General features: G+C 36.4%; 17 protein-coding genes across 34 annotated transcripts in view; 8 read left to right on the top strand and 9 right to left on the bottom strand.

The window, feature by feature from the left end:
• The window catches only part of LOC109067828 (aryl hydrocarbon receptor nuclear translocator-like protein 1), a 10,535-nt gene extending 7,825 nt beyond the window's left edge, over window positions 1-2,710 (top strand). For 2 of the 4 annotated variants that reach the window (XM_042715373.1, XM_042715372.1), the window contains exons 15-19: window positions 571-659; window positions 732-840; window positions 929-1,022; window positions 1,861-1,954; window positions 2,038-2,710. In XM_042715373.1, the coding sequence (XP_042571307.1) occupies window positions 571-659; window positions 732-840; window positions 929-1,022; window positions 1,861-1,954; window positions 2,038-2,195 (544 nt within the window). In that variant the 3' untranslated portion in view covers window positions 2,196-2,710. Of the gene's footprint in view, window positions 1-570; window positions 841-928; window positions 1,023-1,860; window positions 1,955-2,037 lie in introns of all 4 variants that reach the window. The other 2 variants (XM_042715371.1, XM_042715370.1) reach the window with 1 other exon arrangement.
• A 931-nt stretch (window positions 2,711-3,641) lies between these two features.
• LOC109067827 (BTB/POZ domain-containing protein 10-like) lies at window positions 3,642-16,612 on the bottom strand. Of its 4 annotated transcripts, none has more exons than XM_042715367.1 (9): window positions 16,473-16,612; window positions 15,555-15,690; window positions 10,139-10,344; window positions 9,057-9,309; window positions 8,834-8,936; window positions 5,946-6,066; window positions 5,407-5,604; window positions 4,912-5,022; window positions 3,642-4,532 (listed from the first exon to the last, which is right to left on the bottom strand). In XM_042715367.1, exons 2-9 carry the CDS (start codon window positions 15,641-15,643, stop codon window positions 4,219-4,221), a joined length of 1,395 nt encoding a protein of 464 aa, XP_042571301.1. In that variant the 5' UTR covers window positions 15,644-15,690; window positions 16,473-16,612; the 3' UTR covers window positions 3,642-4,218. The 4 variants fall into 4 exon arrangements, with proteins under 4 accessions (XP_042571301.1, XP_042571302.1, XP_042571299.1 ...); XM_042715368.1 differs by having other exon boundaries at window positions 10,139-10,341; XM_042715365.1 differs by lacking the exons at window positions 15,555-15,690; window positions 16,473-16,612 and adding an exon at window positions 13,583-13,966.
• Window positions 16,613-16,805: 193 nt separating this feature from the next.
• Window positions 16,806-19,174, bottom strand: LOC109067825 (parathyroid hormone-like). The gene is made up of 3 exons (XM_042715369.1): window positions 17,885-19,174; window positions 17,629-17,735; window positions 16,806-17,498 (listed from the first exon to the last, which is right to left on the bottom strand). Exons 1-3 carry the CDS (start codon window positions 17,921-17,923, stop codon window positions 17,264-17,266), a joined length of 381 nt encoding a protein of 126 aa, XP_042571303.1. The 5' UTR covers window positions 17,924-19,174; the 3' UTR covers window positions 16,806-17,263.
• A 2,630-nt stretch (window positions 19,175-21,804) lies between these two features.
• Window positions 21,805-24,310, top strand: LOC122135581. 2 transcript variants are annotated; one of them, XM_042715360.1, is made up of 5 exons: window positions 21,805-21,929; window positions 22,193-22,229; window positions 22,319-22,371; window positions 22,735-23,036; window positions 23,600-24,310. In XM_042715360.1, the coding sequence occupies exons 4-5, from the start codon at window positions 22,740-22,742 to the stop codon at window positions 24,308-24,310; spliced, it is 1,008 nt and encodes a 335-aa protein (XP_042571294.1). In that variant the 5' UTR covers window positions 21,805-21,929; window positions 22,193-22,229; window positions 22,319-22,371; window positions 22,735-22,739. The 2 variants fall into 2 exon arrangements, with proteins under 2 accessions (XP_042571294.1, XP_042571296.1); XM_042715362.1 differs by lacking the exon at window positions 21,805-21,929 and having other exon boundaries at window positions 21,942-22,229.
• An 80-nt stretch (window positions 24,311-24,390) lies between these two features.
• LOC122135582 (phosphatidylinositol N-acetylglucosaminyltransferase subunit Y-like) lies at window positions 24,391-25,714 on the bottom strand. Of its 2 annotated transcripts, none has more exons than XM_042715364.1 (2): window positions 25,381-25,694; window positions 24,391-24,942 (listed from the first exon to the last, which is right to left on the bottom strand). In XM_042715364.1, the coding sequence occupies exon 2, from the start codon at window positions 24,759-24,761 to the stop codon at window positions 24,546-24,548; it is 216 nt and encodes a 71-aa protein (XP_042571298.1). In that variant the 5' UTR covers window positions 24,762-24,942; window positions 25,381-25,694; the 3' UTR covers window positions 24,391-24,545. The 2 variants fall into 2 exon arrangements, with proteins under 2 accessions (XP_042571298.1, XP_042571297.1); XM_042715363.1 differs by having other exon boundaries at window positions 24,559-24,942; window positions 25,381-25,714.
• Window positions 25,715-31,252: 5,538 nt separating this feature from the next.
• LOC109072260 (polypeptide N-acetylgalactosaminyltransferase 18-like) lies at window positions 31,253-75,493 on the bottom strand. Its single transcript, XM_042715359.1, has 11 exons — window positions 74,975-75,493; window positions 55,433-55,625; window positions 54,652-54,851; window positions 52,557-52,702; window positions 50,872-51,068; window positions 49,705-49,819; window positions 45,744-45,929; window positions 43,974-44,111; window positions 42,374-42,469; window positions 35,266-35,430; window positions 31,253-32,049 (listed from the first exon to the last, which is right to left on the bottom strand). Exons 1-11 carry the CDS (start codon window positions 75,213-75,215, stop codon window positions 31,903-31,905), a joined length of 1,824 nt encoding a protein of 607 aa, XP_042571293.1. The 5' UTR covers window positions 75,216-75,493; the 3' UTR covers window positions 31,253-31,902.
• A 17,020-nt stretch (window positions 75,494-92,513) lies between these two features.
• On the bottom strand, window positions 92,514-102,410 carry LOC109072234 (vac14 homolog (S. cerevisiae)). Of its 2 annotated transcripts, none has more exons than XM_042715356.1 (19): window positions 101,798-102,410; window positions 101,262-101,412; window positions 100,937-101,104; window positions 100,055-100,117; window positions 99,863-99,970; window positions 98,104-98,213; window positions 97,874-97,995; window positions 97,659-97,796; window positions 97,352-97,495; window positions 96,485-96,548; window positions 95,971-96,115; window positions 95,818-95,883; window positions 95,591-95,738; window positions 95,354-95,486; window positions 95,060-95,234; window positions 94,865-94,983; window positions 93,586-93,665; window positions 93,355-93,505; window positions 92,514-93,282 (listed from the first exon to the last, which is right to left on the bottom strand). In XM_042715356.1, the coding sequence occupies exons 1-19, from the start codon at window positions 101,899-101,901 to the stop codon at window positions 93,126-93,128; spliced, it is 2,346 nt and encodes a 781-aa protein (XP_042571290.1). In that variant the 5' UTR covers window positions 101,902-102,410; the 3' UTR covers window positions 92,514-93,125. The 2 variants fall into 2 exon arrangements, with proteins under 2 accessions (XP_042571290.1, XP_042571291.1); XM_042715357.1 differs by having other exon boundaries at window positions 95,624-95,738.
• A 3,493-nt stretch (window positions 102,411-105,903) lies between these two features.
• On the top strand, window positions 105,904-114,378 carry LOC122134366 (matrix metalloproteinase-15-like). The gene is made up of 10 exons (XM_042715358.1): window positions 105,904-106,473; window positions 107,306-107,454; window positions 108,309-108,431; window positions 108,522-108,826; window positions 109,462-109,623; window positions 110,550-110,818; window positions 111,068-111,206; window positions 111,890-112,037; window positions 112,359-112,474; window positions 112,823-114,378. Exons 1-10 carry the CDS (start codon window positions 106,357-106,359, stop codon window positions 113,254-113,256), a joined length of 1,962 nt encoding a protein of 653 aa, XP_042571292.1. The 5' UTR covers window positions 105,904-106,356; the 3' UTR covers window positions 113,257-114,378.
• LOC109050673 (cyclic nucleotide-gated cation channel beta-1-like) lies at window positions 114,359-137,853 on the top strand. The gene is made up of 39 exons (XM_042715916.1): window positions 114,359-114,379; window positions 118,037-118,102; window positions 119,558-119,644; window positions 120,145-120,166; window positions 120,308-120,371; window positions 120,463-120,562; window positions 120,684-120,712; window positions 120,834-120,939; window positions 121,577-121,601; window positions 122,067-122,157; window positions 122,732-122,841; window positions 122,927-122,987; window positions 123,064-123,139; window positions 123,222-123,246; window positions 125,077-125,371; window positions 126,779-126,919; window positions 127,343-127,402; window positions 128,154-128,423; window positions 128,714-128,747; window positions 129,644-129,931; window positions 130,059-130,389; window positions 130,636-130,801; window positions 131,335-131,376; window positions 131,605-131,703; window positions 131,945-132,099; window positions 132,429-132,620; window positions 133,096-133,304; window positions 133,406-133,456; window positions 133,581-133,667; window positions 133,759-133,823; window positions 133,922-134,044; window positions 134,307-134,448; window positions 135,094-135,253; window positions 135,361-135,458; window positions 136,107-136,190; window positions 136,261-136,379; window positions 136,466-136,612; window positions 136,760-136,952; window positions 137,066-137,853. Exons 1-39 carry the CDS (start codon window positions 114,365-114,367, stop codon window positions 137,243-137,245), a joined length of 4,608 nt encoding a protein of 1,535 aa, XP_042571850.1. The 5' UTR covers window positions 114,359-114,364; the 3' UTR covers window positions 137,246-137,853.
• A 2,545-nt stretch (window positions 137,854-140,398) lies between these two features.
• Window positions 140,399-146,524, top strand: LOC109050672 (F-box/LRR-repeat protein 3-like). The gene is given in 9 exon segments (XM_042715355.1): window positions 140,399-140,720; window positions 141,364-141,459; window positions 141,572-141,886; window positions 142,632-143,303; window positions 144,412-144,630; window positions 144,733-144,778; window positions 144,781-144,941; window positions 145,064-145,281; window positions 145,361-146,524. Coding segments are annotated over 9 exon segments (1,923 nt in total). The 5' UTR covers window positions 140,399-140,693; the 3' UTR covers window positions 145,530-146,524.
• Window positions 146,525-146,587: 63 nt separating this feature from the next.
• LOC109050671 (engulfment and cell motility protein 3-like) lies at window positions 146,588-163,219 on the bottom strand. Of its 2 annotated transcripts, XM_042715353.1 has the most exons (21): window positions 163,018-163,219; window positions 160,648-160,749; window positions 158,070-158,110; window positions 157,883-157,955; window positions 157,013-157,063; window positions 156,661-156,830; window positions 156,466-156,565; window positions 155,992-156,143; window positions 155,336-155,414; window positions 154,906-154,956; window positions 154,426-154,548; window positions 154,209-154,331; window positions 154,002-154,106; window positions 153,780-153,888; window positions 153,078-153,214; window positions 150,052-150,215; window positions 149,351-149,463; window positions 149,132-149,236; window positions 148,959-149,038; window positions 148,315-148,395; window positions 146,588-148,157 (listed from the first exon to the last, which is right to left on the bottom strand). In XM_042715353.1, the coding sequence occupies exons 2-21, from the start codon at window positions 160,723-160,725 to the stop codon at window positions 147,945-147,947; spliced, it is 2,148 nt and encodes a 715-aa protein (XP_042571287.1). In that variant the 5' UTR covers window positions 160,726-160,749; window positions 163,018-163,219; the 3' UTR covers window positions 146,588-147,944. The 2 variants fall into 2 exon arrangements, with proteins under 2 accessions (XP_042571287.1, XP_042571288.1); XM_042715354.1 differs by lacking the exons at window positions 153,078-153,214; window positions 153,780-153,888; window positions 154,002-154,106; ... (10 more) ...; window positions 160,648-160,749; window positions 163,018-163,219 and adding an exon at window positions 151,505-152,417.
• A 2,693-nt stretch (window positions 163,220-165,912) lies between these two features.
• On the bottom strand, window positions 165,913-171,841 carry LOC109050915 (transcription factor E2F4-like). The gene is made up of 10 exons (XM_042715352.1): window positions 171,353-171,841; window positions 170,178-170,287; window positions 169,616-169,777; window positions 169,399-169,442; window positions 169,193-169,257; window positions 168,817-169,099; window positions 167,755-167,907; window positions 167,489-167,533; window positions 166,365-166,409; window positions 165,913-166,071 (listed from the first exon to the last, which is right to left on the bottom strand). Exons 1-10 carry the CDS (start codon window positions 171,506-171,508, stop codon window positions 165,956-165,958), a joined length of 1,179 nt encoding a protein of 392 aa, XP_042571286.1. The 5' UTR covers window positions 171,509-171,841; the 3' UTR covers window positions 165,913-165,955.
• A 523-nt stretch (window positions 171,842-172,364) lies between these two features.
• Window positions 172,365-175,525, top strand: LOC109050670 (cytochrome P450 2F2). Its single transcript, XM_019068245.2, has 9 exons — window positions 172,365-172,637; window positions 172,804-172,966; window positions 173,138-173,290; window positions 173,397-173,557; window positions 173,799-173,972; window positions 174,497-174,635; window positions 174,715-174,902; window positions 174,974-175,115; window positions 175,200-175,525. Exons 1-9 carry the CDS (start codon window positions 172,476-172,478, stop codon window positions 175,391-175,393), a joined length of 1,476 nt encoding a protein of 491 aa, XP_018923790.2. The 5' UTR covers window positions 172,365-172,475; the 3' UTR covers window positions 175,394-175,525.
• An 835-nt stretch (window positions 175,526-176,360) lies between these two features.
• On the top strand, window positions 176,361-180,837 carry LOC109050665 (cytochrome P450 2J2-like). The gene is made up of 9 exons (XM_042715351.1): window positions 176,361-176,608; window positions 176,688-176,850; window positions 178,141-178,293; window positions 178,388-178,548; window positions 178,923-179,096; window positions 179,331-179,469; window positions 179,818-179,981; window positions 180,053-180,194; window positions 180,261-180,837. Exons 1-9 carry the CDS (start codon window positions 176,447-176,449, stop codon window positions 180,452-180,454), a joined length of 1,452 nt encoding a protein of 483 aa, XP_042571285.1. The 5' UTR covers window positions 176,361-176,446; the 3' UTR covers window positions 180,455-180,837.
• A 1,036-nt stretch (window positions 180,838-181,873) lies between these two features.
• setd6 (SET domain containing 6, protein lysine methyltransferase) lies at window positions 181,874-185,724 on the top strand. The gene is made up of 9 exons (XM_042715350.1): window positions 181,874-182,041; window positions 182,194-182,275; window positions 182,735-182,881; window positions 182,958-183,099; window positions 183,187-183,381; window positions 184,449-184,575; window positions 184,651-184,831; window positions 184,912-185,054; window positions 185,197-185,724. Exons 1-9 carry the CDS (start codon window positions 182,015-182,017, stop codon window positions 185,521-185,523), a joined length of 1,371 nt encoding a protein of 456 aa, XP_042571284.1. The 5' UTR covers window positions 181,874-182,014; the 3' UTR covers window positions 185,524-185,724.
• Window positions 185,725-186,307: 583 nt separating this feature from the next.
• Window positions 186,308-203,711, bottom strand: cnot1 (CCR4-NOT transcription complex, subunit 1). 6 transcript variants are annotated; one of them, XM_042715344.1, is made up of 49 exons: window positions 203,529-203,711; window positions 201,236-201,534; window positions 201,003-201,110; window positions 200,790-200,888; window positions 200,613-200,681; window positions 200,472-200,526; window positions 200,160-200,363; window positions 199,865-200,033; window positions 199,522-199,648; window positions 198,748-198,861; window positions 198,487-198,657; window positions 198,240-198,367; window positions 197,885-198,125; window positions 197,677-197,796; window positions 197,440-197,562; window positions 197,076-197,227; window positions 196,833-196,983; window positions 196,528-196,729; window positions 196,277-196,414; window positions 195,735-195,859; window positions 195,337-195,623; window positions 195,150-195,228; window positions 194,792-195,022; window positions 194,550-194,690; window positions 194,013-194,192; window positions 193,807-193,923; window positions 193,592-193,702; window positions 193,402-193,479; window positions 193,137-193,314; window positions 192,913-193,061; window positions 192,525-192,821; window positions 192,300-192,440; window positions 192,061-192,165; window positions 191,851-191,970; window positions 191,571-191,765; window positions 191,245-191,387; window positions 191,047-191,155; window positions 190,801-190,970; window positions 190,474-190,714; window positions 190,109-190,372; window positions 189,826-189,989; window positions 189,422-189,539; window positions 189,051-189,152; window positions 188,787-188,960; window positions 188,539-188,688; window positions 188,167-188,347; window positions 187,956-188,088; window positions 187,258-187,392; window positions 186,308-187,172 (listed from the first exon to the last, which is right to left on the bottom strand). In XM_042715344.1, exons 2-49 carry the CDS (start codon window positions 201,335-201,337, stop codon window positions 187,094-187,096), a joined length of 7,170 nt encoding a protein of 2,389 aa, XP_042571278.1. In that variant the 5' UTR covers window positions 201,338-201,534; window positions 203,529-203,711; the 3' UTR covers window positions 186,308-187,093. The 6 variants fall into 6 exon arrangements, with proteins under 6 accessions (XP_042571278.1, XP_042571279.1, XP_042571280.1 ...); XM_042715345.1 differs by having other exon boundaries at window positions 192,913-193,043; XM_042715346.1 differs by having other exon boundaries at window positions 190,127-190,372; window positions 190,474-190,705; window positions 203,529-203,710.
• An 863-nt stretch (window positions 203,712-204,574) lies between these two features.
• LOC109050914 (lysine-specific demethylase 7B-like) lies at window positions 204,575-229,546 on the bottom strand. Of its 3 annotated transcripts, XM_042715341.1 has the most exons (20): window positions 229,383-229,546; window positions 218,154-218,239; window positions 217,820-217,937; window positions 217,082-217,242; window positions 214,314-214,455; window positions 214,020-214,206; window positions 213,443-213,605; window positions 211,851-211,938; window positions 211,248-211,354; window positions 211,043-211,134; window positions 210,700-210,786; window positions 209,617-209,859; window positions 209,417-209,519; window positions 208,995-209,177; window positions 208,618-208,715; window positions 208,382-208,551; window positions 208,150-208,298; window positions 207,996-208,054; window positions 207,580-207,844; window positions 204,575-207,176 (listed from the first exon to the last, which is right to left on the bottom strand). In XM_042715341.1, exons 1-20 carry the CDS (start codon window positions 229,478-229,480, stop codon window positions 207,088-207,090), a joined length of 2,688 nt encoding a protein of 895 aa, XP_042571275.1. In that variant the 5' UTR covers window positions 229,481-229,546; the 3' UTR covers window positions 204,575-207,087. The 3 variants fall into 3 exon arrangements, with proteins under 3 accessions (XP_042571275.1, XP_042571276.1, XP_042571277.1); XM_042715342.1 differs by lacking the exon at window positions 217,820-217,937 and having other exon boundaries at window positions 229,436-229,527; XM_042715343.1 differs by lacking the exon at window positions 217,820-217,937 and having other exon boundaries at window positions 229,383-229,481.
• Window positions 229,547-274,515: the final 44,969 nt, after the last annotated feature.

The raw sequence follows: 274,515 nt of genomic DNA, 5'->3' as shown, positions 1-274,515 counted from the left end.
CATATAATTATTAAAAAATATTTTTTTAAATGTAACGCCCTCTGCCTTTAAAACACCATTTCTGATGACAGAATGGAGAAAAAATTATTTTCAAAATAACATAACATTTATAAATAAAATATTATAAAACATGATAATGATTATTATTAATATATTAATATAAATATAACAATAATTATACAAACAATCCTATGTATATATATATATATATAATATATATATATATATAATATATACATAATATATTATAAAAAATTAATTTATGCATTTATTAAATATATAATCAATCAATATACAAAAAACTAAATACATACCATCAATAAAATAATATATAATAAAAAAAATAAATATTAATAGAAATCAGTACATTAGTATTAATAATAATAATACAAATACTATTATTTAATTAAAAAAAGTATTTAATATACTATTATTTGTTTTCTAACTTAAAAAAAGTTTTTAATATACTATTATTTGTTTTCTAACTCTGCAATGTCAATGGTATTTTTAGATGAATTCCATTCTAATGCAGAATGATATGGCTGATTGTGTTGAACGGGCTTGTTTCAGGGGCAGTATGCTGGAAGGAGCAGACCCTAGTTATTCTCAGTCAGCCTCGTCCCCTCAGAGCATGGACAGCGTTTTAACATCAGGAGACGGTGAGGTCACTTTCCAGCTGAGCAGGTTCTCTTACAGATCTCTTTTTAACATTATGTGTGTGTTTCTGACAGGTGGGGGGAAACGTCCTTTTCAGACGGTTCCTGGTATTCCAGGAGGGACTAGAGCGGGAGCTGGCAAGATTGGACGCATGATAGCTGAGGAAGTGATGGAGATTCAGAGGTACATGCAGCATCCGGCACATTAAGGTTTCACTGCAATATTGTTCACAAAAATGATATGTGATTCTATAATGATGTCCTGCCCCCAGGATTCGAGGCTCCTCCCCTTCTAGCTGTGGCTCCAGTCCTTTAAATATCACTGCCACGCCCCCACCTGACACCTGCTCTCCAGGGGGAAAGAAGGTGAGACTCTTTGAACACATTTACACCTACAGTTAAAGGAGTAATTCACCAAAAAAAGAAAATTTGCTGAAAATTTACCCTCAGGATATCCAAGATGCAGATGAGTTTGTTTCTTCATCAAAACATATTTGGAGAAATTTAGCATTACATCACTTGTTTACCAGTAGATCCTCTGCAGTGAATGGGTGCCGTCAGTCCAAACAGCTGATAAAAACATCACACAATAATACAAAAACCATCAGTTAATGTCTTGTGAAGTTAAAAGCTGTGTGTCTGTAGAAAAGCCATTGAGGTTTTTAAACTTGGCAAAAATACCAATCAATAATCCAAAATGAACACAGATATTTGAAGAAAATGTATATTTTTGGTTAAACTATTCCTTTTGGGCAAGACACCCCAGGTGCCTGATTAAAACGAGATGCATACATTCCCAGAACTCTTAAGCATTGGGTAAAGCCGGGTTCAGAATTATTACTAAGGGGACTTTGAATGTCTCTTTTTTTTATCACTCCAAAAATCAGAAAATACTGTCAACATTTTTCACATTTTAAGGAATAAAATGTTATGTGTATAAAATATGGCAACAAACCCCTCTATAAAAACCTTAAAAAAACTGTAAAGTTTGGTATATGTAAGTGCTTCTCAAGACTGTTTTCTCAAAAATTTACAGATGCAAATATATAAAGCAAAAAAAAAAAAACATACACATTTTTAATGAATTCTTTGATTAAATTACTAAAAAACATTAATATAAAAAAAAAAAAAAACCCCAAAAAAAAAAAAAATTGAAAAGTTGCATGAAAAAGTATTCTTTTACGTTAACATTTTCATCTTTTAGATTCAGAACGGTGGAACTCCAGATCTGCCTTCAGCAGGAATTGTGCCTGGGCCTGATTCGATAGGATACCCATATTCAAATAACTCATTAATGAGTGAGTACGCTGAATCAATCTCACATAAGTGAATCACATCTAATATTCTCTAGCAAGTGCACTAAATGAATCTCCGCCTGCAGGTGACAACTCCCATCTCAGTATTGACATCATGGAAGAGCCCGGATCCAGCAGCCCCAGTAACGACGAGGCAGCTATGGCCGTCATCATGAGCCTTCTAGAAGCTGATGCTGGCCTCGGCGGTCCTGTGGATTTCAGCGACCTTCCTTGGCCTTTGTGAAACCACAGCGGACTCCCATCAGGATGCTCTTCGGGTCCAAGGTTAAACAGGTCTAACTGCAGGTCACCACAGCTGCTCGGCACAGCAGTGCCTCCTGGACAGGAAGTGCACCAGAGTGGTGTGCGGAGGTTAACATGCTGCGGCCATTACATACAGGACCTCCTACTCAAAGCACACAGAATGGTTGAGCTGCATACTTTTTTCCACCCGCCTCCTGCAGAAAGGAGATCTGTGCATTTCCCACGATTTTTCCCGACCTGCCTGGTTCCCTGTAAATATGGGCCTGGACTATTCCTGTGGTTCCCATCAGCAAACATGGATATCTTTCTATACATATATAAATATATATATATCATTTTGTTTGTGTTTTAATGTTTTTACACTACAAAAGTTGTTGAGATTGTAACTAATATTGTAATTCTATTATGTAAGATTTCTTTATGCAAAATATATATGGTAAAAGTGTAACGTATCAGCAGTGGATATTTTTAAAATAAAAAAACTTGTCTTTAACATTTACTTTTAACAATTTTGTTTTGCACTTCACTACCTATTATTAATATATGATTTGTTCTTATCTCGATAAATAATAGATATGCTGGCTGCCACAGATTATCAGTCTTTTGGAGAATTGCTAGAGATGATTCCTCATAGAGCTCTTCTCAAGGCTGCTTCAGCTGACGTCTCTTTTCCTGGCTTTTGATTGGTCCGTGGCTGAGATATTTTTGTTCTATGTTGCCATCCAGTGGTAAAATCTAATGTGTAAAATTAAATGTGTTGGCAGGGGAAGGAGACTATAGTTTGACAACTGAGATCTGAAAAATCAGTTAGCGCCATTGTGAATTATTTTGTAGGTTAAAATCATTTTATTAGCATAATTCTAGCCTAATTTTATAAGCGTGACAAAAAGTGTGATGGCATTTTTTTTTAAAGGTGAGTATCAAATTTGTTTCTTAAGCACTAAATCAGCATATTAGAATGATTTCTGAAGGATCATGTGACACTCAAGACTGGGGTAATGATGATGAAAATTCAGCTTTTCCATCACAGAAATTAAATCATATTTCAAAATATATTATAGTAAATAACATTTTAAATTGTAATATTTTTATTTTGTAGTTTTAAATCAAAGAAATGCAGCTTTGAAGAGTATAACGGATTATTTAAAAAAAAAACATTAAACAACTTTATTGACCCCAATCTTTTGAATTGTAATGTATATTGATTTTTATGTACGGTATATACTTTTTTAAGCATTTCATAATTCAATTTTAACCATTTTTGCATTGTCACATTTTCATGACAATACAATGGTGACAGGAAATGTGCTTAACTGTTTCAAAAATGCATATTAAAAATAGTCTTCTATGCAAAATTAAATTTTTGATTTTAGGTGAAATTAAAGTAATTTCTATATTTAGTACCAAATCTAATAAACCAAGCATGTTGATTTGATCATGTTTATTAAAATAAAATTTCTCAAGTGGTACACAAGAGGAATGTCTCTCTTGATGCACCTCACTTCAGCTACAAATAACATCAAAATGAAAAGTTCGGTAAAATAACATGTGGCATGATCTCAGTACTCATTCATAGGCCATGCATCACAGTGAAGCTCCACAGGTGCTCCGTTACGCCCCGTCCTCATGTCAAAACCAGAAGGGATTCTCAATTTAACGCATGAGGTCACTCGCTCACAGGGTGCTCCAGTGGGTTGTGCTCCTTTTTATTGCTAAGTTAAACAGCCACACAGCACCACAACATAGCAGTCACTTCAGATACTAATCAAAGGAGTGATTATCAACTTTGAGTGTCTAATTAAAAAAACTCCTTTGGTTGAGTTCCATTTGGGAAAGAAAGGCAAAGTGTCCAAGGGTCATGTGCTGCCATGGCGCCCGTCTTTGACACTCTTAAGGCAGGAGAGGACTTGAAAGGCAGTGTGGTCTTGGCAGCAGGACTTGGCTGGCCTCTCTCTGCAGTGCTCCAGTGGTGACGTGTGCGTGTGTGTGTGTGTGTGTGTGAGTCAAATGGCTGGGGACGTGGCATCAGGATCAGGATCATACTGGTGGCTGGGCTGAGGATGGTTGGGGAGGATGTCTAGTTCGTCCACCTGAGGCCCAGGGTGCATCACCACCAGCTGGTCCTGAGGGATGTCCGCAGCGGCTGCAGCCAGGTTGGTGATGGACTTGCTTTTCACGCACTGGAAGTCCACGTGTCGGCTTTTGCCTTCCTCTTTCTCCCATGACATACGGATGAAGGGCCGCTGGACGTAGTTGTAAATGACCTCAGGACGTCCACCGGGTCGCTTCTTTACTTTCTCTTTGTAGGTTGGGTAACCTAGGGACAAACATAGGCACAGCATTAACAAGAATGCAAATTAAAAGTATAGTTAACATTATCTAAAAAACAACAGCTAATTATTCACCCTCATGTTGTTCAAAACCTGTAAGTCTTTTTTTTTTTTTGTGTGTGTGGAATATAATGGAAGATATTTTGAAGAATGTTGGTAACCAAACATTTTGATTTCCATTGACACACAATGGAAGTCAATGGGAACCGAAACGGTTTGATTACCAACATTATTTAAAATATTTTCTATTTTAATTATGGTTGATTATTCCTTTAAATGTGTGAATAAGCTCATTTCATTTCAGGTTGATCTGAAAGCAGCCGATTGAAAGCCATCTTATCCACATCCTGTTATTCAGTCTCTTACCTTCAATGCCTAGTCGAATTTTCTTCAGTCCTCTCTCCTTTAGAACCGACTTGGCCACGTCTCGGTTTTCAATGTATTTGAAGAAGCGGTATAGTTTTGTGCTGTATATAACTGCATGACACAAAGACAAAACCATTATGACCTTGATTAATACTAATACATTCCTTACAAACCTACAAAGATCTTTGATACATCCAGACTTTTCTGGCTAAAAACAAAAATCTTGCTTATGTTAGTGCGTTGCTATGTGGTTGCTAGGGTGTTCACCCATTTTATCATCTACAAGGTCAAAATCATAACACAAAGAGCTGCATAGTTTGCGGTATCATTCATGTTTGCAGCAATATGGGTTAAAGGTGTTCAAAAACCACACACGCACACCACTAATGACCACAAACAATCACTTCTAATAAACCCCCTGAGAAATTACCCATAATGCAGTGATTGAGATAGAGAAAACAGTGTGTAATTGAGATGCAGCTAAAGTAAACTGACTCTGTGAGTATTCCTCTCCCATCTGTGGCGGATACTCCTCATCCCAGTCCACCACATCGTCGTCCGTCAGCACCACCACATGACACTCCCTCTCTCCGCTCTGAGCGCTGGCCACCATCAGAGGCAGCACCATCTCCTCCAGATAGAACTCAAACTGCCGCCGGGCGCCATCATTAGACAGCTCATGCATGAGTGCACCTGCAGCCGACATGTTCCAGAGTGTTATTCAAATCAGCTCATTACGATTCAGCAGCTGACTCACTGATTCAATCCAGCCATATAATGACATACACATGTTACTTTAAATTTAAAAAGCAATTACAACGTAAACCAGTAATGCTAATAGCATCCAGTGACCCATATCTGGCAATCTCATCAGATACGCCACTGACCTACTTCTGCTCTCTCGCATCTACCATCCTCAGACTTCTAAAATGCTCGGAATACCATCCAGTTCAGCTGTTGCCGTGACAATCAGAGCCTTTTCCGACACAAAAAGACGAATCGTTGGTGCACTTGTCATGTTAATAAATACTCACTGAGGTCTCTGCACTTGATGGTGCTGTAGTCGAAGGCGATGCAAAGGTAGTCACATGCCTCTCTCAGCTCGGGGATGGATATCCCATCGGGGCAACGGATTATCCCCGATTTGTAGTAATCCTGCCGGTTAAAAGGGAGACGCAGAGGAAAAACAAACAGGCGGCCATTACTGAAGCAGCACTTATTCCAAAGAGAAGCAAATGGTTCCGATGCCAGATAGACACACACACACACCCCCTGCTTTTCCCACTCTTCACACACACACTGATCCATTTAAAGCCAGCCAAATGCCGAAAGAGCTGAACATACGGACAGCATGAAGATGCTCAACAAAACACTTCACTGAAAAAAAGAGAAAGCTTCAATATGGCTGTTATTTCTGTAGTGCTGTCCTGATTTTTCCTCTAGGCTGAGCCTCGCGGTAGAAGCTTAACCCTTTCAATGTTAAAGAGATGGGCTTGTAATCAATGCCAAAGTTGTCCAAATAGTTGTTGTTTTTTCAAATTTAAACACAATTGTATACAAAATGTCAATTTTAAATATGTAATGTAATGTAATATATATATATATAGAAAGAGAGAGAGAGAGATAAAGAGATGTTAATTTTCAACGTAAAAAAAATTGTAGGCCTACATATTAGATTATATAAAATAGAGTCCCGCACGGCCTCAAATTTAGGCCCTAGCCCGGCCCGTGTCTGACAGCTTATCAGAATAACTGGCGCCAAGCACTTCTTTTTCCCCTCCTTCTCCCAAACAGCTCATACTACTGTTTCAGTTATTAAAAATAGTTCAGTTTTGTATGTAATGGCAAAGTGATTATATTTTGTTTCGTTGTTTATTAAGTTAATTGCGAAAAACATTTGGAGCATTTTTTGTTCGTTACATATAAGTTTTTGTTTTTTAAAATAATGATCAAGCGGCCAGTGGCAGACAGTGAGCTGATCATAGCCTATATTTGATCAATTTAGCCTTCTCAAATCATCACGACTTGCCTAAAAAAAAATCTATACATATAAAACAGTTCAAGCATATAACAATGTTTAAACGTTAAATCCAGATAAATGAGCGCTATATCCAATAGTTTATGCGGAGAGTGGAAGCTAAAGCGTGCTTTGCAGGACATAGAGGCACCAACGCGATCACTTGCATACACGGTCATTTTTGCTCATTAAGTAAGAGAAACCTGTGCAGGTTTCTCTTTGTGAGGTTTGGTTAGCAGTGACTGAAACACAGCTTTACACACAACTGTCAGTCTGCATGGAGAGGATCTAGAGACTCCAGTAGCTTCAAACACCTGTCTGCTGCTCAGCAGTGGCTTTTTTACAGCTGCCATTAAAATACAGTTCATTTGTTTGAGAGAAACTTTCCTTAATAAATCTTTCTTTGACCAAGATCTTCTGTGCTCTTAGTCACTCACAAATCTTTTGACAGTTCAATTATTTCTATTAGCTTTTCGCAAAAATTGTTTGTTTTGATGTCTTTTGCAAGACATTGCATTGTTTCATACCTTTCATCTTCAGAATGATCTTTCCTCCTCACCATATTTCATGAGAACTGTGACTTGCTTAATAATGTGGAACAAACTCTTTAAATAGGGTTTCCATTTACCTAAGAAGACCTGGAAAACTATTGAACAAACCTGTCTGAGATTGATACCAGTTATCTAAAAAGATGTGAAAAACAACACAAACAAAAATCTGACTCTTTATTGTACCAAAATCCTATTGATATGTCACTTGCATAATAAACGCAGTGTATATGGGCACAATAAAAGGAGAGAAGCTAAATGAGCCCGAGCCCGACTCTAGCCTGATCTGTAAAAAAAAAAAAAAAAACATGGCCTGAGCCCGGCCCGAATGAACTCAGCGTGTTAAGCCCCATCGAGACCCAACAGGCTTGCAGACCTCTAATATACACATATACATAGCTTTAAAAAAAATTACTTTTTATAATTTTATAGTATATATAAAAATCAAGCTACTACTTTTTTTCTTTAACAATTATTTTAACTTTATTATTCTTAGCAAAAATACACAGTCTTATTAAAAGTTTTATTTACTACCATTTTTATTATTACAAATTATTTAAAATATTATCAATATATTATTCATAAATTGCATTTTAAAACACCATACACATCTCAATGCAAACTTTCAGATGCACTCAAATCTTGAACATTTCATGAAAATAGCATAATGTGGGCAAGGAAATTTCAGCAAGGAAAAAAAAAGAAGTTCAAGTTATTTGCAATATTACATCTTTGAATTGATCTGCTTTAAAAGAATTGCAACTACAATTATTTAAACAGCTTTGCAACAAATAAACTGAAATGATTAGGTCTCGCTGTCGAATCTCACCTTTTGTCAATGTTTCTATTAGTATGAAGAACGCATTCATATATCTTTTGTGAGCACTGTCCTATATATACAGGTATATATATATATATATGCACACAATCCATCTGATAATTTATGGTGAAGATGAAGACATTATTCTAAAGACAACCACAAAAATGTGTAGATTTGTACATTCATACCATAAAAGCCCTGCAATTTTATCAAAACCATTAATCATCTAGGATCAGAACTATGCGTTTTATTAAATATTAATTGATTTCAAGGTCAGTAAAGTGATAAGGCAGGAACAAAAAGACAAAACATGCTAGAACTGACTCTGAAGATAATAAAGGAAACCAAAGAAACCAGACAGTAGGGAAAACGTTCTGCTGAGTTGTCATTTTTATATGTGAAATACATCTGCAATGAGTTTTAACAATTCATGTGAATTTTGAAACTACAGTCTAATCCGGTACTTAATCAGTATATGCAGTACACTAGGCCAATATGTAAAACCTAAGTAAAGTTTTTAAAGCATAGTGCACTCACCAAAATGGCTCTAAACACGGTGGAGCTGATTCCCTCAGCAACCTCATACTCTCCCTTTTCATTAGGACGCGTGAAGTTGTGTTCCCGTCCAGACCCAAACATCCTTCAAGACAAAGCCCACCAGTTATTTATTAAAACACTGACACAATATGACAAAGTGAATGATTGTATTGAACCAATAATCAACAGACAAATTGAAAGAGGTGACCGAAGTTTATCTTACCCGCCGAGCATGGTGTTGGGCTGGGCAGTGAAGATGGATGGGTCGACCACAAAACGTGTGTTGTCTACAATCAGAGTGACTCTTTCGGCAGTCCTCAAACTGCGAGGGCCCTCCTTGACATTTTCGCACACGTAGATCATGTCAGAGCTGAGGGTTTTACTATGAGGTTCGCCATAGAACAGGCTGGAGGTGCATGCTTTCTGAGGCCTGGGACTCGTGGAGCGCGATGAGCAGCCTGAGTCCCGTTCACGGTCTGAGGAATCAACATGGAAGTTAAGACAGGAGTCAAACAATACAAGTGAAGCTTCCCTGTACCGACTTAAGCATCAGTAAAGATAGAAGCCATCAGTGTACATAAATGGTAATTCAATAAATTAAATTCAGCGACAGTTGGCAAATTGCAGCATGAGATTTTAACCCTCACGATTCAGTAGAAAAACGTAAACAAAATTTAAATTTTATGTAGACTTCTGTTGAAAAGTTTAGGGGTCCTTAAGATATTTTTGAAAGATATTAATGTTTATTCAGCAATCAAATAAAATTAATCAAATTAATTTCTAATAAATTATTTTGAACTTTCTGTTCATCCAAGAGTCTTGAAAAAATTGATCAGTTTAAACAAAAAAAAATTAAGCAGCACAACTGTTTTCATCATTAAAAATAAGACTTTTTTTTCTTGAGCAGCAAATCAGCACATCAGAATTATTTCTGAAGGATCACGTGACCCTGAAGACTGGAGCAATGGCTGTTGAAAATTCATCTTTGCAGCACAGGAATAAATTGCATTCTAAAACATATTACAAAAGCAAAAAGTTATTTTAAAATTAATCATATTTCACAACATTACTGTTTTGATCAAGTAAATGCAGCCTTGATGAGCATCAAAACTGTTAAAAATTATCTGACTGACCACACTGAATGTCTATAAAAAAGGTAGTAGTAGGTAGTAAATTAATACATTTATATAATAATTATATAAATACAACTAATTAATATATAGGATTAATATTAAAACAAGAAATGTATTTTGAAAGATTTGAGAGTTTTTTTAAATGGTACAGAATGAACAATCCAAAGCTCACCACTGAGGTGCTGGCGTATTGGTGAGGTGACGTTCCTGATGCAGGGGGTCAGCTGTCCGTCGCCTCTTTCATGTGAAGAATCCCTGGAGCGATCACCAGAGCGCCATCTCTCCCTGGAGTGGTCCAGGGGTCCTCCTCCGCTGGCTCCGTGCAGGCTCATTTTCACCAGCTCACCTTCCAGCTGAGCTCCACGCGGCTGAACACTGCTGGGAAAAGCCAACACACAGTCAGATACACACCTGAACATTCGACTGGTGAGAGGGAGGGCTGGTTCAAGTGCTTCTCTGCAACGTGAGGAACTCGCCAAGTGCATACCATAAACTTGGATGAACTCTGGGCTCTAAAAGAGATGCTGAGTGCAGGAAGTGTGATGACAGCAAAGCGCAATTTCTCACTGTTCCCTGAAAACCTGCTGCATGAAACAAAAGGACAGCAGCGCAGGTTCTCTTTCAGCACAGCCTCATCTGTCAACAAACCACTGTATTGACCCATGCAATCACAGATGATTCATTCCCATTTCTATTTATTTTATTCACCTCACGTGCTGTGCTTCTGAGGAAACAATGACTGAGGTTTAATTTCAACCTATTCTTTTAAGGCGACGGCCTATATTAAAAATTCAATACTGCTTATAATTTAAAACTAGCCCCGGTCTCTTCTATTATGTATTTACAACATAAACTGTGCTTCTAAAAAAAAAAAAAAAAAAAAAAAAAAAAAAAAAAAAAAATTAATAATAAAACTAAGTTGTATTAAATGTTGTTAAAATACAATATTAACATAGTAATCTGTGTTATAATAGTTTTTTTATTGGAATTTTTAAATAATTGGAGTTATTTGTTATTTTTATATTATTATTTATATTATTTTGTATTTCAGTTTTAGTTATTTTAGTATGTCAAGTTAAACTAAATGAAAATGAGAAATGTTTCCTTAGGAAAGAAAGATGAATTTATTAATTTTTACTATTTTATTTCAAGAAACAAACTGGTTAGTTTTAGATTTAATTAACTGTAACAACCCTTAAAGTAATAATAATATTAAATATATAAATCTATAAAATACTAATGAATCTTTAATAAACCCAGACATCATTTAAAGCCTCCAGACTGCCTATGCCCAGACTAGGTGCTGTTAATTTTTTCTTGCATTAATACTCATTGCCCTGGAGGCTGAAACAGGATCATTACAAGACAGACGACCTTGAAGCAAGGAGACTGGAGTGCAGTGCAGACCAAAGCAGAAAACACAGTTAAAAACACAGTCTTTGTGGTCTTTGCACTGAGCTGATATGCCTCTTTCTTCCCCTGCACTGAAAAAACATAAAGGGTCCACTGAAGCATGCACGGGCAGAATATTCTGTTTGAATAAATGATGAATAGGCTGGAAATAGGGCCTGTTTTATCCCGGCGAAAGTGCTGCCTAATATGGACCCCTCAAATTATTTCAACTCTCATGACTGCACCAGCCAAAAGCTTTGTGACCCCATTAACCAACCAGAGCATGACCAGAGCCCACGGCACTGCCATACTCAACAGCAGCTAAGTTCAATACGTTCTGCTGCGAGTTTTCCCACCTGATGCAGAACACACATGTGACAATCTATAGTTTCCCACCAATAAAATCAATAAAATCCAGTCTGTTTTTATCACGCAATTTAAAGTGTGGTCACAATAAACTTTGAGCAGCATATTTAATTTTTAATAATGACCCCGCAACCCTGCAAACCAAAGGTTTTTTGGAAATTTGCATGTCAGAGATAACCAATATTTAACGTCACACAGTAAAACCTAAACCATCTTTGCGAGTACATGTGTTTCCATGAATATGAATAGAAATGGAATGGAGTGAAAAGTCTGGTGTGACCTTTACAGTCGCTATCAGACGTAGATTGGTCATTTTACAGATACCAACACTTGTCTATTTAATCTAGAAATTTCCTAGAGGTGGGTCTCTAAAGAGTTATTACACCGTGTGTTTGATAGGAAACAAAGGTGTTCACAGATTAAGCAATTTGTTTTGTTTGCATAATTATTGGTAACCATTTATTCTCAAAAAATAAAACAAGACCTATGATTAACAGTTCACAAAACAATGCTTAACATAATAATTTAGTAAATTAAGTAATATAATGGTTTAAATAATATTAAGAATAATAGCCATTATTAATATTATTATTATTATTATTATACTATCAATTAAATCATTATAATGATAATAATCATAAAATATTATTTATACCAATATTGGAACATTATAACATTTTATATAATATAAAATATACTCTTAAGGTTATTTCATTGTGTAAAACAGAAATAAATAATTAAAATAAAGACTCACAATACAAAGTAGTACATAAAAATAGTATAATGGCTCAAATAACATTAAGAATAATAGTTATTACCATAATTAACCTATTGTTTTATTGCTATCCTCTAAATATTATTTAATTGTGTAAAACAGAATAATTAAAATAAAACAACTCATAATATAATGCAATTTAGTATATTGTGAGACTATGTAAAACATGATAAATGGTTAAAATAATGGTTTTGGATATTGTTTATGAGACACTTTAAAATACACCAAAATCATCTGTTTCAGCTGAAAAAAAAACACTAATCAAACCATTGTACTACCAACACTTCTCAGCAGCTTCCTCAGTCTTTCTATCTGATTGATATTTTAGCTGCCAATATCCCAGCCATTAATGCAATGGTGAAACCTGAACTTCAGCTGCACCCTTTAAGTACAATCTGAGCAGTCTAATGATTCCCCAAGCAGCTCAGACATCAATTTATTCAGCACACAGGACAGGCTCATTCAGCCTCCGAGTACTGTGCCATGTAAAGATCATTTCAAAGATCCACTGCCAATCATATGCATGATTCCTATATAATTACGAGTCAAGATCACGTTTTGCTTCTCTATTGCACCAGCCCAGAAATGTGGCAGGCAGAAGTAGCCCACAATGAATTGAAATGATGGCATGTCTGTGGTGTCTCAAGACCCTTAGGGGGCAAGATCATCTTCTTGAAAAGACAATCCGATTGAAGATCTGTCCTTCTGCATAGCAATCAGCACAAATAATTGTATTTTTTAAAGACAAGAGCATTTTTAACTTGACTTTTGTTCCAAGTAACTGTAAGGGCGCACCATCCATTCTTGTTACTTACAGAAAAAGTAGCATCAATAATTTAGTACACCGCTCCTGTAATGTTAAACAGCGAGACAATGCTCTCCTGAAGCGCACTGCCTGCAGATATGCCTTCAAATGACGCATACAACTCATTTATAAACGATAGAATATTTAATTAAACAACTGCATCGGAAATAGTATCTATAAATGAAACTTAATACGCACTTTCCTATATTCTCCGGACTTTCTAAAGCAAAACAGACCTCTTTTAAGACTCATTCACACAGTGAAGCGCGTGTACGTACCCGCCTGTCTTTAAAACAAAGCAGCAGGGCAGCAGCTGATGAATGAACGCACAAAGGACGCGCGCTGCTTCGCACAACGAGGGCTTGCCAGGCGACTTAGCATCCTCGGGCATTACTTTCCAACTTCAGCATAATGCGAGCACTCCGGTGTAACTTCTTCGCTGCGAACACAGCCTCCAAATGCTGCTGTTTGAGAAGAAAAGACGCCCTCAGGTAGCATAGTAACCTGACGGAGAGACACGCGCGTGCATGAATGGCTGCTCGCTTTCTCCGCTACTGTGGCACGCAGAGGCTGCCTCGATGACGTAGGCCGACCCTTAAAACATCTCCTGATACTGTAGATTCTCTCATGCACGATAACACAATAGGCCGATGAAAGAGACGGCGTGATGGGAGTCATGCCGATGGAAAATGAACTCAGTGAACCTCTCCGCAACCGCACGAGTGTTAAAAACGTTCTACAAGACTTCCTAGAATGACCTTCTATTCTGAATATAGTACAAAGCTAATTTAAAGGTGAAGAAAAATAAGGGTGTTTTAATGCACGATCTTCCGTGAATTCAAATAAATCGCTATATTTGTTTGACATCAGTGTCCTTTTATAACCTTTACCTATCATTGACAATAAAAAATGTGTGCTTGTGACGAACTAAATAATGAAATAAAACAATAAGACGATGAAAACTGTACTTTATTATTTATTTATTCCTTTAATCCACAAACAATCCATAAACAACCATTTATTCCCACTATATCCCACTAAACTGAATTTAATCTTATTTAACAACATACTAATAAAAAACAAAAAATATTCAGCTGACGAAAAGTCTTTCTGAAAATAACTTTCAGTAGACAAGAACAGTTGTGTCATTATAAATACAGTAAGTTTATCTATCACAGCCTCGTTTTTATCCACTTTAAATTCAATGTGGCATCTAACCTGACTAAGGTCTAGCTGTTTAACACCTGCTTTACACCCTGTCACTGAATATTTGCTTGTATTGTGAAAAGGGCATTTCTGCAAATGCACTGCAAATTGACATTGATGTGCACTGATATCACTAAGATAACCATATCAAACAGTGCTGAACAACAAAACATTACTGGTTACATTTAATCACATTCACATTTTAAGTACCTTAAGCTCAGTAACTTAAGTAAACTAATATACTATAAACAATATGTAACAACATGTAATATCTTCCAGTTATGCAATCTTTCATCATAATGCAAAGATCCCGATATAAATCAGTATACACACTGAAACAATCAGCATGACGCATAAAAACATACAATATTAACTAGAGCTAGGTAATGACACACATTTCATTAATAGATTCAATTTCATTTCACAAGCTCTTAATCGATTAGGTTTCAATTCAATGCAGCAGTAACTTGAAGTAATCATTTTCTGTATGGCTTTATTAGTCTCTCACATCGTTCTGGAGGAATTTTGGCCCACTTTACAACATTGCTCAGGTTATTGAGGTTTGTGGACATTTGTTTATGCACAGCTCTCACCACAGCATTTCAGGCAGGATGAGGTCTGGACTTTGACTGGACTGCTGCAACCCCTTGATTCTTTTCTTGAGCCATTCTGTTGGTATGCTTGGGATCATTGTCCTGTTGCATGGCTCAATTTTGGCCCAACTTTAGCTGATGGACAGATGAAAAAAAATGGCTGCCCACTGCTCCGGGTGTGTGTTCACAGTGTGTGTGTCTGTGTGTGTGTGCACTTCGGATGGGATAAGTGCAGAGCATGTGACCACATGCCACGTCACTTTTACTTTAAATAATGGATTTAGCATTTGGAGTGAACCACAATGAACTAAACTGTAGAAGAAATTTTACATCCCCATACTCAATCCAAATGCCTCTGACAGTGCTGTGTTTTTGAAGACAGGTTACAGAAAATCCATGCAGCAGCTGGACATGCCTGTGACTGGGAATCTCTGTTATTATCCAGACTTACCTTAAGTGTCTGCAGATTCTCCTAGACGGACATGTTGTCCACTGATCCCAATCTGAATGGCAGTCATAAGAGATGGAATGTCCTGCCATCTCAAGAGAGTTAATATTACTGGACCTTTACACCTTCAGATCTCATCCTAACGGAGCAAAAAGAATTGAAACAATGTTTTCATTCTATCTGTTTCCAAAACCTTCTATGATGCTTTTAGTTTTAACTTATTAATTTAATCTGTCCAAAAGCATTTTTTTTAAGTGCACATTTATTTTATTGCATCAGCTTTACAACAAAACAAAACGAGCATGAAATTTCAACTGTGGTTGAATTTAAATTTAATTATAGATAAACACATTTTGTACAATCAATATTTTCAAATCCTTATGGCATAAAATAAGAATACTCTAAAAATAAAGCAAGATTTTACTGGATAAAGAGAAATTTCTATAGGACTTTTGGATATGGATTTGATTACTAGAGCCCTACTGGATATTGCGTAATATTTACAAGAACTCTACTTGTACTGGAATGTTTTTCTAATGGACAATCAAAATTTTTATTATTATTATTTATTTTTTTTTTTTTTTGGTACTATTCTATATAGAAATTATATATTTTTATTTTTATTATTATTATTCTTTAAGGGAAAAAACATGTGATCCTTCTGGTTACGATTACTAAAAAATAAATACAAATAAAAGAATATGGGAGATAATATTTATAGGTAACGTTAGTAGTACAATTCCACAAGTAACGTTATTCTTTTAACTATCTGTTGAGCTATTAACAAATAAAGTTTCCAAAAAGCCCACAAAACTGACCAAGTACTCCAACCTAGGTAACGTTAACCTGATTCACTAAGTCACTACTTAGCTTATTAGTTAGCGTTAAAAAAATGAGGGCTAAAAACACACAGACTCTCACCTGTCTCTGCTAAACGCTGAACCTTTTCCGCGAGCTGTACGCTAGATATTTCTGACAGAACTTAATTGATGAAGCATGATTTTGCTTTAGATTGTTCTTCAACAATCATGATGAGACACACATACTGTTGACAGTTATGGGGGACGCTACATGGCTAACCAAGGAGATAAGTTTACTAAGCCGAATCTCGCGAGAACACACGGGACGTCGCCATAGAAACCACCTTGCGTACAATCAAATGCTGAGAGAACAAGCCGCTTTTGAGACATGCTACCATAAAAAGCTTGATACAAAAATAGAATACAGATAGTGTATTTAAATAATAATATTTAAAATTATTATAACAGAAATACAACAAAAACGAAAAAAGCAGAAGTAAAAATAAATGTAAACCTTAAATGTAAGGTGCGCGATGTGAGACATTTAACACAACAGTACATTTTTTAAAATGTTTATTTTACATTGTCAACATAAATAGAAAACATTGAAAAAAATATTTTTTAAACTTAGAAATATTTGGTCCGACTGCCTTTACTTTTTTCTGGGTTCAGTTAATAGATCTAGCCTATGTTACGATCAAATAATGAATAAATACATAGAAGAGCTTTGCCTTTGAGCTGTTATGGCTTAGCCGCTAAAAATGATGGAAACTACATAAAAATATAAATAAATTCTGTATAGAACATTGTTAATAAAAATATATTGTTAATATATAATTATTAAGGCTGAACAGAATGGATTGACTTCGGTCCCTGAGAAGTAAATAACATTAAAAAAAAAAAAATCTCTTTTTACGATGGGTTCATAAGTTTTTCCAAAACTACAATGATATCTTCATCTTCCATTTGATTTAAATCCGCCAGTTTGGGAAGAATATCTGGAAGAAGTCCTGTTTTGTCTTCGTTTTTCTTCTCTGAAGCCGTGTGGATTTCCCGCAGTTTCATCTGAAGCCAGTCTTGTCTCAGTTCCACATGTTTATGTGCCCCGAGGTTGTGCATAAGCTGCACTTCATTGATAGCCCTTTTGCTTTTTGATGAAAATAAATAAATAAAATATAGTATCATAATCATAAATAAAAATAATAATAATAATAAAATGTCATAAAAAAACGTTTTTCACTTAATTGGAAAAAAATATTAATGTACAAAATACTTACCCCAGTGGCTTGCTATCTGCATGTGTTGAATAGAAAAATATGCAGATGGAGAAAAGTACAACTGTTTTCTCCAAAAATCCAAGATGAATGGAAACCATTTTATTAACCTGTGAATTAAACGTAAATGAGTTTATGTTAATCATAATTTTATAACTGTAATATTTAATTGTAGCAGTAGCCAACTAACTGAATACAAACAAGTTATTTTTTAAAATAAAACAACAACAACAGTACAATTAATAAATACTCAACTCACCATGCTGGTATAGCCTACAGATTGCAGGAGTTTGTGCATCAGCCTATCAGTTCACATCAGAGCTGGTTCACAGTTCACAGGGTGAGTTCCTTTTAAAGCCCTGTGTCCATTGATGAGCCGACTTCATTATTAGTGATGATGTCACCCTGTGCCTTGATGACAACACCAATAATTCAGCCCTCATCACAATTACCTTAGCCTTAAACAATAATAAAACAATAAACAAATAAAATATAAAATAGCCTACTCCAAAAAGCTTTTAATTCCAAAGGAGAAAATGTTAATAGAGAATGAAAATAAATAAATTGTTTGCTGCCTGTGCTTCTGTATGATTTTATTATGAGCTACGTGTTTGGCCAAGAACATCAGGAAAGGCTGCATAAATTGTAAATATTGATAGAATATTATATATTTTTTGTATAAACAACCCTGTTTATAAGCTTGTTTTTCCATGGGTGTGTGTGTGTGTATAACATTTCTGAAATAACTATTGCATCCATCTAGATTTCCTCTAAAACTGTACAGAAAAGTACACATTCATAAATTTCAAATAGCAGCTGCATGTTTTCTCTATCAGGTGGTAATCCAGCCAAAGAACCTGCTAGACTCAAAGGTGTCCAAAGGGGCACCCAGGGAGGTGGACGGCTCTGTCCTTCTTTTATGGCCACTGGATTACAGATTAGGTAACTATGAGTGAAGTTTTCTAAATGTAGCCAAGGAATGGAGATGTCATTACACAGAGAGTGTGTTTGAGTACCTAATCTATATTAAGTGCCACCATGTGGTTATTTTTAGTTTTTCTCAAGGTTTATTGACTGGTAAAATGTTAATTACATGGTTTGACTGAATACAACATTTGATGACTAAAACGAATGGCATTATATATTAATAGCTGGCATCTGACGGCATCTGATGACAGGTGAAACAGCCTAGTCACAAAAAGGGGGTATTAGCATTAAATATTGGTTCTAAAAATGTTTTAAGATCTTATAACAGTATTTTATAAAACAATTTGTGAAATGTGACTTTATAGCAATTACATTTTTTTCTGATGTAGCACATCAAAATCAAATGCAACAGGATTTGCTTTTTTTGAAAAAAAAAAAAATTGTTAGACATTTGAAAGAGTGAAAGACTGAAAGAATAGAATAGTTCTGAACAGTTCTGTTTACAGCTGTGATGCATAGTATAAATATAGGAAATATGTACAATGTGCAAAGTATTAGAGTAGAATAGAAAATAATGAAATTGAATAGAACCAGGTCTGGCAAGTATTTTTGTATTTACAGCTATGATATATAAAAAAGGTATACAAAATCTCTCCCCTAAAGACGACGACCTCCAGAATATATCACCAACAACCCAAAAAAAAAAACTCACTTGTCTATAGCCTTAGTAATCCTGAAGACATTGATTGGCTTGTTCAGGTGTGTTTGATTAGGGTTAGAGCTAAACTCTGCATGGACAGCAGCACTCCAGGACCAACGTTGCCTATCCCTGATATATAGTATAAGCAGAACATATGTACAATGTATTAGAATAGAATAATATAGTAAAGAATACAATACAATACAATAGAGACAGTTCTAGCATGAATTTTTGTATTTACAGCTGTGATATATAGTGCAATATGCAAAGTATTAGAATAGATTTGAATATAATAGAATAGAATAGAAACCGTGAGTATTTTTGTATTTACAGCTATGATACATATTATAAACAGAAAATATGTATAATGTATTAGAATAGAATAGAATAGAATAGAATAGAATATATTAGAAACAGGTCTGGCATGTATTTTTTGTATTTACAGCAATGATGCATAGTACAAACAGAAAAAAATAATGCAATGTGTTAATAAGTGAAGTATGCAATATAATTTGTTTAACAAATGATAAATAAATCATAAAAAAATCAAAATAAATAATACAACATCGTGGCAAGCAAACAAAAAATGTACAGGTGCTTCTCAATAAATTAGAATGTCGTGGGAAAGTTCATTTATTTCAGTAATTCAACTCAAATTGTGAAGCTCATGTATTAAATAAATCCATTGCACACAGACTGAAGTAGTTTAAGTCTTTGGTTCTTTTAATTGTGATGATTTTGGCTCACATTTAACAAAAACCCACAAATTCACTATCTCAACAAATAAGAATATGGTCATGTCAATCAGCTAATCAACTCAAAACACCTGCAAAAGTTTCCTGAACCTTCAAAATGGTCTCTCAGTTTGGTTCACTAGGCTACACAATCATGGGGAAGACTGCTGATCTGACAGTTGTCCAGAAGACAATCATTGACACCCCTTCACAAGGAGGGTAAGCCACAAACATTCATTGCCAAAGAAGCTGGCTGATCACAGAGTGCTGTATCCAAGCATGTTAACAGCAAGTTGAGTGGAAGGAAAAAGTGTGGAAGAAAAAGATGCACAACCAACCGAGAGAACCGCAGCCTTATGAGGATTGTCAAGCAAAATCGATTCAAGAATTTGAGTGAACTTCACAAGGAATGGACTGAGGCTGGGGTCAAGGCATCAAGAGCCACCACACACAGACGTGTCAAGGAATTTGGCTACAGTTGTCGTATTCCTCTTGTTAAGCCACTCTTGAACCACAGACAACGTCAGAGTCATCTTACCTGGGCTGAGGAGAAGAAGAACTGGACTGTTGCCCAGTGGTCCAAAGTCCTAGTCCTCTTTTCAGATGAGAGCAAGTTTTGTATTTCATTTGGAAACCAAGGTCCTAGAGTCTGGAGGAAGGGTGGAGAAGCTCATAGCCCAAGTTGCTTGAAGTCCAGTGTTAAGTTTCCACAGTCTGTGATGATTTGGGGTGCAATGTCATCTGCTGGTGTTGGTCCATTGTATTTTTTGCAAACCAAAGTCACTGCACCCGTTTACCAATAAATTTTGGAGCACTTCATGCTTCCTTCTGCTCACCAGCTTTTTGAAGATGCTGATTTCATTTTCCAGCAGGATTTGGCACCTGCCCACACTGCCAAAGCACACAAAAAGTTGGTTAAATGACCATGGTGTTGGTGTGCTTGACTGGCCAGCAAACTCACCAGATCTGAACCCCATAGAGAATCTTTGTGGTATTGTCAAGAGATAAATGAGAAACAAGAGACCAAAAAATGCAGATGAGCTGAAGGCCACTGTCAAAGAAACCTGGGCTTCCATACCACCTCAGCAGTGCCACAAATTGATCACCTCCATGCCACGCCGAACTGAGGCAGTAATTAAAGCAAAAGGAGCCCCTACCAAGTACTGAGTACATGTACAGTAATTTAACATACTTTCCAGAAGGCCAACAATTCACTAAAAATGATTTTTTTAATTTTTTTTTTTATTTGTCTTATGAAGTATTCTAATTTATTGAGAAGCACCTGTAAATGTATTCTAATAAGATTTTGGGAAGTACTAAATCCAAATTTATGTCTTTTCTTTTGCGAATAAAACTTGAAGTCGGTGACCTTTTTTTCAACTAGTGACGCTGGTTGATTCAGCCTTACAGCTTCAAAGAAACTGTTTAAGGAGCGGAAAGACATTAGTAACACATTTAATGCAGGTTCACATGCAAAATTCCCACTGGACCGTAAAAAGAATGGCAGTAAAAATCATTTTAGCTGCTGTTTGCTGACGCGATAGACCAAGGAAGCCATTTCTAAGAAAAGCTACAAAAAGCGCCCTTTATGTGAGAAAGGGATTTCTCCAGCAGTGAAAATGGTTGCCTGACTAGCCGTATGACGCACAGAGAACTTTCTTGAATGGACTTAAGATAGAAAGGTTACGTAGCTCTCAGTCGTCACGGTAACAGCGTGATTTATGAAATGGCACATTTTCAGTACACACCACTGCGAACAGTTTTTCTTAGCAGTAACTGTCTTTTTACGTCGTTTGTTTTTAGAATTTTTTTTTGTTGTTGTTATTTGCAGTTCATTAATGCTCGAAAATGTCGTACAGAGCATGCGCAGTCGGCAATACACGGAAGAGGTAGCCTAATTGGCGCTAAAATGTGAGAGTGTATTTTGTCAATTAGCGAAACAGGTAAGAACATGACACTTTTCCTTTTGGTTTAGGGCCAAAACACAACAATACATTAAATACTTTTAAATAAAATGCACGTTGTCATACATTTAGTTGATAAGCACGAGCAGTTAAACAAGTTGCTTTCTGTAAATGTTGCTGTGGAGAATGACGTCGCGATGAACTGTAGCATTCAACTTTAGCTACAATGTTTCTCAACAAATGTAACCATAAGTCTGCTCTCCTCATTACTGTTACATTTTGCACTGACTTGTACTTTTAAGGTCCATCTTCCTGAGAAAAACGGTGAATCTAAATCAGGTAGGTGTTCTGAATTATTTTAAAAATAGTATAATATATATATATATAATTCCGCACATTTGAATTAAATGCATTTATCTCATTAACAGGTGTTACTGGGGAAAAGAAACAGATCATATAGGACATTTCACTCGTGATGCATGTGAGTATTCACTAACAATCACCTTACAACTTATGGTAGAGCCTTCAGGTTTGTCCCATCAGATTACATATTTGTTTGATGCATTGCACCAGGTATATTAAGCATGCGATAGATACACTTTATATAAATACATATTTATATTCATGCAGTTTTACATATGCGCATATCTGTACATTTATTTATATATATATATTTGGCAAGAATGCATTCAATTAATCTTAAGTGATATAAAAAAAATGCTGTTTTTTGGTGTAACTTTTTATTAATCAAAGAATCATAAAAAAGCTATCACTGTTTTCAACACTGATAATAATAAGAATTGGTAATATAACCCCTTTTCTTTGTTACTCTTTATTTTTGTAGAAGAAATGGCTTCTCTCCCAACAATGAAGAATATTCCCAGTGTTGAAAATGACTTTAAGGCATCCAAGAAACACAAAAAAAAGAAAACGAAAAAGGAAAAAAAGGATAAGAGCAAAAAGTGTGTGCCTGACTTTTTGTTGCACGATGGCTCCCATGAGGCAGTGTTTACGCAAATGCAAGACATCAAGAAAAGAAAAAAGCCAAAGAAGAAAAGCAAACTGAAGGAAGACTTTCAGAAACCTAAATTAAATAAACAGCTCAAACAACCTGAAGATATACACCAAATTCAGCCTGTTATCTACATCTCCCCTGATCAAGCCACCAACTTGCCAGAGTCTAGCGTTCAGGCGGCAAAGTCAAATGTGAATAGGTGCGTTATCCGCAAGCATATTTGGCAAGAATGCATTCAATTAATCTTAAGTGATATAAAAAAAAATGCTGTTTTTTGGTGTAACTTTTTATTAATCAAAGAATCATAAAAAAGCTATCACTGTTTTCAACACTGATAATAATAAGAATTGGTAATATAACCCCTTTTCTTTGTTACTCTTATATTTTTGTAGAAGAAATGGCTTCTCTCCCAACAATGAAGAATATTCCCAGTGTTGAAAATGACTTTAAGGCATCCAGAAACACAAAAACAAAGAAAACGAAAAAGGAAAAAAAGGATAAGAGCAAAAAGTGTGGTGCCTGACTTTTTTGCACGATGGCTTGCCATGAGGCAGTGTTTACGCAAATGCAAGACATCAAGAAAAGAAAAAAGCCAAAGAAGAAAAGCAAACTGAAGGAAGACTTTCAGAAACCTAAATTAAATAAACAGCTCAAACAACCTGAAGATATACACCAAATTCAGCCTGTTATCTACATCTCCCCTGATCAAGAGACACCACATTCAACCGAGAAGGATTGTTACAGAAGCGTGAAACGTAAAAAGAGAGTAATTTTCAACTTGCCACCTGAGCAGAGCCAAGCTGCAAAGACAAATGATGAAGAAGTCAGAAAGACGAGCTACAGCAAGCAGTTTGTTGGCGAAAGCAGCTTGGAATCCAGCACAGCTGAAGAAATGAACAGCCAAGACCTGTTTATTACACAGAAATCATTCTTGGATCCATATGTGGAGATCTCCAGCACCTCAAGCTGCAGTGAGGCCACTCCCGGGAAGGCACCAGAGAATCGCTCATGCAGGTCGACAGCTGAAGCAACCACTCAAACCGAAAACTTCTTTACCTTCCCAGCACTCTCCACCTCTCTCAGGTTTCAGCAGCAGCAGCAGAACACGTCCAAAAGCCCAGAGAAACCGGTAGACCTAAGCCTGCCGAACAGAACAAGACAAATGCACGGCCCAAAACAATCCGCTGTAGATTCTGCAAAACCAACCAAGCTTAAGATATCAGACACATCGAGCGAAGACGGCGATGCAGTGCCCAAAGCCAAAGGTGATCGGCTCCAGCTGAAGGTCATCCAGACCCGCTTGAACGAGTCTTTCTTTTTTAAGGTGAAGGGCGAAGATTCACCCAAGCCCATGTGCCCTTTGATGAAGCTCACTGAAAGTGTTGAGAAAAAGTCAAAGAAGTGAAATCAGACAGAGCAAAGATTCATAAATTCACAATAAAAAAAAAAGATGAGTTCTGCGCACATTCATGAAAAAGACAACGCTTTGTTATTTGCAGTTTTATTCTGTATTTTACATTGTTCGCTTCAATGTTTATTCAGTGTTCATAAATATGAATATTCACTGTGTTTACAAGCAGGAATTGTTCACAACAATTTGTACAATTAAAATATTCTGTGGAAAAAATGAAACTACAGTCTTAATTGTGTCTAAACAGCTTGATTCCCATCCACTTCCAAAGGTGAAAGAAAACATAAACAGGAATTGTTACAGGCAACAGCAGGCTGTAAAAACACACGCTGCTTGCACTCGTGCAGCCTTGAGGGAAATTGTCATCCACGGCCGCCGAGTAAAACAGTCCAGACAAGGATATCAGTGGGACAAGAACAGTCACTGTAGACAAGGAGAAAAACATAGTGGCAGAAAACGAATAATGATAAATTTGCTTTATAAATTCAAGATTGAGTGGGTTTTTCAGCCTCTTTGTTCTTATGGATCATTCTTGCATCTTGTGGGATCATGTTAGGAATGCCATCAATGATGGGATATGCAATACCAAGCTCTTCGTTTATTAATTCGTTGCTCCTTTCATCATATTGAAAAAAATCAGAAGCGAATACATGCATAAGTATGACTGTGTATATATATACATATAAACATCCCTTTAAAAAATCTATCACATTAAATAGTTTATGCAAAAACTGTTAATAATTCAGTTATTATAAAAACCATACTAAATATACGAGATCTCCTTAAAGCGGAATGTAACTATTATTTTTGTCTCTTTTTTGCAAATAATAATAGTATTAATAATAATAAAAAAAAATAAATAAAAAAAATATAAAATAAATAAAATCTATCTATGACATTTGTCAGAAGAAAGCCCAGTGGGTATAGAAAAGAATCACCACCCCAGTGATCAGCTGTATTTACTGCAACTTAAAACATCTAATTGAAAGATATAATACCCCGACATGTCAGCTACTGTACGTCCCATCATAAGGTAATAATATTATACATGATAAACAATCATACCTCAGGGGTTTTCTGGACAGTGGACACACAAGAAACTCCAGGAGGGACTCATCGAACGGCTGACTCTCCGTGTCCTTCACTCCGTCGCTGCGGCTGCGCTGTGGTCCTTGGATCTTCGCGGCGCTCACTGGACGCAAGAGTGGCCGGACCCTCACAGATCTCTGCGCGCTAAAAACTCCAGTGGCAAGTCTCCTCAAAGCATGAGACATATCCGAAAACACATGTATGGCTAAAAACAACTAAACTTGTTTCACTCGTTTGACAGACGACGCCAACAGTGAACCGGAAGCGCTGAACTTTGCGCGTCTGTAAAGGCATCCCCCCCGATCTTTCACATTCGTGAGAGAGTTCCGGTGCCAAATTGTTTTATGGATTAGTTTTGTTTGAAAAGAAATGTCATTTAACAAAAGATATTCATATATCTGGTTGTACCTGGTCTGCACAGGACAAAGAACACTCTTTAGCAAGAAAATGGATGTAGATATTTTGTAATATAATAATTAGGTAATTAATAATAATCACATGTTGCACTGTTCAAAGTAATAATAACAAGTAAACAAAAAAACACTACTAGGCTATTACTACCAATAAAAATAATAAAAAAAATAGCAATGAACCACTAAATTAGCATAAATAAGATTTAACATTTAAAATACAACAAAAATAAAAAAAAACGACATCTTCTTTCTCATCAATCACTTTCTATTTATTATTATTAATAAATATTTCATAATTAATTATGGATAAATAATAATACGTAAAAATAAAAGCCTCAAAATAATATGACATGTAGACTAAGAAGAAGAAGAACAAAAATTGCATTTGATGCAAAATAAAAAAAAATGAATAGTGAAATTACGTCAAACTACTAAATTAACTCAAGTTAGCCTAATTAAATATTGATTATATCAAGAGAAATAAATAATTATAGAAATAACGTGTTGGTTCCGAGGAATCATTGCGATTCAAATCAATATCAGAAATAGAAAAATATAAAATAAATATAACATTTAAATCCTAATCCTCATTAAACTAAATAATATCTTGAAAGCAGTGTGAAAGCTTCAGTGTGAAGCCTAAAACCATCCGGAGAAACTGAAGAGATTATTCATGAACAGCAGATGTCACTAGTGAACTGTATGTTAAATACTTAAAAAAAAAAAAAAAATCATTTTAACTTTAAAGTGCTTTTTGTGAAACAGGCTGAGACTTACAGGCAGAAGCTTACAGGAGTGGAGGAAAAATAAAAGATTATATTTTATTATAAAGAAAATATCTTTCATATATAGTGATACAAAATATAGTATAAAAAAGGTTGTAAATTGGCCATTTCACTGGGCCTGTGATTTTGAGTGGCTCTCAGAAACCTCATTCAAACAAACAACAGACTCGAGCAAAAGGTCAAGCATCTGACCAATCTGCTGATTTTCAGAGGTTGCTGGATCCTCCTTAAAGCTGCCCTCTTGATTTGAGATCTATTCTTCGATAGTCTTTGAGAGCAGCTTTGGTTATTCCGTCCAGCTGGTTTTCTCAGGACTTGTCCAGGGTTTTATCAGGGGTTCATTCCTTTGGCATGTGTCGTTGAGACAGATCTCTCGCTCAAGGCAGGCGAGGTTTACTCAAGGATATGGAGGAGACAGCATTGGCCATGCCATGTTTGCGTGTATTTCCTCTCTATAACCACCAAAAACAGCAAAAGGGATACATTCTTGTCAATATTTGTAGTGTTTTGAGCTGATGGAAGAGAAAGAGCTGGGAGGAAGCTCATGAGCACCACAGTCCTCAGTTCACTGACCTGCCAAGCATGTCAAATGAAACAAACCCGCTCTAGTCCAAAGTCAGGACAGACAGCATTATGGGTAGGTGCGCTCTTCGTTTCATTGAACGAATCGATTGCCTCAGCTAGGTGAAGTCTGACTATACTCTCTTGCTCTTCTGAAAATGTTTACTTCTGTGTCTTGGACCTTAAAGCTGATCACTGGGAAAACAGAAAATGAATTGAAAATGAACTGAATTTGAAGTTGAAAATGTGTGTTACTTGATTAAGAAATCAAGGAGTAGACAGCTCATGAATTATGGAATATTCAAGGTTTGATATGCATTAAAAATCCATTACATTAACCTTAACTTTTATAGGTTGGTTAATCTTAATTACTGCTGAAATAACACATTTCTTGTTGAACATGTCCTCTTTGGTTGAAAAATTTATAGATTTCATAGAAAGAGACTAATTTAGTTAAGCAAATGTCTGTCTAAGTCTAAGTGCTCTTGCCTTCGGCTGTGATTTTTATTTTCATATTAAACTGGGCCAAGAATGTCAACTTGCAGATCTCTGGTGTGGTCTTTCCAACTAAAACAATTTGTTCTCCATCAACTGACAATCAAACAAACAATCGATTCGACTTCCTTCTCAATTTCAATTTCCAGCCAGCATCCTTCAGAAATGGTTTCACAGTTGCTAGTGAATCCATTTAATCAAGCTTGAACTCTTTTCTGCTCCATTATCCACCACAGCAGGAACGCTGAGCAACATATGATTGTGTGAACTGTTATTATTTCCTTTTGTTTCAGTATCCATTAATGCAGATGGTGTCAATAGAGAAACATACAAACGAACAGCAAGATGCTTCTTAAAATGTCTGAGTGAGCCAGTGTGTGCACCAGATGGGACTGGCTCATTTATTGCCCATGAAAGAGAATTAAAAACCATTTGCTTTTACCTCAATCAATGCAGCTGAATTTAAGGACTCCACATCTTGTTGTTTTTAGCATTTGATATTTTAAAGTTATCGAAATGTCTGTTCAATACGAAAGATCTTCATTTACATTTAGGATACACGTTAAAACACATAAAATACAGGCCTATTATCAAACATTAAACCCAGAGTTTTCAGCCTCCTGGGGGTGAATTAAAACAAAAAAAAAGTCCAATAAAAAAAAAGAACATGTCAGCTGCTAATCAGTCAAATTTTAATGATGTCCTTACTACCTTTCTGGGCCTTGAACATGTCAGCTGCGTTGCTGTCTATGGATGGTCAGAAAGCTCTCGGATTTCATCAAAAATATCTTTATTTGTGTTCCGAAGTTGAAAGAAGGTTTTACGGGTTTGGAACAACATGGAAGTGAGTAATTAATGGCAGATTTTCATTTTTGGGTGAACTATCATTTTAATTAAAGTTATTAGGCTATATAGTGTTTCTGTGAAAATTTTGCTTTTTATACTCTTTTATATTTCTAATGGTGGTCTATTTGATCTTAGCTCCTGCTAATAAAAAATAGTCCATTAAGGTGTGGTATTAGCAAATTTTCGCAGGCAAAAAAGTCCATTGTTTATTGTCAATAATGTAGTAATGTATAAAGCACAACGCACACAGAAATCACTTTCAAACAGCTTTCTGCTGATCAAAGCAGTGAATTTGCGTGACCAACTTGAACCCACTGCAAAATCTCTGTTGGTAAATCTTTCGCTCTTACGCTATTCCAGATCATGTGAATTCCTATTGAAATGACTATTTCGCTGTAAAAATTAGCCAAACGACAGTAAATGTGACCCTATCTTAACACTGCAACAATATTTTCATACAATACCTAAAATGCAGAACTTCATGTAGTGTGAATAATGTTATTACCAAAAAACAATTTCCTGTTCAATTTTCTCCATGTTCAGTATTCTAATTGCTTTGCTCCATTTGCACAACACTTCATGCAGAAGCACTAAAGGAGATAGTGGAAGGCCTTTGGAAGAACACAGTAATTTAATAAACTCAGAGGGTTTGGCATCCCAGCCAGTGGGATTATGAGGTTCAGAAGTGCTAACCCAACACTTTTCAGGCCTGATAACAAGCTCTCGAAATGCTCTGGGGTTCTCACAGTTCTAATACTCTCATCAACGAGACAGTGAAGCGGGGACAGTTCTGCCTTAATACCTTTGATTAATGATCATTCTCAGAATTTATACTGCTAAATTAATTCTTCTGGTTACCCAGCAGTAAAATACAGCAGGACAGTGAGAGGATTTTCCACTGTCATCATCAAGGCCATAATGTATGGATATAGTGAACCATAGTCTCTACAGACTGCAATGTTATTGTTTTATTGACACTGCCCATCCAGGATCAACGTTCCCCACCCCTGTTTTAAAAGAACCAAACCGCGCTCACTCAAATATATTTTCAGGGACCAAGCACCAAAGGTGCTTACCCACCCATTGTATCCATTAGTTTTCTTCTTCTTCTGCTCTGGGAGTCTATGGCAGCCCATAGAAGCGCTTGCGGGGAAGTTTATGAAATTTGGCACACAGTCAGAGGACAATCTCAATATTAACCACAGCAAATCTGAGTCTCTATCTCAGACTCTCTAGCGCCACCAATAGGCCAAATTTGCACTCATATTTCTGATAATAACTTTTAAACTGTAAGGTCTAGAAGCAAAATTCTTTTTTTCCTCTGAATCCTTTGCTCATGTTGAGTTGAATGCAAAATGTAAATTTCTACAGTCAAGATTTTTTGCTAGTTTTAATTTTGTGAAAAACCTATTTCATCAAACTCGTCCTAGAGGGTTTGTCCAATTTTCAACAAAATTATCTCAGATCATCTTTAGACAATGTTGGCAAAATGTTATCTAAAGCTTTTTGATATACCAAAGTGAATTTGACTAAATTTACACAAAAATGGACATGAGGCTGTATCTTCGCAACACTTTAACAGATTCAGACTGAACTTTGTATGTCTTATACCAAGCATGTCCTGAGGGCACATGAGTAGTTTCTGCATTTTTTTTTTTTTTTTTTTTTTTTACATTTTTGTTTGTTTTTCCTAAACATTTTGGCCCAAAATCATAAGAGTGATCTTGTTAGATTCGGAGCGGTATACCCAACTCAAATACACCCAATTCTTTACTACATAACTAAAGACATCACCTTAAACCCTAATCAAACACACATGAAATAGCGCACCTTAGCTCTTCATGTACCTCTGTTGTGTTTGGCCCCTTAATTGTTGCTTGCAGCTATATTTTAACATTATGTCTATGTCTTCCAGGCCAAGAAGCTTTTATAAAGAGCTCTTATAAATCCAACCATTGTGTTTCCCGACATAAAAGATGTTCAGAAGGTCAGTCAGAATAGAAGTTTTATCATCTCAGGAGGAAAATGTACAGGTTTTCTGACAGGTCTGGAAGTGCAGAAATAGAAGAAAGATGAGAAAGAGTTTCATATGATCAGTTTCAGTGTGGATGTGTTTTATCGTTTTGTTTTTTTAAATCAATACACACTATTTCAAGGATGTAGGTATATTTGAGACTTCCTGACAAATGCACTCTAAAACTCATTTGTTTTTTTTAAATCAATACACACTATTTCAAGGATGTAGGTATATTTGAGACTTCCTGACAAATGCACTCTAAAACTCATTTAGATTTTCCATCTCAGGGGATGTAGCTTTTGCAAGTTGCTTTTCCAAGAGATTGTCAAGATGAGGTTTTGAATTGTTTAAATAATGTAAATAAAGAAACACTTCAGTGATTTAAATATAATAAGCAACAACCTCCAGTTCTGTATTTGGGGTTCCAACCTTTCTCATGTTTTTTCCTATTTTATTTCTAGGAAACAGAAATGACAGAACTGTTGTTCATTGTTAAAGCAACATGTGTGTCTGTGTTTGAGAGATTTGAGGGATTTGGATAGCTCAGAGCTCTGTGAAAATGTCAAGTGTTGCTGACTTTGATTAAAACGATTTTGTCCCACAGGAGATGTGAAGACACAAAATAGGAGATTTCCCCAAAAGCAGAAATGAATTTGACTGAACTGTGAATGTGAAGCTTTAATTTCTGTGAAAATCAGAACTCTCTACATAAGAATAGAGAAACTGTATGAATAGAGATTTCTGCTAGAACTTTATTTTTTTATACCACAACATTTATTCATTTCCATACTTTGATGAAATCCCTGTTTCAACCGGCTTCAGATGGCCTCCAAGCTGGTTAGACTTGTGTTTTGGGGCACTAAACCAGCTTGTTTCAGATGATGCGTTATAAGAAGTCTTTATTATTTTTTTAGAAATACTATTTATATTTATAAAATATTTTTGTCCACATCAAATAATCACAATCATCATTCACAAACCTGAGGGAAAAAAAAAACATTTAAAATTTGTGCTACACAGTAGCAAAACTAATAAATGCTTAAATACACAATAGCCAATCATACAGCAGAACATTTAAAGAGACAGTTCACTGAAAAAATGAAAAGGTGAGTAAATAATGACAGAATTTTCATTTTTGGGTGAACTTTCCCTTTAAGCACCAGTGTCTCTAAACCAACCATCTCTTTTGGCCAAAGTTAAATGTTTGACACTTGTTCCATGTGTTCTTTGAGGTCCGACACAAGACATAATGATGTTTACAGTGTTAAATAACAAGAGAACAGCACTCTTCCCTTCAGTTGATGACACAACAATGTGTGTAAGGGACACTGTAACTCAGTCCACTACATATCCAGTGATACGTCCCATAAGACATCATGCCTATAGAACATTCCCAGGCAATATGTTGGTAATTGTCCATTTTTGACTGCTGCACTGTTGAAGGGCGAGCTGATATCCATGATCCACTTGCGTACTTTCCACCAATTCCAAACAATGCTTTGACTTCCTATTCTCAATGGAGCCTCCCTGCAAGACACAATACACATCAAAATGAGTGAAAAATGGCATAAAATCGTTCCAGGACCAATAATGATTCTCCTCAGAAAAAGAGGTAATATGATTCATGAATCTTAAAATCCTTTTGTCCTTCTAATGCCAAATCTCTGAGCGACTCTGAGTTAGAAATCAAAAACGACACTTACACCTCAAGAAATTACTCGTTTCAGTCAGTAAATACAGTATGAAATACACAACCAAAGCCTTTCAGAACAATGTCAAAAGCAAAGTGATGGTCCTGAAGTGGTAGCTTCTGAAGAAGAGCCTCCAGGATTCAGAGTCTTACACAGTGCTGAAGAAAGCTCCGGAGACAGCTGAAACATGAAAGAGGAGTCCGCGGGCGAAGTGTCGCCCTCGTCCAATCATCTGCCACCGTATGAAATCCAAGGTGTATGAAACACCAAATGTCTCGCTACACCGGCTAAATCATATTACTGAAGATGCACAGTTGGAATATTTGTATTACTTTTATGGTACATTTCATTTTCATGGCTGCAATATTAGCATTTGAAAACAAACTGTTATACACTGTGCTATATTATAGAATAAAATAACTTCATATGGTAGTTTGTGGTGGCAATTTAGAAAATTTTGAACAATTTAAATGGAAGAGCATACAATGCATAGTATACTGTACGTGCATAATGATTAGTGAATAATTTTGAATTCAACCTTACAAAAAATGTGTAAAACTTGAACAAAACTCTAAACCCATGTATTCAATTTACATCAGTGACCAAGATCACCCCAGAACACTGAATAGAACCATGATTCTGTGTTTTGCATGCATGGGCAAACAGCACATGTTTTCATCAGATTATGTAAAAATATAGTTTGCATCTGGTTAGTTAGATTTTCATCTAGACATACGTTTATTAAATGCTGAACAAGTGAGTCCTTCTACATGCTTCCTCTCATTACGAATGACACGAGTGACTCATCAAGCACATCCTATAATTATGTAAAACAAAGTTTCATTTCAAATAAAACAGGAAGATTTTATCATATGCAAGCCTGTCGCTCGGATATAATTATCTATACCACTGACCTATTGTTTAAGTGTGAGAACATTCAAACTGACAAAAATATTTAAAACCTGGAAGACTTTGACCATCTCATTGCTGTTTCATGTTTATTAATGTTTGTTAATGCGATGCAGGGATTCCCAAACTTTTTTGTCAGTCAAACTGCTTTGACATAAAATATTTCCTTGAAGTCCTCCTGAGATTTAAAGTTAATAACTCATTTGACAACACATTCCCATTCCCCTGATGTCAGTTATTGGTTACACTGACATGCAGGTAAACAAAATAGATTCACATTTTGGTGTTGACGTGTTTTATTTGGTTCAAGTGTTATATTTAAAATAATTTATCCATTTTAATTTGACATTTTATGAAATGTTTATTTTGAATAATTTCGTACGTATGGCATGCAGTGCCCTTCAGGCTTTTATAAGTTTGTTTTAATTGAAAATCTGGAATCTGAGGGTGCAAAAAAATCTAAATATTGAGAAAATTGCCTTTAAAGTTGTCCAAATGAAGTTTTTAGCAACGCATATTACTAATAAAAAAATAAGTTTTTATATATTTACAGTATTTAATGTACTAAATATCTTCATGGAACATGATCTTTACTTAATATCCTAATGATTTTTGGCATAAAAGAAAAATCAATAATTTTGACCCATACAATATATTTTTGGCTATTGCTACAAATATAGCCCAGCAGCTTAAGACTGGTTTTGTGGTCCAGGGTCACGGCTTTGACGGTAAGTGCACTGAAATGAGAGGGGCTTATATTTGATATGGCATAATCTACAACACTGTTCCCGAGATCTGAGCTATAGGTAAATTGTCCACAGAAATATCCTTTGATTCTAGCATTCAGGATAAAAAGACCTGAAGTTTGTCAAATGTGGGCTACCTCCTTCCCATGTCTGTTCACTCCAGTATCCTGTTTTTTTCTTGGTAAAGTTCTGAAGAGATCTTGGGGTATATGTGTGAACAGATGTTTATCTCCCGAATTTTCAATATAGTCTAATTCTGAACCAGAATTCAGCCTCTCTCTCTCTCTCTCTATAAGATATTAAAATTTTCTATATTTTGTGGAATATAATTTTAGTATGACTCAACATAATTTTTCGTGGTCATGTACATTATAAACAGGTATTATTAAGACCCCATTAATTATAAAACACTCTGGCATTCATCGTTGAACAGGTGTCTCTGCTTCAGTTAGGGTTTGTTCCAAATCAGCCTCCATAAAATAATAATATCACTGACTGCTGGTGGTGCCAAACACCCTAAAGCACTAAATAATATATTTCTGCTGGGTACATATCTTAGGTAAGCTTAACGGTGCATTTATTCATGACCTGCCAAGTGGTATCCTGGTTACAGACTGAAAAGCAGACTGTCAACAGACAAAGTGAGTCGATAAAGACTTAATTAATGCCATTTCTGATGCTCTCTTATGAGTCAAGAGCCAGATCACACTTTCACTGGCTTTGTCATCAATTATTCATCGCACCTAAAAGGCCACAATGGATTTGGCCCGCTTGATTCCATTTTAAATAACTTGAAGAAAAAAGGTGGCTGCCTTTATCCCACTGAGCTTGTGTGAGACATTAAACCACATCCCAAGGGTCTGTGTGAGAATTGATATCGTTCATACTCTTACACTTTTGCTGATAGCGTGTTTGTTCATCTACTTCGACATCTCTCCCAAGGGGGCAGCATTACCCTTTTCTAATAACCTGTTCTGACATTTCCAGCACACTTCAGCTAAACCTTTTAGACGACACCGCCTGCTATGACATATATTAATTCACCTGCCTTAAATAGAGAGGCATATATTACGTACTGATAAAATCAAGATGTCTGCTACAATCCAGAACGGCGCTTGAATTGAATTAAGAGAGCTTTACTACACACACAACTAATACCTCTCAATTATTAATGCTGGATATCCAGAATGTGTCCACTGCAGTCGCACAGCCGGAGGGCTAACAGATGCTGCGAACTGACAGCAAATTTTAAGGGAAAGTTTTAAACTAGTACTTTAATGATTCCAGAACTTGTTCAAAAAAAGTAAATGAAACCATAAAAAACCATACTAATTAACCAAATAACCCAAAACCAGAACTTTTGAGTACATGACTGATTGTTTCCCATGAGTGTATACCTGAGTAAAGAGCCAGGAGAGTTTCATGTGCTTGTTGCTGGCGTAGCTGCATTCCAGCAGTCGCGGTCGGCCGTTCACGTCCACCAGGCACTTGTTGTCGTCGTCGTCGATGGTCGGACTCAAGCCTCCGACATGCAGCTGCTGAGAGCTTGTGTAGTACACATTCTATAAGAACAGACGAGAAAAGCATGCTTAAATTATACATATAATATATAATATGTGCATAACCTGCCTAAACTTTTGGACACAAGAAATGTTTCTTGAGCAATATTACTGTTTTTACTGTATTTCTGATGCAATAAATCAACCTTAGTGAGTGTGAGACTTTCAAAAACATTACTGACCCCAAACTTTTGAACAGTAGTTTATGTACACATCAGTTTCAATATCTTGCACAATAAAGTTTATAACAGACATTTTGTAAAGAAAAACAAGTTTTATAAATAAATTACTATATGAACAATTTCATTTGTCCACAAAAAACAAAAATATCTAGCACTTTAGAATATCAAGCCCACAATAACAAGAAAGTTGTAATGTCATGACATGTCTTTTATCATTCTGATTCATTCATTTGGGCCGTCTGAATGTCTGTTTGGACAGCTTTGTATTGCCCAGCCAATAAAATTAATTATTCATGTTTGATAATTGTGTCTTTCCTGTGAAATCTCTAAGACGACGTGGCTCAGCACCAAATCCTAGTGTTGATACCTAGTATTGCATCTTAATGGATTCAAGAGGGAAGAATAACTTTTTCTTATTGACTAGCTCTCATTTGTTAATTTCATACCCACCATTCAAACTTGGGCTGAATGCCAATCGGCTACTTCTACAAAGCCCTTAAAGTGTGTGTACATGGCTGGTGATGGGAAAGCACATACTTTTAAGTAAGTAGAAAGAAAGTCAATAATGGGACATTAAACAACTGCACCTTGATACATGTTCTGTTTGTTTCTGTGTAAATGTTAACACTTAGCTATATAAATTAGTTTGCTTTTAGATGTATACATTTAAAAGATGCAGTCACAAATGTCTTTTCAATAGTGCAAGGGGTTGTGGGTAATATTAACAAAATAAATACACTGATGCATACTCCACTGGAAATAATATACCACCTTTAGAGAACTATTTTCAACATACAATGATCTGGTAAGCACTAATCTTAATATCGCTTACAATAAAGTATGAAAAGTAATCAGCCCTGATTTTCATTCATCGCTTTCACTTATTTCCATTTTCATAACTATAACATTTCTGATGCTTTGTGAAATTAAAATACCTACTTACAGAAATTATGTAAAATATTTTCTATAACAACAACAATTATACATTATTTTATATTATTTTAAAAAGCAAAGTCTCTGATATTCAGCATTTGCTTTGAATCACTAATGCACATTTTGTTGGACCACATTGGGCCACGTCCTAAATCAATAGCACTCATACTTAATCCCTCGCCTTACTGAAAAGCAAGCACTTTCAGAAAGAATTCATTTCATGCAATATGCCCACATTTTTTTCAGGGTCCGGATGGATTGATATTTCACTTCAAAAGCCTGAGCCTGGAGAAGTGCGAACAGTGTTATTGATTAGATAGCTCATGCAGCGCATCACAAAACTGCATACTTCTCTCAAATACATAGATTAAATTGGTTGTATACCGTCCAGTCCGATTTTTGGCTATTCAGAATTTGTGTTACAATCAGTTCTGCAATATCTGATACAGAGCTAGGCATTCTCCTCTTCTCCTCAGGTCCAAATTAATTCTGATCTCAGGTATCGTTTGGGAGCTACCATGCTTTCCACTGAGACTGTTTATGTGTGTCAAGACATTTTTCTCAGAATACAGTACACCTGAGCCTACAGTAAAACCAAATCAAATTGTTTGACTTTTTGCAAAACTGCTCAAACTTTTTGTGAGGCACGTTGAGAGGCAAATCTCTGTGAACACAAAGGCTGAACAGGCAGCGAGTGCATCTCCACGGATACATAAAACAACTTATCATTCATTCACAATGGAAACAATGCACGTCCTTCGGGATCCTTTGATGAGCACTGGAACTGTGACAGGAAGGGATGGAGGGCTAAAATGGGACAGGGAATAATATAAGAGAGAAGAAAAATAAGGACTCAACTTGCTAGGGACTCATTTAGCACTGTTTCTGCTTGAGGAAAAGCCTTCTTTTTCCCTTCTTGAGAGATTTATGGCTGTTGTATGGGAACAATGCTCCCTTTGCCCAATGAATGGGAGATACACACTGAAAGAAAGAACGAGCGTGTCTATGCTCCATTTCTAACATGCTTAAATCCCCGAGCAACTGCCACGGTTAGCTGCAATATTGTCTAACAGCCCATTAAAGATAAAAACAAATCCAGTACCACAAGTACAGAGACGGCGATATAATGCTCACATCCAATCAGAATGGTTGAAGATAGTTTAAGTGTGCAAACAGACATAAAATATACTGTAAATGATGCAAACATATTCTGGCTGGCAGAGAACTTAAATGTATATCTATATTTGCACAGACACACACATATAGAGAGAGAAAGCGAGAACAATTACATAAAATTCATCCATTTTCCAAAATGCTTAACCTCTGTATGATTGCAGGAATCATAAATTTCATATTGTTATATAATAAATATTTTTGCATACTATATATATATATATATATATATATGCTGTGTATATTTATTAAGTACATATAAAAACTGTGTATATTTATTAAGTACATATAAAAACTGTGCGTGTGTGTGAAGTAGTAGTAGTAGTAGTTTTAACAATATTTTTTATAAAATAAATAATATGTAAAAAAAAGAATTATTTTTATTATTTTTATATATATAAAATCTACTAATCGATCTATTAATTCATATTTTTATAAAATAAATAATTAATAATAAAATATAAATAAAATATAAATATTAACATTAAATGTATAAGTATTAACTTTAAACTACAATAAATATAAAATCTATATAAATCTATATTATTTTTTATAATTTATAAGTAATGATTTATATATATATACAGGTCCTTCTCAAAAAAATGGCATATTGTGATAAAAGTTCATTATTTTCCATAATGTAATGATAAAAATTAAACTTTCAATATATTTTAGATTCATTGCCACACCACTGAATATATTCAGGTCTTTTATTGTTTTAATACTGATGATTTTGGCATACAGCTCATGAAAACCCAAAATTCCTATAAAAAAAAAATTAGCATATCATGAAAAGGTTCTCTAAACGAGCTATTAACCTAATCATCTGAGCAGTCCTTACAGTCTAAACACCTGCAAAAGATTCCTGAGGCTTTTAAAAAACTCCCAGCCTGGTTCATTACTCAAAACCGCAATCATGGTAAGACTGCCGAACTGACTGCTGCCAGAAGGCCATCATTGACACCCTCAAGCGAGAGGGTAAGACACAGATCTAAATATCTGAACGAATAAGGCTGTTCCCAGAGTGCTGTATCAGGCACCTCAGTGGGAAGTCTGTGGGAAGGAAAAAGTGTGGCCACAATAACGCTGCACAACGAGATATGACCGGACCCTGAGGAAGATTGTGGAGAAGGACCGATTCCAGACCTTGGGGGACCTGCGGAAGCAGTGGACGGGTCTGATATATAAACATCCAGAGCCACCGTGCACAGGCGTGTGCTTTTGAACCAGAAACAGCGGCAGAAGCGCCTGATTTTACAGAGAAGCAGCACTGGACTGTTGCTCATCTCCAAAGTACTCTTTTTTGACGGATGAAAGCAAATTTTGCATGTCATTCGGAAATCAAGGTGCCAGAGTCTGGAGGAAACTGGGGAGAAGGAAATGGCCAAGATGCCTGAAGTCCAGTGTCAAGTACCCACAGTCAGTGATGTCTGGGGTGCCATGTCAGCTGCTGGTGTTGGTCCACTGTGTTTTATCAAGGGCAGGTTCAATGCAACTAGCTATCAGAGATTTTGGAGCACTTCATGCTTCCATCTGCTGAAAAGCTTATGGAGATGAAGATTTTCGTTTTTCAGCACGACCTGGCACCTGCTCACAGTGCCAAAACCACTGGTAAATGGTTTACTGACCATGGTATTACTGTGCTCACTGCCAACTCTCCTGACCTGAACCCCATAGAGAATCTGTGGGATATTTGTGAAGAGAAAGTTGAGAGACGCAAGACCCAAAAACACTCTGGATGAACTTAAGGCCGCTATCGAAGCATCCTGGGCCTCCATAACACCTCAGCAGTGCCACAGGCTGATTGCCTCCATGCCACGCCGCTTAAAGCAGTCATTTCTGCAAAAGGATTACCGACCAAGTACTGAGTGCATAACTGAACATAATTATTTGAAGGTTGACTTTTTTTGTATTAAAAACACTTTTCTTTTTATTATGGTCGGATGAAATATGCTAATTTTTTGAGATAGGAATTTTGGGTTTTCATGAGCTGTATGCCAAAATCATCAGTATTAAAACAATAAAGACCTGAATATTTCAGTTGGTGTGCAATGAATCTAAAATATATGAAAGTTTAATTTTTATCATTACATTATGGAAAATAATGAACTTTTATCACAATATGCTCATTTTTTGAGAAGGACCTGTATATATATATATATTCTAAAAACAAATTATTTTATAGAACAATTATACCTATCTATCCTCTGTAGGGTCATATGAAATATATAAAATATTTTTATAATACTAATACTACTAATAATAACAAAAAAAAAAAAAATAATAAAATAATAAAATAACAAAAAACATAATAATTATTTTATAATAAAATATAAAAAAAAAAATAATAGAATAATAGAATAAATAATAATAATGAATGCTACATATCATCAACAACAACAGGTTAAAGCCCTGGGGACTCTAAAATGTCCTATAATTAGCAGTGGTGTATTTTTGATTTCCTCAACAGATTCTAAAATGTTTAGAATCAGCAAGAATAGAAAATGAAAAAATTATACTGCATTGCTTGGCACCATTATGCTGTTTCCAATAAGAGAAGTGGAAGCACACACGGATATGAATTCAGCAGGTGTAAGAGACCCAACTAAGTACTGTAGTTAAAATAATGCTGACAGTGCTGTTCTCAGTCTTTCCCTCCCTCTCGCTCTCTCTCATTTATATATCTCTGTCACATATTCACATTCTACAGTTCTTCCTCATCTAAATGATGCCCCTGTGGTGGTGAAACAACCCTCCCTGGTTGTGTTCTAAGTCATTGACCTTTATTGAAATTCATTATAGTGACTATAGCCCTGGAATCTGTCTAAATCCGAAATCCCCCGGAGAGTCAATGCTTTATGGACAAAGTTCCCCATTTTTACAGTATTTTTGCAGGATATCGTTTGTTGTGGAACACGGTTGTGTAATACACTAGGAATAAGAAAAAAAAAAAAAAACCCAGACTGGATTGCCTTGAGCAGCCCAACTGTTCAAAAATTCATATTTCGGGCCTCAGCACAAAATAATGAAGAGGTTTTATGCAATACAATGACGGTTTTATGGGTTGCAATAAGTTGACAGTGTATTACTGTGAACCACTGAGATCAATTGTGACGGGAATATGGGAAAGCGCATACAAGCCAAATCTTCATAAAAGAGAAATCTTCATAGAGGAAGAAATGTCTTTTAACTCACATTTTCACCATGAATTAAACAACTGAAGTGTGAGGAGCCTTTGTACAGAAGATGGGAATAAGGATGAATAATATAGCTATTAAAATTCAATGTTTGTATTTTCCAATCATTTGTATCTCAGTACTTATGAATTTGCCTTTAAATGGTTTAAAATATTTTTTTTTCAACCAAACAGCCATAGTTGCCAAACAGATTTTAAATCTAAATCTATAATATACTATACTACTAACTATAATATATATATTGTTAATACGAATCAATGCATGTTTTCTACACTGTTTTCACTAAATTAACTAAAGGATGAATCATATTAAGATTAATATCTAAATCTTAATTCACATTTTTGTGTGGTGACATAATTAAATGTTTTACTTCATGAAGTCATCTATCAATTATGTTATGAATCGATTCATTGGAATGGACAAATTGAACTGATTCACATAAATGAACCAAAGTTTTTTTTTTTGTACTTTTTTTGACTAAACAAACTGAAGGAAGAATCATACTAAAATTAATAAGTCAATTGTAATTAACACTTTTGTGTAGTGACAAACATATTTTGTTTCAGAGTAATGAATCTTTTTGATTCAGAATGAACTCTTGGCAAAATCCAGCCCCCCAAGCCATGGCGCTCTCTCGCCACACATCATGTTCTCACGCAGTGAAAAATACACTGCAGAGCAAAGAGGACACACGCTAACAAAAAAAAAAAAAAAAAACAGAGCAGCTTACTTGTATGTTACAGGTATGAAACAAAGTCTCAGCTTTCAAATTTTGTCATTTTGTAAGACATTCAAACAATACCTTGTTGTGGCTCTTTAATGTGTTGAAAAAGATAGCTGTAACTGCCACGGTTCTAATACACTTAGCTGAGGTATTGTCTAATGGCCCATTAAAGATAAAATAAGAACTATATATATATAATATGAGAGAGAGAGAGAGAGAGAGAGGACAATTACATAAAATTAATCCATTCTCCAAAATGCTTAACCTCTGTAGGTTGGAGGAATCATATATAATATTTAATAATAATTAAAATTATAATAAAATTAATTATTTTGCATTATATATATATATATATATATATGTAGTAGTTTTAGCAATATATAAAATATCTAATATTTAATTTATAATTTATAAATAATGATATAATGACACACATGCTCTAAGACACTTAGCCATGTATGTACAAAGGTGATGCAGGTTCAAATAAACATGTAATGTTTTCTGGTCCTGTTCCACCCATTTCTATCCGTTATTTCCTGTTCTTGATCTCTAGACCAAAAATAAGTTCTTAAAAATGTTTAATGTCACATGCTGTGCAGATATAGTGAGAAACATGGAAGGAGAGAGCATGAGACGTGATGGAGTCAGACATGAGCACTTCCATATAAATGAATTACGCATGCTCTGAGAACTGGAAAAGGATGAAAGCCAGAAGGTGCAGTGGACTGGACACTAACCTGAGGTGTCAGGCCGTGGCAGATGTACAGGATGGGAATGTTGTCAGAGTGGGGACCTTGATCCACACAAAGATCCGGCCTCAGGCTGTTCCTGAGCTACATGCAAACACACACACAAATATGCAATATATGAACCGGCACATCAGACTCATTTCACACTGCAAAACCGCAGAGGAGAAGATGGATTAAGAATGCAAAAACCATCTTTCTTCCTCTGTCTGCTAATAGCCTGTGTGTGTGAAAATGCCCTGGAGCTCAGCTTTCCTTTGTCTTCACAATGGAGCTGTTAATTATGCTATTCCACAAAAGAATACCAATTAGGAAAAGTGCTCTGCTGGCCCTGCATCGTGATAAATAAAGAAGCGGCAGGCCTTGAGTAAGAAAAATTATATTTAGTATAAACTCAATATTTTGAGAAACAATATAATCAGATTTGTCTCTAAGTGCTAATAAACTGCACTGAGCTATCTCAAACTTAATTAATAAATTTGACTATGATATTACATGCCTTTAGAACGGATAAATATATACTTATGGATTTGCACATTTGATTAATACAGAAAATTACGGTAACAGTGTTGACATTTGAAGACATAATAAGTGAAACAAAAGATAAAATGATAACAAATGAGTGAGCCTTGTCTTTGAAGAGCTCACTTCCTGAAAGGAGGATGATGAGAAAGTTTTTTTATTATTTATGGAATAGCTCATTACTTTAAAAAGGAGGGTAACATAGCTGATGCATAATCTGGGAAAACAACTTGAAGTCTTTTTTTAAATAAACTAATTCTGTCAACTAAAATCTAAAAACATACACAATCGTTGAAAAGCTATGCTTACCTAGGCTGCATTTATTTGATCAGAAATGTAATAGAAATAAAAAATACATTAAAAAGTAATATTTTGAAATATTATTACAATTCAAAATAACTGTTTTACATTTTAATATATTATAAAATATAATTTATTTATCTGAATGTCAATGTTGAAATCAATGTTGAAAAAAATAGTTCTAATTAATATTTTTGTGGAAACCGTGGAACATTCTTTTAAGGATTCTTTGATGAACAGAAAGTTCAAAAGAACAGTATTTATTTGAAATACAAATCTTTCATAACATTATAAATGTCTTTTGATCAATTTAATGCAGCCTTGAAAATAAAAGTATATGTGTATATACAGTAGATGCTGTATAGAGTATACAGGATGTGTATATAGACAGAATAAAGACTAAAAGCTATGTATGTATATATATATATATATATATATATATATATATATATATATATATATATATATAGATACACACATAGATACACACACACATATACATATTTGCTAATACAGAAGTTAAAAATACAATAAATATATTCTAAAATTGTAAAAATTCCACCAAAGTAAAATATATATATACACACATATATAATTTTTTTTGATGTGAAAAAATGTCTATTAAGTCATAAAAAAAATAGCACATCTATATGTAATTATTTTTACATATTTGTACAGTATATGAGGGACACAAATGGCATCAGTTTTGTATATGGACCTTAAAGTGAAGACTGTTATTTGAGTTATTTGAGGAAAAGTGGATACTCACCACACCATAAGCGATGGTCTCTGTGTAGGTTCTCATCTCAGAATAAATATTCTTCAGGAACCAGCTAAAGGGTTTGCAGCGGAGTCTCTCTCTGAGAGCTTTTCTTTCTCTGATATCACCAATATCGATCCCTGAGTCCTGCACACACAAACAAACAGCCAGAAGCACATGCAGTCGTGAGAACACAAGAATTCATTTATAGAGTGTAGAATCAAACAACTAGAACATGATGCTCAGGAATATGATGGAAGAAAATGTTTTATTGAGTCAATGTACATTTATCTCAGTCCTTCATGTTCAGGCCAGTGGCGTAACAAGTCAGCCTCTGGCCCATATGCAAAAAAAATATATAACGGCCCCCCTCTGTTGCGATATTAAGATATTAAAATTTTTATTAAAAATTTCATGACAACAGCGTGTCAGTTCTAGGATCACTACAGTCTATGCGCACCTCCATCATTGTGACTTTGCATTGTAGATCTATTTAAAAAAAAAAAACTGACAACTTATTCGACTCTGGCTTGGGAATTTCAGAATGATCAGAGCACCATTTCAGATGCGATGCTGAGTCCGAAGATTATTCCAGTTAAAGTTATTAATTAATTATTCATTAACAGACTTTTTTAATGCACATTTTTTATTAAGAATAGTTTCTTTTGTAAATATGTTTCCATCACAGTTTATGTGCATTTTATTTTGTTGAAAAAAAGCATCCACCTAAGCGACTGTATGAGTTACATTTAGGAGATTGTATACCCTGCATACCCAGATGCTACGCCCCTGGTTCAGGCACTTACAGTGACGTGTGAAGTGAAGTGATGCTATATGCTGCGGTATTTCAGGGCGTCATGGGAAGAATATGTACAGCTCAAAAGTGAAAGCTCATTTAAAAGCCTTAATGACTAGCTTAAATAAGTCAAGGTCATTACATCTCAGCCCATTACATCTTCACTTAAAATGACAAACCAGCATGTATCCTTTAAATTCCATTACATTCATGTACTAATGTAGAACAGAGTGTTACAGAAAACATGGCATGGTTAAATGTGTGTGTTGTTAGGTAAAACGAGTGCTTAAATCCCCTTTAACCATGGGTAAAAAACACAGTAGAGATTGGCTTACAGGGGCTTTTTTCTTTTCTAAAACAGTGACAGCCGAAATACAATAAAACTCTAATGTGCAAAGGATAATTAAATTGACTTATGGCTGCCAAGCAATTTAGCATAGCCTACTGATATACAAATACATATCTGAGTCCTCAAGTGGAAATACTTCTATTTTGCATTTTTCTAATTTAATTTACACACTACTATTCAAAAGTCTGGGATCAATAAGACAGTAAAACTATTCTTTTAAAAAAAAAAAAACACTTATACAAAACAGATATATAAAAAATAAAAAAAAAAGTCACAAAAAATATATAAAAAATAAAATGAAAGTATGATATTTCATATAAATGCTGTTCTTTCGAACTTTTAAAAAATATCTAAAAAAATGTAGCAGCACAACTGTTTTCAACATTGATTATAATAAGAAATGTTTCTTGAGCACCAAATCAGCATATTAGAATGATTTCTGAAGGATCATGTGAACCTGAAGCCTGGAATAATGATGTTCAAAATCCAGATTTGCCATGACAGGAATAAATTACATTTTTAAATATATTAAAATGGCTATTTTAAATGATAATAATATTTCACAGTATTACTTTTTTATTACTGTATATTTTCAAATAAATGTAGCCTTATTAAACATAAGGGACTTTAGTACCTGTTGTGGAACATTCCAGGCCATATAAACGTGGCTCTTGAACTCGTCCATCCACACCTCAGCCACTCTCAGAGCGTTCCTGCGGACGTGGTTTGCCAGGTCCTCTGTGTAGGGCTTGTGTGCGCGCTCAATATGAGCTATTCTGGAACAGGGCATGACCTCCACGCTTCCACCGCACAGCCATACCTGATTACACACACATGAATGTCTCGTGTTTTGAATTTTGACAAGGATGAAAAAAAATTAGCTTTTGAAAATGCACTTTAACATCCATTGTATTAGGCCAGCGGTTCTCAGTCCTCGCGCCCCTCTGTTCTGCACATTTTGTATGTTTCTCTTATAGCTTCAGACGTTTGTTCTATTCGAATGTAAGTGCCCTGCGAAAGTGGACATCACAGGATATTCCGCCATGATTCCAGTTCGAAGCAAACGTATATGTTCCATTTAAAGTGCATTTAAGTGTGTGAGACATGAATTTAAATTGTATTTATTTACAGAGGTATATGATGTCACACTTGTTCGTGTGTGAAGACGTTGCGCATTTAAGCAAATCCATGAATGAATGTTCCGAAGTAAAGTAAACTTCAACAGATTTCCCCTGCTGTGTACACTGTGTAGGGACCATGTCAATGGGAACACAGTTCATGCACGGAGCTCACTTCTAATGAGCTGATTATCTGAATCAGGTGTTAACAAAGAGAGACATGCAAAATATGCAGAGCAGGGGGGTGCGAGGACTGGAATTGAGAAACAGTTCCATTAGGCAGTCCACAGAAAAATTATATATTTCTATTATATATTATATATACATTATATATTATAAATTAGATTATATAGGCCACATGCCAGTATGCTGCACTTCATTCAGACATTTACACTCAAACACTTTCATTCAGACCTGGTTTATTGAAATATGAAGTGCAACATCTGGCTGAGGCATATGTGAGGGTCATTTCAGTGCAACTGAACTGTATATTTAAAAGCATCCAATTGGCATCAAAATAAAAGTTGGTTTATCAAGAGACCCTGGTTCTTTGTATCTGATTATTTGTATGAATGGTAAAGGGGGGATTGTATTCATTCTGATCTGCTTGTTTGGCAGGCTGTTAACGCTATGACTCGTTGGGCGGGATTCAACAGGAAGTGGACAGATGTGTGTTGTTCCTAGTTGCCAGGAGAATGATTCATATGCAGAATCATTGACAACAATCCCAATGATCCATGACTGAGCCGTCTGTTCTCCCGAAGTATTAAAAAATAATTTCTCACATTTGCATACAATACCTGCTGCAGACAGAGATATTCAGTCTGTAATCTGTTGCAAAGAAGCAAATTTCACAAGCATGAAATGAGAATCAAACCGGCTTTATATTGTCTAGGAGACATTTAAGACTTGGTCGCTTTCCAAAAAACACCACCGGGAGTGATCTACAATGAAAAAATGATTTTATCAGTGATTTTGTTTCGCTTTTTAATTTTTTAATCTAAACATCTAAGAAATCAAATTTACTAAATTTACTACTTTATTGTTTTAATTTAAACCTCACAATTTTTTTCAAAAATATTTAATTTATAATGTATACAAAAAGTATATATATATATACTTAAGACTAATATATATATATATATATATATATATATATATATATATATATATATATCTATATATATATATATATATATATATACACACACACACACACACACATACTTATTTGATGATGTATCTTCTAAAAAATATTATTAAAATATAATAATAATAATAATAATAATAAAAAACATTAAGTGGAAAAAACTATTGCTTGATATATACTCAGAAAAATATATATTTTATTGTTAATATTATTATATGAATAATGTTGCCTGATATTACCTATTATTTGAACAGGCCTATTATTTATACAATACAATTTAGTGCTCCCCTACCTTGCCCAAATTAACCACCAATAAGCATGTCACAAAAGGGAAGTTACTGACAAAATCAATATTCTTTACCTGGAACCACAACAGACTGCAAATAACACCAAGCTGACATCTGACATGATCAAAGACAGTTTTCATTCTCAGTCACTGATAAACACAGCCCTTTAGCGAGAGCTAAGAATAGAAGAGAACAGATGCATTGACCTTTTATTGAGCATGAACCCTCTTTCAAAGTGACAATGTCAATGAGGGTCAGCAAAACAGGAAATTTTCTTTTGCTTCAAATCTTCCACTGCTTAATTGCAACCACAGAAAGGTGTAATTTTAGAAAACTGTCCATCAAAATATCTTCAAAACATAACTGCAGTATAGAAGGTTGTTAAATTACAAAAATGCAACATCTTAATCATTACTTTATTATTATTATTATTATTATTATTATATTACATTATTATAGATTATTATTATTATTATACATTATTATTATACTTACATTAAGTTTGTCTTACACCACTGGCAAATAATTTCTTCCTGATTAAGCAAAAAAAAAAAAAAAAAAAAAAAAAACAAAAAAATAATAATAATATAATAATAATAATAATATATAATATATAATAATAATATATATATATATATATATATATATATATATATATATATACTTTGTAAGAAAAGCAAAAAGCAAGTTACTTTGGATGAAAACATTTTCTAAATGAATAATAAATATAATCTCTGAAAACAAGTCTTAAAAATCAGATGCAAGATGCTTTTCAATTCATTTGATCTTGTTTTAGGTATTTCTACTGTAAACAAGACATAATACTGACTAAAATGTATTTTTTGCAGTGATCTAAAAATACAACTCACATTTAAGGCCTGGTCACTTTCCAAAAAAAAAAAAACAAACAAAAAAAAAAAAACACAGAGAATGATCTACAGTCAAACAAACAAACAACAAAATTGTCAGTGCTTTTGATTTTCTTTAATTTTTTTAGAAAACTTACTAAAATATAAATAAAATAATTAATTAATAATAGTTTTTGGTTTTTAGGTATTTTTCACTGCAAACCAAAAACCAAAAAAACTAAAAAATATTTTTTTTATTTTTTAAGTGCATATAGCATCTGTTGACTAAAAATGCAACCAAATGACAAAGAAAATGTATCTTAATATCATTCCTGAACGACAGACCTTCAAAAACCTGCTGCAGAAAGATGGACAAACTTTCAGTTTTTCCCCTCCTTTTTTGGCAATGTCTGCAGGATTGCAACATTTGTGCGATGTTGCGTTTGGAGATTCGGTGGCACAAAGGAGCTCAGAACATGAGAGTGTGGAATTAGGCTGTAGAGGCACAGCTGTATGAACAGATGTTGAGGCCCATTATCTCCACGCAGTACCAAATCCCACTGCACACATGGTGCCTGCCACTTCCTGAGACATTTTCATTTCCTCTCTCCTCATTGAGGCTCTTAGTGATGAAACCCAGAAAAAAAAATCTATGCGTGTAATGGGGGGTTTGATCTGCTCGATATTGTGGAGTGGACTGATTGCAACTTTGCTAGGCCAAATCATCAGTGAGAGTGGCTATGTGTCCGCTGTGGCGAGCTCCATTCACAGCCTGGGCTTGGATTCTGGCTGCGGAGGCTAATAACAGGGCTGCTTGGTCTGATGGGAGTCGGCAAAGGTCTCGATGGGGTTCCGTACATGTGTAATAGTGAGAGGTTAGGACCCCGCCAGTTTGGAGCGAGATGTATGTTTGGCAGGTTATCATTAGTGAGCCGCAGAGAGCTCTACTTTAATTGTGTGCACTGACAGACACACACACACACACACACACACACAGAGGTCTATCTGTAACCAGAGGCTGCAAGCCTCCACATATCCGTCTGCCCTCAAAGAACAACCTGCATAAAGCATCTTTTCATCAAATGAAACAGCATTATTCATTGACCCGCGTCTGCTTGTCTACTCAAAATCCAGACATCCTGTCTCCTGCTGCACTTTCAAAACTCTCGTCGGCAGTATGAATTTCTCTTACCCTGATCCCCAGCTCCACGTTTTCCCCTCCATACACTTCCATGCCTTCATCCAGCAGACCAATCTCCCTAAAATACTCCCGGTCAACTACAAAGCAACCGATCAGAGCGGGGCTCCTGTTGAGAGAGACGGTACACACGGCAACAATGAAGTCAAAAGAGTTATGAGAAGTTATTTTACTATGTTAACATAGTAAATTACATTGAGCATTGTGTAAAGTCTGATCCAGTTTTTTGAGTCACCAATTAACACACAGGACATAAGTTATTAAGAGGGCATCTGTCAGGGTTCAAAACTAGGACTAAAATAGTTGCAAGTGCAACAGAAAGTAGCTACACATTTGTAAGAATAACTTATGGCATTTACTACAAAGCGTTTATTCTTTCTTTATATTTTTTTTTGCATTTCATTAATATACATGTTTGATGTTTTCCCTACATTAACATTTCACATTTATCTGTTCTTTTTTGTTGAGAAATAATCCTGCGTGTCACAATCTAAGACAAGAATATATTATTTCTTCTCTTCTGAATTTTGTGGTTTCCTCAGATATCAAGTCGCGATGTGGTTGTTAAATTAGTTCATAAGTCATAAGTGCATTTCCTGCACATGACAAACAACACAGTGCAAACCAGAATGTCCGATTCACTGGCAAATGATTCTTGAGAACCAGTTCACAGGTTCACACTTATATATGATCAGATTAAGCAAACAGTACAGATATTTGGTATGCTGTCCAAAGGGAGGACTCCAAGATCGTGAGTCGAGAAGATTTAGATTCAGTCTTGAATTTGCTTGTGAGTAAGAGGTTTAAATTAGGCTCAATCAGTCAGTCAGAGCCAATTCTGAGTTCACAACTGACTGAACCATAAGTCAGTTTACAGTTGTGGATTAATTGAAATATACCAGGAACCATTACTGTCATCTATATTCCACATAGTAATATTCCAATTAAATTAAAGATACACCATTGTATTAATTAAAAATGGTAATCTTAAAAAAAGATTCAGATATTTTACAAAAAACATTTCTTAAGGTTACTGTTTAGCATATAAGATTAATTGTAAGGGAAATTAAACAGTGATTTTGTATTTCTCAAAAAAAAAAAAATCCTTAGAGGTTTTCGTAGAGCCACTGAGCTGATGGTGGTGGTATCTTGCGTGATTACCTGATTGGAGCAGTTTGATTCTTCTGCGTCCACCAGGATTTGGGAGGGTTTAGATAGCGGCACCAAAGTTCCCAGTCGAACCCTTGAGCTGAGAGGGGATACTCTTCGATCTCAAATGTGTCGTATTTGATGTTGTCGAATGATGGCGAGACGACCCGGGTTCTGTCCTCTTTGATTCTGTGCAGGATTGGTTCAGCCTTAGATCAACAGAAACAGAACATGCTTTAAATTCATGGGCAGTAGTTTTTGAATGGATCTTTCTAATTTGTCTCTTGAGCGCTCTTAAGACCCAGAGTACCATGTTTAATGCAGTCCCTCCCAAGCCACTAAAAGCGAAATGTGATTTCACACTTGATTATTAAAGCTGATTGTAGTTTTCAATTTGGCGGGCAATGACTTCTCAGAACCCATCGATCTAAAACTTTAAATGTCATTGTGGGAAATAACGGTACTTTAAAAGACCATCTCAAAAGTTGTGAAGATAGGCATAAGCGCTGCGTTTGAACTCGGAAAGTAGCCTCAGGCTAGCTAAAAGCTGTGCCATCCACCTTAGAGAAACTTCCAAATGCATCCATGAACTGATAGAACGCAGCATAAATTTCAAGCAGGAATAAGCTGACATGCATAAGACACACTTGGACTCCATCCAAGCCCTTTAGAGGTGTTTTTTTCGACTGTTGCACAGAGAATAATTAACAGGTATCTAAGTTGACAGCTGCACCTAGCACAGTAATTGCAGTAGACAGGCACTTCTGCTCAAACTCCTGTCCTAACACCCACAGGGAAGAACAGACATTTCCATCCACATGCACTGTAGGTCTCCTACATTTTAACAGTTACACTGGCTTAACATGTGATTTGTTAGGCAAGCAGGTATTTGAATTCCTTTGTATTGGGGTCAAAAGAGCAATAAATGTAAAAGTTACAGCACTCCATACAAACAATGAGCAAAAACAGCATTACGCAGAAGGCCTATTTACAGCAAATCTGAATTCTCAACATGTAAAAGGCAGCACAACTAGATTTTGAATGAAATGATGCATGTCCATGAGCTTCTCTGCAGTAATAGTTGTTTTATTTGGAGGCTAGATCGATTTTCTATTTGTCTGAAAGCCAAACGGAGAATGGCATTTTTTTTTAGAAAACTCTGCAAATAGTAGTGTTGAAAAACTTTGCATTCCCATGCTGTTTAGTCAAATCAAACAGACAACAGGACATGCAAATGAGATTTCTTCAGGACCTTGGGTCTCATTCATGAAACACATGCAAATTGTTTTGTGCAAATATTTACATATACAGTTCTGCCTTGTTCATTTCAATGCGGCAATTTCCGTAAGAATGGTTTTACAAATAATTTACACTGATCTTAAAAAAAATTAATATTATCAGCATTTTTAATTGAATTTGTTTTTTACAGTATTTTTTTCGAATTAGTTCCATGCAAGTATTATGCAATATATATATAAAAATTTTATTATAAAATAATATTTGGTCATTTATTGTATTTAATTTAATAATTTTATGTAAATTTCTTATAAATTGTATTATATGAATTTTATATATTATAAACTCTAAATCATATTTTGAATATATGTATCAGAACTTTACACAACATAAGTAAAAATGAAAATAATTTTATGTCCAGTACTGGCATCAAAAAATGACTTAAAAAAATCAAGTGTCACTGACCATCCAACGCTGAACTCCACATGGGCATCGAACAGGGCCACGACAGGAGCGGTCGCAGCTCTCCAGCCGCTGACCCGAGAGCGAATCAAACCCTCCTGCCTGTCATGCCGAACCACTTTAATGAAGTTGGGACGCTGCTGGTCTTTCCACTCAACAAAAAAATGCAAAACTCATGACAGATAATCTCTAAAATCAATCTCAAAACCCATGAGAAAGTTTCAGTACTTCCCAGAAATTTTACTAAAATCACTCGCGTGGCCTCTGAGAAAGTTTCAGTACTTGCCAGAAATTCTAATTTATTTCTAAAGCACTGAATAAAACAACAACTTTGACCATAGTGCTGTACAAACAGTAACAAAAATGAAGCGGGGAGACCCTATTGACACATGTACCTGACTTTTATTACATTCTAATCCAAATTAGTTTATATAGTCTCCCCCTTCGACCTCTCAGGGAATTACGAACATGAACTGAAATGCTGCAAACATCAGACACTAATATTTGCCAGCGGTTTGTGATATTTGGAGTCTCTACCGCTGTCTGCTGGTGATTACTCCCCTCCCATCCGTCTCCTGTGCTGTTTGTTTTTATTAGGGAGAAAGCCATCATCTTGTCTCACCATGGCAACCAGATGGTGTGACGTGGGGCCACTGTCAATCTGTGGGAGAATTAAATGTCCAAACCTCTGCACCTCACGTTAACCGCCCTGCCCCCTTACCATATCCCATACATGCAGAGTAAAAGGTCACTGTAGCATAACCACTGTGAAGTCATTATTCTGGAAAAAGCAAATACTCTAGAGGTGACTGGGAGGAAATAAAAGCTTTTGCTTTCTGAATGGCCGGAGATGAACCCACCTCAGTCAGTAGTGTACTTCACAGCACAGAGCCAGCAATTATCTTCAGAAAATAGCCATTCTTAAGCCAACAGTTTACACAGGGGTTTCCAAACATTTTGATGTCAAGGACCAACAAATTTGTTTAACCCCTAGCAGGAACACAATTTAAAGGCAGTTATATATTATATTTCAGTGTATGCATACCTATTTATACAGTGTGTGAAAAATAACGACACTATATTTAAATATCTGTCTTACTTTAGTAGTTTTTGTTTTTTATAAAACCTAAAGAATCAATTAAATTACTAATCTTTAAAATATTTATTTGTTTTTAGCTTAAGTTGAACATGTATCTTACTTTTGTTTTATAATATATTAGTAAAATATTAAGCAAAACATTACTATACATTATTTGTAGATTTTAAATATTTATTTTTAAATTATTATTTATATTATATTGACAGCGTATTTTATATATTTGATATTATATAATCATATTAAAACAATACCTGTAAAACCATAATTATTAACAAGCATTATTTATTTTTGACTGACAGTGTATATTAAATATTTGATATTATTCTAAAATAAAATATGATGTATTATTAACAACGATTGTTTTATTAATATTTTTTTAACATTCATGTTTTATTTTTACCTTTCTTACATTAATAGTGTATCTTAATATATTGAATTATATTATTATATAATATTCAAATATTTGCAAATTTTGTTAACAATTATAATTAATAATATATTTAAAACATTACATTTTATTTATTATTTGTACCTTAAGGTTGGTTTTATTGTATTTACTTAATTATATATTAATTATATTTAATATTATTAATTATTTTATTATCATTACAATATTTATCTGTAAAATATTTTCAACAATTTAGTATATCTAGCAAATATTTTTTATTTATAATTTTTTAACTTTTCTGAACAATTTACTGTAATTCAATTCATTTGTCTCTGTGGTTAATGAATTTGCTTGATTAAACAGATTCCTTCTAAACTAGAATGTTTGTGAGAGAAATGACTAGCTTCTGATGCCAAAGCATAAAACATTTAGTTGTGCATACGGGATACATGTACATCTGCTTCCCATAATCCCCTAGTGTTCTCATGTTACAGACCTCAAATATTCTTTCCACATCAGTCCACATTCATATGCATTATTCATCATAATCTCTCATACAAGAATCAATCCCCACAGAAGGAGTCCCTGTATGCCCCCAGCAAATCACGCAAGCAGCGCTGGTGCAAAATCAAGTCCCCACCATTGTTGCTGTTGTCATCCACAAGGATAATCTCCTTGAGCAAGTGGGAGGGCGTCCAGTGGATCACTGAATGAACGGAACGCAGGATGACCGACAGCGCCTCATTCACAAAGATGAAGATGATGCTGACTTGTGGTAGACTGGAGGGGTACGAGATATTTCTGCACCTGCAGATGAAAAAACAAACAAACACATAAATACAGGATAACACACCTGGAAGAGAAGTCTTTCCAAGATTAAATATCAATTTTTTTTTCTTTTCTTAAGTTTTGCTTTTAATCACACTAGTGATATTTGTGACTGGAATTTAGTTTCAGTTTGAAGAGTTTTTTATTATTTATTATTGCTCTGTCTCATATAAATCCATATCCATATTTCTATTCTAATGTACAGTTTGTATTGTTATATTAAATAAAAAATGTAAAAGTAAATATGAATTATTATTCCATTTTCTCCCACAACAGCATGATATAAAATATATAAAATAAATGTATAAATTGTTTTATTGTTTGAAGCTTTTTTTTTTACACAATTGTGCCCAGGAAAGTATTTAATAGCAAAAAAGAGACTAATAATTTATGAGGAAATTTCTTTATCTTATCTTATCTTCTTCTAAGTGATTCCTTTTGTTCTCTGTGACCATGACGATAAAGGAAAATCGATGTTTCTAAAAGAACAAAGGCTGTGTATACATATGCTAATAGGAGGGAGAGAGGAGAGGGTGGTGAGCAGTGAGTGGTTGTTTCACCCGTCGGGCCTGAGGTCTGGGATGGCTCTGTCTAGAGAGAGTCTGTCGCTGAGGTAGCTGTTGTAACCGTAGTACTGGAACTTCTTCAGGGCCACCTTGCGGCTCTCTGGGCCGAGGTCATGACCCCAGTGTGCAAAAAGAGAGTCTGAGAGGGACTGGTCAGCTGTGTCGTCCCCATCTTTCAATGGTTTCTCTGGAAGTTCAGACGAAAAGAACAGTGTTAGCAGTGTTAGTGTTGGCTCAAGGGCTTCTGGGTAAGCATGGTCATTTTCACTCATGCCGAATTAGTGAAAACAAATAATGTAGAAAATGAATATCATTTATAAACATTTAGTCATTTAGCAGACACTTTTATCCAAAGTGACTTACAAATGAGGACAATGGAAGCAAAATCAACAATAAATAATAATAGCAATAACGAATACTAATAATATTCATCACTGTTATTATTGCTTCTAATATTACTGTTATTGTTATTAAACAACAACAATAATAGTTATATTATTATATTATTTTTATTACTGTTGTTCTTTTTGTTAATTAACAATAACAATATTAGAAGAAGCAATGATTAAAACAGAGTAATTATTATTACTCATAAACATTTAAATTATTATTGTTATATGTGTTATTATTATTCAACAACTATGTAATTTATTAATAATTATCATTATTATTATTTATAAAGTACATTTTTATACTTTTATAATATTTATAAATTGTTAATAATCAATAATAAAAAATATAATAATTAAAAAAATAAACAACAACAATACATATTAAAATTATAATTTTATTATTTATACATATTTAAAAAATCAATAACAAAAAAAATGATAATATTAATAATAACAATAAACATTTATAATTACTATTTTAAATATTATTAAATAACAACAAAAATAATAGTAATAATAATAATATGATAAATATATGAAATATGTAAATATATTTACTGAATACTAACATAATACAATTTTGCTCAATTTTACCTTACACTAATATGAGGTACAACACAATGAAAAAATGTTTTACAATACTTTTTTTTTTTTTTGATATAGTAACATCATGGGTTTTGACCATATATTAAGGTAGTTCCATATTTAAGGGACATGTACCATGGCCATACAACATATTTTAAAGTACTTGGGTGCACTGTGTATGTACCACAGAATATGAATATGGCATTGTTCAGTACTTTGGTATTATGGTATAGCGCCATAGTACTTCGCAATAGCATTCATCAAGTCAGCGATACATTCAAGTCCTGAGTATAGCTAATCTTTTTCACCCAAACTCTCCATCTAGCTGCCTAGGCAGCAAATATCTACCTTCCACTCCATCAAATTCAAATACTAAGAAAATATGACAGGTTGCAGAACTATGAATGCTGAGTACACAGGCATAACAGAGGGAAAGTGCCCTGGCAATGCTCAAAGAATGATGAAAGGCCAATGCACGCAATTAAGGAGTGCTAATTAACAGCAGAGGTTATTTAATTACTGCAAAGAGCTGGCCCGCGGAGAATAATTCATCTTTGCCACTGTAGATACTGACAAACAATCAGATTCAGTTTGTTTTAAAGGGCATGTAAACATATAAAAAGAGAAGTCAGTTTCAGTCTACCAGCCCTTCAAATGCACATCCAAAATCACTGAATAATAATAATAATAAAAAAAGCAATCCTCGATTCCAATCTTTAAAATGTTATTTGTAGTTTACTTTGATTTTCTCAATTATTTCCAAACTACATCAGCAATCTCAAATTAGGATTTTGGAACTGTTGCTCAAATGACCAAAACTGAAGATTAGTCATGAGACTTAAAAAAACCCATTCACAGTAAAACAGAGCTTAGCCTCATTCCAGCTCTATTCAGCAGAGTAGCCTACATTCAAACTGAGCCATTGAGAAAACAGGCCAGAATGTTTTACCGGCTAGAAATCAAACGGCAAGACAAATAACAGTATTTAGGGGCCAAAAACCCTCCATTATAGTGTTTAGAAGTTCAATTCACCATTTAATTCAGGTAGTCTCAATATGACCAGACTTACATGCAAAAAGATACTCTAAATAGGTGTCCTCTATGCTGTTGTGCTCCAAATGACTTCAGATTCAGATGATAATCTAAGCTGTTTCACTGACACTGTTGTTTTGTATCGAGATAAGTAAAGAGGAGAGAGAACTGCAGAAACTGACAGAGCAGTGTAAGTAGATTAAAAGATGGATCTTCCCGTCATATGCTATGAACACAAAGAAGAAGAATTTATGGTTTGTTATAGCACCTACTGTGTGTACCTGTATACTGCTTTCCAGAAGAGAATGACAGGCTGAAAATGAAGGTGCCCCTCGGTATAGAAATTAGCATTTACACTGATAATAATTCAATTGCATACAGAAGTGCTAAGCAACAGGCTAAACATTTCAAAGTACAGTTAGGGACTGAACATGCTAAAATTAACTTTCATTAATTAACTTTAATTAATTTTCATTTTCTTTAAATCGTCACACTTGCTGACATTTTGTTCCCATTTATGTGTGGAATAAAAAAGGAAGCTAAATAATATCTGTACATGTTATTTTTGTATATCTGTGAGATTTTTGATCTCCGACAGGCTTTTGTTTTTGGTCAAATTAAGTTTATAACAATAATTTTTAACAAAACTTTATAGGTTCCAATGCACAGTCACTACTCTCCCTAATTGCACATTATATCATAATAGCCCAAACCCAACTAATAAAAAGCCCATTTACTTGCCTTTAACATTAACACTATTGTCATTATTTTTGAATAAGTAAATATTTTTCCATCATCATGCAATTTGCACCCTTTATATTTACATAAATCTTTTAAAATAAATACATATTTTTTCAGCATCATGTACTTTGCACCTATGAATAAAATATTAATAAAAAATATATAAAATAAATATATAATAAATAAAATAATGATATAATATATAAAGAATAATTCTGCAAAATAGTGACTTTTAAAAGACATTCACAAATTTGCACCACATCCAACCTTTTTTAAGTGCAATAACCATTTTGAAACTACTTCCTAAATATGAAAAAGGCTTAAAAGCATTAGGCAATGCAATATGAAACAAACGATTAATAAAAATATAAATTCTTTAGAAAAAGAAAAAGAACAGCAAGTCCACATAAAGTACATAAAATAATTATAGAATACATTACAAAAATTCTGCACAACAGCAACATTTAAAAGACACTCACAGCTTTGCACTACAACCTCCTGTAGTGACTAAACCACAATTATCTTGCAATTGTTTTTAATGCAATAACCATTTCCAAGACTAAGTCAAAGCAGTATGAAAAAAAAGATCAATACAAATATTTCTTCTTGCCAAAGAACTAAAATGGCCTTTACTTGCCAAACAGAACTAATTATAATCAGCTCCACAAAAAGTACAACCTCATGTCACAAGGTTGTTCAAAATCAATTAGTATAATCCTGTGCTCAGTACAGCTGAAGTATAGCCTACTTACAGCCATGACTGAGTTCTCACTAACAAGTAAATAACTTTTAAATCCCTGTAATTTAAGCTCTAAGTACTGAAGTTATCAACAAAATAAAGAAACACTCAAAGCTTCAGATTTTATATTTAAAAAGGATTTAACAGAATTCATTCATAATATCTCTTAACCACCAAAACCTGTAAGGCTTTCATTCTTTCTTTCATTTCATTCTTAATATAATGAAAAAGAACAAGGACTGTGGCTGTCAAGCTCTGAAATGACAAAAAAGCACCATTAAAGTATCATAACAGTGGTTCATAAGACTTGTGCACCATATTCCGAGTCTTTCAAAGTCATATGATAGCTTTGAGAGAATGCATTATTTAATAATTTTTCCTTTAGTACTCTACAGAAGAAAGAAAGTCATACAGGTTTGTAACAACATAGGAAAACTATACCTTCAAAACACTGTGAAAAGAAAAGATTCATGTTTTGAGACAAACATATGGATCCAATCCAAAACAAAGTTTGTTTCCCTTTTTAAAATGCGAAAGCCTCAGGAGGGTTGCGTCATGGCTAGCAATTCTGACCTCGCCTGTGGCACGCTGTCTGCCTGTCAGTGCCAGAGCAAATGTAAAACAAGACACCTAGCATGTAAGAGCACATGCAAACAGCCTGCAAATGCAGAAACATCATGCTGTTCTGACATTTTGGAGAAGCTCTTTGCCACAAATATGGGTTCATGTGAGTGTGCATGTCACATGTAGTTTGTGTGCATATGTGTTTGTCTGAAGAGGACTCTGACTCACAGACCCGAAACGACGTTGAAAGCCAAAATATGAGAGCACTCTCATGGCCCTAATAAGTTAACATAGCTGACCTAATGTTTTGCTGTCAAATTTATTCAGACCGATGAGAGAACGCAGACAGACAACAGACCTCTGCTTCCTGAAGACATACTTTCCATTTTAAGATCATTAAGAAGCCTCAGGCATATTTAATAGACAAATCGCTGGAAAAAACAATACATGGGTGTTTCTTATATCCCAGGGCTTGGTTTTTATTTAGACCAACTTCATGTATTCCAATGTATTTAATGCTAAGTACTTAATTTCAGATGTGGTGGTAATGACCTCAAAAAAAAAGCATGTCAGTGTATAGTTAACATGAAATATAATTTTTCAAGAATTAAAATAAAGCCAACATTAAAATAAAGCTGAATAAAATAAGTTCAGAACTAAAATGATTAAAACAGAAATAAAATCATTTTTTTGTTAACACAATCAACCACACACTCCATAGAAACTGAATAAAATAATATGCAGATTCCTGTGCTGTCAAATATGTTCATGCCACTTTGTATTTTCTGGATGTCATAAATCTTGTTATCTGACCTTCTCCCGATTCATTACATAGTTTTCAAAGTAGACAGGCCTTATTCCCTTCACGGCAATTATATTAAGCACATATTTATGATGAAAGACATGCCTCAGAAGTTAGTGAGAGTGCTCAGCTAAATTGTGTTTCCAATAGGTTTGTAATTACTGCTGCCTTTTCCAAAGAGTAACAGTGAATCATATGCAATTGTTGATTTCTTATGCCGAAAACAGAATGGTCACTGAAATATCTAGTGCTTTCCGAATCCTCACTGAACTATAAGGCTGTGAATACAAAATTTTTCCGCCACATAATATAGTTTAAACTAATGTTGAACTGTTTGCGGTTGCCAAGCAATGTAGAAACTTGCTGTATTGATATAATATGCAATAACAGGTGTGCACTTAGAGTCATTTTACCCAAATCATCCAGTCATAATTTACTTAATGTATTGGAACTAAACTAAAATAAGAAATGTTTCTTGACAAGCAAATCATATTGAATGATTTCTGAAGGATCATGTGACAATGAGGACTGAAATAAAGACACTGAAATTTTAGCTTTGCATCGCAGGAATAAATTACATTGTAAAATATGTTAAAATAATAAATATATATATATTAAATTTTAATGTTTCATAATATTACTGTTTTTATCATATATTTTGATCAAATGCAGCCTTGGTAAGTAGAAGAGACTTTCAAAAACATTAGAAAAATCTTTGACTTCAAACTTTTGAACAGTAACATAGGAGGACTACAGAGAGACAAAAAGAAGAAAAACAGAGGAGAAAAAGGAGGTTTGACCTTTAAAACTCAAATATTCATATCTGTCTTCCAGGAACATTAATGTCAGATCATAACAGCCAAACAGCATTTTATTTATTTATTTATTTTTCTGAGTATAGGACATGAATCCCTTGAAAGTATGAAGGCTACAGGGCTAATGTCCCAGCCACCATCATTAAACAATACTTTGACCTGAGGCAGGGCAACCCAAGGCTACAGAATGGAGAAACAGAAGGTACGTGTCCTGACCGTCTAAACACTCCATCTGCACACATTCCTCTTCCCCTCCATCACACTCTGGGCAGCTTATGGAAAAGGACAGCTTGCTGGCAAAGTCAGGAAATATATTTTATTCAATTTCTCTGAGAGTCTTTTGCAGCCCTCCAGGGATGGTGACACAGAGAGCAAGTGAGGCTGGATTCGATGACCTGGCTCAGCCTGAAGTCAGAGCTGGTCCTGAGGAGAGTGAGGCAGAACGTGATCCGCCATTCAGGCCAGTCATATGTCTGACCACAAGAGAGGCAGGAAATGGGCCACCGTTGAGTACCTCGATCAGAGGAGATGGATGTAGAATAAGACATTTAGGAAGTTTAGGATTCATTTATTGGGTTTCAATCACTAACAGTTACACATGAATATATGTGGGGATGGGAACTGTAGAGAATTTAATGATTCCAGTTCAATAATGGTTGCAGTAATGTTTCTTTTAGTACTTTTAAGAAACAAACATCTGAAGAAAAAAATGCAATTTCATTGTTAAAAGAAATCATTTTCATTCAATTAAATGCATCAACACAATAAAATAATCGGTCTGAATATTAAATAATATGAAACAAACAAATAACTACTATTAACTATAACTACAATAAAATACTACTGACAAAACTTCAACACAATGTCATTCACAAAAAAATAAAAAAAGACTCAGAAGAGTTATTCGTTCGGGAGTCGGATAAATGCTGTACAGTATGTTTTTGATTCACTAAAAAAGAACCAGCTCACAAGAGTCATTCATTCAGAAGTCGAAGTACACTGTTTCTGATTCACTAAAAAGAACCAGCTCATAAGAGTCATTCATTCAGGACTCAGAATATACAGTCTGCGCTCTATTTTTTTGATCCACCAAAAAGAACAGGCTCATAAGAGACATTTTTCAGGAGTCAGACTATACAGTTTGTGCTGTATGTTTATGATTCACTAAAACAACCAACCAGCTCATAAGCATCATTCAATCAGGAGTCAGACTCAAGAGTTTGTGCTGTATGTATTTGATTCAATGAAAAGAACAGGCTCATAAGAGTTATTTGTTCAAGACTCAAACTACTCCAGTTTCACTGTATGTTTCTGATTCACTAAAAAGAACCAGCTCATAAGAGCCATTCATTCAGGAATTAGACTACACAGTCAGTGCTGTATATTTTTGATTCAATAAAAATAACAGGCTCATAAGATTCATTTGTTCAAGAGTCGAGCTACACCAGGTGTGCTATAGGTTTTTATTCACTAAAAGAACTGGCTCATTAGGAGTCATTTGTTTGGGTATCGGTCTATCGGACTACACTGGTAGCTGAATAAATAGAACCGGAAACACTGTCAGGCTCATAAGTATTTTAGTAATATTTTGTCAAATTATTTTAGCACAAAATTCCATTTGCATCAGCACAAGCAAGAATGGTAAAGACCAAAGTTTCAGTAAATGTCTTCTACAAATATAGTGGACAGAAGGTTGAAATTAACATACACTGACACCAATGAGGCATTGAAAATAATTGACGACAAATGAACCGACATCCTGCTCCTTTAATTAATTGAATCTAAATGTCTATCTCTCTAAACGTCAAGCCTAATCAGATCACATAAAACGGTTGAGAGCACATAGGTGTTATATTCACAATAGTGAAAATGACCGAGCTGCCAAGTGAACCACTCACTGGTGATGAATGCAGTTTTGGCTGCTCTTCTCATTAAGAGCTGTTATGTAAGCATCTGCTAGGTTAAAATGTCCTGCCGACGCCAAGATTACAGCAGATGAGACATCTAAGTTGACAGATCCTGTCGCTTTTTTAAGGCACATTAAATAGCCCACTTAAACTACACGACACTTAAATTAATAGATCAGTCAAAGGTCCTGAATGTCTTGTCAACTCAAAATAATCAATGAATTTTTTATTATCTGCCGTGAGATGCATCACACCCTAGAGCATGCTAAGTACCCTACTTTAAAGGCACGTACCATTACACGGCAACAAAGTCAGTTTCAATTGGCATGTCACTATGAATATCCCATCTCCACCAATCTGAAGTGCTTTAGATGTTAGAAGCACTTGACGCCTCCAAGTTGCCATTGATGTAACCGTAACGCAATGGTTTCTGACTTCACAGAGACACGTCTGAAAAAAAAACATGAATATGAATCATACATGTACACCAGAGTAAGCCTTACTCAGTGACAAACAGCTAAAACAGAACAAGGCATCACAATCCAAACAGCCCCATTCTATCAGACTGTGATGATTTACAGTCATTGTTTGACAAAACAAGACCACAGCTACTATACAGAGACTTAAAATGAGAAATTCTGTCATTGTTTACTCGTCCTCAAGTCATTTCAAACCTGTTTGCCTTTCTTTCTTCAGTGGAACACCAAACAAGCTCTTCTTGACATATTCATTGCAATTATTGAAGTGCGAATCATGAATGAACCATTCTTTGGAGTCAGATCTTCTCAATGAATCAGTCTACATGAATTGTTCAGATATTAATCAGACTGATCTGGTTCTTGAGTTGAACTTAACCACTGCTGCCACTGGATCACTGAGTCAGGTTAAAAATGTTAGTGAATAATGGCTTAAATTTAAGTATGTTTCTCAAATAATTTTGATGCTCCTTTTTTGATGTTTGAATGCTTCAGTTTTGTTTGATTGCAACTGCATGAAAAATGAATCAGCACAGTCTTCAGAATTTCTTTGCTTGATCTCCACAGGAGAAAGGAAGTCAAAGTTTTTGAACAACATGAGAGTGAGTAAAATGCTGACAAATTCAACATAGGCTCATTTGAAAACACGCCTCTAAAACAGACCTATATATATACAATTCACTGCAGTTTCCAGTTGAAATGAGTAGCAGTGAAACACCAACAACTTTTGCTTCATTTCACACAAACTATAATTACTGGGGCAGATTATTGATCAATAAAGACTTTTTTTTCACGTAAGATTCCTTGTACAATACTATGATATGACCTCAAAACACTTTTACCAAACCACTTTTTTCCATATGTACAGCTTTTCTGATGCAGTAAACTTGCTCTGTAGCTCACCCGGTACAGCAGTCCCGTGAAACATGAATCATGATAAAAGAGCTCAAAGACTTGTGGAAGCAAGCTACAATAGCATTGGTTGTTTCAGCAAATAAAGTTTGATAATACTATATTATATTTAAAAAATAAATATATTTTATAGTACACTTAAAAGATAAAATGTTAATATTTACATCTTCATGTATATGTATATATATATATGTATATATATATATATATATATATATATATATATATATATATATATGTATATATATGTATGTGTGTATACTTATTTACCCGTGTGTGTGCTTTTGGTTTGAATGGAAATCTTACACAGAATTACAGTTAGTTGATCTAAATTAGTAATTGTGCATTAACTGTGGTCAACCACGTCGGTGTGCAAATGAGCAGTCTGAACTTATTTACCCAGTGCATTTTTTATTTTGCTCACGCATGCGCACCACTTATGTGCACCCCTGATCATTTTGCAGAAATGTCACCACAGGCAATTTTTCCATTGAGCCTGGTTTGGACAAATTTGTTCTGCACAAAATTTTAGCCATCATTTTCAACATAATAAGGTAACAACAACCACCATGTAAAAACAGCATTGTGGGCCAAAACATGTTCATGCATTACAGTATATTACTGCAGAAATGTAACACTGTCTGTGACAAGTGCTTGTTTATAGTATCAGGTACATTAGCCTCTCTAACTGGAGTGTGCTAATGGCCTTTCAAAGTCAAGCTGAAAGCTGCCGAACAGCACACAGCTGGGAGTTCATGCAACCCTGCAGAGTGTGAAATGGAAGCAGGTCTCACAATTATCAGTTCTTCTGGGTAACTTAAACAGTGTGGTTCATTTGAGTCACTGACTATACCACCATTCACTTCATGCTAGTTTGGCACGTTAGCTACAGACAAACTACTGCTAAGTTAACACTATGTAAATGTATGTTTTTGAAATGTTCTTCCTTCCCAGAGGTTTTTCACTTAAATGGAATACAGCCAATTATGCTTAAAGCAGAAATTATTAAAAGTTATTGTTGATAATAATTTGGTGAGCCTATTGGTAAATGCAGGCCATGATGTGCACCACACAACTAAATGATCATCTATCAAAACATTTCCTCACCAATTCACAGAGCTTGTGAATAATCTTAATAATCTTAACAGGACTTTAAAAAACTGTAGGGAAGTCTGCTATTCTGAATGAATTCCACACCTGACACAGACAATTATTCTTTCACTGGCAAAAAGAAAATAGTGTTTCTTTGGGCGATTTTCAATATGTCTTGCTATTAATCCATGACATTGAGCAGTGAATTATTCAAACGAATTTCAGTATTTCAACAATCACTTTCTCATTAAAGCAGAGTGCTAAAAGGAATGAATGTTATGCAGAACTGTAGTTTTCAAATGCTCAGGGTTGTAAGACTAAATGACATAAGACTAAATGTTCATAAGAGAATTTCTTTGTGCATGTTCCAAAAAGCAAATAAGACAAGGATTTTTTGAAAGTCTAAAGACTAAACACAAAAGGTAATCGGAAAGTCGTGAAGTTCATTATAATAATAATAATTAATCATAATAATACTTATTAATAACACTAATAATACTACCACTAATAATAATCTAACTGAAACCTTGAAATAAACAAAACAATCTTGTTAGCAGTCCTCTGTCCTTGACACCAGTATTACAAAAGGCAACAAAAGTTTATTTTCTTTCTGCTGCATTTTGTTAGACTACCTGTTGTGGCTGATAACATTCACAGACTCGTATTAAAACTGTACAAATTTAAAGGACAACAAAAAGATGCACGAAGAAACCAAAGTCTTTGAAATCGAGCTGGTTAATGCACAGCCTTTTGTTCTCTTGGATGGCCGTAGGCTGTGCTAGTAATTCCATTAGCAGGTGACCTAGAAGTCCGCAGGATGTTCCATGCCACTGAATGTTTATGTGATTGTGCATACGAATGCATGGGCAGCCCCAGACGGCCATACTAATAATCAGAACACCATTAGCAGCAGGATACATGGCAGTGAATGTCCCTCAGGTGATATAATGCATTATTATGTGCGGGCTCCAAATCTCAAAATCTGCGTCTGAACTATTAACGGGCATCGCATAAAGGCAAGAGTGTGTTTTTTTCTCTTTACAGAACAGCACTTTTGTTGATTTCCTTGCAAAATGAATGACTTTGGAACGTTACAGCTCATTTCCTGTAATTTCTACATGCAAAACACAATCCTGTAGAAAAGATCATAATTATAGCCTCATCCTGCCGCTTCTGCCAAACAAAAAAGCACTTACATCACAGTCAAGATCCTCTAGAAATCACTTTAGTGACCTTCAAATAAGGACGCAAAAAGCACATGGTGCATTCAAAGGCCAACAAATGCTAAAATAAACCACACAAATAGAAACATAATAATGTGATATTTTATTTTTCTAAAATAGTCTAAAGGTTTAATATTCTCATAAAAGTATTAGGACTGTAAATTGGTTAAAAAATTTTATTAATTACATATGCATAATCTAAAAATTCATATTTACAGTATACATAATTACATAGATAGATTTTTCTCCAGTACTATGTGCTATGATTACTTGGAATCATGGAGCGAATTTTTTTTTTTTTTTTTTTTAAGTGAGACTGAAATAAGATATCAATTACATGCTCTCCCTCCCTGTCGTGTCAGTTCATTAACAGGTGACCTAATGCACAGAGTGAGCTGTCTTTAACTGACAGTCCAGCACATTAAACACTCTTCAACAAAAAAGTCAAAACTCCACCATCTGTGATTCTGTTGAGCTACTTATTTATTTAAATAAAAACTTGTTACATAAATGCCAGATCAGAGAGCAAAATTTGACAGAAAAATAATTCCTAGGGTCCACGTTTACAAAGTGTCTACCAAATACTGGCTTTTAATAAATTGTCCAGTCAAAATATGACACATACAACTGATCAGAACTCATATGAGTCTCATTTACAGCACTTTTATTGTGGCTTATTTAGTCCCCATCACTTTATGAAATAGCTTGCTAGCTAATAAGGAGGAACATCTCTATTTGTTGAGCAAGAGTCATATTTAATAAATGAAAATGTATATTTAGATTCATACATTAACATTTGTCCACTAACCTACAAAAATCTAAAAGATGAATTTATCAAACTGAATAAGCCACAAGTCCTCCAAAATACAATGCAGGATGTGTGGTTTGACAGTTGAGTTCAACTTAAGTTCATACAGCAGGTAGTTCCATCCAAATTTTGACTGAGACACATCTGAAGCTGTGAAATCTCCATATACAAACATGACATCTATTTTTGAGTTTGCAAACGACATGACACATCAACTTTTCCGAATGCATCAAGACAGTCATACAAGCATTGTTACAAACACAATGGCTCTCTAGCTTGATAACAGGAGACAGTTCCACTGATCTGTTTTCTGCTTCTGTTGAGGAGGCATTATTTTCCGGATGCACACAACTTGAGCACATTTGTCAGGATACTGTGTGGCGCATATGTGATTAGAGATTTAAGATGCAGCTCCTGCTGTGGGCGATATACTCTTGCACTCTCTAACCAGTGCAAAGGTTAATAAAGTCACAGAGAGACATTTGAATTCAGTCCCTCAGGGGTGCCTGCCGGGCGAGCCTCGGCCCGGTCTCCATGAAATCCTCACGGGTCAGTGTGTGAGATGTCCAGCTATGACAGACAGTCGCCACAGTTTGTTTTCTCCTCTATGACGGACCTGAAGGCTCTTTCATTGTTTTAGTTAAGGTTCATTTGCTAGTATTGGAAATGTTTGCCCTTTTTATTATGTACTTTAATAATATCTCAAAGCATACACCAAATTAATGTCAACCAAACACTGCAGCCTTCATATTTCATGGAAGGAAATGGACACTAATTTTATGCCATTTTTTAATTTTATTTATGGCTTTTACATCATAGGCCAGAGAGAACAGGAGAGCGAGGAACCTCTCGACCCTCAGATATGACAGCCACCGCTGCGCTACAGCTATTTTAAGGTGCTGTTTTGAAGTTAATTAAAATGAATATTAATGAAAGGTTAATGAACATGAACAGAATATACTGAAACACTTTGAGTGTAAAACTGTATTATACTTATATTAGAAAAGGTTGTTGGGAGAAACTACAACTATCTACATTGCTAATGCTAATGTTGTACTTAAAAATAGTTGATTCAAATGGCCAGTCTCAGCACTGGTTTTCAATATTTTTGCAAAATGATACTAAACAGTATATATGACTTTTTTCCTATATTTATTATTTAGCTAGAGTAAATTAATTGTATTTGTTGCTGCCAAGCAATAGCCAGAGCAACCTCAAGAGACTTAACATGCTACAGGTTCTCAGGAATATTCAAGGAATGTCACTCATTCAAGCAAGGACATCTCAACCGCACACAGTATTTTGGTCTCGCTCGGTTAGTCAAGGGCAATTGACTCAGTTTTTAACCCTGGGTCATTGGCTCAGTGAATGTTTCCTGCATCGTTATTCAGAAGCACCAGACGACTGTTTAGTTGGCTAACGGCACACAACTACAAATATACAGGCCTAAGTGCCATCTAATGTGTGAATGAATCACTCAAGCGTGATTCTTTCTAATGAATCAGTCTGAATCAAACAGAAAACATCAGACTGAATCAGACAAGTCACCTCACTATATATTTGTATCACCATCTGTTGTCAGATTTCAGCAGGATCAATCAAAAAAAGACAAATCACACTGTCATTCATCCCATCCTCCTTCCTCTGAATGTGTCTGACTGGACGGTGGAATAAAGCTGAAAACGTTTCAAGCTCTGAGGATTACCGAAGTTTGATTACGGGCTGCTCTCCGGACGAGAGACATCAGTGAGACGGGCTGACAAATCAGTGCAGCTGGATGCACTCTAAGTGGAGCCCAATGACAGAGGGGAAGAAAGTGTCTATCAGGAGCCGACCTCATGATGACACATGCAAATAAAAAAACTGTCCTGAATCAACTGAAATCATATAAAATTCCTACCACATATGAATATTAACCCTAATCCTGACCCCAAACACAACTTATGGGCATTTTGCAGGCTCAGCTTCCTGTTGAGCAAACTTCTGTTCCAAATATGTTGCATGAGGAAATTACTGTAAATATTGCATTCAATGTTGCTTTTAAGTGATAGCTAATAAAATTATCAAAAATAATGAAATGCTATTTATTTCTTGATTTATTGTAATTCATTGATCAGTATTGGATATTTAATTGTGCATGTTTATTTTCTTTATTTTTTACATTTAGATTACATTTGCCATCATTTAACACCTCTTTTTTTTTAAAGTTCATCTTTAAAATACTAATTTATTAAGACTTAAATGTAACCATTAGCAAATCTCTCAAAAAAAATTTTTTTCTGACTGTTCATTATAATGTTGTAATGCTTAAACTCACTTGTATGTATTTAAAACAATTCATTTTTTATAATAATCATAATATCAGCCTTATTGCGTTGGATAAAATTGTCTGATGAATGAATAATGCAAAATGTAATCCACCATAACATGAAAATAACATTTGGCTTAATGTTAAAGTCACAATGCAATGGAAGTAGCGACAGAGCTTTTCTTCTGTATTCTGACATATTGTACATCTGAATGAAACAGATTATGGTAAAAGAAATGTCGGGTGGGACTTGGTTCAATTCATCGTTGTTTCACTGGAAGATCGTGTTATGACATTTTGATTAAAAACTTACATTTTTTTTAAATTAGACAAATGGAATGGATGAATTGTTCACAATAAGATCATGGAGGGTGCAACAACTTTGTACTAAAATTAAATTATTTTAACTTTTGAAAAGTTTTGTGTACAGATGACAACACTGTCATGAATAAAAATGTTGTATTATTATGAACTCCAATAATCTTATTTAGAAAAAAAAAAGAAAAGCGTTTCTTCATAGCAAGACTGCAGTAAATAAACTGCTGGTACTACTTCATTTTCGCTGTCTAGACTGAGCACGCCTTGCCTCCCCAGAGACTAATCATTTAATTAGCAAAATCTGATGGGTGTCTAACCAATTACCCACTTTTAATTAACTACAACACATTTAAAGAGCCAATCAAGACATTTTGAGAAAAATCACAGACTGAAGAAGCAACTTCCCAATGTGCATTGTGACCTCCATGTTATCAAGTATCCGCCTCCCAGTCTACTGCTTCCCTCTGGCGTTTCTCCTTCATTTCCCATCAGCAAGTGAAGCGTGGCATTAAAACGAGCCCTTGTGCATCCTATCCTATAATGAGAGAACCGTGGACAAGAAAACACCTTTGATAAAGATAGCAATCTTAGGTGGTATTTAACAGAGGCGGTACAACAGAGCAACACATGCCTGTGGGGTGTGTGCACAAAAACATCCAGTGTTAATTGTCAGGCAGGCGCACCGTAATGAGTCAGACAGTCCAAAATAAATTAGCAGGGTAACACTCGGCTCGAAAGTGTAACTCATGAACTTATGAACTTGTGAACAGGGCATGGAAAAGAAAAGATAATAGTACAAAGTCGGGATTTTTATAGCACTCAGGCACCCTGCTGATCTCCAGTGCATAGCTGTGTGAAAATAGGAAGAGAACGGGTGAGTTATTCTCCCTCGGTACAACACTGCTGTTTTCTTTAGATGTACAGAAAACTCTGCACAGCAATCACCCATAAGCATGTGAATACAAGACTCTACTGTACTCTCTATACACTGAATCCAGTAAGGGGCCATGCTATCGAAGGCTTCAAAGAGGAGGGAAACATGTAAAAGCAGGTCCAGATGGAAATTCTGCACTTTTTTTATATTTTTAGCACCCACTTAAGGAGGAAATCTGTTTAATGGATTTTAATGTGGTAAAAATGTGTAAAATTGATCTGTAGTACACTTTTAAAAAATTAAGAATTAAAAAGCGCCACTTGAATCATCTCCTGGCATGCTATTGGTCATCCTGAAAAAAAGCCCTCCCCTAATCTCATGCTATTGGTTAAGTCAATGTTGCTGTTGTCAGGCTGTTTGGGGTGCTCAAACAAACAGAACAATGTTTTCATGATGCCACTAGCATCACCCTGCTTTTATACACATTTTGAAGTATCGCATCAGAATCGAGTGATGGAAACGCTGAATTTCGAATAAAAAGGACTTAACTCGCAATAAAGTTTTTACACTCACTTGAGGTGGTTTTTGGCTTGTGCAAAAAAGGGTTAATGGAAGATGGGAGATGGAAATGCATTTTGCAAATAAATTCCTCCAAGTGCATCAAAAAAGTCATGTGACTTTGCGCTATGGGACGGTAAATCTTGACTAACCAGCAGACCGATCTTGTTCCACAGCATCTAAAATGTTGTTATGGTCATTTGGAAATGCCCGAGCAAAGTCTGTCATCAAAGTATTTCTGTATAATTGCCTCCCAGAACTGTTAAACGACTGCGTTCCCAAACAGCAGCATCCACTTCCGAAAGCAATGACTGCATTCATTGTGTTTCATCTGCTTGCTCTGAGGTGCAAGTAATTTATTATTTAGGAAAATTATTATATTCAGTAGCTTCTCCTATTAGTGATGTATAGTGCCAGTTTATCAGGAAGTGCAATTTTGTTCTCTTTGACTTGGTGGATGGAAACGGTGCTTGTTCGCAAATGTTTTGTGCGATATTCCAATTTTTCGCATAAGTTAAATTCGCAACTTTGGATGGAAAACCACCTATAGCAAAAGCCGGTGAAGCGAAGTCAGTTCATTTGGCAGCCATATTTGAAAGGCCTCTGGCAGCTTTTTTAAGCATGACCAACTCCGATCTATTTGAATGGGGGAATACTGAAATCTCAAAAAAACGACACTCTCATTTGAATACCATGTAAAATTAACCTTACCATAAATGCTTAAATAACATTAAGACGTGTTTATTTCAGATTGGTCGAGCCGATGTGCATGTGCAATCTCTACAATGTAAAATTAAAATAAAGTTACTAACTTTTCACTATTTACTCTTATAAGAGACAATTTAATTAAAATCAATTTGGGTGATTCTAATACAATGGCAGCCCAGTCAACCACCATTTAAATGCAGAAGAATTAGAGCACATATCCACCATCTGGCCTGGAGTGCAATTTTTTTTTTAAATGATAAGCGAGCTACAATGTACTTTTTTGCTTATACTCGTGGGTACCTTAGGCTATTAAAGTTACCATGAAATCAAAACTGACAATTGACCCTTTGCCAGGAGTTTGATTGACAGGTGATCTGACCAGATATAACACAGAATCTACCATTTTGTCTGACAAACAAACCAGATAGAAGATTAGATTTACATTGGTGGACATGAACTTGAAAAAATGGCGTGTACTGACTTCTTTCCGCAGATGAAACAAGATAACTTCTAATGTTCATTCATGGTTATTTTGTGCTATAACTAGTAAAGAGGAAGAGATGATCAGTTCACTTGCCACTTGAACTGTGGCACTACAGTGATCTGTCATGACACATTAAAGAGCCACACAACAGTATTTATCATTTAAATTTCTTAAAAAAATGACCAAACTTGAAAGCTGAGACTTTGTTTTATACCAAAAGTAACCTGCTCTGTCTTCTCTGTCGGTGCATTGTCAGTTTCCACTTTGCTAAGCGATGTATTTTTCACTGCGTGAGAACATGATGTGTGGCATGAGAGCACCATGGCTTGTCGGACATAGCAACAGTATCTAAGGGGGGCTGTCTTTATGAAGGGTCAGTTCTTATTTATAGAATATAGTAAAGTTTATTATTAATGATTTACAGTATCTGTGCACATCATTATTTGTTTCATATTCAACATTCCAAACAATTCCTAATGGACAAAATCAAGATTAAGTACATTTGTCAACTCTCTTTAAATTCAATTGTATATATTTCAAGCCAGGACTCTTTTTTTTTATTTTAGTAGGAAAGCTCTGAAATGACATGCTGGCAAATTTTCTTTTGGGTGAATTTCGAACTCTGCTAATTTTTCGAACCTAATTTTATGTACAAAGTCTACAAAGACTTGTTTTCCTTGCTTTCTCCCTAACTCTTCAGCATCTCACACTCCACATTTGAAATGGCACAACACCAGAACTCATATCCCTGGACATCACAAGCAAAGCACAATAAACATGGCATTTCCACAGTGACCTTCCACTAACCAAAGTTCACATTTGCTAATTGAAACTGGGTTACAGGGGAAGAACTAGCTTAATTTCTTTCTCTCGTGTCAATGCAAAACTGGAGGTCCAGTCTCAGTCTCTGCCAATTACAATGCAATCAGACAGTTCAGATGGGCGTGAAAACCGGACTCTTCACTTTTAATGGATTTTGAAGAAATGAGACTCTCTGACAGGAGCCACTGACTCAGTTATCCTAAAACTGGAGGAGACTGCAAGCAAATCTGAGGAACCTTGATTATCTCTTTCACTGAGACTTATGTCTTTGACTTATGCTCTGAAAGTAGGAGCAGTTTATATGTGAATTGGGGTTTTGAATACCTATATGAAAGGTGTAATTTCACTTCCCAAAGGCATTTCCAACGTTTTTAGTCAGCTGAACCTCTCTGACCTAAAATATTAACAAACAATTAAAAAAAAAAATAACTTCAAAATAGAATAGCTAACGGTTAATAAAAAAAAGTGTTTTTGAATATTGCTGGACAATAAAAAGGTAGTCTTCAAATGGAAATGCAAAAACAATAGCTGTTTTCAAACAGGTTTCTCTGATTACTCCCTCCCTCTTCCATTGGTTAGCCAAACAGATAATCCCGCCCCAAACTCATGGTATTGGCTGAGCCAAAGCTGCTGTTGTCAGACCATTCAGAAGGCTCAAACAAATAGCATTTTAACAGCATGAAAAAGCCACAATATTTACACATGCTAAGTAAAATCAAACAACAAATGGCTGTGGTTTTCTCTGTATGGTATTTTAAAATCAAAAAACATCCCATAAATCCATCCAAATGCTTCTCAACAAGATTAACGCATACATTAATCCTTTATACAATTCCACACACAAAACCTGTTAGGGCATAAATGGGAGGTTATTTTGAAGACAGCACCCCCTTATTTCATTCCAAGGCCATATTTTTTTAACACTACTGAAACAGATTGACATCAACAGTACACTAATGATGATTAATCATCCGGGATCAGAAGCTGTTCAAACTCTTGCAGGTTATCATCACTCCCAGCTGTCCTGTTTGAGTCCAGCAAAGCAATATGATGGCACCAGCCACAGGAGTGATGTTTATGCAAGGACTTTGCCAAGTGCTAAATTTATGCCCCCACTCTAGCTTCAATAAACCTGAGTTTACACTGCACCCTCTGAATACAGTCCGGACAGATAGAGGTGCTGTTATATTATGATTGGTCTCCAATTCATCTCTATATAAACAGAGCTATGAAAAGAGGCTCATTAACATCAGCATTTGAAGTGCAAAGCCCTTTTAAACCAGTATTGATCTTCATATCTGCTGCAATATACAGCAACTGTAAAAAGAGAAAATGCAATCAATATAAATCATGCTGTCATGTCAAAACATCGTTACCTTGGATGTGCTGGTTAACAACACTCTCCAGCCTGTCCAGTCTCTCTATAATCTTCAGCGTTTCTCCTCTGTTGTCATCATCAAACTTTTTCTCGCGCGTCCTCCCTGCAACTTTGACGTTGCCGTTATTAGACACATAATTGGTGATCCATCCGACGTAGAGCAGACACAAAATATTGGTCATGCCGCTTAAAATCACGCACGTGGACACCAAAGTTTTGGTTCTCCTCGTGCATGCCATCGCAACATTTCCACGTGTGCAGCGCGCGCAGAAACAGGCACAAATCCTCTACGAGTTTGGCGGCGGTTCTGCTCTCATACAGCCGGGCGGAATGATCTCCCGTGTAACGTTTCGGCTTTGAGTCTCCAGCACAACTTATGTGACAGGGAGCTGCAGCTGTTCGAATCTGTGCAGATCTCTCTCGTGCTTGTCAGCACTGTTTGACAGCGGGTTTACAGCTCTGCAGCTCGCGCGCTGCTTGCTTGACGGCGTCATAGAGGCAGAGGGACGCACGCTGCTGTTGACAGCCAATGAAGTTCAGCAGCAGTAATGGTTTAGCCATCTGGTTTTACACTGGATATCAAGTGGGGAACACCAAATTTTTTACTGTACAAACATATCGCTGGCCAAACATAGAAATATATTGATGGTCAAAACTGACATTGACAACAACAGTTAATGGAAAATGTTTTCTCCTCGCTTTTATAAACGGTAACTATAAATTTTTATAATTTCACTTTAATAAGATTAACACATTAGGCCAGCCACTGTACTTTAAGACCAGCCAGTGGATAATGTTTGTTAGAGGGCCCAATAGCCCTCTCTTTTATGTCCCCTTAAACAGTCAGGTTGTAACTCAAATGAAAGCGTGTAATCGAAACAGCCTTCAAAGATGATCCTCATCAGCCTCCCCACTATCATACCCCACTCCATTCAGGGCTTTCAGGGTGATCAAGCGAGGAGAAAAAAGCATCAGAGAAACATGATGTTAACAGATGAAGTCTAGAACAAACCACCCTGAGGCGCTGGCTTTGATCTTTGTCTTTGGCATGCCAATTTACTCTTTCACCTGTTTAGTTTATCCAGATGTACACAGAGACACCAGCAGGTCCACCGCTGCATGAAATGAAGCATGAAATATGAATGGACACTGAAATATTAAAGGACAGAGAACTTCTCTGTAGAGACCAAGGCCTGTAATTACTTCAAAAAATTGTATAGGGTATCTAGACCAAAGGTATATGATTGATTGATCTTAAAAGAGAAAATGTCACAGATCGTTTTAGATTTAATAAGGGTTTGGTAAAAAAAAAAAAAAGGTGAGAACTTACAGTATGACCTCTTGCAATGAAAGTCTGTATCTTCTGGAGATGCGAAGACATTGAGACTATCTACAATACCCTGCGCCACCTGCTAAAAATAATCGGATTGCTTTAGAGAGCACCTCAATTTTTTGAATCGCTGTATATTCTTGTTTTACACTAAAATTATTTCTACATCCTTAAAACAAGATAAATGTACTCTGCACCACCGACACCTCTAGCTGTGACTTCCTGTGGCAATGTGTTTAAGCATGGAGCCAATGACTCAGCTATATATAAGATCAATGAGACAGAATACACTCCGTTCTGTCTGCCACAGCCCCCACTGCTGTAAGATATTATTGGGCTGTAATTTAAACTGAGAGGTCTAGGGTATATCGGCTATGTAACAGAAGGAAGGAGACACTGCCTGGAATATCAATAGCAATGGTGGGTCTTGCCCAGAAGAGCAATGTGAAATTTCCTTAATCAGAATCTGTAGTCCTGATGCAGAGCATGCAACGGTGCATTAATCTGATTGCTTTTCAAGAGAACCTAGTTGACCTACTTGGTGAAAGTTGAAACATGTGAAGGATTATGGTTATGCAAATCCACATATATGGTTTGCTTGGGAGTTAAATCCACCGGTCTTTTTTTCTTTTTCTATTTTTTTTCTGTGCTAAAACAAATGGTCTTATTTTACACTTACTTTTGACTAATATTATAACAGAATAGAAATATTGCACCAGTGTTGGCAACCAACTAACTGAACTACTTTTTTCAGTAGCCAGGAGCTATTGAAAATAGTTGTTTTCAGAACATTGTCACTTCTCCAAGAAGTAGTAGTATAATTGGTTTGAATCAAATCTGTTTGAATCTGGTTTTTTAAAAGTACATTACGGAGGATTGCTCATACATTTACATTAGAAATGAAATATTGGGTATGTCTAAAAATGTTAATCCACCTAGAAAATCTATGCACTGGAAAAACATAAAAATGTTTATCTGCAAGTCACTTGCAATTTTATGTTTCAACCACAGATGGCAAAAGAGAGCCCAGAATTCTGTACTGTACTCTCAAAGTTGGATGAAATGGAAGTAGTGGCAGATCTTTCTTCCTTGTTATGGGTACATCCAAAGGGATTATCAAAAAGGATCAAATGTGGGGCAGGGACTTGTTTCAGTTCATCAGTTGTTGATTGGATGTTGAGATGTGGGCATTGCAGTTGATTGTGGAGGGGTGGAATTTAAGTGGACTAAATGATTAGAGAAGTCAGAAGTCTTTTAGTTTTTTAACAATTTCTTTTATTTCAGCTAACATTTATTTTAAGTAACATTTTTTTTTTTTTCGTTTAGTATAATCCTGATATAGAAAATAAATAGGGTGAATAGGGTTTCTTCAAATGAATGTGAAACTTTAAATTTAATATGTTGCTCTATTTCAGATTCATTTCCAAACCCTCATTGTTTTTGAGTCAGAGAGATACTCTGATTATATTATAATTCATATAATTTGACAAATATTTACAAATATATAGCCTCCCACAAAAGCCTCAGTGTAGTTAGTTACATTTAGTTTGTATGTATGTAGATACCTACTTTTTCAAATAGTAGCTGAACTGTAGTTTAAAAGGATAATATTTTCTATTGTGCTCAGCAGAAGAATGAAACTCATACAGGGTTGAAACAACTTTTGAGTGAGTAAATGATGACAGAATTTTCACTTTTGACTGAACTATTCTTATAAATAATGAGTAGCTTGGCGAGTTACACTTTTAAAGAAGCTTCTAAAAAGCTGCATTGCATTAGATGTCATTTTAGATAGTAGAAGGGATTTGGGATTGCAAATGTGGGCTTCACATTGCAAAATCAATTGAGAATTCTAATGATGGGTCATACTGTCCTGCGGAGAGATTTTTAGTGAATTAAGCTGTGGTCAGATCAATTCAAAAGCGACTGAGCTAATTTAACAGTGAAAGATTGCCCATATTCCGATAACAGCGGGAATGCATGCTCAATTTCAGCAAGAACAAGACATGCTTCTGATAATAATATTCACCTGAAATGATGTACAATACAGTGAGACTGTCAACATAAAGTTTAATTTATGAACCTTATTATTCTATTACAGATGCAACATTGCTCATCTAACATTAAGCAAAATGTGAGACTTGTGCAAGTCTGCATGCCCTGATATGAAAATCTGTGTGTTAAATTTGTATTCATGTTTCTGTCAGTTTTAAGATAAGGGAATGTTAGAAGTTCCTGCCTGAGAGAATCTTATTTCCTCAGAATCCATTAAACAGAGAGTCCAACTTTCATCCCCTTTCAGACGCTCTGATTACATTGTCATCTAGAGGTATAGCATGCTTTGTGATCGGCCATGCTATATAATTTCATGTTCTCTTCCCACGGTCATTGAAAACCTGGAAATAATCAAGGAATTTTAAAATTGTGGTTTACAGGCCTGGATAGCTACTGAGAATTTAAAAATCACATAAAAATACATGTGTACAATCATGACTGTATGAACAACTTTTATTTCTTTTATGTACTTTTTCAGTGGTTAATAAAGAAATTCAGGCAAAAATTATTGCAGATTTTCAAGTTCACTGGGTTCAAAGCCAAGAACAGGCATTCAGCAGATACATTCTTTATGGGATGAGGAACTCAATAAAATTTCCACTTCATGGTAATTTACTGCATAAAAAGTGTACAGGAGAGCTAATGCGTTTAATCAAGAGAGGGACAAATGTTGGGACTAAAATAAAAAAGGGTAAAATGCATTCAACAGAAAATGATGATCTTGAAAACACTGGCACAATTACTGCGAATGAGTCAGTAAATCATAACATAATCTCATAAACACAAATTGGATATTTAAAGGCTCTTTTCATTTTAAACCATGCATCACTAATCTTAAGTGAAAGAACATTTTTGCCTTCATTTCCAAAATGCTTTTCTTCTTATTTTTCTTCAGATATTATAATGCAAAAAATCTTGAATTATGTTGCATAATGGTTAAATCATATATAATCTGTATGTAAATATGAGGCTGATGTAAGTTTGTCCAGTGATTATGTAATGATGACCCTGCAATTTCATATACTCTATTTATGCATAAACAGCTTTCTGTGAAGCATGTGCAACAGTGCAGCCTTTACCGCAAATGAGACTAAGTAGAAACACTCAGAAAGCACTTTAAAAACAATGTTACCACTTGATAAAATATTCAGAAGCATTTTAGAATCATACCCTGTGCCAGCTGGAAGACTTTATTGGGTCCTTTCGGTGCCTCACCTCGTAATATGTTGCAGAACCATATGTCATATTTGTTCAGCTTCTGGTTTGAATGTGTATGTGCGAGAGAGAGCTGTTTTAAGAACCTTTTAGGAATTTTGGTCATTTTCTGCTCAAGTGCTCAACAGATAAATACTCATGGCGAGTTTACAAAAAAAATTAAATTATGTAAATGTATCCCAATACTCCTGACATCTATACATCTGACATCGTAGCTCTTATTGGTGAGTTTATGAGAGATTCAGATTCATGAATCATACTTTTGAGTCCGATCTTTTCAATCAGTTGATTCAGTTTACGAAACCACTTTGGGCTTCATTTCCCAAAAGCATCTTAAGTCTAAGTAGATTTTATAAACTACTGTTGTCACCAATGATCTCTACGTTTAAAGTGCTTTTTGGAAAATCTGAATGATACATTCATGAATAGGACCGATTCGGTTCTTGTGTTCAGCTCACTGAATCAATGATCTTGTTGCAGTACTGGATGGGACGATTATTAGTCAACAAGGACTTTGGGAATTAGGACTTACTGTATCACACAAATATATCATATGGTTTTAAAAGACTTGGAATATAGCATATAAATCATATGAATAACTTACATTTTGTAGTGAATTTGCATCTACCTCAAGCTTATTGAAACTTCATTTTCTTTTGTATTCCACAGGAGACAGTTATACAGTTTCGGATTGACATGAAGGTGAATAAATAATGGCAGAATTATCGTTTTTGGGTGAACTGTCCTTTGTTTGGGGCAGTCATGGCCTAATGGTTAGATAGTCGGACTTGTAACCCGAAGATTGCAGATTTGAGTCTCAGGTCTTGTTGGTGGGGGAGTGAATAATCAGTGCTCTCTTACGCCCTCAATACCACGACTGAGGTGAGATGGGTAAAATGCAGAGCATAAATTCTGAGTATGGGTCACCATACTTGGCCACACGTCACTTCACTTTCACTTTCTACCCTCCATTCTCTCGGAATGGAGTCCCATCATAGTCTGCAATGCTTTGCCTTCACAGTTTATTTGCTGCAAGCTCTGGCATTTTTTTTTTTTTTTATAAATTCCAATGGTAAACATCCTCTGGACAATTTTGTCCATAATTGAGAAACAACATTCAGGCCAACCACAGAGTTATAGGGCAGGAGGTGGAATTTCTGCATTAAGAGTCTGGAGCGTGACAGACCTTGACTTTTTGCTTCTGTACTATGAAAAACAGCTTCTTGTATGGTTGTGATTATTATATATGCCTCTTGTGAGGTGCAAGATACATTTGAATCATGACGGCTTGCTCAGTCTTATAGGGCAAAGCCTTAACCCCTTGGAGAAGAATAATGTCCAGTCTCATCCTCTCCATGTAATTGTTACTGCTCAGCAGAGCACCGTTGAGAACAAAATGCTCCTGCTACAGTGTACAAGGTAACCCTTTCACTATTTTTTGCCCCCTATACTGTCATATCCAGTGGCTTTATAACTGTACAGTCCCAGTTCCTTTAAAACCAACACAGAGAGTAGGAATATAAATATTTGCTCTGGCAGTGATTCAGTAGATTATGATTCTTTACTAAATGATGTGGTGGATCATAAAATCTGCAATTTGGTCTTGATTGGGTTTGTAATTATGATGATGCTGATGAGCTACTGCACCAACGATCACATCCATACTACTCTGCATACTACTTCAGCTGAACTGTAAGCATCTCTCAACAGTGTACTTCCAGTTAGCGAAGTATACATTTTATGTGCAATTCTATATAAATTCATATTAATACTAATATTAATAGTAAATTATATAGAACCTGTACAAACCCATATGTGCAATATGTAAAAATCATTGTCTTAATCAGAATTTTTGCTTTATTCTTGCTTACCAGTAAAAATATCTTCTATTAACATAAAACAAGATCAATTTATTTGAGAATCAAAGTTTGATTCTGTTTTTGTTATTATTTTTATCATTTTCTTGACCGATTCCTGAGGCATAAAATGTGCATTAGAATCTCATCACAGACAGAACAGAAACTACAGAGATTGTGATTTGGTGTTTTATATCTTATTACCTGATTCCACAGCTGCTTGTGGCCTCAAAAAACACAAAACACAGGGCAGCGAGTCCTCAGGGTGGATTAACTCACTTTTGCCTCTCTCATTACCTCCATCCCAGTCACTGCTTCAGAAAGGCGCACCGAGCTCTAGGAGGCCATAATTATCATCTCTGCAAAGAGATTATGTGCTGCATGCAGAGATAGGAGCCAATGGGCTGTAAACTCAAATCATTAGGCAGGCAGAGGGAACCTTAGGAGTAATTCAGAGACCCAGGGAGAGGGTGAGCTGTCACCAGAGCCCACACTACACACTGAACTATACACACTTACATGCTTAGCATTTCCCTCCCTCTGAGAGGTGAACACAATGCATTATGCTGAGAAGAAAGAAAACAGAAAAATACAGTGTTCTTGCACATGTTGCCCACCATATGCCACACAGGAACTTGATTAATTGTTCTCACAGCTACTTTTGCTGTATTGCAGATTGATTGACCGCATATGGAGAGCTTCATCTAAATCCACTCCACTTCCTCTTCATAGCAAAGCCATTAACACACTTCAGTCACTATGGCGACCTACAACAGGCCACCTGCAGATACTGGAAAGTGTTTCAGCAAGGTAAAAATAAATAAATAAATAAAAACTAGAAGATAATTAGCATTTTCAAGCCATTTTCAAATGGATTTTTAAAATGGCGGATTTCTAGCATGACTATAATGTGACTTTACATGTTTGACAAATCAGACAGGCCATATTTAGCATTTGTTGCTTGTGAGCAACTTTTAGCAATGTTTTAGAGCAAAAATTCATGTTTGAGGAGGGACAGTATGTAATTTGTGCTGTAGAATACAACTGGAAAGTTTCTTCTTTACAAGCTGTATAGGTAGTCCATATGAAGCATTGTTAGCTTGCCAGCAACTTTTAGAGTGAAATATTTGAAGTATGACTGTGTATCTATGCTGTAGAATAAAAGTGGCAAATCAGGACATTTTAGTCATTACATGGCATTGTAAACATGTAAGCAACATTTTACAATGTGTTTAGTGAGCAAATATATACTGTAAAATATTAATACTTATATACACATTTTACAATGGTAAAACGTGAAAAAATAAATAAAAAATTAAAAAACAGGGTTGTGTTTAGTGAGCAAAATCATGTTTGAGGTAGGATTTATATACTGTAAAATATTATAAATGACTTAAAAAAAACACTAAAAACTTTAGCATTATACTACCCCAGACTAAAATGCATGCTCCATGAATGATATGCTTGCATTGATCTTCAGTCATTACTTATGCCATACCATGTTTTGTTACCTGCAGCTTGCTGACAGTGTTTGAAGTTCATCTTCTGACATGATGGTATAAGTACAGAGATGCTATAAAAACATCGTGATAAATTAGGCTAAATAAGAAAGAGGTGATCCACATTGCGAGAGGGAGAATGTGAGAAAGAGAAAAGGAAGGCACAGTGATAAATTAGGCTTATGTGAATGCATAAATATATTCAGTAAGCTCTCCCAATCTATTAATGACAGCCGATAAATTCAGATAACGATGCCATGTCAGGACTCCAGCACAGGTCACCTTGGCTTTGGAGCTTTGGAGCCCTTTAAAGCCAAAAAGAAGAGCATTATGGAAAATAATGGAATTTGTGAGCTGTTTGTTTACTTCAGTAACAGGCTATTTCCTCAGGTCAATGATCACTTCATGCCTGTATAAAAATACCATAGATTTACATGGTACACAACAAGCATTGCCAACAATTCTGCTTTCCCCACACGGAATTGGGCTACTTTATTTCATTTCCACGGGTTGAAGCAACTCCAATAACATTATATTTATCCCCTGCAATGTGAATTTTAGCAGGGGAACCCAGCCAAAAAACATGTATTTTATCCCCCGGAATGCAATTTTTAACTGGGGACCCCCTTGAAACGCGACTAGGCTAGTTTTGAGTAGCGATTGGACGAGTTTTCTCGTGAAAACCTGCCAACCCTGGGTACATGCTTAAAAATAGAGGTTCCAAAACAGGGGGCAATGCCACAGAAGAACCAGTTTTGGTTACCCGAAGAACCTTTAAGTGAACAGTTCTTAAATAAATCTAAAGAACCTTTTTTTCATCTATAAAGTACCTTTTGTTTAATGGAAAGATTCCATGGATGATAAAGCTTCTTCAAGTTTTGTGTGAGTACGAACCATTCAGATTTTCTTTAGAAAATAGGTTTTAATATTCACTCACTTCTTTCATAATGTCTTTTGTAATGAAAAAGTACTAGATCAATGTAAATACAGCTTCTTCAATATTTACCATATTCAAGTGAAAAATGTCTCTATAGTCATTATTTTGTTTCACATTGCAAGTTTTACATGTGAATCACTGACTTGTTTTGCCCATTTCTGTCCCAGATTTGAACTGTACAGGATGGTTGCCTTGCTGAGTGTCTCTTGCAGTAATGCAAATCTGCATATTGATCTGAAGAATTGTGACAAATTGTCTGAAGAATTATTCTGCATATGAAAGCGTCATAAAGCCATTCTGATGGATCTGGGGGCTTTGCTCACTACCCCATCATCTGTAGGGCAATGCTTGCCTGATGTAATGGTCTAAAATACATCATCACTCCATATTTATTCCAGCTCTGTTGCTCTGTGCCACACATCACCAAAACAATGTGGATCGCTGCAGTCCTGTCGACCTTCAAAGAAAAGATGGATGGATTCATATGAGCATGTAAAAACTCACACTTCAACAGAGGCATAACAAGAGAATAGGCCTAAAAAAAGGCAATCTTTTTTTCATTGAATTGTATTCTGCATAACATCAGGTTCGGCATGAAATAGTGATATTCCACTGTTGTCATTTTTTCTGAATATCAAATAAATTTTATGTCATGATAAATATCAAAAACAAAAAAAAAAAAACACCAAAAAAATAAAAATTACCCCTGAAAAAATTTTATCAATGAAACCCAAAAAAAACTATATATATCTCCTGTGGTGTATACAGTGCACCCCAAAAAACATCTTCCATTTCAAATGAGTGAGGAATAAATGACTGATTATTTTATATAATACATATCATATAAACTGATAAAAAATGTTAACATTTTATATGTATATTTATTTACATTTGTGTGTATTTATACATTTTATTAATCTGTAAAACTGACAACCCTGTTATTGTCTGCCCTGTTACATTATATTCTAATGTACACTAAAGGTTAATTTTTCTACTTGAGATGAAACAATGCAATTTATTAACACTTAACACACATTATTGATTTTAAGAATGTGTAAACTTGTACAAAAAAATTCTCTTTTAAAGATCAAACTGTAAAAGGCAACTGTATTCTAGATTAATCCAATTCATCTTTGTCTGTATTGGAAGCCCATGGCCTTATTACCTATAGAGATGCAGTTCAGCTGACACATATTCATTATTCATGAAGCTTGGGCATTTCGTATTCCTTTTGTTTTGTTTGTGATGCTTTATATTCACCCAATCACAAAGGAAATATGAAACAAGATATTGATTCAGACACATTTCATGAGACAGTATGCAAATGAAACAAGCATCAGTCAAAAGACACCAACATGTATTTTGCCAGTTAGCAAGGAGCCACAGCAGCCCATGAGATTCCTTAATACTGTATGTAGCCCAGTGAATAAAAAAAAAAAATGATGCACCAGACTTATTAGTGTCACTAAGGTCACCATGGGTTGTGGCGAAAGACAACTTATTTATGTTCAGTGGGTGTAATAGTTCTTTATTTATTTATTTATTTAAAGGTGACTTACAGTAACCATCTCTATATAGTTTATGGTGGAAACACTTTGACAGATTTTTTCCCATAGAGCCAAAACATTGTCTTACAAGCAGTTTTAATTAGGAAGAAATGACCAGAGGCAAACTATATCCAAAAATAAATAATATATTAATAATACAAAAATAAGACTACTGTGTGTTTGTAAATATGGTAGCTGTCTGGCTCATATATATATTTAATGAAAAGAGCTCTTATAGTGAGTAAACATGGACTTTGGATTTCAAGGTGAATATATTTCTACACTTCATACACATTTTTACAAGACTGTAAACACTGTCCATGCAGAACAAGTGCTCTGGCTCATCTTTTTGTGTGGTATGTGTCAATACAGTGTACTGTATGTGTCTACAACTGTCAAACTCTACCATAACCCCCTGGTTGACAGTATACTGTATGCTTTAAATAAACTGAAATAATCTCGGCTATTCTCAAAAAATGTGATATTGTATATATTATTATATCAAATCTCTACTGTTAATTAAACATCTAGGATCATGTTTGCTAACATCAATAATGTGCAGGGAATGATTTTAGGGTTGTAATTTATGCTGTTATTATGCAGCTCCTCTGTTCCATCCTTGTTGCTGTGATAAAAAGCAATGAACTGAAGTGCCTGTGCACTAAATCATTTTTGACAAGTCAGTTTCCTTTAATTCACCTCTTTAATGAAGATAAACAACGTTTGTGTTGTTTGGAATTTGTAGCTTAAGTAAACAGGGCTGAAACCGATCTGCATAACAGCGGCATATTGAAAAGGGTTTTCCGGTGCTAAGCTTGTCAGTGTCACTAATGCGTAGGAGTGAATGGATGAGGGATACAGAGACAGAGAAATACGCTTTTTGAGGTCTGGAGGAAGTTTATCTAAAATCCAATCTCTCATGGACGAAGCCTTTTCACAGATCAGGGCTTTTTGACTAAGGAGCAAAAGTTCAGAGCTCAACGTTCCAATTTGTGCTGTGATTGCAGACAGCGCTTTTATTTGAATGAGTTCTGACTGCAAATATGCACTCAGCTGACCTTGGATATGATTTCTCAAACAGATGATTCCAAAGCTTTTGCTGAGTCTATAGAATTTTTATTTTAATAGAGAATGTTTTGAGAAATGGAAATATCAAACAGGCTTTGAAAATCATGATTTACATGAGGATTTGAGGATATTAGGGTGCCCAGTCAATTCCATGTCATTAATGTATGAATCCACAAAAAATAACAAGTTGCAATACATTGTAAATTATTTATTGTTGTTTAGCTATACTGTATATACAGTATTGCATCCTGTCGCTCAAAATACCTGTTTAATAATTTAATTTAAAAAATGGAATAATATTGTTAGGAGTCAAGACACTCAAGCTCAGAGGATCATTTTACTTTTGTTTCTTTAATCGTAAACCTACATTTCCAGCAAGATTCTGAAGCCATAGGAGAGCATGACAAATGTACACGTTCATAGAACCTACCTTTTTAATGGTCATTAAGTAATGACTTATTTAAAAGAAATACCTACTCTGAGAGTATGCAGTTTCTTTACCTCTTAGTATCAAAGGTAATAAAACAAATGGTTTGTTACAAATTCCAGCAATGCATAACACATCATATAATGAAAATGATAAAATGATTATCACATATTTCCAGCTATTTCAGTCCATGCACGTCGACGTTATTTTATTTATTAACTGGGTTCTTTTGTGATTTCTTTTCACGTCAACAAGACTAAACCTGTGAGAGAACATTGCTGAGTAAGTCAATGAAGATCATGTGCCAGAAAAGCTGAGACTGCAGTAAGTGAGCAGTTCTCTTGCACCTGGTTGATTTTTGTCCTAGAAAAAAATTATTTTAGATTTTCAGCAAGCTACAGCCATCCTCTTAACCTGAAGAGGTGGCAAGACTCGTCTGTTTACAGAGAACAAATGCTGTCTTTTTCCTAACCACAGGTGCAAGTATCATACCTTTAAGAAAAAGACCTCAGATGTGCTACGAATTAATCAAGGGAACTTTTGTCACAGCATTAGCCACAGTGTTCTTTAGCCACCATGGTGCTACAAAGCAGAAAAATTGATGTCATGCCTTTATTTGACCATATTTGATTGTCGTGTTTTTCATTTCCTCTTTGCCGAATTGTTTTTAGTAAACAAGTTTCTGTGGTGAAAAGTTCTCTTGACTTTCTTCTTTATTTTAAGTTGATGTCATGATTAGGTTCCTAAACCAGTCAAGCCTAGAAATATATTCAGTTTTTTTGCTGACAAATGTCCTATCCTTCAGTAATACTGAAGTGAAGCTCATGAATGCACCTGGAACAAAAGGTTTTTTATTTCCCCATAATCAGTTTTCAAGGGCATTCACTCCTTTTCATTACCTAGTGCATCACCACTGGGGAATCATGTCAGCGTTTCTATTTACATAAACACAACATGAAGATTGAATGTGGTTGCAGGGGTGAATTCTGGAAATGAAACTCCTAGAAATCCATTGACTTGCCCCAGCATGGGACTCAAGAGTTTTGTAATCGCAGTCTGCCGGAAAACATTAAATAATCCACAATTCATGTTAAGCAAACTTCTAAACTCATTACAGCATATAATTATAATTTACTGACCTTGACACTGTTATTTACTTGGCAGTCTATTTGGACAGTCACAGGCCTCCATGATTTTCATCCAAAAAAACATTCCATCTTAAATTGTGTTCCGAAGACGAACTAAGAATTTTTTTGGGCCATTTTTGGAACGACATGGGGGCAAGTGATTAATGACAAAATTTGAGTTAAGGACATTTTGGGGTGGGAGAATGTATCCTGTTAATTATAGTCTATAATTACGTTTTTTAAGTATTGTTTATTCATGTAAATGTTGATACCATAGTTGTAAACGACTGTAAGCATGCTTAAGATGACATTTCACCATCGTATTTTGAGGTTGTTTCATTTGTTACCTCACATATTAATTATTAGTAACTAATTAATATTGAAAGTTTTATCTTTGAGGGACTTTTTTTTATTGATGAAAAACAAAGTTTGCTTATTTGCAGATTATGTGTACATTTGCTACATTAATCAAAATTCTGTGTTGCACAGAAGAATGTTTCAACAAGCACTACACTACATTAAGTAAATTAAATTAAATTTAAACTATTTTACCAAACAACAATAAAATAAAATAAAAACGGGATTTTACTTCTAATCCTATGTTTAACCCTATCAATATAACTTCATTACCATTCAACAAGCAACAGAAGTATAAAGGGGATTTTACTTCTAATCCTATGTTTATCTTGTGCAATGTGATTTTTAGTCTTAAACGACCCTCAGTTTTTTAAATTGTGAAAAGACAAGCGAGTCTATTAGGTCTCCTGAAAAATACTGCAAACCTTTACCCAAAAAACCTTGTAAGTCTATGAGGAGCTCCTAGAAATGTAACAAAATGAAGTATTGACTGCTTTTCAGAAGAAAGAACACAATCATTTGTCTTCACTAAGAGGCAGGAACAAATCTTGAGAATGCAGGCCAAACAAATGATGGTGTGTTTGTCTGAAATAACGTACTGTCTGCCGCGAGGAGGTGAATACCGCAAATAGTGAGGAGAAAAACTATCTGCAAACCATCTCTGGCATGAGATATTCCTCTTGGATAGGAAGCAACAGAACCATCCACAGTTTACTGTGAATGTATTTCCCCACATCTCTAAATAATTGTTTATTGATCATTGAAGGAACTATATGATTTATGAAACTGCTAGCCTAGACAAAACTCTCCATCATTGAGTCAGTATGATTAGTATTTCAGAGCAGGGTGAAAATGCAGTGCCACGCCTGGCAAGAAATGTAATCATTTTCTGTCATTTACTCAGCACATGATTTAAGAGACTGCTGCAAGAGGATCCTTGACTGCTTTATGCAGGGACTATATTAAGGGGAAAGTCAAAACTTAAATAAAGATGGCACCAATAAACATTTAAAGGGCTAGCTCACTTGAAAATGAAAAATTTGTTATTAATTATTTACCTTTCTTCTGTGAAATACAAAAAGATGAATTAGGAAGAGTCATACACTGCCTTAGGAAAGGCAAACAGGTTTGGAACAACATGAGGGTAAGAAAATGATAACAGAATTTTTTTCAACACAAGTCACCATAAACTCTTATCAAGAAAGATGTTTCATAAGGGAGAAACGTCATACAACTTGCATTAAGGTGACTCAAAGGTGGTTTTCAATTTCCCATATTTCTCAGCTGTGAAGCAGAGATAAAGCAGCAGGCAGTGATTTTCTTTCTTTATTTTTAAATATCTATAGCCTTTATAGTTACATTACAGGAGAGGGTCATTTTTGAGCATTTGATTGGACAAAAATGGTGTATTGCAGGATGAGTCATCAACATTTTTGGCCCAGTTTCCCAGAAAAGAAAGTCTACATTTCTAAATGTCTCCTAAAATGTAATGTAAAGGAGTACACTATATAGCATATATACAGTATGACTTCATAAGCTTTGTGAAAGTTCAGATTTATTTAAACTTGATTGTTTTATTGTGTACTCTCAAACTATGCATGAAAATTTAAAAAGACATGATATAAACTGTGTTAATTAGAATAATGCACAACGCAATATTTTTAGACGGTATTATTCATCTGGAAATAAACAAACATTGCAAAGCTCTGAGCAGAAAACAACAAACTGTTTGCCTGAGGGCAGCAAGGAAAGTGGGAACTGGCTACAGGGTCATTTGTCACCTCTGTACAAAGCAAAAGCCCCAAGGACCTTCAAACTGAGACACACTCATATATAAGGACTTACTCACAGTGAGAGGTTTGTGAAAAGCAATATACACCGATTTTCATTCAGACAAAGCAAGAGATTGCCGCCTATTAATCATCTCAGGCCTGGACAGAGAACAACGGCCTTCCTTTGAGCATGTCTCCTATCGTCAGCCTCTTTATGTGATTTGGAGGAAATGGGTCATGACTTCCTGCGCTCGTTTTATAGCTGAACGATCTCACCTCCAAAGGTGAGGTTTAACAAGAACTTATGAGCCTGTGTGTGGGGAACATAAAGTTTGAAAGGAAAGTTCACCAAGAGATGCTTGTATAATGCTTTTCAGGGCTGGATTTAGTAGAGTGCTAGGGTGGGCGACGCTCCTCAAATTGTCTCAAAGTGTGTCATTCAAATTATTATTGTTAGCAGAAGTGACACTGGATTAAGTTAAGTTCTTTTAGGAGCCAGGTTGCAGTGGCTCCTGCCTCCTGCAGCTGAATGTTCGTTTAGTTCTGTTGTAAAAATATACATATTAAAAACTGTTGAATCAAGTTATGACCTTATCCTTATGAGTTTTTCTTTCTTTTTTTGAGCACAAAGAATGTTGGTAACCAAACAGTTGACCAGCTATTGACTTTTTAACGGTATGGAAAATGACAGAATGTTTATTTCTGGGTGAACTATACCTTTAATACTTTTGTAGAGCCACTTAGATAAACCTTGAGACCTTGAACATAGCAGGTTAGATCTAGATTTCATTCTTTTTTTTCATTCAGCTTCAATAGCACAATCTTTTTACTAGAAGATCTGATTAAATGCAGTCTGAGAGTGTTGCTGAAACTCAACAAGAGGCATCTGACAGCCTGAAGAGTGGGAAATGATGAATATCTGAAGTTTTCTGCTCAGCTATAGAACAGCAAGCCTTCCGGCAATCCGAACCGAGCAAAGGCACAGACAAAGAACAGTTTCACACTGCATATCAAAGATCATCTTCTGCAATCTATTATTAATCCAATATCACTATTAGCCCACTGGAGAATAGCACACAGTTTCATCAAAGCACAACCGCTGCAGAAATGAGTCAAAGTTTGGCTAAAAATCAAGTCAAGTGAGAAGCTTTCAGAAAGCTAAGCCTGATCAAGTGTTCGCTCTAAGTTTTTTGTATTTTCCCTTTTCTTTTTGAAGTTTGTAAGGGAGTGCATTTTACCCATACAATGTCCCAAGAGAGAATCAGGGTGTGAGCACAATCCCTAGCGAGCCAATTAAACCTCACAGAGCAAATGGAAAACATAACATACTAGGTGTAACAATCTCCACAAGGAGTGCATGACTTCAGTAAACTAATAAATGTTTTATCAAACCATTTACACTGTCCGGGTCTATAAAGACTTTCTCTCTAGTGCACTACTGAAGTTTTCATTGTTTTTCCGTTTACTATTCTGTCTGTGTAGACACTGCAAATATTGCTCTGAACATCTGAGCCACTTATCTTGAAGTTGATCGTGAACATGATACATGGTTTCTTATCATATATATCAAAGTCATAATGGTGGAGGTGAACATTCCCCCCAAATTTACACACTCTCCCTAAAGAAAAAGTTCACCTAAAAATGGAAATTGGCTGAAAATGTACACACTATCATAACAGATTTGGATAAATTTAGCAATGATTAATGTGAAGTTTGATGTTTTGTGTGGAATGGAGAATGTTGAAACATTCACTCTTACAAAGAAACTATAAAATTATATAAAATAGAAAAAATACTTTAGCAATATTAACTTGCTGTATTGTAAATACATTATCATATAAATTGTATATGTATATTCTCATGTAACGGTATTGTTAATTGTGTTGAATGGTTTGTTATGTTAGGAAACAATAAACCAAACAATAAAAAAAAACATCTGAAAATACATATAATATTATAAATTAATTTTAAAGTTTCATCATTGAATATCTCACAATATATAACAAAAACTATGTAATAAAAATTTTTTTATAGAATGTTAACATTGCACTATGATACTCAATGTAATTAATATGTATTACACACAATATTACATTTAAATTACAAAAAAAAAAAATTATTATTACAAAAAAATGTGTGTGCAATTTTGGGTCAGTTATAGCGAAATTCTGTGAACTAAAAAGAAGCGTCTAGGGATTTTCGGTGAGAAATTAGGAGTTTTCTATCAGCCACAGCCTAGACGCTTTCTTAGAGAATACAATAGCGCCACCTGCTGGATTGTAAAAACTGAGATTCTGTGGTTCTCATGCTGACAAGCAGCATCTGATTCAAGAAAACCAACAAAAAAGACAGGCATGGACAGCTTTATTGTAACTTTGCCTTCACATAACAGAGAAAGAGTTTGCATGTACATAAAGCCAAGAATGAATATGTCGATGTGGAAAAACATGATGAAATGAAGGACAAGCAGACTCCAATGGGAATGGTAAGAAAACAGAGTGAATGTTTTTGGATATGGTTTGTGTGAGAGATAAAATCACAATACAAAAAAAGACAAATGTCCATTAAAGACTCATTTACAGTACCTGTCATGAGAAGATGTCATGTTTTAGATTAAAATTTCCTAATAAACATCAAGGGCTACGTGCAAGGTGTCCTGTACATATGATCTGGGGATGATTGTATTAAACCAGTCAGTTGGGAATGATAAAACCATTGGCCCTTAATCTGTAACAGATGACCTAGTCCAATTATGTAACTCCAGCACCTGAATATAAAGCACTTCACGTAGCATAAAAATAAAGCACAATGAAGTCCCTTATTCCTGTAGTAGCTTGAATACATTAAAAACTGAATAAGGTGACACGTAGATGCCCACTACAGGTCCTGTTGTGGTTCCAATTCCTTCTCTACCGTCTTTTCGGATGAAGGCTGCATAATCTCACCCCGTCTGTGACCTTCACAGCTTCCTGTCTGGGTGCTCAGAGCGTCCCGCCCTCTGATGCCTCACTTCCAGGTGTTTGCTCTGGACTCTGTCGAAGTGCTGGAGCAGTTCACTGTAGTCGATGTGTGGCTGGGCTAATCGTTTGTCTTTGACGGGTGCCTTTGGGTCTTCCCTGAAAAAATAAAGCACTTGAGAATAGGCCGACTATCCAATCTAGAACTGTTTAGAGAGCATGAGAACTTACACGGTCCTCATGAGTTCAGGGTTTGGCACACAGCTGAGCCGATGGGAGAGCAGCTGGAAAGCTTGACTCTGAGGAAGCAACATCAGCAGGCCGTACAGAGCCTTGATGAGATATGGGTTATGCTCTACATCCAGTAGCTGCAGACGAAGGTCTGCAAAGAGAATGAGTGTTAGTGTACAGAGCTGACAATGATACTACACAATTTTAATGCGTTGGATGAATGGGACTCACAGGTGAAGATGGGGCTCTCGATTAGCTGCACAAGTTTATCCACCTCCATGAGGAAGTCCACAGTTACCTCCAGATCTCCACTGATCAGCTCTGATCAAGGTGTGTTATATTTTTTAAATATATATTTACAGAGTTCTGAACAATATTGATCAATTAAATTCAATTACTTCTATGGTAGCTTGTGATTACTGGATTTTTTTGTCATTATTTTACAAAGATTACACTCATTAAATAGATCACAGCTCATTAAATATTACAAATATTTAAAATCTAACATTAAAAATTATATTTAGTTCAAAGACTTTTCCCTACTTGCATATAACAGAAATTTCCAGATATTTTACACAAATCCATGACTGTACCTACACATAATTTCATTGTTCATTTTTTTATCACACAAATTCATTGTTCACCGTATACCTACACATAAAAAAAATTATGTGATAAAAAATAAAAAAAATATATATATATATCATATATATATATATATATATATATATATATATATATATATATATATATATATATATATACTACTGTTCAAAAGTTCAGGGTCTGTAAGATTTTTTTTTATTTATTAATTTATTTTTTAGAGAAATAAATAGGATTTATTTACACATTAAACTGAGTGACAGTAAAGACATTTATAATGTTACAAAATATTTCCATTTCAAATAAATGTTGTTCTTTTGACCTTTCTATTCATCAAAGAATCCTCAAAATGCATCTGTGATTCCACAAAAATATTAGGCAGCACAACTCTTTTCAGCACTGCTAATAAGAAATGTTTCTTCAGCAGCAAATCAGCATATCAGAATGATTTCTGAAGGATCACGTGACACTGAAGACTGGAGTAATGAAAATACAGCTTTGCATCGCAGGAATAAATTACATTTTAAAATATATAAAAAAAGAACAGTCATTTTAAATAAAAAAAAACAGTAATTTTTTTGATTCAATAAAATATTACAGTCCCCAAACTTTTGTGTTTGTGTGTGTGTGTGTGTGTATATATATATATATATATATATATATATATCTATATATATCTATATATATATATATATATATATATATATTTTTTTTTTTTTTTTTTTTTTTTTTTTTTTTTTTTATTTTGTTCATATTATATATACACATACATATATATATACATATACATATATATATACATATACATACATATATATATATATATATGAACCAGCAACTAGCATACAGAATATTGAGTCAGTCTGAAACAGAATGATATATTATAAACTCTTTACAGAAAGGATACAATTTCTGGATGAGGTCGTATGCATGCCGATAGTTCTGTGTCAGGAAGCACAGCGACACAGTGGCCACTGGATTGTGACACCAAGAGCGATAGAGGCAGCAGAAAAGAGCACAGCTTTCCTGATGGGCAGGAAGTAGAAACATAAAACAATGCTAATGAGCACAGATTAATCCTAGTCCTCAAAGCAGATGTTACCTGTGTGCGCAAGTCCTTGAGCTGGTTCCGCAGCTGGAAGAGTTCGGCCGAGGTAAGCAGAATAGTGTTAAGTGTCTGCACCATGGTGGAGGCAAACTTCAGATCTTCCTCCTTGAGTAGGATGTCTGCCATAGAGTGAAATATGTTCTCCGCATGCAGGAGGAGACACAGCTGCCTGTTGGGAAGTAGACAAGACTTACTGACAAAATCTGTTTATACTCAGATTTACAGATGTTTCTACTTGGACTACTACAATTTTCCTAGGTTTAAACCTTTGAGGCTGGATGGTTTTACCTGATAATGAAGGCCCCTCTCATTTCTAGAAGCTTCCTCTCTAAACTGAAGCGCTTGAGCAAATTAATCATGAACTTGTAGAAGTATGAATTCATGCTGGGAGTGGAGGGAGATAAATCTGTCACCTTACAACCTGTCAAATAACAAGTCCTTGTTTGATTTCATGTTCACAAATCACAACAGTTTGGTATTAATCATATGAACAGATAAAAAGAGGACCAGGAATTGGTTACCCACCAACCACCACTGGCTGCCCATCTCTGACCCCACCTGGAATATGGAGCTCTGTTTTGCTGTCTGAGTTGTTGCACGACCCAGACGCGTCCGTCTGACCAGCAGGTGATGATGCAATTTCTGCTAAAACCTCCAAGTCTTTTAAAATCACCTGTGAGAGATATTCATTCTTTAAAATAGCAGCGTCTGGTAGATCAGCACTGAGATGATTGGAAATGATGAGGACTTACTTCATCAGATTCATCTGATAGTGTCTTCAGTAACATGGGGAACAAACTATCAGTGTGCTTGAACATCTGGCATGGAGATACAGTGGAAGAAATCTTTTAGCATTGCACTTTTTAGTATTGAAACTGCATTTTTAAAATGGCATCTATAGAAACCTTGCGAGGGGTCTTGATGTACAAATGGTACAACCACTTCAAGACAGCGATGCGAGTCATCATTCCGGTGGATGAATCGTGTAAATGTCTGTCCAGTACTTGGACTATGCCATCCAGATCCAGAGTTACCGCAGGCCTGTCAGAACTACACAGCACACAACAAATCAGAGATCTCGTAGAAATCCTACAATAGCTTCTGATCTTTTAACTAGACAATCTGCACTCTCAGAAAAAAGATACAAAAATTGTCACTGGGGTGGTACCTTTTCAAAAGGCACACCTTTGTACCTAAAGAGTCCAGAGGTATTGGTACCTTAAAGGTACATATTAGTACCTAAAAGGTACAAAAGGTGTACCTTATAAAAAGGTACTGCCCCAGTGACAGCTTTTGTAACTTTTTTTTTCTGAGATTGTGTTGTTGCTTTTATTCTAGTAAACTACTTCCTGTTCTTCATGTTACACTATAAAGTAGAAAGATATAAAGTGTTTTTTGGCATTGACTGTCAAAACGTACCTTGCTGGAGTAAAGAAAGAGATGTTGCTGAAGCCTACTGACTCCTGAGACTCATTTAGGGAATCTAAAACCAGAAACAGAAATATAAAATCAAACCAGGCAATGTTTACAAATCAAATTATTTTTTTAGTATTGCAGTGTATTTAAAATGACATATTTCTGGATCATTCAAAAATCAAAGAGTTGCTTACATTAAGAAAACAACGTGGAAACAATTGCTGCCACTAGCAATTAATCTTATTTTTTTTTTTTACATCTACAATACAAAGGTCAGTTAGATTTTTAATGTTTTTAAAGATTTTTTAAGTCAATTATGCTCATCAAGATGGCATTTATTTGATCAAAAATACATCAAGAACAGTGATATTGTAAAAAAAAAAATTCAATATTACAATTTAAAATGAGTGTATTCTATTTTAATGTATTTAAAATTTTCACAAGCCATTACTACAGTTTTCAGTGCCACATGACCCTTCAGAAAACTTTTGAATGTTACTGTGAATAAACAAGACATTTCAACTATAAAGAAGCATTTGCAAAAGGAAAAAAAAAAAAAAAAAAAAAGTCTAGATGCATTGGCCGGGAATCGAACCCGGGCCTCCCGCAGGCGAGAATTCACTTTCAAATGCAGTTGCCATATTTGCTCACTAGGTGGCACATTTCAATCTCTCTAATGGTGTACACAGGAGGCGACAAAATTGGTGCTTCAGTGGTAGAACTCTCGCCTGCCAGCAGGGGTTCGATTCCCAGCCAATGCAATCATTTTTCTCATTCCTTTTTTTCACTTTATTTTGTTTCCACAAATTTAAATAAATAAATGAAATTAGAAGAAAACAAATGAGTAAAAATATTATAAAAAACACTTGCCATTCAAATCACTCTCTTTCTTAGATGGAGACCCATCGCTCTGAGGGGAAGATTTGGTCTGTGATTCTTCATCATCTACATCATCTTCAGGAGTCACAAGTTTCATCAGGCTATGATTACAAGCACTGGCAGCCTCTTTAGTACCTGCAGACGGTTTATTGAGGAAATGGATCTGAACAGTGACACCACCTGATACTACCAGAACCATATCAGTATCACAGAAACATTTAGCTAAATAGCACTGCATGCAAAATGTACTCTCAGCCATTGCATTTTATAATACATATGCAACCACAGTTTAGGATACTCTTTTTGCGGTCATCATAGGAAAGGCAAGGCAGCACTGCTGTCAGAATGCCAGAGGAGTATGGTAGTACCACTCTTCCAGCAAGCTGAATGAATTCTCTCATCCATGTCATCGAAGTCAACTGGATGAGATCGTAAGCTGCAGGAAGACAAAATTAAAAGAATTACACTACTTACCTAAAATAAGAATAGTACAGTGTTTTAAATCTGACTCACTGGATTTTGATTCATCAGACACTTGACAGTGGATGACTAAGATGTTGGCCATTTCTGCGAATTTGACACTGGAAGGATTCTTCTTAATTTCTTTCAGGAACTCCCCCAAAACCACCTCACATCTATTGAACAGCAGCTGTTAATGTTCTTTAAAAATGAGGAAAAGGAAGCAGAGAAAAGAGGAAGAGGGAGAGACTATCACAGGTAAAGGGAAAGATAATGAGACATACATCCGCCTGATCTCTTTGCTGCTGTCTCCAAGAATCTGAAAGAGTCCGTCTAGAAATTCTGGCAGATAATCCAGGAGGTTGATATCAGGAACCGACTCCAACACATGGATCTGGAGCAGTCCAGCCATCATAGAAAGTCACAATAGCATAATGGCAGTTACCATTGTTATTGTAAAACTATTAAAAATGGTTTTTAAATCTAAATCTCAAATTAAAACTAAAACTATTAAGTCATTTTTTTTAACTATTAAAGGGGTCATATGATGCGATTTCAATTTTTCCTTTCTCTTTGGAGTGTTACAAGCTCTTTGTGCATAAAGAAGATCTGTAAACCTGCAAAGAATAAAGTCTCAAATCCAAAGAGATATTCTTTATAAAAGTTAATACTCGTCCACACCCCCCGAAAATGGCTCGTTCTAACACGCCCCCACATATCTACGTCACTATGTGGGAAGATTTGCGTAACGCTGCCCAAATGTTCACGCAAAGAAAGAAGACGTAACATTTATTCTCTCTATTCCCGCCGCTGCCATGTTGTGGAGTCGCTGTGTGTTTCGTTGAACTGAAACTTTGTTTGGCCTTTCAAAAGAGGACATGACCAGAAATCAGTGGTTAGGTTGTATTTCAACACTGTTCCTGAACAGTTCAACCCAAATATTCAGATGTGTGCAGCGCATTTTATGGAGGATGAGGACTGTTTCCTGATCCAGTAGCCTGCAATGCATCTGTGGCACAACGGCTGTTTCTATAAAGTTGGGCAGTTCAAACTTTGCAAGGACAGTCTGGCCTTCTGACTCACAGCCTGTAAGTACGTTTTTTTATATTTGAATAATTTGCCACTGATGATTTAAACGCGAGTTTTGAGCAGTAGAGTAGGCTTGTTGTTTGTTGTTTCTCAGATCACAAATGCAGACATGGTTTTATGTTTACGCAGCGCGATACGCAACGCAACGCGTAAAAAGACAGTATAAGTCATTATAATCATTAATTATGTCCCCACTGGATGCAACAAAAGCCTCATTTTTAAATGGGTTTTATTGGTTTTGTCTCATCTATCGATGTCCGGATTGCGAACTTATCTTTCTGTATAACCGGATGTTCTTAGTGAACCGGTCGAAGCAGTTCACCAAACCGAACTGAATCGTTTGAAACAGTTTGCGTCTCCAGTATGCACTAATCCCCAAATTACTTAAGTTATTCGGTTTATAAACGTGCCTTACCCTCCCTCTGACACTAAATAAAACAATATCCTGAGTTATTCAGTTACTCCTAACAGTACAATGACTGAACTGCTAAAAGAGAACCGGGGGGTGATGGGATGTGCACGAGCAGAGCAGCTGGACTGAGTCTCATGCTGCTGGTCTGGGAGACGGCATCACAGTATGTTAAGGGGCGTGACATTTCCGTCACACGTTTGAGGCATTCAGTCAATCAAAACGCACTGAATAGCTGGCCAATCAGAGCACACCTCGCTTTTCAGACTGATGAGCTTTGTAAAAATCGACGCGTTTCAGAAGGCGGGGCATAGAGGAGAACTATAATGTACATTATATGGAAAATAATGTGTTTTTTTAACCTTAAACCGCATAAACACATTGCATTAAACCAAATACACAAAATAATGTTCTTTTTAGCAGCATCACATGACCCCTTTAATATAAAGTAATAAAATAAAGCATAATTGTTAGCTAAAAACATATACAAATAAATCTGTTGTGTCCTTTTAAACGTTGCAGATTGGTGAAAGTGCTCAACTCACCCAGGAGATAATGAACTGGCGGGCATACTGGTTGTTTGAGTAAATCCTCTCACGCAACAGTGGGACAAAAGCCACTAGGTCAAATTTGTTGCTCTCTGTTACAATGTCTTAAAATAAAAACCAGAAGTCATTATTTCATTTGATACCCCCAAACTTGAACGGTAGAATCCACGTTTCTCATTTCAAACTCACCTTAAGAAGCCGATCCAGGAGCTCAGATCCACTCTTTACGTTTGGATCAGGATCGGCAGCAAGCTGTAAAGAACAGATCGCATGTAAGGTGAGTCTGTGATATCACCTCTTACATATGAAATATGTATATATATAAAAAAAATAACTCTGTCATTAAATGTTTATGGTATTTTAGAAAGGATTATAACATTTCACAAGTGTTATTTTTTATTATTTAGTATTTATTAATATTTTGAATTAGCTTTTATTTACATTTAAGCTCAAGTTTTAGTTATTCGTTTTGAGTTTTTTTAAACTTCATTTCTATGTAGCTTTAACTAATTCCTTGTTTTAGTTTTAGTAACTTATTTCAGTTAGATAACAAGGCAACATTTCTATTTCTATTTCAGTTTTCACCAAATATTTATATTTCATTTCAGCTTTATTTCAATTACGGTAAACTACTTTTAATAGTTTTAGTCAGTGTTACTTTAAGATCACTGAGATGGTAATATAGTTTATTAATATTTCAAATTTGTTTGTTTAAATACACATATATTTTATTTTCATTTTAGCTAAAGTTTTAGTAATTTTGCAGCGTTTCGTCATGTTTCTTGTTTTTATTGTATTTATACAGTATTTATTAACTTTTTTACAGTTTTAATTTTAATTATTTTAGTTATTAGAGCTAATGTTTATTTTATTTCATAATAACCCTATAACTGACAATAAAAAACAGCTTTTTACGCTTAAGAAATATTCAATTTAAATCTTTAAATGGCATTGATTACTAATTACTAAAAATGATTTTCAAATAAATATTTAAAACAAGCATGGAATACCATGTGTGATTCATTTCTACCTTTCATGCATACATCTAGACATGAAGGCACATCAGTTTACCTTGCTAAGCCCATCAAACAGCACATTGAAGTGGGGCAGCACTGCTCCCCTGGCAACCTTCACTATATTGTAAAGGGCCTCACAGGCGTAGTAGCGCAGACGGCTGTCAGAGTCATTGAAACAGGTAAGAACTGGATCAATGAGTTCTTTCAAGTACAATCCAGAATCCTGAGTAGTACAAAAGATAAGATAAGATAAACATAAGCAAAGCCTCCATATTAGCTTTGGAATTTCAAGCATACTGAACGCCTTCAACCAAAAAAACAACTAAACAAATAATCCAATGTTTAACTAAGAAAGCACTGAGCACTTTTAGGTCACATACTTTTCCCAGTGCAATGGAGCATGCCGCCAACCCAATGAGGCCTCCTTTTCGGCTGTGAGGGTGCTGGGAGAGCGCAAACTCTGTGGCCAGTATCTGGATGACATGTCTGATCTGTGCAGAGTTGTTCTGGGCTACAAATTCCCGCACAAGCCTGGCAGAGGATTGGGAAGAAGCGATCACAGTGAATGAATGGAATATAAATAAAACAGCGTTCTACTAATTCATTTATAACACTAGCTAGTCATACTTGTATTTATGTAATAGACTTCAGTGCTGTTTGGACTATTGATCATACGCATGACTAATAAGATCATGTGGCAGCATGTCAGATGACCAGCTCTCCATCTGAGCAAAGTAACAAATGCCAATTACTTAATACAGAGAGAAACTAACGATGCATGTTAAAATATAACTTACAAGCTTTAGAATGGGTGTCAGTGCAGTTAAATGGGTATAAACAAGTCTAACAGTAATTGAATGCAAATTAATATGACATATTCCAATTTGAAAGCATATTCTCTCAGATTATGACTCACTTTTCAATCTCAAGAGCTGCCACCTTCCTCTTCTCGTACAGTTTGTCGTTGAGAGCTCTCACAATGTTTGGTGTCAGTGGAGAAAAATCCTTTTCTGTGTTCATTTTTTCAAAGTATTTCCGAAAATAAACTTAAATTACAAACAAAAACTGTGAACGGTTAAAACTGATCTGTGAATAAAGCTCAGTGAATACAGAGAAAGTCTCGTCAGATGACAGCTCAGTTAGTGTATGACTGAATTAATATTTTGATGTTTCATCCAAGACATTGTTTACAGACTAGACGACGCCCTAAAATGTAGTTCCGAGGCGGACTCTCATCACAAGCATCACTTATATAATAACAGGACCTGCTGTCTGCGACACTAAACTGAAGATGAGAGCAGTTACTGCCCAAAGGAGAATAAAAGCCTTAGCAGCTCTATGAACGTAAATCACTCAGAGACGACGATCCGAGAAACCGCGATCGTTTCAGTACAGAACGTAAACCTGATGAATATTTCTTCGCGGGTGATATCAGAGGTAGATCGCACTGTTTTTCAATATAACCAACTGACCGAAGCCGCCATATGCCCCGGCTCACATGACTTCCTACAAACAGCGACTGGTTAATCGAGCGCCGATCAATGGATTTGTTTTGATTACGTCATACGAGTCACGTGTTCTTTAAAAACATACGCTTGGAGATGTTAAGGATAAATATTAAGACGCTGTTAAATGCTGTCATTTGAGAATATGATTGGTTTTAATAGGTTTACGAATAGTTATGTGTATTTATTTGAACATATTGTGTATGAACACAATGTATAATATGTTATGTAAATCCATGATATGTTTCATAATGTATTTTGTATATGTGTGCTACTTTATTTATTTATTAATTAATTACTTTTTTACTTCATTATTATTTATTTTTTTCGTCGGTAAGTGTCAAGATGACCAGGTGTCACTCATCAAATTAATTAATTACTATTTTTCCTAAAATATGCAAGCATCAATGCACGTACACATTGCATATCTCTAAATGTCACGGACTTTTAATAGAAGAACATAACGCACATTCCATACTCCTTAACTCTGATGTCTGACCCACCTGTCTGGAAACATTGTGAGAGATCCAGTTGTGCAGATTGAGTACAAGTGCATCTATCCGTACATCAGTAGACTCAGCCTGGCATTTCCCATCATCTCTTTCTCCAGGTAACACACTGATTTTAAAAGAAAAGTTCACCCAAGAATGAAAATTTGCTGAAAATTTACTCACCCTCAAGCCATCCAAGATGTAGATGGGTTCGTTTCTTCATTGGAGCAGATCTGGAGAAATATATCATTACATCACTTGTTCACCAATGGATCCTCTGCAGTGAATGGGTGCCGTATTGTTTTGTTTCTTCACAAGACATTTATTGATGGATTTCTAAAAATTGCATTAACGATGAAGAAACAAACGTATCTACATGTTGGATGGTCTAAGGGTGAGTAAATTTTCTTTCTTTTTTTTTCTTCAAATTATCCTTGATAAAGCACGTGTTTAACTGATTTGATTTGCTTTTGAAGTGAAAGAATGTTCAAGGTTGGATGAAGTGGATGCCATGGTGGAGATGAGCCTGTATAAAGATCATACATACGCTGAAGCTTTTACCAGTGCAACTAATATTAAAGGGATACTCCACCCCAAAATGAAAATTTTGTCATTAATCACTTACCCCCATGTCGCTTCAAACCCGTAAAAGCTCAGTTCGTCTTCGGAAAACAGTTTAAGATATTTTGGATGAAAACCGGGAGGCCTGTGACTGTCCCATAGACTGCAAAGTAAATAACAGTGTCAAGGTCCATAAAAGGTATAAAAGTCAGCGTCAGAATACTCCATCTCCCATCAGACGTGCAATCTGGGTTATATGAAGTGTTGGGAACACTTTTTGTAAGCGAAGAAAACAAAAATAACGACTTTATTCAACAATTCCTTTGTCAACAGTCTCCTCTGTGACTGTGTCTCTCCATATCACCGTGTGCTGCGTATGCTCTTCTGTATCATCCGTGCCACAAGGATGCACTGTTTTCTTTCAAAACAAAGCTAAATACATGTAGAAACAGCACATCCTTGTGGCACGGATGATATAGAAGAGCATTCGCAGCATACTGGCTTCATATAACCTAGATTGCACGTCTGATGGCAGATGGAGTATTCTGACAACGACTTTCATACCTTTTATGGACCTTGACACTGTTATTTACTTGGCAGTCTATGGGACAGTCACAGGCCTCCCAGTTTTCATCCAAAATATCTTAAATTGTGTCCCGAAGTCAAATGAAGCTTTTTACGGGTTTGGAACGACATGGGGTAAGTGATTAATGACAAAATTTTCATTTTGGGGTGGAGTATCCCTTTAAGCTCGGAGATCAAATATATGTCGAGATCCAAGTGACAGAGCCAGAAGATTTCTTCCATCTGAGAGTAAATGAGTGTTGGGCTACACAGACTCCTCAAGCTAATGATAAATCAGGCTTTAGCCACACACTGCTTCTAAGTTAGTATGGGGAGTGATATATCTGTAAATCTTAAATCCAGATGTCCCTTTTTAACACCAATAACCAACACAGTCTTGTGGCAATTTGTAACACTTTTGTTTTTGGTGACTGAAGCAAAATTTTGTAGGCAAAGAAGGTCCATTGTCCATTATCAATAGTGTAGCAATGCATTAAGTACCACTTAAGGAGAAGTCACATTAGCCACATTTTGGTGACTTTTTTTAAAGATGAAAAGCGATGCATAAGGCACAGCTTGCACTTAAGTCACTCTCAAACCAAGCAGCTGTCTGCTGGTCAACACAGAAAATTTGTGTGACCAAACAAAATATGCATGGAGAACTTTTCCACCCTCATACAAAAGTCCCGATCACATGGATTTCTGTTTAAGTGACTGGATGTTGGCTGTGAAATTTGGCCAAACAACAGAAAGTTTGACCACACCAATTGGCACCTCATTAAAGTTAAATTTTCTCACCAGACTGAGTTGCAATAACTTTTCAAAATAAATATTTCACCTTTTAGATATGTCTTGATGTTTTTCTGATTGTCTTCAAGGTGCACAAATGATAAAACAACTTAATTTGGTAATGGCACGGCGCACCCTAAAGGAACAAACGGTGAGGGGTCAACTGTCCGTTATTCGCTTGATATGTTTCGGTATGTTTCTACCTCCACTGTGCATCTCTGCACACCTGAGGATGGAAAGTCTTATATTCCTGTAAGCATTTTTTTAAAGACCTGGTTTTGGAAAATTACGTTTTCCATTGTTAACCTGACCTGTTTTATTTTAGGAATGTAAAACTGTATCCAAAAGAGAGGTGGTTATTGATGAGCAAGCTCAAGGCCTGCTGTCTTATGGACCAGTTAGTCGAGAGCTACCAGTCAGATCTATGATAAGTATGTTTATGTAGTGTCCTATGACATTTTAATACATAGATACCATGCTTTTTATTATGTTTTACCCATATGGATTTTGTCTCATTTTAGATCTCCTCTCCTTCCGTTGGCAGTGATTTGGACCCTGGGCATCTTCCTTTTCATTCTTATGAGTATCGTCAAAGCGGGAAATTGACGACACATTACAAATAGTTAAATAAATCACATTTTTACCCAACACATATTGGTTTGTGTTTGGTACAAAAGCTGCCTCAAGTACACAAGCTTAGCATGATAGCTCTGAGTGAACACTCCAAGATAATGGACCGTCAGTGAACATTAAATTTTCTGTCAAGGAAATGTAGTTTTTGAAGTAAAATTAGCTTGAATGTGATTCACAAAGAGAGGATATATAGATATACAAAGATATATATACAGTATGTATGTTCTTGCTATGTATAACACTTTATTTACAGTACTGAATATGAACAACAGGTGGCAGTGAGAACTAAAAATGGAACAAGTTACATTTGCTTGACTGTTTTTGTTCTTCAAATAAACCAATTTCAGTACATCTCCCTCTATCTGCGTTTTCTGTTAATGTTTTCTTGAATGTTTATTGTAGAACCAAGAATGGCGTGCATGATATCAAAAAGGTAAACAGAGAATGTGGGCAGGGAATCGGGTGCGGCTGCGTGCTGCAGATAGGCATGAGATCCTCATGAGCCTTCATGCTCATATTTGGTGTCCTGCAACATATTGAGGATCGTTTCGGGGACGCGCCGCCTGGTCCTCGACAATTCCAGATGTGTTTATCCAGGCGGTGCTTATATCAACACAGACAATGCAATGCGGATATCAACAAGTAGTGTCTGTATTCAATATTTAATGGGAAGCTGCTGGTCATGCTAATGTTATAGTTTACAAGCTTGCGCACGCCGCTGGAGATTCCATTTCCAACTGTTTGCGCGGATAACAATAAGAGCGAAAACTTGACGGGATAAGAAAAACGTGCACTAAGTTAGTGGATTTGTGGTCCTATAAGAACAATGAGTTTATTTTGGTGATAAAAGACTAGAAAATCCCGGGCTGCGATCTAATCTAAGCGATTCCAGGCTGTGTGTTCGTTGTCATTGCTGACCCGGGAGTGGAGAGATGTCAGCCCGCAGGAGTAGATCGCATCGGTCGCTGAGACCTGTGACTATGTTTTTCATCCTGCTGTTTGTCAACATTGCTGAAACGACTGCAGAAGAAGACGCTTTTAACGCAGAGGTTTGTGGACTGTATCGTTATGACTGTTGTACTAATACTGACGTCACGAAACTAACTTAGTGGGGTTTATATTTGTACATGTTGAGTTGCTTTGGTCTTCCAGGATTGGACAAGTATGAGTTTTAGAATTAGTTTAGAAGACAAAGGTAAATTTAAGAATAGGTCATAATAGCTTTAATTAAATATAATGCTGTAAATAACAACTCCAATATACATTATTATTATATTTTATATATAATGATCAGTATATTAATGCATTGGAAAGCAGAAATAACTTATTGGTTATTGGACACATAACCGATAAATACAAATATGCAGTCAAGAAAGATTTTTTTTTTTTTTACTTCTTACAGGACCATAGAGTTTCATTGGGTTGCCTGGTATTATTAATCAAATTATGATAAGAAGTTTCTGCTGCTTCTGGTGAACATCACCACATCTGTGTGTGTATGAGGATGTGCCTAAAGATGTTTACATGTCCTCATAGCCTGACCATGTGGGAATAGTCTTAACTGAAAACACATTCAGATATTAATATTAATATTAATATTCAATTCTTAACTAAACATTTAAAAATTGTCTCTAGCGTACTTTTTATTTTATACAGTGTTTATGTAGTTTAAGGCTTAACTTATCTTATTTCAAACCTCTATAACATTTCCTGATGGATTCTAATGGATAGTTGCACAATCAGAAAGCAGCTTGTCTATTAATGTCTTCCTGTATGTTTGTTTTTCCTTTCTGTTGTGTAATCCCATCGTCATCACATTTAGTAGCTGTTGCAACACATTGTCAACTCTCCAACATTTTCTGTCTCTGTTGTCCCTCATAGTCATGGCTGAGGATGTATGGCTACCTGTCCCAGGCTAGCAGACAAATGTCCACCATGCATTCAGCCCAGATCCTTTCTAGTGCCATTAAGGACATGCAGCGATTCTATGGCCTGGAGGTGACCGGACACATGGACTTGGCCACGCTTAAGTATGATTTCCTCTTCTTCAACTGCCTGGAACAATAAGATGATCTCAGTCTATTTCAGTTGTGTGTTAACTGAGAAAATATAAACTGTGAAACAGTGTAACTAGGCACGTAGCTTATCCATACCACTCATGACTTAATAAAATGAGTATTTTTAGCAATAAAGAATAATAATTTTATTATCAATAAAATAATTTTTATCTATTTTAAAATGTGTTTAGAATTCATGTTAATTATTATTAATAATTTTATACCAATCTCGTTATTGTTAACAAAAACTATTACAATGGAAATAAAGCTGTAATAAAATATAAATATTAGATGAAAAAATTAAAAAACTTAAAAATGTTGCATTGGCAACTAAGTGAAAAAGTTTAAGTTAAGTTTAGGTTAAAACTGAAAAATATATAAATTAAAGCTATATATATATATATATATATATCTACACACAATATATATATATATATATACACAAACAAAATTTAGAATGGCAGCTTTGAGAAAGCAAGAAACATTTAAGGATACATATATACACATATAAATATAATACTGTAATTAAGAAAATTACTAAAAATAAAATTAAGAAAATTACTAAAAATAAAATTAAAATTTTAACTGAAAATATAAAAAATCATTCAAAATATGAATAAATACTATAATAATATAGCAATAATACAAAATTATGTTGATATATAAAAGTATTATTTTATATATAATTGCACTCTTATATATGTGTGTGTGTTATGTATACATACAGTACACACACACACACACACACACACATATATATATCTATATATATATATATATATATATATATATATATAATATAAATACATCCTTTTTTTTCTTTTCAGTGCCATGAAAAGACCTCGCTGTGGAGTTCCTGACCGTTTTGAGGAGTCAACAGAGGGAGGTACTCGCCGTAAGCGGTACGCACTTACCGGCCACAAGTGGGATCAGGACAAGCTGACTTACAGGTGAATTAAACCTCAATACTACAAAAACAAATTCAGTTTACATTGATCCAGTTAATGATGAGAAAAAAAAATCTTTATTTCCTGCCCAAGCATTCAGAACCACTCACCCAAAGTGGGCCAGGAGCAGACCTACGAGGCTATTCGCAAAGCCTTCCAGGTTTGGGAGAAAGTAACACCTCTGAGGTTCGAGGAGGTCCCATATCATGAGATAAAGAATGGCAGTGAGGGGCCTGACATAATACTACTGTTTGCCTCCGGATATCATGGTGATATGTCTCTCTTTGATGGGGAAGGAGGCTCTCTGGCACATGCCTTTTTCCCTGGTCCTGGAATGGGAGGAGACACACATTTTGATATAGACGAGCCATGGACCTTGAACCAACGGGAGAGCTCAGGTGTGAACGATTTTCTGCAGTCTTTTTCCTACTTCAAATTAAATTCACATTTATTAGCTTAGCATTTACTTTCCCAAAGAGAATGTGTGGATGTTAGCAGCATTTAAAGGTGCTGTATATAAGATTTTGACTCTACTACAGCATAAAAATACCATAATATGTTTGCAGATATTTAAGAAACATGCTAAGTTATCATACTTGTTTATCTCAAAAAAAATGCTACAGTCAGTTATTCTCCTTTGAAAATGTGCGTTCTGGCACGTAATGCCGGTATTTGTTTTGGTTTGTGAAACCCGCCCACTGCCAGTTTACCCAACTGTATTTCAGCACCCTGGGTTGCCAGTTGGCGGAAAACACAGCATATTTATTTTCATTCATCGTCAAGTGTGCTCGTTCCTGTTTGTGTTGTCAATCTGGCAACCTGTGTGTGGATCAAGTCTGAGAAGGAGGGGGCAGGTGAAAAAAACCCTCTCCAATATTTTGAATTTGGACTGCAATACCTAGTTCAACCACTCGGTGTCAATCCTACATACAGCACCTTTAAATGTCTTTGAACTGTTCAGAATCAGATTTAACCCTTTGTTTTGTTTTTTCTTAGTTTAGTCATTTAAGTAGCTGTTTTTGTTTGGTTGTAGGCGTCGACTTGTTTCTGGTTGCAGTTCATGAGTTGGGTCATGCGCTGGGGTTGGAGCACTCCAACAACCCTTCTGCCATCATGGCGCCTTTCTACCAGTGGATGGACACAGATAGCTTCACATTGACTGAAGATGATATAAATGGCATTCATCAGATCTATGGTAAGCTAGTCTGAGATATTTCCTGTTTAATTCATTTACCTTACTGTCAGTTACAGTTAGTTAAATTAGGTCCATTATATGAATTCACATTTATTTGCGTGTTGCATGGATTTTACACAACAGTTCAATAAACGTGAGGTTAATATTGAGTAACTTTTTTGTGAGACACAATATTGGAAATTACTTTGTTAACGGAATGATTCAGTGATTTCCTCAAAAAGACAATCACTGGTTTCCTTCCTGGTTGAATTTAATTAATCAGTTAATTGAATGATTCACTCATTCACTCATTTTTTTTTTAAATGAATCAGTTAACTGAATGATTCAATGATTCACTCATAATCACATCACAATCGCATTTCATTCCTGTTTAAATCAGTGTTTTTTTTTTACGACAGTCACTTGTTTCATTCCTGCCTGATTTCATTCCAACCCAGAATTATAAAAACAGTGAAATATCCCAGTGTTATTAGACTAAATAACAGCACTCTTGGAATGCTACATTCATTTTCAGTGTCAGTGTGAATCCCCCTTTATGCAAAATTCCAGATGACACTTTTGCATCTGAAAATGTGTATCTGATGCAACTGTGAATTCTTACATGCAGATCAGTCATTATCCAATGAGAAGTATTATCTTTAGGTTTTGCCACAATTATGATGCAGTTGTCATCCACACTCTGCTGTTTTATGTGCTTGAGGCTTCAGTCCAGTTGCATTGAGTTCTGCACCAACAAATTTCTCAGTGTATGTGTCTTTGTTTGAGTCTGTTTTCTCCGTTTGAAAGGCTTCCACTGCTGGCTGAACGACCCTCATGGGCATTCTGGTGCTGGATGGAAAAGTGACCCGTTCTGTGTCAATGCAGTATGTGTGGAAAAGAGGATGATTGGCTAAGTGTGAAAATACATTATGGTTTGGTATTTACAGGACCTCCAGAGACTGTCACCACTCAAGCACCTTCCACCACAACCCGGTTTACAACCACTGCCAAGCCGAAGCCCACCACTACAGTGGCCCAACCGAAAACAACCAGAGCCTCACTGTGGCCCACCAAACCCTGGGTGCCTCCGGTCCACCCCACCAGGAGGTCCCATAGACCCCAGCCCACAGCTCGCTCAGATCAGGATGCACCTGACATCTGCGAGGGGAACTTTGACACAGTGACCATGCTAAGAGGGGAGATGTTTGTGTTCAAGGTTAGAAACATTGATCTTCAGTAAGTGCAGTTACATTGTATATAGTGGTTATTCATAAAAAAGCCACTTAGAACACCTTAGTAACTGAATAAATATGTAAACTACAAGCAATGTATTATGCTTGTTTTTGACCATCATTTGAATCAGGTGTCTGCAAGAAGATGGTCGAACGTTTCTGACAAAGCATAAATCTCCACACATCTTTTTGTCAACTGTTATAATTAAACAATTGTTGTTATTGTTTGTCAGGGTCGTTGGTTCTGGAGGGTTAGGAGGAACCGGGTTCTGGATAATTACCCAATGCCAATCTCCTTCTTCTGGATGGGGCTTCCAGAGGACATAGATGCTGCCTATGAACGGCATGATGGGAAATTTGTATTCTTTAAAGGTCTGAGTCATATATTTTTATATATATATATATATATATATATATATATATATATATATATATATATATATATATATATCTATATATATCTTAATTTTAGTGAGGTTTATGCTTGTTGTTGTTTTGCCAGTGAAGCCATTATTATTGTGTTCCAAAGTTATTTTTATGACAGTGATAGAGTATGATAGACATGTTTAAAAATGACACAACATCAAAAAGATTTATTATTTCCCGGTTATCAGTCTACTTCTCCTTTAAACATCTGTTCCACTTGCTGTAACAGCATCCTGAAGTCAAATTATGTCACTTGTAAAACTCTCAGAGAGGAAAGAAGGAAAGTCTGGCAGCATCTCAGGACCTTGCCTGCATTGCGTCAGCTTCAGCTCCAGATGCTGACTGCTCTGTTTTCATTTTGAGAGAACAAACCTGGAAAATTTGCAGCAGGGAATGTGTAGTAGAAACAGCTACAGTTATTGTTTTGTTGTTTATGCAGATTGTGAGATTTCAGGTTTCATTTGTGCTTTGCTTTCATGCAACACAAATCATCTTCTGTGCACTCTCAGTAATTGAATAGAGGTCTCTGTGATATCATCTCTCAGCCATGCAACCCCTCCCGTTCAAGTCTTCCCATCTAATGTGGCTTTTTGTCCATTCCCTCTTTGTATTTTGTATCACTCCCGCAGGAAGTAAATACTGGCTTTTCAGAGAAGCAGACGTAGAGCCCGGATACCCTCAGGACTTGTTTCGTTATGGTCAAGGCATGCCTAACAAAGTGGACACAGCAGTGTGGTGGGAACCATCTGGCTATACGTACTTCTTCAGAGGAGACCGGTAAACATGCTGGACCCCTTGTGGAAAAGGCCAGATGTTTAGAGCGGTTGAGAGTTAGCCAATAACAGAACAACATAATATTTATTTAGAGGGCGATTTGATCTGGGACTTAAAGTGATAGTTCACCCAAAATTAAAATCCTGTTATCATTTACTCACCCTTCACTTGTTCTTGTTTCTTTCTTTTAATTATGGAATGAAATATTATCTGGACAAAGTTCTGTAAAATATACAGCTTGTGCCTTTTTTTGTGAGCTAACCATTTATGTATTAGCATAGACGTAGAATTAAAGTATTCTTTTCCATTACTGTTTTCTCTTGAATATTGGCGGTTTAGTGAAGAATCCCGTGCCGTGGATAAAGATTATCCTAAACCAGTGAGCGTGTGGGGATCCATTCCTGGCTCCCTGAAAGGGGCGTTCATCAGCGATGATGGAGGTGAGTCAGGCTGGGTTGACGCTGGCCGAGAAAATGTCATGGCTGAATGCAAGAAAAAAGAGAAACAAGCCCATTAATGCAAGGCTGAGATGGAAAATGTGACCTCACTGCTGAAAAACTGGGGCACAATAAGACCTTTGACTTGAAAACATTCTGCTCTCACTTCTAATTTCACGCCATTGTTCATTTTCGTCTTTGGCACGTTTGTTTTATAGCTGTGGAATTCAGAGCCTGGCTAAAATCTCGTTTGATCAAGCATTTGCCGGTGATTACATGGAATAGTATGCCATATTATTCACTAGTGTATTTATATACACTAATTAACGTTTAAACTCTTTTTCCACACAGCGTACACGTACTTCTACAAAGACACCAAATACTGGAGGTTCGATAACAAGCGAATGAAGGTCGACGCTGGATACCCAAGATCCATTTTAAATGATTTCATGGGCTGCCGGGTGCACTTTGATGCAGAAACGGATGTAAATCCCGACCATCGAACACCTGAGACGAACGACAAGAATCAAGACCCTGACGACCACAACAATGGTGATGAAGAAGATACTGAAGACGGAAATGAAGATGAGAAAAAAGAAGAAGATGTCATTCTTAGAGTGAAAGAGACTGATGAACACATCATGACCCTCATCTTGGTGACTGTGCCTCTGGTTCTGGTGCTGTGCATTCTGGGAGTCATATACATCATTATCACCACACTCCAAAGGAAAGAGACACCCAAAGTGTTAGTTCACTGCAAAAGGTCCCTGCAGCAGTGGGTCTGATAACATTCACACACTTTCGCTTCCCAATAGCCAAATCCTTCTACATGTATGTTTTCTAAGAGACACACCCACCTTGTCGTTCATGGTGCTCATCCAATCAAAATCCCTGTTCCCAATGTAGAATTTGCACTTTTGATTGTTTTGTGGTTATTTTTTATGTTCGTGAGTGATTCGTCCGTCTGCCAGGTTTTTATGTTTTTCTCTTGAGCCCGTTCGGTTGTACGATGTGGGGAACGTTGGATGTATGAAAACAAGCTCAGATCAGCACATTTCTTTCACATCCTCTGCTAACCGGCCTCAATAATGGAGGAAACCGCAAACTCCGTGGCGAGGTCTTGCAGAAAGCGCAGTGTTAAAAGAACAGTCAGGCTTAATAAATTGTCTTACGCACATTTAGCAGGATTTATGGTCTCTTCCCCCGTGGAGCCTTGTCTGACTTGCATTACACAGATGTTGCTGATTTTGGACTTTATGGAGAGAAAAAGAGGGGGATGGGGGCTTGTAGCCTACCAGCATTTCCTCTGCCTGAGTTCCACTGAGCGTGCCAAAGACGAGGAGGAGGGGGAAATGGCGATTCGAGGTGTGGTCATACTGTCATCATGACCTACATTAGCGCACTCCTACTCCCCCCACCCCCTCAAAGTTTGTCTTCCTGTAGGACTTTCCTTTGTTTTCCCCACCGTACTTCCAGTCTCCCCTAGTTGTGAAGTTTTTGAGAGGCATTCCTGGCCTCGGATTGTGTCCATCAGTGCCTTTCAAGGCTGAATCTGTGCCTTAATAGTGCAGCATTTCCTCTGTGTTGGAAATATGCTTATTTTCACTGATCACCACAGGCTTTTCGTAGTAGACTTTGTGCAGCTTTAGCAAAAAATGCTTTTCTTTGTTCACGTGGCCTTCAGTGTTTTAAACCTGTGTCTTTTTTTATATTTCATGTCAATATGAATGTGAATGTGAATATGAATGTGTGGAAAAACTCTCCCTTAATTTGATATTTTATTAGATTTTTTTTAATTTGCATTTTTTTGTATTAACAATCGAGTAAATCATGCAGGACATGTATTGCTTTTGTTCACAGATATTGTCTGGTATATAGCTTGCTCACAATAAAATGGAGTATACGGATGTAAGTATCTCTTTAATTTTTAACTTCCTCTGCTCGATTTATATTTTTATACAGTATCTATTATATACTATATCTGTTAAACTTGTTGTGTATATACTTGTCATGTGTTATAAACATCAACTGCAGCTACTGTATCAGTGAACTAGCTTAGCAAACTGCTAACTAATTAATCCATTAGCTTATACAATACATTTTTATACATGTGTTTTTGTTTGTTTAAGAATTACAAACACCTACCCCTGTAACCCCTTCAATTAACTAGCTCAGCATACCGGTAGCCAATTAGTCTGCTAGCATATATATATATATATATATATATATATATATATATATAGGCCAAATGTTTTGGCAGTGACATAAAATCATCAAATTGTTCATGGATCAATGGAAAAAATCTCTCTAACATAAAAAAAATCATCAAACATTTAAAAAAAAACATATATTTTGTGTTTTGCCAAGTTTGCTGCTTCAGTATTTGTAGATTATTTTTCCACATGTTTCTATGGTATACTGAATAACAATAATAAGCATATCATAAGTTCTAAAGGCTTTTATTGGCAAAAAATATATAATGAGCACGTATTTACGGTGTTGACCCTTGTTCTTCATAATCTCTGCTCTGCTCTTCATAATTTGCTCTGGCATGCTGGATATTAGCTCCTGGGCCAAATCCTGACTGATGGAGATTCATTCTTGCCTTATTAGTTCTCGGAGTTGATCACAATTTGTGGGCTTCTGCTTTTCCACTTGCCTTTTGAGGACTGACCACAGGTTCTCTATGGGATTGAGATCCGGGGAGTTGCCTGGCCACGGATCCAAAATTTCAAAGTAATGATCATCGAGCCACTTCTTTATCACTCTTGCTTTGTGACATGGTGCTCCGTCATGCTGAAAAATGCACGGATCATCCCCAAATTGCTCATGGATCGTTGGAAGAAGTCCCTCTTGCAGGACGTTTTGATACCATTCTTTATTCATGGCAGTGTTTTTGGGCAGAATTATGAGAGAGCCCACTCCCTTGCTTGAAAAGCAACTCCACACACGGATGGTCTCAGGATGATTCACTGTTGGCACAACACAGGACTCATGGTAGCATTCACCATTTCTTCTCAGAAAAATCAAATTTCCAGATGTCCTAAACAGTCGGAAGGGAGCTTCATCAGAGAAAATAACTTTGCACCAGTCTTCTGCTGTTCAATCCTTGTACTTCCTGCAGAATTTCAGTCTGTCCTTGACGTTTTTCTTTGAGAGAAGTGGCTTCTTTGCTGCTCTTCTTGACACTAGGCTGTTGTCCAACAGTCTTCTCCTCACTGTGTGTGCAGATGCTCTCACATCAACCTGCTGTCATTCCTGAGCAAGCTCTGCACTGCTGGTGACACGATTCTGTAGCTGACACCTCAGGAGGAGACTGTCCTGGCGCTTGCTGGATACTCTGGAACGTCCTGAAGACTTCTTCACTGCAGTCAAACCTCTGTCCTTGAAGTTCTTGATGATCCGGTAAATGGTTCTTTCATGTGCAATATTCTTTGTAGCAATTTCCTTGCATGTGAGGCCAATTTGATGCAAAGCGATGATGGCTGCATGTGTTTCTTTGGAGGTAACCATTGCTAAGAAGAACATAATGATTAGAAGCGCTTCTTCCATCCTTTTATAGCAATCAGTCTGCTCTTACAATCTATTTAGTGTGATAGTGATTTCACCAGACTAGTACTCATTCACGGTTTCACACTTGCTGCTAATATGATTAGTCAATTAATGTTTTTTTTTTTTTTGTGTAAAGTAAAATTTTTTGGCCAATAAAGCTTTTAGCAATTATTTAAAATGAATCTGATCACTCTCCACAATAATCTAGAAACAATGTGAATGAACTCCACAACAGCTTAACCACAGCAGCAAACTTTGCAAAACACAAAATTTACATCACTGCCAAAACTTGTGTATATATGTGTGTGTGTGTGTGTGTGTGTGTGTGTTAAGCTAACTTTTCAGTAAACCAGCTTAACACACCATGATAAATGATTAAACAGCTACCCCCAAGGGTAGTAGGTGGACTTAATGGTAAGATTGAATTGTTCATGACACTATGAATAAAAAAAGCTGCCTTTTAGTTACAAGATCCTGTAGTTACAACATCTACCAGCAGAGGCTAACTGGATCAGTGGTTGAGGCTGCAGCCATCTTTGTTCTTTTTACTTGACGACACACCTGCCAAATAAAGGAATTGCATTATCACCATAATAAGCTCCAACATTGTGCATTTTTCTTTTGTCTATTGGTATATTAAATTTACTTATTATTTACTTTAAATGTCTGCAGTAAATTAAAACACCAAGAACAACCACTCAATGACCTACATTTCTAATTTAATTCCCAAAACAAACTAATGGGACCATGCTTTACTCTCTCCAAGCAGTATCCTGTTAGAGGATTAGATTAACTCTCTTCTACATTTCCTCCAATCAGATTCGAGGACACAGTGCTGACATGGGCCAGAGGGTGCTGATAAGAGATATCCTTTAGGGGCTTACCTGAGATCAGTTTTTGGTTTGCCCGAAAATGGCTATGGTTTGTGTCTGTAAGGCAACATCTCACCCTTGATCAGCTGCACTGGCCTATCGCTGGTTCAGAGCTAATCCTGCCTTCATCTCATTATTGGATCTGCTGGTGTTTAGCTGCTCAGACCTGGCATCGCCATGGCATTGGCTTCTGAAAGCAACAAGTTAGATGTGGCCACCTCTAAAGTCAAAGAATCACAGTAAACGGTGTTACTTACGTAGCATTACATGAACCAGAAATACAGAGTTCAGATGCAGGGAATAGAGAGGCTAACAAAATTAGCATGTAGCATGAATTAGCTCTTTGGATGCTCCTTTTCTGCTAATATCTCTGATTAGTTAATTCCACAAAACCCAAATCTTACCAATTGGGTGTGAGAACGTGTTTTCTTTATGTTGTAAACTTATATCCATAGTTTAGCTACAGGGTTAATCTCGGAGATGGGAACTGATGATAGGCTATTTTTTATTTTTTTTTTTTATTTTACTGCAATTATGTTTGCCCTCATACTGACACTGAGCTAATTAATTATCTTACATGAATCTCCATCTCCATCATGTTTAGTTTACATGAATCCACTCACTAAACTCCTGGAATTGGCTGATAATGCATTATTTTATTAGCTGTGTATGTTAATGCAACTTGGGGTTTCATGTTTTGCTGTTTTTGAATCGGGGCAGTTAGCAACCACCCAGAACACCCTCGTAATCACATGGCAACCACTCAGAACACATTAGCAACCTTAAAGCAACACCCTAGCAACCACTCAGAACATCTTGACATCATGCTGAAAAGTTTTGCATGGACAAATACTACTTTTTTACAAGAAAATTTTGATGTTTTGCCATAGTGTACAATATAGCATTAGATATGTTGTCATTTTGAAGGGAATGATTATTATTTTTTTTGTTTAATATTAAGTAAAGTAAATAGATTCTACACCAAAACCTTCAACATATAGACCATTTCCTTTACATTGACTATAACTTTAACCTGGTTAACAGCTCCCATTGGATTTAAGTATAGTCCTATGAGTGGTAGCAATGTCCTTCAAGATTTAATCCCATTAGCCCAGTCCTACCTCAATCCTAATCCACACAGATTGCTGAAGTGCGCTCTGGATGGTCTCAATCCCCACGGAATGCCCAACCTCTGCTAAACATTCAGGTAAAAAACTTGATTATAATAAAAATTATGTAGCATGATGATGGTGATTTAAAAGGGAACAGTGATTTAGATCTGTTTTAGGATTAGCCAGTACATTAATCCTTTTTTAGTAAAAGGACATTTCTGAAAGTCTTTTTCAAGTGTACTCACTTTAAATAGTTAAACACTATACAATAAGGCTATAGCCTATACATTAATGCTATTTAGCACAGTAGTTAACATGAATTTACAGCATTTATTAATTCTGTTTAATGTTTATTTCTGTTTTCTGTTCCATTCAAAGGTTTTGGGTTGTTAAGGATTTTGAAATAAGTTCACCAAACCGGTATTATTTTTTGAAAATACAGTAAAGCTACTGCAATTGAAATTATTACAATTACTACAATTGAAAAAATGTAAAATATGTATAAAAAATAAATAAATACAATTTCATTTATTCCTGTGATGGAAAAACTGAATTACGGTTTCTCCAGTCTTCAGTGTCACATGATCCTTAAGAAATCATTAAAATATGCTTTATTATTATAATCAATGCTGAAAACAGTTTTTCTACAAAACATTTTACATTAGAAAACAATTCACATATAAACAGAAAAAAAAAAACAATGAAAAAAAAAAAAAACAATGTAAAAGTTTTTACTATCACTTTTGATGAATTTAATGCATCCTTGCTGAATTAAAGTAATATTATTATTTTTTTTTAAATGAAGTTTTGAACTGTAGTGTTTACAAATACATTCTTAATATTTAAGGTTGTAAAAGCTGACACACTTTTTAAAAACAATAATATAGTTAGCGTCTTGATCCTCTGGGCTAAACTTGATTGATGAGTTCATTTTGCTTTGTGCAAAATATTTAGATGGACAGAGTGATAGATCAAAGAAACGATTAACTGACTTTTGCTTGACTTCCTGAACACCCCTTCCTGTGCCTCTGCCGACAGCTAATCATTTTAATCATTGCCATACTGGGTCTGTCTTTCATAACATCATTGAATTTTATATGAGAGAATTGGGTCCAAATCTGTCTGATAACTTTAGAGCCAGCCTGTTATGAGAACTAGTCTGTAGACACATAAAAAAAACCTGCTTTCATTATTCTTCATCAAGCTTATCAAACCTCTTGTGTTTGTTAAAGGATGTGGCAAACATGACCATTCTATTTCTGAAACTGTTGTGTGGTTTCCCTGGAAAAGCTCCCTAATAGTTTGGATGAATAGAAACTTCATTGGGCTTTCCCAAGGATAAAATCCTTGTCCTGGAAAAACTGTGTTTAAATACTGTCGACTGAAGCATACGAAGTAAGAATTAGCTCCGATAAAGGGTCCTGGGTTTTAATTCAGGTTAAGATTGTCTATTCTTACACCCTGTTGACTTAAACAAAGGGATTTTATGGCATTTTTCTATACTCTATTCCATCATCAGTGTGTTTAAGATATATTCATTGATTTAACAGAGTCTCAGGATGTTTAACTGGGTGGTGAAGGTTGTGCCACATCCTCCTGATACACAGGAAGATCTGGGGGAGGAGGCGATCACATCGGTAAATCCACAAGCCCATTAACATGAACTCATAATACACACCTCACAAATATCTGTTACTGTATTTAACATTGAAAATAATCTGATTAACACTAAATGTGTACTGGGATCATGATTTACAACAAATGCAAGTGTTTTACAACCTTGAATTCAAACTTTATACACTTACTGTAACAGGCCAGTAGTTTGAGACCCCTGGCCTAGCAGTTAGCACACATGTTCTGACATATTGAGTCATGGTGCTTATGTGGGTAAATCAGGTTCGAGTCTAGCTTGCAACATTTTCTAATCCTATTCCTTTTTCTACACCTCACTATTCTAGTCTTTCCTTTCTCTATTTTACCTATAAAAGTGTGAAAATGGCCAGTTCTAAAATTAATTTAAAGGTTTTTATTCTAACTTCATTAACCATGAGATATAGAAATAATAAAACAAAATGAGACATAATAAATGTACTTTCATAAATTAAATTCTTTTATCTCCCTTGGTTTTTCTCTGAAGAATGGGAAAACATCAAATCGAGGTAAATTTACGGCAGCCTTACTGATTAAAATGTTTTAACATGATTAGGTTTAATGTGAAGTATAACTACAGTACTATATAATTAATCAAAATGTAGTATACTGATGCACAATGAGACTATTTCTCTCTTATTGTCATGCAGATAAGTTCAGTTCATCCAAAACATGCAGGGAGGAAGACCAATCATCTCAAACATCAAAAGATAGGTGAGTCTTAACCGATCTTTCCCATAAAGTATACAAAAAGACATTCTCCAACTGTCTGCACATGAAACATGCTGAAATCTGTTTGTTTCAGTGTTCAGAGTGGTATGTTGAACTGGATCTCCAACGGTTTTGCAAGCACACTGCCCCAGCCCGGGAGTCCTCTTCTTACGAGAGCCAACTCTGATGCAAAAGTATTTATTTCATGTCATCTAAAGTAGTTTGATATTTAATACCATTTGGTGTTGCATATTAGTGTGCATTCAAAGCAAATTTTTTCTTTGCACATTAACTTTTCTCTTAACCATCTTGCAGTCGCTTCAGAATGAAGGTTCTGTAGACAGGTAAGGTGATGAACAGTATTCCTATCATGTACATCAGTCCACTGAGGAATCATTGTCCATGAAGTGTGTTTGCAGCACACACAAACACACACTAACAGCGTGAGCGCTCTCTGTCTGCCAGGGCTGGAGTTATTGGCTGGATCTCACAGGGAATTGGAAAAGTGGTCCCACAGCCTGATGGGAAATACATACAGGAAAAGACAACAGAATCTGAAGACGTCACAGAGGTTAGCAAACTATGTGCAAGACTTATTAGAATATTAGAAATAACCAAAAAAGAAAAATATAATCTAAATTATATTATTAAAAGCATATTAAAAGATTATTAAAAGATTATTATTATTTTTATTAGAGTTATAAGTAGTAACTTTATATGATACATTTGAATAACTTCTTTGAAAATTAATAATTTTCAATATTTGTTTTACTTTTTCTGTTTTCATTTTCTTTTTCCATTTACTTCAGGTCAAAAATAATGATTTACTGATTAATATTTATTATATTTAATAATGTAACATGTTATTAAGGATATATTACATAATGTAAAAAAGTATCAAATATATTTGTTATTATTAATTTGAAAAAAAAACACTATTAATATATAATATATAATATGAAACTATTAATATATACTAATTATATATATATAAATATATGATATATATATATATAAATATATCACTAGAAATCATCAAACTTTGTTCAGTGAAACTATATGCTATCATTAAATAGTTAATAAATTAGAATTATAAATAGTAACTTCATATGATACATTTTAAAAGCGCTGAATACTTGCAGATCAAAATGAATAATTTTCTGCTGGTTCCTTTGTCTTATTTTCTTTTCTTTTTCTATTTGCTTCAGGTTTATGAGGCAAAGGACCTCCCAGGTGTGTTATCAGTCAGTTTGCATGAAAGTGAAAGTGAAAGTGAAAGTGACATGACATTCAGCCAAGTATGGTGACCCATACTCAGAATTTGTGCTCTGCATTTAACCCATCCGAAGTGCACACACACAGAGCAGTGAACACACACACACACTGTGAACCACACCCGAAGCAGTGGGCAGCCATTTTATGCTGCGGCGCCCCGGGGAGCAGTTGGGGGTTCAGTGCCTTGCTCAAGGGCACCTAAGTCATGGTATTGAGGTGGGAGAGAGCGCTGTACATTCACTCCCCCCACCCACAATTCCTGCCGGCCCGAGACTCGAACTCACAACCCTTCGATTGGGAGTCCGACTCTCTAACCATTAGGCCACGACTTCCCTTGAAGAAAAACAGCCAAAGCATGAACAGCCAAAGTTGAATTAATGAACACTATAGTAAACTATATTTACTGTGTATCTCTTACACCAGATCAGGAGCCTTTGCCACATATACCAGTAGTAGAACTGATGTCAGAAGACGAGGCGTCTGATGTGGAACCAACCGCTCAGTTCCCTCCTAAGTGAGTGTCATTCTGTGAAGCGCACAGGGGGAAATGATGACAATGTTAGTTGCAAATTGGGTGCCTTAAGTTTATTAAAAGTGTTTTGCTTAGACAAGCATCAATATCACCATTACTAATAATCAAAATCATATATAGGGACCTGAATCTCATAGAGACTTAAAGGAGTAGTTCACCAAAAACGGAAATTTGCTGAAAAATCACTCACCCTCAGGCCATCTAAGATGTAGATGAGTTTGTGTCTTCATTTGAACAGATTTGTAGAAATGTAGCATTCATCTGCAGTGAATGGGTGCCGTCAAACAGATGCTAAAAACATTACAAAATTCCACAAGTAATCCACACAACTCCAGTCCATCAATTAACATCATTTGATGTGAAAAGCTGTGTGTTTGTTTGAAACAAAAGATACATTTCTCCAAATCTCTTACTGTTAAGAAACAAACTCATCTACATCTTGGATGCTCTGAGGGTGAGTAAATTTTCAGCAAATGTTCATTTCTGAGTGAACTATTCCGTTAAGCCACTGGCAAATCTCTAAGAAACACTAATGCTTATTTCAATTTGTGAACAGTGTAATGAGCTGGATAAAGAGTGGCTTCCAGAATGCTATTCCACACCATGTGAACAGACCCCCAAATTCCAGTTCGTCCACACCGAGGTCATCACAGTGCTCAAACAAAGGTATTGTTCAAACTGTACGATACAGAAAAATATGCTACATTTTTAATGATTGTAACTGTTAAGCTTCATGTTTGGATTGGTTCAGTTTATTCACCTCCTCCAGAGTCAGTAACCAGCGTGACAGAGATCGATTCAAAAACTCCCAGGTGAGTCACGTCAGATTTGATTAACTCTTTTGCAAAATTGGCATAGATGTCCATGTGATGTCCCTCTTGTTTTCAGTATGATGGGTTGGATTGTTCAGGGTCTGGGTCTTTCAATGCCACAACCGGTGCTTAAAAACAAAGAAGGATGTTCGGTAAGAGAGGTGCAATAGTTTAACTTTATTAGTTCAGGTTTAATAGACGTTTCTCCAAAATGACTCCTTTTCTTTCCACTAGGAGGACGGGAAGATTGTGCAAAATGGTGAGTAAGATGTTCCCCTTTCAATACTGTTTACATAGTTTTTAATAACACACTCAGTTTCTAGCGTGGTTTCAGTAGAATATGAAAACACAGAAAGATCACTGCATGGATAACAACTTCACCTACTCTGTGAGACATCAAAATACAAGTAGATAAACCTCAGGGTGAGCAGTTCTGTTGCAGTGTAGGACAAACTCTTAACTCAGTCCATCTTCTCCTTCTGTTACAGGGGAGAGGACACTGAGAACCCTTTAAACAAAAGGAGAGAGAGCACAACACAGCAGTACACAGTCACAGACAAATGGACAGTGAAGACAGATGCATTTGAAGAAGAACAATTACTTTGTAAATTTCTTGAATGACCAGGCAGCTATGAAAATGTACTGAATGTAATGCCCGACTTTCTCTGTACTGTATAACAAATATATTTTTAAAAACATTTATTTAACTTACTGTATAACTAACCAAAAACAAATATATATTTTTAATAACATTTATGTTTAACTTCAAGTTAGACTCAGTTTTGTATGAATAGCTGGAATCTCTCAGATGGGTGTTTGTTGTTGCAGCAGTGATCTTTATAAACTGACATTTAGATTGGCACGAGTGTACATGTCTTAAAACATTTATGATCCTCATGAGATGTAATTATCATTCATTTTACTGCAAGTTTCCCTAATATGTGTTAAAAAAAGTACACAAATTAAATGAGTAGAAAGAAAACATTATTTTAAAAAGAGAAAAAGTTGTATTGCCTGGACTTATAATTGTGGCTATACTCTGTGCCTGCTTTTCAGGCTGTTTTTAAGACATGTACATTACTGTTCAAAAGTTTTGGGTCAGTAAGATTTAAAAAAATATATATATGTTTTTCAAATCTGTCATGGTCCCCAAGGCTGGATTTATTTGATCACAAATACAGGAAAAATACCTATTATAGTTTAAAATAACTGAATTCTATTTGAATATTTTTAAGATGTCATTTATTCCTGTGATGGCAAAGCTGAATTTGTGTCACATGATCCTTCAGAAATCATTCTGATATGCTGATTTGCTGCTCAAGAAACAATTATTATTATTATTATCAATGTTGAAAACAGTTCTGTGCTGCTTAATATTTTTGTGGAAACCATGATAAGTTTTTTTTCTGGATTCATTAATGAATAGAAAGTTCAAAAGAACAGCATTTATAAGAAACAGAAATCTTTGTACCATTATAAATGTCTTACTGTCACTTTTTATCAATTTAATGCATCCTTGCTGAATAAAAGTATTTATTTATTTTTTAAAAATCTTATTGACCCCAAATTTTTGAACGGTTTTTGAACACTTTATATGTTTTGAATTATTGTCATTTAATCTGTATGTATTTAATGTATATTAATATTTTATATACTTAATGTTATTGTAATATTGTATTAATGCATTTTACTAATAAAGGAAATTACATAATTGCTCTCATGTAAAAGGTTCAGTTTCTATTGGCATAATAATAATAATAATAATAAAATTCCTTTGAAAAACACATGCGGATAACTTTGACTCTATTTAATTTTACAGATGTTTCCTACTTTCTAAACACTCAGATGCCAGTGCGGACTGATGTTTGAAATGTTAAAAGTAAAGGAATTATTAAAGCAAAACAGGTGTAAATTATTGACCTGTATAATTGTTTTGCTTCAAAATACCTCATCACATTAAATTTAAGAGTACAAAAACCAGCGCAGTAATGAATATAAAATATTGTACACCACAGAATCATGTCATGACATTTTTTACATTCCTAATGTGAAGTTTTAAAACAGTCCTCAAGCATGGTTGTATCTTTAGCAGGCAGTGTTCAGTCAGCTTCTGCAGACCTCGTTCTTGAAGAGGTTGACTCTGAAGATGACGCTCAAGAAAAGGAAACATGTCCAACCGGGAACTCACCGCCAAATTCACAACCTCAGTCCCAACCACAAACACCGTGGTCACCAGAACAATCTCTTCCACTGAGTGTCACCACACCCTCACAAGCACACATAGAACTGGAGGACGCAGAGACCCAAACTGCACGATGGACACCCATGATTGAGAGCATCAGGAGAGAGGCGGAGGACACCGCTATATTAATTATGGAGGAACGGTAATAACTCTTTCTCTTGCTGGGAGCACAGTGGGAGCTTGATGATCAAGTATTTAAAGTAACAGCTTTAAAGGGATACTCCACCCCAAAATAAAAATTTTGTCATTAATCACTTACCCCCATGTGGTTCCAAACCCGTAAAGCTTTGTTGTCTTCAAAACACAATTTAAGATATTTTGGATGAAAAGCGGGAGACCTGTGACTGTCCCATAGACTGCCAAGTAAATAGCAGTGTCAAGGTCCATAAAAGGTATGAAAGTCGTCGTCAGAATACACCATCTGCCATCAGACATGCAATCTGGGTTATATGAAGCGACGGGAACACATTTTGTAAGATTAAGAAAACAAAAATAATGACTTTATTCAACAATTCCTTTGTCAACAGTCTCCTCTGTGTCTCTCCATATCACTGTATACTGTGTATCATCTTCTGTATCATCCGCGGCACAAGGATGCGCTGTTTCTATGTGTATTTAGCTTTGATTTGAAAGAAAACAGCGCATCCTTGTGGGGCGGATGATACAGAAGAGCATACGCAGCATATGGTGATATGGAGAGACACAGAGGAGACTGTTGGCAAAGGAATTGTTGAATAAAGTCATTATTTTTGTTTTCTTTGCTTACAAAAAGTGTTCCCGTCACTTCATATAACCTAGATTGCATGTCTGATGGCAGATGGAGTATTCTGAAGACGACTTTCATAACTTTTATGGACCTTGACACTGTTATTTACTTGGCAGTCTATGGGACAGTCACAGACCTCCAGGTTTTCATCCAAAATATCTTAAATTGTGTTCCGAAAACGAACGAGTTTTTACGGGTTTGGAACGACATGGGGGTAAGGGATTAATGACAAAATTTTCATTTTGGGTTAGAGTATCCCTTTAAATAAAGAGTTCACCTAGAAATGAAAATTTGCTGAAGATTTACTCACCCTCAGGCCATCCAAGATGTACAAGAGTTTATTTCTTAATCAGAACAGATTTGGAGAAATTTAGCATTACATCACTTGTTCACCAGTGGATCCTCTGCAGTGAATGGGTGCCGTCAGAATGAGAGTCCAAACAGCTGATAAAAACATCACACAATAATACAAAAACCATCAGTTAATGTCTTGTGAAACAAAAAGCTGCATGTTTGTAAGAAACAAATCCATCATCAAGGCATTTTTAACTTTAAACCATTGCTTTAAACCAGTCCTTTGGACTCTGATTCTGACGGCACCCATTCACTGCAGAGGATCCACTGGTGAACTAGTCATGTAATGCTGAATTTGTTCAAATCTGTTCAGATGAAGAAACAAACTCACTGACATCTTGGATGGCTTGAGTACATCTAAATTTTTGGGTGAACTAGTCCTTCAAGAGTGAACCCCAGACTTATCTGTGTTGCTGTTCTCTGGTGTAGGTTGATACATGAGCGTCTGGCGATGGCACGAATGGCAGAAGAGGTGGCACGTCAGACAGCAGAGATGGCTGTCAGGGAGTTGGCACAGGCCCGGTTTGGCATTCAGACCATTGCAGAAGAGCCAGATGATGATGATCAAGAGTAATTCATGCACACCAACAAAAAATCAATCAGATCAATCCCTCTTTGTGATAAATGTATATACTGTATATGCATACATTTAGAAAAAAATAATGTTTTTGCTTCTGAATATTTTTGTTGAAACCATGATACACTACGATTCAAAGATATGGGTTTCAAAACGTTTATAAATTTTATTCATGTTACAAAAAATATTTCAAATAAGTGCTGTTCTTTTGAACTTTCTATTTATCAAAGACTACTGAAAAAAGTATCATGTTGTCCACAAAAATATTAAGCAGCACAACTGTTTTCAACATTGAAAGCTGATTTTCAGTGACCAATTCTTGAAATTTCACCATTTGTCCCCCTAATACTAAATATTTGCTAACATCCTTGATACAATACCAAAACCTTAATAACTTTAATATTTCTCTGTCACAGATTACAAGTGCTGCAGGAAGAGGAAAGTGATGTAGAAGTCATACGGAATCAAATTGCAGAGTAAGACATATGAAGAATTATATGATAGTTGATGAACAAGTAAATCAGGAATAACCAGCGTATTTGTTAGTTCACGCAGGGAAGACTAATATCATAATTTCTAACTCTTCTCATGCTTTCCTTGTAGCAAACATGTTTTAGTGCTCTTCACATTAGTCATGGTTTGCAAAACAAAATGACTGAAAGTAGGGTCTCTGTATTTTTTAATATGTGTTTTATATATATATATATATAAAAAAGAACTCCCTCATTTCCAGCGCACTGCTTAAGATTTTAAGATAATGTCGTGTCCTAGCAACCGCATCGTATCCCATAGAGGCGCGCGATGACCTCTCTGCCGTTGCTATAGTTACTAATCGCGCCTCTGATGCTGGTTTTCTGCGTCGTCTCAGTGATGGAACATTTTTATCGTTCTAGTTAATCGCGTCAACATATCATACAACTTCTATCGCGTTAATGTATAAACAAACGGCACAAAAATGGATGGATATGGACACTGCATCACCTGATGCGCTCAGAGACCGCGTCTGATTTCAGAGTAAGTTCATTATAATAACAATGTTTAAACTTAACAAGAGAATGGAGATTTTTGGAAATCAAAACAGGCACATCTCAGTCTATCGTTACTCCATCATGCGAAAACTGTGCTTATGTATATAGCTGACACAGATGTGTTAGTTGCTTACCAATGCGATTAGCCTGTTGTTTATATAATAGCTGATGTCTGTAGTCATGCCTTGTGTATCCACAGGTGTCAAGTACCTTCAGTTAAAGAGTTTGTTCCAGAAACACAAGAGGCAGAGGCTATAGACACTGCGGTGACTGTTGAAACCCCTGTGGAGGAGTTCAAGTCCTCTTCACCTCTACAGGAGGAATCAGAGCCTGAACCTGAGCCTGAGCCTGAGGAGCTTACGAGGAGGAGGAGCCCAGCGACTCCAGTGAAGCCGAAGAAGAACCTGAGCCGATCACTCAGCAACCTCAATCCATTACCAGCACCTCTGTTTCACAAACTGATTCACCGGTAATTCATGTATACAGTCCATCTGACTTGAAACTTTCTTGCTCTGACTAGGCATTCTTGTTGGTCCTTCAGCTTTAGCTTTTATTTTGTGAGTTTTTGCATATACAAATTATTCATTGTGTACACCAAGTACATAATCTCCCTCTGGAGTTAGATTGAATAACGTACACTGTGCTCACAAGCACCCTGCTGAAGGGACCGTATTTTTTCTTGGTACTAGTGCAGATTTTTGCCTCTCTGTGTTACAGTGTTTGAAATAAATATCTAATATTTCTGTTATTTTGCTTCAGGTGGAGAGTACAGCTCCTGAAGAGGAAAGCAGTGGTGAGTGTTCATCTCAGTCATTCAGAATAGATCATGCAAACACACTGATGCTAACATAATAAAAAGCCACAGAATGACATCACAAGTGACATACATTACCTCCACATTTTTGTTTCTCACATACAGTGGCCCTAAAAATTATTTGGACATGTTTAGAAATGTAAGAAAAAATTTTATTTATTAATGTCATTGCATTGTAGTTCATGTTAAGTATGGACATATTCCCCTAACTTCTGACAACCAGAAAGTGTAATGTAAACCAGTATGTTTTCCGGCACAAGTGTTTATGAATTTATTGATGTCTTGGAGTCCTGTATAATTGTAATAACAGTACCTATAATTTTATAATTTATATATATATATATATATATATATATTATATATATATATATATATATATATATATATATATATATATATATATATATATGAAATAATAAATTGAAAAATACCTATAAAATTCTAAATTAATAATTTTCAGTCCTGTGTCTGTGAAAATGTTGGGAGGGAAAGTAGAAAACTGAACTAATAGCCCAACTAGATAAGCAGAAAAATCTGTACCATTGAGTTCTGGCATTTCTATTGATTTATTATTTTGTTAAGCTAACAAATTTATTTTTGTTAATATTTTTGCTTAAAAAGTGTTCTTGTGTTATATTTCTTTAAAATAAATGTCGCTTGGTTTGATATTTTATATAATGCAATACATTTTAGGGCCACTGTAATTGGCATTTCTGGAAATTATTCTCAGAATGTTCTGTATAACAGAGCATCAAATATTGTAAACCTTTCATGTAACAGAATGATATAATTGACAATATGCTGCTGTCCCCACAGTCCCTTCCAGATGTGATGCTCTGAAGAGATGTTTCATGCGTGTACCATATGCGCCACAGGCCCTTGACAACTTCAACCAATTCTTGAAAGACATCGATGTCACTTTGCCTAAAGTGCCTTCCATGCCCAATCTGCCCCCTACTCTCTCTCAAATCACCCAACAGCTGCCGTCACTTCCTCCTCAACTGGCACAGCTCCCTCAACAAATTTCCCAGCGATTCTCCAAAATCACCCCACAATTCCCAAACCAGACGCTTTTTAGTGCTCCCAGCTTCCCCGTGCAGTTATCCAGCCTCCCACAACAGCTGTCCAAAATACCACAACAAATATCCAGCCTCCCGCAAAAGGTATCCATTTTTCCACAAAGGCTGACCAGCATTCCACGGTTTTCCATCCTTCCGCAACAGGTCTCCAACATTCCGCAACAACTCTCCAGCATTCCACAAAAAATATCCAGCATCCCACAAAAGATAACCAGCATTCCGCAGAAGATCTCCAGCATTCCACAGTGTGCCCAGCAGTGCTACTCTAACATTCAGAGCCGGCTCAACAAACTTAAGCCGGAACAGGATGCCCAAGGAGCAACCACAGAAGACTAGGGATCTGGAGTTGGACCGTCTTGTTCACCAGTCCCCACTCCATTCCCCCCGTACCCCTTCACCCTCTTCCCCAAGCTCTGTTCTAGACCTGCCCAATGTGCCCTCTTACCCCCGTCTGCCACCCATCACCCCTTCCAGGCAGTTGTCAGGTGTCCCCAACCCTGCCTTCCACATTGAGGACGACCCCACCTCTGCTAGACCCACAGGTGATCCACATTGTTGCCTTTTTTGTTAGACTAGTCTGTGCTATGTTTAGCTTATGCCTTGCTGCTTAGGGAAAATTATGTTGTGGGTGCCTGTAGTGACCAAAGTGACCTCTTTATATTCCAACCATTGACCTCAAGCTCTAAAATCCATTTTACCTTAAGGTAAGTTATAAAGAAGATGCTACTGAAGGTGCCAGTGTCAAGGTTTCTTGTATGTTTCTTTATTGAGCATCGTCTAATCTCCAGTGAGCTCTACACTGAGTGTGCACCCGGCCGTGAATGTGGAAGATGTTGACTCCGACCAAGGGAAAGTAGGAAGGAGATCCCGTCCCATACCACCAATAATAAACCCACAGGACCCCAACCTCAAAACCCTCACTGTCCCTGGTGCCCGTAAAGCTAACCGGACAAGGTAAATCTGCCTTGTTTCATTAATCAATGGATGTAGAAAACCTGTGGTTACATCAGCAAAATTTTGCAGACAAAAAAATCTATTGTCAACGTAGCAATGTGTGAAGTACAGTTAACACTGAAGTCACTTTCAAATCTAGTAGCTTTCTGTTGATCAATGTGGTGAATTCATGTGACCAAATTTCGAACAGTGGTAAATGTAACCACACCTAAAGTGTAAATATTTAGGACATTTGTACTGCACTTAACCTGTGCTAACATGAAGCCCTTCAATTCTGATGTGAACGCTAGTCTGTGTTACAGAAACTTCCTCTTAATGTGTGAGAGAATCTGGAAACCTGACTACTCAGCATCATGAAGTGCAGAATTAGCAATAACATTGAATAAATAAGTTTAACTCTGAAAAGCCCAACTGATACACAAATATTGATGTACATTTTATGTTTTGTTTCTTTTCTGTTCTGTTGTCTGTACACACACTCATGCACATACATACACATATTGCACATACATTTTGCACTGGATGCAAAACAGTGTATGCAGAGACAGACAACCACAGACAGTTTGGACCAAGATGTAAGATGCTTTAAATAAGTCTGTCAGAATAATCCACTCCATATTCTCCACTTCATTTTGTGCATTTGTGTGCATATTATTAATTAAATATGTGAAGACTTTCTCATTACCTTATCATATACCATATCAAGATTTTATTTTTTTCATTTTTCAGTGCATTTAATGTAACTTGTCCTATTAAACTTGTAGAGCCCCATCATAACTTGTCATCTTGTGGTCTTCTTACAGCAAGAGACTTTACTCACAAGATGATGAGGAAGAGGAGGAATTAGAAACTGCAGTCCGTGCCTGGCCAAGCCAGAGTACCACCTCGAGCGCAGATGATGGGTAACTAATAAATACTCTTTTAGAATATGAAATTAACATGAATGCATGGAAATGAAATATTATATATTGATAGATTGTGGCACAAAACAAATTACAGATAGAGGCTAGTTGGGCACATTACAGATATAGGCTAGATATAGTATAATGTGCTTTAGGAAACCCAAGAGCAATATATATGGAATTATATGGGATTTTTTCTCTTTTTTTGGTGGTAAATGCAGTAATTATCTTCTGTCTTCAGGCTAAATCAACGGCCAGCCTCTTCAGCCAGCCAAACTAGTAATGTAGTAAATGAGAGGTTACAGGAGCTGGTCAAGCTGTTCAAAGAGAGAACAGAGCGAGTCAAAGAGAAGCTGATTGATCCAGATAACTCAGATGATGAAACACCACCTGCCTGTGAGTTACCAAGTGGCATTTATTTTAAAGAACGTCAGCAGATGCACACTTTTCTAGCAAATTGTTTCTCATAAATGAGTTTGTTGACAAAACAATAAATTTAAAGTGCTTAAGACAAAAAGTACAGGTTTTAGACACTGGTTGTTAAACATTATTTAATAAACTTAGTTCCTAGTTAATATGGGGCTAGTTGATTAAAAAAAAAAGAGAAATGTTTACTAAATATAATTTAGAAACTTCAATTTTCTGTAAAGCTGCTTTGCAATGATTTGCATCGTGAAAAGCACTATACAAATAAACTTATGGTTAATATGGTCTTTTATGAACAGCCCCAGCTAAGCAAGCTCCAGTTCCTCCTCCTGAACCTCCAGCAGAGCAGAAACCAGAGCAGGAGGCGGCCGAGGCCCCTGCTGAGAAAGAAGAGGAGAAAACAAAGCTCCTGTGCCATAAAGTGAAACCTCGGTCCAGGATTGGTCGGCTTCTGCAGTACCGTTTTCCATCCAGCATTGACCCTTTCACTAGTGAGAGCTCCTCCCATCTCCTGCTCTCCTGTACTCTCTTTGTAATTCTGAAGACTTGCCTACAATTGTCTATGTTTTAGCTGTCTTGGCATTCCACACTTGCACATAAATCCAATCAGTTACTGATTTTCCCTCATTTTTTGTTCTGTTCACGCCCTTTCTCTCCTGAACTTCACATCCTTTCTCATTTTTAACTTAAGCCTTTGATATCTAGCCATTAGGTTTATAAATGATAAAATCTTTTTATCATTTATGAAGGGATACAGTTGGTGCATTGATAATTTAATTTAATTGAATTTATTTAATGATCATAATATTTGTTAATTCGTTTCAATCATTCAAGTTTAATTTAAATAAATTAAAAATTAACAAACATTGAAACTCCAAAAATTAGTTACACCACAATATTTATTTTTCGTAAACCATCTGAGTAAAATAAACACTGAAATCTTCCATTGCTCTGTATTCTCTGTAGGTCTGATCTACGTGCTTTGGCTGTTTTGCGTGTCTTTGGCGTTTAACTGGAATGCGTGGATGATTCCTGTGCGTTGGGCATTTCCATATCAAACACCGGATAACATCCATGTGTGGCTGTTGATTGACTACTTATGTGATGCCATCTATATACTGGACATCCTGGCCTTTCAACCCAGACTGCAGTTTGTGCTTCATGGGGACATTGTGGTAAATATAGGCAAGGGCAAAATATTAGAATATGTAAACTGAAATAAATATTTTGTTTTGTTTGTTTTTCACCTTGCGTTTTGAAAAATATATGTTTTTAGACTGGCAAGAAAGAGATGAGAAATAATTACATCAAAGCTGTACGATTCAAGGTAATGATACATTTATGCTAATTATCATTTAATTAAACACAAAGTTTTGGACTTTTCCAGACTGCCTAATTTGATGTTACTGGACACATACTGTAGTCTAAGGGTCTCATTTCCTGTGTTGCAGCTGGATGTGGTCAGTCTGCTTCCTCTGGAGCTTCTGTACTTCAAAACAGGGATTAATGCACTTCTCCGCTTACCCAGGATCCTAAAGGCAAGCTGCCACTCTGACGGTCAAACTGGGCTTTAAAAAGATCAGTCCATGATAAACTTAGTTAATTCTTTAATGTGTCCTTTTTTTGCAGTTTATGTCTTTCTTTGAGTTTAACAAGCGTCTGGAAGCTATACTGACCAACGCTTACGTCTACAGGTTAGCTGTTAGCGTCTATAAACCTTTGAATTGGGCATTTATTTAACATTTTATTTGAAATGTTTATGCCGGTTCATTTCTCTCATTTCATTTATCAGAGTTATTCGAACCACCACCTACCTACTGTATGCCGTCCACTGCAATGCCTGTCTGTACTACTGGGGCTCTTCATTTGAAGGTCTGGGTTTCTCAGAATGGACCTATGATGGGACAGGCAATAGGTATGTGAATCAGTTCTGTTATTAGCTTTCATTTACATCAAATCCAGTTTTTTTGCACCAAAATAGTTTACATGTTTTTGCTGCTGTAAGAATTATATATTTAAATGACCTCTGTTATGATTGGCTAAGATTGACGCACCAATATAATGTTGTTCATCATAGTAGTGGGCATAATATTTTCAAATGTTATATTTTCAGTTTACATTTTATATAAGTTTAGATTTTATATTATATTTATATGTTCACTTTGTGACCGTTTCAGTTATTTTCGCTGCTACTACTTTGCTGTGAAGACTTTGCTGACCATTGGTGGCCTGCCAGAACCCACAACACTTTTTGAGATTGTGTTTCAGCTCATCAATTACTTTATTGGAGTGTTTGTGTTCTCCATCATGATTGGTCAGGTAAGGCCATTATCATGGTGTGAGAGGCATTAACTGATTGGTTTTCTGTAGCATTTAAAGGGATAGTTCACCCAAAAATCTTCATTCATCAAATACATTCAACAATTCTTCTCTTCCCTGTGAGTGTCCGGTGCCATTCGCGAGAGTACCACGACGCATGTGTGTGGTGCTGCTGACGCAGGAGTCGGCGTTCTGACGTTGAACCCAGATGTGCTGCACCTTGTTTACAAGCAGAGGAATGCACACGCATTCATCATGGTACTCTCATTAATGGCGGCAGACACTGATAGGGAAGAGAAGAATTGTTGAATAATTGAATAAAGTCGTAATTTTGTCTTCTTTGCACACAAAAAGTATTCTCATAGGTTCATAAAATTAGGGTTGAAACACTGATGTCACATGGACTATTTTAACGATGTCCTTACTACCTTCCTGGGCCATAAAATATGGTTTAAGTTCCCTTGCTGTCCATGCAGGGTCACAAAGCTCTCGGATTTCATCAAAAATATCTTAATTTCTGTTCCGATGATGAATGAAGGTCTTATGGGTTTGAAACGACACGAGGGTCAGTAATTAATGACAGAATTTAGATTTTTGGATGAACTATCTCTTTAATATCATTGATCGAGGCTTGCGTTGTGTCAGATGAGAGACGTTGTTGGTGCAGCGACTGCGGCTCAGACAAACTATCGTGCCTGTGTGGATAACACAGTGAAGTACATGGCTTCCTACCGCATCCCTAAAGATGTGCAGAACAGAGTGAAAACCTGGTACAGCTACACCTGGCAGTCCCAAGGCATCCTGGGTAAGACTGTAAGACACACATCAATGCCAAAATACATTACAGACATTCATCCATAATGGCCATTCGTTACCTTAAGATAACAATGGACATTTTGTGGTTTCATGCAGATGAACAAGAGCTACTAGATCAACTACCTGACAAGATGAGGCTGGATATAGCCGTGGACGTCAGCTACAACATTATCAGTAAAGTGCCACTCTTCCAGGCAAGTGCTAAGACTTAAAAATCTGCATAAATTCTAATAAATACAGTACAGTTCAAATAATTATATTTCAATGAATAATTGCAAAATTTGTGGTCAAAATTCTACATACACTTTGCAGTATCTGCAAAATGTTAATTATTTTACCAAATTATCATACAAAATGCATGTTACTTTTATTTAGTATTGACCTGAGCAAGATATTTCACATTAAACACGTTTACATATAGTCAACAAGAGAAAATAATAGTTGAACTTATAAAAATTGACCCCGTTTAAAAGTATACATATGCTTGATTCTTAATACTGTGTTGTTACCTGGATGATCCACAGCTGTTTTGTATATTTATAAAATTGAATTGTGCAAACTATTTGCTGCAGCTGGTGTTAAAATGTATATATGTATAGAATTTTACATATATAAAAGAAAAATACAATTTTAGAAGAACAAATAAACAATTGGATGGATGGATGGATATATAGGCCTTGTTTGTTTTTTTTTGTTGTTTTTTTTTACAATAGTAAGTGCCTTAGGTTAACCACTTTTTTTATTAATTTTTTTTAATGAGGTCATTCTTTAACCTGGCTTGACTTTGTTGCTGTATTCCTTATCTGCATCTCTTTTTCCCTGCATCATTGTGTCTTTCTCAGGGCTGTGATAGACAGATGATGTTTGACATGCTGAAGAGTCTCAGATCAGTGGTGTACCTTCCTGGAGACTATGTCTGCAAGAAGGCAAGGAGCACAAAGATTAGCCTGCATTTCCCATGTCAACATTTTTATATATACTATATATATATTACAGGATGAAGTGGGCCGTGAGATGTACATCATAAAGGCAGGAGAAGTCCAGGTAGTCGGTGGCCCTGATGGAAAGACAGTGTTTGTGACCCTGAAAGCAGGAGCTGTGTTTGGAGAGGTCAGGTAAGGGCTGCTATTTTTAGTTTTGTTGGGATTAAATCCCTCGATGTCAAATTTGCTCATAGTTCATGTCTTCTTCTCCAATAAAGCTTGCTTGCTGTGGGTGGAGGAAACCGGCGGACAGCTAATGTCGTAGCACGTGGTTTTTCTAACCTTCTCATCTTGACCAAAAGGGACCTGAATGAGATCATGGTGCACTATCCAGTGTCCCAGAAACTGCTGCGCAAGAGAGCAAGGTGAGTGCAACTGCTGGAAGGAAAATAATGAAGATTTTCCCATTTTTCCTTTCATTTTCCTCTTTGATGATTCAATGATATTTCACTAGATAATTTCCAGCCCTAGCTTTTGTTCAAATAATGTTTAACCTGCTGTTTGCCCTTAAGGAAAATGTTAATGAAGGATAAAAAGCCTGCTGAGAAGAAAGAGGAAGAAAAGGAGCCCATCTCGATTATTCCTCCTCGTGCCGAGATGCCCAAACTGTTAAAAGCAGTTCTGGAGATGACAGAGAAATCAGGAATGAAAGGAACATGGTCCAAACTTAAGGATAGGAACAATAGATTGAGTGTCTCCTTGCAGGTACATAATAATTATTACATTTATATATACATATATAATTTTACATTAAAATTGACCAAAAAAAATATTATATTGAATATATAATATATATTAATAACTTCTTTCTTATGTAGCACTCCATCTCTTCTTCTGTGGCACCCAACTCACCAGTCCATGAACCGTTCTCAGATCAAGATGCAGAAACTCTGTCTCAGATATCAGACACCTCAATGCAAATCCCCACAACCCCCACCAGCGCTGGAGACGGGAATGTATTTGCTGAAGAGGGTTCAGCGGAGGAGGAAACTAAATAGCAAAGAAGTAATCCAGTGGCAGATAAAGCAGCTATGAAGTAACCCAGACAGCTGAGACTATCAAAATAATTAGCAGGACACTGTTGTGTTCAGTGTTTTGCTTCTGAAATGGGTCATGAGGTCAGGTGAACTCAGGAATGCACAAAACTGTCTTCTCGTTTAGTTTTCTCATTCAGAATATATATAGTAATATATATATATATATATATATATATATACAGAATATATATACTAATGATACAGTAATAAGCAGAATATAACTTCTCATACATCAATAAGCTAACATAGTAGCATAAACCATGAGGTCAACCCAGGATGTCTGGTTGCTTTTAGCTTTGGTCTTTGGTTTGATAAGTGCCTTAATAAACCCTAAACACTGCACTGTACACACCCTCAGTGCTCACTGCTATATGACCTCATATATTTTTAGCATTATGTAGCATTTCTTCCCAGTTTTACAAAGTATATCCCAGTGTCCTGAGGGTTCACTGATTTTCAGCTGTCTGGCCTGTTTGAAGCACAGTAGGTCTAAACTAAAGATGTTACATTAATATGATATGCACAACTACTTTGTAACATTTTCTCTGAATAAACTGCATCTTTTGGAATTATTGTTATTCTTTCAGGTCGGTTAGTTTCTCTGTGCAACATCTGTCTGCTGTGCTGAAGATAATAGTGTCAAAATGTGAAATGCAAGTGATTTTATTCCTCTGTTCATGATATCCAGAAATTTTTGTTGTTTTGTTTTGTTTTGTTTTTTATAATGTGGAAAGATTTTGCTGCCATTAACAAAACAAAATCCAATAGTTAACATCTTTTCAGAACTAAGAATAGATGGCCAGAAGATTTGCAAATTAAAATTGCCTTTTTTATTAACTGTCTCTGATGACTTGTTTTTAATTGTTTTTTTGTTTTTATAGCTTCCTTGATATATATAAGAGTGCATCAAAGACTGGGAATTTAGTTATGCTTATTGGACAATCACATGTAAATGGCATATATACTTGTTTTGAGCTAGCAGCTAGACATTATGTACAAGCTTTATGAGTATGTGAAAATGTTAATTGCTGGTACTGTTTATTATTTCTATTATATTGCTGTTGCAGAATGTTAATATGTGTTTAGTACATTCTGAGCAGCTGAACTGTTTTATGGCCTGAGTGACTCAAATGTTAATAACTAAAATAACTGTAAATAATAATAGTACTCCAAGTCAATGTTAAGTGATTTGAAATGACTTGGCTAGCGTGAAATTGTGTCACAGAATTAAAATAAATGATTGTATGTCTGTCTGTTTATTCATCTTTGATGCTCCGCTGTACAACGCTTTCGAAATTGTTTCTCTGTTTTTTTCCTTCTTTCTCCCCTTTTCCCCTTTTTATTGCAGAACAAGACTTCTTACACAGAAATATACATACAAAAGATGTACACAGTGTACTATTGTTACATTTGTAGTACCACCAGAAAATAAAATTGTAAATTAATCATCTAAATTTTTTTATACAAACTCTTATTCTTATACAATAAAAATATATCTTAACTAGTTAGCCGGGTTTTTAATTTAGTCCAATTCGTGAATGAATCATTCAGACGACTTCTGTGAACAGGATGAATTGACTCATTGAAAACATTCGACTCGTATGAATCGGTTATCGCCGTTCATTTGTCGCTTCAGAATGTACTTCATTCGTCAGAAGTATCAAAAGAGGCGTGCAGAAATTGTGGATGATTTCGTGAGAATGTTACAAAGATTAGAGTAAATCGGATAGGTATCATGTAGATGTGGAACATTTTAATGATGTAAGGTCAAATTTTGAATATTTAATATTCTAATGAACAAGTGGAATGTCATAATTTTATGACATTCCACTTGTTCTTGAAGGAAAACATGGAGCTCATGCAGCAAGCCGGTTTTGAGTGTGATTTAACTGCAGTTAAGATAAATGTACAAAGTTTTACAAATTATTTACAAATGTTAAAAAGTAACTTGTTTACGTTGTCACAAAACATTTATGATGGAATTAAATGTTAAAAAAATTATGAACTTGAACCTGTTGCAAAATTGAATGGGCAAGTCTTTCGCCCTCGTGCAACATTCCCAGTTGCGTGGATTAATGTACTAAGACAGTTATATTAACAGAACAAACTCACTAAACATTATACTAATAACAGTATACTATCTATAAAAAAATCAGATGTGCCCTGAATATGATCTCAACGTGTTTAATAACACGTTAAACCTTTTCCTCGCATAGAAAACCGTTATAAGAAAACGCTTAACGTGACTTAATGTAGCCTACTAAGACAATGATTAAAAAAAAATTAGACTCACTAAACATTATACTAATAAAGTATAGGCTACTATGTACAAAAAATCAGATGAGCCCTGAATATGAATGCAACTCGTTTAATAACAGTTAAGCCTTATGGTGGTTTTCTATGGAAGGAAAAGGCTTAACGTGTTATTAAATGCATTGCATTCATATTCAGGATCATCTGGTTTTTTAGAATGGCAGAGTATAGCTACATTCCTTCAATTTGTGCAGTGCATTTCCTGAAGAAAAAAAACGTCCTCTCCAAGTAAAAGAATAGGACGTGAGCCAAAAAGAAAATATATATATTAATAATAATAATAAGAATATTAATTATTATTACACTAAATATTTTTTTTCTAAAGTACTTATCACGCTGATGTATGAAAGTGTTATTTTTTCTATTAGTTTGGTTGTAGTTAGTTATTTGATAATTTAAGAAAATAAATATTAATAGCAATAAATGTTAATAAACATTTAGAAATTAAAATGAATTGATAAATTGTCACTCATAAATGTTTCGACAGTTTAAGTGACAGAGCGAATGGTACCAGCAGACGAAGATGGAGGCATCTATGCATTGATACAAAATTACTAAACTTTAATGCAATATATTATTGCAAATGTACTGTACATTGATGCAAAAATATTGTGCAATGATGCAAAAAGCAACATATTATTATATTATATTATATTATTTTTATTATATATAATGTATTCAAGTTATTCGTGTATATGGTATATTGCTCATGTATGTTCTCATATTACGTTTAAATTAAATACTGCGCCATCTGTCGACACAAATTCAAAGTCAGAGTCCGTCTTTCATTAAACTACGTTTACCAGAAAGCCTTGCGCGCTTCTTGTACGTAATGTCCACCGGTCTTCCTGTGCCCGTTCATTATTATTTTCTTTTTAAAAATGTTTGGCAAGTGGCGGAATTTGGTGTGGATCATTTTGGGGTTTGTTACGTCGCTTAATACTGTGTGAGGAGGAACAACAGGAGACGCGACCTGCCAGCATCTGTAGCGATTTAATGATACACACGTTTAATCTGTCAACGATTTAATATTGATATTAAATTAATAAAAAAAAGATAATAAATAAGACCAGATGACTGAGGTGAGTTCATAGTCATGGAGAGTCCACGTCTACCTACTGAGGTGAGTCAAGTTAACACGGGTCTATGTTTCCATAACATTGTGGTTTAATCGTCGGACAGCATGTATTTGACACTGTTCCATATAAATAGCTCTGAATGGATATGAAGAATGACATTACGTCACACGTTCACCCCAGTCAATATTCCTCAGTATAGGTTCATTTTTGAAAGTCTATTTCTGTATATGGGGCAAACTATCACAATAAAACCTGCCTTTAAACAGCCTATTATAGGATTTTAAACTACATTTAAACAATAAAACGATTATTTGTGTGTGTGTGTGTTGGCCTAAATATAATAATATTAAATAATATTTAAAATTATAATAAATATATTCTTATGATATTTACTAAGAAACACATATATTCATAAAAAAATATATTCAAGAAGTATTTAAAAAAATTTCAAAATTTGTGTTATATGTATATGTGTACAAATGACTTTTATCAGTTACACATACGTGTCCTCCATCGATACATCTTCTTACTGTTGTTATTTTATCATCCTGAGATGATGAAAAAAATACAAGACACGTCAAATTTATAACATGAAAGTGACAACTTGCCCCAACCTATATAGTTGTCACTTGTCTTAATATTTACCAGAGATAGTGCAAATTGTGACTTTTCTTCCTTCTGTTTCAGATCATTTCCTATATACTGAGTTTTCTTCATGTAACGGATCGAAAGGAGGCATCACTAGTCTGTAAGAGTTGGTACGATGCATGCCAAGACCATCAGGTTTTTCTTATTTTCCTCTGAACATCTAGATGATCTAAAACATTATTCATTGTTTTTGTGTTTAGCCCCCTTCCATAATTGTTTAAATTGCCATTTCGGTGCTTTACCGCAGAAAAACGTCACTTTCAAGTTCCCTGTTTCCACATCTTCACTGGACTTCATCCGTGAACTTGCGAGGCGCCCTCGCTGTGGCCTAGTCATCAGCCGTCTTGATGGATCCAGCCTGTCAAGACGAGTACTTTTGGAGGTAGGGCTTCACCTCGGCCCTCGCTTGGACAGGTTGGCTCTACCTGGCAGCAGCATCACAGAGGCCTCCTTGCTGGGCCTCCTACCCCATCTGACCGGCCTCCGCAAGCTGGACCTTCAGGGGCTGGACAGCCTCTTTATGTCTGGAGCCTTTCTATCTAGAGAGGAGCACCGTCGACAGGTTACACCTTTAAAAATTGATCTCCAAATATAATGTCCATTTTTTATACTGTAAATGATAAAGTTGTGAAACCGAGATTGCATTTACATTTATACATTCAGCAGATATTTTTATCCAGAGTAACATACAAATGAGGAACAAAGCAATTCTTTAAAGAGCCAACATTATTCATAATACACAGAGCCAGCTGTATTAGACAACTAGATTAGGAAGCAAGCTAGAGAAGAGAAGAAATGCAGAGAATAAAACACTAAAAACTAAAATCACTAGTAATAATTGTGAATGAAAGCATCACAGCATTAGAATTTACAAAAAAAAAATGATAAAGGTGGCAGTTAACAAGTAAAACAATTCATTACCTTTTACTTTTTTTGTCATTTATTCATTAACAAACAATATATATAATATTTTATTTAATATTTTTTGTATTTAAATATTATTAGAATAAATACCACTGTCACCTTTGGCTCGCTTATTTGGGGGACACAGTTTCTGGCAACATTGTTGACTTGACTGCACAGACACTATTGGAAGAGAAATGAACTGAACTGAACGATGACATCACTGAATCAACTGACTTTAACTGATAAACTGACTTTTCTATTGTCCTCTTGCATTATCAGCAAATGTTTTTCCTGTTTAACACTGTAAAGCTGCTTCGACACACTCTATCTCTATTATATTAAGTGCTATATATATAAAGGTGTGTATCATCTTATATCATCGAATCTTTGTGCAATAATAGGTCCAGAACGCTTTGAGGAACCTGGAGGAACTGGACCTATCTGATCTGCGCTACCTCTCCGACCTCTCTTTCAACCGCCTGACGAGTTGCACGCCCAGGTTATGCAGTCTGTCCCTGGCTGGATGTCACATTGCTTTCGAGTATGACCCATACCGAGGTTGCCCGGTCGGGTTTGGCTCTTCCGCTCTAGTTTCCCTCCGTAACCTCCTGAGTCTCTTGCAGAAGCAGGCCTCCACGCTCCATAGCCTGGACCTGAGTCGCACCAGCATCACTCCCGAGTCGCTCCGCTCCATAGCTCAGGTGCCCGGCCTGCGTCTGGAGGATCTGAGTCTACGTGGCTGTAAAGAGCTGACAGACTACTCCATGGAAACCCTCTGCAAGCACCAGAACGGTCTGAAGAGGCTGGACCTCAGCGCGTGTACTGAGTTAACCAGCAGGACGGTGCTGGCTGTGGCCACTGAGCTGAAGGAGCTGCGGTCGCTGTCACTCTCACAGGACTGGAAGATTACAGATAAAGGCCTGGCCGAGCTGATGATGCTGCCATGCTTGAGGAGTCTGGACCTGTCCGAGTGCCTGCATGTCAGTGGTGCAGACCTGGTGAAGGGATTGTCCTCTCCACAGCCCAGGGCGCAGCTGGAGACCCTGAGCCTTAGAAACTGTGCTTACATAAGGGTGAGGCAAAAGTGCTGAATGGCTCTTTTACATAAAAGAACATTAGTTTTATATCAATTATCGACCAGTATTAGTGATTTAAATGTTTTTGCTCATATCCCCTACTTTTACATTTAGATTGCCTAACTCTCACTCTCATTTAAAGTTAATCTTTAAAAACATTAAGAATTTAATAAATCTCAAATGTAATCAACAAATCTAAAAAATTAATATCCATTTTTAATACTGTAAATTATGATGATGCCTTAATTAACAAAAACTATTTAGTTTTTAAGTGTTTTATTTTCATGTATATATTAACAAAAATAATTATATATTTTTATATATATATATATTTATAAAAAATCATACATTTTTTGTTTTGATATTTTGTATTCATAAAAATGTCAAAATTAACATCCATTTTAATTTAGTTAATTATAATGTTGCAATGCCTAAACTGACAATTCATGCAATTGGTTTTATTATTTAGTGTTTTATTTTTATGTATACTATTTTTTTATATATATAATCTATAATTATATATACATTATGTGTAATATAAAAATAAATATAATTATTTAATTAAAAAAATATAATTAAAAAAAAAAAATAAAAATTAACAAATAATTACCATAATGTAGAGTAATACAAATATAATATAATAATAATAATAATATAATAATAATATAATAATGTTTTTATATTTTGTATGAACTGATATTGATATCCATTTTTTATTCTGTAAATTATAATGTTGTGATGCCTAAATTCACTCATACTCATAATTTTTTGTGTTTTATTTTCCATTTATGTATAAAAATATTTAATATAACATATACAAATAATAATTTATATAATAATAATATATTAAAAATAATTTAATATAATAACAAAAAAAAAATATATACAAAATAAATATATTATAATACTTTTGTATTTTATATTTATATTATAACTATAATTTTTGTTTAATAAAATACTATCAAAATGTAATTGTAATTAGTAGCTTATTTGAGGTAATAAAAAAAAATCTAATTCTTGGTTTGCATAATTGAATTGTAAAAAATTCTTGCAAGCTGTTTCTGATTTGCCTGCCGCCCTGCAAACACTCTGTGTTCTCAAACAGGATGCAGTCATGTTCTCCCTGACGCAGCTGCTCAGCCGTAACCTGAGAGAGCTGGACCTCACGTCCTGCGTCTGCCTCACTGACCTGAGCTTTCACGCAATCACAACGTACCTGCCTGCGCTGGTGGTGCTGCGGCTCGGCTGGTGCAAAGAGATCTCTGATTGGGCTCCTCTGGATATTGTAAAACACAAAAAAAATTGTGATCCAAGAGACAAAGAGGTGGGATTGCCTGTTTTTTTTTTGTTTTGTTTTTTTTAGACTAGTGTAACATTTCATAGTTATTGCACACAATTTGCTCATAAATGCCCCAAATGTGAAGAGGATAAAGGCCCAAGCTTTACTAGGACGGTTGGAAACATGGGCTTTTTCAACCTCCCACCCTGCCTTTCCAGGAGAAGCCACGTCTCGTGACTGAAGAGGACCTCGGGGCCTTTAGGGATCAGGAGGGAGCATCACTTTTGGCCCTCAGGGGTCTTCAGGAACTGGACCTGTCGGCCTGCTCCAGGTTAACTGACACCAGTATCACACAGGTCGATACTTCACTGATTAATCATGTACTTTCATATACTGGTAACAGGATATGATGTCACACGTACAGCTTCCTTTTGTAGTCAGTGCTAAATAGTAACCAAAATGTTCCTGGTTACCTCAGGTGCTGCGTTTCCCAGACCTGCAGCGACTCTCGCTTTCTATGCTGCCTGAGATCAGCGACGACAGCTTGGTGTCCGTAGCCCATCACTGCCGCAGCCTCACCAGCCTGGCGCTCAACCACTGTCCCCAGATCAGTGACCAGGGCATGGCACGGGCCCTTCCGCTCCTCCACAGACTGCAGCATCTGTTCCTGGCCTGCTGTGACACGATCACTAATGAGTAAGTGGCGTCATACAGTCATCCATGTTTTGTACTGAACAAATGAGCTCTGCTTAACGTGCTTAATGTGTTCCTGCAGAACTCTTTCCATAATCGCACTGCACTGTGAGCGACTCCGGACCCTCGATGTGTCCATGTGCAAAGACATAACAGTGCACCAGGTAGACCTCCTCCAGTTTCAACTGCCTTTCCTCGAGAAAGTCCAGTGTCGCATTGCCAATGGCGCAGATTTTACTATGGTACTCTGAATCTGTAATAGAGTATATTAGTACCCATCCTCTTTTTTTAGCAGTGTTGCTTCCAGAAGTAATTACATTCATTTCTTCCATAGAGATTTTAAAAAAGTCTTTAAGTGTTATAAGCCATGAACAAAACCATCTAAAGCAAAAAAGTATTTGAAAAGTAGACAAAGACTTAACGGCGTCATTGAAGGAAAGAACTACAATTTAATTAAAAACAGTGGCGAAATACTAAACTGTTCTTTTAAGGTTGCCTATTATATCTATAGAAACAATATATTTAAAATTTACTGAAAAATATGGTTCCCTGCAGAGCTCTTTTGGTGTTATTTGCTTTCCGTGACTCTCTTGATTGGTGGAATTTTCTGCACAGCATCATGGGTAATGTAGGTTTTCACCACAAATGCAGCTATTAAATGATTGTTTTAAAAATAAGTTGAAATAATGTAAACTTTACAAGTCATGGTTCAAAATCTATTTCCTTATGGAGAATATGAATAGAGCTTTTACTTCTGGAACCCGACTGCTGCACTCCATACAGTGATAATGAATCATATGAAATATATTTAAAGCACTTTTAACTCCGGTATGAAAGAGTAATCAAATACTAAATGCTGTATTGTTTTTGCATAGGACTGTAATTGTACTATTAATATGGTGAGTCACTGCTTTTGAATGAATCTGAGTACTGTAAACACGATCTGCTATTGATTAATAGATATAAAACTCTTCTTACAGGCAGTATACAACAATAAATACTTTTTTTTTTTTTTTTGTCAATTCATTAAATTATTTTATCCCACTGTAATCTGAATGTGCAGTCTTTATGAGGCCACACTTTACAACTTCTGGTTTGTCAGCACCAGATAAGAATGAACTTTCAGGTTGCATGTTGATGAGTTAATTTCAAGTTTATGAATGAGTTTGCAGTCTTTTATATAAATGATGTACCAAAATGATAGCAATGTCTTTCTATCGAATTCTCCTCACGGGCTACACATGCAAACAGCACAACCAGTGACAGATCTGTAATGAATGAATATACTCAATAAAAGACATTAAGACTATTATAATAATATATATTCTTTTATTCCAAACAAAGAATAAACAAATCTTGAATTAATATCACGTACCATTGTCAGCTGGTAAAGTGGCCACATCATTGATAAAGATAGTTACGCAAAACCAAAAGTTTAACAAGGAAAGCTATATACAAAACAGCAAATACAGTACATGGATTGTTTTTTTTTTTTTGCTAGATCATGTTGTCATTAGATTTGTGAAAACCACATAAGAACACAACATCAGTGGATTACAGCAAATCCTGCATATTTTGTACACATTAAAGTTGTCAGCTCCATTAATGCATTTTACAATGGCACCACAGAATATTTTAATTATATATTTTTGTTCTTGATACATTGTATGCATTATAAATCAACATACTATATGAAGTGCTTGTTATGTGGCCATAAAACCACATTTAGATCTTCAGCCAAAATAATTAGTGGATGAAATCCGACTCTTGATAAAATGCCACTAAATCTTTTTAAAACATGATTATTTCCCATACAAAATACTGATGTAAAATCCTACACAGCTAGTTGTATTAAAGGGAAACTGGTTATATCAAAACAGACAAGTTGGACCAAAAAAAAAGTGAAATTATGTATATCAAGTGTAAGTTGAAAATGTGATTGTGACAAAGCTGAAAGTATCAAATCACCATTATATTTAAAGAGTGTCTCCAAACCACTTGGCCAAACTAGTCCTCTAATAACACATAAAACATATTAGATCTCCAAACCAAGTTCCATATGGAGATTAATCCCACTTCAGTACCAAATCTGTTGATCGCCTATGTAATCCAGCTAAGTGCACCTAATAATGCAACAGACTGCCAATGCAACAATGCCATCCATGCATCAGTATGAGTTTCATACTGAAACAGAAACATGAAATGTTCCAGGCACATAAATTATTTTTTAATTCCAACTATTAATCAGCGATTGTTTCAAATGTTAAACTGTATAACATCGGACCAGATGAGTACCATTTTGAGTCTCAAAAACACTGAAGGGATGAAAGGAATCAATAGGGACGCCAACATTAAGCAAAAATGTTTCTAACATATATCTAAATCTTTTATTCCCTCCCAAATAAGCTGCTTGATGCCATTTAATGCCTTTTAGTACAATTTTGGTAGAAGCTAAATAAGTAAAAAAGGGGAAAAGTACCACAAAAAGTGTGCATTCAGACCTGAGAATTTCAGACAGGTCTATTATATGAGTTTCAAGGAAAAAACAATACGATCATATGTCTCCCATTCTGAAAACTTGCATTTCTGCTGCCACCGAGTGGCCATTCCCAGTTGTTACCTGTCTTAGTAATGCAGTAGCTACCGCGGACCACACGGGTCTTGTGTTATTGTTCGGCTTGGCTGAAGTCGTAGCAGAAGTTGAAGTTACTGGGTGGTTTGGGGATTGGCGGTGCTGTGTCTGGGATCGGGACATTTTCCAGGTCCAGGAGGCGGAGCTTGATTTCCATAGAGAGGAGAATCTCTAGTTCGCTGTGCATGCTCTCGCTGCTCATTTCTTTACCCAGAAGCACACTGAGCCCATCCGTCCACAGACAGAACTGGAAGCCAAGAAACGAAAAATTAAATTGGAGCTACTGGAACAAGGACTTATAATAGATAATACTTGTTTTTTTTCCAAGCAACTTGAACTGAGTTAACAGTACAATAACAGACGGCTCCCAGCAGCTCAGTAGAGGAAAAATACATTAAACTCACATCTGTTCTGGAAGAGGCGATGAAATTCAAGCTATACTCTTCAACGTCATATGTGATGCTGAAAGCCAAGTCCAACACCTCCTGCCAAACCAACCACAACCCAGGACACAACTGCGGTTCAAGTTTTGTTATCCAATAATAGAAGTAAACATGCAAAATTTGAATACTATTTTTCCTTTAATATTTATTCCTTGCACATCAATTTTTTTTTTAAAGTCAACACATTATGGTAATTCATAGTAATATTTTGATATTGCTCAGTTTCAATTTTGATAATTGCACCCTTTAACAAAAATCATGAAATTAGTATGTTATAATATGACACCCGAATTTACTTATAGAATTAAAATTAACTGATTTTAGTGTTTTATTTTTCATTTAGATAATCATTAAATTTTGTAATTTTGAATATATATATATATATATATATATATACACACACACACACACACCTTTGATTTGAATGCATTTATTTTTATATAAAATATATATATTTAAAAAACACCACATAAATATATATATTTTTAATGATCATCATTAATGATCATAAATTATCACCAAGAATTATAGTATTGGGGAATGTAAATGTTGATTTTGAATCGTAAGAATGAACAGAAATCATTAAAAGAACATCAGCATCATACCTTGGTCTGTTTTCCCTTGTTCTCCTTCATGTGAGGACAGTCTTTCCCAGTTACCACATTTTTGATGTCTGCGACAGGAACTGAGGGGAAATCAAAATGACATCATTTATTTGACTTAGGTCAACGGTCACCTACTCAAAAACAGTGCTCATTCTATTAGCAGTCAGACTGACTCTTTTCCTGAAGAGCTTCGATGGAAGGCGTTTCCGTTTGCTCTTCCACATCTCCATAGTGCAGGACTTTGTGATTAGGAGAGAGTCGACAATACCACAGCTTATCTGAAAAAAAAAAAAAAAAAAAAAAAAAAAAAAACACCACACAATTGAATAGTACTCCACACAGAAGATCATGATAACGTTTTTCTGGTGTCTGAGAGGATTTTGCCGTCTCACCTTGTCTCCGTCGGCTGCTGATCTTCCGGAAGAGCGTTCCGTGACACAGCCGGTTCAGTCTCTGCTGTCGGATGAGCTCCAGAAGCTCCGGCTTCAGACGTTCCTTCAGTTCCCTGGAAGCAAAGACAGCAAGAAAATGCATGTGATGGAGCGATATCAGAGCCACCGTGACGGTCACATACTCTGTAAAGTTAGTGATGGGTGCTTTTGAAACACTGCCTTGTATAGCTTTGAAAACTTTCTTCGAATCATTTGTTTCAGACCAGTGATTAAACAGCAAAAAACAAACATGACATCAGTAAAAAAAAAAAAAAGAAAAGCCTTCATTACTTCAGAACTATTTCTAAACGGTTGGATATTTCAATGATTTGCCACTAGGAGGTGATGATCTCTGCAAACTCATGAATCAGTATCTATGTGGTTTTTACCTCATCCTAAATGAGTTATAAATTTTACTGACATGGAAGGGTGATACAAAATATAGATGAGAGTTGAAATATTTTATTAGCTCAATAAACAAAGCTTCTGAGAAGAAAACAGTCGCTAGCAAGTAGCTTTTAGCCAAGACGAATGAACAAGTTCAAACCAGCAACAATATTACAGTAGTATTAACACTAATTTCGAGAAACAGTGAATCATTTTGAAACAACTGGCTCATTTGATTCAAATATTAAAAAAAAAAAAACTTCATCAGTACTTACAGCACAGGTGGAGAAAGCGTCTCCTCCTGGTGCAGTCTTTCCGTCTGTCTCAGTTTGAGAATCTCGCTGTAGTTCAGTGCATTCACCTTATTCTTGAAGAGCTCCAGAGACGTGGGTTTGCTGGACAGAGTCCTGGTGATCTGCTCCCGGACGACCTGCATCACCTTTAGAGAAAGCACAAGATCAACTCGTGTGATGTGTGATTATCTGAAAAAGTCCCACAGCGTGTCCCTCTCATCCTATAAACCCCGATGACTGTTAAGTTACTCACACACAGACCGCTTGACCTCACTCACTCTGGGGTTCAAGTCAAGAGAAATGGAGGCGAACTGAAAAGGGGAGATGGGGAAACCCGAATAAAACAGCGGGGGAGGATAAACGAACAATTGAAATGATGGGTTCTCTCCCAGAACTGCACGCTCGCTCAACTGGAAGAGAGTAAATGCTTGCAGACAGAGACACTGAAGTTAAAGTTGCTGTATGTAGGATTGACACCGAGTCATATGAAACTATGAACTAGGTATTGCAGTTCAAATTCAAAATATTGGGGAGGGTTTTTTCACCTGGCCACTCCTTCTCAGATTTGACGCACACACAGGTTGCCAGATTGACGACACAAACAGGACGAGTGCACTTGACGATGAATGAAATGAAATATGATGTGTTTTCCGCCAACTGGCAACCCAAAATACAACTGGGTAAACTGACAGTGGGCGGGTTTCACAAACCAAAACAAAGACCGACATTCCGGCCCAGAACGCACATTTTCAAAGGAGAATAACTGACTGTAGCATTGTTTTTCAGATAAACAAATACGTTAACTTAGCATATTTCTTAAATATCTGCAAACATATTATGGTATTTTTAAACGCCATAATCTTACATACAGTAGCTTTAATGTTACCTTTACATGTTATGGTCCAGAGATAAACATTTGAGTCCCAACATTTAAACAATGTAAATGTTAACACTGGACACTTGGTCAGTTAACATTTGATTGTAACTTCGTCACTCGCACATTAAGTTAATATTACGTAATAAGTATTTATTTAATTTCAGCATTTGTGTGCATGTTAACATTTAATATTTGCATGACTTCTAAACATTTTATTATGAAATTTATTCTATGTATGCCATTTTTATTGTTTGCTTTTCTGAGTTATGCACAATGCCAGAAAAAGCTTTTAAACTATTTTTGACATTTTATTTTAAAGATTTCCCATCACTATTAACCACTTAATTTCAAATATTCATAACATGTTTATCAACATCATGTAAAGGAGAGTTCAATTCTATAAATGACACAATACTGCTCAAACATATATACACATCAACATACTGACAGCCACATGACATCATCTACATCTTCCTCCATATCTTGCTTATTAAAATAAAACTAAAATATTAATTCTGTTCCATATCCTATAACACAAAGACAAAACTCTCATCCTACCTCAGCCGTAGTGAAAGCAGCAGGTGTGGTCCCCTCACAACCACATCAACACTGACTGTGTGTGCGTATGTGTGTGTGTTGGTGTTTGGGTGTGTGTATGTGTTAAGAGAGAGTGTATGGTCCCTCCCTCTAGACGCCTACCAATAAACTCACACATATACACACTTCACATCACACAGGCCTCAGCAATATGCCAGCAACTATTAACAGTTGTTAAAGAGAAACAGCACAGTCATTAGAAAACACACACACAGTGTGACTGACTAATTTCCCTTCCGAGGCAAAACAAGAGCTCAACTTTGACTACTTTTCTCATGTTTGACGTCAAGAAAACCATTGAATCGTTAAATACGAGCCATGTGTTTCTTAACACATTCATGTTTCCAAAAAACCTTCCAGAACAAAGACAAAAAGGCCAGGTTATACACTAAAAATGCCCAGCTATTTTTGGGATGTGGTTTACTGCTGATGTGTATTTCTGCTAGGGAGAGGGATTCCTTTTGTTCTTCTAATACCCCTTTATAAAGTCTCTGCCCATGAGGTTGGTGTGGTGGTGGGGGGTGGGGTGTAATCAGCGAAAAAACAAAAGACAGACTGGTCAGCTGGACACTCGCTCCATCCCAAAGGTCACAAAGGTCACAGGGTTTAAGGCCTGAAAGCGTTTATTAAGCGGAGGTCTGTTTTGTTCCACTGCTGAATAGTTTGGGCTGCAGGAAGGACGCTTTCTTTAACATCAGAAAAGGAGAAAGAGCAACTTGGGGAATGTTGATATGCACCAAAGCACTTAAAGAAGCTGTCTGTCTCTTTGGTCGAGGAGCAGCATGCTTGTCATTCCACTAGCTTGACGTTTCTCAGACACATCCAGATGAACCGATCAATATCCATTTGTTCTATAAACTATAAATCACTGCTGCAGCTGGTCACTTCTCAATTCAATTGCTAATTAAAGCTTTCAAGAAATGATAAATACACTTTCAAAATAATAGGTAATTAAATTAAAGGTTTCTCATGATTATTTGAATCTTTAAAGCCAACATGTAACAGCATTCACAGCTCATTTTATGTCCATAATGTAATTTATTTTAGAATTAATGTTCAAGATCGATTTTATTTCCAAATTTTCTACTTTGTAAAGCTTTACTGCAGTCATGATAATCTGACAAATCATCCAACACAGCTGCCTTTAATAAGAATATTACATTACAAATCATGAAAAGTTTGTGGTCAGTACATTTTATTCCTGTGATTGCAAAGCTGAGTTTCCAGCAGTAATTTTGTAATTTTTATTCATCTTTATTTTTAAACATTTGTATTTAGCTTTCATTTATTTGTCAAATTTTAGTAATTTCATTCAACATTAGTAATTCAACTAAAATTAGAAATGTTGCCGCCTTGGAAACTAAGTAAAATAAAAAAAGTTTTTTTGTTTGTGTCTAATATTTGTATTTTATTTTATTTCATCTTTATTTCAATTAACAAAAATGATTATAATAATTGTAGTCAGCAGTAACACAATGAAAGGAAAGAGGATGTGAAAAAGTCCCTATCAGAGATGGTGGAGGCGATGAGCTACCTTATCAAAGTCTTCCTGCGTGGCTCTCATCTCCTTCCACGTCTTGTTGAGGAGCTGAATGCAGATGCAGAAAAGCTCCTCCAGCAGTCGGTCCTGAGCAAAGAAGATGGGATGATAGTCCGAGCCGGTCTCAGAAGCTGAGGAAGACACGAGTGAAATGAGTATATAAAAACTTAACAACAAGAGAAGATAGAAATATTTGTCCATGTATTTAAGCATATTGTGTGTGTCATACACACATACATATATTCATTTATACAATAGCCAAATGTTTTAACTTGTCATTTTTTGCGAAAATAAATGTGCAAAATAAACTTACATATAAACACATAAACAAAAACACAAAAATATATATATATATTACATAGGGACATGAGTGATAAAAGTATGATAAGTTCATTAATAAAAACATTATCCACCTATCTAACTATAGGTTTGTCACATTTGGAAATACACAGGATAAGCCTGACTAGACATTTTTAAATTGAAGCAAACAAAAGGACTGTGAGGGATAGAAGTATAGTCTGTTGTGTATCTGAATGTTGATCTGAAAACTTGCTTTTACAACAAATGTCCAGTGTGCACAATTTCAAGTGATGAAAAGTCATATCAAAACAACGTTTTTCCCCATCAGGACATAACCTAAGCTATAACATCATCTGATCATCGCCACCATCTCCAGCGCTGTGTCAGTTCACTCACGGGGTTCTCCGATGCGCAAGATCTCACACAAGATGAGAGTGAGCTGAATGCTGCTGCGGGCAAACGGACACTCGTGTTTGTCCTCTCTGCTGCTGTTCTCCAGCACAAACTGAGACAGTGAGACAAAGACTTATGGGCTGATACATACTAATACACTGACATTCAGTGGCATCAAAAAGGATTTTTCTGCATTACATAACAAATCCATGTGTGCTGACTCACTCTGCTGTATGCGTCAGGGTAACGGGAGGCAAAATACGCCATGGTGTCCAACGCCAGGAGACCCGGAGGACACCGGCTCAGGTCCAGACCAGGATTACTGTTATTCTGACCCACACAAACACAAGAAACACCCTTAAATGTAAGCTTTGAGGTTTGTTGTGGTGCAGTATTCACACTTTCACTCTAAAACATTTTTGTAGCACTCACAGAGAAGCCAAGTTTCTTAAACTCTTTAGCGCAGAGGGAACGTCTTCGTTCGTTACTCAGACCGCTCTCGCTTTCCATCTCAAATGCGGCCTGCCTGAGCCCGTGAAGCATGTCCCTCTGCTCCTGAAAGATACCAGAGAAATGTGTGTGAGAAATATAGGTGCGCAAAGCAACTCAAAAAAAATCAAATGAAGATGCAGAATGAAACTTAGTAAACCTGGTTGTAGGAGTCCAGAGGTGTCCTCATACGGGCCTCCAGGTGGTTCAGACGGACCGTCTGCAGCACATAGAGGTAGTGGGCCATCTCATCTCCAACCGAACTAGAACTGTGGATGATGTTCTGCAAAAAGCATCAGTTATGTTACATTTAATGTTAATCGTGATTGTGATGCAATGGGAAATGTTCACTGTATCAGGATTTTTTTTTAAAACATCAGAATCAGAAAGAGTTTTATTGTCAAGTGTGTTTACAGTTGTAGTTTTATTGTCAAGTGCAGACATAAAAAAAAACAAAAATAATAAAAACAACAAAAAAAAAGATAAAAAAAAACAAAATATAAATAAAAAAAAAATAAAAAGAAATGTCAGTAGACAAAAAAATTGTCAATGTGCATGTGCGCTATTTACAGATGTACAGCTTTCTAGGTGTGTTATATGAAGTTTTGTATGAATGAGCGAGAGGTTCAAATGTTGTCACCTTGTGAATATACTGGCGCAGGTTCCTTTTCTCAAGAAATTCAAAGAGCTCCTGAAATGATTTCAAATTTAAAATCAGAAACACTTCAAAAAAAGAATCAGAAACACTTCAAATAAGATTTTTTTCTGCGTCCAAGAATCAATTACCTGCACACGGAGAACAAACTGAACACACTATTTTATTATTACAATTTAAAACAACTGTTATTTATTTGAATATCTTTTCAAATCCAATTTATTTCTGTGATGGCAAAACTGAATCACACTTTCATCTAATATTGATTGTCCACTAGCAAAATAGTTCTCAAACACCAATATTTAGCCTTTAACTAATAGGAACTTATTTTGCTTGCACTATTGATATCCCAAAAGACAGTGGCAGCAAAACTAAGATATCAGAAAGACAAAACAAAAACCTCTCCTCCTCTCACCTGTCTGTCTGCCTCACCACCAGCCAGCAGCATCGCCATCAGCAGAGCCATGGCCTTAGTCTGCAGCTGCTGGTTTGTTCTACGGTACATTCAGACAATCGGAAAAAAGCCGGGAAAATAAGAAGCATATGTTAGGATGCCAAATTAAAAATCCAACACATTCTAATCTTAAACATGATTAATATCTACCTGAGCTAAACCAAAACATATTTTCAGAAAGAGGAAGAAACATTCACTCTCATGACAAGGGAAGTTACATTTTTATCTGTGTAAAGCAGAAAAGAAGACAATGACGCCCTCTAGAAATAACACTCTCTTAAAATGCACTTTGAGTGTAATGTAACTGCGAAGTAATTTGAATGTAATGATAATAATATATAACAATAATAGCTGTTGATATTAAAACTAACCATTATTATTGTTGTGTTTACTGTTATAATTGCTGTATTTCGTTATTGAAAGCAATGGGAACCGGTATTAAACATCTAATAATGAAACTGTTTTCAGCATAAATGAACCTCAACATAGAATCAGCTTTGTCATCTACTTTCATTTATGTGGTGTCTTTCACAACCTCGACTATTGTAGTTCTTCTTCCACACGCATAAAGTAAACATTGGTAACAGCCAAATAATCAAGCACCCTTCTGTACTTACACCTGCAGATGGGAAATGAGCCTCTCAAGGGTGATTTCTTGTTTGACCTCATTAAACAAACTACTGCTGCTGAGCACCATGCTCTCCAAGATCGCCAGCGACACCTGCTGGATAGACGTGTCCAGAACCTTTGCATTCACAAAACTGGCGATCTGAAAAAGTGAATAGATAAAAAAATAAATATAGGTGATATTAGGATTTTATTAAGGTAATTAATGGTTTCTTAATAGCGAGAATTATAGCTTAAAATAAAGTGTGCCCACTAAATTAATAAATAATTAATAAAGCATTTAAATATATATTGACAAGAGATAAGTGGTAATTATGCAAAGATATTATATAAAAATATATGCCTGTATAATGCTGCAATTGACCAATTAGAATCAAGTATTTAGTAAGTGATGAAACAAAGACATTTACTGACAGCCAGATGAATTGTTACAGTGTTCTTACTGTATTATGGAGCTTTAGTACCTTTTTGATAAAGACGCTGGACAGATTCTCCCAGGACACAATGCCATGATCCATGAGCTCCATGAAAGCACTAAGAGTGTGTGTCATTATCAGAGGAGCCCTGGAGAGAGAGAAAGAAAAACAAATCATACTTTCACTGGTATAATCTTAACTTTGGACAGTAATAAAACACTCGAAGACAGAGAAAAGACTGACTCGTGAGCGTCCTCCACTATTTTGACGAGCAGGGAGTGCCCATCACGGCTGATGAACTCTTGAGCGAATGTGATGTCGGTGGAAACGTCGGCCAGCAGCTTCAGAGAGTCACAGCGCACGCCGGAGTCTGAACTCTGAATGCCTTTGTACAGATCTTCAGCACAACGGCCCTGACAAACACAGTCTTATAAATCACTGAGCAAGAAAACATGGCCATTACATGGTTCTGTGGTTGACACAAAGACCGAATGAACAGATTTGTTTAGATACACTACGCAAGTTAAATACAGTCGCTATCAAACTCTGAAGGCAGAATGACCATTTTGTGCACATGAGGTTGTGTGACACTCACTGGTGCTTTGGTTAAACGCAGGATGCTGCCGTTTTTGATGTCTATGCGGTTCTAAAACAAAAGTCATAAAGCAACCAACAGTCAGTATACAGGAAGTGATACTATTAACAGACATCATTATCACTGGCACAAATGTGTGTAATAAAGAGACAGATAGACAGACAGCAGGAAACCAAAAAACCTCAGAACGACGTATAGAAAGATAGATACAGATAAAAGCAGAATGACAAAAAATACAAAAAGAAACAATATAGAAGAGCAAGCAAGAAAGAAAGAAAGAAAAAAAGAAAATTAACAGTTAAGACAGACAGACAGTCTTGAGTAAAGTGTTGATTAAATATGGCAGAGGATTCATGTTGTGTTGTTTTTGTCTATAGTATTGCGTCATTATTCTAGTTTATTTTCAAACTCTCAGAGTGAGCGTCTGGAAATCTGCTACAGATGCTGCTTGATGATGTTGGCACTCGAAGGGCTCTATTTAGGGTGTCCAAAAGCCCATTTGGAGCACAGCCCAAGGTATTGATGGTTTGTTTGCACAACCATAATTCAAGCCTTTGCCTCTACTTATCTAGGAACTCACAATACACACACTCTCACTTCATTCACACGCACATCTGATGATACACATAAATGACTGTAAATACACACTTTCATCAGCTCTCGCAGTCACAACCCCAGGATACAGACGGACAGAACAGGCAAACACAACCACAACATGAAGTCCATGTCTGACCCCACCCAAAATCAACAACAAATATACACCATCAGATAAGTGAAGCACACAGTACTGAGTTAAAGTCTCCACACACACACACACACAGACACAAACAAGCACTTAGTTATACTGTCAAGATGGTGGAAATGACCTACAGATTCAGTGATGTACGTCTGGATCCCATCGGCATACTGCAGAGCATAGTTGTCAGGACCCGGAAGATTCCACTTCAATAATAATACAACACCCTTTACAAAAACAGGTATTTTACATCATGGAAAAATATACATGGACATTTGAGCAATGGAAAAACACACAAACAACTCGAAAACGCACACTTACTTGTCGCAAACCTCTTTTATGACAGCAGTGAGGGGCTTTTTCTGAAATAAGAGAAAATTATTAAATGTATTCAGTGTACACTAGCTAACAAGACAAAATGTGAGTAAAGGTCAAAAAGGTGAAGCTATATCTTTGTCTGGATCTATTCATTTATTCAAAAACACATTAAAAATGAATACACATCCTTTATGATGAGCATATTTTTAATTTCTGAATTTTGATATTTTTCTGGATTTTTATATCGATAATGTAATGAAGAAAAGAGTGTTGTTATTGTTCTCTTAATTTACAACTTACAAATTGTTTTAGATCAACTGAAAAAAGCTGAAATAAAACAAATATTAGCTGAAGAACAAACTTAAACAAAAATGTGAAATATTGCCTTAGCAGCTAAATGAAATAAAAGAAATAACTAAAACAAAAATAAATTTTAGCTAAATAGAAATTATTAATAATAATAATAATAATAATAATAATGAATGATGAGCACAAAACTAAATTACTAAAAATTTAACTAAAATGAAAACAAAAACTGAAAATATAAAAATAAAACCTAATTCAAAATATTAATAAATACTATAATAGTCTATAAATAATAATGGAAACAAAAAGCGCTATTAAAAAGATGAAATTATCGAAAACAAAAGTTGTTTTAGCATATTTCCTAGGGAAAAAATATTTTGTCACTTTTTATTAAAATTCCTATTCAAATGACATAACACAGGAAATGACATCAGGACGATGATGTCTTTTAAAATGTTTTTAATCCAAAGTGTAATGTGTCATGTGTGGTGTGGTTCCCCAAACCCTAATGATATTTATGTATTATGAATACATTTCATATTACCTGAATTATTCTTTCAAATGCTTTTTACTGTTAAACTTTAGAAAATAACAATGAATACGTGAATGCTAACTCATTCGTCTTAAAGCATATTCAACCATAAAAAAAAAAAACAAGTGACAAAATAAGAAGGGAAAAGCTTCTCCCAAGTCAACATCTGAAATATCTCATCATTTGTGGCAGCTCCTGCGGCTCACCGATCAGAAATTTTGGTGTTCCGCGGTAGACCAATCAGTGGCCTATAATTTGTGGTGAACAGGCTGGCAGTGAGTGGAAGCGTTTGGGACGGCCAGGAAATGCAGAAGGGAAGGTCACTGGGGGTTTGAGGTTCTCTCTAACTAATCCTTATGTACCAATCAGAGTTAAACAACAGGTTCATTCATATTCATATTTCAACCCAATTGTCTTATGGTTTAGAAAACCCAAAAGAGAGCTTCTTTGACACTGGCGGGTCTTTAAGACAATAACACATTCTGTTAGGACGTCCCAAACAATGGGATCAAAGCCTCTAAAGATAGTGATTGTGCTCGGCATTTGTCCTATTGTTTCGAGAAGGCAGACAGCCATATGAGCCTATTCAAAACAACTGAGAATGAACTAATTGGTTATGATTTGTAAGAAGCATACAGACAAAATCTATTTGAATTACAAATATGCCTGATTAATTAATTAGAATTATATAAGAAAGTTTACTAAACACAGTAACCATTTTGTATTTCTCAATGTACCCATAGATAGGTCCTTATCTAAAACAACTTTAAAACTAAATCTTAAAATAAGACGGTCTTACAATTTGACAAATATTTTGTTAATAATTATGCAAATAAAAATTACAACTCAAACTAAATTGTTTATAATTTAGCCCCATGACATCTACCACGGCTATATTCGTAGCAAACATAGAAGAAAAAAAGTAAATAAATAAATATACTACATTAATCAAGAAATAAAAAGGAAAAATCATAAAAATGTATAAAATATATTTTTAAAGTCTGTCTGTAAAACTAAATCTGGTCTCACTTCATTTAAAACTGAATCCTGGAGTTCAAGACATCTCAGTCCAAATAAAAATGATACATAAATAATAATAATAATAATAATAAAACTACATAATATCATTATAATCACATATATCATTATATATTATATTTATTTTATTTCAGAAATTATTTTATTTATAGCCTAAATATAGGCTTACTTCAGAACATAGTAATGCTCTTTTAAAAGATAAATTATTTATTAAATTAATTTATTTATTTTTGTATGTATGTATGTATGTATGTATGTATGTATATATATATATATATATATATGTGTAATAAATGTTGGTACTATATATATATATATATATATATATATATATATATATATATATATGTTTTTCTCAAGTTTAATATAGAATTTCATTTAGGATTCATACTGAGGACAGGTTGTTGAAGGAGTAACGAGTTGGAATATAATGTCAGGTTTCTCATACAATACAGAGAAAATCAAATGAATCATGATCACTAGATTTTTCTTGTACACTAATCTATCATCTCTGATTTCAAATTTCATAGTGAAAGCTGTTATTACAAACCTTAACCTTGCTATTTACACTTTCCACATATTTTGTGCTTGTAAGCAAGAATGAATAATCAAAGTTTCTCAAAACTCAAAAACTGCTCACTACCGCTTGGTTGCATGCACACTGGTCAACATCCCTTTTATGACAGGAAGTGCACAACGGCTCACCTGGTCTAGCTGAATGAGCTGCGGGTATGCGCCCGGCATCTGAATAGCAATCTTTACTATATCCTTTTGCTGCGGCATGTTGAAAAATGTACGTCTACAACCCTGTAAGAGAGAAAGGGGGAAGGGGGGGAATGAGGAAACAAACACTAAAAGCAACCTACAAGTATTCAAACAATGGTTAAACACATACGATGCAGGGTTTAATGGTGCATACCTTTCATTTCCAAGTGTATGAACAACTTTGCCACCCAAACACAAGTATTCAGACATATTTCAAAACATACTGAAATGTCACTGAGGTGAAGAGTGTGGACAAGTGCTAGGACGCTAAATGTGTCACTAATTCTATTTCCAGGGTGACTTTGTGTTCTGTGTTTACAGTCTTCCTCTTTTAAAAGAGAACTTGTGAGTCTCTCTCAGGTTGTGTTTTATTGTTATATTAAGTCAGCACACTGGGATTAACGGTAGTGAGTGCACTCGTTTTCTACTTGCCTCCTACACTTGTGACTATCACCATTAAAGGGAAAGTTCACAAAGAAATGAAAATTCTGTTATCATTTGCAAAAAATAACTGCTGGTCTCCTTTGACTCCCATTGTATATTTCCATACTATGGGACTCAATGGGGGCCATCAACTGTTCAGTTCCCAGCATTCTTCAAATTATCATCTTTTGTGTCCAACAGAAGAAACAAACTCATTCAGGTTTGGAACAACTTGAGGGTGTGTAAATAATGACCGAATTGTTCATTTTTGGATGAACCTACTACAGTTCATTTTGCACACTGGCCTATAGTGAAAAGTGATAAAGAATGTGAAAGCGATAAAAATTTTATTTACACTCATGACATTCCAAACCTGCATGAATTTCTGTCTTCACCAAAAAAGAGAAAATACAGTGCTGCTGAATATCAAGTTAACTTGCTGCTAAGTGTTAAACAAAACTCTCATTATCTTTCAAGGATTTGACGTCAATAATAACCATGCATATTCTTCTTCCTCAAAAGTACATAGTAGCTGCCCAGTGCATTGTAAACATATAACTTAAAGGAACAAAATGAAAATTCAGTAATGTCATTCCAAATCTTTATGACTTTCTTTTTTTTTGGTTTGTTAGTGAATATTTGTTTCTATATTGCATCTGAAACAGCATTGGGCTCTATGATTTTCATTGCATGGACAAACAACACAGATAATTCTCAAAATATCAGAAAGAAGTGTGTGATTTCAGTGTGTGAATATGCATCAGCTAGCCAGTGAACAGACTGTGGGCGGCCCATGAGTGTGCCATCTGTGGCTGAAACTATAGGTGCTACAGCTATATGCACATGCACACAGTTGCTTTATTAAGAAGCCTCCGCTGAGTTGTTAAACAGACTCAAGTACTTTCATATGTGTCCTCTGAAAACTTCCCATTGGAAGAGCTGTTTTTTTAACTTGGACAATAAAAAACACTAAACGGGCCCAAAACCAAATTTCAGCTAAAACTTCAATCTGTGATTAATACCGATTATTTTCAGAAAGTTAACTAATCTAAACCACATGATTAAAGACCTCCACGTATCAACAAGCTTTTTCAAGCTGATTAAATTACTCTTAAGAGAGCCTTCCGTCTAAGGCTTTGGGTAAGAGCTCCTGACACAGACTGAATGTTTGTGTTCCCAGAATCCATTCCCAGCATGCCTCAGCACGCTCTGAGAGAAGTTGTGACAGCACAGCCCTCCTGACAGTGCATTTTTTATTTTTGGGGGTGTTGAAAAATAGCTACAACAAGAAAGAAACTGTCAAAACGAATCCACTGACAGCATTCCCAACTGATCCTTGGCCTTTGAGTCTGATCTCCAGTGGGAGTGAATGGAAGAAATCTAGCTGCCTGGAATTTCACCCTCTGACACACCAGCAACCTCCAAAGCAGACATCACACACTTTTTCTGCAAAGTTTCACTAGATTTCTCAATCTTTATCCTCCTTTGGCAAATCCAAAAATGCTAGGAAGCTTATAAGTTACATGTCTGAAGATTTCATGCTCGTGGTTATGCATTTTATCCACTAATAATTGACGTCAGGTATACAAAAGATTTAAAGAGAAACATTTTTAGTCTATTAAAAGGTATTTGCATATAAACCCGACAGAGCATTTAGATTGAAACGATATGGAACGCTGTGTTTTACAGCCTTTAAATACCAACAGAAACAGACTTGAGTTTGAAGCTTCGTTGTTTTGTTCATAACAACAGTTCAATGTGTTCCCAATGCAAAAAGATTAGGTGAATGTAAACATGTACACGTTTAAATCTGTTTTGACTTTTTTAACGTTCGAGAGAAGTAGCAGCCAAAGTGTTTCGAACAAAAGTTATTTCCTTTCGTCTTACCTGTGGGAAAGCAGGAAAAAAATCACGCTCTGCGAGGTCGCGGGGTAGCGGAGCAGATAAACATTTGCGCTTTGTTCGCGCGAAACGGCGACAGTGATTTGATTCTTTACGAACGATCGGCTGTTACATTTCGTCCAAAGTTTTCGGAGAGTTCTAATTGATCACATTCACAGTTCCGGGTTGAATAATGTCCCTCCCGCCCCCTGGAGGAGGGAGCGAAGACCCGACTATCTCCAAAAGTTTATAGGATTTTTTTTTTTTTTTTTTTTAAAGGGGCCCAGACGAAACACACAAAACTTTTTTTTTTTGCATCAGTATATTTTCATGGATTAATATCCTTTAGTTTACACAATAGCATCTAATAAATTATGTTAAATTGTTTTGATGACCATTTAATTGTTGGGGGGGGGAAAAACATTTTTATTATTATACAATTATATAAGACAGTTGATTGATGCAGTTTTATTTTTTTATCACTAATACAAACTATTAAAACAGTATATTCAATAGTAAATTAAATAGCACCTTAAATAAATGTAAAACAAAACTTAAGTTTTTTGTGAGATTTAAATCTACAATGAAGTATAACAGTAGATTTGTTGATGTATATAATTATTCTGACATAATGCTGCAATGCAATTTATGTTGGTGTGACTGTTTACTGAAAGATAAAAGAACTTGCTTTAACTGCTGTGATAACTGAAAACTTTTTGACTTCCTTATATAATAGCTAAACAATCTTATTTATACTTAAGTGACTTCATTTAAGTCAGCAACCAAAAACCCAAGGTTGGTGCCTTAAAGCAGAATGGTAATATTTCAGATCAGTCCTTGAGGTGTGCAAATACTCAAACTATGTTACAAACCCACGTTTTTAACCACTACACTACAACAGACCTATTCAAGTAAAACCAGAACAGAAATGCCTGGATCTGCAGGATATGACTCAAGCACTTTGAAGCAGTATGAAAGAATCCTTAGGAATTAGGTGAAGGAGAAAAAAACAAGGAAGCATAGCAGGAACAAATGCCTTAAAATCAAACAAAGATACATTCAAGAGCATCACAAATACAAAAACATTCTTTATTTCATGGGGATGACAATTCCAGTATAGAACAACAATTCTGGTATTTTGCAATGACACAGTGAAAATCTGAAAACCTGCATATACTGTAAAACTGACTCGACCAGCCCAATCAATGCATAGGGCTGGAAGTTACCTGCGCGATAAACTGTTTTAAAGTGCAATGTGGAGATAAACAAGGCAGAAGAAACTGCAGACTATTTATCTAATGAAAACCAGAGCAGTTGGAGATCTATCGAATACAAAAATAAATGGTAAATGCTTACTGTGTACAAGCATAAAAATATCATTAAGCAGATAGGAACATTAAGAAAACAAGAAATTATTTTAATGGGGCCAACCATTAGCCCACATAATGACATTCTGTTTGGACAGCACTCAGTACACAGCACATTGATACTCTATTTCTTATCATATTGTGACTTCTCTTTAATCCCCCCCAAACCCACATCCTTCTTTAGACAGTTTGTCTCATATACAGACATAATGAAGAGTCACTTATTTTTAAAATAATCTATACACATATATAAACGGGATAAGGACAGATGGACTTTATGGACTAAAAACATAGGGAGGAACGATGTTTAAAAATACAAAAATAGCAATTGGCATCTAATTTTACATTTGTACAGGACCTTATTTGTGACCTTTCCACAGCAGTTATTCCATTAAACGAGGTTAAAGGAGTAGTTCACACTGTAAACTAACCATTTCCACCATGGAAAAAAAAGAAAAGAAAAAATTTAACACTTTTTTTTAATCTCTCACAATTCTTTCTTGTAATTCAGCGTTTTTATCTTGCAATTCTGACTTTTTTCTCTGAATTCTTTTAAGTTTACATCTCACAATTTTTTTTTGTTTCTAACAGAATAAAAAAAATTGCAACTTTTTCCCTACAATTTAGATTTTTTTTCTTGCAATTTCCGTTTCCTTAGAATTGCTGAGAAAAAAAAAGTTGCAATTACCTTTATTTTTTAATTCCATGGTGAAAACTAGCTTCCATAATTTTGTGAGTGAGACACATAGGATTAAAAACAGCACACTCAAAATAGACAAAATAGGAATGGTTCATCCAACACTTAAAGTATGTTCTTTCATTAAAGTGTTTTTTTTTTTTTGGAGGATCAACGCTCTTATAGATTTTGCTATGTAGCACCAAACTGTATCAAACCCACACAGGGCACGCTATTCTGCAATGCAATCTTCACCACTAAGTTATTAGTCTAACTTAATTACTTGAGAACAAACTGCTTCCTACATGCAGAATCGCCTCAAAATGTATGCATAAGAGGCATGCTTCCTTCAAAAGCATAATCACACAAGCAATACACTGTTTCATTATCAATCTGTATAAGAGTTGTGTCCAGATCAGCAATAAAGTAAATCAGTAAATACACTGAATGAGAGGGAGGAAAAGATGCTACTTTAGAAATGGAAGACCATTAAGAAAGACACATCTAGCTGGTATTTTCATGGAACCATTAACCATTGCTGGTGAATTTAGTCTATTTTGTGATAAACATGAAATTTCTTGATGTCTATACAAAAGTAGTATAAAAACAATTAGCATGGGACTAATGAACAAAAATGGTTTGTATGGATGTCTGATGTCTTCATCAGATTGGATCAGTTGAGTTTAGCAGGGAAAGTTCATTTTCAGTCAGCCGCTTTGGGGTTGGAGTAAATATACACATAAAAAAAGCTTTATATACACACAGAATCAGCTTATCATACATGTGGATCTGACACAGAGCCACACACTCTCTTTTCTCCCCTCAAAAAAGTAAAAAAAAATTTTTTTTTTTTTTTTTTTTTAATTTAAGTACACTACTCATTGTACGGTGTGTTTGGAGGTCAAAGGTTGGCAATGGGAACGTCAAAGAGGTCACAAAGGCCCTCCGTCTCATCCAGGTTATAGATGTAGTCATGATCACCCGGAGGAGGGGATAGACGGAGGAGCGGAGAGAAAACTATGAAAGAGAAAGAGAGAAGAAGAGTGATACTATGACCATGTTTGTGTAACAATATGAAACTGTCCAACAGTTGCTCGTTTGATTTTTCATCACACCCATCATATCAGTGCGCATTCTTTTCTAAAATTGATCAAATTTCAGTTGACAGTCACATTTTAACTACTTTTATTGATTATATACATAATATAATACATGAACACTGGATTTGTTATATACATAAACATCCAAACTTCCATTTGATGTTTAGTAATAGACTATATACAGGTGGCCTGACTCATGATCGTCTTTACCTTCTGATGACATCAGCTCCTCAAGCAAATCTGTACTCATAATTTCTGTATGGAGAAAGGAAATATGACAAATATGAAAACAATTCTTCTTTGTGCTACATAAATCACAGATTCTCTGGTTCAGTTAAGCATATCAGCAATGTTCCCTCTAAGCTGTGCACGTACGCAGCCGTGCACTTCTTATGTCACAGCCGCACTGAAGAAATAATATGCCATGCACAAAAATGAGTTGGGAAAGCCATTTTATTGAATTCCTGTAAAAGCGAAATAATGCAATGCTCGGGCAAACCGCTTTAGAGTGGATGTTGCTATAGAAGCGGTGAATGTGTTTTACAGGTTTCATAGAAAAATCAGTCGCTGTAGAAATCGAATACTTACTTTCATGGTTGCGGAAATAAAACATCATCATAATTTAAAGAAGAGTGGATTGATTAAGTGGTGGAAATATGGGATGATGGGCAAAGAATGATAACAAAACTCTGAGACATTTACAGTTACACACAGGTGTAGTGTACAAACTCTACTACATGGGATGTTTCAGATAACTGTAAAATATGGATGCACAATATTTAATGTGCATCTCGTCAGTAAAGCCGGGTTCTGTAATCAGCGGTAAATCTCTACACGTGCGTGCTCTCACGTGGAGCAGCATTTTCTACACAGAGCTGTTGTTCACTGACAAGCTGCGCAAAACCATGATCATATTTTGTGCATGTCTTGCGCAGCTTGTCAGTGAACAACGTCTGTGTAGTAAATGCTGCTCCACACGAAAGCACGTGCCAATATTTCTTGTGCATCCCTACTGTAAAAGATAATTGTTTTTTATATTATATTTTATTATATTGTAAGCATAATAAATAATTGACCTCAAAAAGGGAATTCATGAGCAATAACTGCTTAATTTTTTCATATATTATATTATAATTAAAGAACTGAACTCTGCTGTGTGAGATTTAAAAAAAAAAAAAAAAAAGATTTTTAATAGAATTTCTTAGTAAAACAGCACGTTTAAAATGTTTTTTCAGGTAACCTAAAATGTGCATCATTTAGTTACATCAAGGGTCAAATCAAATATAAATAGTTAAAAGTTACACACTTATCTAGCATGTTATACAGATCCTCACCTTTAGGGTCAAACATTTCTGAAAGTTCTTTGGGGAGATCCAGCACTGAGAAAACAAAGAGAAAACAGAGTCAGAATTGCTTAAGTAAGCCAGTATGCTTCAACTGATTCTGAACGTTACAACATTAAAGGAATTTTAATTAATCACTTTTATAGTACTGTCCCAAGCCAGACTCAACACTCAACATTTCAAACCGGAATCTTCTATCAATAAAGATTAATGCTCATAAAGAAATCATGCTCATTTTCAAAAGCACAGGCACTTACGATCTGAAGGGTCTGTTTTGATTGGTTCAAAAAGGGCTGAGGAATCAGGAAGTGAAGAGCTGCTGTCCAGTGACGCAGAAGACTGCAGCTGCTGCGTGTCTGTTGAAGATGTGGGATTGGCTGTTGTATCTGAAGTGGAGGTGCTTGAAATATCTAACAACAACAAAAATAATATAGCCTAGCATTAGAAATTATATATTTAATTATATATATAATTCAATAGTTACATAATAACATTAAATGTTATGTAATTAAAATAAAAATGCATAAAAATATACACTACTGGTTCAAAGTTTAGAATTATTACAATTTTTTATGTTCACCAAGGCTGCATTTATTTTATTATGAACTTACGGTAATATTGTAAAATACTGTAATTTATTCCTGTGATGGTAAAACTGAATTTTTAGCAGTCATTACACCAGTCCTTAGTGTCACTTGATCCTTCAGAAATCATTTTAATATGCTGATTAATAATTGTGCTTAATTATCAGTAATGGTTCTTATCATCAATGTTGGAAAATTTTATTTTTCAGGACTTTCTAATCAATAAAAAGTTCATAAGAACAGCATTTATTTGAAATAGAAATCTAATGTCAGTTTAGAAACATCTTTGATCAATGTAATGTGTAAATAAAACTTAAAAAAAAAAAAAAAAAACATCATTGTACATCATTTCCACAAAAACATTAAGCCGCATAACTGTTTTCAACATTGATAAATGTTTCTCTAGCAGCAAATCAGCATATTTGAATGATTTCTGAAGGATCATGTGACACTGAAATAAATCACATTTTTAAAATATATTCAAACAGAAAATTATTTTTTATCTGTAACATCACAATATTGCTTTTACAGTATTTTTGATTAAATAAATGTAGCCTTGGTGAACATAAGAGACTTAATCTTTTTTAAACATTTGAATATATAATTGGTGATATTATATATAATGATAACAATATATAATCCTTTATTACATAACCAACCTTGCCAATGTGTAAATCACAGTACAATAAGCATTTTCAGACACAATAATTCATTAAAATATGGGCAGCATCCAACCTGTAGCTGCTCCAGCAGTGGTTGTGTTGGGAGGGACGGCGGCGGAGGGACTCTGGCAGGTGGAGGTGGAGGATGGCACACTGTTGGCCGCTGGTTTGGTGGGTGCAGCAGCAGCAGAGGTAGTTGAAGCTGGAGAGGACAGGCTCTGAAGCATGTCGTCAGGCGGGGGCACAGGCAGCACCACTGGAGAAGAACTAGAGGGGTCCTTATTCACCAGCAGGACCTCGATAGGGCCTGCAGAGCTCTTCAGATGAATCTGGTACTTCTTTTGTCCATTGACATGCTAAAATTATAATGATAAACAAATGTACTTATTTTTATACAAATATATAAACTCTCCACATTACGTCTTAATAGAAATACAAGCAGGACTTACAGATTCAGGCACAGGAACCTCCAGCTGTGTTCCTGAAGGAGCTCTTATTGCTAGAAGAGTGTCACCTAGTGGCAGAGAAACATATGTAGAGTTAACTTTAATAAGGAATCACAAATACAAGTAGGCATTTACAGCTTTCTGACTGGCAATATTTGTTATTGCAGTAACACTAGTGTTGTGTTGGGTGTCTGATAGGAAAAACCAACCTTTGAAGCAATTGCAGAGGTCTTGATGTGTTACATACGCCAGAGTGTGTCAAGTTAAGGACATAGAGCAAACAAGCTTTCAAATACAAACTTCACTTTGAGGATCAAGTTAAAGTGTCACAGGAGCATCTAGAGCTAAAACAACCTAGACTTTATGTACTGTACAGTGGTTACAACACTCAAAAGATGAAACCTAAAGGTGTAGCTAGAAGGATATGGGCTATTTAGCGAGTCGTCTGTCACGTTTTTGATGCTCTGCTGAACCCAAACTCTCTGCTGGTCCAGTTCATGTTCCCTCCTGTCAAGATCCTCCAATTCCAACTTGAGATCGATGAGCTTGTCTGCAATTTCACGCGTGTTGCAACCCGGACCAACACCCCTACAAACGAACAAAAATAGAAACAGACATTTAGATCAAGTGAATTAGTTGACATTCAAACAAATACCTCTCAAAAATAGAAATAGCTAAAGCTGAGTAAAGACATTAAATTTTAAACAGATGTCTCAGAAGAGCAATTTTTCAAGTTCGGGTTTGGTTATTTCTTAAATAAACCTTGCTCATTGTCACTCACCATGCATTACTTGAAATTGTAATACATAAATACAATAATATATTACACTACTGTTCAAAAGTTTGGTGTCTGTAAGATTTTAAAGAAAGTGCTCATCAAGGCTGCATTTATTTGATCAAAATACTTATTAATAATGCAGTGACCAACTATATAAATAAAGAGTATGTTTCCAACATTCATCAGAAAACATCTGCACGTCTGTCTTACTTCCACTGGATGCTGTTTTTGGATTTCTTCTCGATGAGTCCAATGCCTTCCAAAACATTGGTGATGTCATAGATGCGCCGTTTTTGCCTTACTGCCAAAGTATCTGCAGCCTAAATCACATTCAGACAAACATAGAAAAACAGATTACTGATTCTTCTCATCACCTGTAAATGGACTGACTACACACACACAGTGTTTTGCAGAGTGTAAATATTTCACATATGAAGCCATTAAAAGAGCAGTTCTCTGAAAAATACTCACTTTTTATGACTTATTCAAAAATTAGGCACAATCTGAGATACAGACATCGTTGGTCACCATTGCTTTGGTCACATGCACTGAACCTTTTTTTTACAAATAATGTAAGTGAATGTTGACTGAGGCTGTCATTCAGCCTTACATTTTTTGTGCTTCCACTAAAAAAATCAAGTCATATGGACTTAAAACAAAATGAGGGTGAGTAAATAGTTAGAATTTTTCCGTAAACTGTCCTTTCAAGACTTACTGACTTAAAAAAAAAAAAAAAAAAAAAGACAAAAACAGCCCAGAAAAGTTGACAAGCAAGCAACTTGATGCAATCATGTTCCAGCAGCAGCTGCGCATTTCTAAGCCACTACTTCGAAAACACAATCTTAAATCGCTCAAAATCACCAAATGATACTTTTAACACACTTTTGACGTTTAATATTACGTTTAAACGCCAAGATATGCAAAGAAACGCCTCCCTTGGTCGCAGGCCTAAATTATCCTAAACTACAGAGCACGTGCTTGTTTTGAAGGCTTTTGTTTGAGTTTTCAGCCCCGGTGGGATCTGCTTCTCAACCGCGGGAAAAACCCTCCGGGATACAACAACAAACACCCGAGCTGATATGCTTTGCCGAAGGTAGTGACATAACATTTGCAACCTGTAAACTGGCTCCCCTGGTTTAGCTGAGGAACTAGTTAATTTGAGTCGAGCTGTCGGGGGAGTCGCGACCCCCTCTTCCCTAACCAAAGCAACTTTTTAAGCAACTTTTCCGTGCTGTTATAAGACCTAAAGTGCATCTGTTTGCACGCAAACATTAAAAACGATGCATATTCCGCAAGCGCTGCGCGTCCCGTGCGATACTGAAAGCATGTAGCTGCTGACGATGATGATGATGGTGGTGGTGATGATGAGCTCGTGTCATGCTTACAGCTTTGAGATCCAGCACTCCGTCCTTCGCTTCCTGCAGCAGAGTCACAAATTTAGTCGTGAGCAGTCCGAGACTTTTCTCGTGGCGACTGGGGGTCTGCGGCTGCAGCGACTCTCCCATCGCTCCCAGTTCGTTTCTTCCGGTCTCTAAATCCATCAAGTTGCTTTTAAAGTTAGATTTAATTCCCACAGTTCTCTTTCCGGTTGGTTTATGTCTGTGTATCTGACGCTTTCTGCTGTTATATCGCTGACAGCACCGCTTCTGCCGCCCAAACGCTCGCTTCCCGTCAACGGCCGGTGATTACTGAAGCATGGACGGGAGAGTTCAGCTCGAAATGAGAGAGTAGAGACCCCCGTTCAGGGACCGGTCCGGTTCAGGACACAGGTTACCCGAACCCAGTTGGCCTAACAGAACAGACGCTCTCTCGAACACCAGGACTGAGCTGCTTGAATGACTGAAGCCGTTGAGTCGCGGTGCATCATGGGATGACCTGATTAAAAAAAAAAAAAAAAATGGAAGGCTCCTGCATTCTTTTGAACGGCCTGTAGGGGGCGATAAGAACAGCACGTTGAACCAAGGCGGCCATGTGGGGGCCACAGATACCGTTTTTTCTCTTTGTTATGATAAATTGAAAAATGCATTTTTTTTTATTTGCAGCTTTTGATGTGTTTGAATTCATTAACCCTTTAAAGCAGCAAGGTACCCTTGGTTTTTCTTTCTTTCTTTGTTTTTTTTTCTACTTCTTTCCATCAGAATTTTCAAATAAGTTTTTTTTTATCTTTAGGCATTGTTTTTTTTTTAGACTTTCTGACTTGACTGGCAGATAGATAGCTAGATAGATAGATAGATAGATAGATAGATAGATAGATAGATAGATAGATAGATAGATAGATGATATTATATATTGATAGATACATTTATGGACTGGATCATAAACCCATTCATTGGTAAATTGTGCTGGAAAAGAATTAAGCTCTGTCATCAGTCATTATAAATATTCATTTTGAGCCTTCAGGCAAGGTGCACCGTGGGAATGTTCAGTGTCTGAAGTGGGAGGGCTTGTGTGTTGCTATCTGAGTTTATATGTGAAAGGAGAGCAGTTAACAGCTGGACATCAGTCAGCATGCTGGGCTTTCTGATACTAGTGTGGATATGCATCTTCCTCCTGTTCCTCTTCATCCAAATCCCGAGGCCTAAGAACTTTCCTCCTGGACCTCGTCCTCTGCCATTATTTGGGAATCTGCTGGAGCTAAACATCAACAATCCTTTGAAAGACTTTGAGAGGGTACAGTATTACATTCTTTAAACACTTCATTGATCACTCATTTGAATCCTGAAGAAATACATTAAGAATATCCATGCAACATTTCAAAAATGCTTATTGGATTGTAAAATATATGGTAGCGTATTGAACTGCAAGTAGTCTAATGTCTTAATGCTAAACCTTTCAGCTCGCAGATCGCTATGGGAAAGTTTACAGCTTGTATCTGGGATCAAAACCTTGGGTGGTTCTTAATGGTTTTGAGGTTTTGAAGGAAGCTCTTGTTACTAAGGCTGTGGACTTTGCAGGACGCCCACAGGACCTCATGGTCAACCATATTACAAAAGGAAGCGGTAAATATACGTGCAAATTAACCTTCACTCTTATACCTTTGTGCAGACTATGGTTAATCAGTATCCTTTTGAGGTTGTTCACATTGTAGTCCAAAGAGCAATTTTCTACTTTATCCGATATTACACGTAGTATCATTGAGGCCAATAAATGATATTAACATATTATTGCAGGTGTAATTTTGTCTGACTATGGCTCCAGTTGGAAAGAACACAGACGCTTTGCTCTGATGACCCTGAGGAACTTTGGCCTGGGGAAGCAGTCAATGGAGGAGAGAATTCTGGGAGAGGTTTCACACGTTACTGCCAAATTGGAAAAAAGAGTTGGTAATAATGTGCTAATTTTTGTTACATAGCTGTATCTTAAAGGAACAGTTCACTCAATGTAAATTTTGACTTGACATTCAGATCAATGTACATTGTGTCTGTGCAGGAAGCTCCTTTGACCCTCAGACTATGTTCCACAATGCTGCATCAAATATCATCTGCATTGTTCTGTTTGGATCCCGCTATGATTATGACGATGAATTCCTCAAGCTTTTCATTCACCTCTATACAGAGAATGCAAAGATTGCCAATGGACCATGGGCCATGGTGAGGCCATGGTATAGTCATCTTTTAAATGATTATATTCATAGCTATTAAAATACATATTCAGAGAAGAACAAAAGTCTAAAACAGATTTAATTAATTTTTTTTACTATTTACTTTTTATTGTTCAAATAAAAGTTTCAGGATTTTGTTGAATGGCATATAAAGACATTTAAAATTAATAGCATTTTCACTAGTGATATTTTGGACTTTTTATAAAGAAATTTTGTCTGTTTTATTGCAGATATACGATACATTTCCTGTGCTGAGAAGTCTGCCTCTGCCCTTTAAAAAGGCCTTCACAAATGCCAGCAAGGCCAGAGAAATGTCTGCAAAACTGGTCAACGAGCACAAAAAGACAAGAGTCCCAGGAGAGCCAAGAGACTTCATTGACTGTTATTTGGACGAGATTGATAAGGTGCATTTGCGCAACTGTGATGGTATTTTTTAGGAATGCACATTTTCACAATGTTATATCTGTTATCCCTGATATTAGAGATTATTTATTTATTTATTTGTATTGGTTATTGATTGGATATTTAATTGTGCACTTCCTTTAGTTTTACATTTATATGACCTTTACCATCATCTAATGCTCATTTAAAGTTAATCTTCAAAACACTAACTAAATTAGGTTAAATTAATTAAATTATTGTTGAAATTAATCTTTAGCAAATGTAAAAACAAATATAAATTTTCCATACTGTACATTATAAATCTTTCAAAACAAATTACTTGTAGCAATATATATATACTTTTAATTTATTTAAACAAAACAGTATACATTTTCTAATATTTATTGGCCATAATATAAAAATACTTACTGGTTTATCAGTAGGCCTATTGGTCAGAAATTTAATTTCAATGCATCTCTAGTACTTTTAACTGATTTATAATGTGGTACTTCTTCTCTCTAATCATTGGTTATTTTAACTTCACCAGAGAGGAAACGATGGCTCCTCGTTTTCTGATGCACAACTTATCCTGTACGTTCTGGATTTGCACTTTGCAGGGACTGATACCACATCCAACACCCTCCTCACTGCATTTCTGTATCTCATGACCCACCCGGAGGTTCAAGGTTAGTGTTTTGGTTTATCAGAAAATTCAATTAATTTGATCAATGCTTTTAACTTCAACACAACATTTTATTTCACTAGAGAAATGTCAAACAGAGATCGATGAGGTTCTGGAGGGTAAAGATCATGCATCGTATGAAGACAGACACAATATGCCGTACACACTGGCTGTGATTCATGAGGTTCAGCGTGTTGCTAACACTGTACCGCTAAGTGTGTTTCACTGCACCACTAAAGACACCACGCTGATGGGCTACAGCATTCCGAAGGTGAGAAAATCTCCATATAAAGAGACTTTTACCCTTTTAAAATATTAATATTCTCTCTTTTTCTTCTCTAGGGAACTTTTGTTATTCCTAACCTCACTTCTGTACTAAAAGAAGAAGGCCAGTGGAAGTTTTCTCATGAATTTAACCCAGACAACTTCCTGAATGAGCAGGGCCAGTTTGAGAAGCCTGAAGCCTTTATGCCTTTTTCTGCAGGTAACTGTTCAGAATCGGATACATATGTAGGTTTAGCTTGTTTAATTGCATTTTGTAAATTATATATGCACGTGTCTCATACAGGTCCTCGTGTGTGTCTCGGTGAGGGTCTTGCACGTATGGAGCTCTTCCTGATCATGGTGACTCTGCTGCGCCGTTTCCAGTTTGCGTGGCCCGATGATGCCGGGGAACCAGATTACACCCCAGTATATGGGGTCACCCTCACCCCCAAACCCTACAGAATGCACATCAGACGCAGAGAGACTGTCAGATTATGATGATTATGACAGATTTATGTTACAATGATGTTTTGATGTATTTTAATAACAGTATGTATTATGACTGGTTATAAAAATGCCATAAAAAGAATTGAAAAGACAGCTCTTTAATAAAGACCTGTTACAAAATTACTTTCTTCCTGTTCTTGTCTGAATGTATGCCAGTGAAATAAAAAATTATATATATATATATATATATATATATATATATATATATATATATATATATATATATATATATATAGATATAGATATAGATATAGAAAAGGCTTCACATTTTATAACCACCTGACCACTAACGTTTAAAAATTTTGCGTAACGTCTTGTATGCTCACAAGCGCAACATTTATTAGATGAAAATACAGTAAGAGTGGAAATATTGTGAAATATTTGTACAATTTGAAATAACTGTTTAATATTTCACTATATTTTGAAATGTTATTTACTCCTGTAATGGCAAAGTTGAATTTTTGGTCTTAAGTGTCACATGATCCTTCAGAAATCATTCTAATATAATGATTTGCTGCTCAAGAAAACATTTCTTTTTAATAATGTTGATGTTTTGTGAAAACCGTGATACATTTAAAACAACAAAAATCTTACTGTCCCCAAACTTTTCAACACTGTACCTTTATTAAACATGAGCATTCCACTAGATAGTACTAACTACAAAACACTGAAATAAAACAAAACGTATAAAGTGAAAATAAACATTTTGTTAAATTCCTAACTACATAACCTTGTTCAATCAGCAGTTATAAAACATGTATTTGCCCTTATAATTGGGCCTTTGGCTAATACACCTTATCAACTGGATATCCGTATATATCTCCTGCATACTGAAGGGATATATATATAGAGTTCAAACCAGTTTGATCCAGGTGAATACAGAAACACAAAATGTTTAGCAGTGTTTGTTTGCCTGGGTTCATTTTATCTTTCCAGGAACATGGCCATAATATTTGTTCAGATAGGCGATGGACTAAGAGACTGAGTGATTTGAGTTCATATGCTTCTTTTGCTTGAGGGACAACAGCTGAACATCTAGTCAGCATGCTGGGCTCTTTGATTCTCGTGTGGACATGCATCTTCTTTGTCTTCCTCCTCATCCGGATCCAGAGGCCAAGAAATTTTCCTCCCGGACCTCTTCCTCTCCCTTTATTTGGGAATCTGCTTCATGTGAATATGGCCAATCCTTTGAAGGATTTTGAAAGAGGATGGCTTTCTTTTGGTCATCTAAAGCTTTAACATTTCCATTGATCTTGTTTGTAAAGTAATTTCCCAATATTTTAAGTTTGCAGAACGATATGGGAACATTTTCAGCCTGTATACTGGATCAAGACCAGCCGTTTTTCTAAATAGTTTTGAGGTTATTAAGGAAGCTTTGGTTATGAAGGCTCAAGACTTTTCAGGACGGCCTCAAGACTTCATGATCAATCATCTCTCAGAGAATAAAGGTAACTCATACTACAAGTAGCCTAATCATCTCAGCTAAGTCATAAAATCACAATCTAGTGAGTGAAATATTGCTTTTGTACAACAGTTCAATAAAGAAGTTGTGTTTGAGTTAGGCTTACTTACATTTATGCATTTAGCAGATGCTTTTATCCAAAGCAACTTACAATGCATTCAGACTTACATTTTTTACCTAACATGTGTTTCCTGGGAATTGAACCCACAACTTTTTGTGCTGTTAACGCAATGCTCTACCACTGAGCCACAGGAACAATATTTCCAGTTACATTCTTAAAGGATTTCTGCAAATTTTCTGTGTAATTATAGCCACCTGACTGATTGTTCTTTGAGACTTGAGAGATGTATATAAGGAAATGTAAAGGATAAAAAATTAGGGAGAATCAATGAATTATGAATAAATTGTTTTTATTATGTGAGTAATGCATCTGCATCACTCTCTTGAGTAGGTAATTTACTTTGGACCGCAAAGTGGGTATGTTCTATATAGTATGAATGTTGTGTTGCATCATTGCCTTTCATAAATCCTATCCTGTGGCCTCATAGGATAGTAAAGTGTCCATCATATGCACACTTCAGAATCACGCCAAAAGTAGTAGCAGGTCTTAGGTACTTTTTGCCTATTCTTTTATGAGTACTGTGAATTCGGATATGTTTCTTCTGTCACATACTGTTCTTCTTCTACTATATAGAAGTGAAGTATGCAATTTCAGATGCAGCCCTACTGTTTTTAGCATACTATATAGTAGGGAAGTATTAGATTTGGGATGCAGCGACTGGTCCACTAGGTATTGCGCATGGTCCTAGGGTTCCCTAATCAAACACACCTGATTAAACTCATTAGCTCATGGTTGTTTCACATCCAAAATGTGTGCTGTTTGGGGAACTAGGACCAGGGTTGGGAACTGCTGCACTAGATGATGCAGTTACGAAAATGAAGTTGACTGGACCTTAACGATGTAAAATACCTTTAACGAATCACTGAAAATCCCACCTATACACAGGCTAACGGTCTATCTGGATTGTGCAATCCCAAACAAGCAGAGTAATAAAAGAGTAAAAAGCCAATGGTTTTTTTGGATTATCAATGTTCTTGGAATGCTGCTGCTCAACCAATCAAATTTGAGGACGGTACTGTTGTAGTTACTCTGTAACTGAGTAAGAAATATGGCTCATATCAGGGACATGTTATAGGTGTTATGCTGGTGATTATAAGCTTTTGAAACATGTAACAAAACAGAATCCCCATAACTAACATCTTAACTTAACTAAAGGTGTTGTATTGGCTGATTATGGCCCCCATTGGAAGGATCATCAACGCTTTGCTCTGATGACCCTGAGGAACTTTGGCCTGGGGAAGCAGTCCATGGAAGAGAGAATTCTGGAAGAAATCTCACATTTAGTTGCTGACTTGGACAAAAATGCTGGTATTTATATGTAAAAACTATTTTTGTTGGTTGAAATCTCAACTGGCAAGGAATGTCATAATGTTTTTAACTGATATACTGTAAATTTGTACAGGAGGAACAGTGAATCCTCAGAATGTGTTCCACAATGTTGCATCGAACGTTATTAGCTTGGTCCTGTTCGGATCCTGTTTTGATTACAATGATGAATTCCTTCAGCAGTACATCCAGTTAATTACAGAGATTTCAAAGATCATCAATGGACCATGGATTATGGTGAGAATTTAGATCAGAACACCATATGAAACCATTTGACAATTGCAGTTTTCTTTATTTTTTTTCCTTTTTCTTAATAGCCAGTGATTAAAGTGTGATTTTCTACATATACAGCTAATCAGAGGAATACAGTAGGCTATATTTAGAAGGTATCTCAAAGCTACTAGTCATAAAAAAAAAAAAAAAACCTTAATCTTCAAAGTCAATAGTAACCATTGGTGATTTAATAGAAAGCCTTATTACATTTAATTTAAAATAAATAATTTTTATTATATTTTGCTTTCACTGAATGTGACTACATTCAAATCTGTGAAAAAAACTTGCATTTTAGAGTAACTGCATACGAAAACGTCAAACATGTATTTTCAAAACAGAAATGTGAAACACTTCCTTTACTGAGAATCTTGCCCCTGCCATTTAAAACAGCATTTGATTATGCAAAGAAGTTAAAAAACATGAATCTGAGTCTGATCAGCGAACACAAGAGCACACGACTCCCAGGAGAGCCGAGAGACTTCATCGACTGCTATCTGGATGAACTTGATAATGTGCATGCTTCTTCCAAAACACAGTGGGGTCCAAATTTGTAAAACCACATTGGAAATCGGAAGTTCAAAATCTGATTTAAGCCTAAAAATACATTTTATGCAAATTGTTATGCTGATAATATACTTTATAATAAAAAACATTGCGTTACATTAGAAAATTAGAAGCATTTGCATTGGTTTCACCAGCTTCACCACCGTTTGAATCTCAAATGAATGATATCTTACATTCCCCAGAGAAAAAATGATGGTTCCACCTTTTCTGAAGAGCAGCTCGTCATGTACATTTTGGATTTGCACTTTGCAGGGACTGATACCACATCCAACACCCTCCTCACTGCTTTTCTCTACCTCATTACCCACCCAGAGATTCAAAGTTTGTTTGAAAAGCACACATTGATTTTGGTCTAATTTAAAACAAGTTTAGGTTCAGTTAGAGGCAGCAGAGCAGGAGGAGACAGTCTTAACATAGAAAAACAAATGCAAGAAATCATAATGTTCAATATGGCAACTGTAGAAACTGAACTACCTTCAGACCTGAAAAGAGCTAAATGACTGATTAGTGACACTAGAACAGGCTTTGCAAATACATAACTAAACACATAGCTAAATGTATGATATTGTTGTCATTTCTTATTGCTAATTTGATGTATATTAAATTTTTATATATTAGCAAAGCTACCTCCTTTAAACTTAGACAAGCATGGCCTTGTTTTTTCACCAGCAAAATGTCAAAAAGAGATCGATGAGGTTCTGGAGGGTAAAGATCATGCATCGTATGAAGACAGACACAATATGCCGTACACACTGGCTGTGATTCATGAGGTTCAGCGAGTTGCTAACTGCACCACTAAAGACACCACGCTGATGGGCTACAGCATCCCGAAGGTGAGGACACCTGCATAGAAACCAGAGTTTTAATACTTCAGAACAAATTTGAACCGTTTCTCCTTGGTCAGGGAACTGTAATCATTACGAACCTCACTACCATACTAAAAGAAGAAGGCCAGTGGAAGTTTCCTCATGAATTTAACCCAGACAACTTCCTGAATGAGCAGGGCCAGTTTGAGAAGCCTGAGGCCTTCATACCCTTCTCTACAGGTAACCATTCAAAAATGTATGACATATTTTATCCGTGAGCATCATTATACTGTATGGGTTTTACAGGTCCTCGTGTGTGTCTCGGTGAGGGTCTTGCACGTATGGAGCTCTTCCTGATCATGGTGACTCTGCTGCGCCGTTTCCAGTTTGCGTGGCCCGATGATGCCGGGGAACCAGATTACACCCCAGTATATGGGGTCACCCTCACCCCCAAACCCTACAGAATGCACATCAGACGAAGAGAGAGAGTTAAACAGTAAATCCTAATGCCAAATACTTTACCTCCCCCTACTCTATACAGAATATAATTTGATAAACAGATTAACTTTGACTATCTAACAATAATTGTGTAGCATCATCAAATCTTTGTGATCATGCTGCGCATGAAGTGCTGGGTAACTGAGTGCAACAGCTGGGTTCTGGAAGTAGAAATTAAATTCATTTTCTTTTAATACAGACCTACCTTGAGTTTCAAGGTGGTTGAAGTGATGATATATAATCTGCCTTTCTGGTGAACTACACTAGTCATAATCCCAAAATGAGCTCTGTCAATGAATAGTTATTAATTTGTGTATTTTTTATGCATTTTGCTTTAGAAGAAAGTTTGTTGACGATGAGAGAACATAATAAAGGTCTAACAAAGTGGCCTTCTTTCTGAGAAATTCCTAGCAAATACCAGTTCTGTGAAGTAAACCTAAAAAAAATTATAATATAGATATATATAGACATATAAATATAATATATAAAAATATAAATAAGTTCTTTTTGCATAAATCTTCCCTTTGGACTGCAAAGTTGAGTTGTTCACTTTGAGATGTATATCTGAATAGTTAAATTCTAAATGAATGCACTAAGGCAAACATCTTATATTAAAATGCTTTAGCTAACTGAATTAGAATGATCAGAATAAGTAGTGAAATGTCTGCATGTAAACAATTTCAATGCTGAGTGTCCCTTACCCAGGGGCGGACGAGAGGAAGACCATGTGACCTGTAGCCTAACCATGAAAGAGCAAAATTCAAAATCACTCAATGCAAAGCTTTTTTAAACGTAAAAAAAATGAAGTGTTAAGTAGACAATGTGCATTGTTACTGTTTATGTGAAGAATGCAGGATATTCATATAATAACCACACTACCAGTCAAAGTCATTAAAACTATGCTGTAATGTCAGACAGGAAGTATGGGAATAGCATGTACAGTAGAATTAGAATTTAAGTGATTATACAATATATATGCTTTTAAAAACCTAAATGAATACTAATGAAAAATAACTGGAAAATTACAGAGAGCAATTTTTTAAGACACGTGAGTAATGTATAATAACAAACATCTTTCCAGGTCCTCACACCTGATCTGTAAATAGGACATATCTATATTGGCAATGGTAAACAGTAAAAAGTGTTAAAAATGTAACTTTTTTTTTTTTTTTTTTTTTTTTTAATGTTTATATATTTATATATTTGCAATAAATGTATAATTAAATAAATGACAGGAAGAATCAAGCTTGATCAAGTCTACATCTTTTAATGGGAAATTATATTATGTTATATCGAGAATTTATTTTGATTATTTATTTATTATTATTAGTTTTTTAATTCTGCGGTACAGTAGTTTCTGTAGTAGTTGTAGTAGGGGGCGCCAAAGCACATCATGATTGTGTTTCTTTCTGCAGACATAGTGGAAGAAGAAGCAGAAGAAGTCGCCGAAGCTGCGCACATGGAGGCATATATAATATAATCAATACCGTAATCTTGTGTGGTTGTCACTACAAAACAATATATATTTTAATATCTCACTAACGAGATTTCGTTTTAAAGAAATGGCGACAGATGCAAAAAGGCCAAAGGTAAAAACAAAAACAAAACCACGTTTCCTTAAACTATTACTAGTGACAGTTATTATAATTCATAGTTTAGATTCAGATATTGCCTTTAGCTTGAAACAGAGTTATTGTGCTTATCATGATAAGGCTTCAGCATACCATCATGTGTGTTTCAGACAGATGAAGAGAACTGTGTGCTGGAGCCCTTGAAAAACTTCTTGCTGTGGTGCGATAGTGTGAAGCTGACTCTCAGCGATAATTTAAACTATGTATGTGTGTGTGTGTGTGTGTATAAATTGATGAAAGTTTAATAATAGTAATAATATATTATAATAATATAATATAATAATCTGGATTATTTTAGTGTCATTTATATAGTATTTTTGTATTAATATTTTGAATTAGCTTTTATTTCTATATTTTTCTATATTATATGGTATCTTAAACGCAAATTTAAAAAATAAAATTTAACAAAAAAATTATTTCTTTATGACTTTTTTAATGAATTAAAAAAAAAAAAAAAAAAATTTTCATCAGTATTTATATTTTATTTCAAAGTGCATGATTATTTGTTGACTTTTTTAATGATTTTTTAAGTTTTTCATCAGTATTTATATTTTATTTCAAAGTGCATGATTAGACATTAGCGCTAACATGACGAAAAAACCCTAAACTTGGAGATATTATTTACTTAGCACAGTGTACATTCATTTCTTTAGGTGTGCTTAAGTAAAGAGGGTACGGTAGCAGAATACGGCATGCTTGCCAAAGAGGACATTGAAGAGGGTCACGTCTTGTTCTCCATACCCAGAGAGGTTCTTCTGCATCAGGCCACCGCTAAAGTTAAAAAGGTCCTTGAGGAAGGTATAAGAACTTTCAGGTTTATTGGAATTCCATCTTCTGTTACAGGCTTGTAACCATATAACCATATGTTGTGTAGGGAAGAAGTCTTTGGAGAGCGCATCAGGCTGGGTTCCTCTTCTTCTGGGTCTCCTGTATGAGTACACATGTCCACAATCCCACTGGAAACCATATTTGTCTCTCTGGCCAGACTTTAGGACACTGGATCAACCCATGTTCTGGTAGGTCACGCTGTGAATATTCGCTGACCTTTAAGATACTCTTCAAGAGTCCTTCAGTTCTTTATGGTCACAGAGTGTTTTTCTGAAGTCAGAGGAGGAGCGCGATAAACTCCTGAAAGGCACAGGAATTCCAGAGGCGGTCAAAACGGATCTGAAAAAACTCCAGGATGAGTACAATAACATAGTCCTTCCTTTCATGAAGTCCCATCCTGACCTGTGGGACCCTGAGAAGCACACGCTGGAGCTCTACAAGAGCCTGGTAGCATTTGTAATGGCCTACAGGTGAGATATCTAAGCTTTTGGATTTGATTAAAAAAAAAAATCTGATAATGTGAGGAGTCTATTTAGGGATGCTTAATATATCGATACCATATTGATTAGTTACTTGCTGATATTTTAATTTAATGGTATAATATAAAATATCTATTTTTAATCGATGTATAATAACTGTATATTATCTATATTTTAATATATTTATATACAGTATTATAAAATACATAATAATATAATATAAAAAATATAACTATATATATATATATATATTATATATATATATATGTATTTGGATATTTATTTGTGTGTGTGTAACAAAAGCTTAATAATAATTCTTTTTATTATAATAATTAGTATTATTTATATACTATTATGGTATAAATACCAAATTGTTATTGGAGGATATTTAAAATTACAAATTGAGTATTTAATTGTGCATGCTAATTTCCCCTAATTTTATATTTAAATTAAATTTGCCATCATCTAATGATCACTAAAATTTAATAACATAACACTAATAATTAAATAACATGGTTATTTCTAATCTTTAGCGCTGAATGAATATGTATCATTATAATGCTGTGATGCCTAATTTCACTTTTAAATCCATTTATTTTATTATTTAAAAAAAAATATTTAGATAAATTGGAGAATTTTAATATTGGCCATTTATAGTGGTCGACTGATATTTTTTGATGGGCGATGCTGATATCTTAAAGAGCAAGGTGGCCAATATAAAGCAGATATGTATATGTGTGTGTGTGTGTGTGTGTGTATATATATATATATATATATATATATAGTATCATATATAATTTATATAGTAAAAAACACATTTAACAATTGCTGAAATGAAATTTGTATTTATTTTAAATAATATTTACTAAATTGAAAATAAATAATTCCCTGATATTTAAATAAAATGTCAAATATTGGCTGAAATATCGACCTTGCTGATATTTTGGTTGACTACTAGCCATTTGTTGGTTATTGGTAATTGCTGATCATATCAGTCAGAATGTTAATAATTCAAATTTCTTTGTAACATTTCCCAACGATTCTCAATATTTCCTCAGTTTTCAAGAGCCTGTAGAGGATGAGGATGAAGAAGAAGATAAAGAACCTAACCCTCCAATGATGGTGCCCATGGCTGACATGCTGAATCACGTTTCCAAGCACAACGCCAATCTGGAATATACACCCGTACGTGGAGCAGATGTATCGCAGTTTATTATTTATTATGCTAGATGCTTTAAAATCTCACTCGATTGTGCGCAGGAGTGTTTGAAGATGGTGTCCATTCGGCACATTGAAAAGGGCGAGGAGGTCTTTAACACCTACGGACAGATGGCAAACTGGCAGCTCCTCCACATGTATGGCTTTGCAGAGCCGTTTCCCACCAACAGCAATGATACTGCAGATATCCAGATGTCCAGTGTGTACAAAGCTGCAGTGCAAGGTGCGACTTTGTAGACGTCTATAAAAAGTCAGTTACTTGACATGAGAAATACTTTTCAAATAAAGTTGTTGCGATTACAGCGGCACACAGCGAAGCAGATCAAAAGCTCTTAGTGGACAAATGGAGCATGTTGTGTGAGATGGAGATTGTTGGAGAGAAAGGGGTCTTCATCTTCGGCCAATCAGGCTGCCTTACTTACAGTGAGCTCTACACTACACTGAAGGTACACATTTTATCCACATGACAAATTTGTTCCAACATTACCTGTTTCAGGGAAGTAGTATAAACTTCATTTTATTTTAATAATATAATAGTTTTAATAGTTAAACAACATGATGATAATTGTTTTTTTGTTTTTTGAGTAGGTCCTGTGCATGACGGTGCAAGTTTTCGAGGAGTTCCGTGAAAACGAAGGCTGGGAGGAAGATGAAGAGGATGAGGATGATAAAATGGAGCAGGCCCTGAGTTTCAACGGACTGACGGGGTTGTCAGCAGAGTGGAAGTGTCTCCTGCACGCAGCTGCAGCTCTGACGCTGGACTCTTATTCTGAGGATGTAGAGACGGACAGGAGGCGGCTGGAGGATCAGGGAGCTCTGGCTGAACTCAGCAGCAGAGAGAGGAGAGCTCTGCATGTGCGTTACGGTCAGAAGAGCATCCTACAGCGCTTACAACAGCTCACCAAAAAGTCTTAATGTACGGGTTTTACAAACATTCTTAAATGTCATGTGCTGACTGCATTCTGTAGTTGTCAGAGAGAAAAGTCCTCAGCTGATACAGTGCAACTGAATTTGCAAACTGTATATACTTTGTAAGGTTTTCCATTTTTGTATGCCATACATTTTCCTCTCAAAAAAATAAATAAAAAATTTGGAATATGTTTCAGATTGTTTTAATTATGTGATGTTGTGGTTTATTTAGCACAACTTTTGGTGGTTTTGAGTCCATTCACATTTATTAATTTAGCAGGCACTTTTACTAAACGAAGGCATGCATGTTGGCATAGAGTTAAGCACATTAAAGCAGTTATTTTTTGTTTACCTTGAAACATTGGTTTCAAAATCATTCTGATGGTACAGAGTGTTATAAAATGCTTGCTGTTCTGTGAGTATGTAAGTATGGTGAGCAGGGATGAAATTTCATGAAAAATGTCTATTTAAGGTAGCATCAAATGCACGAATACAACTACATACTGTAATTACAGTATGCTTCCCATTTTTGTCAATACATGGAAAACATCCAGTTAGTCCATTTAAAAAAACCAAAATCACTTGTATGTAAGTCTATTGAGCTTTCCAAAGTGTATGAAAAAACAACCTGTAAACAAAATTCGTATCTCGTCTCCATCTGAATGGTCAGTGACACAAAAAACGTTAAATGCTAAATGTTTAAAATAGTCAACAGGGACCAGAAATTGATAATATTAAACCATAAAACTCAATTTGTTTCAAATGCAAATGAAACGACAAGCAGGCGAAGTTGCAGTTCAAGTGTTTAATGCGGTAACTACAGAATGCATACATACAGGAAATAAGTAGCGGAACTAAAGGCAACTACAAAGTACTACAAAATACAACACGTGGACCAATACATTTACAAAACATTCGAAATCCTTACAAAATGAGCTGTATTGGTCCTTTTTGTTCTGCAAGTTGAATCTTTGTACAAACTCCGAAGATCCAATTTACCAACAAATTTCTGAATATTTCCACAATTGTACAAGTGTCAGGGAGAACCTCCAACCCAAGATTTGTTTCCTCACAGGTGCAAACTAGTGTCCCCCCGCCCCTGCAGTCCAGGACATCTGTCCGATCCTATCAGCTCACCACACTGATAGCTCTCCCCTTAAAAACCATAAAAAAAAAATACAAATAAAACAAGACAGCTTCCTTAGCCACTAACCAAGCTTCCAAACAAAAGTCAATCCATCTTGAAGGCAAAAAATAATTTATGGAGAGTTAGGGGAAGCCAAACAGCAAGGAGTGAAATGTGCTCAAGCGTGTGCCTCACTTTTGACCAAAGAACAAAAAATACTCAATCTGCTCTTAAATGTCCCTTTTTAATATTTACATTGAACATTTTATCTTGAGGGAGAAAAAAGAAAACCAAAAAGAAACTCCTCATGTCAGATGCTGCCCAGTGGAAGGTGAGCGGGAATCCAGTGCCAGCTGTGTGTCGATCAGACGTGCAGGGTGATGGTGGGGCAAATGAAGGGTTGGGGTGAGGGAAAGCTCTCTCTCTTGGCACAGGAACAGTTCCTGCTGCCTAACTGGCACCTGTTCCCTCCATCACCTGCTGGGCTTGCTTCTGCCCCATACAGCACTGAGCCACCGACTGGAACAACCTACACACAAAAAAACACAGAGACACTGTATTTTTTCTGTTGTAAAATTTGCAGAAAGATGTGTTTGTCATGTTGGCTCCCTTACTTCTCGATCTCTGGTGCACAGTGCACAAAATCATGGCTCCAGAACTTAAAGGCAGGATTCTTGATCAGCTCAATGAAGGTGATGAGCAGACCCCACGGGTGCGGCCTGTTCACAATCAGCCTCTCCAGCAGGACCCTGCATGACACGAGTTAGCCAAGATTGTTATAGCTCTTTAAAACAAAGTGTTATTTCAAAATACACATTAACAATAAGGTTCTATCTGTTAACAATACTTACCAGAAATTAAAGATGAAAAATTATTCTAAAGCATTTATAAATCTTAATTTCAACATTTACTAATACATTATAAAAAAAAAAAAAAAACCCTGTATATAACATTTAAAAGACCTGAAGTAACAATGAACAGCTGTATTTGTATCAACTAATATTATCAAAGTTTAATACTGTAATAAATGCATAGCTCATGGTTGGTTAATTTTAGTTATTCTTTATTAACATTGACTAATGGGACCTTATTGGAAAGTGTTCCTGAATTCTTAGAAATGTAGCTATTAAAAAATTACTAAAATAATTAAGACAGCCTGTTCTGGGTTGGTTTGGCAAAGATTGAAAATGTAAAATATTAAAAAGGATAGTATCTATATAAATAATCACAATCATTCTTTTAAGTATGTTAAATGGAAGTAAACACTACTAAGAGTTTAGACAGATATAAGTAATAAAATTCATTGCCATACCTGGTGATCTGCTCTTGAATGGCTTCAGCGTTGGCCTCGGCAAACAGATACAGCATGGTACAGCTAAAGTAGTGTGTGTGGCTGTTTGGATAACGCAGCTGATTGGCTATCGCATTCAGGAACAGATAGCGGCCTGGGAAGAGGAAAACGAGTCACAATGTGAACTAAAACTAGAGGTAAAAGAATAAATAAAAAAAATGTTCCCCCTTACCCTCAGTGTCAAGATCGACTGCAAGGTTCTGGAAGATGTCCATGTGAGCCGAGTGAGTGATGGTGCTCATGGAGGGAGTGCTGCCCTTGTTGTGGATGTGGGCAATGGCCTGGGTTCCAACGTACAGCACCAGAGCATTGATTAGCTGAATGTTGTAGCGGTTGCCGGGCTCGTTGGACACCTGAGGTAGAGAGTATTTGTATGAAAACATTCATTATATTAATCTAAATTTAAGGATTTAAAATCCATGTTCAGACTCAAAAAAAAAATATTTGCCTCTCTGGACAGTTCCAGTCTCAGACCAAAAGAGCCAAATTACACATAAAAAGATGAACAAAAGAGTCTGTTGTGATTCAGAGTGGCGCCCCCTACCTGCAGGTTGCTGCGCAGCTCAGAAAGAAAGGTGACAGGAGAACGCGTCTTGAGGTAAGAGTCAAGATCCTTCTTAAACTGGGACGGCATCACACCGGTGAAGTTCGTGAGGATGCGGGGAGCAATGTTGATCTCACTCAGCATATCCACCTGGCACAATATAACCACAAGCGTACTCAAAGTTACAACTACATATTAAACCACAATGCATCACATCTGATATCAAAATGTTATGAGCGACTCTCTACCTTCAGATTAGGGGTGAAGGGGTCTGGAAGCCTCATGTTGCGGGGGAAGGCACTCAGGATCAGGTTCCTCAGCTGGATGCAGTTAGGCGGGATGACGTCGCAGAAGCCATAATGGTAGTCGCACAGGAATTCTGGAAAGTCATGTAGCAGGACAAGCAGTACACGAAGTGTTCCCTTGGAGAATAGATAGAAAAACAATGCAAGGTCACAAACTGAGCTGAAGAACCACGAGACAAGCTTTCGAAGGCAAGGCTGTGTTGTTACCTTGTAGAGAATTTGCATAGGTTTGTTGAGTTCAACATTCCTTAGGAAGGGTGCAAGATATTTGAACAAGTCTATCAGCAGCTGGGCATACATTGGCCAACCCTGCGAGAGAGGAAAGAGATGTATAAGGCACAGAAGGTAGTCAGCGATTGACTGGTATGAATATGGGATGAGGACGGACATAAAGGGAGTCCAATCCTGCTCCTGGAGGGCCACTTTCCAACACAAATCCCTGGAAGTTTTTGAAAGATCCTAAAGACTCTGATTAGCTGTTTCGGGTGTTTAATTAGGGTCAGTGAAAATCTGCATGAAGTTGCCCTCCTGGAGAAAAATTGGACACCCGATACATATCATGCAACAAAAACACAGACCTTCTGTTGTGGGGTATGTGCAAGCATCCTGGCAATGAAGATACGGTGCGAGATGAGCTCCAGCCAAGCATAGACAAAACCAGGTGCTTTAGTCGGCCTCAGGATGTGGAAGGTATTGCTGAAAAGAGACAATGTCCTTTAATACTTGCTGTGATCACCCAAGTAAAGGTGCAGGCACATTAGCAACATTTCTTTGAAATTTCGCAAAAAAAGGTCCATTATTTTTCAATAGAGTAGTGTTGTATGAGGCAGAGCTCACACAAAAGTCACTTTTAAACCAAGCAGGTTTCTACTGGTAAACGCAACAAAGCTGCATGACCCACTCCTAACTGGATTTCACCTGTGAAAATTCACTAAACAATTACAGATGTGACTGCACATTAAAACTAATTCCATTTGCTTACCAGAAGGCAGTGAGCGTCTGAAAGTTGATGGTCTCCAGCACATGCTCTGGTGCGTTTAGCTCCAGCAGGAGCATGATGAAGATTCTGTGGTACGGAAGCTGCTGGAACTCTGTCTGCCTCACATCGTGATCCTGGATCAGTACACCCACCACAATGCCTAAAACCTGCACCATGACAAGAAAAGCAGCATTATTTATTTTTGAGGATCTTGATTAGTCAACTTTGTAAGCATTCCAAAAAGAAAAGCAGCATTATTTTTGTTTGAGATCTTGATTGAAGTCACCATTGTAAGCATTCCAACCTTGTTGAGCAGGTTGATTTTGGTGACTGTGTTGGTGGCCTCTCCGGAGTGTTTGACAAGAAGCGCAATGAGCCGAACAAAAGCGTCCAGGTTATGGTAGCACTTGGCCCTGATAATAGCAGGGCTGGTGGTTGGAAGCTGCTGTTCAGCTTGAGCACGGTAACTGATCTCCACACACATTTCGGTGCACAGCCGGAAGAAGCGAGTGATCAGGTCATCAGTCTTCAGGATGCCCTGCTGGTGCATCTGAGAGAGAAAAGGCATGTGTGACAATGCAGGTCAATTCTACCCTTAAGAAAAACCAACATGGGACTAGAAACTTTTGTATTTTAAGTGTTCTTGCTAACCTGGCCAACAAACGCAGAGAAAGCCTTGGTGCTGTCTCTTCCTGCAGCTGCCGAGTGGTACAAGTTGACCCATTCTCTCAGCAGGTACTCTGCCTTCTCTCTAAGGCCTGGTGGGTCATCATATTCAGAGGCTTGAGAAATCCCAGAGTGCATCATGAAGTTCGGCCCACCATGGTGACGATCGATCATGGCCTCATAGTTGGAGCGGACAACATCCATCAGCTGGGGCAAACTAGGGGTTCCACAGAAGTAATTTCAGGTAATTTACATTTTCATAACAAAACAGACATTCAGTTGCAGGGCCAGCAACATAAGTGGATGGCTTACCCTTCAGGAGCATTGGCTCTGGAGTGAGCGTTGGTCCTCATCAGCGTCTCAATGGTGTGGAAGAGATCCGCTTCGGTGATGTGACTCCCGCTGCGTTCGTCAACCAGCAGGATCTTCACCAGCTGCATGGCGAATGCCACGGCCATGTAGTTGAGCCCGTTCTCCATGGACTGAAAACACACTAGATGTAAGAATCCGCTCATTTAACAACAGTTCCCTTTTAAATCCTAGAGACACTCTCCTCACCTGAGCCAGGTGTAAGTCATACTGCTGCATGTTGACCAGGTGGTTTCTGATGAGGAGCTCCACGGCCTCAACGTTGTACTTGTATTCATCTCTGCACTCAATCAGGCATCTGCAGGGGGCGTAGAAGAAAAGGTTAGGACCTCTGAGACCCATCTATGCTTGTGACAAATAAGTTTCCGCCACAGATGTAGTACTGGCCTGGTGATTTGTTTGTTGCACCACTGTGGGCCGTAGGCGCGACCATCCTGTAGGGCTTTCAGCACTAGCAGATGGCACTCCCTGTAGCTCAGCAGCAGATCAGTATCAGCACCACTGGTGGCATCAAGCAGACCCTCCACAGCCTGAGTCGAGCACAAAAGAGATTTGTTAGATTTAAGTTGAGATCATATAGAAGGGATGGTCAATCCTGCACATCTCTAGTGATCCTGAAGTGCCTTATAAGATTGAAGCTGAAGTCAGAACAGTGGCACTCCAGGAGCAGGAATGAACAACACTGGCATATAATGTATTCCTGAGTAGATTACTTTTTGCAAAAGGCCCAGGGCAGCGATGCCATCACGGGAGTTCCTAGCCAAGACAACGGCCTCCAGAAGGCTGCGTATGGCCTGGGTCTGCGGGTTCATGGCCAGCGCAGGTGGAATTGCGTGCAGGTGCTGCTCCAGGTCTGAAATGCACTTATCGTAGATGTGAGCTACATCATCAGTGGGCCATGCCTGTTGCTGCAATACAGAAAAGACAACCTTTGAGTTACTTCACCAATGTGACAACCAAAAACAATCTCTTCAAGGATTTTAGGGTCTGTACCTTCATTGGTTGGGCAAGGAAACCAGTGGGCTGAGACAGGTCGTTACTGGGTAGGAAGCCTGGAACATTTCGGGCGAACTCCTCATAAACAGCCAGCTGTTTAGGATCTACTCCACCGACCTGGAAAAAAAAACAGCAAGTCAGAATCAAATATTGTCATACAGAATAGTAAATCATCATCCCAATGAGAAGTTTGCAAAGAGCTCTCACCTTCAGTCTGATTTGCTCTGGCATGCGCTCAGCCTGATAGGTGAGCACCATGGGGTCACAGTAGCGACGGCCTTCTTGGCGAGCGTGTTTCCTCAGCTCGAATTCCTGCAAAACAGAAATTGCATCCAAATCAGACTTTTTTTTTTTTTTGGCTGTAAGATATTCCATGACTTCACTACATATCACAAGCAGCTGTTCCTCAACTGGTTTAATAATTAGGACAGTGTGCAGGGACTCACAGTTGCTAGTCTCTTGTCCATCTCAGGTCCAGCTTTCTCCACTGCTGTCTTCTGGATAAAGCAACAAGCAAGCTCACAGTTGTCTTGTGCGATGCGAGCAGCCGCCTCTTCCATCATCTCTCTCTGCTGGGGTGTGGGAGCCTGAAATGGACATGCTCAGTGAGTCAAAATGCTGAAAATATATTGATCTTGTGTGTCAGGATCGAGTCGAAAGTATTTCCCTACCCTAAGAGCTGCAGCAAAGCTGTTCTTCAGGTTGGTGGCGATGCTCATGAGCAGCGGCTCTCTGCAGGTGATCATGGCCATACCGGCAGTCAGGTTACGCATCATGTGGTGGGCGGCCACACGCATGTGAGACTCCTCAGAGTCAAGTGCGAAGTCCTTCCTGACTATTTGCTCACAGGTGGTCATGGCGATCTTGATGGATCGGTCCACCACTGGGTGCACCAGTTCCTGTACAGCACGCTCAATTGCTGGTCTTACACACTGTTTCAGCTGAGGGTGGGCCTGCAGTAGTGGGATCTACACAAAAAAAAAAGATAAAAAAATTAGAACATTTGAAAATAAAAAATTTAAGAGGTAATAAAAAGTCTCGGTAGAGCGAGAGACTAACGTTAACATTGATGTTGATGTGTGGGGCCAGGCCAGCCAGGGCGTACACATTGATGTCATGGTAGCTGAACTGTGGTGTGGGTGGCCCAGTGGCCGTACAGGTTGTGGTGGTGGCCGGAGTTGAGGGAGCAACTGTAAATGGAACAGAATCTACTTCTGGTTAAACCGGAAACTGAAAACTGGAAAAAGCATGCACCTTACAACGTGCCTGTTTTAGTGTTATACCTGTTGTAATTATAGGAAGCATCTCTTCAGGAGGCTTGGTCTCTTTCTTTGGTGCAGAGAGCTGCTCCTCCAAGTTCTTCAGCTTCTCTTTGTCTCTCAGAAGGTTTCCGGGTTTCAGCTCACTGATGTCCAAAGACAGATTCTTGCAGAGCACCTCAATCTCAAACTTGAGGTTAAGCTAAATAAAAGATTTTGGGACTGAGTGAAAACTACTCCACTGGAAGCTTATGTACCATAAGTTTAGCGTCAATGAGAAGTGACTGACCTTTAAGTCATGTTCCTGGTGGAGCTCAGCCAGAACATTCATGATGCCCATGGTCCAAGGGTTCTGCGGTCTGAAGATCTACAAAACAGGGCACCAATTGTTAAAAGAGGTTATATCCTGATATTTGCAAAACTTGCCCACACTCAACACTTGAGGGCAAAATTGGGAGAGAAAATTGCATGATTATTACCACACTCCGCAGACTTGATTCCAAGACTTTGGCCACAAAGGGGACGACATACAGTAACTCCTGTTGGCCTTTCACATAAGCCTCTAGCAAGAGAGATTTCAGCTCCAGGTCCTATAAGAGAAAAACATTAATGCAGTTACACAGCAGGTATAACAATGAATTGGATCTTTCTATAAAATGACTCAAGCTCAGGTGATGGATAACATTTAACTCACTGTGTACAGGATGGGTTTGTTTTTAGCTAGGGTGATCATTCCAAGCCAGTGACCCAAATTCTTCAGCAGGGATCGATCTGAGAAGTTAGCAGCTGCCTTATCAGAGGTAAGAAGGACCTGAGAAACAAAATGAGACAACATCAAGTTATCATAATGTAGGTATACTTAGGTTTTATGACTTTAATGTTTTATTTCAAGAATATTACCTTGATGTTTCTGTACGTCTCATTGAGAACCATCTTAACAAACTCTGGGTTTTTCAGTGTGTCCAGGAAATTGGAATACAGGCTGTGGAAGTTAGGCTCAATGCTGACACGCTTCATAACCAGGTACTGAGAGACCCAGGGCATGAATTCTTCTTTCACAGTCTCTTTCAGCTCCTCCACTCAAAAACAAAGCAAAGGATGATTTAAAAGGTAAAAGCACAAACTTACGACAAAGTGAAAGTGACATACAGCCAAGTATGGTGACCCATACTCAGAATTCGTGCTCTGCATTTAACCCATCCAAAGTGCACACACACAGCAATGAACACACACACACACACCGTGAACACACACCTGGGGCAGTGGGCAGCCATTTATGCTGCGGCGCCCAGTGGGCAGTTGGGGGTTCAGTGCCTTGCTCAAGGGCAGAGACTCAAACCCACAACCTTAGGGTTAGGAGTCAAACTCTCTAACCACTAGGCCACGACTTCCCCACACCTACATAACTTAACATGCCAAAGATGTAAGAACAATCACCTTTTGGGTCATGTTTGATTGGGACAAGTTGTTGAAGATGAACGCAATCTTCTCCTGAACGTTCTCTGGGGGCTCAACGATCCTTTCAGTCTGGTCTGTAGCCACTAACAAGGTGTCAATGTTTGTGGTGTTGATTGAAGGCTGTGGAAGAATTTAAATGATCAAATACCATAGATATGAGTCAACCTTAATCTAATAGTACATTTCAGAAAATGACAATGGAACAGTGACTGTGCACTCACTGGCACATCTTTCTTCGGTCCAACAGCTGTAGGTCTCGTGATGGTTGTGGTTTTGGCAGCGGTGGTGGTTGTGGTGGCTGTGGTCACTAAGGTGCTGGCCTGGGCAGGTTGTGGGGCTTTGGGGGTCTGAGACTGAGCTTGAGCCTGGGCTAAAGCTAGGCTGCCAGGGGTAGTAATGGAGCCTTGCATCTTCACAGGAGGGTCTCTGGACTGCTGGCCATACTCTATATACTATTTACAGAAAACAGACAACATACATCAGCAGACTTATTCAGCTGAATGCTTAAACTAGTGCAGAGTGAGATATTACAGGAAAATGCTTTGGGCATGACCAAAATAAAATGAAAAACTAGGTTACCTCTTGTAAATGGTGTGGAAACTGCAGGAAATGGGCTATTGATGCCAAGTGCTGACAGTACTGGGGATAGTCCTTCAGTCTGAGGAAGAGAGTGGTTCAGATTTAAAACAATTCAGTATAATCAAGACATAAATTAAATCTTTTGTTTGGTGGCTGGGAAACAAAGACAAATAATTACTAGCAGTACCTATTTTTAAATCTATCTAGTGCAGCGATCCCAAAGTAATACATCTTTGATCCGAAAGGTTTGCGTAAGGCTTCCAGGACATATCGTAAAGCCAAGCCCAGCGCCATGTACGTGACCAGGCCCTTCTCAATGATCCCCCCAAAGAGGCAAGCGGTGATGTGCAGTTCTTTATCTGGATACTGAGGGAAGAATCGGTACTCCTCGAACAGATTCCTCAGCATGCAGTTAAAAACCTCCCGTTCTCGCTTGATGTTTGAGTCCTTAAATCTCTGCAGCATTTCCAGCACCTACATTGAAAGAATGACTATGAATTTGAAAGCTGTACCTTAGAAAATAGCGTTGAGGTATTAAGAATGAACAAAAGCACCACTCTACTCTGTTACTTCTGTCGATCTCACCTCATCCACGGACATTGTTGGGTGCGGGGGATGGTTGTAGATGCGCTGGAAGTAGCTATTTGCCTCATCATCTATCTCCTTACTAAAGTGCTGGTTTGCCTCGGGCCACACCTGAGAGAGGTCAGCTTTAACAAAAGGGGGGGGAAACTGTTACAGCACTTTATGCATTTAAAAATCACTTCATTTGTAAAAAATGCAAATTGCTAAATGCAATGACAAAAGCGCAAATTCTGAAAAAAACAAACAAAAAAAAAAAATACAGAAGTTCCAGGCAAACAGTTTGTTTTCCCTCATATGTCTGATGGAAGAAAACATTTACACACAGAACCAATCTGGTTGCCAAGAACTTCTTGCAGTAATGTAGACTGACCTGTATTTCCTCTTAGTTTCTAATGACTTTTTAGCTCACAGATGAAAATTACACAGAAATAAAAGACTCTAAAATACGTGTCAAAAGGACTTTTGTAAGGCTCTAAGTGCCAGTTTTGAGAGGAAATACAGTTTGAGGCACCTGGCACTCTCTCAGCCACACCACCACTTACAGGCCTTCATCTTACTCTGCTGGAAGGTGGGCGGGTTCAGCCCCGGTGTGCTCATCTTCCTAGTGCCGAAGGGGTCGCTGCTGACGGCGGGCATGCCCAAACCTGAGCCAATCCCAGTCAAGCTTGTGCTCAGAGTCCCTAGAGAAGCAATTCAAGAAATTTCTAATGCATTTGTATTTGAAAATAAACAGTAGTACAGCCCAACTAGGTTCTAGATCAGAGTTTATAACTCAATTGAAGTCTCATGGTACCTTGGAGCTGAGAAGAGAAGGGGGTGGTTCCTGGGAAAGCTGTGCTGGGGTTCGGGTTGGGCAGGTTTGAGAAGGCTTTGGCTGGGGATTGGGGGTTACTGAAGGCAGAGCCCTGCAGGCTGGGGAATCCTTGCATGCTCGGGGTGTGGGAGGTGGACGAGACACCTAGACTCAAAGAGCCCATTGCAGTGAGAGGGTCCATCTGTAAAACAACAGAACAGATCTGAGTACAACACAATCAGAATCCAGTTCAGGAAGTCTTGACACTGATAGCCATCCTATTGAGTAGGTAAAGCCACAGTTACCTGGACAGGTGAGATAGCATCTAAGCTGCTGGTGCTGGGAGCTCGTCCCTTTGGTAAGACTCCTGGTGGCGGCTGCCGGGCCTTGTTCATCACATTGCTACAGTTGGCCACCATAGTCAAGATTGTCTCTGATAGCTCTTGAGACACACTCCTGCTCAAAGCAGCCAACAAAACCAAGTGTTTAACTTCAACCCAATCATTTCCTGAAACGCATAAAAATGTGCAAAAGTTCTATATACGCACCCAGCACAAGACTGCAGACATGCAAGCATGGTAGCCAGTGTTTCAGGAGGAAGTTGAGCACTTTTTGGCTGGTCTTTCTCTGGCGCCAAACCACCCATGATAGAGGGACAGCGTCTCTTCAGGAACGTGACACATGCCTGGATGAATGGTTCCTGATGGACAAACACAGGACACATCAGTGTTCATGCACATTTGCTTAGAGCTTAAAATACACTGTTTTCTGAAGGATCATGTGCCACTGAAACCTGGAGTAATGGCTTCTGAGAATTCAGCTTTCCAACAGAAATAAATTACATTTAAAAATATATTTAAATAAACTGCCTCTAACTTCTGAACAGTAGTGAAAGTATGAATGCTCACTTACCCCATGCTCTCGTATTTTGTCAGTGAGCCATTTGTCAAGTTTGAGGTATTCACGGCGAGAGGCAAGTGCAGCAAGGTCAATAACAAAGGCAAATGGAGTACCATTCAGCAGCATCGATAGAGACTGCAATGCACAAAAACAAGAGCATTTATTTTTTTATTTATTTTTTAATAAGAACTGGTTCTTAGTCCCTAACTCTATCTACTCCTCATGAGAGCAGGGGCCGGAGACAAGTACCTTCAAGTCCTGAGCCACATCCAGGATGCGAGATAGCTTGGCCTGGTCGTACTGCTCTCCTCTCATGTACCACTCGGCCATAGAGTGCATGATCAGCTGGCGGATGGAGGGGGACTGGCCCTGGAAACATAACCCGGGCACATATTAGTACAAAGTGACACCACAACAGAACTTTGTGACTCTTCAAACGGTTGTCAAATCCACCCACCTGTCCATGCCAGGCATAGTGCAAGATGATGGCAGAGTTGGGGTGGTTGCCCAGGAAGATGGGCATGAGGGTAGAGATGAGCTCATGACGCAGGGTGTGCCAGGAGGTGCTGATCTGCAGAAGTGCCAGCACTAGCATGTCCGGGCAGTGTTTGATGGGGAAGCTGAAGAGCTGCTTCACCTGTTCATAATGCCCAACTTCTGAGAGGCGCAAGAGGCTCTCCACTAGGTCCAAGCTCTTCCTGTTGACCAAAGCAAAAGGAGAAGATATAAAACATACAGAAAATTAAAAAAAAAAAAAAAAAAAAAAAAAAAAAAAAAAAAAAATAGAAAGTCTTAAATTGATCAAGACTTACCATGTGGCTATTTCTCTGTTGTCATCCTCAGGTGGGGCCTTCAGGATGTCAATGGCAACAGTATGACAGGGATAGTCAGCAAAGCAGAAGACGTCAGGACTCATCAGCGAGTGTTGAATGAACGACAGCTGGAGAACACAAAAGAGCAGGACTTCAATATGCTACTTCATTTCAAATGCAAAAGTTCTAGACAAAGTTTAATCTGATTTGGCGACACTCAATTTTTAAACTAAGACTTTTTTTCTACCTGTCCTTCTGCATGCTTCCATGGTCTGTATATGAGATCCACTGGGAACACCTCCATTCCCAGACCCCTCTGGATCCCATAGACCACTAACTGAAGCCCCTTACTGTCCCGGATCAGGAAGCCTGGGTGGTCCAGCTCATAGGTCACCTCTTTGAAATTCAGATTGGGGTTCTGAGAAGAACAAGCAGTTAAACAAATAAAGTTTTGGTCTGCTAACTAACATTTGATCCGGTAATGCATCTAAAACAAACAGAGCCTTACCACTTCTTTGACCACATCAATTAGAACTTCAACATTCCAGGTGTGAGCCTGAGAGCCGTCACTCTTGTCCTTCCCATCACTCCAGATCCCACTGCCCACTGGATTTGAGATGGACTACAAACAGAGAGACAAACTAGTTATTCAATCCTGTTCAGACACCCTAACTAATCCTTTAACTCAAACTTTGATACATTACCAAAAACAGGCCCAGACAAACAACTAATGTTATTTTAGTTATTTATATACTAGTATAGTATTTAATATTTTGAATTAACTTTACAGTTTTTATTTTAATTTTGTTCTGTTCTCATGTTATTATATATATATAGTTTAACAAACCTATTCTCATGCCATACCAACATTTCTAATTTTGATTGAAGTTTATTTATATTTTTATCATTACCAGAAAAATTAAAAAAAAAAAATTAAATACACTACATAAAAAAAAATTACAGTCAACAGTAAAGTGGTCCTCCTTTTTTCTGCTTGGCCGATATGTTCCGAGGTGGGGCTTTTACTACAGTGTTTACTTCATTTTTAATTATATTTTTATTAAATATTTATTTGTGAAAAATACTTTGTCATCTAAGTATGTTTATTGTAAACATGTATTTTTTTAATCAATTGTCAAATTATTCCAAATTTCTTAAATATTACAATAAAAAAAAAAAACCCAGCTATCAGCCCCCCTGCTTTCCAAGATATCAGCATCGGCTGTCAAAAAAACAATATCGGTCGACCACTACAATAGTAACACCACTGCAGGGAACATACTTGTAAGCCGATGCCGTCGGACAGCCCGGAGTGAGTGCGGGCCATCATGCCCAACACTCTGGCCACCTGACTGGCGGTCACCTCTCGCACACCATACTGCAGGATTATGTTCCTGCACTCATCAGGACTGGGGAAACACACAATCAATCAATGAATACATGGGAATCCCTTTAAATAAACAGCATCGATAGTACAAACAAGTTATTCAAGTAAATTTGTCATTAACATTTTTTTCCCATGCAATTTAAAAGAAGAGTTTCTTATCTATAGATTGACTACATTCATGCCAACAAGAATCCCCATAAGAACAGCACATAGGTTTGGAATAACATGATGTTCATACCTTGCACAAAAGCCATAGCCAACTTCTTGCATGAAGTCAGCAAGTGAACTCTCCATCATGGTCTTATTTAATTCTCCAGAGTCTGGCAGGATCCTGTCCATGAGAATGTCCCGTTTGTCAGGGTACAACAGTGGTGCAAGCACCACAGGACAGCGCTCCTGCGGGAAATCTGGGACACAAACAAAAACACGGGACTAAATGACTCTTGAGCACAGCATGAGAGCCAATTCCAATCAGGAGAACTAGACAAATATAACATGCGAGCAGTAATTATTTAGTGGATTTTTCCACTAACCTCTGCACAATGTTTTGAGGAACGCGTCAATCTGCTCTTGTCCGACTCCGCTCGAGCCCTTCTGACCGAACAGAAGATGGGAGAGCAGCAGATGCAGAACCTCTATGGCAATGTCCTGGAAGCCACCTTCCTGATTCCCTCCGAGGTCCGCGTCCACGTACGAGCGGAGGAGATCAGGGAGCTTCTGCTTCACAAATTGAGCAGCTGTGAAAGAAAGCAACCGGGGTTTGAGCCGAAAGCCTTTACAGAGAATCTCTGATGCTGCAGAAGTGAAACCAAAAATGAATCAAGAGTCAGGAAGTGAACACTTACCAAACCCTCGAAGGTCTGCGTTGCTGGAGTTCAGCAGAGCAAGGCCAAAAATCACCTAGCGAAAGGGAGTACATTTTTAAACTGCCATTCTCACAATAAATTTATGACATTTTGGAATATATCGGAAATCTTTATGCCTACCTCCTGAACCTTGCTTAGCTTGAGAACTTTACTCAGCTGAGTAAATAAATGAGGTGATGGTTTCAAACTCTACAAAACAAGCAGATATGCAACCAACGTATCAAACAAGCACTTAATCACAAAACTGCCAAATTTGAATACAAAAGGTTAAATAATTTGAAAGGCAGCTCAACAAACCTTCTGATAGTGCAGGGGATTGTCAATGGCGTAGCAAAGCGTTGAAATAAAATTTGGTTTCGTAATAAGACACACACACTCCTGGATCAGAAATTGTGTCTGAAGCAATTAAAAGATGGGAAACAAAACATTAAAACAAATTCTGAAACTATTAATAAACTTTCATTTTTGACAAAGAATCTGAATTTTCAAAGCAGAAGCTACATTTATTACCTGATGGAAATCTTTGCCACTGCTTTTACCATCGCCACTGAAATCCACATGGGAAAAGAGACAGCGTAATAAATGCCGGTCTGCCTCAGGGCCGTGACGATTCACAATCTGAGGAAAAGAGATGCATCAAATTGTCAGTGCCTTCAGTTCCCTGATGTAACTGGCAATGCTGACTTAATTTTCAACCTGTAATTTAGAGCATATTTAATGACACCAAAACACCATGAACTCACATGTTGTATTTCCTGCTGGCTGGCTCTGTAGTTTTTCTTAGTTAAATTGTCCACCAGGTAGCTGATCTGAGACAAAGCCAGCGAGAGCGAATCAAGATTCATTGCTGGTTGGGGCGGAAGCAGGCGGCCGAGCACGGCGCAAAATCACCATTATTCCCCTTTAGTCACTTCAGTGATAGGTTACTTCTGTTGCCCCCCCCCCCAAAAGGTGTGAAAAGTGTCCGGTGTCCAACAAGCCAAGTCTCTGGGTGGATGCTGATTCCAAGTAACGTCCTTCAGTGTAATTCTTAGTGTAACATCTGGATAAACAATGATTAAAGGCAATTAGAAAGGGCAAAGTCAAGTGACAACACAGTAAATTTTCCACTGGCACATAAAACATCCAAGATTTCCATAACACACTTTGAAAGGATAATTAATTGTCCCAAAAATAAAAATGCTGTCATTATTTACTTGTTCCAAACCTTCCTTTTAACATCCATCCAAATATCTTGAGTTCCAAATTATGCACTATATATATTTGAAGATTTTTACTTAGAATTTTAAGCGTGAACACACTTTACACCATTTCTACTAAAATGATGGCATGCAAATTGATGCATACTTAATAGGACGTACCTATACAGGTTTGGAACGACAAGAGGGAGAGTAAATGACATTTTTAATTTTGGGGTGAACTGTCCCTTTAAAAACATTAAACATACTAAAACTTAATTAAATAAAACACTACAATGTAACAGTAAATTGTACCAATTTAGATCTTAAAAAGGGAACAAATCTCCAGTTCCATAATGTAAATCACTTTGTTTTAACGTGCTGAGGACCTGAACGGTACAGCAGCAAAACCGGAAGTCATACCCACTCAGACTCTCACAGGCCTTGACTAGTCTAAAGTTGAAGGGTCGCAAAAACAGAGAAAATAAACCTTTAGTACGTGTGGTTGCCGGTACATTAAAGCCGTCAATGGCTTGAAAATACATTTATGAGAAAACAGATGTTTGAATTGTGACGTTTTGAAACGTAATACGAGCAAAAGTGATTTCCACAACATGCAGGCGTTTCTAACTTCTTTTACCTGCTTAAGCAACTTTCTTGAAACATTTACTCTAAACGATCAAATCAAACAAAATAAATAGTTTAATGACTCCAAAAGGCAGTCTAAAGCTATAATAAACATTTACAGTTTCAGTTTCGAACACTAGTAGCGTAAAACCGCACGCAAGACTGGCGAAACCTTCAATTCAAGCAGAAATCAACCTGCGTTATTACCATTATGTAACTCTGGCGATTTTTTTTAACGAAACGACTCCTAACAACAACAGTTTGACTTCAAACGATCAAACACTCCCATTTTGGCTGTAGACAACACCGTTAGCATATTAGCATTCCTACTGCTAACTCATCTTCCATCCAAGTTGCTCCTTATTTATTTATATCTACCCGATTATAATTTGAAACGCCTCTTCGGGTACGATTTTAACACTTAATCTACTGTATTACCTCGAAATTAACTCCCGTTGTCCTTTCAATCGCCAGTTCTGTCAGATTCAACAGCAGCCGTGCTAATTCAGCGCTGGCTAACAGCCTAAACCTCATTGTTTCGAACGGTGACGAACACTGAGTTCTGCTGCCGAGAGCTGCGCGACAGGAACCAGCCTGATGGTTTGTTTAGGGCATTAATGTTAGAAATGTACACCGCTATAAGCTTGTGTTAAATGCAGGCAAACACTTCCATATCATACAGTTCCAGCATGAATATGGCTAATCTCTGTCAACCAACATATTAACGTACTCATGTATAAATGCGCATTAGACGCACTGATTTTTGAGTAAAAACTATTAATACACATGCACGTTAGGGGAAAGTAAAACAATGTTAGTGAACATTAGCAGCCATGCAGGTTGCAGACAGCTGCACTACTGTCGTCCGGGCCTCAATCAACATTTATATGGTTGGAGAAATCGAGCAAAGCAACAAACTCGGTCTCTAGATCACTCCAGCAGTGACCGTGTAGCCATGGCGCTCACACCACGAGCCTTAAGTCATAATTAGTAGGTTTTCAGAATTCATATTAATGATCGCATCCACGAGCTGTTAAGGGTAATCGTAGCAGTACTCGCAGGGTCGGTTGGGTTTTTAAAAGTTATTGGTCGTTAAAAACAGCAAGGTTAGCTACACGCTAACGAGCTAACGTTAAATTTGCGGAGCAGACAACATATGATAACCAATTCATAACTTCGGGGATTTGTGGGATTGTACCGAAAACCCTGTCGCGGCGAGAAGACGCGTTACCTCGATCCTGGAAAAATTACGTGCGCATGATCATTTTCGTCGTATTTCTTCGTTCTGATCTTGACGGATAAAAGGTCGCTTTCTCCCTCGGTTTGGTTTGGATTTTTCAAAATAAAATGGCGACTGTCACGGCACGCGCGCGCACCCAGTGCGGTGCTTATTGAGCTCGCGCACGAGATCGCGACTACGCAACATATTATGATAACGCGCTGACGCTCCACCATTCCCATGCGCACAAATGGTGCAAAGAGATTGAGACCTAGCGCACATGCAAACACACACCTGTTGCTGTGTGAACGGATTGCCAATTACGATTAGATTAAATTTTTCTTAAAACACTTTTATGAAACACCCATTTGTTTATTTTAGGGAAATATATATATATAAATGATTGTTCTAAAAACATTTTACAATTTAAAACGTGATTGTGAATGCAGTGTGTATTGCAGCAATGCCTTCTAAATATAAAACATAAAAATTAATTACGGAGGAATAAAACTTCCAGGCCTAAACATGTAAATGTTTAAAGTCGAATAAAAAAGATCACAAAAATGGTGACAAAAGTAATGAACATAAAATTTAATATATAATATTAAATATATATTTATATATATATATTATATATATCTATATATATATATATATCTATATATATATAAATAAAAAAATACAATATATATATATATATATATATATATATATACATATATATATATATACTATATATATATATATATATATATATATATATATATATATATATATATATATAAAAACACTGAACAGTGCCATTATGAAATTATAATCTTACTTCATTTAAAAAGTGTTATATAGATAAACTTCTAAATAATGAAATGAACCATTATAATAAACAATGTTACACTATTTTTTCAGTATCTCCTCTGCTAAAGAGTTCTCATGGTCTATTTGAAGCCCCAGAAAATGAGATGCATATTTTTGATGACATTGTGTTTTGAATAATCTCATGCAGCTGGAAAGCAAAGTGCTCTTGAATCATTGTTAACAAAAAATACAGACACGTCATATTCACTCGTAGAACTTTTAATATGTACAGGCCACATTGTACAACGGAAAATCCCAATTTCAAAAGCCTTAGCTGTGGATTACAGCGTCACAAAATATTCAACAAAATTATACAGCCATAGCGAAATTTAAAACATTTGAATGCATTGAAAATGTGAGAGGACACTCCATAAACAAACACGTAACTGATTGCAAGACCAGAAAATTTAAAACACACCAGAGAATGCCAAATAAATACTGTACAAGTACTGGTACATGATACAAACCCTGCCTGCAGGCCAGCAAAGTTTTTGCCTTTTATCAAGCACATTTAGATATTTATTGTGTCAAAACAGTAACAATAAAAAACTCAAACAGTGTAGTGTAACATAGTTAATGCAGGACACTTTAATGCAGTGCAGCATTTTTTTGACAGACACAGAAGCAATCCCCCAAACAAACAAACAAAAAACATCTCAATCAAAGTTCTGAATGCAATACATGTGCACTTTGGCCCAAATCCTAATCAGACAAAGCAACATAAACTAGAATCTTATCAGGGAGAAAAGCAACAGGTGCTACATTAATAGCATTGTGGTTTTTGTCTTTGAAATGGATCAAAACACAATGCTCGAGTATCTTAGTCCACAATAAACCATCATAAAAAACCTTGGAAGATGACATACAGTAACAATACTGTGCTGGTTGTAATGACCTGTTCAATTCTGTGCACCTTTGGGTCGACTGAAGCCCTTTGAATAATTAGTATCAAAGCTATCCATCAGAAAAACAGTCCGTATGTGAGCCCTGAGCTGCTGTACTGTACCTCAGCGAGTCATCTGAGTCAATGAAATCAGTCTGAGAAGTTCCTGGAAGTTTATGGAATGTGTGTTATTGCTCGAAGAGCTTTGTAGATTATGTTGGAGTTACTGTAAATGTTATAAAAGAGAACATTTAACCAATCTAGAATACAATAGAACATCATTTTCTTTAAAGGGGATATTTACTAAGAGATTTTATATTAGGTTAGTTAATACGGCTCTTTTTACTGCCAGGACACTGAAAATTCAAAGCAAGACCTGACTTTTATGATTACATTATTTGGCATTCATCAAAAGGAATCCAAAACCTTGAGCTCAAACAATTACCTGAGGTCTTTCACACAAAACCCAGAGTAAACTACCTCAAAATCACACACATATCTTACAAAACGCGAGGTTAACGCCATATTTCAATACACGGTGTTGATACAATTGCAAAAAAATCTCTCTTAAGACTTACTTTAAAAAAATAAATATTCTGTTCGATTCTTTGTAAAAAGACAAGTAGCCAAATACATTTCAACGTAAAAAAAAAAAAAAAAAAAAAAAAAAAAAAGTACAAATTCTCCCACGCTCCTTGGCCATCTAAAATGTCTTGTTTTCTCACTATACACAGCACCATTTCAAACAGTATTTCAATGCTTTAGAATTTGATGAGGCAGCTGAACTTTATACTTATGGAAACAACATGTTTCTGAAACCAGATCCTTAGAATATCAGAATAACACATTCACAATTTCTTTTTTTTTTTTTTTTCAAATACACTGTGAGGTTAAAATGAAAGATTTTAACATAATGGGACTATTTGGGCAGGTATGTTAATTAAATATCAGCTTCCTATTACACAACATGTTTGTTCTTACCCACAAAGCAATACAGATATGGATGAAACAGCTAAGCCTTTGCACAAATTGGCTTTATGGACACAAATATTTAAACGTTTCAAAACAGATGCATATTAAGACCACAAAGAACAGCAAACCTCCTAAATGCTCAGTGAAATAAATTGTTCTCTTTTATCAGTAATAAATACGTAATTTAATAACAGTATAGAAAGTAAAAATAAAGCACCAAGATAAAGAAATAAATTAAGGGAAATTGTCTCTTGCCTCATTTGAATGATACCTTCAAGTACCATTTAAAGTCAGTTTTCGGATGCCCACTAGGCGGCAACACAGGACCAAACATAGCTAAACGACCTAGCGAGCAATTTAAAATGACAAGATGAATACAAATGTTGACAAAAATACATCCTGGGTAAATTTTGTCTTGAAGCATTAATGCAAATTTTCTTCACTGGAGTAAATTGCTAGGAAAAGTTGGTTGCAATCACAAAATGAGAAGACCAAAAAAAGTAGAGCACCTTTATGAAATCAGTTCATCACTCAATAGCCATCTTGTTTAAGATACAGATCCTCAAAGTGACGCATTTTTAGTTGTGGGAAGCAGCCTGGCAACATGCTAGTCTTTGCTTTTATAGAGTAAACCTGATTTTGGATGCCATCGTTGAGAACCGAAAGCCTTAAAAAAAAAATTATGTTTTCAGTCTTATTTCCTTTCAGTCGCGTTGTTACTTTGGATGCATATTAGCAAAACGTGTTGGGTGAAGTGATTATTCAGATTAATCCAAAGCTTTTGAGCCAGTGTGTTGTCACCTTTAACATGCACGCTCAGCATCTCAAATCTTCTGCAGGCGGCGACTGCCATCACTGGAACTACACAAAGAAAGGTTTGTGTCTGCTCAATTTGAGAATCTTGCCCAATCGCTGCTTCGCTGTGGCCATACCTTTCTTAGGACGTTTACCTACAAGAAAGAGAAAGTTTAATTTAAAAATATAAATTAAAAAAACTTTTAAAAAGCAAATTTTATAATGATTTACAATACGCATTTATAAATAAAACAATAAAAATAAAAAACAAAACAAATAAACAAAGAAATATAAATAAAAACAAAAATAAAAACATGAATAATAAATTAAAAACAAAAATACAACAATAAACAAAAATAAAGAAAAAACATAAGTAAACAAAAGAAAAACAAAAAAATACACAAAAAATAAAAGTAAATAAAAGCAAAAACAAATAAACGAATAACATGAATAAATAAAAACAACAAACATACAAAACATAAACAAGATTTACTAGTATCTTAACAGTAAAACGTGTGTTGAAATGTTTAATGTGCAGAAAAAATGGTGATGCTGTACCTTTGGTGGCCTGATTGCTGATTGGTGGGGGATTTGAAGCAGGCCTCTTGGATGGGTGCAGAGGTGGCGATAGGGATGGTTCACAGTATTGGTAGCCCAAAGTGGGGCTTTCCCCGTGGGCTGGGGAGTGTGTGCGACTGCTCCAGGCTTCACTGCTGCTGTTGCTGCCGCTGCCCTGGCTGTCCATGAAGTTCTTGTGTTCCTGGATCCTATGCTTGAGTTTGGCGTGACATCCTCCTTCTGAATCATGCTCCCGAAAGCCCTCCTAAAGATAATAATAAAAAAGACTGAACCGAAACATTGGCCATTGGAGTAAATACAAAAATATAAATCAATTTAAATTTAATTAAAATTGTATAATCTCTCCTATAACATATGGCAGATAAGGATTGGGTTTACAGAAGAACTGGGTTTACCTGTGATGAACTGCTGTCTGAATCCTGGTTCTCCTCTCCTGATGCAACCTCCTTTCTACCTGAGAATGGAAAAAGAACAGATGCAATGGTTCATCAAAATAATATTTTATTAGAAAAAGTGCTGTTTAGCACTAAAGCTCTCATGAACTCTTACTGTAGTCAGGGGAGGGATGGTTGGTTCGAGACCACCAGGATTCTTGTGAACTGCTGGGATCTTCTGATGGGTGAGAATACAACAGTCCTGCCATAGACAGCATTCCCTGGATAGCATCCTCTTCTGTGCTTGGCGAGGTAGTGTATTCACTGCAAATGCAATGTAGTTTTAAACCACTGGATTTCAAAAACACACACAAACCTAACTTGTTCCCCAGCAAGTCAGCTCTCACCTTTTATGACATTTTTCAAAAGGGTCAAGCTTTTGCTTGGATTGATGCGCATCCGTCGTGCAGCTGGAGCAACTTTTGGTTTTACTTTGGTCGTCTCCACTCGTCCTAATCTTTTCATCTTCTTCTTCCTCTGAAGAGCTTTCAGATTCTCCCTCAGAGCAGTTCTTTTTCTGCATGTATAGGAAAAGAGGATTAAACCTAAACTAGGACTCTATGCGCTTCCTGTGGCAACATACCTGTGTAGTGTAGTCCTCATCTGATTCAGAGTCTGATGAGATGTCTGAAAGTACTGATTCTCTGTTCCTGAGATCTGAACTCTCTTGCTTATTAAGATCTGTGTAAAAAAAAAAATAGCTCACTATTACGGGCAGGGACTTTTAAAAAAATTATGATTTTTTTATACACTAGCTAAGAGAATAAGTAATACAGACTGTTGAAACATGGTTTTATGCTAATATCTAGTGACTAGAGCACACAAAATTGCATAAAAGGATAAAACAAATATCGCACACAATTTTTGCTGCAAAAATATTTATGTATTTTTGCATTTATTTTGTGTATTATATACGGACAAATTTAACTGCAGTGCTGAATTTGAGATTTTTAATGGTACCTGCAAATGGCTTCACTTCTCTGGCTACATGATGCCGATCTCCTTCTTTCATTTCAATATCCACCTCCTGTTCTTCCTCTTTAGATACTAGTTTAATCTTAAGTAAATCCATCTTCACATCTCTGGAGCCTTCGTCTTCTTTTATCCTTGGTCTTTTTTCTCCAGCATGCTGCCTGTTATCTCGGACAATCAAATCAGAAAAAAAAAAATAAAATAAAAAGACAACAAAACAAAATCACAAAAACAACACAAAACAAAAAAAAAAAACCACAACAAACTACTACCTCCCATAATAAACCGCAATAAGTGTCATCTAGGCCTGTATGTGTCTTTTGTATTTGGTAACGTGGTGATTCATATGCTACAATTACTGCAGCTCCTGACCAATGTGTGATAATCTTCATAGGTTAATGTGGTTTACCTGACTATACGTCCATTGCACAGCACCAGATGCAGGTTGTTGTCCAAGCTCCGCTCCACCACTGCAGCTGAGGCTGTGGAGAACTTGTTGAACTTGCCATTGACTCAGATTAAAAAAGGCATCTAAAGACCATCGTTTTTTTAGATGATTCTCTATAGATTAGTCTGAATGGCATTTACGGTATTCATTAATTCCACTTACCTCCTCATAAGGACCCATTTCAAGTCTTTTTAAGACTTCCTGGGTGTGCTGCTCGAAGATGTCGAGGTAAGAGGGAGCTTTAGGGCTGTGAGAGTGATGATGGTGATGATGGTGATGGTCACGAAGACGTCTGGCTGTCCTGCGTGCGTGAGAACCTCTCTCGTGTGCCAACCTCGTGGAAGGACACGCAGAGATTCCTTGAGATTTCATTAGCTTGCTTCCACAGTTCCCATTCTGATAATCCTTCAAATACAATAACTACAATATTAGTTCATAATGTAGCATTGAGAACTTTTTAATCTCCAAAGAACTGTAACACTTAAGACTACACTACAAAAACTGATTCATATTAAGACCCTTTTACACTTTACATTTAAAATTTCTTGGGTTTGCTATATTAGTTAGAATTTAATAAATAGTACAACAATAACAGCAATAATAACAACTACAACAAAAACGGAATTTTTAAATTTTATTTTTATTTATTTTTGTTCAATTTGTAAACCATTTCCACTGATTATTTTAACTGATAAAATGCTGACATTACAATTGTATGATATTTTGTCTTAATAAATTAAAAATAAAATACTAAACTAAAATCGGTCATTTTAAACAAATTTTAAGTGAATTTAGGCATGAAAAATGGATATGATATATTGAATAATATTAGTAGTAGTATTTTTAAAAATTAACCTCAAGTGAATGTTAGCTGATGGCCAAGAAAATCTAAAATAAAAATATGGGAAATGAGCATGAGCAATTTTAAGTGTTCTTATTCTTATTATCATATAATAAATGCAGCAACAGAACAATAATAATAATAATAATAACGTTCTGATTTCTTGTTTTTTAAATTGTTTTTCATTTTAGCTCTTTAAGCTCTTTTAGCTCAGAATTGTTGCTTTAAAAAAAAAAAAAAAAATTGTTTTTTTATTGCCTTTCAGTAGAACCTCTATTTAAAAAAATAAAATAAAAAAAATAAAAACGGTATATAACATACAACATTATAAATGTTAATGCATTCTTTTAGACGTGACTGCCCAAGCAAGTAAATTTCAGCATGTTTCAAGCAGTCTGGCTTACCTCAAGGTACTGGGTTTCCTTGGTGAGCATTTTAATGAGATGGTTGGGTCTGATATGGTCAGGGACCTCGCTGGCTGGCTCTGTGACCTGGGGAAGATGAGCACACATGACAGACAATAAGTGGTTTGTGCCACAGAGCAAACCTCAGGTTCCCACCCAGAACCACTGACACCAGATATCGGCCCCTGTGGGACGCCCCTTGCCCTCATTATTCCAACAGGGATTATAATGTACAATGGGAAGATTGCAGGTGGTTTTAAAGTTAATTTTAAGTTTGCATTTAATCTCAAGATCTGATCTGACAGATGCAGTTTCTGGTGTGGTAAGCCATTATTTCCTTCACCTCTCTCTTTAGCCAGTTCCTCAGTGCAGTAATCAAAGCTTTCACTCCTTTGATCAGGTATTCTGGAGGCAGGCAGTTATCTTCTCGGGATTCTGATGATAGACAATAAACAGTCGATTAGGAGGGACACCCGTGGACATGGTGGCAGCATGCCAGTGATTTAAGTGCTTTGTATTGACATGCTGAGTGATTTAAGATGATGTACCTTTGAGAGTCTCCAGCAGATTATTTGCTACATACCAACAAATGGCCTCAAAATAAGGAAACTTAAAGAGGTCTGGAGTCTTCAGACGCCGCTCCATCTCATAGCACCTAAAACGAGAATCAGTTGCATTTAAGCCACAACTCAGAAAACAAAATGCTTATTTGAAAAAAAAAAAAATGCAAAAAACACTAGACAACAAAAAAATGTTTCTTGATAAAAGAAAAACATGTATATATGCTAAAATCAGAGTCGGACTTGTAACCCAAAGGTTGCGGGTTTGAGTCTCGGTACCGGCAGGGTTTGTAGATGGGGGGAGTGAATGACCAATGCACCAAACCCCCAACTGCTCCCTGAGTTGGGCCCCATAAAAAAAAATGGCTGACCACTGCTCCGGGTGGGTGTTCTGTGTGTGTGTGTACTACTCACTGCTGTGTGTGTTACTCGGATGGGTTAAATGCATAGCACAAATTTCAAGTATGGGACACTATACTTGGCTACACATCATGTCACTTTTTTTTTTTCCAAAGCTAACAGAATAAATAAATAAGCCACAGTGCTTCAGTTCTGATTGAATGAGGTCTTAAAGTGAAAGTCCTCGCTCACCTGAGCTGCATGCCTATGTTGAGGTTGTGGAGGAAGTTTCCTCCGAAAGCCATGCAATCCTGAGAGGTGAGAACAGCATGGATCCATCCTGCAAGAGAGGTCATGAGTGTGTCAACAGCTGACCGACAGATGCAAACACATCCAGACATCTGGTCTGAACTGCAGCTGTCTCTTAGCCGACAGTGAGCCATTCATATCCGCTGTACAGAAAAGCTGAACCGAAAGAGATTTCACAAAATCCACAGAAATCTTTTGGACAATTTAGACTTTCAATTCATAGAAATATCACACCAACACCTAACAAACATGCTTGTACAACAAACTGTATAAATGCAGAGAACTTTCAATATAATGGCATTCAAAAGTTGACATACGTGTGCTGGGTGGGCCATCCATTGCAGCGATTATATGGGTAACTGAGATCTGCTGAGCTGAATCAAACCCCCAGAGTGTTTCAAAACCACTGCAGAGCCCACCAAACAACCAGTCTGTCAACTACATCCACGACTTCCTGTCTACGCTCAAACATATAGGCCACAAGGGTTGGAATGCATAAATATACGTTAGATTCAAAGGCAGAGCCCCGTCAACTTTCACACTGTAGGTTTTGTAGGACTTTTGAAGTCTGTCTCACAGTGGGGGACGTGCAGGATCTCACGGTCTTAAACTGGTCTGCTAGTGCCATCAACACAGCTGGGAACCAGATTCATTGAAGACCCCGTATTTTGAGTGTGAGGTTTCATTAAAAATTCTGATTTATGATGCCACCCATATATACACTATTATATGACTTCATATATGATATGAAGTCATGATGACGATATAATACTGGATGTTCATATGAGTACTGTAACTCAAAAAAGGGTTTGGAGCTTCACTAATGAACCATTAGTACCAGACTGGATAACACATTGCTAAGATTAATGTGGCTTTCTGGGTGGTAAGAGTTTCTGCTTGTTCCTGCTACGTCTGAACCTGAAACGAAGAGCACAAATCAGCCCTGGCTTTCCTGTGGAACTGCCAGACAGCTGCTCCACAAAGTGGAATACCAGTTCCTCTACAGTTACTCTTGACCCAACAACCGTTGTCAGTAAAAAGTCCTGAGATAAACATAATACTTACTTTTTGTACTACTAGCAAATAAAATAATGACTATTTTTAAGCAGGTTTTCACTCAAACAGTAGCCCCGCCCCAAACTCACACCATTGGTTAAGCCTGTTGCTATGCCAGGTTGGCTTAAAGTCAGCATGAAGCTGAAGTTGCGATCATCTTTTCTTCCCTGCTGTGATGTATACAGAGTAAAACCCGCTTCTCAAACAAGAAAGGAAATGTAAGGCGTGACGTGATTTTGTCCTTCGGAAATTGAATGGATCATTGTCGTTTGCTATTACATTTCATGTGAATGACATGACAATACATAATACAAATAGAATTTATTTTTGAAGTTATTATGCCAAAATTAAGCCATTTTATTTTATTTTATTTTATTTTATAAGAATGCTAATTTATTATTACTATTTAATATAATCAATAAATAATTAAATAATTGTATTTTTTATTAAAATAAAATACAATGAATTAATGTACTAACCTGTAGGGATCAGAAGTGTTGTTCCCTGCCGCACGACACACTTGTAGCACTTGTCCACTTTCTCCCCGAAAAACACCTCACTCTGGGTTGGAGATGAGCTCCACTCCTCATATAGTGCAAGGTTGGCTGGGGTGGGCTTTATCAAGTAAAAAATCTTCTCCCCCTACAGGGAAGAGAATTAAGAAGTCATTTATTATCCCTATATTCTAGTTGGTGTCAATTAATTCAGCAATTTTAATTTTATTTATTTATTTATTTTTAAATACAGTATCATTCAAAAGTTTGGGGTCAGAAGATTTTTCATGTTTTTGAAAAAGGCCTCTCGTGCTCACCAAGCCTGTATTTATTTGATCAAAAATACAGTAAAAACTGTAATATTGTGAAATTATTACAATTTACAATAACGTGTTTCTATTTTGATATACGGTATAAAATGTACTTTATTCCTGTGAGGGCAATTAGGCATTACTTATTTTGAAAACAGCTGTACAGCTTAAAATGTTATGGAAACTATGATACTTTTTTTTGTCAGGACTCTAATGAATAGAAAGTTCAAACGCTCATAATGTGAACTTACCCACAGGACATGGTACCACACAGATGTGCCCCCAAAATCAATATGGAAGTCGGTATAACTGTCCTTCACGCCCATTAAGCAGTATTTCTGCACAAAGGGCTTGGGAAAGTAAGAGTCATCAGGCCAGTAGTTCTCCACCCAAGACATCTTCTGAGCGATATCAGGGACCACCACCAGCTCTGACATCCTGAGTGCAAGGTTGGAATCACAATGAACATTTCTCCGCACCGAGGAAAAGCACCTTTGTGTTCAACAACAACAGTAACAAATTAGGCACTTTAAACCAATACTAACTTGGTGTCTGAAAACTCCAGACTGATGACGTTGAGGACTTTGGGCTGCTGAGGGCTGTAGTAATACTTCACAAATGCACTCAGTTTCATCTTGCTGTCTGCTTGCCTGGCCACATCGATGACATCAATCACTTTGTCGCCTCCTGTAAGCAAAAGGAGCAAGTTGAGTGAAGTGCATGTGTGGGCATCAAAGGAACAGAAACCAAAAACAACTATCATTACCCAAACAACCTCAGAAGGATAAATTGCAATAATCAACATCATTAAATGGCCATAAAGCATATTTGAAATAAAAGAATGACTGCCTTTTGGCACTAAAAAGTTTCCCAGGGCCTTCTCTCCTCAGATGCTCCAGTGAAAGATCTGCTTCATTTGATGTTTCTTCACAAGAAATCAGCTGATTTGTATAACTGTGAGATAGAAAACTGGCAGGAAGAACATCAGAATCCATCAGAAAGCCGCTGGGAAAATCCTCAAACACAAAGCAGGACAGCTGGTGTTTGTGTACACAAACGGCACCCTAGTGTATCTAGCCAGAAACAGACTCATCCTACAAAGAAGACCATAAAGAGATAATTTATTGCTGTTCTGGGATCAGGTACTGTACATCAACATGACTTGGAACACTGCCAATAAAAATGTCTACTGGATCCTTTATGGATTCAAATGCACACTGGTGGCTACAACAAATATGGGATTGATTTAAAAATCCAAGCACCCCAAGCTCCAAGACTGTAGTAAGTGTTTATATGTGCATAAATTAAAGCATTTATGCTATTAATTACTCATTTTATCCACTAACAACAAACATTTTAATAGTTCTGGAGACATAAAATGTCATTATAAGCAAATGGCAATGTAGAAAACCCCCCCCACAGTGTTCAATTTTTGCTGGCTGGAGAGCCATGCAGGCAAGCTGCCCATAGAAGTAACCAAATTAGCAGGGCAGCTAGCCTGCAGTTAGCAGTCAGTAGTGCATTAAGGACGAAAGCAAGAGCTTTTAGTGCGAGCTCCAGACGTAACGTCACTGCAATTAACTTTAAAATTCATAACTTTTTTTTTTGTTTTTTAGGCAGGCATGTCATCAGACTTTTAACATAAAGTAGCACACTTCTTAAATTTAATTACATTTAAGCTTTATCCTTTGCATGCTAAACAGAATAAATAATGGGAATGCACCAACATTTTGGTGACTATAAATATTCAGCCCAAAAACAAGAAATCAGTTTGGGCCAAAATAGTTAAACAGGCCGAAATCATTGACTGTCATTTTATTAAGGTACAACAGGTTAGCAGTATTGATGCACTTTACTGTGACCAAAAATTATGCTAAAGTACCAGTGCATTTTTTTTTAATTGTTCTAATATATAGAGAGATCATTGCCAAAAACCTTTTCTACAACTGGTTTAATTTCTCACCTGGGTATACGAAACCCTGAACAGCATAAAGAGTTCAATTATCTAGTTACCCAAATTTAATTACCTACATTTTATTTTCAGTTCCAGTTTTCAGCAAAATGACCTGAATTTCATTTTGATGGATCACCATTTAGAAACCAGCTTTAAATGACTTAACACTTGACGTTCAATGTCATAGCGACACAATCCCATTCAATGCAATTGAGGGCTGGCGATTTCCGGCGAATCACGAGCAACAGCGACCATTGGCAACCGGATTGGGCGTGTCCAGCAACGGGACAAAGCTGAGAATCCTTCAACTTTATGCAAATGAAGGGCGACTTTAGAGGAGCGACAGCCAAAAGTAAAGAAGATGGTAGAGCTCATGTGATTATTCTCCTCTCAGCTCTGGCAGTGACACTGTTTGCGTTTTTGCCGTAGATAAACATATGTAAATAAAAATATCAAACTGAAAATATCAGAATCAATTTCTCAATCACCTCCAATATTTTATTATGTACGGATTTATAGATTATATTATATTTATAATTATATTATATTATATTTAGTCTTTTGCCTCCAATATGTTTGTATTAAGCAGCAAGAAAACGCTGCTAGTGTGAACGCAGCTTAAGGAATGTGACAAAAAGTTTGAACCATATTTGTTGGGTCACAAAATATTACTCGATGTGAACTCCAGGGAAACGAGGCTAACTTTTCAAAATCAGTGAAAAAAAAACTTAGCGGGTTGCTAGCTTAAATGGCTAAATACATTAGTAGCAGCCTGACTGAAGTTACAAGGTCTCCAGAAGGTGCAGCAGTAGCAAACCTTGTCGTCACCTCACTGTAAGTCCAATATAATCACACTTCCATTCCCAGTGGGCCGAAGGCTCCCCCTCAGGAACCAAATGGAGCAGCTGATCGCTGTGTGTATCACGATAACAATACATTATACACACAAATGTGAGAGGTAGAAGAGTGAGCTGTAACCTAAACTTTACAGACAAAGCTCAGTGGGGAAGATATACCGACTGTGTAAACAGACACCATAAGGACCAGGCTCTCAATGAGATGAGGCCTGCTAGGCTGGTGTAAGGAACACCACTTTTATCTGCACTCTTATTTCATTACAGGTTGATTAATGTTTGCTAAAAGGTTAGACCCATCTGACTCACCTAAGATTAACATCTGATCTCCGCAGTGGCTGGACTGTAATGCAACTCCATTACATGAAGACAACTCTTAATGGAATTAATATTTAAACCCATGAAGCACTGCTGCTCAATGGCTATAATGTAGAGCACAATGGGTAATGGTGAAAGAAACGGGGTGAAAAGGATGACAGTAACTTATTCCACTCTACATCCTTACCGACATAGCGCTCTACATCCTTGACGGAGAAATCCGGTGGAGGTAAGCGGAGGCCGAGCCCTTCCATTTTGTGTACAGCGATGGGATAGCGGAAGCCATGCCTTTCCAGATACCTCTGGGTGACCTGACTGCCCTGCATTGGCTGCAAGATCTCATCTCCACTGCAGATTAAAACACAGGAGAAGTACTGATTAGAGAGCAGATCTGAGTAACGAAGTATGAACTACACAAGCAAGAATTGAAAAAACTGAAGTTTATTCTCAGAAATTCTTGAATATGCCCAAGCTGTTTCAGTGCATTCATGAAAGAATCAATGTCCAATGCACAAATACAATGGTTTAGAGCTCAGTTGATTTCTTTCTTAAATAAATGCTGTTATTTTGAATTTTTGGAACTCATCAAAGAATCCTAGAAATAATAAATGTTTCTTAAGCACCAAATCAGCATATTAGAATGATTTCTGGATGATTATGATTTATGGCTGCTTAAAATTAGTGTAGTGTACATGTTGTATGGACAACTTTTATGGTTCTTTTGCATTCTTCAAAGAGCAAACTATTTCTTTAACTTTAGTCCTGACTCGCACTAAACAGATTTCTAGAAAATGCCACAATAATCACTGGTTTTCAAAGAAGAACATTAGTTGTGCCCATATGTATAATGTAGCACAATGAGCAGCACCAAGCACTGGAGTGATTTGCCATGATGGTGTCGGTTTCCCACAGCTTGCACACGTACTTGGGGAAGGTCCTGGCCTGCAGCTCCTGCACAAACACAGAGGTGCCAGCCTGCACTGGCTTACTGCCGTCATCTGGCTCGGTGTAGTCGTGTCTGTGCCAGTTTCTTCGCTTCTTCACTGTAAATTCAGCCAGAGAGAATTCAATATGGCTGGCCTCAGAACAACACCGCAGTCATTAGTAGACAACCACAATGCCACAAACATCTGTTGTGTACCACTGCTTGTTGATCACAATGGTTCAGCTGACTAGGCATACTGTGAATCCTCTCAAACTAGTTCCAGTCTGCAGCTGATTAGTCTTATAAAAAAAAGGTCCAAAAAGTGGATACATACTCAGCGATGGTCCATGGTGGATGTCACAGTTGGGGCAGTGGTAAACGTCAATGTCCACAGCATGGTGCTCTTCTACCTCAACACAGCTGCAAGAAAATAACATGTACATTTTTAATGGTTTAAAGATTTGTACACATTAAATAGTTTTCTGAGGATACTGTTTGTTGCAATGACCAATGAATCTTTCATGTAAGTTAGGCCAAAATCTTAATTGTATAAGGAGTAAAATCTTTAAAAAAATTAAAAAAAAGGTCTCATGCATTTTTCAAAAGTTTGGGGTTGATAAGATTTCAAGATAACAAGGCTGCATTTACAGGTCCTTCTCAAAAAATTAGCATATTGTGATAAAAGTTCATTATTTTCCATAATGTAATGATAAAATTAAACTTTCATATATTTTAGATTCATTGCACACCAACTGAAAATTTTCAGGTCTTTTATTGTTTTAATACTGATGATTTTGGCCATACAGCTCATGAAAAACCCAAAATCTATCTCAATTGCATATCATGAAAAGGTTCTCTAAACGAGCTATTAACCTAATCATCTGAATCAACTAATTAACTCTAAACACCTGCAAAAGATTCCTGAGGCTTTTAAAAACTCCCATCCTGGTTCATTACTCAAAACCGCAATCATGGGTAAGACTGCCGACCTGACTGCTGTCCAGATGGCCATAATTGACACCCTCAAGCGAGAGGGTAAGACACAGAAAGAAAGAAGTGTAAGTCTGTGGGAAGGAAAAAGTGTGGCAAAAAACGCTGCACAACAAGAAGCGGTGACTGGACCCTGAGGAAGATTGTGGAGAAGGACCGATTCCAGACCTTGGGGGACCTGCGGAAGCAGTGGACTGAGTCTGGAGTAGAAACATCCAGAGCCACCGTGCACAGGCGTGTGCTTTTGAACCAGAAACAGCGGCAGAAGCGCCTGACCTGGGCTACAGAGAAGCAGCACTGGACTGTTGCTCAGTGGTCCAAAGTACTTTTTTTTTCGGATGAAAGCAAATTTTGCATGTCATTCGGAAATCAAGGTGCTAGAGTCTGGAGGAAGACTGGGGAGAAGGAAATGCCAAAATGCCTGAAGTCCAGTGTCAAGTACCCACAGTCAGTGATGGTCTGGGGTGCCATGTCAGCTGCTGGTGTTGGTCCACTGTGTTTTATCAAGGGCAGGGTCAATGCAGCTAACTATCAGGAGATTTTGGAGCACTTCATGCTTCCATCTGCTGAAAAGCATATGGAGATGAAGATTTCGTTTTTCAGTACGACCTGGCACCTGCTCACAGTGGCAAAAACACTGGTAAATGGTTTACTGACCATGGTATTACTGTGCTCAATTGGCCTGCCAACTGTCCTCTGACCTGAACCCCCATAGAGAATCTGTGGGATATTGTGAAGAGAAAGTTGAGAGACGCAAGAACCACAACTCTGGATGAGCTTAAGGCCGCTATCGAAGCATCCTGGGCCTCCATAACACCTCAGCAGTGCCACAGGCTGATTGCCTCCATGCCAGCCACACTGAAGCAGTCTTTTCTGCAAAAGGATTCCCGACCAAGTATTGAGTGCATAACTGAACATAATATTTGAAGGTTGACTTTTTTTTTGTATTAAAAACACTTTTCTTTATTGGTCGGATGAAATATGCAAATTTTTTTGAGATAGGAATTTTGGGTTTTTATGAGCTGTATGCCAAAATCATCAGTATTAAAACAATAAAAGACCTGAAATATACAGTGGTGTGCAATGAATCTAAAATATATGAAAGTTTAATTTTATCATTACATTATGGAAAATAATGAACTTTTATCACAATATGCTAATTTCTTGAGAAGGACCTGTATTTGATCAAAAAGACAGTAAAACTGTAATATTGTTAAATATTACAATAATATTAATTTATAATGTTATTTTGCAATTTTAAATAATTGTTTTTCATTTGAATACGTTAAAATGTAATTTATTCCTGTGATAGTAAAGCTGAATTTTCAGCATCATTTCTCCAGTATTCAGTTCCACATAATCCTTCAGAAATCATTCTAATATGATGATTTGCTAATCAAGAAACATTTGTCATGATCAATGTTGAAAACAGTCCTGCTGCTTAATAATTTTATGGCAAGTGTGATTTTTTTTCCTGGAATCTTTGAGCAACATTTATTTATATTAATTTATTTTTTAAAAATATCTATTTAATGCATTCTTAATGAATTTAAGTCTATGTTCACACTGTCCGTTTTTGGGACTGACAATCGCATTTTCTTTACAGGTGCGAGTCTCAAAATGTCTCCTTCACACAGCAGCTTACAGTTGTGTTCAGAATACTGTTCACACAGCGCATGTTTTCCGAAAATATACGGGTGTGAGTTTGGTTACAGAATGCGGTTGTCACGCCCGTAAATAACCGAACTGTGTGTGAACGTAACCGTATTTAGGACTCAAAAACTGGACTAACAACCGTATTCTGCTGTTGTGTGAACGTGGCCTTAAGAAATTCACGACCCCAAACTTTTGAATGTTAGTTAATTGTGCTTCTTGACTCAAATAAAGCTTAAAAAAAAAAAAACTTGTATTTTTCAGACAGGCCTAGCTAATGCTAATGAAGAAGATCCTAGCTACCTTTCTCAAAGTCTGCTAAAAAAAAAAAAAATCATGATATCATTCTCTTGCTAATCAAAACTGAAAAGCTGTTCTACCAGACAGAACGGGAAATGTTTTATGACCATTTTCAGCATTAGCATATTTCCATGATTATGAACAACATAAAATTATTTGCCATCATTTTTAACGAAGCACTTATTACACATAAAACCTGTTTTGAGTGAATTGATTTGAGGAAGGATGACAAGATCTTGTGTGACATTTAGACTGCATGGTACTTAACTTCAATGCTAAAAATAAGTTGCTAAATGTTCATCAAACAATATGCAAAGTTGCTGAAGGAGCTTCATTCCCCACAACTGAAGAGTTCAGTGGCTTTTTGAACAAACTTAGTAGCCTTGATTATCGCATATAGCACACATTAAACAGTAAAACGTTCCAAACCACGCTTGAAATCTAATCCTGCCAAAGATTGAACAGATTCTGCAGTGACCGAGGAGTAACTCCAGACTGGGTCATCTACGGTCGATTATGTTTAACCCCAGACAGGCCTGGCTAAACCAGAACTCCAGATGTGAGGTTATATTTGGTTGGGCTCCAGGGCATGAGACATGAGGTGAACGGGGGAAGGGAGTGTGTTTGTGTTGGAAACAAGTGTGGGAAACGGCAGCATTGAGTGGCAATGGTGTGTCCACATCAAAAGATGTAAATTAGCCTTCCTACTGGGAAAATTTGGGGTTTTGTGTTTTTTTTCCAATGCCACAAGTACAAGAGGTATTATAGCCACATGAATAACAACATCAGCTGTCAAACAAACAAACAAAAAAAAAAGTTACACAAATGTCAGTAAAAAGGTATAAGCATAAAGTAATTTTTAAAATTAACTCCCAAAAAGATATAATAATAAATTAAATTCAAAAAAAAAACCAAATGAATATAAGCTTGGTTTGAAGTGGCATAAGGGTGATATTATCCAAAAATGCAATTGTATGCAAGCCAAGTACCAATGGAATTTGGTTTCAATGAACTGGATTCATGCTAACCAAGCTTGGTTTGAAGTGGCATAAGGGTGATATTATCCAAAAATGAACTAGTCAATTCAGACGTTTTATATAGCAGAAATGATTCACCAATTGGAAGGAAGTGCATCACATCAACATCTATGTAAATTTTTTTTCCTCAAAGGTGCCAGAACAAACTGATCTAGCTGCCACTGCAAATGCTGGCCAAGAACTTTCCCTCCCTCTGTTTCCTTCAGACTCTCACTTGTGATTGTGATGAGACAACCAAAAAGGACATGAAGGAAGTGACTCATGGAGATCATTACATCACAGTGCCTCAGCTCTTGACCTACAGCAGGACGAAACACTGGCGTTCTCCTCAAATCTGGGAGAAAGGTTTACTCCTACTACATCTGAGTAATCTGTGGTAAGGAACACTGCGTCACTAAAAACAGATCTGACTCAAGAGTTTTTGAGCCACGATAACAGATGCTGAAACTTTCTGTTGCCAAGCAAGATGAGTGAAAAGAACAGCACTGTGTGCATGGGAGAGAAAAGAGCGAATCTGAATGAGTTCAGGCCTCAAGAGAGCTTACATCATGAGGGATCGGTGGGTTGCTAGCGTAATATGAAGATTCAAGCAGAAAGAGAGAATGATGCAACAAGCAAAGGAAATATGAAGTGCAATATTATTGGCAAATCTCTGCTGTGAAGAGTTAAATGATGAAATAATGGTGATGAAATAATCAGGGTTGCAGTCAAGTAAGAGTAACTGATTACTTTAAGTATTTTGAAATAAGTTAAATAATATGAGTTTACATATTAGAGTATGAGTTACTGTTTTTCTTGATGCTGTTATTAATGCTTATTGCTCATTTATTTGTAAAAATGTTTTATTCACAAACATTATCAACAATGGTTTAAAAATAAACCAACCACATATTTTTAATATATTATATATATATATATATATATATAAAAAAACAATAAAAAGTTACATTTTACAATATGGTTCAATTTCATCAATAAAATAAATAATAAGCATGGCATCAAACACATCAAGAAAAAGTTACATTTTACAATATAGTTCAATTTCATCAATGTTACTTTTAAATACTTAAAAAAAAAATAAAAAAAAAATAAAAAAAGGGTTAAAAACTGACTATTTTACCCACTATTTGCTTGTGTATTGCACTGTTTACATGCTAAAATCAATGTTAAAAAAAAAAAAAAAAAAAAAGGTTCCATCTTTGTTAGGAATTTGTCTTTGAAGTTAGCTGACTATCGAGTGTTTCTTTCCTTTAATGCTGGTTTGGAAATATCTGAGAATAAATCCATCATTGTGCTTCGTGTTCCACTATTAGAGTTTCCCTGTTAAAGCAGATAAGCAAGCCAACATCCATAACATTGTCACAAACAGATTCCACAAAACCTCATGGGATTTGCTTAACCGTGCACTTTTCATCCTCAAGAGGGTGGTTCAGCATGAAATAGGATAAATAGCATTAAAGTATGAGAGGCGCAGTAACTGACTTGTTTGTTTCAGTGTTATTTTATTCATTTAAATCTTACCAGACTATTGCATTTGCTCATTGCCAAGGCTTACGCTGTTGCACTGGTATTGCATGTTGTTTTGTCAGGAGTGGAGGGGGGATCCTGACAAGAAACAGAATGTCATTGCATCTGTCCAAATCCTTTGTCTAAAAAGGACGCACATCACAACAAAACAACATCGACATAACGTTCTAGATCATCATACTGGATGATTCTTTGACTAAAAACTGATTGATTTGAGAAATAACAACACACGCAAGCCTCTAGGCACTGTTCCATCAATATCATAAATCTGGAAGGAAGAGCCTTTAAGCCCTAAAAAGATGTTGGGATTTGGCCTCAAAAGACATGAGAGCACACTGAGTGGCTTTTTCAAGACTGTGAAGGGCGAGATCCTCTTCCACGGTTGAAGAACGCTCTGACAACAGCCATTCCTCACAGAGCTCTTATGACCTGCCATTCAGCCTGAATAGAGATAGTCATTACTCAGCGGAAATGAAGGCTTGATCAGGAGATGGAACAAGTCCAAGCAAACAATAAGAGGATGTGCCCATTTTTCTCAACAGCACATTTTTGGAGAAGTGCCCATGGGGCCCCCCAGTGAGAGTGCAAAATATTCCTGATGGTTCCTGAGATAATGGGTAAGGGCTGGTTTTTGTGCAGTTGTTAGGTCAAAGGATTTAGTAGCAGAAGGTATGGGTTGGAAGATACTTGAAGGCTCCTTTGAAGGAGCCATTGCAAGTGCATAAACCCAACAAACCAATGAGATCTACTGAAGGCTTAACCAATCGTTCACATAGACTGCAAGCAGATGAAAAGAGTCTCCATGGTGATGGCAAGTTCACAGGCAGAACTCACACTATGTAAGCCATATATCCCATTATGGTCTCAGAATCCCACTTTGTACTATGGTTTGAGCATGAGGCCTCCTAAAGCATGCATAAAAATGCAGACTAAAGCATGCATAAAAATTTGGAGAATTTTTACTCTAATGTCTATTTAGTCTATTACAACCGGTCCTGATTTGTGCTACTAAAGAATGGGAAAAGGAAGGAAATGTAATGATTCAGAAAGATTCAGAAAAGGGATTGTCCACCCAAAAATTAATATTCTGCCATCTCATCTACTCACCCTCATGTTGTTCCAAACCTGCATGACTTACTTTCTTCTGCTGAACACAAAAGAAGATGTACATATAATACCAATACAAAAATTACATGAAAAAAACTCTTTTTCTCAAAATGTCTTTTTTTCACTGTCTCATTTCTTTTTAATGTTTCGAACAACATGAAGGTGAGTAAATTTGAGGAAAAAAATGTCTTATTGCATTGATTCGCTTTAAAGGTCTACAAACACATTTATTCCATCAAGTTATTTCACTGTCTCATTTCTTTTTCATCCAGTAATCATTTACATACCCTCACATCTTTTTAAAGCTGACTTCCTTTTGTCTGTTGATCCCAATAGCTGAGCTTTTTTTCCATACATTAAAAGTTAATAATAGTCCATTCAGTTAATGAAGTCATTAACTTAAATCGAGGTCTTTCTGCCACAAAAGCCATCACAAAGTCGCAGTCAAAATAGCAAAACTAAAAAAAAAAGAAGGTCAGTTGTCCCTTATCATAATCAACATGAAACACTGTTTACTTAGAGCTAAGAAGCTTTTTATTGTTGCAAATTTGCATATTCAAAGTTTAGCTAAATTTGTTTGGGGAAATGCTTCTTCTTTTAACGTTCCACACACAAAATTACAGATTGGATGGATTCCTTTTGAGATGACTGCATCACGCCTGCAAAAATTTGGCAAACCCCATGGTCACCACTCACGTTCATTATATGGAAAAGAGCAACATGAAAACTCTGCTCAGCTTAAGTTTGGATTGTCAAGAGGGTGAGTAAATGATGACAGAATTCTCATTTCTTTAACCTGCTGAAAGCCTAAAGTGTAGTTCTATAACCTCAGGTCTGGGTAAACAAGTCAAATTTAGCTCATTTACTTGACTTTAATTTATAGTGGACCTAATTATGAGGTGGAAGTGTAGGGTTTCTGAGTTGGACAGGAAAGCTGAACCTGACGATGACCTCTCAGATGTATTCATCAGTCCCAAGCTTGAGTTACTCGTCATTTAGTGGACACTTTTCATCCTGTGTGACCTACAACACTCTAATTGCAATGACAGTCCTCTAAAATAAACTAAGGTTAAGTGCTTTGCTTGAGGGCATAATGATAGAACAGTAAAACAAAGTGGCTGAGCAGGACTGTGAGGTGAACCCATTCCCTTTGTGTTAAAGATCTTCTCTGCAAAGAACACAGAGGACACTGTCCGTTTTGATGTGCGGCTGCACTTATTCGCTAAATTAAGCCTGGCTGAGGGAAGTCAGGGAGGAAACTGTGTGCAAAAAAAAGTCAGCCATCAGACAGTGAAGCAGCAGGAAACATAACATAAAATGAGGGCAACGAAAGATAAACCAAACCTTCCCCTCTCCAACTTATGTCTCTGTGAAGAAACCGACAGCCTGTCTTAAACGCAGACGAGCCCTCAGAGTAATGAGCACAGGAAGCTGCATTTAGCAAAGGAAACCAGGCTTTACTGCTTCAAACCCACAAGCTTGGCCAAGACCATCACCCCAACAATAGCAAGGGACTTCCTCCAGACGCAACTGTGCTGCAAACTCTTGCCTTTGTTTAGAGATCTAAACACAAACAAGACTGTGACTGTAACATAGACCCCTATGTTTCTTGAGCAGCAAATCAGTATATTACAATGATCTCTGAAGGATCATGTGACACTGAAGAGTGGAGAAATTATGCTGAAAATTCAGCTTTGCATCACAGGAATAAATTACATTTTAAAATATATAAAAATAGAAAGCAGTCATTTCTAATATTATTCCACAATACTGTATTTCTGATCAAATAAATGCAGCCTTGGCGAGCATAATAAGAGACTTCTTTCAACCTTGGTTTGAGGCGACATTCCCACAGCTCTAACTACTTTCCCTTTTCAATGCATTAAAATACTATAACAGCCCTTATTAGATATGACAGATGTGACAGATGACCAGTGAGATCATCCGGTCTATTCATAAAGTGGATAATGGTGTTGAAATCAATAGGTTGGCAACCTAAGGCCGTTAATCATAACATAAGCAGCATGTGAAAAATTCATCTGACAAGCAGCTCAAATAATGTAGTTACTAAAGACTATGGAAAACCGATATCTAGAGATCTACTCTACTTGTGTTTAGAATCATGTAATCATATTCATGGAAGAGATCTATAGAGAACTATACATGAGATTCCATCAGATTATGATCACATAATTTTATCCTAATTAATATTCTAGTGAAGCCGCAGATGTTTGCTGGATCATCTCATCGTGATGAAGAATCCCTAATGTCCCATACAAACACGGGGGTGACGTTTTGACCGGGCCAATCCAAGTAAAAAAAACTAGGCTGACAAGACAGAAGTCATCTATCTCTCCTCAGTGTTTTCAACCTCAGAGGGACGTTGATGAATGGGGTTTTGAACTTGCCTCTGGGCAGAGAGGCCTCCATCAATCTTTTCCCTCCTACAAACACACAAGCACACCCACGCACGTGCATCATGCATGAAAATACATGCATTATTCAGAAGACAGAGACGCATATAGAATCACAGACCTCAGAACTGATTTAAGAGGATTAGCTGAGGATAAACTAACCATTTAAACAAGTCATTAGTAACATTCCATTTCTAAGGTCACCGTGAATGCTGTAAAACTGGCCTGCACCTGACAGGTGAGGCATGTATGGGCAGTTTTTTGAAAAGTTGAAACTGTACGACTGGGCCTCTTGTCATGAATATCAGGAGTTTTGTAATCCTCAGAGGCCTTCACCCCTGGCGGCTCCTGCCTCCCAAACCAGGCTGTGCATGGAGCCAGATAACAGCCAGGACTGAGCGACCGGCTAGACGGCTTAATCCCATTGGTGGCAGGCAGCAGTGCCACATGAAACCTTTGAGTAACAGAACAGAACACATCAACCACGCATCCTGAAAATACGATTAGTCCATGTTATCAAAACACCACAATGCTGTAATGCAAAGATACAGAAGCCCCTTGGCAAAATTCATCATCACTTGCAAGAATGCCTGAAAACCATGCTAAATATTTATATTCTATAGTAAGGGTGGGGAATCTAGGATCTTTCTGACTGTCTTTTAATATGCTGTTTTTTATTCAGACCATCACAGGTCTAAGCTGTGGTGTGATTTGCAATGATAATATTATTTTTTAATACTTTAAATCATTTTAATGTACATAAATTGTCTATAATAGTAATAATAAAAGTTATTATTGTTGATGTCACATGATGTCACATGATGTCGATAGATGATATATATATATATATATATAAAATATGTAAATATTAATAACTAATTTAATAATAATCTAAATAATTTATTAAATATTTTCTCATTTTTAGATATATATTTCAGCTGAAAAAAAAACTATAATACACAAATAGCTTATCTATAACACTTATTTAATATATACACACAGTTCTTCCTTACATTAATGTGTAAAGGTTCGCAAGTAAACGAAAACAAACGCGCCATCCAGCAATTTCACACTTATAAACAAGCAATGTTTCCGCACGCTTTTCGGCTATATTTAGGGTTCAAACTAATTTTATCCCAAGCATTTCACACATGGCTTCAGCTCCGCGCTCCACACGTCAAACGGTACCTGTCCCTTTAAGAGGCGGAACCATATGCCCATATTTGTAAAACTGGGGGATTTAAATGCCCGACCCCAGCTGTCAATCAAAAAGACCAAACAATCACAGAAACCTAAGGCGCTGAGCTCCATTACAAACGTGACTTTCCTTTTTATATTTAATACTCCCATAAAACCCAGCAAAAAAACAAAACCAGACGCTACTTTCCAAGCAATATGTAATGCACATTTAAAGAGAGAAATAGGGAACGGTCTGATCTCGTAAACTCAACCACACGTCTTTGTTTAGTTACACCCCTCCCATTCCCCATGTAACTTTTCATCGACCCCCCTCCACTACACGTTTCCTCACGCTTCACATTATGACTGCTGTAGAACAACCAACAAAGAAATAACCTGCATGTCTTAAACATTTAATATACGAGCTAAAAGCAATACAGTTCGCAATACGGGCTGCATAAAAATAAAACAAACCATTAAGTAAATAAAATAAATAAGCAGATGTTGTTCGGCAAGCCAATGTTAATGTTGAACGCGAAATCCTAACAATATAAAACTCTTTAAACGCATGTTTTATTTTCTGTTAATGCCTCTACAGTAGCAACCAATACAGTTTATAATTTTTTTAACAATAAGAAACAAGATAGTGAGTATTGAGAAAACATCACGCACGAGTTCACTCGAAAGCATGCAAGTTTCAGCACCACATCGATCAGGACTTCGTTCAAAAATCACATCTATTGCCTTTTAAACAGTTTCATTCTTCTTCGTAAATATAAGTAGCAGAATGCTCTTTGAATTGTTTATCTCTCATCTTATGTTTACATTTTAGTATTTGCTGTTTGACATGTAGCACGTTGACCCAACTGCTGTTAAGTGTGAAACATTAATAAACCTTCACTTGACGTCTGACACATCACAGTCTCACGTGCACCTCGATGCTGACATTTATTTACTTTTATGTGACATAAAACTCCATAAGGGGTTAATGTCAGCTGATGCTCTGCAACTCCCAGCCACAAAAGCTTCTGAGAAAACCCTACGTGAACCCATTTTTGCTGCTCGGGTCGCTGGATTTTTTTGCGAAGCCATGGAAAAACAGTCCAATGTTACTGCAAAACAATAACGACGCTTTAACAGACGGGTAACGTGAGCGTTTATATTGTGAAAACTGCAAACGCGGCGATTAACGCCTGGTAATATTGACAAAGCAGCGCGTGAAATCGTCTCAGTGCGAGCGAGCGAGCGAGCTCAACGCACGGCTTACTGACACCCGAAGTGCCATAGGATTTCATACGCGGGTATTTGATGCCTTTCCGACGCAGCGGATGACGAAGACACGGTTGAATTCCTTACCTGCCGTGAAACCAGTCTTTACAAATATCGCATTCTATCATAAACCGGCTCACATCGTACGGCTGCCGGCAGACGCAGTACAGCTGGGCCGTCGCCATCTTCGGACTGTCCCCAAACAACGCAGCCAAGCTGGGATCTGGTTGGGCGGGGATTCCTTCTAATTATGCGGAAACAACACCGAGAGGAACGCGAAGGAGGGGCGCTGAGCGCATGCCGTGACGCCACGCATAAACACTGAGCGCGAGGCACACCAAGTCACTTCATCATTACATAATACGATAATATAGGGTGATAATAAAAAGCACTGAATGAAAGAAACGAGTTATGGATGGATGAATTAACATTTTTAAAGTCCATTCAGGAGATTAAACCTTCTGAAAAGAGCACCTATATAGAGACAAGGCTCGAAGACAAGGATATCATGCAAGATTGTAAAAATAATTAGTTTGGTCTTGTTTAAGATGCAGTTTTATTGAGAAAAGAGATATTTCCCCCCATATTTTCAATACAGGCTGTTCAGAATTTACCTCTACAAACACCTCTGGGTTAGAATTTGGTAAATGTTTTTGTCAGACTTATATGCTTTAACAGCCACCATGCATGATGGGAAGCAGATAAACAAACAAACAAACAAAAATCTTAAATATATGACTTTTTACACTGCATTTTTTTTACACCGTGAGATTATTTTTGTTTTATATTAAGAAATAATATGGGGCTAACATTTAAATAAGTCTGAAATGTATCTAAATATATTTTACTATTAATTCCTTTAACTAATAAATAGTGGCTCAATTAAAAAAAATTATATTTGGAGAACATATATGTATGAAGTCATTTTATTGTCATGTGATTTTTTATATAACATTAAGTTACCGTACGTTTTACTACATTTTGTTACTCTTGATATGTATGTATATATAATAATCATCATCATCGTCGTCATCATAATCATAATAAACATGTTCAACTCACATTTTTGGACCACTGCAATATTTTTTATTTTGACATTATATTTATGACATTACGCAGCGCCATAAAAAACTGACATAAATAAAAGGCAGTACAACAAATGTCATGTAAATATTTTACAATTTAAAAATATATATAATTATTTTATTATTCATTTTGTTTTAGAATATTTTGCAATATGTAATAAGTATGGGGATACCTGCCGGTCATAAACAATGTCACTTTAAAAATAAATGATGTATTATACTTGTATGTTGTTGCGTTGTATTCTTGCTGTGTTTGTTGCATCATATTGATTTCCTGCTGTGTCGAATAAAGCATAATGGTAAATCTGCTAATCTGCTAGTCCTGAAACTTTGTGGAGAAGGTTGACAATGGCACCACCTTGTGCAAAATCTGATCATAACAGTTGATTTCAAAGCGCAACTCTCTGACTACATACACGTACATAAACTGCAAGCGACGCGACAAACTACAACGGTTTCTATTATAATGAACAACTCTGCGACGCGGTGAAATGAAGTTTGTCGCGTCGCGTCAGATGGGGCTTGAGCGTCGGGGCGTCGCCTTGGCTCGACCCGAACCAATCGGGATTCCGCTCAGAACTTTGTAAACAACACAGTTGCACGCTGTATGAAAACTTTACTACGAGAGGATGTCGCGTGCCGAGGACCGCCAGAACATCACTCAACCAGGTAAGGAGCATGTTTAAAATATTTACAGGTTTTCTGAGCTTAAATGTTTGTCATGTCGAGCACTTTTCTCATCTCTCAAAGAACGAGCGCAACTACAATGTTGGCAGACATCCGGGACGTTTGTCGGTGAAAAATAGTGAACTCTGGTGTATTTGGCTAAATCTCTGTTTGTTGTGCCACGACGAGTAGCTATAGGGGTAACTAAAGGGATACTCGTGCTAAGGTGGTCATTTTTGGTTCGCTTTTCTTTTGTAAAAGAACGGAGCGTAATGAGATCCTTATCGTAAGTGATAAACTGTTGCGCAATTGAGCCCCGGGGAGCATCGGTGGTCTTTGTTTTCATTATTATTTTAATATCGTGAAGTTCAGATGTCAGCATGTTTAGTCCACATTTTCACGACTGTTAAAGATGTATGTATGCAAACGTATGGCTCAAAATGTGAAATATATTCTCAATTATACAGTCAAGGTAATTTTATGTATGGGTGCATGACGTGATGCTTGTTTTTGTCCGGAAGTTACTCAAAATGCAGTTCATACAAGAATGATTTGAATCCACTGTTATATTAAACGTTTTATTGATATATTTCAGTGTGTGTATTAATAGCATTTTTGATTTTTTTTGTAAGGCTTGGAGTAAAAAATATCTAGGTGGTGTAACTGTCCACAGACTGTATCTTAAAATAGAAAAAAAAGTCTAGTTAAAAGGCTAAATTTATTTATTGAAAAAGTATTATATTATAACATTAGGCCTATATTATTAATCCTTTAAAAATAAGCAGTAGAGCAGTTTTGTATCAAAGTCAGTATGGAATTACCAATATAGAAGAGCCCAGTGAAGCTTTTAAAAATATAGTTAAATTGGGAAAAACATTGTAAATCAAAGTCAGTGTGGCTTAACTAACAATAAGCAATAAGAACCCAATATTTTTTTTGTTCTTTTTTTGCTATGTGGTAGTTTTTAATATATTACCTTTTTAAAAATCTTTTTATGGAAAGAGCAGATTTTGTTACTTTAGATATTCATGATTCATCTTTAATACAAGTTTAAAATTTGAAATGATTTTTGACATTGATAATGTTGTTTATGTCTGTTCAAGGTTTAAAAATGTATTTTTGTACTTTACATTATGGTTCGACCATTTGATATTTTTTTGTCATTAAATTAAGCCATCAAATACAGTATTTGCTAGTAAATATGAAGTTTTTAAACAAATATATAATTCCAAAATGATTACAACATTTTATATTTCTATTAACTTGACTTGGAAAAAAAAATCACATTTCTATCATCCTTTTTACACATTGGCCCATGCATGTGAATATTTGTAGAGACCCAATATGGGCAGAGCTCCTGAACTGTGAATGGTGTCCCAATCAGGCCAGAGTAAAATACCTTGGATGTTATTAAATATCCATTTAAGAAAAAACTTTTGGATAGTTTCTGAACTAATCCAACCTTGTCTATTTGGTTTGATTGTGTAATGTGCAGCCCAGGGAGTCATTTCTAATAACAACACAATGGATGCTTCCAAGTGCACCGTCAAGTTTCAACATCCTCATTGCTGGAAGGTAAATGTTATTCAATAACTTATTCTGCAGCGTTTGTTTGCTTTTAGTAATGTATGCAGTGCCTCCTCTGAGAAATCGGGCCAACACTTGCTTTTCCGATTGCAAGCGCAACCCCAAAAACAAAACAGAAAATGCCTCAGCAGTTTCAGTTTTTGGGTAATTGCAGAAGGCGAGGGGCAGGGCGGGCGGGCAGGTGCTCTTTTAAGACATTGAACATGAACACAGGATGTGGGTACAGCCTTCATTTTAGAGCCTCGGCGCTGCACGCACAGCATTCATCCAGAGTCCTCTCTCCTGAGGAAGAGGAGGAGGGGAGGATGGGTGCGGAGGATTGTAGCTTCCTGCCGGGGGGCTCGATCAGGAACACAGTGTCTCTGACTCCTGAGACAGATGCAGATCTTTGTCATTCAGAGAGCAGGCTGAACATTCAGTGATCCCCACATTGCATCCCAGCAGTGTATTTGACAGGACAGATTTACTTATTTATTAATTTTTATTATTTCAAAGGACTGTCAAAATATGCCAAATTTCTATCAAGAGTGTTACAGTACACTTCTTGGTTTAAAAGCAAAATGGCTGATCTTTCTGTGTGGCCGTTATGGTTGATTTATCTCCTACGCATACAGTCACCGGCTGTGGTTTTAAAGAGACTTGGCTTCTGAGAAATGACATTTGTTGACTTTCTGTCACTTGCAAGATCTGTGTTTCGGTTTGGAAGAACGACTGAAGGAAAAAAGTTTTGGAAATAATATTTTAAAACACTAGTTGTATCAAAATATTTTTTTTTCTATATAATATTATTTACTATTTAATTAGTATTTGTTTAGTAATGTAATATATATATATAGTACTTTAAAGTACACTTATTTAAAATATTATATATAATTGTAAATCTGACAAGATGTGTGCCTAGAAGTTGTTCAGTTGCTTTTTAGAAAACATCCCATCAAGGAATTTTGATTTCACACACTAAATTTATTCAGAAATCCATCTTGGTAGTGAAAATGCTCGCTCAATGTGTGCATCCTCACACTCATACTGTGCATTTTTTTGTTTTGTTTGTTGTTCTTCTGAAACGGAAATGACGGTAGTTGCCTTCTGAGCAGCTGTTTGTGGGTACTGATAGCATGACAGGCTCATCTTGGGCAACTCAACGTCATTGTTTCCTGGAATCTATGCTAATGAAGACAAAGACGCATTAAAGCAGAATTGGTGAGACAAATATCGCCATAAATAGGCCTTAATATGCATAATAAAATGAATAGTTTTAATAATTATTTTGAAATAACAGCTATAATATTACATTTTCTAAGTCACTGCATAGTTGGCCTTTTGTTGGCTTCAGTTTTTTTTCAGGTGAAAATATTACGTAATAATAATAATAATTATAATACAAAATACAAAAAATAAAGTGTATGTATGTGTATATACAAATACATAAATATAAACATAAATATATATACACAAACACATCACTGTGACCCTCACATACACACACACACACACACACACACACACACACACACAAATACACACATACACACACACACACACACACACACACACACACAATAGAAAGTTTAAAAGCAGTTTCCAAACTATAGTACTATATTACCTTGTATAGTTAAGCAGGCCAAAAGTGACAATATGGTTACTTAGGATGAGGAAGAACCTTGAGGTGAATCATAACATATTAGTCAGAAAAATAGTAATAATTTCCCTCGGGAAGTGGCTTAGCAATAAAATCTCTGACGTACGAGTTATTCATTATGGTAAATGGTTTGCATCTTAAACAGGAAATGCATGGGTCACATCATACATGGGATTTTTTTATTTTTTTTTTTTTACTTTAGTAAAGTCTCTCAATCTGGTTTGACTCCTCTCTTTCAGTTTGTGCTGTAAAAAAAATCTAAAATTGTGAAATCATGTTTAGTTAACACAATAGAGTGTTGTTAAATTTCAACAAAGAACGTGAAAGCCTAACTTTACACAAAGGACTAAGGAAACCTGATACATTTCTTTGAAAATGCTGCCATCTGGTGGATGAAAGATTATGGTCAAAGATATAAATGTTTGCGTAACACTAGAGTCAGTTTGGTAACACATTTTCTGTTTACAGTACTGTAAGTAAATAAATATTGAAAGCCGTTTTGTACATGCCATATTACTTTTATATTTTCAGTTTTCATTTACATTTTCATTTTAGCTTAAGTTTTATTAATTTTGTTATGTACTTTTCTCGTTTTTATTAGTTAAAAAAATTCTATATAGACCAAATATTTAATTTATTTTTATTTCAGTTTTAGTAATTTTAGTAGCAACTTAAACTTATTTCAGTTGGTTGCCAAGACAACATTTGTAATTTTTGTTCAAGTTTTTAAATTTATTCTAATTAAAAGTTTTTTTATTATTATTATTATTATTTTATTTCAACTTTATTTTACTTACAGAAAACAATTTCCATAGTTTTTATTTTAAATTTAATGAACAATAACAATACTGTAAAAAAATAATGTGTTATTGAATTATATTTTACACATTTTAATTGTCTAAATATTTGTAATGTAAGATCTAATAATAAGGAGAATGACAAAAAATGTGTGTGTGTGTATGTGGTATGTGTGTATATATGTATATGTATGTGTGTATATATATATATATATATGTATATGTATGTGTATGTGTGTGTGTGTGTGTGTGTGTGTGTGTGTGTGTGTGTGTGTGTGTGTGTGTGTATATATATATATATATATATATATATATATATATATATATATATATATATATATATATATATATATATATATATATATGTATGTATATGTACAACTTTACCATTTGTTTCCAGTAGGTGGCAGCAAATACCTTCTCAACTGATGGTTGGTGCTCTTCAAAGGGGGATTTTCCCTAGTATTCTGAACTTGATATCCTTTGCTTCCTTTGGCAGAATGTATGAAGCACTGTCATATTCACTGCTAGTGGATGCTAGTTTTTTTCTCTCTCTGCCACGTTAACAAGAAGCAGCCAGGATATTACCTACAGAGTAACCTGAACTGTTTGTGGTCCACGAATGAAAAATAATGGATAAAGAGTAATTATTGACACACAGGATCCAAGGTTCAGTGACATACTGTACATACCCACACGCATAGGGAAAGACCAAGCATTGCACAGCGTTTGAAATGAGACCCTGGCGACTACCTGCATGCTGGGTGAAGTGTGGGATTAACGCAGCTCATCGAGAGACAGTGCTAGATGCTTGTGTGAGATAGAGAGAGCTTTGTGTCTGTAAATGAGAAGCTATGGATGTGACTTTGGCTAGAGAGTGTGCGTCAGACTGAGAGGATTGTATATGAAAAAACGGGCAGTCAGCAGGAAAACTCTGCTGTAGACCTCCTCACCTTCCTGTTTAAGCAGACTGCTCTTAATTAGCTCGCCCTCCACAGCCGCCCGGTAAGATCAACAGCTTAATCAGGCCGGGCTGACTGTAGCCTCAATTAGAACAAATAAATGAATCAGAGTCACAGTAGTCACACACAGGAGTGCCCGTCGACAGGACGTGAATATTGTAATTGACTTCTGTGGGAAATAGCTTTGCTTGGTCCTCTGTTGTAATTTGGTATTTTTCTGTTTCTTTTTACACTCATTATCATCTCTTATCAAAGCTTGTTTACCTCAGGGAATGTGTGTGGTTTCAGTAATCTATGGCACATTCAGAAAGTATGTGTTTATGCTTGTGAAACAAAGCATTCATGTATTCAGTTCTACAGTACATCCTTGAGCTTTGAATTCATAATTGTGCATGTCTGGGCTATCCGTGGACATCCTAATGGTTTTTTATATATATATATATATATATATATATATATATATATATATATATATATATATATATTTATATATATATATATTGTCATTATTTACTATTTACTATATATTGTCATTATTTGTAATACAAAAGATTGAAGGGTGATTCTCACAAAACTATATTTTCTGCAAGCTTATTTCAAGATAAATTTAGTTATATTTTCAATAAATATATTTTCAAAAAAGGACACTTGGAGACTCCAAAATGACACCACAGAACCAAATGCTATAACATGTTCATATAACAATTCATCATGAATCACAATGATTCATTTGTGCACATCAAAGCACACACACACAAATACTGAAAAACTGTATAGTATGTGTACAATAGACAAGTCAACGTGAATGTACAAAATTGTGTCTGTGCCTGAATACAATAATCTGTATGTCAAGAGCGCTCATTCATAATCTGTTTGCGCATCAATATATCAGACCCACGCAAGCTTACTGTATGACTCCTGTATGTCAATGCAATCGACTTTAACTTGATTGCAGTCTTCATCCATCAAAACTTTACAGTGAGAAGCTGGTTTGGTTTATCCAGCTGAGAAATGCAGTTTATATATTATTAGAATGTAAGATAATAGATAATAAAAGATATAATTATAATAAATCTGTTTTTATCCTGGTATAGGCCTAAGGTTTTTATTTATTTATTTTTCGGAAATTGCATTTGTAATCCATTTGTGTGTGTGTATTTATGTATGCACGGATATATATATATATATAATAAATTAGAAGTTGCATTTGTAAACCACTTGGCTCAGAAATCTGAAATAGCACGTTTAAATGGCCATGGTGCCTCTGGTTTGTGTTAGCTTTAATGTGTAGTAACTATACATAGCTTTATATAAGTACTGTTTAAATCCATGGTGTGTCCATTTAGATAGCAGGATACATGTGTATGTGTATGTTCTTACACAGAGCAGGCAGACAGCACAGCGTATGCCACTGTGTGGGAACCTGAGGGCACGTCTGCTGAGAACAGCAGTGATGGATGTCTGACCCTCTCCCACAATCCTGTTGTTTCTACACTGTCCCTTCTCTCTCACCACTCCTTATTTCACCTTAATACCAGCTCTCCCACAAACAGACAGTAAATCTTGACATCACCGCTTCTCCGCCACAGAACTCAAACCATGTTTGATGCTCACAGGGCTCTGAAAGGTGGCTATTGTGCTGCAATAGTTTTTGCCTGTTTTTACCACCGCTCTTCATGAGAAACAGATATGGGACTGTCCTGAGAAGCAAAAAAGTGCACCCGGCTGAATAATTGAGCTTTTCTTCATAGCCAGTTGTGAGAACAAGCACTTTAAAGTGTCTATTGCTCAAGTTCAATAACACTGAGAATGAGAGAGAGAGAGAGGCCTTTAACACTCAATAAGTTGTGTAAATACCTCTGTCACAAGCACTCAATAGATCCTTCTGTGAGGGGGACCGCAATCGACTGTTCAGTCAAAATTGAACCACTGGTTTTGAAAATCTCCATCTGTGGTTTTCTGTTTGGATGGAGCTGCCAGCTTGTTCGTCACCATCGCTGAGGCCTTGTTTTTCTGAAGGCCAGGCCTGTTACGGGGACGTCGACAGTCAGCTTTACATCAGCTATGTAAAGTAATGACCTCACGGTATGAATAAGCACAAATGCTGCAATTCATCAGCCAGGTAGAGTCCTGTTTGAGAGTGTCACCCAGCGGACCAATCAGATGCATCACTGGGTATGATGTCATCACACAATTTTGGTTATTCCTCTGCTTCTTAAAATAAGTCACTGCATTCTGTGGGACCGGCAGGTACCCCTAAAGGTCCCAAAACCCCTCCCCGGCACAGCGAACTCTTACAGGGGGAACAACCCCAGCCTTTGTTGGCCACTTCGTGGATCTTGCACACAGTTAATATAGACTTTTCCCACTGCCTCTGCCAAAAGTCTGAAGTCATTTAATGAAGTGGCGCTAGGTTTGGAAGGAACCAGTGTGCTGCTTGGTGCTGACAGAATGGAAAAAGCGGGCGCTGTGCGCGCAACGCAGGGCCCTGATAGCTAGTCACCTCCGCGGTGCCGAACACAAGAACACCATTGAGACCATGCAGGGATCCAGCTTTAACCTCGACACACCCTGCTCCCGCCGTTGAGCGATGCACAGTTGCACACTAGTCGGAGGGTTGCGGAGCAGGAGCGGGTGCCTTTGTCGTGGCGGTAATGGATCTGCTAAGAGTAGCACTTGGGAGGACCGCCTGAAATGAATTAGCTACTGGTAAAGCACTTAGTGGGGTCTATTATATAACATTTTATAGATCTCTCTGTCTTCCTTTGAATTGATATCTGGGCCAATGATGTATTGTGTCCATGATAAAAGTAAAAGTCTTTTAAAAATCTAGTTTAAAGCATAGGCCAAATGTATGGATTCATATGGTTTTGAAAAACTTTTATGCCATTTTCAAGAAAAGGCAAATGACTCAAAAAATGTCATATGGTGTAACCATTAAGTAAAAAGTAATACATATTTTTCTTTCACTATGAATACATGTGAGCATACACATCTTTAAAATCATTTTCCAAAATGTTTTAAATATGTTTCAAGGTAATAGTATTTTTTAACTATCATGAATTATTAATTTATAAGTATTATAACATTTTTGTGGTGTTGCACCACATGACATTTTATGTGGTCAAGGTCAAATTACCTGCTGTTTTAAGAGACTAAAACACATATGAGGGTCTGAAGGGGTCCTCTCTATGATATAAGTTTCCTGTGTTTTATATATATGTTTTCGTGGATGTTGGTTGCACCACATGGCTTTAATTTGGCTAGTTCAATCATTTTTCAAATAAATAAGAAATAATAATTGAAGAATAAAACAAACTACCCAAGGTTTTCTTTTTAAGAATATGCTTCTTTTAATGAGGATTTTTGATATCAGGGCAGTTGTGTCACTCTGACTTTACACCCCACCAAACATATCAAAATGAATTTTAAAATAGAAACTTAAAAAAACAGTTCATCAGAGATGAGGTGTACTCAAGTCATTGTGTAAATGTAATATATTTGTGATAGTCATGTTGGTTTCATGTGGTTTTGAAAAACTTTCATACCATTTTAAAGAAAATATTAACATGGCATTAATGACATTAAAATTCATGTCATGTGGTGTAACCATAAAGTAAAAAAATAACATATTTTTTTCGTATGAATAAATGTGGGTGGACACATCTTCACAATCATTATTTTCAGACATAATCATTATTTTCATGAATCATGTTATTTATTCATAACGTTTTGAGAAGTCGCACCACATGACATTTTTAAAGGTCAAATTATTGGGCTTTTTAAGAAAATTAAGTCACATATGAGAGTCTGAGAAGTTTTTCAAATATTAATAAGCAGTTTAAATTATGAAATTATGCTAAACTACTTTTCTTTTTTTATTCTACGATATTACGACAGTCGTGTCACTCTGAAATGTTTGACTTAACACCCAATCACAAATGTCAAAATTAATTTTAAAGCAAAAACATAAAATATTGGTGTACTCAAGTTATTGAATGTGTGAATTGCTTCTTTGGATTCATTTTTAGTCAGTGACCTGTCTCTGAATCTTTTCTTAGTCTCCAGCAACCAGACATCGTAAACTGACTGGTTGTTTGGATGAGAATAAAGGGCCAACTCTTAAACCTCACCATGTTTCTGTTGTTTTAAACCATTTCCTATAACTCTTAACTGAGTCTTTAGCTTGTAACTGGGTCTCTCTAGTTTCCCCCGCTCCCATTCAGATATCAAACAGTATGTTCACAGATTGCTTCCTCTTGCGCTTTCCCATCACGCAGCTGTTTGGTTGCGAGCCCTCCTCCTGCCACCACCAGAACCCTTCAAGTGTCATCTTCCTCCAGTTTGATTCACAGTCCTCATCCGTCTCTCTCTCACAGACCCACACTGCTTACTGTTCTCCCCAAACCATTGAGGGACTGTCATCACACGACTCAGTGTGTGTCTTTCAGAGGGTGCCTTGTTTTCATGGAGGCCATAAGCCTTCCCATAAATCCTTACACAATGTGGTTTTGTCTGGGCTTTGGATTTTGAGAGCAGGGCCTGGGTGCCTTCACTGCATCTGCGGGGCTTCTGTCGCCCTGGCTCCACGTGTCTATGTGCCTCTAATGAGGCCTGCTGCCTAACACACACAGAAACGGAGTCATTCACCCTGCCTGCATTCAACTGTGGGCCGCTATACTCCTTGTCTTTAGTCTTGATCCTCTTGGTAGCATCAAATTCCACAAATGCTTGTGCAGATGCGATAAGCTCCAAACTCCAGTTAGCAATTATCTGTCTTAAAACTAGGCCTCAGGATGAGATGCTGGTTTGATGGTGTTCCCACAAGGTTTCTTAATTAGCAAGAATTTTAACCAGCTTCACTAGAAAAAAATCACCCTGGTTGGCCAGCAGTTTTTGATATTAAACATCATAGCTGTGCTGGACCACTAGTTAAATGAGTCCCAATTGGTGGGTTGCTTGTCAGTTAATCAACTAAGTTAGTCACCTAAGAGAGTGATGTATAATTAGTGGACTCAGTTAATTGTTTCCTTTCTTATAGGGTGCAAAATGTGACACAATGCACATCAATTAAAGCAACGCTGCTAAAATATATAAACTAAAAATATTTTACATATCATTTTTAAATTTTATTAATATTAATTTAAGAAAAACGATGATATTATAAAATATAATATTTTGATATATATCATTTTTTATTTTAGTATTAATATAACCTCATCTAGTCTAACTGACGTTTAGCCAAAAAGTATGCATATAAATCGAAGTATACTTTTGTGCTTTAAAGGAATAGTTTACCTTAAAAAAATAAAATTCTTTCTTATTGTATTAACTTATGTCATTCCAAACCTGTATGACATTTTCTTCTGTAGTGCATAAAAGAAGATATTTTGAAGAATGTTTACGCTATTTCTTTTTTCTATGCAATGAAAGTCAACGATGTCCAAAACAATACTCTACCCTCCAAAACACAGACTGTGCAAATTATGTCGTAACATTCATTTTAGGGTGAATTATATGACTTTCATCAGAAAGCTGTCAGATCGCTGTTATTTTCACACCGCCCAACTGTCTGTTGTTACCAATTTCAGTTTCAGTCAAAACATGTTTGACACCGCATGACTTGGGTTGCAGAGAGGTTTAGATATTTAAGGGATACTCCACCCAAAAATGTAAATTCTTTCATTCTTGACTGGTATTTTTCTCACACACACCTATTGTTTCATTGATTTATCAACTGGGGTCTTATAAAACTTCATAAACTCATAGCTAAAATCATATAGCACCAAGGCTTGCGTTATTTGGACTCACAGAGATGGATTCTTTTTTTTTGTTGACAGAAAATTAGTGCTAAAATCATGTAGTGTGTTGCCGGTATAAGACAAGAAAAGAAGAACTCTCTGACTCTTTAAAGAAACAATCTCAATGTATCCAGAGTAGGTGACTGTGTTCAGGTCAGGAGCGTGTTGAGCTCCCTACAGAGGCCCCGTCGCTGCCTGATACGCGCTGACATGGAGTGTGTGTGTTTGACTGGCGAGGGAAAAAAAACACAAAGTGTGCTTAGAGTGTGCCAGTTCACCAGTTTGGTGGTCCTCTTCTGAAGGCTGTTAATTAGTGTAGAATGCAGCCTACAGTTCCACTGCCAGCTCTGATGAAAAGAGAGAGAGTACGGACAGGGGTAACACAGAGATAGAGAGAGAGATCGAGGGTATAAGGCGAAGACTTGAGCGGCTGCCAAGAGCGAGGAATTCGTGATGGGTTTAGAGAGAGATCCCACATGCCCGTGCGGAGTGTGGAGCCTTGTTGCACTGATGGCTTCTGACCCGGTTCAGCAGGGTTGACTGCACAAAGCGTTCACTTTACTCGGCGAGCGTCATAACATCGGTGCAGACATCTCGGCTCCTTACATCACCGGTTAATAATTCACGCTCTTGCGCTTGACATCGGCGCATTTCCTGTGCGCACGAGGAACTGTACACCGCAAGGAGGTCAAGCCATGTGATGAGCCTCCAGTCAGTGTGTGACCGACCCAGACGGCACAAGAGTCTGGTGAAGGTCGCTCGAGCCAAGCGAATGTGCCCGGCACCAGCGAGAGACATCTGAGAAACATCAAAAGCGCTTCTCACGTGTGGGCCGGGGACGTGCGCAGCCTGGCCTTATTTAGCATTCTGTTTCGATTCGTGTGCACGATGCAAGACCATGATTTAGCTCTAGTCTCTGCCCGTCACACTCTATTTAAACACTTTTCTGGAGGGTACACCGCCCCAAGAGAGCAGTTTCAGAACAACCCTCTTGTTTTAACTGCAGTGTGTTTGGAAAACATTGGGCCCAGTGGCTTGCTCTCACTCCCACTAATCCAGGGATATAAATGACTTCTGGCAGTCAGACAAAGGAGTCTGCTTATACTTAAAGGCCATACGCTTTTATCGAAAGAAAGCCTTTACACACATACTCACGCCCGGTGGCTTCTCTTGAAGGAATAGCAGAGTAGACATTTGGCAGAATGAATTGAGGAGGATTCCTCCATCGCTTATAAAAGAAACCTTGCCACCCTGAGGGGCCCTACGGAGGCTGACCACACTGATGGTCAGGAGAATGGAAATTGGGATTCAAGGAGAATGGGATTCAAGGCCTTCCTGGTTTCCTCAGGCTTCATATGGTGTTCACGTCCAAAATGAAGAAATACCGCAGCTTTTTTGAATCTCTACATAGAACTAACCACTTTCATAGCATTTAGTGTTCATTTTTACAGTTTTTGTGTTTTGATCAGAATATATATTCAATTTAGTCTAAGTTAAGTCATGTTATATGTAAATTTTAGCCAATTGTACTCAACTCTCTTAGAAAAAAATGTACAAAAGCTGTCACTGGGGTGGTACCTTTTCAAAAGGTACACATTTGTACTTTTTAGGAACTAATTTGTGCACCTGAGGTGATAATATGAACCTTTAAGTAAAACACCGCTCATATTTTCTATCTAGATTGAAAATTCGACCTAGTTTTCAAATGATCTTTATTGCTAAAACTTACTAAAATGTTCTTTACACCACAGGCAAGGGTATAGAATTTATGCTAGAGACATTCCCCTATCAATATCCAGCGACTACTTAATTGTCCCTAGTAATAATTTCAATCACACAACTAAATATATATCTTGTTGTAATTTTAGACACATCTGAAATAGGTAATATGGTACCATTGATATTTCTAAATACACTAGAAAACTGCTGTTATGTCCCCAACGATGTCTACGCCCCTGTCCACAGGTGACGTAAATGTAGTAACCCAGATGTTAAACTATTCTATTGTTCTGAATTTATGTTAAATGGGTACAACAAAGGAAACTGGCCAAACAAAGCACAATTTTCTCGATGTGTGTAGTTTCCTTCCATCATGGTTAATTTGGGGTTACTGCTGCCCAGTAACAATGCGGTGAAGAAAGAGCAGATGTCATACTCCATGACATCAAACTCACCCCTGTGCACACACACATGTGTCCATGAGGATTGATTTGTCTTCTGTAGGGATCACACATTTGGAAAGGCATCACACATTTGAAAAACAAAAAAACCCTCTTGTGTCTGCAATGTAAAAGAAAAAGAAACACTAGACTGACACTGAACAATTTAAAACAACTTTGCTAATGCATGATTGTGGCTATTCGTTTGAAGCTAGGCTAGTCATGCTAAAACCTCCACTCACAATGCTTGTCGTAAGTCATAGTTATAGATAAAGTCTAGGATCCAAAAAAGAGTAATTTTCAACAGATGTGTTTGTCTGTGAGGAACAGTTTCTGGTCTCTCCAGAGGGTGTTTTTTTTTTTTTTAAGATTTGACGTTTCTTGGATGGTATTTGTGTGTTTTACCAGTCACTAGGCAAAGCTGTATGATTCTTGGATGGGCCATGAGATGCTAAATTAAAGAAGACACGTGTCTAGCCCTGTTTTGGAGAATGTTCTGACTAAAACCCCATTATTTCAGATCCTATTGTGTTTATAATGATTCAGAGAAATGTTATTTACAACTGTGTCACATAATCTGTAAAATCTGATCAATCTCAGCTTAAGTAAGAATATTTTCCTGCACTACTAATCTGAACCACTGTGCTAAAACTGCAGAATCATGGCAAAATGTAACATTTTTTAAATTAAATATTATGTTCATCAAGGCTGAATTTATTTAAGAAAACATATAGTAAAACAGTAATCATGTGAAATATTAATTCAATTTAAAACAACTGTTTTCTATTTGAATATATTTTAAAATATAATAGTAATTTATCCCTGTGCTAGAAAATTTTCAACATCTTTACTTCAGTCTTAAGTGTCACATGATTCTTCAGAAATCAAGACACATTTCTTATGTTGGAAACAATTATGCAGCTTAATTGTCACTTAACACTCACGTTTGATCAACTTAATGTATATTTCCTGAATAAACATATTTATTTATAAAAAATTAAAAAAAAGACGGTAATATCTCAGTTTGTGAATTTTCACTCTGAATTTTTAGAATTAATTGTGATTATTTAAAAAGACAAACAAATATAAGACACCACACTGAACAATTATAGCACAACCAGTGTAGTTGCAAGTTTCCGATAGTTACATAGCAATAAATTGTATTTATTAAAATAAAACAAAACAAAATAACTATATATTATTACAAAATACTTTTTTAAGTATGTGGTTGCAGGGGTGGTAAAATATAATGTTACAGGTCAGTGTTTCCCACAGAACTCAAAGAGTGATGAGATCTTTGACTGCGTAACTGCTGGCCCAGCTGTCTTCATTTCTCAAGGCGCCTTTTCCTCCACCGCTCACATATGACAGTGTTGAAGGTTTTCAATGAAGTCCTGCCCAGACCTAGAGAGCTGCGTCCCACCCAAACACTAACCTGGTGGTGACAGAAGAGGCAAGTCTTCACACTTCGTCCTGTCCCAATGGGGAGATACTGTTCGCTCTCATGAATTAGGCACAGATGCGCTTCGTCTGGCCTAAAACTCTCCTTATATTGCAAATTGGCAAAGAGACATTTCCTTCCTTTTCTCATCGTTTTTCTCCCCTTTGCTCCTCTGTATTTCTAGACTGAAAGCTTCAAATGCGTAGCATGCTTATGTCTTTAGTATGCTAGGCTAATGCAGTTCCACAGCACTAGTACTGACAGCTTCAATTAGCAACTTTCAAGTGTTCTTCTTCAAGAGGCTTCAGTTTCTCCCACAAAACCAAATTACAGAAGATGCTCTCTGGATAACGACAAGTGTAATAATAAACCAAGGAGATGTTAACTTAATTTTGATTAATGTAATCCTAACAGAATGGAGTAGATTGTTCATTTTGTGTTCAGATGGTCTTCTTTCTTTCTTCCTTTCTTTTTATATTTTATATTTAGGAAGTTTATAGTACTAAGGAATTGACTAGTATGCCAGTTAAAACTGACAAAGGATAGCTCAATAGTTGCCCATTAGCTCACAGCAGTGTTTTTTAGCTTGTTAATTAAAACTAAAGCAAATATAGAAAATTTATAGATGAAAAACTAAACCTAAAACTTTACTAAACCTAAAACTGAAATAAATATAAAGCTAAATAGTAATATAAAAAAACTAATTCTAATTAAAATATAAAAATATGAAATTATAACTTATAATAGTATATGAAGAATACTAAAATAACGCATTGTTCCTTGTAAGGATAAAAATGCTAACCTGAGGAAACTGGTATCATTCTTTCATTGCAAAGAATGAGAAAATCTAGTCTGGCTCTCTGTGGAACTTTGTGGAAAAACCTTCTTTGTGTTAGCAGCATGTAGGCCTATAGGTCACTAGCAGCATTTGTGGACTTCAGGGTCAACAAATGCTACTTCGCTTACATCTGTTTGTGCACACATGACCCTCATTCAGGCGATGTGGGTCTAATCTAGTAGAGCATCATGGTTTGAACTCTGTACAAAGTCCTCGTCATATAAGCTACACATACTGATGCTCATTACATAAGAACATCAGCCACTAATGTAAACGTTGTATTTCTGGATGGTAAACAGAAAGATGTTTGTATGATGTTTGCGGCCAGGCAGCTGCAGAAACGCGTCAGGAGCCCGAGCCGTAGCGTATCTCCAGCCTTTGAGTGAGGGATGGAGCTCTATGAATTATCACCTGCGTCCCATTCAGTGCATAGCTAGAATGCTTTCCCATTAGCCGCTGGTCTTTTTTTTTGTACGGTGCTTAGTGCTGATCTTGCTACTTTCCTGAGTTTACATGTTCAAAAATGCTAACAGAGTCCTTGACTGACCTTCTGGAGCCTCATAGCATGTTAACAAAATGGATGCGGCCAGATTCGCTTTGAAGTCCATTAGCTTAAAGTCCCTGTAAAGTCAAAAATGGAGTTTTGTGGCTTTAAGTCCATGGTTGCATCCAAAATCACACACGTCCCTTCTATATAGTAGGTAGGTGAAAAACAATCAGTGAAAAAAGTGGTATGTCTAAATTCACAGTATTCATAAAACAGTAGAAGAAAAAGTACCTGGTAGTGCTGGGTCGTTCTTGAAAGATTCGTTCATTTTGAACGAATCTTTAATGTGACTTGGGAAGAACGAGTCGTCTCGGGGAGTGATTCGTTCAGTCGCGCATGTGCAATATTCTATAGGTTCTGTACTGGAATTAGTCTAGTAGTTCACCTGTTTCAGTCAGTGCAATCTGAGTCGGAAAGAGACTTAATAATAATAATAATAACCAACTCTTTATTACCTTTGTTACAACATTCAGTGTATTGAAAATAACCATCATGACAGAAATTCACACATTTATAAAATGTAAGAAGTAAAAAGCTACAATTTGAGACCAGAAACACAATAACTGTAAGAGTAAATAATTATAATAATGACGATAATGATGATGATGATAATAATAATAACTATGCACCCGTTTGTAAGGAAGCTTGTAAATTAATTTCTCTATCCAATGCTGTCACGTCACGTGACAAAAGAACGAACGATAGATTAAAGCCTTTTATACAGTCTATGGTTAAAGCTTATGGGGCTGTCACGTGATGAAGGTACGACTCAAACCCGAGGACTCGATAGATGAACTAATCAAATCTCTTTCCGGCTCAGACTGCATAGGTTAAAGCTCATGGGGCTGACACGTGATGAAAGAATGACTCAAACCTGAAGACTTGTCAGATAAGAGGTGAGGTGAGCTAATCATAGACTGAAGACCCAGGTAAATAATGAATTAATCTTTTCTGTTTCTTATAGCATTATAGTTTTATATTGTTTGTAGTGTGATCAACGTTTGCGTAAGTACTAGTAAACATGTTAGGGAAGTAACACGTTCATTTAATGAAATGAACGAAATGACTCGAAAAAAGATTCGTTCATTTTGCTGAACGAGATTTAAAGGTCCGAGTCGGTAATATGATCCGAACTTCCCATCACTATGACCTACTACACTTCCAGTGAGATTCTGAAGTGCGTATTTGATCCTATCCCATGAGGCTATGGGAGAATTTTTGATAAATGTTTTTTTAGGACCTAGGTGAGTTAATCTGAGAGCAAAAGCGCTTAGATAAAGCCACAGGCACTGGAACTAATGTAAAAGCATTCATCTAAACAGTTTAACTTCAGTGGAGTCTCCAGGCTTCTGTCGATTGCTCACACCCCCAATAGGAATTCATTTATCTGTCATAACTCTTTGCTTCATATGTGTCCAATTAATGCATTTGACAACCCCCCTAAAGCAAGAAGAAAACAAGAAAAAACAAACACCAATAAAACTCTGATTCTTTTTCTCTCTCCCTCTCTCTCTCTTAACACTGTTTGGCTCCAAACGAACAACAAAGCTTTTCATGGTGGCCTACGTCATTTGGTTACATTAACTCTATGGTGGTTTTGATTGAATGCTTTCCTTGATTTTACTATTTGAATTAAGCTATATTTCCATTACAGCCAGCAATTTTGGGTTTCTCTACATCCAAGTGTGCATATGCAGCTGCTTAATTTCGTCCTATTGCCTATATTGTGCCAGTGCTTCTGCAAAGCATGAGAAACGAAGCTTGCTTCAATCATGTGCTTGGCTATGGTTCCAGATAAATTTGAACCATTCTTTTGTTTGTCATCTCATGAGAATATCATCCAAAGTTTTATTCTGTCTTGCTAAAAGGATTAACCACTGTTACAGTTTGTTTACAGTTGAAAACTAGCTAGCTGTTGCACAATTGAACTCTCTTGGAAACATGACTCTGTCTCAAAGTGGTATGTTGTTTCATAACCTTGATAGTTAGGGCTTTGCTAACCCTTAGCTGACTTTCTTTGCTTACTTTAAGTATGCCAGTACTTGGACGATGCACTACCAACACACTTTCCCGTTGTACATACTTGCATTGATCTGGCGATAACAAACTTCAGTACTCCAGAGGGCGATAGAGTTCAAATGTCTGAGCTAGTGTTTTGTGTGTTCAAACGGTTCAAACATATTGACTTCACAATATTCTCTTCAAAATATTGACAGTTGTTCACCTGAAAGAGAAAACTGATTATGAATGAAGACAGTTTATGCTAATGCACTTAGACTACAACTGTTATAAATTGTGGTCTGTCACATTTCGGATAGCAGCAACACACAAAGCGCGTTATCTAGCAAGAAACACCAGTGTTTACACAGCTTTCAGCCCTAAGTTTTATAGGTATGTTAATTTTTGTCAGTCCAAATATATACAGTACATCCAATTTCAGATTCTGAAAGTTTTGTCTATATGAACTCGAAACTTTGTAGTCTGATTCACATATGCGTTTACATGTACATGATATATCCCGAACAAAACTTCAGCGCATGCGCAGTGCCAAATTCAGAACTGGAGAAAGTCATGGCTGTAATGGCACCGGAGCTACCATGAGCAAAAGTGTAGTTTTTGCCTTGATGACGTATTTAATAAGAAAGTTCTTCTTTTTTTTTTAGGAATTATTTAGTTAGTATCCAGGCTCCTCCACTTATCAGTTTGTAAGATTTAAATAAACATGCACATTCGTAAGATATAAAAGATATGTAAACATACGCATCATGACGTGTGCAAGGTACGTTTAGATCTGATTGAGAAAACAGTCTAATTAAAGTGTTTACATGCTTAATTTTTCCCCTTTGAATGAACTACTTAAGTCTTCAATCGAATTTTCATTCAGATCGAGCTTATTTGGGGCGTTTGAGTTGTTTATATGAAGACTTTTCAGTCATCAGTCTGTTTACTGTTTAACATATTATTTGGTTGGATGTAAACATGTAAGGATTGTTGAGGACAGGTGCTTTTGTAAATGACTAGATGTTTTATTGTGCCTGCCTGGCTCACGATAAAATGAGCAAAAAGACTGCAAACCGAGCCATAAATGGAGACCAGAATATCACTGAGACTTGAGTTGGATCTTTTGACTTGAACTAGTAAGCAACCACCTTAAAAATGCCATGAAAGTTCTTTAGGAAATAGTGGGAAAGTTCAGCATTTTCCATCACACAATAAGATTTTCTGGAGTAATTGTAAATGTTCAGTTATTAAAGTTGGACATTTCCATAAATGAAGCACATAAGCCCTAGGGACAGGGGCAGTGTTTTTCGATATGGACCAAAGGAAAAGTAGTACAGATAGATTTTTTGGGGTGATACTGTTGCCGCAGTCTGCATAAGCCTCAACTGCTATCTTTGGTCCATTCACTGCCGTCTAATTGGGCGTCACTGAACCATAAAGCCAAATGCATTGAATTAACGTCTGAAGTGCATTATTCTGTAATTTCCCCCTTTCTCCCAGGGCTTGGCTCTTGAGCAGATGGAGATATGGCTTCCTGTTACATAATCCCACTATTATAAATTTTGACTTCATTTGGGGTTTCCTGTGTGCGCACACAAGCTCCTGCACATTTCCCCATTCTGTTCTTGTGCAAGGCCTAGTCTACATCCAGCAGCCCAGAGACTATGGCTACTACAGTATGTTGTCAAAGCAGATGAGATCAGCTTCCCAGCTGCTTCCTTCCCTCCCCTGCCTTCTCCTCGTCTCATCTCTCCTTCCAGTCATTTCCCTCTGGCCAGACATAGCTATCTTGTCCTTACTAGCTTTCTCAGAAACAGGGAACAGAAGGCCCCATCAGCAGGCCAGCTGTTGTCTTGATGCATTTTCTCCTCAGAACCGGCCAGTTGAACTTCCTAAACTCCACTTAAGATGAAAAAACAGGACAAAGTCCTTTCTTTCTTTCTTGGAAGCAGGTCTAAAACACATTCTCATCTCCATGTCAGTGTGCTACGGGAGATTTTTGTATGCTAGCTGTGGCGTGTAAAAAATACTTTGAGCTGCTTTGGAAAGCTGCTCCGTTCTACTTGCTTTGCGTTGTGAACCATAAAGCTGTCAGCTGTTGGAATGGAGGGATATACAGAGGCGAACGTCTCTTAAGTTCCAGATTGTTCTTATTCCAGTTGCAGCTTTTCCAGTAAATGGAACAGTTAGAATTCCGAATCGTTATACTGCGCTATACTGAAGGGATACATGCTGCATGTGTATTAGAGAGGGTTTCTTGGATCCAAAATATATATATTTTTTCCTATTATGCATTTACAGAACAATGCACAAGAGGGCACTCTGGCAGCTTTTTGACTCACATGTTGCAAAAACCCCTTTGGTGACTAAATCAATTGGTATTTTTGAGTGTTAATTAGACATCCCTTATGATAAGTACCTTGTACTGTATTAAATATTTGTTGCACAATAAGTTTGAGGGATACCTAGTCATTGATGTTGTATGTCAGCATACAATTTAATGAGATAGTTCACCCAAAAATTAACATTATGTCATCATTTTCTCAACCTCATGACATTCCAAACTTTTTTGGTTTTGTGGAACATAAAAGCAGAAAGTTTAAATAATGTGCTTGCTCTCATTTCTATGCAGTTACAGTGAATGAAGCCTGGAGTTTCTATGCTTCAAAAATGGTACAAAACCACCATAAAGTATCATAAAAGTGATGCTATATTTCCAGTATTTGTGACTAACAGATGAAATTTTCAGTTATTCACAAAAAAAAGAAAAAAAAAGAAAAACGGTGCGCTTTTAACCTCTCAGACTAAATCATTGAATCAGTGAGCTGTACACAAAAACCAGATCAGTCACATTTTTAAATGAATCATTGTGATTCTGGATAAACTGTTTAAATAAATTAAAAAAAAAGACCTAAAAGAATGAATCTTTCACAAATCAGGCTTAAATTATAGTCTCTTTTTATTCACAAAGCTAATGTATGACTTCATAAGGCTTAAAATATATAGCTCCCAAGTCATTTGAATCACTTTTACAATACTTTTTTTGATCGCTTTATTTCACATTCATTATACTGAAAAGAGCGGCCAGGATATTTGTCCAAAACTCACCTTTTGGGTCTGGAGCATCATGAGATTGAGTAAATGATGACAATATTTTAATTTTTAGGTGAACTATTCCTTTAACAATGGGAACTGTCCTTCAACTTGCCAACTTGTCAAACCTCATCCTCCAGCATGCTTCCCTTGGACATGAATGAGTCCATGCACGTCTGTGGCGCCCACTCTTGAAGATTGCCTCCCAACTCTCCCTTTACGGTTGAAGGCCATGCATAGCAAGGCTGCACTTTCCCATGCAAAGCTGTCCTGACTTGCTGAACTCTAGGACTTTAGCCAACCTTGTACATTAAACCACCCTTTTTTTTCTGAATGGCATACCATGCAGGACCGTTTTTGGTGTAATCGGTGGGGTTTATCAGTGGTTAAAGCCCTACAATCCTCTGTTGTAATGTTTTGCATTCTTAACGCACAGCTTATTGAGTCACTTTATCGACTGTAATCAGCCCTGTTTTTTTTTTTTAAGGTAAAAAGACTAGGTGATTAGGTGGCATGCTCTTTGAACATCTGCTCCAACTGATGTAAAAAACTTGAATTTGTGCATAAATACAAGCCTGTATGCGTTTATATGTATGTGAGGTGAAAAATGTGTTGTATTTCAGTCCGAGACAATGCATGTTTCTTAGCCAGAAAAATTCCATTGACAACAAACACACAGGATTCACAGGACCTCTGGTCAATTACATGCAGTCATACCCGAATTCCTTTGAGGACAGCGCTCTGAATACCCGCAGTCATTGACTAGGGGCTTCCCTGCATGTTAAACGTGCTTAATACTCTCATTCCAGTTGACTCAGTGTCACAAGTAGATTTAATAAAGGGAATTCATTATAATGGTTAGGAAATGTACAGTTAGACTGAATGTGGGATGCAGTACTGGCATCATCCTTTAGATGGAACTGCTGCATTCGTAATATCGGGCAGAATACTGTGCCATATTCATCCCGATGCCTGCTGTTTGTACATGTGCTGGAGTGTTTATGATGCCCTTCTGCAGGTGATGTTGAAGGTGATGCTATATGCCTCCCAAAATCAGAAAACATGACTTTTGAAAATCAGTGTGATGTGATACACAGCAGAAGTAGTGAAAAGCTTTTATTGAGGTGTGGGGATAATCACAACATTTGTTCTGAATGTTATATACCCATTTAATTTTTGAGAAGTATTTTCAAGCAGTAATATAATTTTAAACAATATATATTATATATTTAAAGTGATAATTTTAAGAGATGTTTTAATAGGTATTATATATTTAAAAGAGGTAATTTTAGGGGATGTTTTTAAGAGATATTATATATTTGAAGAGATTTTGTAATAAACTCTGTTTTGCATGTAGTAATACGATTTTAATACTTAAACAATTTTAATACTTTAATACTTTTATTCATATAAACAAATAAATATCGTTCTTTTGAACTTTCTGTTCAATTATCCTGAAACAAAAATCATGATTTCTGCAAAATATTATACAGCAAAAACGGTTTTCAACAATTATAATAATAAAAAAATTATTAATAATTGGGGACTTTTAATAAATAAACAAATAAATATCGTTCTTTTGAACTTTCTGTTCAATTATCCTGAAACAAAAATCATGATTTCTGCAAAATATTATACAGCAAAAACGGTTTTCAACAATTATAATAATAAGAACAATTATTAATAATTGGGGACTAATATTAATTGGTAGTAATTAGGCAGCAAATCAGCATATTAGAATGATTTCTGAATCATTGACACTGAAGAGTGCAGTAATGATGCTGAAAATTCAGCTTTGCCATTACAGAAATAAATGACATTTTAAAATATATTCAAATAGAAAAGTTATTTTAAATTGTAATGATATTTCACAGTATTACTCTTTTGATCAAATACAAGCTTTGGTAAGCATAAGAGACTTCTTTCAAAAACAATAAAACATCTTAAAGATTTTAACCTTTGTATATGTAATATTTATAATTTTAATTATTAAATGGTGTTTGTGTTAGTAAAGTATGCATTTTAATGAAAAAATAATACATGTGAGTTTTATATGCTTTATGTGAATGTATGTTATACTTTGTTATTTGTTGTTCAGTGGATGTATTATATCTCTGTAAACAATAATCAGGGCTAAATATTTGTAAGTGAATATAATATATATATACTGTGTCTATTACTGTGACAAATTTTTTATATTTAATTAAGTCAATTAAAGGTAAGATGAATTAGGATAGTTTAACCATATTCAACAAAAATAAAACAATATCATCTAAAGTAGCCCATATGCATTTTTATAAAGGGAAAGCACTATATATTTTTTTTACTGTAAAGTGTAATATTGTTAGACAAGAATTTGATTTCCAAAGATGCTGATACAGCCCAAAACTCCAATAACAGCCACTGTGACTCGTAAAGTTAATCTGAAAGCATAATTGTTAATAACTGGAGTATTTACATTAATCTTCGTGGACAAGCCTGTTTTGAGTCGCCATATGGCATAGCAGTAACACCTGCTCCACTGCCTAATTTTTGACACGTCTTTGTAATTGTCTTTTATATGTGTCATCAGTTCACATTATAGTAGAGTCGTCACAGGAATGAAATTACTCGCTGAATACACTAATTGCTCATTTTCTGTTGGATTATTGTGTTTTTTAAGCCGGGAAAGCTGTTTAGTGTATTGTTCAGGATCGTAATGTTTTGAGGGAAATTTGAATGGCGGTGGGTCGCTGTGTTGTAGCTGGGTTTCTCGCAGGTGTGGAGCCATCTGGACCCCAACCGTTGAACCAACTTCCCAGGCAAAGGGGCCTCACTGAGCTCTGCTGCTGCCTCGACTGCACTTTCTCAGTCTCTATCACATTTTCTCTCGTATCGCTTTCATGCATTTATGTAAAAACTGGATTCTTGTTCATGAGGCATCTGCATACGTGCGCCAAATAAAGGGGACGTCGGGACCAGTTGTCACAAGGGCGACATTTTAGTAAGGTTTCGAGTCAGAAGTCCAATTACACAAATGTGTTTTTACTAGCAGTGGTTTTGTATGTGGGTTTCCAACATTGAGTTCAAAATGGTCCTAAAATTAGAATAATTTATTGTGAATTCTGTTCTCAAAACTAAAATAAAAAGTCACATTATTAAGCTGTTCAATATGTTTTAAATGTTCTAAATTTATTGGAATTTTTTATTTTTTTTTTGCAGTTTTTTAATGTTACTTGCTGTTACATTTAGCTGTTTGTTAATGCTTAAGTACTGTTTAAATTTAGCTTATTAATGGCAGATTGCACTGTGATGACATGCCTTGCTTTTGCACAAATTAATGGTATTTTTTCCTGGACAACAACTGTGGGAATGTTAAATAACTTTTTCTACCAAAAAAAAAAACATTCTTAAAGTAGAAGAAATGTGACAACTAGCCCCTCTCTCTTCTACATGAGCTCTTTCCATGTTGGATTTGTTGTTGTTACCACTGCCGTCGTTTTACACAGGCCTGTCGTAAATGTTCCCTTGCGTGCCTCAGCTCGATGACATGCATAGATGCTTCCTACCATTAACCACACATTTCACTAGAACATACATGGTCAAACTTCTAACCTCACTTGTACTGCTGTTTCCAGAGATGTGAATACTTGGAAGATTACAGTATTAACATATTAAAATAGACTATCATGATGGTCAGCATGAACCGGATTGGGTTTGACCGTATCTAAAAATGTCTTTCGAAGTGTTTGGATGTGGTCGGATGTAAATCCTTGATCCTGGTCGGTCAGTTTTGCTGGGTTTTTCCCGGTTAACTTTCATCATGGGTGAGTATTATCACATTTGAAGCTGACTAACAGATTGGGCTGATTGAGTATCTCGTGACTGTGAATCAAATCAAGCACAACATGCATACAAATCTTGAGCAAAAATACTCAAATAAAAGCAGAATAATGTATTAAAACAAGTTTTGCACATCTTCCTGTTTGCAGTTTTTCATTTAAGGGGGTTAAACCGAAAGCATCGCACGCGTCCGGTTCTTAGTATCATAGTATTTCCAAAGCAGGCTTCTCAGAATTTGAGGCAGTTAATGCTACGATTGTATCACATTTGTTTCCTCCTCTGTTGCATCAATATTGATATGGGTGGTGAACCAAATATGGCACAATTGGCAACAGCTGACATGTCGGTGCCGATGTCATCCCCATGGTACTTCCAGATGCACAGCATTCGTGAATAAGCAGTTAGGTGTCCTCACCTGGCCCCTGCCTGTGGCCTATGGCTTGTGGCACTGTAAACATTAGCTGTAGGTCAAACTGATGATTATAACCGACTGGCATCAAATAAACAAGAATGTATTGAGAGCTTTCTCATCTGTTGGGAAAAGCGATTTGGTGGTACGCTAGTTTGATTATGTAATAATTACCGTTCATTGATACCAGGTGTCTGTCAGAGCCAAATGGCCATCTGGTGGCCAAGCACTTTGTGTAACCGTAGAGTCGACAGTGCGTCTGCGGGAATTAGATTTGAATGTCAACAAAAAAGTATTTTCTGTGCTTTATAATAAAAAATGAAAAAAATAGAGAAGCGTTACACAGGAAATGGTTTAGAAACAACAAGATTGCCAGTGTGGTTCCTGTTTATGACATTTTACTCTATCATGTCATCATTAAAACGGTCAGACTTTTTAATAGGACTGTTAATAGGATTGTATTACACAATCTCATATTATTATTATAAAGAAACAATTAAAGAAACCAGATCAGTGAACTCTTTAAATGTGTTAGAAATAAGCGAGTAATCATGCTCAAGTGATTAGAAAAATGAATGTGTCATTTTATAGAATATTTGACTCTGATTGGCTGTTCTGTTGTCAGATGGTTCTGTATATTGTCGCTAACTGTGCAGTTGACTGTTGTCTATATAGATCTCTTTCTTCTCACATAAGTAATTTTAAACTCAAATTAGTATTTAATGTTGATTTGTGTAATAAGTAGCCCTCATTATTGAAAAATAAACCTCTATACATAACCTCTAATACATACATACTCACTATCCTTTGCATATAATATATGAAAGAACATTCAGTTTAAACCATTATATTAGTATTTTTTAAAATAATAATAAATAATATTAAATGTAATATTTTAATTTTTAATACAGTTTATAATATAACATTTTCAAATAATTTGTTTAAATTAATTATTTTTAATCTCTGTAATGACATGGTTTTAGGAGGGTTAGACTGTCTTTCTTAGATTAAACTTCTGCCCACAGGCACCTAAAGTCATGGGATCAACTCGAGAGATGGAAAGGAGCTTGTCAGCTGATTGTATTTGTAATGACACCTGCCTTGAGGAGGGTTTTACTGGGATTCAAACTCAGACTGGAATGCAGAATGTTAAACCACAGCACCACAACTACAGATTTTAATGTTCAGTACTAGGTAGGGCTGCACGATTATGACAAAAATCATAACTGTCGATTATTCCCTCGAAATTGTAAGTGCGATCATTAATTGCAATTATCACAATTTACATTGAATGATGTTTATACCATTGTTTGATGCAACTGCATGACGTATTTTTATATGAAACTGAAAAACCTTTAGTGTTTTTCTATAGCATTAAGCCTCAAATGGTTTCTTCTTTAAATGATAAAAAAAGTAAAAATATGAATGGTATTATAATGTTATATTAAAACTAAAACAATGGAAAAACCCTTAAGATAACATGTAGAAAGAAAAAAACATATCTTAAGGGTAGGGATGCACGATAAATATCGGCACAATATTTAATGCCCATCTCATCAGTAAAGCCGGTTCTGTTATCAGCGGTAAATCTCTACACGTGTGTGCTTTCACGTGCAGCAGCATTTACTACACAGAGCCGTTGTTCACTGACAAGCTGCGCAAAACCACGATCATGTTTTGCGCACTTTGTAAGCGTTCCTCCCTTCCTCTTTACTACTAGCTATAACATGAAATTAAATAAGTTATGACAGCCACTGCTTATATTTCAACAACAAATAGAAATTTTATAATTTAGAAGTCAATTTAAAAACTGAAATTGTCTTTCAGTAAAGTTTTCAATTTAAAAACTTTACTGAAAGAAAAAGCAATTTGTTCAGTAAACCACTGTTTAATAAAAAAAGCAATTTTATGTTTAGTGTTTTTCCCTGCATACCAAAACCATACTAAACGGTGATGTCAAAATCGAGGAACGTAGCAAACCATTATGTTTGTGTAGCATTACACCCCTATTAAGTTCTGATCAATAACTAACACTATAGGAATAGCATCCGCTATTAGTATTATTATTACAAGATATTTTTAAACAGCTAATAAGGAAGAAATATTTTGTGAAATATATGTCAAATATTCTCAAATGATGATGATGATGATTATTATTATTATATCAAATAGCCTCAATCAAGAATTCGCCCCATTTTTGAATGGCAAATAATGATTCAATATTATTGTGTGAATATTTGTCAAATATTCTCAAATTATAAAATTAAAATACTACTGTTGCTAATAATATATTATTTATTATTCATTTATTTCATGTCAAATTATCTTTATCATTCGATTAAAAAAAAAAATTGCCGACAAATTTCAAAAAGTTTTTTTTTTTTTTTTTTTTAGCATTTTACCTTTAATTTTATTCCTAAAATAAACTATTAAGTATGTTAATAAACTATTAAACTAATAAGTATTCACTTGCTTAATTTAACAAAATTACAAAAATGGAACTTTGGAAGTTATGAAAATGTTCTTTCCACAAGTGATATTTACCCTTATTTTGTTTTAATCATACATCACGTCTTATATATTTCAAGTAGACGGTCTTCACAAACTCTGTGTAAAATTTGTTTGTATTTTTGCATGACATCACAATGATTAAGTCAAGAGATTACTGTGATTAAGAAAAAGTTATGAAATTACAGGTTCAACAAATCATTGAATGCTTTTTAATGATTTGGTAACTTGTGATGCGCTAATTCCATCATGACGTGAACGCAGAATTATTGGACCATCTCAATATGTTTTGTCCTTGATCCAAATAGGAAGTGGCTGTATAGTCTGATCCCTGATTGTTTTTGGACATAGATCAGTCCTTGCTTTCATTTGTCCATGGTTCAAGTGCTTAGCTAACTATAGGTAACTTGTGCGAAACATGATGCTTAAGCTCCCGGATGGCCATGTCATACATTTCCCAGTGATTACTCTCAATCCTGGAAGACCACCTTGTATCTGTCTGCTCTCGGTTTGCCGTGGCTTTAATCAGGTGTACGGTATTTGAGTGCCTAGCAGCCTGAAAACAATCTGGGCCGACCTGAAGGGTCTTGTCTAGCAGTTTGCCAGGTTTATCCTGGTGGAACGCCTGGATCAGTTGTGGATTAGAAAAGGAAGAAGGTTTTCCTCTTCCAATCTTCAGCCAGGTTTAAATGAGATTGGGCTCAAAACATTTCACACATGCTCGCGTTTTAACTTAAAAAGTAATAACTAAAGTAGAGAAAATTGCGGGAAAGCTCTTGAAATCTTTCTCGGCTGTTGGAGAGCATGCACAGATGCCTCTGTTAACTAAACACTTTTGATTTTTTTCCCTTTCCTAATCTTGACATTTATGAGGCTTTGGTTTTAGCCAAGAGATGAAGGGGGGAATTTCGGCCTGGGTAGTGGGTGGCCCTGATGTGACAGTTGCCCCGTTACTTATGTATCCATTGCATTTAGAAAGGCCGGACACTGGCCTTCAGAGACCCTCCTGCTTCTCCATCAACCTTCGACTCAGATTTTATGGCCATCTGCTGGTTAGCTGCACTGATCGCATGGGTTGCTTTCCAATGGTGGGCCACCACATTTGACCTGTGCTTTCCAGGTCATGACCTTCACCTCATTTCCTTACACGCAGCCATTCCGACAGCAGGGTTGAGTTTATCTGATATCCCCCCTTAGTGCTGCTGCAAAGTGCCAAGTTTCGGGAAGCAGACCACTTAGCTTTGATACTTCAGTTTCTGTTTTGACCCTGCTCTGTCCTCGCCAAGCCTGGGTCCATCTGCACAGGTCTGCCCTGGCCTCCCTTCCCACCACCTAGAGAGGGAATACCAAACTTCCCATGCAGGGAATCACAGTTGCCACTTTTTACCTTTCCCCTACTTAAATGCACTGGGAAACTTGGAGCTATGAGGGCAATCTGTTTTGTTTTAGTGTGTTTCATGTTGGTTTTGAGTGCTAGGTTGCAGAAGATGCAGTCATGTGGTGTGACCAATATTCAGGAAAAAAAATTAAAACAGGAGAGGATATCACAGAGAGAGCCCGGCAGACCTCCATGACTGTGTGTCAAGGTCATTAAGTTTTAAAATATCAGATAATTTGACCTTTTAAAATGTCATGTGGTGCATTAATTTAATAACTGATGATATTTACTATATGAATTAATAATTCATGATCTTAAAAAAAATCAAATAAATTGGCTATTTTATTTCAAGTTTACTTCAGGTTGTGAAATGTCATGTGGTGTGACCACAAAAATGATATTACAAATTATTTTTGTATTTATGAATTAATAATTCATTATATTTGAGAAGTATCTTGTTTAATTATTTAAATACCAAATATTCTTTCTTTTTATGACAAGGCAATGTGGTTTAGGTTGTCAGATGTCATATGGTGTGACTCCTCCAAAATTGTATTAAATATTACTTTTATATTTATGAATTAATAATTCATAATATTTGAGAAGTCTGTTAAAATAGCAGATTATTTTACCTTTGTATGACAAGGCAAGGTTAGTCTAGGTTCATGTCATGTGGTGCGACTCCCTAAAAGCTTGTTTTACTAATTCATTCATGATATTTGTTTAAAAAAAAAAAGCTTGATAATTATAAACTTTTTTTTGAAAATAACTGTGTACACTCAAGGCTTAAGAAAAAACTATTATTAATTTTTATTGAATAACTTTTTTCAAAACCATATGAAACCACCATGACAAAAAAACTGGGCAGACCTGAAGGAAAAATAGGCTAGGTTATTAATTTTTAATTGATGGTTCCAACACATGACATTTTTATTCATTCAATTTAAAATTCTCCTGAAAATTATATAAAAGCTTTTCAAAACCATATGAAAGCAACATAAAACAAAAAATGCTGTACATTTTTAAGAACCAAAACATGTTTTAAACTGGATTTTAAAAGATATTTTTCTTTATCATGGACACTCTTATACATCACTGACCCAAATATTAGAGTACCTTTTTTTTTTTTTTATTGTTTTTTTTAGAAACCCTGTCCTCTGCTCTTTCCAATAGCTGTAATGCATGATAAACAATTTGCAATGTAATACTGGAGGTCTTGTTGGTTACTTGCAACAATTTTCCCAGAGGAGCTTGTCTGGAATCTGGGAGGCTGTGATGTCAGGGTTCAAGCTGACCTCAGGAATCTGTCGGAGGTCCTCTCAGCCAGAAGTTTTTGCATTCTGGAGCTAGCGTAGCGTAGCTTCCGGCCCACATTCAGGGTTTCTAGGAACAGCCAAAGCTGGGCGCAAAGACTGCCTAGTGTAGATCAGAAAAAGAAGGGACAGAGAGAGCTGAGGGGCGGCGCAGATAATCGAGGCTGTACATCAGCCGAGCACAATGCTGTCAGCCGAGGGAACATCTGGGTTTTTCCCTCCAGACAATACCGACATGGATATGCACAAACATGGCCAGAGGGACATGCAGGGAGAGGAGAGAGAATGGAAGAATAGTTTGAAGTTTATGTACTGTAAGAAGAGAGAAATTTACAACACAAGGACTTTGGAGGCTGATCAGTTTAAGGTTTTTAAAAAACAGACTTAAAGGGACAGTTCACCCCAAAATTTTAATTCTGTCATTATTTACTCACACTCATGTAATTTCAAACCTGTATGAATTTCTCTCTTCTGCAGAACAGAAGGTACCGCCTGACAACATTCGCACCTTTTTCCTGGTTGTACAGTATAAACTGCTTAGACTAGATAAAGACTTGTTCACAACTTCTCTCATGAACATGTCAAGGAGAGGTGTCAAAATGTTGGAGTGAACAGTTCTTTGAAGTTGTCAGATTCCTGCAGTTTGCCTTTGAAATGTAGTGTGGAGGTCATCTTTTGGATTCCACAGGAAGTATGCATGTGGAGGTTGAAGTGGTGCTATTCTGGCATGTGCTGATGATGTTAACCTTGGGCCGCTTGCCTTGTGAGATCCATCAGTTGGGAGGTAGGGCAGAGAGCAAGACTGCTCACTGCATTCCACCCACAGGTGCTCTACATCCAGTGCACAGATAAGCATAATAAACACACACACACACACATTTACTTAGCTATCTAAACGGGGACATTACATAGACGTCTACTGTTTTTATATACATATAGTTATAAACTTTGTATACATGTATACATACATACATTATATCTTTAATATACATTCATATAAGGGTTATTATAGTTACTTATTCTTTATACTTGAAATAAAATAAACTTAATTAAAAAAACAGACAAATAAACTAAAAATCTAAAATAACAAAAACTGCAGACATATTAAAAAATGAATAAAACAACAAAATTAATAAAACTTGAAATAAATTAAATTGAAAACAGAAAAAAATTATAAATCTAAATATTCAGAATATAATAGTATATCAATTATAATAAAAATGACACTGCTTCATTATTTACACATCTTTGCAAACCTGTATGATTTATTGATTGATTTGGATCTTTTTCAAATGAAGCAGCTTACTCTAATCTGACATCAAATCGATCCACTTCTGAAGTTCATCTCACTGATTGGTTGATTTATTGGCATTGGTTAACAGCCTTTTGGAGGGAAACATTTAATTTAATTTGGGTCTCTTTCTCACATAAACTATCAGACTTCAAAAGCCTTGGAACATAGTGCACAAGTCGAATGGACCACTTTTATGATACCTTTGCATTCTTTTTGAAGCGTGATCTCTTAAGTACTCTGTCAGTGTAGATGAGGGGTTTTAGCGCGTGTGTTGCTCCACCTTCTTCTCATGTGGTATGGGCACAGGGCCCAGGCTGGCAGGGTGGAAAAAGCCCCTATCACCCAACCAACATAGATGCTTTCTCTGCACTTGGTGTGGTGTTGTTGTTTTTGCCTTCTCTTTTATGCCCCACAAGAATTTCTGAGAAATCCACTTTTCATATTTCCTCTGCCTTATGAAGCAGAATCAAAGAAAGTGGTTTGCATTTGCTCGTGGTGCAGCGCTGCTTCTCTTCTGAGTTTGTAAAAGGCCATTTTGGAAACAGGTTGCCAACAGTGCAGCACCGAAGGCTTCAGTCCTTTGGTCTTCTAGACCTGCAGTGCCACTGAATTTATGACCATTTGGTTGCATCAGAGACTTTATATGAAATACTGTCTTTTTTTTAGTTTCTTCACACTTGGTCACACTGGGTGATTTCACAGCTAAAATGTTTTCCTCCTACAATTGTTTCTTGTCAAATATCTAATTTCATTAGGAAATGTCACATACCCAAGGCAGAAAAAAAGTTCATAAATCATAAATAATAAATTTTTTCATCGGCTTGTTGCACGCTTACTGCTTGTATAGAGTCATTTTTCCATACAGCTACTTTGAAATTATATTATTGTTAAAGTGTTGTACTACTAATTATTTTATATTTAATTGAATTGAAAGTATTATATTTATATTGGAAAATCACTAATAATATTAATAACAACAAAGTAAATATGTTCAAGATATTATTTTAATAATTAGCCTGAGTATTTTATTTTATTTTTATAAATAATAATAATAATAATATTAATACAAGTAATACAATAATACAATGTTGATAAATTATTAATGGGGACATTGGATGCCCATTTTCCACAAATTGGTATGATTCTTTATTGCCTCCATCAAATGTCTATAACACACTTTGGTTAAAATTCCTCAACAGTTGTATAAAACAACACCCTTTTAAACAACTCTGTTCACAGCGACCCGTTTCGGTGCATGTCTCTTGAAATGATAATGAGCTCTACTCACTCCACCCCTCTCTTCTGATTTTTTGTGTATTCAGTGGTGCCATACCATCAAAAACAAAACTAATCCACTGCATCCTCAATGGCTCTGATATCAGGAGAAAATGAAGACTTTCATGTTTACTTTTACATCCAACTACAAAACACCTGCATTGCTTACGAAACATGTTGCCACAGCTGCTCAAATGTGGAGAAAATGGCAGAGAGTAGGGCTGCACGATTAATCGAACGTGATTAATCGCGATTGTCATGCACATTTTGTCAGTAAAGCCGGTTCTGTGATTAGTAGTAAATCTCCACCACCTGCTTTCAGGTGGAGCAGCATTTACTACACAGAGCTGTAGTTCTCTGACAAGCTATAAAAAAATCAAAAATCACAATCACAAACGAAAAAAACATAAAAATCAGTTTGCAAAAATTTTGCAATAATGACCGCTGTTTGCATATCTTCTCAGTGAACTATGGCTCTGTGTAAATGCTGCTCACGATTAGGCAGAAGCTGCGATTGTCATGCATATCTTTCAGTGAAGCACAGTTCTGTGATCAGCAGAAAATCTCCATCCGAAGGCCACCGGGAAACAGCGGACCACCGGGAAAACTCCTGGTGCTCCAGATGACCAGTCCACCACTGGCTGAGACACATTTATATGAAACAAAAGTGAATTTTGCATATGATGTCCGCTTTAAAAATATTTAATATTTATTTATTTATAATATTAATTATTTTTTAATTAAAATTGTAATTTAAACATATACATTTTAATTTTGGACATTGTCTTTGAAACACTACTATTTTTCACAATTTGAAATATACATTAAAAGTTAAAAAGTATGAGGTCAGTATAGTTTTTGAAGTGTTTTTTAAAGTAGTCTCTTATGCTCACCGAGGCTGCATTTATTTGATCAAAAATACAGTAAAAACAATAATATTGCAATTTATTCCTGTAATGCAAAGCTGAATTTTCAATAGTCATTACTCCAGTCTTCGATGTCACATGATCCTTCAGAAATCATTCTAATATGCTGATTTGCTGTTTAAAAAATTAAATACATTTTAAATATTAAAATGTTATTATTATTATTATTATTATTATCAGTGTTGGAAACTAAATGGTAGCTAATAGTAGCAACATCCTCCTGCCTATAGTGTCTCTATAGTGTGGACTGCAGCTCCTTCTGACATCACTGGCATGCACAGAACGTTAGGTCTGTTCCCATGACTTTCTCTGTTCCCACTCCTTTGCTCCATAGCTCCCCAAACATCAGTGTAAACGAAAGCTGCATTCCTGTGCAGCTCAGTTCAGATTACCCGATTGCTCTAAAAAAGTATACCGATGTGCCTATGTGAAGCAGGCATAAAAAAAAATCCTCCAGAATAATCATTCCTGCATGTTTGGCTCAGTTCGAGGCATTTATGTGACATGTTTTGTAGAAACAGATTCTCTTCTTTGTAAAGGGACAGTAAACTGAGACTATAAGTGGCTGCTGCTTTGATCTCAATCTCACAGCTTCATTGGAAGCGTTTTAATGTTTCCGACATATAAGTCTTTTGTTCACCAAGGCTGCATTTATTTGATCAAAAATGTGAAATATTATTACAATTCAAATGAACTGTTTTCTATTTGAAAATATTTGAAAATATAATTTATACCTGTGATGCAAAGCTAAATTTTCAGCATTATTAATCCATTCATCAGTGCCACATGATTCGTCAGAAATCATTCTAAAATGCTGATTTGCTGCTCAAGAAACATTTATTAGTATCAATATTGAAAACTGCTTAACATTTTAAAATGTTTTAGTATTCTTTGATGAATTGAAAGTTCAAAAGAAATCTTTTGTAATTTTTTTTTTTAAATATCTTTACTGTCACTTATGATCAGTTTAATGGATCATCATATTTCTGTGTCATTAGCATTAAAAAGTTTAAAAACCCCTGCACTAAGTCACTTCAGGAAAGCATTTGCTAAGTGGTAACATCCTCCATTGTCACAGCTTCTTGGGAAGCCTTTTAACGTTGCTGACATAAAGGCTTTATTCTGTTATTCATTTTGAAAAAATGTTCCCTTAATTTTGAGGAACAAAGCACTCAGGATATTGTCATCGCTACCCATTTCAAACGGTTTGCAGTCTCACATTTCAGTTGAAAGTGACAACTGTATTATTTACTGTACAGTCAGGTGACGGGTGAGTGGAAACCAGATCAATCATATCAGATAGTCAGCGGTTGGGAAGAACATGTTGGAGCATCGCTCTGCGACGACACATTGAACATCAACCTTGTCTCTTTGGTCAGGAGTTCATCCATTCCACATTCTTGACTAAGGGATAAAGTCTAATCCCTTTTACCTGGTAGCTGGAGTTGGCAAGCGCTGCCTAAGAATTCCAGTGGCATTCCTGGTTGGGGAAGTTGCTAGGGGCCTGGCTGCATGGTCCTGCACAACAAAGGAGAACCTCCCATTCAAAGAAAAATAGGGTTTTAAAGTTCTGTGAGAAAGTCGGCTGCCACCGAGATGGGTGTCGTGTGGAATGTGACACATTTGAGGAGGGCTTTGGGAGCCGTCGGCGCTCAGAGAGGCAAGGGGCTGCGTGGAGCCGGCCCCTCGATGGCAAACCAGCCAGGAATTGTGATGTGACTGGACTAGGCTGTGCTTAATCCCATAATGAGCCGGGCTGCGGAGTGACACGAGTGCAGCAGCTTTGAGGTGAATGTCAGCTCACCTGCCATAGCGGGCCAACGGGGCCAGCGCACAGCCTGACAGCTATCACATGACCTTATTAACACAAACATTAATGACACGGCAGTTTACACTCATGGTGAACAAAGATTATTTAAATACAATACAGTTGGGGTATCAGCTTGGTGTCAGCCACCACATAATTAATTCATAAATTCATTCAAAGGTAGATTAATTCATAGATGGATAGATATTTACATGTATATTAAGGATCTCCTATTTATTTTTGATTTGATAGATCTATTAGTAACAATAATAAAATATAGCTGCAAGCAGCGATGACAGGCCCAAGCCACCACAACAGTGCACAGTGGGCACGTGCATTTACAGTAACCCTCTGGCAGTAACTTACTATTACATTATTAAAATGTAGTTTTATCTGTTAACATTAATGTACTGTGAATTAACATGAACATTTTTATTAACTAAAAATGATTATTAAATCATTAATAATTAAAAAAGTTAAAAAGTTTAATAAATGCTGTAAAAATATATTTTTCATTGTTAGTTCATATTTGTTAATGCATTAAGTAATGTTAACAAATGAGACTATATTGTAAAGTGTTACCAAACTTTTTAATGATCGATAAGCATTTGTGAAATAATTATATACAACTATATTACCAGTACTATACATATAAACTTATTTTATGTATTTGTTTGTCATTCTAACTAATAGAACTGAGCAGTAGATTTCTTATCCTATGACTCTTTCTAGTGGACAGCCTTAGTATTACAGCCTTCATCTGTCAGCTGAAATGTAAATACAGCTGGATAAAACAAACACTCTCTTCATTTCAGGGTACACAAAATTCAACAAAATGTGAATATTTTAAAGGGGGGTGATTCTTTTCTATACCCACTGTATATATGCAAGTATGCATGAGATATAGACCACCGGTTTCCAGGGGGTGCTGCAGAGCCTCTCTGCCACGCCCGTGTACCAGTCTCTGCCCGGCCCTAATGGTTAATGAATAATTGACCAGGATTCCAAGGTTTGCAACCCATTTTGAGCATGTTAAAGGCCCCAAAAACCTTAACGAAGAAGAAGAAGAAAAATCCTATGAAAAACAATAGGTCCCTTCGCCCCTTGGGGCTTGGGCCCTAATTATAATAATTATGAAAACTGTGGTTTTGATTGTAAAAAAATAAAATAAAAAAATAAAAATGAGATTTTTAAAAAAAAAATCCAGATATCCTTGTAAAATATCCTCAAGCTGAAGAGAGATGCTTTTTCTTCAATGTTTTAATTTTGATATGAATATTAATATGAAATTATGGTTTCAAATGTGTGTATAAACGAGGCCTATAGTTTTATAGGCAAGTGTCAGAATTGTTGTTGTGTTGCTTTTATTTACTGTTCAAAAGTTTGGGGTCACTAAGTTAATTTAAATTAAGGAAATTAATACTTTTATTCAGCAGTGATGTATTAAATTGATCAAAAGTGACAGTACAGACATTTATAATGTTAAGATTTCTATTTCAAATAAATGCTATTCTTTTGAACCTTTTATTCATTGAAGAATCTTTAATGTGACACTGAAGACTGGAGTAATGCTGAAAATTCAGCTTTGCATCAATAATAAATCACATTTTTAAATATATTAAACCACAAAACAGTTATTTGAGATAGTAATAATATTTCACAATATGCCTGTTTTTTTACTGTATTTTGGGTCAGATAAATTAAGCTTTGGTGATCATAAGAGACTTCTTTTAAAAACATTGAAAATCTTACCGAACCCAAACTTTTGAACAGTAGTGTATATGTCATGATCTCTAGTTGGAGTGCCCATGAACTCCACCAGAGGGCACTTCACCCCTGACTATTGCTACGCTCAGAGGCTACATTCCCCATAATCCTTTGCCTGGACACATCATTACTTATTGCATTCACCTGTGTCTCGTTACCTCCATCAGTCACACTATAAAGGTTGCACTCATCCACACACACTTTGCTGATTATTGATAGGCTGTTACGTCTTTGTGTTTTCCTGTGTTTCTAAGTTCCTTGTTGTCTTGCCTTGCCTTGTATTTTGACCCTGGACTGTTTACCCTGGATTATGATTGTTTGCTGCCTGCCCTGACCAACGCCTGTTTTTGGATTACTCTTTTGTCTCTTCTTGGATTATACCTGTTTGCTATTTTTGACCTTGCCTGTTTTGACCACTCTTCTGAATAAAGCCTGCATTTGGATCCTCAACTCAGTTGTCATAACTCCAACGTTACCATATACACCATAGACTACCAGTATTAAAATTAACGGTTGATCAATGTGGGCTTTACATTTGATCCCCCCAAAATAATGTTGCATCATTAGAAGGTAAAATTACAAGACCGGCATTATTCAGGCTTGAAATGGTACAGGAGAGGTTTGAGGTTCGAGGTACTGTACATTCCTCATGCATCAGGCATATAAGAATCCATTCAGAAGAATTGGCATCTTTTTTTTTTTTGTCTGTTGCTCCTTTCTTTGTGAGAGGATATCTAATTATCTCCCTGTCTGGGTGCTCATGAATGCTGCATAAACATGTGCTCTTGTTGTAAAATTCCATTTAACAGACTATTGGGATGAATAATGCACTGTAGTCTGAATAAATCATATCCTGTCTGAAGGAGAAAGTTGCCATTTCCTTTCAATTAAATGGTTAGTTCATCCAAATTGTATTTGTATCAAAGCTATTGTATTCTCAACAGCACCCGTTCTCATTCACTTTCATTGTATGGAAAAGAGCTGTATGAGTTTTGCAGAGGCTTTTGTAGACGATACCAGAGAGAATAAGAAGGGTGATACCGTCATTGTCAGATTATATTGCTGTTTTTAAACATGTTATTGATAGAATATCTTGACACACAATTAGGTAGACTATTACAACTATGATCATCGCTAATGCACTGAAAAAAGTGTGTGTAAATCAAGCATAAAGCCATGCAATTTCCTCATATATGTGGATATCTGGTAAAATGTTAAATAAAAAAAAAAATGAAAAAAATGTTTATGATAGTAGGGTTTACAAGAAAATGTGAAATATTTTCTGTCTTTCTACTTCAAAATTTTACATTTAAGTCAATGTAAGTGTTACTTGTCATTTCTTTGTGAGTTATTTGTGAAATTAGCAGTGGAAAATGTTTCAAACTAAATCCTACACCATTTTTTTTTTTAGTGTATAACAGCTTTCTTGCTTGTGATATTGCTTAATGTATGCTCAGATTTTAATGTTTTTCAAGATATTGCCCAACAACTTCTGTCTTTAAGCTGTTGTAAGCAGCTGAAAGATGATGTAACTTTGGCATACACGTCTCTGCTCCATTGCCCAGTTTGATCCATAACCAGAACCGAGTTGACAGGACAGAAGACGTCTACTCCCGATGACACTTGAAAACAATCACTCCTACACATTATCAACCAACGGTATATACTCTGCCTATTCCCAGAGAGCAAGTCAAGACAAGCACAGAGAGACAGATTGAGTTAAAGGTAAAGGAAAGACTGAGACAGTCATTCCCGACTCGTGTGAGGGAGCAAAAGAGAGACCTTTTCCCACACAGCGACAGTAACTCTGCCCAGAGGAGCAATGCCTATTCCCATCCATCTCACCATTTCACAGGCTGGAAATCCCCCGGCTGCACAAAGAGCCCAAATTTAATACTGAGCCTCTGCAGGCGCAGGAGGGTCCCCTGACCAATATTGATACGAGAGGTACCTTTGTGTGAGAAACCTTAAGGGAGCAAAACAATTGTTGTGGTTGCCGGGTCCATATTATGCCCAAGTGCGGCGGATATGCATTACGCTTTGTTGATTAAAGGGAATTGTACACTCACGTTCGCAATCGATTCCTTTTCTTTGCAGACATTTAGCCTTGTACCTGTCAGACTATTTTGGGAACTCGGGTCATGCTTGCTGAGTTGTTCAGCAAATGAAGCGCGATGTAATTTGAACGTGTGTTGTCCGCTCAAGGCTCGGATGCCACCAACTGTGTCAAATATGCACAGTCACCTGGTTGCAAGCCCAAAGGTAACAGAAATGTGAAGTGGGTGGTTCACTTTCTGTCATTGTGCCTTCGTAAAATCACCTAGGTAGTAATTGTAATTCAAATCGTTTATCTATCATCGCTACAATCAGCTTACGAGTGATGCTTGGGGACAGGAAATGAACAGAGCTCAAATTACATTATAAGACATGGATTTTGTAATGTTGTGTAGGGATGTGTTTTCAGAAGCGAGTAGTTGGTTGGTTGATATCTTTACTTATACATTTTTATAAGTGTTTATATTTATAATAATTTATAAATTGTAATTAGGCTGGGTTTTTATATCTAGATAAACTATTTTATTTATCCACAGTTCATTTTTTTTTTATATACAGTATGTGACCATGGACCACAAAACCAATCTTAAGTGTCACTTTTTCAAAATTGAGATTTATACATAATCTGAAAGCTGAATAAATAAGCTTTCCATTGATGTATGGTATATTAGGATCTGACAATATTTAGTTGAGAGACAACTATATGAAAATCTGGAATCTGAGGGTGCAAACAAATCTAAATACTGAGAAAATCCCCTTTAAAGCTGTCCAAATGAATTGAAGTTTTGATATCTTTATTGTAGGAAATTTACAAAATATCTTCATGGAACATATTCTTTACTTAATATCCTAATGATTTTCTTCCTAATGAAGAAAAATCTATAATTTTGACCCATACAATGTTTTTTTTTTTTTTTTTGGCTGTTGCTACAAATATACCCCAGCGACTTAAGACTGGTTTTATGATCCAGGGTCACATATATATTTTTTACTTTATTCAGATAAATTTTGTTTACATAATATATATAACATATTTTTTGTCTAGTGTATATATCGTTTCATATACTAATTATATATTAAATAGTAATTGGTTGTTGGTATATATATATATATATATATATATATATTATATATATATAGCATATATATATATTTTTAATTTATAATTAGGCTGTTTTCATAATGTATAAAAATGGAATCTAGATAAAATGTCTATACATACTACACACACACACACACACACACACACACACACATATAAATGAATAATATAATACACAGTTAAATTATTAGATTAGATTAGACATTATATAAGATTCTTATTTATTTATATTATTATACAGTTATATATTTTATAGTCAGTTTTTAATGTGGGCAGGATATCTCTGTTGTTGTGTGAGTGTGTACAGAATACGTTGTTAAAGTTCTTCTGGGACCAGGATTCTCCATCGCTAAATTATTCCAAAGTCAACCTGGACCTTCCAAAACGGCCCCATTCCATGTCTGCATGTTCCTCTCCTCCTCTCTCTGCTATATAATAAAGCTCTGTGTGTATCGGTGGTTTTTGAATGCACATCAGACAGCGGCACACATACAGCACCATATGTACTGGCTCTCTCCTCCAAACCACATCATATTTACAGTCTAATGAGAACTGCAGTCAGGCAGCCCTGCTGTCAGACCCCAGCCAAGAGTATGCACTAGTGACTGCTCCAAACAAGAAAAGAATCCCTTTCACTCTGCTATTTTTTTTTTTTTTTTTTTTTTTTTTTTTTTGATTGTATGGAGAATGCGTAAAGGCATTTTCTCAGAATTATTGGAACCAGGCTTGCCTTCATGTGGTTTAGAGGTTCTCATCATTGGTTCTAAAAACAGTGTGGCACAATTGTGTTTTAACCCCTTACCTGTCCATCAAATGTTAAATGATACAAACTTGTGACCAATAATAAAAAAAAATAATTAATACATGAAAATATTTTTATGCTTTAAATATAAATATCATATATTTATTATATGTTAAATTCAGTTTAATTGATTAAATTTCATCAAATTGAGAAAGAGATCTGCATAATTTTTAAATATATTTTGTGGTCATGATTCATCATCAGCCACTGTAAAGTTTCAATTGAGCACTTTCAAAAAAAAAAACCCACAACAACAACAAAAAAGAAAAAAACTGTATTGTTTTGTGTTTGCGATAAAACTTTTTTGGCACAAGAACTCACTTATGCATGAGCCACGGACAATTAGCCTACCGGGTAGTCGAGGAAATGATGTTGCTTTAACGATAACGATTCCAGACATTCCTGCAATTATCAAAAAGGCATATAAAGAAGTCTTGTTGATTGCCCAACCAGATAGCACAGCTCCAGCCAACAGGTTGGATGCGTTTGAATGAATTTCAATTTAAATGAGTTCATATATAGATGGACCTTTGAGATACAATTTGGTCCTGTTTAAGTGTTGGTGGATGAATCCAAAGACTCGAGGAATATGTTGTCGGAATCAACTGTACTTGAAAATTTGCATGATTTGCATGACTCATACTTACGGTTATGGATATTGAATATACAGAATCACATAGAATTCATCACAATATCAGAGCATCAACAAAACAGTTAATCATTAAGGTCACTTCAGTGCATAATTTTGTGTTACTATTCCAAAATGAACAGCTGTACCATTTTAAGTTATTTATTTTTCAACATGGACACCAAATTACATAACGCAGTTCCTCCTGGATCATTTCTGTCATGCTGTCATGTTATATTGTTGGAGAGCAGCAATGCTGCTTTTGCTTTTTTTAACACTTGATGCTGTTTTTAACAGTTCAGTGCTCAGTGTGAGTGAATGCAAATTATTATTTTGTGTCCTTTTGAATATGGTTTTAACTTCCTTCTCTGTGTTTATTTGCCTGGGGGCTGAAATTTTAGGGGAATTCTGAATTGAAAGCCTATTTAAATAGTGCCTGCCTGCCTGACTCAGTGTGTCAGTTTACCACTCATGTGTGTCTTTACTGTTGTTATGTTTTCATGTCACCTGCCCCCTTGCCTAACCACATCTTAAACTGGCCACACAGCTGCTGAGCTTCAGTCAGTTTGTCCAACTATTGGCTTTCTGTGATGCTTTTACCGTCAGTCACCACTGGCTAAATGGGAACTGCAACAGAAGGGTATCTGTGGGCTTTCTATACTGTAAACTTTTGTTTTTTTACAGGTGGGGCGGTACTGCCTAGATCGATGGATGATACTGTACTCTAACATAGGGTTGATACTGTTATGATCTATGTAGAGGATGTACAGTCTAGATCTACATGCTTCTGCTCATGGAGGGCCAATGTCCTTCAGAGTTTAGCTCCAACCTGCCCCAACAAACTTGCCTGGAAGTTTCTGGTGATCCTGAAGACCTTGACTAGCTGGTTCAGGTGTGTCTGATTAGGACTAGAACTCAATTCTGCAAGAAAGTGTATCTCCAGGAGCAGGATTCATCAGACGTTTCATCAGCTGAACAATCGTATGTTGTTAAATATGGTACCAACATAACCGGAGTCTATACATTTTAGATCTTTGGCTAAGTATCACTGTTGTGATCAAATCTAGGGAATACATGAGAAATGAGTCCTTAAACCAAGAAATACACTCTTGCCAGCTATTCTAACTCAAATTTCAGAGAAATGTTGTCTGACACTTAATACTTGTGACGTTGAAGTCGTGCAACCATGATGTTGTTCATTTATAGACTAAATTTAGATTTTTATTCTGCCAATTTGTATTGAGGCTTCAAAAATATTGAAAGCTGTTTTTTTGTGAAGATTGGTGACTGGTGATCCTATGACGTACAACGCGCTGCGGTCCTATGGAAGGGAAGGTTTTTTTTTGGTGAAGATTACAATTGTCTATAGAAGAAGAATGTCAGGGGAAGCGGGGCAGAGAGATTGACACTTTCTGAAGGTCCTTCAGACAATATGTTCTCTGAGGCAGCTGTTATGGAACTAAATGTGCTGTTTCATAAATGTGCCCCCAAAAATATCGAATATCAAATCACCATGAG

This window comes from Cyprinus carpio, chromosome A25, assembly GCF_018340385.1.
Source record: "Cyprinus carpio isolate SPL01 chromosome A25, ASM1834038v1, whole genome shotgun sequence".
Taxonomy (NCBI): domain Eukaryota; kingdom Metazoa; phylum Chordata; class Actinopteri; order Cypriniformes; family Cyprinidae; genus Cyprinus; species Cyprinus carpio.
Note: the sequence above shows the minus strand (reverse complement) of the source record. Positions and strands in the feature narration are given on the sequence as shown.

Bases quoted from the DNA above. Each gene is read 5' to 3' on its own strand.
- LOC109050915 (XM_042715352.1), bottom strand. From the start codon at position 171,508: ATGGATTTAGAGACCGGAAGAAACGAACTGGGAGCGATGGGAGAGTCG. The intron at 169,100-169,192 runs GTAAGTCCTGCT...TTATAATTTTAG, and splicing joins AGGTTCCTGTGCCTGAATCT to CATGTCAATGGACAAAAGAA. The intron at 167,534-167,754 runs GTAAGTGCCTGT...TTGTTTTCTCAG, and splicing joins CAAAACAGACCCTTCAGATC to TGCTGGATCTCCCCAAAGAA.
- LOC109050671 (XM_042715353.1), bottom strand. From the start codon at position 160,725: ATGCCGCAGCAAAAGGATATAGTAAAGATTGCTATTCAGATGCCGGGC. The intron at 148,396-148,958 runs GTATGATGCTGA...TTGGTTTGGCAG, and splicing joins ACAAGGGAAAACAGACCAAG to GAGGTGTTGGACTTGGCTTT. The intron at 148,158-148,314 runs GTGAGTTTAATG...CTTGGCTTCCAG, and splicing joins TCGCCTCTTCCAGAACAGAT to TTCTGTCTGTGGACGGATGG.
- LOC109072260 (XM_042715359.1), bottom strand. From the start codon at position 75,215: ATGGCATGCACGAGGAGAACCAAAACTTTGGTGTCCACGTGCGTGATT. The intron at 49,820-50,871 runs GTAATCACGCAA...CTCTCTCAACAG, and splicing joins AATCAAACTGCTCCAATCAG to GAGCCCCGCTCTGATCGGTT. The intron at 45,930-49,704 runs GTAAGAGAAATT...GTGTGTAATCAG, and splicing joins ACGTGGAGCTGGGGATCAGG to GTATGGCTGTGCGGTGGAAG.
- LOC109067825 (XM_042715369.1), bottom strand. From the start codon at position 17,923: ATGCACAAACTCCTGCAATCTGTAGGCTATACCAGCATG. The intron at 17,736-17,884 runs GTGAGTTGAGTA...TTTAATTCACAG, and splicing joins CTGTAGGCTATACCAGCATG to GTTAATAAAATGGTTTCCAT. The intron at 17,499-17,628 runs GTAAGTATTTTG...TTCATCAAAAAG, and splicing joins GCAGATAGCAAGCCACTGGG to CAAAAGGGCTATCAATGAAG.
- LOC109050673 (XM_042715916.1), top strand. The intron at 125,372-126,778 runs GTAATAACTCTT...TCTCTGGTGTAG, and splicing joins ATATTAATTATGGAGGAACG to GTTGATACATGAGCGTCTGG. The intron at 135,254-135,360 runs GTAAGACTGTAA...GGTTTCATGCAG, and splicing joins GCAGTCCCAAGGCATCCTGG to ATGAACAAGAGCTACTAGAT.
- setd6 (XM_042715350.1), top strand. From the start codon at position 182,015: ATGGCGACAGATGCAAAAAGGCCAAAG. The intron at 183,382-184,448 runs GTGAGATATCTA...ATATTTCCTCAG, and splicing joins GCATTTGTAATGGCCTACAG to TTTTCAAGAGCCTGTAGAGG. The intron at 185,055-185,196 runs GTACACATTTTA...TTTTTTGAGTAG, and splicing joins AGCTCTACACTACACTGAAG to GTCCTGTGCATGACGGTGCA.
- LOC109072234 (XM_042715356.1), bottom strand. From the start codon at position 101,901: ATGAACACAGAAAAGGATTTTTCTCCACTGACACCAAACATTGTGAGA. The intron at 100,118-100,936 runs GTAAACTGATGT...TGTTCTTTACAG, and splicing joins TGTTTGATGGGCTTAGCAAG to CTTGCTGCCGATCCTGATCC. The intron at 95,487-95,590 runs GTGGGTAACCAA...GTTATTTGACAG, and splicing joins TGGGCAGCCAGTGGTGGTTG to GTTGTAAGGTGACAGATTTA.
- LOC122134366 (XM_042715358.1), top strand. From the start codon at position 106,357: ATGTCAGCCCGCAGGAGTAGATCGCATCGGTCGCTGAGACCTGTGACT. The intron at 107,455-108,308 runs GTATGATTTCCT...TTTTCTTTTCAG, and splicing joins ATGGACTTGGCCACGCTTAA to TGCCATGAAAAGACCTCGCT. The intron at 108,827-109,461 runs GTGTGAACGATT...GTTTGGTTGTAG, and splicing joins GAACCAACGGGAGAGCTCAG to GCGTCGACTTGTTTCTGGTT.
- LOC109050670 (XM_019068245.2), top strand. From the start codon at position 172,476: ATGCTGGGCTTTCTGATACTAGTGTGGATATGCATCTTCCTCCTGTTC. The intron at 173,291-173,396 runs GTAATAATGTGC...GTGTCTGTGCAG, and splicing joins CAAATTGGAAAAAAGAGTTG to GAAGCTCCTTTGACCCTCAG. The intron at 173,558-173,798 runs GTGAGGCCATGG...GTTTTATTGCAG, and splicing joins CCAATGGACCATGGGCCATG to ATATACGATACATTTCCTGT.
- cnot1 (XM_042715344.1), bottom strand. From the start codon at position 201,337: ATGAATCTTGATTCGCTCTCGCTGGCTTTGTCTCAGATCAGCTACCTG. The intron at 200,034-200,159 runs GTTAGTGGAAAA...TTTGTGTCCCAG, and splicing joins CCTCAAAACATTGTGCAGAG to ATTTCCCGCAGGAGCGCTGT. The intron at 190,373-190,473 runs GTTAGCAAGAAC...TTTCTCTCTCAG, and splicing joins TCTCTGCGTTTGTTGGCCAG to ATGCACCAGCAGGGCATCCT.
- LOC109050914 (XM_042715341.1), bottom strand. From the start codon at position 229,480: ATGGCGACGGCCCAGCTGTACTGCGTCTGCCGGCAGCCGTACGATGTG. The intron at 211,135-211,247 runs GTACATCATCTT...GTCTATCATCAG, and splicing joins TCTGCTGGAGACTCTCAAAG to AATCCCGAGAAGATAACTGC. The intron at 210,787-211,042 runs GTGAAGGAAATA...CATCTTCCCCAG, and splicing joins GGAACTGGCTAAAGAGAGAG to GTCACAGAGCCAGCCAGCGA.
- LOC122135581 (XM_042715360.1), top strand. From the start codon at position 22,740: ATGGCTTCTCTCCCAACAATGAAGAATATTCCCAGTGTTGAAAATGAC. The intron at 23,037-23,599 runs ATCTCCCCTGAT...CCTGTTATCTAC, and splicing joins AAATTCAGCCTGTTATCTAC to ATCTCCCCTGATCAAGAGAC.
- LOC122135582 (XM_042715363.1), bottom strand. From the start codon at position 25,590: ATGTCTCATGCTTTGAGGAGACTTGCCACTGGAGTTTTTAGCGCGCAG. The intron at 24,943-25,380 runs TATGATTGTTTA...GATTTTTTTCAA, and splicing joins TGTCCAGAAAACCCCTGAGG to TATGATGAAAGGAGCAACGA.
- LOC109067827 (XM_042715365.1), bottom strand. From the start codon at position 13,695: ATGCCCGAGGATGCTAAGTCGCCTGGCAAGCCCTCGTTGTGCGAAGCA. The intron at 8,937-9,056 runs GTAAGATAAACT...TTTGTCTTGAAG, and splicing joins CCCAACACCATGCTCGGCGG to GATGTTTGGGTCTGGACGGG. The intron at 5,605-5,945 runs GTGAGTATTTAT...TGTCGGCTGCAG, and splicing joins CATCAAGTGCAGAGACCTCA to GTGCACTCATGCATGAGCTG.
- LOC109050665 (XM_042715351.1), top strand. From the start codon at position 176,447: ATGCTGGGCTCTTTGATTCTCGTGTGGACATGCATCTTCTTTGTCTTC. The intron at 176,851-178,140 runs GTAACTCATACT...ACTTAACTAAAG, and splicing joins TCATCTCTCAGAGAATAAAG to GTGTTGTATTGGCTGATTAT. The intron at 178,294-178,387 runs GTATTTATATGT...AAATTTGTACAG, and splicing joins TGACTTGGACAAAAATGCTG to GAGGAACAGTGAATCCTCAG.